This window comes from Leptodactylus fuscus, chromosome 1 (genome assembly GCF_031893055.1).
Source record: "Leptodactylus fuscus isolate aLepFus1 chromosome 1, aLepFus1.hap2, whole genome shotgun sequence".
Classification (NCBI taxonomy): domain Eukaryota; kingdom Metazoa; phylum Chordata; class Amphibia; order Anura; family Leptodactylidae; genus Leptodactylus; species Leptodactylus fuscus.
In genome coordinates, this window is record NC_134265.1 from 270,850,845 (window position 1) to 271,139,202 (window position 288,358).

General features: G+C 42.4%; 1 protein-coding gene and 1 non-coding gene across 2 annotated transcripts; both read left to right on the forward strand.

Moving 5' to 3' along the window:
* The first annotated feature begins 15,821 nt into the window (after nucleotides 1-15,821).
* LOC142218676 (UPF0462 protein C4orf33 homolog) lies at nucleotides 15,822-128,499 on the forward strand. Its single transcript, XM_075287551.1, has 7 exons — nucleotides 15,822-15,886; nucleotides 38,079-38,139; nucleotides 43,121-43,301; nucleotides 48,179-48,239; nucleotides 62,162-62,213; nucleotides 108,795-109,000; nucleotides 128,369-128,499. Exons 1-7 carry the CDS (start codon nucleotides 15,822-15,824, stop codon nucleotides 128,463-128,465), a joined length of 723 nt encoding a protein of 240 aa, XP_075143652.1. The 3' UTR covers nucleotides 128,466-128,499.
* Nucleotides 128,500-219,044: 90,545 nt separating this feature from the next.
* Nucleotides 219,045-219,126, forward strand: TRNAS-CGA (transfer RNA serine (anticodon CGA)). Its single transcript has one exon. It is a non-coding gene; the product is annotated as a tRNA-Ser (tRNA).
* Nucleotides 219,127-288,358: the final 69,232 nt, after the last annotated feature.

The window sequence follows — 288,358 nt, forward strand, 5'->3', positions numbered from 1 at the left end:
GACTGCATGACCGTGAAGGCATTTATAAGATAAATGATTTGAGTGTCCTATCCTGTTACAAATTGTAGCCATTTGCTTGTGTGAACATCAAGTGTCAGCCACTGTTGTCACTATTAACCCCTTCCTGCCAAAGCCATTTTTCCTTTTATTTTATTTTTCACAACCTTACCACAAAGTGTTGAGACAAATTATACTTTGTAATGGTATCATGTCATGTAATACTCCGTATGATCTATTCAGAAGCAAAAAAAAGAAATTCTGAATGGAGTGGAATTAGATTGGATTTGCACCATATTCTTATTGTGTTTCATTTTTACGGTATTTGTGGCTTTTTATATTTTCTGGATCGGTACATTCACAACAATAACAAGATTGATATCAGAAAAAGAGCACATGGTCCATCTAGTCTGCTCTTTTATTATTCCCATGTTGTTATCATTTTATCTTTCTCTTTATTCAATTTTTTGGGGAGGCGAAATGGCCTACTTTGTTTATGTTTGTTTTTGATTATTTTTATTTGGCATCTAATGAAAAATGGGTGATTAAAATTTTTTTAAATTTTTTTATTTGTTTTTCATTTGTTGTCTTTAGCCTTTCCTCCCTAGTGATCTTGAACTTGTGATCATTAGATTGCTTGTACCACAGACTGCTATTGGAACATCATTAAATAAGTTGAATGAGGCCTGCCAGTAAGGAGAGAGTTGGGGGAGTGAAGAGAAAATCAGGGGTCATAACAACCCTAAATTCCCATGATCAGAGAGGTCTGTGATGGCAGGCATTACCACCAGGACTCCACTGTGTAAAACATTGGAGACTCAGGCCTTGTTCATATCTGGTCAGTAATCTGTTCGGGGGAAACCGCAAGTGGTGTACAGTGAAAGCACACAGACCCCATAGACTATAATGGGGTCCGTGTACTTTCACTGCACACCGCTTGCCAATGCGTTCGGTAGTCCATTCGGGGGGTCCCTATGTGGACTCCCCCGAACAGATTACCAACACAGATGTAAATGGGGCCTCAGCCGTTATGGTTCCTGCTCTGCTTCTGAGCCTGCACAATATGCCGGCAGTGCTGATATCCACCATGCTATTATGTCGGATGATGGCAAGGGGTTAAAGCACACACAACTTTCCGAGACTCCTGTAAGCGATAATTGTCACTGGCATCCAATAGCTTATCATGACTCCCCAGTTATGCTGTGAGTTTTTTCTTTCCCTTGTCATGCCCTTGCAGATAAAACAAATGACCATCTATAGTAATTCAGTAGAGGATTGTATGTTCTCTTCACTGTGAATGGATTTCAGATTGAGTCCCACAGCATGACAGTCTGAACCAGTCATGCGTCTTGGTAATAGTTATGTGGGATGTTACTGAGAAGAGGGAAAAAATAAAGGAATGAAAACAAAACATGTTAACCCCTTTGTGACCAGCCCACTTAAAGAAATGGGCTGCAGAACTGATCCTTGTGCTTGCAGCCTGTTAATGTAGATGTTCTCATAAAGGTGCACATAGTAATCCTGTTATACCCTGCAACTAGTGTCCGAGGGAACATCGAGACAGGATTGGTGCTGTTACCCATAAAGTCATCCCCATGGTCATGACGTTCACTTAAAAGTTTGTTGCCATAAAAAAAAATTGTTGCTTGTAACAGTTTCTCTTCCCTATCAGGTAGTTCTCACAGAGAGAGAGAGAATCGCTGAGCCAACCAGCTGTAGTGTTACCGTCATAAAGACACAGAAGTATTAATAAAGCGATCAATAAACACTAAGTTACCTCCCCATAGGTTGTATAGTGTAAGCAGGTAGTCTTAATGGAGAATTGTTAAGGATGAATATAGTGCAGACCAGATAGCTATGACAGCTGCCCTGCCCAACACAGAGTGGAATCAGCCTGTCAGCAGCAATCCCTGGGGGCTACTGGGGCCCCTACAGCCTGTGCTGTATACTGTCAGGGTCTGTCGGCGTAGCAGCACCTGTTTCAGGGTGGGCCGGAGGCAGGATGGTCTGTGAGGTTTTTTTTTATCCTCTCCTCTATCTGGTTCGTGGTCATCATATTTTGGATGGAGACCATCAGCATGTGGCTGTTCCTTTGCCATCTATTCCATGTTTGATTTAGCTGCGGAATCACAAGCATTTTCCCTGCACAAAGGTCTTTTTTCTCCATTGCTTCCAGTTTGAAAACGGTGGACACCTGGCAAACCCCATTATACTCAATGGGCTACGCCATTGTCTGTGTGCAACCACTATTTTAGAGATCTGCCTCTTCATTGTTCTGGTCCCTCAATGGATCAGAAACAACAGAGAGCAAGTGCTAGTGTGAACCTAGAGAAACCTTACAGAAATAAAACCTTCCTTTATATTTCCCATTTCTTTCTAATCCATTTCTGACCTGTATAGGTGGAGGGCATGCCTTCTTTACAGTCAGCCTATGTTGAGCCACAAGTGTAAATTCCAAGCACCATTTATGCCAGCTTTCTGCCATACATGATAATAAATAGAGATGAGCGAACACTAAAATGTTCGAGGTTCGAAATTCGATTCGAACAGCCGCTCACTGTTCGAGTGTTCGAATGGGTTTCGAACCCCATTATAGTCTATGGGGAACATAAACTCGTTAAGGGGGAAACCCAAATTCGTGTCTGGAGGGTCACCAAGTCCACTATGACACCCCAGGAAATGATACCAACACCCTGGAATGACACTGGGACAGCAGGGGAAGCATGTCTGGGGGCATAAAAGTCACTTTATTTCATGGAAATCCCTGTCAGTTTGCGATTTTCGCAAGCTAACTTTTCCCCATAGAAATGCATTGGCCAGTGCTGATTGGCCAGAGTACGGAACTCGACCAATCAGCGCTGGCTCTGCTGGAGGAGGCGGAGTCTAAGATCGCTCCACACCAGTCTCCATTCAGGTCCGACCTTAGACTCCGCCTCCTCCGGCAGAGCCAGCGCTGATTGGCCGAAGGCTGGCCAATGCAGTCCTATGCGACTGCAGAGACTTAGCAGTGCTGAGTCAGTTTTGCTCAACTACACATCTGATGCACACTCGGCACTGCTACATCAGATGTAGCAATCTGATGTAGCAGAGCCGAGGGTGCACTAGAACCCCTGTGCAAACTCAGTTCACGCTAATAGAATGCATTGGCCAGCGCTGATTGGCCAATGCATTCTATTAGCCCGATGAAGTAGAGCTGAATTGTGTGTGTTAAGCACACACATTCAGCACTGCTTCATCACGCCAATACAATGCATTAGCCAGTGCTGATTGGCCAGAGTACGGAATTCGGCCAATCAGCGCTGGCTCTGCTGGAGGAGGCGGAGTCTAAGGTCGGACCTGAATGGAGACTGGTGTGGAGCGATCTTAGACTCCGCCTCCTCCAGCAGAGCCAGCGCTGATTGGCCGAATTCCGTACTCTGGCCAATCAGCGCTGGCCAATGCATTCTATTAGCCCGATGAAGTAGAGCTGAATGTGTGTGCTAAGCACACACATTCAGCACTGCTTCATCACGCCAATACAATGCATTAGCCAGTGCTGATTGGCCAGAGTACGGAATTCGGCCAATCAGCGCTGGCTCTGCTGGAGGAGGCGGAGTCTAAGGTCGGACCTGAATGGAGACTGGTGTGGAACGATCTTAGACTCCGCCTCCTCCAGCAGAGCCAGCGCTGATTGGCCGAATTCCGTACTCTGGCCAATCAGCGCTGGCCAATGCATTCTATTAGCCCGATGAAGTAGAGCTGAATGTGTGTGCTAAGCACACACATTCAGCACTGCTTCATCACGCCAATACAATGCATTAGCCAGTGCTGATTGGCCAGAGTACGGAATTCGGCCAATCAGCGCTGGCTCTGCTGGAGGAGGCGGAGTCTAAGGTCGGACCTGAATGGAGACTGGTGTGGAGCGATCTTAGACTCCATCTCCTCCAGCAGAGCCAGCGCTGATTGGCCGAATTCCGTACTCTGGCCAATCAGCGCTGGCCAATGCATTCTATTAGCCCAATGAAGTAGAGCTGAATGTGTGTGCTAAGCACACACATTCAGCACTGCTTCATCACGCCAATACAATGCATTAGCCAGTGCTGATTGGCCAGAGTACGGAATTCGGCCAATCAGCGCTGGCTCTGCTGGAGGAGGCGGAGTCTAAGGTCGGACCTGAATGGAGACTGGTGTGGAGCGATCTTAGACTCCGCCTCCTCCAGCAGAGCCAGCGCTGATTGGCCGAATTCCGTACTCTGGCCAATCAGCGCTGGCCAATGCATTCTATTAGCCCGATGAAGTAGAGCTGAATGTGTGTGCTAAGCACACACATTCAGCTCTACTTCATCGGGCTAATAGAATGCATTGGCCAATCAGCGCTGGCCAATGCATTCTATTAGCTTGATGAAGCAGAGTGTGCACAAGGGTTCAAGCGCACCCTCGGCTCTGATGTAGCAGAGCCGAGGGTGCACAAGGGTTCAAGTGCACCCTCGGCTCTCCTACATCAGAGCCGAGGGTGCGCTTGAACCCTTGTGCAGCCTCGGCTCTGCTACATCAGAGCCGAGGGTGCGCTTGAACCCTTGTGCACACTCTGCTTCATCAAGCTAATAGAATGCATTGGCCAGCACTGATTGGCCAGAGTACGGAATTCGGCCAATCAGCGCTGGCCAATGCATCCCTATGGGAAAAAGTTTATCTCACAAAAATCACAATTACACACCCGATAGAGCCCCAAAAAGTTATTTTTAATAACATTCCCCCCTAAATAAAGGTTATCCCTAGCTATCCCTGCCTGTACAGCTATCCCTGTCTCATAGTCACAAAGTTCACATTCTCATATGACCCGGATTTGAAATCCACTATTCGTCTAAAATGGAGGTCACCTGATTTCGGCAGCCAATGACTTTTTCCAATTTTTTTCAATGCCCCCAGTGTCGTAGTTCCTGTCCCACCTCCCCTGCGCTGTTATTGGTGCAAAAAAGGCGCCAGGGAAGGTGGGAGGGGAATCGAATTTTGGCGCACTTTACCACGCGGTGTTCGATTCGATTCGAACATGGCGAACACCCTGATATCCGATCGAACATGTGTTCGATAGAACACTGTTCGCTCATCTCTAATAATAAATATGAAGAAATTGGTGGCCCCAACCATATCATGCCCCTTGCTGCGCCTTCTTTCAGGGGCCATTCATATAGATGAATTTGCAGCAGATTTTGATGGCTTGAAGTGGCTATGGACTCTTAGGACAGGGATATAATAGTACTACTTTATAAGTCATTGGTGCATTCTCATTTGGGACCCGCCTAGGGAAGGGGGTAATTAGAATTTTTTTTTTATGTACTATTTTATTAGCAATGCTATATTCATTTGGCACACAGGTACATCAGGTGTCCGGAAGGTTTTAGACTGGGTCTCAGCTCTCTAGGATGTACTGTTCCTGAGATACAGTGTTCCCAAAAATTACCTGCATTAGCCAATAGAAGCCTGAAAGTCTTTCACTCATATTTCAACTGCCAGACATACATGTCACTTATCAGCCAATGGAAGCTCGCAGGCATTTAGTTTCTACATGCACACAGCTTTACTCCAGGTTTCCATAACAATTCAGCCAATTCAGCTATTTTTCTTCACTGCTGAAGGATAGCTTTAAAGGGACAGTGTGCTGTGGATGACACTGTTACAAAAAGTCACATACACACAGTTTTACTCCAGGTTTCCATAACAACTCAGTTATTTTCCTTCACTGCTGTAGGTCATCTTTAAAGGTGCAGGGTGCTGTGGATTACACTGTAACACAAGGTCTCATACACACAGCTTTACTCCAGGTTTCCATAATAACTGATTGCAGGTTTTTCCACTGATATCCAAAATGAGATACACATGATCATATCATGCCTATGGACCAATGTAAACTTGCAGGTTCTTCAGTCTTGACATACACACAGCTTTACACAAGGTTTTTCTCCATAGCAACAAAACTATTTATGACCTGGATTAGTCAATAGCATTTTTCAGGTCCTTAAATGTTCAGTTGTATGATGTGTATCAGCCAATATAAGTTCACATTTCATTTATCACATTTCCATAACAATACAGCCATAAATAGACTGTACCTATACTGGACTGTCATACTGAATGTCAGCATTCTTAGAAATTGAAACGTATTTAAACTACTCATGCCTCCAAAAAGAAAACTGCAGTTGGATGCAGACTCCTGCAGCAAAACCCATGGCTGCTGCTCGAGCTAATGAAAGCTCTCACCAGACCCAAGCCCATCTCCAATCTGATAGGGTGTGTCACAGACAACAACGAGCTGCAGAAACTCCCCAGCAGACCCAAGCCCGTCTCCAATCTGATAAGGTATGTCACAGACAACAGCGAGCTGCAGAAACTCCCCAGCAGACCCAAGCCCATCTCCAATTTGACAAGGCATGTTTTTTACAACACACAAACGACATACAAAATATACCATTGCAAAACTAGCCAATTCTTATAGGGCCACTACAAAAACAAAAAATGAAATATACCTGTGAGAAGATAATATATTACTATATTAGTAATATAATTTAAATTACAAACAGTATGTATATAGTTTTATATATAAACATGTCAAATGCAAAATAAACCGTGCAGTATCTACTGGGATGCAGCTACAGCAGTCACAGCTGACAGCTTTCCCATTCCTTGGTTGAACTTGATGGATATATGTCTTTCAACCGTAGTAACCATGCAAGAAGAGTCCTGTTCACTGTTTCCAAAGATTCCACGGCTGATTCAGCTACAGAACCTGCGGTGCTAGAGTACTGCCAATTAACCCTGGTGACTGCTGCCGATTAACCCATGACAGAAAGCAGAAGCTTTGAGTTACCCAGGGCTGGAACTTTTAAACGAATATAAGGCGGAACACTGCCTCAAAATTCTCTCCAAATTCCATTGGAATTTACATAAGGAATATTAAATCTGCTTCGTTGAGTTATTTGTATTCATGTGGGCTCAAGAGTTAAAATTAGTTGGTTACGCTACAGAAAGTTGCAGCCCTGGCCTAACAGACTTAGGCCATGGCCAAGGGTGGCACTGTTTCTGTAGGAAAAAAATTCTGATTATTTTATACTAATTTCATGTATCCCTTTCAATTGAAACAAATAACTACAGAAACATGTCAACATGTCCTTCATATTTGGCGTATATTCTATTCTTCTCACTGCATGAGATGTATGGAACTGTATGTGTTTTTATTTTCTTATTACTTACAAAATCACGCACTATGTAAAGATAGGTAGCCATGTTATACACTGCCTAGTGACAGGCAGCCATGTTATACACCGCCTAGTGATAGGTAGCCATGTTATACACTGCCTAGTGACAGGCAACCATGTTATACACCGCCTAGTGATAGGTAGCCATGTTATACAAGTAAATATCCACAGAGTATAGTAGTTGTAATATCTTTAATTATAAGTTCTAGTTTAATATCAACCCTGGTCAGCAGGCTTATGAAAGCGCCCTTTGTATTGACCTGGCATATCCTCTGTCATAACCCTGTTGCTAACTACATGTTGGCGTGCCCAGATGATGTTTGCTGGTCACAAAATCACTGCCATGTTTAGTCCTATTTGGTTTACTTATGAGAGCACGGCACAGGACCAATTTAAGAGCTATATCCTGTGCATAGACAAGGGACTATTAGTATATTGGCACAGGAATAGTACATGAACAGTATTGTAGACTTATAGCTATTACACAACAGCAGTGCCCCTGCTTTACAGTAGAAAACTCAACATCCCTTTATAGATCAATAATTAACATGTATCCTGCGCTATAGGCAGGCGAGGACTTGATAGATGGTGTGCACCGGGGCTCCCTAGTTGTTTGAATGATCAGAACTAGAAAGAAATCTGCTCAAAATTGTAATTACACGTATGAACAAATTTAATTGATGGCCGGTCAAAATCAATGAATAAGAATGTCTTTATGGCTTAATGTGTTTTTAACAGGCCTCTTAGTCTTCCCTGCCTAGCAATCTCTGCGGCATTTCTATCAATAGTTGTCAGAATCTTTTGCTTTTCCCCTCTAATGTACTTGTGCGTGTGTAAATATATAGATACAGTGTATATATATATATATATATATATATATATATATATATATATATATATATATTGTGAAAAGGTGAAAGGCAAAATGCTGGAATGACAGAATGGGTCATAGGCTCATTACTGGGCCATAAAAGGCTGCTGAGCCTGCACTTCAGGGCAGATCCTAGGAGTGAGGAGATGGCTGGGTCTGTACTGACACTAAGGCTCCGTTCCCACGGAGTAACACGCTGCTCATTTAGACACGTAAACACGTGTCAGAGCGTGGCGCTTCAAAACAGATCCCATTGACTTGAATGGGTGCCGGCTTGCGTGCACTACACATTGAAGTCAATGGGTTATAAAGCCTCCCATTGAAATCAATGTGTAGCGCGTGTAAGCCGGCACACATTGAAGTCAATGGGATCTGTTTTGAAGCGCCACGCTCTGACACGTGTTTACGTGTCTAAATGAGCAGTGTGTTACTCCATGGGAACAGGGTCTAAGAGCCTTGTGTATTAAGTTAGTAAGTCACACACACAGTTAGTATTTTCTGTTTAGTTAGCGCCCACACGAGCAGGATTTTGGTCTGACATTATTTTGCCTGAAGTTATGGCTGTATTTTATTTTGCTCATTTTTGTGCCTGACATAAAGCTTTATTTATTTTTCTGTTTTTCTTAAATATCCTGCTTTGCTGCAAAATTAGTGTCCCTGTCTCTGACTTGTTGGGTCCTCACCACTGCTTCTACCAAGCTACCTTCCTCACTATATATATATATATATATATAGAGAGAGAGAGAGAGAGAGAGAGAGAGAGAGAGAGAGAGAGAGAGAGAGAGAGTATATAGAGACAGAAAGAGAGAGGTTTTTTTTTTTTGTTTTTTTTTTAAATAAATCAGATTATCTTTTAACCTGTGTTCATAATGTATTGGCTTACTTTTACTAAAAGTGAGACAGTGTAAACTCTGACAGTCTGAAAATGTGTCAGATTTATCAAAGTGGCTGTTGCTGGATGATACATTTAGTGCATCTTTAGGATGTCTGTTTTAAGGTTAAACATCCTGGTGGACATATACATTAGCTTTTAGACTGCCGAAGTGGTAGATTTTGGACTGTCTGCTGTTGGTTGGTAGTACATAAACCTATATCAGTCTGTCCCATACAACCAACCATCAACTAAAGTTGATCAAAAGTTGAACAAAACCAAAATCTATTCTGTTGGATTTTTTATTTCGTGATGTGTTGTTTATGGGCTACACTGACAAACCTGTGACTTTTGCAATGAATGAATTTTGCATTGTAGTACTAACACATACCCACAAAGTTTCCATAATTTCCTCCTTTCAGCACTTCATTATCAATGATCGACTTTCATCTGTTAGGCTGAGTTCACACGGGGTATTTTGGTCAGGATTTTGAGGTGCTATCCGCCTCAAAATCCTGACCAAAAAGACGGCTCCTACTGAAATCAATGGGAGCCGGTCAGTTCTTTTTTCTGGGAGCCATTTGTTTCAGCCCCTGGAAAAAAAAACAGACATGCTCATTGTTCAGGCAGAGTCGCTTCGCAAATCCGCCTGAAGGCACTTTCTCCTTCCGACTAGGTCCATTCATTTGGGCCTAATCCGGAGTGGAGTACGCGACTGGATGCCGGTGCACTGCACCGGCATCCACTCGCAGCTACCCTTATTTTGGCCCAGAACCTGAGGCAGCCTCCGCCTCATGTTCTGGACCATAAAAATGTGTGTGAGCCCGGCCTTAAAGTGTCTGCAATAGTTGAACACTCTAGATTGTTCTAGGTAGTCGAACACTCTAGGAACGTTCTAGGTTGTTCATCTGTTGGGAACGTTTGACCTTTTGGCCACAATTCTACTCTAGAATTTCCCAGAAAGCCATGTCCCTTTTCGGTGAAGCCATACTCCCTTTTCAAGAAAGTTGGAAAAATTTGGTATGAAGCTATGATACAATGAAATTTTATTGCATTGTACTCCAAGACTGAATTTTAATCACAATACAGTATATGTCCCATTGAGTTTTGATATTGTTCTATTTATTTATGAATATTTTTTTTAGTTGATGGGCTCAAGACAATCTCAAGACAATGATGCATATTATAGTCTAATTTCTGTGTGTCTGTCTCCTGTGACCTTTGCCACTTGCTAGAATGAAAGCCTCTGCTTTTACAGGAGGCTCTACGATTCACAAATTCTCTGTCCACCACACCTAACTTCCACAATTAGTCCTCCAGAAATATCTGAAATTATCTCAGCAAGATCACGGTCTGAGTGGTTCAAAATTTATTCTGCAGCAGGACAAAACTATCTTCAATACAAAGAAGAACAAGGAGTCCTGAAGGTATGATATCGTCCCCCCACAGAACCCTTATCTCATCATTAAGTGTGTCTGGGATTTCATGAAGAGACAGAAGGATTTGAGCAAGTCTACATCTTCAGTAGATTTGTGGTAAGTTCTCCTCAAAAACTGTATGCAAGTGTACCTAGAAGAGTTAATACTGTTTTGGAGACAAAGGGTTTTCACACCAAATATTAATTTGATATAGATTTCTCTTTTATTCACTTATTTTTAATGTACAAAAATAAACTATTAACATCTGTTTTTGAAAGCATTCTTACTTTGCAGCATTTTTTCCACACCTGCCTAAAACTGTTGCACAGCTCTGTAGTTTCAGTGAATTTTTTATGCATTTGATCTCACTACCAGGTAACATAGCTAATTTTCATATTTTACCTTGAACCTAATGATCATTAACAATTTATCCGGTTTGTTTGTCCAGGTGGTGTACTTAAGTTTTTACTCAGGAAAATATAATTTGGTATTTTTATTGCTTACAAATTATTTCACTGACTTATACATGTACAATTTAATCAAGTAACTAAAAGAGTTACTAGTCTATAAACTGTCAAATAAACCCTTGCTGATATTTGCAGTGAAACAACATCTGCTATTGTAGCATATCAGAATGACATAACTTATTATACTGGGTTTATCACTTGCGAGTTCCACCCCGGTAGGGACCAATGACATTGTAAGCGTGAGCTAGCATCTGGGATGTTAAACAGGTTTTCCAGTTTTATCTTAATAATTTGGTAATTAATAATTATCCAACCAAATAATGATTAGTGTTTCAATGGCTCAATATTTTCATCGTTGTCAATGAATGGAAGCATTTTGGTCTAAGACTGAAGCCCCACGTTGCGGAAACACAGCTTTCTTTGTTGCAGATTTTGCTGTGATTTTTTAATTTTTTTTGAGCCAAACTCAAAAGTGGCTATAAATGGAATGGGGAATATATAGGAAGTTCTTATACTTGTACATTCTACTCAATCCACTCCTGGTTTTGGTTCAAAAAACTGCGGCAAAAGCTGTAACACAAAAAAGCTGCATATCTGCAATGTGAGACCTCTGTAAAGGGATTCTAGTGAATCCCATCCCCACATTAAAGAAAAATGCAGCGATTCCCAAAGCCATGGCGTTTATGGAAATCGCAGAATGTAAATTATACCTACGGTAACACCGGTGGTTTTCCTATAGGTATAATTGAAGCAGAAAGTCTGCAGAGGAAAAGCGGTGTGAAAACCGATGCCGTTCTGTCGCAGTTTTTCCCACAGTGCTTTTTTGTCGTGGCCCGCTATGTGTGTCATTAGCCTCAAAGAGGTTTTCAGGGCTTAAAATAATGTTTATCTATCCTAGAGGATAGGTCATCAAAAACAGATTAGGAGTCTGACATGCAGACAACGCTATTCTCTGCGCAGTGGCCAAACCGGGTTATAGCTGCTTAGCTCAAGGAAATGGGAGCTGATCTGCAATAACCTGGTCTGGCTGCTGCAAGAGAACAGAGCTGTCTGATTCCTGCTCCATTCTCTGTGCATGAGCAGTTGATAAATGGGGGTCCCGGTGTCGAGCCCCACCAATACGATATTGATGACCTACCCTTAAGATAGGTTACCTCTCTGTTTAGACTGGAAAATTTCTTTAAGGCCAGGACCCCACGAGTCGGAAACGCCGCGATTTGCCCGCAGTGGAAACACCGCAAGGAAAATCGCAGAGTTTTACAGTACTTGCAAAGTGGATGGGATTCATGGGAATCCCATGCCCTTTTTGTGGTAAAAACTGCAGCGCAGACATGCTGCGATTTCCAAAATTGGCACGGTTTTGGAAATCGCAGCATGTCAATTATATCTACAGAAACGCTAGCGGCTTTCCCATAGATATAATGATAACAGAAAGTCCACTGAGGAAAACTTTGTGAACTTTCTGTTCAAAGCGCTGCGGGAAGAACCGCGATGTATTCCCGCCGCGGCTGTTCCCGCAGCGCTTCAGCGCACCATTTCTGGCCCGTGGGGCCATAGCCTAAGGCTAAGTCACCAGATAGATGAAAAAAAAAATACTCCAGAAAAGACTGCCGAGGAAACGCATCACATTTTTTTCCACAGCATTTTTCATTGCAATCTCAGTTTTTTTCCTCTGAAGACTTTCTGCATCTATTATACGTATACAAAAAATGCCAGCATTTCCATAGGTATAATTGACGCTTTTATTTTAAAAAATTCTTGTATTTTTGAAAATCCAGCTTTTTTGCTGCAGATTTTTTCTACAATCTGTGGATGGAATTAGCCAGAATGCCATCCACTTTGCAGGTACTGTAAAATGCAGCGTTTTTGCAACGTGGGGCGTCCGCTTCAAGCCCTGACTCATTTTGTGCCGCTCTGGTTCAGCGATCAATAAATAGGTAATGCCATACAGGGGAGGATTGATTAGGGTTATAGCCTGTGGCCTGAGGCTGCAAGCAGTTCCAAAGGCAAGTAATTGTTCATTTTCCTCCATTGTAGCCCAACCTTACAATCTGTATCAGCATTGGGAATGACTTCAGCAGTCCCTCAGGACCTCAACATCATTCAGGAGACTTAAAGACCCAAAGAGGACGGGCACCCACACACTGCACACTGCGACAGAGCCCAGGTGGGTTGAGTAAGACTGTTATGTTTACTCAACTCCAGTGGGCCTCCACTTACTATACGCTGTGGTCTGAAGAGACCCTAGAGTGTAATAGTGGTTTATGGGTGGCACAACATTTTTGGAAAATTCATAATGAACTTGTCTCATTACAAATTGCTCATTCCTAGTATGTGCACTTTTTTAATCCCTATAGAGTATGTATGGGGCCCCACGCTTCTTAAACAGAGTGAAGCGACTGTGGCCGATGAAAGCCCATCAATATCTTAGCATCTTAGAATACCCCTTCAAGTATATTAACACAAATTAATAAAAGCCAGTTTTAACCAGTGTATGCTTTTGTTTGTGTGAACATAACTTACTATTTAATATACATTTCTTGTACAGTATATGTGTTACTTTAAATGTTATATTCCCTTTTAACCAGATACTTTGCAATATAACACACACTCTATTACCATTTTTGTACTGCCTTGGCAAGATGCATTCAAGAAAACTAGAAGAGAGACACAGCAACCGCTCCAAATACTGCATAGGTTTATGAGCTTTACAGATTGGAGTTCGACAAATGGACTGTAAAAGGCACTATAAATGCCAACTTGTTGTGTACTGACTTTTTATTGTTCATTTCAGGATGGAATAGGATATCCAGTTCACATTATTATATATTTTTGTCCTTGTGTGACATTGAACGTGTACTCTATGATATACATTTTGCTGTCACAATCTTTGACAATAAAATGTCATTGCCTGAGGTGCAAGGAGTTAAATTGATTTGTTCCCATGGTCACTGGTGTTAGGATTCAGATCAGGTGCACCACTGAACCTCACACCACTACAAGCCTGTGAACAGGAGATGTCACTATAAAAAAAGAATATCCTGATTTATTAGCATTAATAGTGAATGACCCTGTACAAAAATAATGGGGTGTCCTAATTTATAATGAATGAGGACAATAACAAATATATTCACCAACTGATCCTTATAGGATTTCTTCACACCATCATATGTCAGAAGAATATGTCCTGCAACTTAGATATTCTATGATTTTTTTAAGCCAAGTTGATAGGTCACAAACATATACAAGGAGTGCTATATATATATATATATATATATATATATATATATATATATATATATATATATATACTGTATATATATATATATGTATGTATATATATATATATATATATATATATAGCATTTCTTGTATATTTTCTTACATTTTTCTTACATTTCTTATATATATATATATATATATATATATATATATATATATATATATATATATTACTGTAGATTGTGAGTCCCATATAGGGTTCACAATCTACATTTTTCCCTATAATTTTTCTCTATCTCTGGAGTATGGAAGGAAATCAGCACTGATAGCTCTTCATGGGGGGCACAGAATGTGAAAGCCAATAGAGCACTGAATTCAGCGCACTGTCGGCTTTCTAGCGGTCTATAAAACCGCATGTGCCCCAGGAGGTAAAAGGTCCTCTTTAAAGTTGAGTACAACTTGCTTGTATGCAATAAGGTAGTCCTCTGTGTGAAATACCTTCCGACTTCACGCCCAATCCTGAAAGGTAACCTGTTAAATATCTTGTATTTGCCGGTGAGACTTGTGTCCACTGTTAAATATCCGTACCTGGCCTTGAAATTGTGGGATAGACTTGTGTCACGTGTTGTAGGCCTTATCCACGATAGGAAGAAGTCAGCTTGTTATAAATCAGTGTAGAGGTTTATTAATATCTTGAAGGAAAACACAGGAACAGGGAAAATGTCCAAATAACACAAATATCAGTCAATTGTCAATAGCTTACATCTTCAGAGAAGTTAAATCATCTGGATATCTTGTAGTTACAGCTTGGTTCATGCTTGTCATCTGGTTGGTGGACTTGGGCTGGTTACGACGTCCATGGATGTCCATCTGCCTGGACCACCCACCCTGGTGTTCCCAAAGACAGACCTCCTGGTCTTCCCCTGGTCTTCCCAAAGACAGACCCAGACATGTGTATTTCTTACTCATTTATATTCATGAGAGTGGGTGTTACCTTCCATCTTGTAGCTATGTAAGGAGATTTCTAAAATGGTCTACTCTAACCGCACCCATGTCCCCAGAATATAAGACTATGATGTCAGTAGAGTGTTAACCCCATGTCTGCTAGAGAATATTGTAAATATATAATATTTAACATAACCTCATTGGGGTAGTATAGATGTTGGATAATTGACAGATTATTCACGGATGGTTGTCATACTGGGGAGATGATGAATTTGCCGAATATACATGCTCCTTTAGTAACCTAGATATTTCATCTATTTTCTAGATTTCCCTTGAGATATCCGAAGACAACTGGAATGAAATAGAAAAGTCCATCAATTTAAGATAAAAAGGGGTTAGAACCATATTAAAAGAATACACTGTAACCTGCTCCACTTTCAAGCATTATAGAATGAGATTGAACAGTATCATACTAGTGACTGTTCTGGCATTCATAATGCTTAGCAGGTAGTTTTCACATGATACAAGATCACGTCCACTACCAAGGAGTTATATTTTCATGCTACATTTGCTAAGGGTCTGTTGCCAAAAGGCTTTACTATGTGAATCCTTATGATTGGCCTGGCCATTGCTAGAGCTATCAATTCTAAAAGTACTCAAGGGTATATGTGCCATTAATCATTTCTTTTGTTGGAAGGAGCTGAATATTTTAACAGTTACTTGGCTATAACAAAGCACATTCAGTATAAATATAGGAATCACATTTATTGAGCTTAAACTCCATCAGAAGATCTGAAAATGAAGGCTCTTCTGATTTTAAGCCTTATTATTGAGTGCTACACTAATCACCCATCATCTAACAGGTATGTCACTATTTAAGCTATATACAGTATTTAATTTTGCTTTATTCAGAGTATAATACCAGCTTGGTACACCTTAACAGGCTGCTAAAAAATAAAAGAAACAATATTCACTTCTGTTCCCTCTCAACACAAAGGAAATACCACTAATTTCCTGTATTTCAGGACTGACCAGGTATATTTATCACTGGTGGAGGTCTGACTTTTGGTACCCCAATAGAACCTTGAGAATAAATGGCACTGGTTTAACACTGGGTATGATCTATAAGTCATTGCTTGAGGAATACTATAGTGTCCTACAGGGTAAAGTCTCATTGTGCCTCTCAATATGCCTCCCTCTTGTCGATCTTTTCTTTTAAATATAAGACAAAGTTCTCTGAGATGTTGGCGGGGGTAATGGAAATGGAATAAGGTGTTAAAAACTGATATATACTGTCCACAGCAATGGCCCATATAAGCCACTCATGTCCTGTATGTCAGGAGGGATTGGAGTGTAAGCAACAGAGGACTTGAAAGGTGAGAATTGCTTATGTTATTTTTAATGGTTAACTGAGCCTGTTCTTTGAGAAAAGACAACCCCTCTAATTATATAGTAACAGAATGATTCCTAAGGCAGATGCCTTGAACCAGCTTCTTCTATATAACCAAATCTGTGCATCTATTTGTGGATATTTACAAAGCATGTCACATGCAACATTTTACTAATCTACACTATTGTCTCTGACCCCAAAATGTATGGCTCCTGAGGCTAGGTTCACATCTGCGCTGGGTTCTTTGACAGAGAGGCGGACTTCTAAAACAGCAGATTTGTTTCATAGGTACACTAGTGCATTCTGCTTGATTGAAGAATGCAAACTCTACATACATTCCCAACTAGGGTTCCATAGATCTGATCAGGGGGTCCACAGAATACACCAGTAGCAAGGCTTATCACTTTACAATAGCATACCTCCCAACTTTTGAAGAGCCGAAAGAGGGACAAAATGTGCGGCGCATAAATTTAGCCCCGCCCACTTTTGTGTTGACTCCGCCCACTCGTTAATTTTACATGTGCCCGCACACAGTATTATCCTCCTACAGTCACCTGTAAATTATATGTCCCCCCTCTAGCTCTCCCCCAGTTTCATATACACCCTTCATCTGCCCCCAGATTCATGTCCCCACATCTCTGCCCCCAGATTCATGTCCCCCCTCCATCTCTGCCCCCAGATTCATGTCCCTCCATCTCTGCCCCCAGATTCATGTCCTCTCCATCTCTGCCCCCAGATTCATGTCCCCACATCTCTGCCCCCAGATTCATGTCCCCACATCTCTGCCCCCAGTTTCATGTCCCCTCCATCTCTGCCCCCAGATTCATGTCCCCCCTCCATCTCTGCCCCCAGATTCATGTCCCCCCATCTCTGCCCCCAGATTCATGTCCCCCCTCCATCTCTGCCCCCAGATTCATGTCCCTCCATCTCTGCCCCCAGATTCATGTCCCCACATCTCTTCCCCCAGTGTCATGCCGTCCTCTCCATCTCTGCCCCCAGTGTCATGCCGTCCTCTCCATCTCTGCCCCCAGTGTCATGCCGTCCTCTCCATCTCTGCCCCCAGTGTCATGCCGTCCTCTCCATCTCTGCCCCCAGTGTCATGCCGTCCTCTCCTTCATCTGCCCCCAGTTTCACGTTCCACCTCCACATTACACTTACCTTCTCCTCTGCTCCCTCGCAGCTCTCTGCGCGCCTCTCTCGCTGACACATTGCGGCTGAAGCAAGGAGCTGACACAGGTCAGCTCCTCGCTTCGCCGCTGCGCGCCTCTCTCACTGACACATATGCGGCTGCTGGCTTGTAGACGCGATCATCACATCGCATCTACAAGCCAGTAGCCGGCGGCAGCGGCGAAGCGAGGAGCTGACACAGGTCAGCTTCTCGCTTCAGCCGCATATGTGTTCAACTCAGATCTGCGTCCTCTGGATACAGATCTGAGTTGAAATCGGGACATACCTCCCTCCAACCGGGACCGCGGGACATGTCACCCAAAATCGTGAATGTCCCGCGGAAATCGGGACGGTTGGGAGGTATGCAATAGGGGTTACAAATTCGGCCTACTCAGAGTTACTCTACAAAGCGGTCAATACAGTAAATCATGATACGATCCTGGGCAAGATTTGCTATATTCTCTAGGCACATGTATTTCATATTTTATTTTTTATTAGATAACGTTAGCTCTAATAAATTTTCTCATTCACCTTATTGCTTCCTGTCACTAAATGGCCAAAATTAAATTGATTCCGATATTATTATGGAGCAAGTCTACTTTGAACAAGTATAAGTTTCATTACATTTAGAAGTTCAGCCATTTTGTTGTGTTTGTACCAATTTTGAGTTATTTTCTACTTTTCTAACCATATCTGGATTTACCTTTAGCATTCTCTTAGGTGGCCCTGTTTTTCCATCAAACATGTAATCTTCCTGCATGGGTATATCCAAGGGTGACCAGGTTGATTACTTTGCAGGAAGAAGTGTCTGAAAGTCTGCAATTCATCTACTATTTCTTTAGATGGAGCTGCTGTAGGAAATATAGTTATCCTGCAATACAGCATTGTATTTTTCTTTAAGCTATGAAAATTATTTGTAATTCTGCAGATACATAGATATGGTGAGGAAGAAGAACAGAATATAGGATCCTATCTATTAGATAGATAGCAATTTTTTTTTTTTATCATTATGTACCTATACCTCTATATATAAAATTCTGCAAGGGTTACCTTAATTTTTGCCTTCTATATGAAAATGTATGGGAGTCATCTATTCAGTTGGATCATGTTATGTGATCACATGACCCATTATGCGGGGTCTTTGGCGTCGGTGGGGGGGCCTCATGTCAAAAATTTGCCATGGGGCCCCAGCATTCCTCGTTACGACACTGATGAGAATGGCAGCCATGTGGCCGTTCACAGGCATAGCTTATAGCACTTTTACTTCAAAATTATAATGGTTACAAGTCCAGTCAAAATGGAGGATCAGTTTCTTTAGTTACAAGGTCCCCTTCCATGGTGGGATACAGGATTGGCTATTTCTGTATATTGACCCCTGATACCAATTTAGTTATTCTGGGGTGCCCCAAGGCTAGTACCAAATACCTTCCTGAGAAGCCACTCTTGGTCTATGCAATTTTGATGAGTGCACCTTTGCCAGGGACAGCAGTCTTCACTGTGTAGCAGTGGAGGTCTTCTTCAGAGGAGGGCATTCTCTGCAGGCCTGTAGAGGCCTAGTCATGTGGGGCAACCGGTCTTTGAGCAGTCTGGAATTATGGCCACAATGGACAATCTGGCAAGAACTGCACCAACAACCACTCTCAACTCAACTCTCATTCCCTGACTAAGCAGAAGGTTATTTATCACTTCAGCTACAACTACCTTCTAGAAAGAGTGATGCCATTCCTGTATACAGTTGTTGGATTTATAGGGAAGCACCCCATAGCACCCCGTCTGAAAGGCAGAATGAAAAATAATGTAAAGTAGATTAAAAGGCCATAAAAATGTAAGAGGCATAAAACATAATTCACATTTAATTCATATACAACATATGTAACTATTAGAATATGTCCATTAGGTAGTGTTCCTGTGGGTTTTATATGGCTATTATAATGGGGGAACTAATATATATATATATATATATATATATATATATATATATATATATATATATAGTATATATATATATATACAGTCCTATGAAAAAGTTTGGGCACCCCTATTAATCTTAATCATTTTTTGTTCTAAATATTTTGGTGTTTGCAACAGCCATTTCAGTTTGATATATCTAATAACTGATGGACACAGTAATATTTCAGGATTGAAATGAGGTTTATTGTACTAACAGAAAATGTGCAATATGCATTAAACCAAAATTTGACCGGTGCAAAAGTATGGGCACCCTTATCATTTTATTGATTTGAATTCCCCTAACTACTTTTTACTGACTTACTGAAGCACAAAATTGGTTTTGTAACCTCAGTGAGCTTTGAACTTCATAGCCAGATGTATCCAATCATAAGAAAAGGTATTTAAGGTGGCCAATTGCAAGTTGATCTCCTATTTGAATCTCCTCTGAAGAGTGGCATCATGGGCTACTCAAAACAACTCTCAAATGATCTGAAAACAAAGATTGTTCAACATAGTTGTTCAGGGGAAGGATACAAAAAGTTGTCTCAGAGATTTAACCTGTCAGTTTCCACTGTGAGGAACATAGTAAGGAAATGGAAGACCACAGGGACAGTTCTTGTTAAGCCCAGAAGTGGCAGGCCAAGAAAAATATCAGAAAGGCAGAGAAGAAGAATGGTGAGAACAGTCAAGGACAATCCACAGACCACCTCCAAAGAGCTGCAGCATCATCTTGCTGCAGATGGTGTCACTGTGCATCGGTCAACTATACAGCGCACTTTGCACAAATAGAAGCTGTATGGGAGAGTGATGAGAAAGAAGCCGTTTCTGCACGTACGCCACAAATAGAGTTGCCTGAGGTATGAAAAAGCACATTTGGACAAGGCAGCTTCATTTTGGAAACAAAAATTGAGTTGTTTGGTTATAAAAAAAAGGCGTTATGCATGGCGTCCAAAAAGAAACAGCATTCCAAGAAAAACACATGCTACCCACTGTAAAATTTGGTGGAGGTTCCATCATGCTTTGGGGCTGTGTGGCCAATGCCGGCATCGGGAATCTTGTTAAAGTTGAGAGTCGCATGGATTCCACTCAGTATCAGCAGATTCTTGAGAATAATGTTCAAGAATCAGTGACGAAGTTGAAGTTACGCCGGGGATGGATATTTCAGCAAGACAATGATCCAAAACACCGCTCCAAATCCTCAGGCATTCATGCAGAGGAACAATTACAATGTTCTGGAATGGCCATCCCAGTCCCCAGACCTGAATATCATTGAACATCTGTGGGATGATTTGAAGCGGGCTGTCCATGCTCGGCGACCATCTAACTTAACTGAACTTGAATTGTTTGTCCAAAATACCTTTATCCAGGATCCAGGAACTGATTAAAAGCTACAGGAAGCGACTAGAGGCTGTTATCTTTGCAAAAGGAGGATCTACTAAATATTAATGTCACTTTTCTGTTGAGGTGCCCATACTTTTGCACCGGTCAAATTTTGGTTTAATGCATATTGCACATTTTCTGTTAGTACAATAAACCTCATTTCAATCCTGAAATATTACTGTGTCCATCAGTTATTAGATATATCAAACTGAAATGGCTGTTATAAACACCAAAATATTTAGAACTAAAAATGATTAAGATTAATAGGGGTGCCCAAACTTTTTCATAGGACTGTATATATATATATATATATATATATCTATCTATCTGGGCCGTTATAAGGAAGAAACTATTATATATAAGTGGAGCTCTATTAGAACTATTATAGATATAGGGAAACCATACTTTGTTTAAAACCATAGGGGACAGTGTTTGGGGTATCAGGCTTTCCCCAACTGTTGTCATAAAGCTTGAGTGGGGAACCCCAGTAAATAACTTCAGTTTCTTGTTGTAGACTAGTTAGTGTTCCGTTCCTAGTGGAATATTATTTAATTCCAGTAGTTTGTTCTAGTTTAATTTCTAGTTCCTTGTATTAATAAACCTTTTATCTTGTTTTGCTGCTATGTTCAGGACCGCTTAGGGCTAGTTCACACGGGCACAGAGGAGGCGGATTATGGCGCGGAATCCATGTCATACTCCGTCCCCTCACAATGGTGGTCTATGGAGACCGCTATTGAGCTGCCCTTTTTTCAGGCAGATTCCGCGGCTCTTTGAGCTGCAGCGTCCGCCTCCGGTGTTGACCCATTCATTTGAGCCTACTCCAGAGGGAGAAGCCGCGACTGTCAGAACCCGTAACAGTTGTGGCAGACGGATTTTGGCACGAGAGTGATGCGGCTCCCCGTATCACTCTCGGTGCTGAAATCCGTGCTTCTGCTCCCCGTGTAAACTAACCCTTAGATTGGTTGTCTTGTCTCCAGGTCCTAGTGATCTTCTCTTGTTTGTGTTAGGGTCCATGCATCAGACTAGGGTTTCCATTAAAGGGATTCTATCACTAGAATTCCCTTTTTAAACTAAATACACATAGGAATAGCCTTAAGAAAAGCTATTCTTCTCTTACCTTTATTATTCTGATCTGCGCTGCCATTCCTGAGAAATATCTTCTTTCTTATGTAAATGAGTTTTCTCGCAGCACTATGGACGTCCCTGTGCTGCTTGAAAACACTTCAGCGATAGCCTCTGTCTTCTTCTCCGCCTTTGCCTCTTCTCTCGTGCTCCTCTTCTCTTCATCCAACTGCGCATGTCCGGCGGCCATTTTCCTGTGGCCGAACAGGAGAGAATATATATTTGCTAATAGACATAATTGAATTTTAACTGACAGCTTCATTAAAAGTTATGTTTTAAGGGTTTATCTTTTTCTTTTGGGGGGTACCCTTTTTGTTTGTTCTAATAGACATAAAAATAAAATATAGATAATAGCTAACTAGCTCAAAGGAATGTAGATATAGTATACAGTATATATACACTATATATAGTACTATGAAAAAAAGATTTAGACAAGTGTGGGCAAATAGCTGGAAAGTAAGGCTTCCAGAAATATGTGTTAATAGAATATTTTTATCAATTAACAAAATTAAGTGAATGAACAAAAGAAAAGTCTAAATCAAATCAATATTTGGTGTGACTACCCTTTGGAGGAGGAGTTCTGCAAGTGATGTTATGGCTCCTGTCCCACAGAGCACTAATCTTAATATCATCTAGTCTTTTTAGGATTACTAAAATACAGACGTATTTGAGGCTACATCCACAGAAGGATCTTTGATTACTTCTCCCAATATGTTTGGAACAACCTATCTACTGAGTTCTTTCAAAAACTGTACAAGTGTACCTAGAAGAATTGATGCTCTTTTGAGGGCAAAGGGTGTTCACACCGATATATTGATTTTATTTAGATTTCTCTTTTGTTTATTTAAAGAGGACCTTTCACCACTTGGGGCACATGCAGTTTTATATACCGCTAGAAAGCAGACAGTGCGCTGAATTCAACGCACTATCAGCTTTCACGTTCACCAAGAGCTATTGGTGCCAGTACTGTGGCTCTTCACTGTCAGAAGGGCATTTCTGACAGTCAGTCAGGAACGCCCTTCCTCACAGCAGTGTGCAAGTGTGTATAGCGCTGTACTGTGACAGCAGTGAGGAATGCCTCCCTCCCCTCCTGATAGTACTCGTTCATAGATGAGTACCGGGGGAGCGTTCGTCAGCATCATCACTGGGTGGTAAGCAATGCCCCCTCTTGCAATACAGCGCCATAGATGCTGCTGTGAGGAAGGGTGTTCCTAACTGACTGTCAGGAACGCCCTTCTGATGGTGAAGAGCTACGGTACCGGCACCAATAGCTCTTCACCGGGGACATAGAACGGGAAACCTGATAGTGCACTGAATTCAGTGCACTGTCGACTTTCTAGCAGTATACAAAACCGCATGTGCCCCAACTGATGAAAGGACCTCTTTAATTCACTAAATGTTGTTAATTGACAAAAATTAACTATTTACAGTTCTATTTTGAAAGCATGATTGATAGGTAGATAGATAGATAGATAGATAGATAGATAGCTTCCCATCCTCTTTAACACAGCCTCCCCCCCCCCCCACAAAATTTGCTGCCATCTTCTGTTTTTCTGTTTTTTTTTGTAGATAGAATATAGGTAGTAGAGAGATAGTTCAATAAATAGAGGATTTATAGCTAGATGAATGGAATATAGGTAATAGAGAAGTAAGAAGAGGTGGCAGGAGGAAGATACTGTAAGTTTTAGACATGTTTATGTGAATCTAGCAGATGACCCCTTTACTTTATTCCCAAATAAGTAAAATAAAGCCTACTATTTTCTTCTTTGAGAATTCTTGAGATGTGAATATAAATGAGTTTACTTAGCATCTCCATAGGGTTTAAGGAGTTTAATCATTCACTTTACATGTTCTCCATTTTAAACAGGTCAAAACATCTGTCACGCATGAGGTGGAAGAAACCTTTCGAGCTAATAAATTTGTGTCAGGAATCTTAGTTAACACCACGATTCATACATTCTCAGTGCCGTACCTGCATAGGTAATGAGATCAATGCTAAATGCAACTAAGAGATTCAGGATGACAAATGGAAGTTATAAAAGGCACATTACTTAGAATGCTGAATGTTTAAGTATTAAATTCACACCTGCACATTGGGTCCTGTCACTTTTCTTCCACCATTTCCAAATGATCGGAATGGTAATAGTTTTAATGATCATCTAGTCTATTGCCACTATTATCAACCCGAATAATGAAGAAAATGAGTTTTTCTTCATTTGCCACCAACAGTCGGACATTGACTGCTTCAGTAAAAAAAGACACATTTTATTCGTTTTTTAAATTTATTTATTTACCCATAGTCGCTGTGCAGAGCAATAGAAATGAAATATTTTCAGCATATTAAATGCTTCTTCAGCCAGCCTGCATTTTTCCAGGACTGTTCTTTCTGAAATACCTAGATTAAATATTAACCAGCCGCCTAAATGCCTCCAAATTTATTGTAATAAAAAAAGACTACTCTGAAGGACCTTCTGTCACCTCGGCGCATCCTAAATCAAAAATATTTGACTGCAAATTGCTCCTGAACATCTTCTTAGCGCAGTATTAATCAGTCGCCATAAATTTCTTCATTATAATTGTCAAAAGAGCCACTAGCATCTTTAATCAGTTGCCAAGCAATTAGTCGGATTCAGTATCACTACCTGCATCTAATTGAATTTATTGTTATTTTGTCAAGATAAATAGCGTTTTGAAAGTCATCTAGTTTCGTCGCCTAATTCATCATTGTTATACCAAGGAATAGACTCAAGTATAAACAGATTAATTTTTGTAGGCAGTGAAAAATGGACGTGCCAAAAAAGTCTGTGGTACCAATAACATCTAAGTCCCTGTCAGCAGTCTCATGTAGTGCATGAAATGAGATCTGGATGTTAATATGTTGTTCTGCCATGTACAATTCAGTTGACCAGCCTTCTTAATGTTGTCACTTACATGCATTAAATAGTCCTTTTCTCCCATTTCATCTCGTGACAGAGAACTGTAATTACAAACTAGTTGGAGTGAATCTCGTTTGCTTAAAGAGTAGGAGGATGAGTTGTTTATGATGCAGATGTAAATCACTGCTTATTCATTTACCCTATTTATCATCCAGTATCACTTGACACTGCCAGGAGTCTCACTTTGATGGGTGAAATGGCACACCTCCTGGAGAGTGATGATTAGAAAGTTTAGGCTGTGACTTTCCTGTTAGCATCACCGATTTCTGCTTAGACGGGCGAGATACTATAAATATGTAATTTTGTTTCTTGAAGATTAAAACAAGAAAAGATGTTTAAGGAGATGGAAAAATAATCTTCCTTTAGAGGTGTAGTCAACAACAGAAATATCAATAAATGGTAAATTGTTGCAAGTCATAAACTGGCTTAAAGTTACTTAAAAACTATACTTAAAGTGTACTTCCAATTCTAAACAACTTTTATATAAATGAATAGTTCAGGCGAATATAAGACACTTTGTAATATACAGTATCTTATTAAAGAAATATGTTTCCTTCTCCTCTTTTCAGGCTGAGCTAATGTTTACATACAAGTCTATGGAGAGGGGAGGAGGAGGAGGCTCAATTAATTGCTTCTGCTACACTCTGCTACTCTGTGAGTGAAGCATAGCTCTTTTGACAATTCTATATTTTCCAAATACCACGGAATATACTGGGGATAGGTTTGCCAAAGCTTGACCCAGCTGCGCGCTCCCTCGGTGCAATCTGATGAGGTACACTAATTTTATTTTCCAAATAAGAAAGTACACTGTACAAAATCAGGCAATGAATCAATTACGCTAGGTTCACACCAGCATTCGCGTTTCCATCCTTTAGGTCCGCTTAAAAAGCTGTTATCCACAGAAACCTATGGACATCATAGATTATAATGGCGGAGAGAAAAGTCCAGCTTGTGGAATGGTGGACGAAGTCTTGTAATAAGACTCAAACGCTAGTATGAACCTAGCATAACTTGCCAACAGCTGCATTCCTCCTCCACCTCCCCTCTACAAATGAGATATAATTAGCTATTAGTTAGCAGTTGCCATTGCTTGAAAGAGGAAAGCGTCAATGCCCTCGTTGCACCAAATAGTTAACTTGCATATTGACACTGATTCACAAGGGGAAAACATCATTTGATCCAGGTGACCCTATCTATCTATCTATCTATCTATCTATCTATCTATCTATCATCTGTCTATCTATCTATCTATCTATCTATCTATCTATCATCTGTCTATCTATCTATCTCATATCTATCTATCTATCTATCTATCTATCTCATATCTATCTATCTATCTATCTCATATCTATCTATCTATCTCATATCTATCTATCTATCTCATATCTATCTATCTATCTATCTATCTCATATCTATCTATCTATCTCATATCTATCTATCTATCTATCTATCTATCTCATATCTATCTATCTATCTATCTATCTATCTATCTATCCATCCATCCATATCTATCTATCTATCTATCTATCTATCTATCTATCTATCTATCTCATATCTATCTATCATCTATCTATCTATCTATCTATCTATCTATCTATCTATCTCATATCTATCTATCTATCTATCTATCTATCTATCTCATATCTATCTATCTACAGTTAGGGCCAGAAATATTTGGACAGTGACACAAGTTTTGTTATTTTAGCTGTTTACTAAAACATGTTCAGAAATACAATTATATATATAATATGTGCTGAAAGTGCACACTCCCAGCTGCAATACGAGAGTTTCCACATCCAAATTGGAGAAAGGGTTTAGGAATCATAGCTCTGTAATGCATAGCCTCCTCTTTTTCAAGGGACCAAAAGTAATTGGACAATGGACTCTAAGGGCTGCAATTAACTCTGAAGGCGTCTCCCTCATAAACCTGTAATCAATGAAGTAGTTAAAAGGTCTGGGGTTGATTCCAGGTGTGTGGTTTTGCATTTGGAAGCTGTTGCTGTGACCAGACAACATGCGGTCAAAGGAACTCTCAATTGAGGTGAAGCAGAACATCCTGAGGCTGAAAAAAAAGCAAAAATCCATCAGAGAGATAGCAGACATGCTTGGAGTAGCAAAATCAACAGTCGGGTACATTCTAAGAAAAAAGGAATTGACTGGTGAGCTTGGGAACTCAAAAAGGCCTGGGCGTCCACGGATGACAACAGTGGTGGATGATCGCCGCATACTTTCTTTGGTCAAGAAGAACCCGTTCACAACATCAACTGAAGTCCAGAACACTCTCAGTGAAGTGGGTGTATCTGTCTCTAAGTCAACAGTAAAGAGAAGACTCCATGAAAGTAAATACAAAGGGTTCACATCTAGATGCAAACCATTCATCAATTCCAAAAATAGACAGGCCAGAGTTAAATTTGCTGAAAAACACCTCAAGAAGCCAGCTCAGTTCTGGAAAAGTATTCTATGGACAGATGAGACAAAGATCAACCTGTACCAGAATGATGGGAAGAAAAAAGTTTGGAGAAGAAAGGGAACGGCACATGATCCAAGGCACACCACATCCTCTGTAAAACATGGTGGAGGCAACGTGATGGCATGGGCATGCATGGCTTTCAATGGCACTGGGTCACTTGTGTTTATTGATGACATAACAGCAGACAAGAGTAGCCGGATGAATTCTGAAGTGTATCGGGATATACTTTCAGCTCAGATTCAGCCAAATGCTGCCAAGTTGATCGGACGGCGCTTCATAGTACAGATGGACAATGACCCCAAGCATACAGCCAAAGCTACCCAGGAGTTCATGAGTGCAAAAAAGTGGAACATTCTGCAATGGCCAAGTCAATCACCAGATCTTAACCCAATTGAGCATGCATTTCACTTGCTCAAATCCAGACTTAAGGCGGAAAGACCCACAAACAAGCAGGACCTGAAGGCTGCGGCTGTAAAGGCCTGGCAAAGCATTAAGAAGGAGGAAACCCAGCGTTTGGTGATGTCCATGGGTTCCAGACTTAAGGCAGTGATTGCCTCCAAAGGATTTGCAACAAAATATTGAAAAAAAAAATATTTTGTTTGGGTTATGTTTATTTGTCCAATTACTTTTGAGCTCCTAAAATGTGGAGTGTTTGTAAAGAAATGTGTACAATTCCTACATTTTCTATCAGATATTTTTGTTCAACCCTTCAAATTAAACGTTACAATCTGCACTTGAATTCTGTTGTAGAGGTTTCATTTCAAAACCAATGTGGTGGCATGCAGAGCCCAACTCGCGAAAATTGTGTCACTGTCCAAATATTTCTGGCTCTAACTCTATCTATCTATCTATCTATCTATCTATCTATCTATCTATCTATCTATCTATCTCTTTAAATTATAAAACATGAGTACACTACCTTCCTTTCACACCACATACTGGTTATATTTTCCCTCTGTGTATTCCTTTGAAAACTAAGCAAAAACTGACAATCATGTAAAAAGACTGATGAGAAATAAAGTCACCGTGACCCTATTAAATATAAAGGTAAAACGATGCAAGGGTTGAAGAACAAGCAATTAGACAGTGGAGTGAAATAGACTGCATTAACATTTGTGGCTTCTAATACAAAATATTCTTTCATAGGACGTGCAAGGATTATTGCTTTTCCATCTGAAAAATGAATTGATCACTCCTGTCTAGAATATACATGTTAATGATGCAAAAAGAAGAGCAATCGGACTGTAAGACGCATAGAAACAAGGCTGGAGGAGGGGGCAATAGTTCCTAGTCTATTCTACTTGAACCTTCACTATTCTGTCCTTACCCAGCTGTGACAGGACGGTAAAGGCTCAATGACGGCCCACAGTGAAGGTTGTAGTATATAAGGGATAGCATTATACCATCCAGTTTTACAGATGGATACAGATGGATATGTTTGCTTCAGCCTTCTCAACATATTGTCCAATACTTGTTGGTTAAACTAGATCTGCCAGATAACGTATAAAAGGTCTTTTTTTATTATCTTATAGCAAACTTGACAACTCTCCCGAAACGTCTGGTAGTTTCCTGATGAAAAAGGAGACCTCCTGGACTCTTGGAACAATTGGCAAATCTTCTTCTTCTTTATTACACAGCCTAGGAACCTACTAAGCTACTGTTAGGTTTAACACATGGAGAGTAAGAAGAAGGAATATTGGCTGAATCCTATGACATATCCTGATGATGTGTAATATACAAGTCTAAGCATTGTACGGGCTGTATGCACATGTTGTGTATAACAAGTACACAATATGGTTAACTTCAGTAAGAAGGAATATTTTCCTTTAATATTTCAAGATGACTAATTATTTATGTATCGCAGTCAGCCATCTTTCTCAGTGAGAAGTCCGAGTGGCGTGTCTACATCAGTATGCATATGCTTTACTGTGTTATCAGTACGTTCTAGCTCTGTGCATGTCTCCAACTCATATCTGTGCTACTTGGGATTCATGAACTTGCTATCACTCAGTTAAGAGAGGAATCGCAGCATTGTCCTGTACAAACTCTGCCTGAAGCGGAGATACAGCTAATTAATGTACTGTAGCTGCACAAACAGGATTGCGTGTTTATTTCCTGCTCACTCCTAGCATCTCAGATGAATCACTCCTTACATTTGTATACAAGGCCTTGGCAACGTCTGCTAATGGTTCTGTTATCTGGAACATCAACACGTCAGTCCTATCATCACCATTAACCACTTTCTATTTCTCCTACAGAGTTTCGTGCACCTTTCTGTTTTACGGTAACAGATGAAGTTTACCATAATTTAGATGATTATTTTGACAATGGATTTGGAGTGATTATGTAAAGGGAACCAGGGCAAATCTCATATATATATATATATATATATATATATATATATATATAAATTTTATTATTTTTTTTATTATAGGCTAGGGACAGCCGGATTACAGCTGTGATTACAGGCTGCTTGGTCCAACTTTCAACCATTGCATTGCATAGGTTGAAATCCTCATCTGAGCCAGCAGCAATATGTAACATGCTGCGGGTTCGAAACCTGAGATGTAAGATACTAGTGCTGTAGGTTTTTATCTGCATTGTGACATAAGACTAACCAAAAGTCCATCGATTATACTAGTACTATACATTATGGCATGTTAGCCATCAGCAAGTCTGCCCCAGGTAACCTGCTGCAAACTCTCCTAGTGAAGATAACCAACAATTAGTGGCTGTAATTTTGCCTGTCAAATATCCTCCAGAAAAGGAGGAGAATAACCCGTCACATGTGCTGTCTCTTAGTCCTGGAGAACTTCCTGGTCCCAGCATAGTCGGTGGGTGACAGAAGGACATTGTCTATGGCGAGCTACATGCTGGAGAACAACTCCATCCCATGTATGAGACCGTGACAGCACTGGGCAGTACAGTCAGTGACCAACTGCTTCACCCCAAGTGTGAGAAGGAACGCTATCAGAGGTCCGTCCTCCCAACTGCGATCAGGCGACATAATCTACATCAGGTTTAGCGGAGATCACTCCGCACAGAAAACTGACAGATCTTCAAGTTGTGATATCCCATTTACTACCTTATATATATATTTTTTTTTCTACAACTACTGTCTCTTCAATGCCTCTACCTTGGAGGTTTTGTACAGTATATTGTATTATCAATGCTGCTATATCACACTGAATTTCCCCATGGTGGGACTATTAACGGATTATTTTATCTTAGTTATGTCCATATGTCTCCTATTATAGTCTAAAATATACCTACATAGAGTGAAGGTGTATATACACACATCAACATGTCCTTTCTTGGTGCTAATTCTGAAAGATGTGAGGTGGTATCAGGGCCGGCTCCAGGTTTTTATAGGCCCTTGGGCGACAGAGCCTCAGTGGGCCCCCTTGTAAAGGAGGTGGGGGAGTCAAGACACTGTGCGTTGCAGATGAAGCGAGTGACGTCATGCAGGAGTGTGGCGTCACCACGCTCTGCGCGCCGCTGCAAATTTAGCTCCACCCACTTTTATGTTGATTTCAAACATTCTCATTCATTTATTATGTGCTCCCACACAGTATAATCCTCCTACAGTCACCCGTAAATTATATGCCCCCCCTCCATCTCTCCCCCAGTTTCATATACACCCTTCCTCTGCCCCCAGTTTCATGTCCCCCCCTCCATCTCTGTCCCCAGTTTCATCACGTTCTCCCCCTTCATCTGCCCACAGTTTCATGTCCCCCGTCTCTGCCCCAGTGTCATGCCGTTCCCCCCCTCCCCTTCATTTGCCCCTTCAGTTTCATTGGGCCCCCTCCATCTCTGTCCCCAGTTCCATGCCGTTCTCTCCCCACCCCCTCCATCTGCCCCAGTGTCATGCTGTTCTCCCCCCCTCCATCTGCCCCAGTGTCATGCTGTTCCCCCCTCCCCTTCATTTGCCCCCCAGTTTCTTTGGGCCCCCTGCATCTCTGACTCCAGTTTCATGCCGTTCTCTCCCCACCCCCTTCATCTTCTCCAGTGTCATGCCGTTCCCCCCCTCCCCTTCATTTGCCCCCCAGTTTCATGGGCCCCCTTCATTATGTTTCACCTTAATATGTAATACAAAACAAACACTTACACTCACCTTCTATCACTCACCTTCCCTCGTTCCCCCGACGCTCCTCTCTCTCTCCCTCCAATCACATACGCGATGCAGGAGCTGTGAGATCAGCTCCTGCTTAGCTCCGGACCGGCTTGCGTGTGTAGGCGTGATGACGTCATTGCGCCTACACACGCAAGCCGGGCCGGAGCTTTAAAGCAGGAGCTGATCTCACAGCTCCTGCATCACGTATGTATTTCAGCTCATCGGCGGACGGACGCCGATGAGCTGAAATTGTGACAGGCAAGTGCCGGGGGGCCCCCAGAGGCTCTGTGGGCCCCGGCACTTGCCCGACTATGCCGTGCGCTGACGCCGGCCCTGGGTGGTATGTACACACGCCTTAAACTTTTGGTTTATTGAATGGCAAGGGTTAAATCCCTCTCCTAACTGTGGAGCACAGCATATTGGTGCAAGATGGTCTATTGCATTGTTGTATTATGCATTATAAATTGCATTGAAACCTTTTCCGCCGTGTGACTTTACCGCGTGGCTAGCCACAACGGGATACCAATGCAGTGCAACAACATCCCGTCGCGGCATCTCGCTCCTGATTAGGCTGAATGAATGGGCCTAATCCGGAGTGACTCTCGAGCCGCAGACACCGTGGCTGACTCAGCTGCGGAAACTGTGGGACAATAGGGCATGTCACTTCTTTTTCCCGCTAACTGAAAAAAACTGCTAGCAGGAAAAAAAGCGAGTGACTCCCAATGAAATGAATGGGAGACATTTTTGCAGGCAGAGAGAGTGAAACATAGATGTAACAATGTGCTATGTCTAAGAAAACTAGCTGTGCTGACTAGGACAGGGTTTAGCTATATTTAGGAGCATTTATGTCATTTGGGTCCCTTTAGTCCTGATGCAGCTGTGAACCTAGCCATATTCTTTATTTTTGTATTTTCTTCCAATAAATCTATTCAGCTCCATCTGGTTGGTGTTTACTGCATCCATAACACACCTGCCATTGCTCAGTTAAGCTAAGGCTACACATAGGGAAATACAGCTACAAACATTGTGGGATAAACGCAGTGAAAACACCTTGCATTTTTTTTCCACAGAATTTTTCATTGAGTTTTTTGCTACATTTTTCTGTGTTTGCATTGTGTGAAAGAACTTGCTCGTATTATAAAACAGTGATTTTTTTGCTGCTTTTCTTCATCAAGAAGCTTTAGGCTGTATGCATGTGACCATGTGTATTGTGAATGAGATAGTCACGTTTTTCACGGCTAGCACACTAACCCATTCATCTCTATCGTCCCATACTCACGCCCATGTATTATCAATGGTGGCAGTGAACCTGAGCAAAACTCAGGACAGATCCTACACTTGGTTTGTGGTCCGAACTCACTAGAAGAGGTGAATGGGCCCACGGAGGCATTTCCCATGGACCAAGTGCATGTACATGGACATGTGCATGTAACCTCAGTGTAAGGGTAGGTTCACACAACTGAATTTCATCCATACATTTCAGTCCATGTGTATTTACCAGTCTGATCTTCATTCTGGGAGCAGGACTCCTAGCAGTATAGTTATCTATGATGCTATGAGCCATTGCCTCCCAGCAATATACTATCCCATACCAATTACAATATGAGACAGTATGTTGCTGGTAGGAAGAGACTCCTAGCATCATAGATAACTATACTGCTGGGAGACCTGCTGTGGCGATTGGTGAACACACAGACTGAATTTCACGAGTGAAACTTGGTAGCGTGAATCTAGCCTTACATTGATTCAACTTTAAACAACACACACTGAAAATTCTGAAAGTCAGCAGGTTCTTTGAAAGTTATGGCCAAAATCAGTGATATTTCTGAGGCAGATTTAGCTTTTTGTTCCTGAATTTACCATGATCATACCTATACTGTAGCTTCCTGCTTGTTTCTAGTTCTGGAAGACTGCACATTTCACACCAACTTAGCAAACCATGAACAAGCGTTCTGCCATAAATGCACTGAAAAATAAAACTTGTAGATGTAATGGCAATGGCATATTTATAATCTCAATGTACTACATTTGTACCTGTCAGTGTTGGAAAAAAAGGTATAAACATTAAGAGATTCACACTGTGTGGAGTAATTTTAGTTTTTTATTTTTCATACTAGTGACTTATCCATGGGATAGATCATTAATGTGTGATCTGTGGGGACACAAGGACTCTGCTCAGATCAGCTCTTTCGGCAGCAGTAGACAGGGAGTCCATGTTTGTTGTTCCCATTCAAGTAATATTAGCAGCACTGCAATTTTTTGGAACCACCACTATACTGTGGATGGGGCTTTAGCACCTATTACTTAAATAGGAGTAGTCCCCATCCAGTGCAGCAGTTTCTGGTGCCTGGATGATTTCAGAACAGCTGATCTGTGTGGGGTCTGGATGTCCTACTCCCACAAATCACATACTGATGACCTATAAAGTTGATAGGATATAAGTATGAGAGTAAAATTCTGTAGGCTAAGGCCCCACAAAGCATCCTGCAGCCAAAAAGCGCTGTAGGAAAAACTGCAGCAGCATTTCTGCTGCATGTATTTTACCACAAAGTGGGGATATGATTTGCCTTAAGCCCGAGGCTCCACGTTGCAGAAATGCAGCTTTTTAATGCAGATCTTGCTTTTTTTTTGAGCCAAAGCCAGGAGTCAATTCAACAGAAGGTAGAAGTATTCCTACTATACTCCCTATTACGTTTGAAGCCATTTCTGGCTTTGGCTTAAAAACACCCAGCAAAATTTGCAAATTGTGCCGAAGGGAGAAGTATAAGAGCTTCCTATATATTCTGTATTCCTTTTAAAGTCATTCTTATCTTTGGCACAAAAAAACATAACAAAATCTACAACAAAAAAAACGAGTTTCCACAATGTGGATAAGCCCCATGTTGCGAAAATGTAGCAACTTTCTGCTGTGGAAGCGCCACATCAAAAAAAAAAAAGAAAAAGTTTTACAGTTTCTTTAAAATGAATAGAATTCTGGCTAATTCCATCCACACATTGCAGCAAAACATCCACAGCGGGAAAGCTGCGTTTTCAAAAACTCATTTTTGAAAATTGCAGCATGTCAATTATACCTCTGGACATGAGGGCGTTTTCCGTACAGGTATAATAGACACTGCAGAGGAAAACTTTTTGAAAATGCAATGAAAAGTGCTGTGAAAAATACATTTCCACAGCATTTTTTACCACAGTGGTTTTTTTTGGGTTTTTTTGCTGCACTATGTTATGTGGAGAGTTATCCTAAGGCTTCGTTCTCATCTGCGTCAGTAATCGGTTCGGGGGAATCCATATGGCCCCCCTTCCCCAAACGGACTACCGAACACATTTGCTAGCGGTGTGCAGTGATAGCACACAGACCCCATAGACTATAATGGGGTCGGTGTGCTTGCCGCGAGATCTCCGCAGGAAATGTGCGGAGAGGAAAGTACTTCACAATCTAGTTTCCTGTCCGCATGACTTGTGTGGAGATCTCACGGCAAGCACACAGACTCCATTATAGTCTATAGGGACTGTGTGCTTTCACCGCACACCGCTTGCAAATGCATTCGGTAGTCTGTTTGGGGGTCCCCATGCGGACTCCCCGAGAGGATTACCAAATGCAGATGTGAAAAGGGTAACAGATTTTTCTGCTATCTTGCCATGTTGCAGAATATGGAGGCTGCTGGTAACAGAGTAATAGTCTCACGCAGTGGTGTAACTACCGTCATAGTAGTGGAGGCAGCTGCCACAGGGCCCGGGACATTAGAGGGCCCGGCGACAGCCACTATCGCTGCTATCATTATACTAGGGGGTCTTTTCTGACCCCCGAGTATAATGATTGGTGGACCGGGAGAGGTAAGAAACATAAAAAACATGTTACTTACCTCTCCACGATCCTGCCAGGCCTCCTTCCTGACGTCCTTTCTGACGTCACATGAACCCTGCATCCCGGGTCATGTGTCGTCTGACGTCATAGAAGAAGGACGGCAGTAGAGAAAACAGCGTAGGAGCCGGGGGACAGGTAAGATACAGTGGTTTTTTTATGTTTTTATTTCCCCAGGTCTCCAATTATTATACTCTGTGGTCTGAAAAGACCCCAGAGTATAATAATTGTTTATAGGTGTCCACAGTGTGTACTGTGTGCAGGGGCCACTATGGCGCATAATACTGTGTGCAGGGGCCACTATGGCGCATATTACTGTGTGCAGGGGCGACTATGGGGCATAATACTGTGTGCAGGGGCCACTATGGGGGATAATACTGTGTGCAGGGGCCACTATGGGGGATAATACTGTGTGCAGGGGCCACTATTGGGGATAATACTATGTGCAGGGGCCAGTATGGGGAATAATACTGTGTGCAGGGGCCACTATGGGGCATAATACTGTGTGCAGGGGCCACTATGGCAGATAATACTGTGTGCAGGGGCCACTATGGGGGATAATACTGTGTGCAGGGGCCACTATGGGGGATAATACTGTGTGCAGGGACCACTATGGGGCATAATACTGTGTGCAGGGGCCACTATAGCAGATAATACTGTGTGCAGAGGCCACTATGGGGCATAATACTGTGTGCAGGGGCCACTATTGGGGATAATACTATGTGCAGGGGCCAGTATGGGGAATAATACTGTGTGCAGGGGCCACTATGGGGTGCAATACTGTTTGCAGGGGCCACTATGGGGCATATTACTGTGTGCAGGGGCCACTATGGGGGATAATACTGTGTGCAGGGACCACTATGGGGCATAATACTGTGTGCAGGGGCCACTATGGCAGATAATACTGTGTACAGGGGCCACTATGGGGGGTAATACTGTGTGCAGGGGCCACTATGGGGGATAATACTGTGTGCAGGGACCACTATGGGGCATAATACTGTGTGCAGGGGCCACTATGGCAGATAATACTGTGTGCAGAGGCCACTATGGGGCATAATACTGTGTGCAGGGGCCACTATTGGGGATAATACTATGTGCAGGGGCCACTATGGGGTGCAATACTGTTTGCAGGGGCCACTATGGGGCATATTACTGTGTGAAGGGGCCACTATTGGGGATAATACTGTGTGGAGGGGCCAATATGGGGGATAATACTATGTGCAGGGGCCACTATGGGGCATAATAGAACGCGCAGGAATGCATAGGAGGGGGTCGGTCGAGGTCTTCGGCGTCGGTCGGGGGGGGGGGGGGGATGTCAAAAGCTCGCCACGGGGCCCCGCCATTCCTAGTTACGCCACTGGTCCCATGTATCACTTTTAGGGTATGCTCGTGTTAATAAATCTCCCTCTGTGAATTAAATATGGTGACTAACCAGATTGCAAGGACATTATAACATACTAAACTATAGGGCTTACGTTGAATTCATCTTCTCATACTTCAATGCCAGCTGCAAATAAATCACATATCTGGAGGCACCTGAATAAATGAAAAGGTCTTGCATGACAATCCTATTGGTAATATAATAGGCCATGAGAGCCATTGTACCGTGTCTGGCTTACGTGTACTATGAATCCCTGAACACCTTGGGTCTTATGAATGGCTCTCATCTCTGGAGAGACAACACCTGTTTGCATCATATTCACAGCTCCTCTGTTTCCTGCAGAGTCAAGTAATCCTTACTAGTGGGGTCTTCTAGATTTTATCATATAGTCGATTACGTAAATGTTCACCTTTTTCAGGTGAAACCAAACATATACTGTTCACATTAAGGTGCCTGTTAGTGCATTTACTTAAATCGACATGTTATAGAGGGTATTTTGTATGCAAAATACTGAGCTCTAGCCAATTATCCTGAGGTGTAATACCACTTTCTGTCACTAGATGGGGGAAGCAGCTCAGAAAAAGGATCTGATTCTTATTTGTGCTTTTTAAAAATTACTTCCTATAACAGCTGCATATTAATGCAATTTCTGAAGTAATACAGAAATCACTTGTATATGTCACAGAACTGTCAAGACAACCAGGCTATTGGCTTTTTTTCTTTTTTTTTTTTTTTTAATAAAGAAGCTTGGATATATATATTTTTAATCATCAGCCATTTTCGCACGATTGTACCAACTTGATACATTTCTGCAAAAAACAAACATGAACCGCTGACTGCCATCCTTGGGGTTCATTTTCACCGGCAACATTTTAATCTGCAGCAGTGAATAATTTACATTTAATATCCGACAAGCCAGATTTTACGATAGTTTATTAAACTTTCATGAAATGCATTTAGAGCTGAGCAATATCTCATTTAACATGCTGAGTAATTATGGCCCTTTAAGAGATCTTTTAGACGGATTTTACAATTCTAAGCCTCCCTAATCCACTCGCTGCAATAAAATCTGTGTAATGTGACAGCTCTAAGGAAACATCCATCTCTAACAAAGATATGAGGCTGAACCTAGAAGGCTTCTCTATAAGATTCTCGAGCATACCGTATCTGTATACAACATTCCACATCATCAGGTAGATATCTATGGTTGTGCTAGTAGACCAAATAGCAGATCGTTTCCTACTTACTATTATACTTACCTAGGTTTCTCTGTTTTCTATTGAAGGGGACATGTCCTCCAGACCGGTCTAGACAGTGAAAATGCAAAAGAGGATCAAGGAAAAAAGGTGAATGTTCTCTGATTTGTATTCACATCCGTCAAAGAGGATAATGGGGCAGATTAGTAGAAACCGGTGACTATTTACAGAAGGGGGATATGTTTTAAATTGCTATTCTGTACGCCAATCTTAATCAATGCCGCAACTGGCGTTAACTACACATGAATTATTAATTAATTATTAAGAGGTTCTGTCCGGTTTACACTTCAGATGGAATCCCGGGCACTAGAATTAATGTCTATATTAAGCTGGTTGCACATGACTGTGTGCTAACCTTCTGCTGTGAATGAACAGCATGGGCGGCGCATGGGGGATACGCGGATGTTACCTGTGTGCCACCTGTGTAGTCCCTTTCATTAAATGAATAGGAGCCACGGAAGCAGGGCCACAAAACCGTACAGGAATAAGACCTGTTCTATATTCTGTGGTCCAGACTGTCGGCCTGCACACGTCACTGTGTCAGTCACGGTCATGTGTGCAGACTCATAGAAATGAATGGGTCAGTGTGCTGGATAGCACACTGACCAAACATATGGTTGTTTGCAAGGTGGCTGGCATAGATTTCAGGTATAACTCACTCCAATATTCTGGTGTAAGTTTCAATAAATTCGTCAGGCCATCACATCTCCATCCTGGCCTGCTTAGTCTCCATCCTACTCCACCCACTTTCAAAAGTGGCGAGCCAGGCAGAAAATATCAAAACGACGCATTTCTGGCATAACAGGGGGCCATGCACCAAAGATGGCACACTATTTCCATTTATACCAGTTTTTCCCAGTGTCTATATCTTCTGCCTGTCACCTTTTTCTTCTTTTACGCTGCTAATCCTATATCAGCATAGGACTACGTATTTGGAACTGATATCAATAGAGTTGGAAAGTTTTACTGGATCTTGAGAGGCTTTTGACTTTTAGTACTATGCCACATAATATTACAATAGGTTAGGCACTGTTCACATCTGCATATTGTAGTCTAACTACAACAAAAATCACAACACTTTGCTGTTTCTGCCACCAAATGGACCACGTTGTCCACATGATTCTGATGAGGTAATCATTGTGCTGAACGGAAAAATAGTTATTGCTTGAAGCAGAGTTTTTCCCGTCAAATAATAACATCTCAGAAGGAGAATACAATGGAGCCTCAGATGCATATGTGAACATAGACTTGACAGCAGAAGACTGTTATTATGGAAGTGAGTTAGGGTGGATGGAGCTGTCAAAAACATCTCTGATGTCTCCCTTCAAGTCTATGATGTCTCTGATTCTTGCCAACAATGGACCTAATGTACAGTCTATTATACTAATAACACTTGCACAATGGACAATTGTACAACTTGCACAATGTAACTATTTTCAAGATCTCTGCTTGCTGTTAGCGTGTAAAACCATAATAGTCTAAATTCAGAAGTTACAAATCTATTCTGGCCAGTTTGTACTACAGTTTGATAAAATGCAATGCAAAAATATCCCATTCCTTTCTGGTTCCGGATTCCAGGTTGAAAGTTCTTACCAACACTGATACACTATCTCTAACTACAGCTGTATGCAAGAAGGGCTGTTGTAGTAATTATATTGTGATTTTCTGCTCATGTAGCCCCTTATTTCCGTGGCTTCAGACTTTCTGGAATTGTTCGCAAAGTACCCCAGACCTCCACAGATATGATTTTAGTAACAGTGTAAATAGTTAACAGGAAGGAGAGAAAATGGTCCCAACTACAGCTTCTCTTTGTGTGTCTTGGAAACTACAGGCTGTGAAAGGGGAGCAGGGCCAGAAGTGAGATGTCATCTGATGGAATCAGTAGGCTGTACAAAGCATTATGATGAGATATTTGACAAGCCAGAAAGGACATCTGGAATAATGCACACAGTGATGTCACAACAGTGCGATAACAGGCACAGTGACCTTACAGTATTATAGTAATATCACAGTACAGGAATACTGTAATTGTCACAGTGATGTCAGAGTACAGGAATGATTGTTATAGTGATGTCACAGTACATGATGCAGGGAGGAGGAATATAGGTCCTATCCACCCTGGGCTACCCTGCAAATCCCTTAAAAGATACCACCCACCAACCTGTCGACCCCTTACATAAAGACCAGGACACTTGCTGGATTTTAAACTGGCTGGTCCGGCCGATTTAGTTATATCACAACCAAGTAATAAACAGTTAACACAGTACCACACTAAAGGGGGGCAGTAACAATAAATACAGATCATTAAATACATAGCATCAATTAGATACTGTAAATAAACACCACCCACAAATATCTAACCTAATAAAGTGCAATAACTCCCTGAAAGGGCGAGAGGCTACCCTGACCATTACCCAGGCGCAAACCCCACCTTGGGTAACTGTGCAACCTCCAAGGCCTGGAGTCTGAACCCCCACAAGGGACCATGGCCCAGCCGGGGGACTTCCCCAGGCCCTAACACTCCACAACCAGATCATCATACCTGAGATGAGATCCTACAACACACAACATAGGCCTCTCACCCATAATCACCCCCGCAACCGTCCACCGATATTCCACCAACAAAAGGGGCGGGTGGGCAGGCGGGACGATGCTGCTACTGGCCAGACTGAGACTGTATTCACCCCACTACCTGCTGTAACCCCTCGGTCTCCACCCACAATTTTCCCGCTCAATAACAGCATTAACCCCTTCAGTCCCTGATCCTCCTCCCCTGTCATGTGGGCCTCATTCCTTTTAGTCTGAGGCCTGTTTTGGAATGATTGTTATAGTGAGGTCACAGTACAGGGAGGATTGTTATAGTGATGTCACAGTACAAACATTATTGTTATAGTGATGTCACAGTACAGGAATGATTGTTATAGTGATGTCACAGTACAAGAATATTATTACAGTGATGTCATAGTACAGGAATAATTTTTACAGTTATATACTTAATTGATTGGTAGCACTTGCTGTACCCCAAATAGGGTGTACATTTTGAAAGGGGCTGGCCAGACTCCCCAATAGTGTAGTATTCTAGAATACGAAGAATAGAACTACAGTGGCTTGCCCTTGCTTTATTCAGTACAAATATATGTTGTCAGCCCTTAAAATATGTGTTGCTATGTTTCATTACTTGCCTCATGCAGGGCATTTGACACAAAACATTGCACTACATTAGATTTTAAAGACTGACTACATGTATATTGAGCGCCAATATAACTCTGGATCCATGTATATATATTTGTACTGAATAATGTACAAACAAGCTCAAGCTACTGGAGTGCTCTCCCTCTTCTTCTAGAATATGTATCCTTATAGTGATGTCAGAGCACATGCATAATTCTTACAGGAATAATACCTACATTGAAGTCACAGTACAGGAATATTGAGTATTTCTTAAAGTGATGTCATAGTAGGCTGTATTCACATACTGGGTTCACATGGTGGAATTTTACACTGCCTCAAAATTAGTACCAAATTCCACCCTCAATCTGCTCTCCATTGTTTTCAAAAGGAAGGCAGAGATTGAAGCAAGATACTGAAAAAGTAAGAGTCCTGCTCAATCTTACTATAGATTCCGTGGCTTATTCAGCATGTGTGAACATACCCTTAGGCTAAGTTCACATATACACTGGACTCTTCGTCGTTCTGATTCATCAGGGGACCAGAACAACAGACTGTCTGCCCACCAGAACAGCAGTTACCCACGTGCATCGGCAGACCACATAGACTATAATAGGGTCTGCTAGGTGTCCATACAGATCTTTTCTCTCTGTTGACTTCTGGCAGTTTCTATGGCGGAGTCTCCAACAAAGGCTCTGGTGCAGAGATGAACTTAGCCTAACAGAGAATCCAAAGTACAGGAATAATTCTTACACTACAGGCATAAGTCATACAGAAATACTGTATATCACAGGAAGAATACACACAAAAAGGTCATGAAATACACTGTGATATCACATCATAAGAAACACATATATTGATGTCATATGCAGATATAATATACACAAAATGACAAATGAACAAGCAGTCATGTCACAACGAAGGAATAACACAAAAAGACATAAAAGTAAGAATGTCAATAGCAGGGGTAGCTATAATATTTTTCATACACACTTTCACAGTGAATTGTCATCAGTAACTAGTAGAAATGGCCCTCCTTAGTTGCAAGGTCTTAGGCCGGGTTCACACGGAGTTACGTGCCGCGAGATTTGGCACGTAGACGCCGCGTGACCCTTTGCGTGCCGTACACGCTCCCATTCATTTCAATGGGAGCGGGGAGCGTATGCGCCGCGCTAGTTTGCGGCCGTGCATTTATTCACGGCCGCAAACTAGCGCGGCGCATACGCTCCCCGCTCCCATTGAAATGAATGGGAGCGTGTACGGCACGCAAAGGGTCACGCGGCGTCTACGTGCCAAATCTCGCGGCACGTAACTCCGTGTGAACCCGGCCTTATAGTAGCTGCTAGCCCTGCAACCTGTTAGTTATGCCCATGATTACTACTACTGCCCCCAAGAATTGGTTGTATACTGTTATGTCTCAGTATACTTTACAGTGGCAAGTTTAACAGTATTCTTCCAATTAAATATTATCACTATTATAAAGTATCCAGTGGTTAGTGATAGCAACTTGAATCATTTATCAGCATTGTCCTAGGTACCTACCTATGGCTAGTAGTATGGCCTTATTTGCATTGTGTAGCCTTCATGTAGATCATTAAGGCATGGTAAACAGTTTAATAAAGAGAGCCTACAATAGGTAATAGGGGATATAGAAACATTTAGGATGCAGTAGTAGTACAATAGTGAGTCAAACAAAAAGGAATATTTAGTAAAGTTGAAGGAGAAGAAGACAGAAAATATACAATGACTATAAGTTATGACTTCTAACCGGCCTCAGGATATTTTCTTAAGATGTTATACAAAAAAATATTGATATTTTTTTTAATCTTGTACAATATGTGTAATAAGTTCTAAATAAATAGTTTCTAAAATCTATGAATTGAAATCAATGGTTTTCATGCAGTTTGTCTACAGAATAACTACAACATGGGATAGCAAACCAGTATTACATGAACCAGTGACAATCACTTTCAAGCCACATCAAGATGGGCTGCTCATGAAAGTTTATGCTCCGTTCTTCGATGACCCATCAGCGCCTCCTGGGAAACCTGGCGAACCTTTCAATGGTCTTTGGGATTATGAAGGTAAACATCTCCCTTTTTATTGTTTTACTAGTTCTAGTATTAGATCAGTTGTTCTTTGTGTTGCACACCTAATGAACTAACACTGGTGTGGTTGGGGGGGGGGGGGGGGGTTTATATTCTTTATTCACTTTATCTGTAATCATAAGGGACATGCATCAATATGGAGAGTAGGACCTCCCTTCTTCTTGCTAGCTGAGGTCCACTACAATAAGTGTCCTTACATACTATCTAGTAGTTATACATTAGCATCAAGTTCTCAGTCATTCCTAACATCAGTGACTGTATCAACATATACTGAACAATACAATATGAGAATATAACAACAACATGGCTGCAGCAATTAATCACTGTACCTGTAATCATAAGGGACATGCATCAATATGGAGAGTAGGACCTCCCTTCTTCTTGCTATCTGAGGTGCACTACACTAAGTGTCCCACCAGAAACACACCTCTGAGACACATGGTCCCACTCTAGTGTCAGGTTACAGGACCTGTAAACTGCTAGTCTGACACTAGGTAATATCCAAATTTTTGTGTGGTGCATCTTTCTGTATATATCTCACATTCTTCCCCACTAAATTAATGTCGTCCTCGACATTCCGCATTTCCACAATTATGTGGATTGTCTTAAGGTACTTTAGTAATTGAGAACAATCAATTGGTGGTGATATCTCCAATAGAGGTCAATGCCTCATTGTGACATATGTTCCTATAAAATGTCACAAGTGACTTCTAGGTCCGTTGCTAGCTAAGAGACCTAGAAGAGCCAATGTTAGCACTGGTTCTAAGTAGTATTGGACCACCACGCATAACAATGCTACTACAATATCTGAACCTCATTTTATGAGGTGGAGATTGGTCAGGTCTAATTTTTGCATTAAATACGACCATATGACCTTGTAACCTCACAGTTTCTATCGCTAAACAACTAGAAATATTGCCAAATAAACAAACTAATTGTAAACATAACAGTGCAATTGCTTTGAAGGTAAATAGTCTTTATATCCGCTCACAGTTCTCCGGAAAATATGCTGGTGGTAGGTACCATTCAGGTTGTTTCTCTTGGCCAATGGTTTTCACTACCTGTTTAGCATGAAAACTTCTTGGTACCCTATTTGGTTCTCCCATGGTATCATAAGTAAGTGTAACCGGCCTTCGCCTTTCTCTCGCAACAGAAGATCTTTTCAAAGTCTGTTGTTCTGAAATTTCTGTTTCTTCATCTGTTTCTGGGTCTGTTGATTCAGATTTCTCCATCCATACTTCTTCCTCTGGAGTTGTTGCAGATTCCTCTGATAACTTTTCTGACTCTGACAGTAGACCTTCAGGTGATGCCAAGATCTCTGATGAATTTTGTGGTTCAAATTCTGCTGCGTCAGGATTAAGTTTACTGCCTTGTGCTGTATAGTTATCTGTTATAGGTGAACTTAATGAACACATTTCATCTTCTTCATCAACACTATCAGTTTCATATCCTACATGCGATGTTGGTTTTGGTCGCTTTGCTTTGGAGGATCTCTCTTGGCCTAACAATTCAGCAGTCTGCTGTACATCTGGAAGATAGTCACAAGATAATAACAGATTACGGTGCAAAATCCTTGATCTGTTGCCACCTGACTCTGGTTTTACCTCATACACTGGACTGTTTTCGTGTTTTCTTCTCACGACAACATAAATCTTATCTTCCCAATAGGAGCGAAGTTTTCCTGGTCCTCCTTTCTCATGTAAGTTCTTCACTAGAACTCGACTTCCTGGAGTAAGTTCAGCACCATGACTTTTTTGATCATAGTATTCCTTGCTTTTACATGCTGACTTCTTTGCTGTTTCTGAAGCTATTTTATAAGCTTCTGCCATTCTCTTTTTCCAGACTGTAACATAATCTGCGTAAGTTTTGTATTTCTCTGATACTGGAGTGTCAAACATTATGTCAATTGGAAGTCTTGGTGAACGACCATACAATAGGTAGAAAGGTGAATACCCTGTTGCTTCACTTTTAGTACAATTGTAAGCATGGACAACTTTTGACAAAGAATTCTTCCAGTCTTGCTTTTCTTCCTCTGTAAGAGTTCTCAACATTGACAACAATGTACGATTAAAACGTTCAACCTGTCCATTACCCTCTGGGTGATATGGAGTTGTATGAGAATTCTGAATTCTGCAGTATTTCCCAAGTCTTGCAAATAACTGATTTTCAAATTCTCTTCCCAGATCATGGTGTAATTTTGTTGGAAAGCCAAACTTTAGAGCAAAATCATTAAATATCTTGTCTACTGCAGTCTTACCAGACTTGTTTGTGGTAGAATATGCCTGTGCAAACCTTGTAAAGTGATCCATTACAACAAGGATGTACTCATATCCTCCTTTGCATTTTTCCAGATGCAGAAAATCAATCGATACCATTTCAAAAGGATAGGTGGAGACAATGTTGTTCAATGGTGCTCTGGTTGGTTTATTGGGACGTTTGTCTTTTAGACACTTGCATTCTCTGGTGACATAATGCTCAATATCCTTCTGCATGTATGGCCAGAAAAAGCGTTCTCTAACAAGATTGACAGTTCTTTCTACTCCTAAGTGTCCCATTTGCTCATGGAGTTCTTTGAATACTGTCCTATGGTAGACTTTTGGCAGGACTAATTGTAAGTTATGGCTAGTCTTCCTATAAAGAATACCATCTGAATTGAGGTATAACTTAGACCATTCTCTGAATAAGGCAGTTACAGCTGGTGGTTCTGTTTGTCTCTCCTTCTTAGCCGGAAATCTGTTTTGATGTTTGTAGTGTAGCAGTCTCCCAATGATCTTGTCTTCTTCTTGTGCTTTTCTGATAGTTTCTTTTGGGAGCTGGTTAACGCTTGCTCTGAGGCTTTGTTCAGCTTCTCCAGCTGTACTTTCTACAGTTACAGGGCACCACCATGGCATATGTTCCTCCTCTTGTATCTGAACTGCTTGGACAGTGCTACCAATAGCTTCCATGCTGATTTCTTGGGAACATTCCTTCATATACTGGTCAGGATCTAGTGGCATTCTTGACAATCCCATCCTCGTCGCCATTTTTGTTGGACACCTAATGAACTAACACTGGTGTGGTTGGGGGGGGGGTTATATTCTTTATTCACTTTATCTGTAATCATAAGGGACATGCATCAATATGGAGAGTAGGACCTCCCTTCTTCTTGCTATCTGAGGTCCACTACAATAAGTGTCCTTACATACTATCTAGTAGTTATACATTAGCATCAAGTTCTCAGTCATTCCTAACATCAGTGACTGTATCAACATATACTGAACAATACAATATGAGAATATAACAACAACATGGCTGCAGCAATTAATCACTGTACCTGTAATCATAAGGGACATGCATCAATATGGAGAGTAGGACCTCCCTTCTTCTTGCTATCTGAGGTGCACTACAATAAGTGTCCCACCAGAAACACACCTCTGAGATACATGGTCCCACTCTAGTGTCAGATTACAGGACCTGTAAACTGCTAGTCTGACACTAGGTAATATCCAAATTTTTGTGTGGTGGATCTTTCTGTATATATCTCACATTTGCATTGTTATACATATACAGCCAATCAGCAGGTGCTATGTTACTGTCGGCAGGGGTGTAGGTATAGGGGGTGCAGAGATAGCAGTCACTACCAGGTCCTGGACCCTGAGGAGTCCCCAAAGGTTCCTTTGCCACATAAAATATACCCCTATTCTAAATAGTACAAGGTAAGCAGTGGCCTCAATGTATATTTTGCACTATATTGGCCTTGTAATAGCCTTTTCTAAGCCACAGTGAAGAGATATATCTACTACACTGCTCTTCACCTGCACTATGTACATACAGTATACTGCACTGGAATCTGCATGTACTGTCTTGCTCTTTATCTGTATTACATATACAATGCATGTAGTAATGTATCATACTGCATAATATATACTGTACTGTTGTCTACCTACATTTATCACACATACCGTATTGCTCTCAACTTGCACTCATGTCACGCACTGGAGGTGGACACCATGCTGTGGACAGGTGAGTATGTGTTTGTTTGTTTTTTTTACTTCTCACCTTTCCCGGGCTCCTGCAGAAATCTGTAATTCCTATACAACCCCTTTGAAGAACATTGCCTCAAAGAATTAGATACAGTATAACAGAAAGTGAATGAGGATAAAAGTATGGCATGAATCTCTGTAGAATAGCACACAGAAATAGATATTTTTGCAGACATTGAATACGTGTGCATGCTTACATAGGTTTTTACACTCCAATTATCATTCCTCTGTCAGATCATCATCTGTAGGTTTTTTATCTATTATCAACTTAGTAGATAATAATGTAGACAACTGGGAACTGAGAGTGTCTAATGCCTGGGTTACTTTGTATTATGTGTTATTAGATAATGTACCTGATTATGATCTTTTTCTAGTATTTCTGTTGAACCATACAGTGAACCCATTGGAGTTGTCTTGTGGTTGACCACACTTTTTAATCATGGCTAAGCATTACTGTGTCATCTTAAAAGCATCATTTATATTGGCTACATCTTGCTTTGGGACAGAGTTATTTTCCAGATATTATTGATGGATGCCAGGGGCAAAGACTGATGAGAAAGTCAATAACTCCAATGGCATAAGATGTCACCTTTACTGTCTGGATCATTGCTCGGTGGTGGAGCATAATATCCCTTTATCTTCATAAGGAAAATATCTAAAGAACAGCAGGCTGAGAATGTGTCAGTCCAAGAACTGTGGGCATCTCTGTGAGGCATTACTTCTTCTTCATGCTATGAAAACAAAGGATTTTTACAAAAATGGTTTCTTCCTATGTGTCACTTAAGCTCCATCAAACTAATAAATCTTCATTTTTCTTCCTTTTACTTGCAGTGGTTGAATCTTTTTTTCTAAACAGCAAGACCACTCAATATCTGGAAGTAGAGCTGTGCCCGTAAGTACATTTCTGCCTTTGTATAAAATCATTTTTAAGTGATGAAAACAATGACTTAAAGCCGACAGCACTGAACTGTGAATGCTATAGACATTTAGCAATGGAGCAGGTACAACATTGACTGTAAATGTACAGAGTTTCTATAAACTGTTAAGCTTTGACAGCCCTGACCCTTTGTCAATGTAAGTCAGAAAAAATGGCTCTATTTTACACTGTCAGTGAAACTCAGCCAAGAGGGAAGCATTTTGGATTAAGACATGTTTTAGTTGGCTGATGTACAAGCGAGCGTGAAGTCTTTAAATCTTGCTACCGAGAAAGACTCTGAATGACATATACACACTTCTTTATCCACACGCAGCAATGTCTTCAGCAGTCAACCGTTGTAAATGTTGATGTTTTAGGGAACAGGATAGAGAATATCAGTTAGACATTGTATCCTTGTTGTCCCCCCCTTTGTGGGTTCTCTGTTAGTCTAATCTATATAGTTGGCTACCATAGTTGATCGATTAACTCTCCTTTGTTGGGGGAGGGAGCTCAAGGCTCATGACCATTGTACACAAGTTCAGCATTGGTTCATCCTTCCTCATACAATGGCCACTGTTCGTGGCCATATCTCATGGCCTGCTCATAACTTTTAGTCAATATTGTTTTTAAGCTATTTTTGGTGGGGCAAAAAGGGACTTGGGCACCGGGTCTCTAAGCCAGACAATACATACAGTATCAAATCGGTATTAATATATAGTGTCCTAATAATTATATATAGAGCAGACCGATACATAAGGCCACAAAGCAACCAAGCAAATAGTGTTAAGAATTCTCAAGGTCTCAAGGGTAATTTTGAGGGGTTTTTTTTAGATTGTAATGCAACATGACTACAATGACTAGTGTGCAGAAACAAGCGTGGTAAAAACTTATGGCAATTTGTGACTCCACAGTTGTAAAGAAAACTACAACTTCCAACAGATTCTGAAGGACTGCAGTGGCCAAGGCATGCTGGGAGTTGTAATTCTCCAACAGATGGAAGGGAAAAGGAAAAATTTTAAAATTGATATACGTGCTTTATTTACAATACTTTTTTATGTGGAGGGAACTCACTATTTGAATGTCATCTCCATGAGCATAATCCTCCTGGTAGAACCCTCTGTGAACAAGGGCACTGGATGTGCTGCAGCAAGAAGCTGTTGCAGGAGGCTGAGGCCATGGTGACATTCCAGGCGTGGGGTTAATGGAGGAAGGGAATCAATACAGGAGTCACCTGAATAGTGCAGTGTTTAGAGGAAGGAGTGCCATGGTGTCGGTGCTCATGTGGAGGCTGCTAAATAAGACATAAGTGCATCTACTCACACATTAGTGCCCTACCGATCGCAGCTTCAGAACCACTGGTCTGGGGCTTTGAAGGGGTTCATGACGTATCTCTGGTGCGATAGAAGAGAATGGAGAACAAGCCATATAAGAACACTGGCACTTCACAGGGAGGATTCAGGAGAACTTTCTGTTGCTCATTCTCCTGATCACTGGATCTCCCAGCAGTCAGACCCCAGGGATTTGACAATTATTCCTGGATATAGGATAATAGTCTGTAGTGGCACAACCCTTTTAACATGAATATTTCTGGCAGTCTAACACAGTGAATGGATGAACATCAGAATCTCTGGTGGTTAATGGCAGAACAACTGGTGGCCATAAGAGGGTTTATATATATTACCGTTTGATCTAGAATAGTGCTAGAATAGTGAGGAGGTTAATTTAAGGATCCCTGGTAATTTAAGATGGTGACAGAGTTAATGTCAAAACCTCTAGTGGTTTAGAGAAGTATGGGGTTAATATTAGGGTAAGTGCACACAAGGATTTTTGATCGGGATTTTGAGGCCATATCCACCTCAATATCCTGACCAAAAAGACAGTTCCCATTGAGCCATTTTTTTCTGGCTCCTGGAAAAAGAAGCGAGATGCTCATTCTTCAGGTCATTTTGCCCCGCGATTCGGCCTGAAGACACTCCCTCCTCAGACTAATGAATGAATGGGCCTAGTCGGTAGGGAGTGTCTTCAGGCGGATGTCGTGAGGTGACTCCACTTGAAAGAATGAGCATCTGGCTTCTTTTTTTCCAGGAGCTTGAGCAAACAGCTCCCAGAAAAAAGAACTGACCAGCTCCCATTGAAATCAGTGGGAGCCGTCTTTTTGGTCAGGATTTCGAGGCGGATACAGCCTCAAAATCCTGACCAAAAAACCCCATGTGAACTTACCCTAAAGCTGGTTGTCTAGGCAGTAAATGGCTAAGGTAAGGATCCCTGGAAATCTAGGGCAGTGAAAGGGTTAATATAAGGATCCCTGGTGATCTAAGGCAGTTAAATGGCCTAGAGCAATGGAGAGCAGTGGGAGGGTTAATGCTGCATACCTGGAGTCCAGTGGTAAGGAGATGGACAAAGATGTTGTAAACCTATGGTAACTCAACTCTCCGTTCTTCAGCAATTACCTGCCCTTAAATGCCCTGCAATGAAATGCTCTGCTCAGTTATTGAGAGTCAGCATGTGGTAAGGGGAGCGTGTGGGCACACTGGACTAAGAGATCCAGTCACAACTATCTGTACAACTGGCTTTGTATTGTTCATCTCCTATAGCACTCTTTTTTTTACCGCTTAAGTGAACAAGTGGTATATGCCAATGTATGCCTTTACCATGGTATACGTCAGAGACTTCCTGATGAACACCTCAGAAGAAAGGCTTGAACAGTCTGCACAGATCTTTTCCTTCTTAGCAGAACATTTGCCTGTTTTGTTATTGCAAGCCATATTGAATACTAGAGTATATTACTGTGGCTATGATCTCCAAGGGTAATGTCATTTCCTCACGCTATAATTTCAATACTATGTTGGTAATTTTATACGTTTATACATTACCCACAAAACCTTTGTAAGCTTCTTTTCTTATTTTTGTTTGTTGCATCATTATTATGTATTATTATGTTCATTTCCTTTTATTGGGAGGCCTTGCTAGTAACAGAAGCCTATAGAGCAACGCTTTTTGTATACCTGGTCATGTCTTCTCCCTACTCCCTTATGTCTGATGCTACATCAGCCAGTCATGTTTATGAAGGAGGATTAAACGTAGAGAAAAATTCATGATTATATTCTTATGGAATACAGATGTGTCTACTCTAAGGCTCGGTTCACATCTGCGTTCGGGGATTCCGTTCCCATCTCCACATGAAAATGATATTTCAGGCGGAAACCACACAGACCCCATTATAGTCTATGGGGTCCATCGGTTTCTTAAGGTAACTGCTTTTTTATATGAATTAGGTTTTCATTCTAGGGGACGCCAAGCGGACTCCCCGAATGGAAATTTGTGCGCAGATATGAGCCGGGCATAACCTAAGTTCAAATTTGGCTTCAGATACAAGCAAATTGAATAGAATACCTCAACAAGCAAAACTCTTGACAGGCTGCAATTCATAATGTAACCCATGACTACACATATAAGATACAGCTTCATGAAAACCTGTTTGTTTGTCCAACATTGTGGGATATGATGAGCCAAAAGGAAAGGTAAGGGAGGACACATCTGTATTTCTCTTTACATATACAGTACATAAGCAACCATCATCATCTCTTCTATTAGCCAAATGGCAGACATTTGTCTGCTGTTTAGTCTATGAGAAGTGCAGATCTGTAGCTGCAGCATAGTACTGTCTTTACATAGGACTGCAATGCCACCAGCATTAATCTTTGTACTATATACTTTTTGCTATTGTCTTGATATAGAAAACACTTTATTTACTTTCCATATGTTTACATTGTAGGGGACTGAGTGTTAGTAATAAAATGACAGCTTCCCACACTGTGCTATGACCCCAGAGAACATTCTTGGTTTCTATGCGCTTTATTGTTAACACTCAGTCCATTCATATCAGTTTTCTAGTGCATGTGCAATGTGGGATACGTGGTATGAAAAGGTTGGCTTCTGTTCATTTATTTAGCAACAGCCTCTGGCAAATCTCCAGGCTAATATGCATAACAAAACCTAAAAGCATAAAAAGACATTTTAAGCCTCTGGAGACTTAGCTAAACATGTTTGGCAATCTGTCACTGGATGGTTATCACTTTTACCGACACCAAAACCGCATATTTACTTGTCTAAATAATGTCACGACCTAGCCACTTACAGTGTCGTCACATTTTCCAATATCAGGAATTGCCAATTTATTGTCATGTTCAGGATAAATGGCAATTTGGGCGAAAAGTGGTAAGATTCACACTATTATTGTATTTAATAATAACTGTAACCTGTTTTTTAATAACTAAGGAGGGTAAACCATGCACCCTTCCTGTCAAGACCAAGTCACATGAAAAACTGGATTGTTGGAAGTTACATACATGGCTGACAAAATGCCAAATTTCTGGGGCCACATGGTGGCTCAGTAGTTAGCACTGTTGCCTTGCAGCGCTGGAGTCCTGGGTTTGAATCCTGCCAAGAACAACATCTACAAGCAGTTTGTATGTTCTCCCCGTCTTTGTGTGGATTTCCTCCCATCCTCGAAAGACATACTGATAGGAATAAATGTACATTGTCAGCCACTATATGGGGCTCACAATCTGCATTTAAAAAAAAAAGAAAAAAAAAAAGCCAACTTTACTAGCCTTGTGGTCACTAGTCCTACAGAAAATATTAAGAAATAGGTGCAGCAGTCCTGTGTGCAACTTACAATGGATTGCTTCACCCGTATGTTTTACACAGGACTGCTGAAGTATGTAGAGGTATGTGCAGTAGGCCTCTGTAAAACATGGAGGGGTGAGTTCAGCAGCAGTAAATTGTAGAGGTACCTGTGAGTCTAAAATATGGAGCAGTGTAGCATAGCGAGCCCAACACTTTACTGAAAGGAGTAGCGCCACTTGCTGCACTATTTTGTATTGCATTTATGGCCTGCATCTGAAGCTTGTATATGGCTGCTTTTACAAGACATTATTTGGAGGCGATACTACTCAGTTTAGTTAGAATCCTGCAGAGTTTGCATTTTCACCATATGTAATAGCACAGAAGGCTGCACATATACCGAGTCATATGCATATTTTAACGCCTATGTAGGATGAATGCCACTATCTGTAAGCACATAGGTTAGGTGATTGAAATACTATGGTGTGAAAACTGCCTAAGGCTTTGGTCTCACAGGGTGATTTGTAAATTCATGGGAAAAATTTAGTTGAGAAAAGGCATTTTTTTTTGTAAAATTAAAGATGTATAAACAAAGATGGCAGCAACTGCTCACGACGACAGGTATTGAAGTCTTCTTTTGTTATTGGCGAAGATGCAGCTGTATTTAAGAATGTTTTACTTATAAAGAGCTCAATTTTTAACTGCATTTTTTACTTACATTTTCAAAGTTCAAAATTCTTTATGAAAACGCAGCCGGTGAGAGTACCCAGTGTAAACACAACCTTATGCTGAAAATGGTAATAATTTTTTTTTTTTTTGAGATATAGGGAATTTGGAGGCTAAGCCAAGACCCTGAATTTTTTGTCTTCAGTCATGAGAGAGAGAGGCAGAGGGATATGGAGAGGGAGAATCTGAATAAGTGCTATATGGGCTCTATCTTTGTTTCAGGACAAACAGGGCAACCCTCCTAATCTATACCCCACAGTAGAAACCAGTGGTGAACCTAGCCTCTCTGCTGCCTGAGATGGACGAACAAAAGACGCCCCCCCCCCCCCCAAGGGGTCTGAAAAGATCCCTGAGTATAATAATAGCAGTAGTGGGATCGCGGCCTGGGCCCGGGCCTGCTCACTGCTGCCCTCTGTGGCCTATAGTAGAAGGGGAAGCGGGGTGGCAGTGAGCAGGCCCGGGGAGGTAGACAAATAGGCCACTACCTGCTGGGGATACTCCAAAAGGTAGCGGCCTATTAGATAACAAAAAAAAAGGTATGTTACATACCAACCTCGCCGTTACTCCCGCTGCCGCCTCCTCTTCATCCGGCAAAAGATGTCTGCGTCTCAGCGCAGGAGGATCGATGACGCCACCTGCGCTGAGACGCACAGGTCTAAACCAGTGCAGGAGAAGGACGCTAGAGTTGTTTTCAGAGCGGTCCCTCTCTTGCGCTAGTTTAGGAAAAAAAAGGAACAAAAAAATAAATTGCCACGGCTGCCGCCCCCTCCGGAGTGCCGCCTGAGGCCGCCGCCTAAACTCGCCTCATTAGAGGTGCGGTGCTGGTAGGAACCTATAGAGACTTTATGAACTATGTGAACGAGTACTCATTTATTTTAATGAGCAGCAGTGTCAGATTTTATTGCCTAGCAGAAAAAGAAGCATTCTGCCTTGTCTTCAAGCGGATTCCATTAAGACAGTAATTCTTGTTATTTCGCCACCTTCTACATGTGTGTATGAGGAGTATCAGTATAATATTGCATATAATGAAATTTCTCATCATTTATGCCAGAAATATGGTGTAAATTACGCAGTACATTGTACATTTTCTCCAGACATACTGACCGGCACTGGGTTCGCCTCATACATGATGTGATTCATCATGTATGAAGTGCACGCCTCCACCAACTCAGGGGCTCATAAGACTAGCGTTAGTAAGGCCAGTCTTCATAAATCTGTGTTATTTTACATTGCCATAGATTTTATTAATGGATTATTAATGGATTTTGAGGTAGCTTTACAATATTATGTGACTCTTGTGGCTCTTAGTAATCTTACTGAGTTGACCAGTCCAACCATAAACTCTCAGAATGTTTATTCTTTGGCCGTTAGAAAGGCACATGATGTATATTGTAGTGCAGGTAAAGGTCTTATTGGTAGCTGTATATGTGAGTTATCCACTGTTTTCTAGTCTCCAGCTGTGTCATGTGATCAGAAATAAGACTCTGCAACTGTCAAAGCTTCTCATGTGTGGGCAAAAAGTCAGTTTATCCCTTCATTCCTATGAGAGCCTCAATGTGAGTCTCATAAGAAGGAATGGAGAATCAGACTTCCTGTCCGTCATACTGTGCCAGATGAAGAGTCTGACTGCTGGTCACATGACATATCCGTGGACAGAAAAAGTGGATAACTTACATATACAGTCTCTATTAGAAGATTACCTTCACTACAATATACATCATTATTATCATGAGAAAAAAAAATAATTTTTTTGGGAACCACCATCTGATTCTACACAGTCCAGTCACATTAATGTGACCACCTGTCAAAATCCAGAATAACCATCTTTCGCAGAGCGGACCGCTGCGAGAAGTGCAGGAAGAGAGGGGATGTTGTGATGATGTTCACTGGGATGTTGAGCCATGCCGACTCCAGTGCCGTGGCCAGCTGCGCTAGGTTACGTGGTTGAGCATCCATGGCGCGAACAACCTGATCGAGGTGGTCCCACAGATTCTCCATTAGGTTCAAGTCCGGGGAATTTGCTGGCCAAGGGAGTACGGTAAACTCATCCTGGTGCTCCTCAAACCACGCACGTACACTGCGCGCTTTATGGAACGTTGCATTGTCCTGCTGGTAGATGCCATCATCCTGAGGAAAAACATTTCGCATATAGGGGTGAACATGGTCTGCAAGGATAGATGTATACTTGTGTTGATCCATCGTGCCTTCCACAATGATGAGTGCACCCAGATGGCTGATGTCACGTGCCTTCTGTGATTGGTTATTTAACGTTGACGTCAAAAGTAGGCGGTGGTCACATTAATATGACTAGACTGTGTAGTTGTATAGTTGAAGTAGTTGGTAAAGTTGTAGTGATCAGAAACCTGTGCATGGCATCCTATTGCAGCACACACTGATATTAACATTTGAATATATGGAATATATAAGAGATGGAAAACTACAATAGTATGGGAAATGTAAAATTGTAACAAAATAAACATAACATAGCTTCTCACTGATTTTACTAAGGGATGGTGGTCACCAATAAACATGGAATAACTGTATTTCCAGTATAAAATGTGTCACACAAAATATATAATCTCTGCACAGGTAAACTAGACATAAACATCAATGTGGACAAAGTTACCTTCTAAGTATGTCTAACAGCACTAAAATGATATTGTAACAATTCATCAAGCCACTAAAGAGCAATGTCTGCAATGAATCTTAGTCAAGGATGAATTATTTATCTGGGATGTCTGTTTAATGGTCAGTTTACCTTGCAGAAAAGTCAACAGTGTCTTATAGTAATAAAGGGACAGTCTGCAAACTTATTACACTGCATTATACCTAGTGCAGGGCCTTAGTGGCGGTGATACTGGGATTCTCTCATTGGAGTTCTTTAATATGTGACACTGGGATTCTCTCCCTGGAATTCAATATGTGAGCCATGTGTCACCCATTTACACCCTGCACTGACTCTGGAACATTGTTCTTAATTCCTCCAATACACGAAGAGAGAAAATTAGCCACAATGATTGTTTAGCTATACTATACAGTATATGTCAGTCAATCACATTATGGGGTCTGTAAGACTGTAACTCTAGTAACTGAAGTACAGCTACAGTCCTTTTACTCTGGTAAATAGCAATGTACTAAGTTCATGGATTACATTGATGTTATCCTCTGACACATAACTCTGGGCTCTGTGCCATTTTTGTGCTGATAACTTATCTACAAGATAGGTCATCTGATATCCAGACCCCACACAATGATCACCAGCCAGCCTCCGGTACTAGACAATATATAGCAGGCAGAGCTGGGAGCAGAAGGTGCCATTTGTTGTATAATGGCAGCACTGGAGTACTGCAGCTCTGCTCCCATTCACCTGAATAGCAAAAGAGCAGTAGTACTCTGGAATGGCTGCTATACAGTGGATGGAGCCTTCTGCTTCTGACTTTGTCCACTGCATATAATCTGTTGCTGGAACTAGGTCAGTATGGCTGATCAATGCAGGATCTGGAAGTCAACCTCACTGATCTAATACTACTCACCTATCCTGTGGATAGTTCAGGATTATCAAAAACATCACACAGCCCATAAAACCCATTTAAAGGGTGACATTCACTTAAATGTTTTATAAATCAATAGTTCAAGTAAATATATATAAGAAACTTTGTAATATATCTGATCAGAGGAAAATTCTTCTATTTCCTGCTGTTGGCTCCTCTCCTGACTGCTAAACCTCTTAATTCACTGCCAGATCTATCTTCACTGAAGCTGACTTAGAGCTCACTCATAGAGCAGGCTACATGGAAGTTTATGGAGAAGGAAGGGAAAGGAGACCATGGAGAGAGAAACATGCACACATACCAGCTACCTTGTAGGTTTTAGCTGGATTGAGTAGTATAGCTGTGAATAAAGCTCTGGTGAGGTACAGATGTAGCAGAGTTAACCTGAGTTTCTGCAATTAGTGAAGTTGCTGTATTGTGATATCTCATAATAGAAAAGAACAAAAACCAATGAAAAAAATTATTTCAAAAAGTTTTTTCAATTACTTTTCATTGATGTTTGTTGTCTTTGGTCATGATCCCTCATGCAGCAGCAATTTAACCAATTACAGAAGTTTGGGCTAAGGACTGGTTCACATTTGCATTTGGTATTCTGTTCGGGGAGCGAACATGGGGAGTCTGCACGCAACATGCAGACAAAAGTACTTCATGAATTACTTTCATCCCCACATGACTTGTGCAGACACTGCACGGAAAACACATGGACCCCATTATAGTCTATGGGGTCTGTGTGCTTTCATTGCTCACCGCTCACCACTCACATTCGGTATTTCATTTGAGGGGTCTCATTCAGGGTCGGACTGGCCCATCGGGGGACCAGGGAATCCCCTGGTGGGCTCCGAGCCTTCACTATTAGTCCTCATTATGGGGGCCTCCACTGCCTTTCTTTAATACGCAGTGGAGGTTCGGTAAGGCCTCTACCCAGGACCGGTGTCAGCACCCAGCAAGTGCCAGGGCCCCAACCTCCTGAGGGGACCTACTGGGCTGCCGGGTGCTGACTGTGTGAGGTGCTGAGGGAAAGAGACTCCGTGCTGCAAGAGGAAGCTCTTGGGCTTAAGGACCTGTGATGACGTTATGTGTGGTCGGAGCTACACGGGATCGTACAGAACAGTCTGATGTTACATAGGAAGATGAATCTGCCAGCAGCAATGCATTGTGTTTTTTTTTCCCACAGGGCTTTTCACTATCTTCTTCCATTACACCTATAGGGAAACCACTGGTGTTTTCGTAGGTATAATTGATAAGCTGCAATTTCCAAAACCCCAATGATTTTAAAATTGCAGTATGTTCATTGCACATATTTTTCCACAATGTGTGGATGGGATTTGCTAGAATCCCATTCACTTTGCAGGAACTGTAAAATGTTGGCTTTTCCCATGGTGTTTTTGCCATGTGAGGCCCCATCCCCACTTTGTGGTAAAATAAGATACACGCTGTAATATCCAAAACAGTCTCAGTTTTAGACATTGCAGCATACGTATGGAAATTCTGGCAGTTTAGATATAATTGAAGCAGAAAGTACGCAGAGGAAAGCTCTGCAAACTTTCTGTGCCAAGGACTGAAGGAAAAAACGTGATGCGTCATGGTCGCGGTTTTCCCGCAGCGCTTTTTTGCTGCAGGATGCCATGTGGGGACTTAAGCTAAAGGAGTTTTCCAGCTCATTTATATTGATGATCTATCCTCAGAATAAATCATCAATAAGAGATAAATGACCCACTGATCAGTTGTATGAAGAGGCTATGGTGCCTGTTTATATCTTACGTTGTATGTTTATAGTGATCATGAGATGTAATTACAGTCTTGTCACATAGACGTGTATAGGACCAGGCCGCTATGATGTATGACACTATGTAAACAGAGAAGGGGTCACGGCGCTTACACAGGTACCACGGTTCACTCAAACAGCTGATTCTTCCCTCATTCTGACTCCAATTGAAAACAATTAGTGCAGGACGCTATGACTGCCACAGAGGTGTAAAAATTAAGAAAAAAAACAAACAAACAAACAAAAAAAACATACTCACCTGTTCTCAGCACCATGTTGTCCTCTGCCTCTGTCTCTTCAGTCTCATGGCAACACCTCATTTCTGGAAATACTGTACTCAATTCGTCTTTGCGGTCACATGATGTGCAGAACTCTCAGCAAGAAGGTGCCAGCATGAGACTGAATGGACACCGGCGGCGGAGAGCGGGGTGCCGAGGACAGGCGAGTACGCTTTTTTATTTTAAACCTCCGACCCGTCACCCGTCACATTTGCTCCAATTCCTGGACAACATCTTTAAAGGATTTATCCATGTTTCTAATATTTATGTGCCTGTCCTTAGGATAAGCCATCAATATTACATTTGCGGGAGTCTGACAGCCAGGACCTCTGCAGATGAGTTTTTTCATTACAGTGCGGCTACATGTAATGGCGACAATTCTAGGAGCCACGCTGCTCTCTTGCCATACAGGATGTAGCAGTGGGTTTAGGTAGTGCAGTGGGACATATCGTATGGCAGGTGAGCAGCATGGCTCCTGATATGTTATTAGCTTTAGCCGCCCTGTCTCGTTACAGCTCATCTACAGGGGTCCTGGCGTGGGCCCCTAAAAACAATTCCACTGGTGGGCCCTAGACACCCCAGTCCGACCCTGGTCCCATTGCAGACTCCCCGAACTAAATACCGAATGCAGATGTGAACAAGATCTTGCTCTGCTACATTTGTGTGTGTGTATATATATATACAGTCCTATGAAAAAGTTTGGGCACCCCTATTAATCTTAATCATTTTTAGTTCTAAATATTTTGGTGTTTGCAACAGCCATTTCAGTTTGATATATCTAATAACTGATGGACACAGTAATATTTCAGGATTGAAATGAGGTTTATTGTACTAACAGAAAATGCGCAATATGCATTAAACCAAAATTTGACCGGTGCAAAAATATGGGCACCTCAACAGAAAAGTGACATTAATATTTAGTACATCCTCCTTTTGCAAAGATAACAGCCTCTAGTCGCTTCCTGTAGCTTTTAATCAGTTCCTGGATCCTGGATGAAGGTATTTTGGACCATTTCTTTCTACAAAACAATTCAAGTTCAGTTAAGTTTGATGGTCGCCGAACATGGACAGCCCGCTCTCAAATGAACTGAAAACAAAGATTGTTCAACATAGTTGTTCAGGGGAAGGATACAAAAAGTTGTCTCAGAGATTTAACCTGTCAGTTTCCACTGTGAGGAACATAGTAAGGAAATGGAAGACCACAGGGACAGTTCTTGTTAAGCCCAGAAGTGGCAGGCCAAGAAAAATATCAGAAAGGCAGAGAAGAAGAATGGTGAGAACAGTCAAGGACAATCCACAGACCACCTCCAAAGAGCTGCAGCATCATCTTGCTGCAGATGGTGTCACTGGGCATCGGTAACAATACAGCGCACTTTGCACAAGGAGAAGCTGTATGGGAGAGTGATGAGAAAGAAGCCGTTTTTGCACGTACGCCACAAATAGAGTTGCCTGAGGTATGCAAAAGCACATTTGGAGAAGCCAACTTCATTTTGGAAACAAAGATTGAGTTGTTTGGTTATAAAAAAAGGCGTTATGCATGGCGTCCAAAAAGAAACAGCATTCCAAGAAAAACACTTGCTACCCACTGTAAAATTTGGTGGAGGTTCCATCATGCTTTGGGGCTGTGTGGCCAATGCCGGCACCGGGAATCTTGTTAAAGTTGAGGGTCGCATGGATTCCACTCAGTATCAGCAGATTCTTGAGAATAATGTTCAAGAATCAGTGACGAAGTTGAAGTTACGCCGGGGATGGATATTTCAGCAAGACAATGATCCAAAACACTGCTCCAAATCAACTCAAGCATTCATGCAGAGGAACAATTACAATGTTCTGGAATGGCCATCCCAGTCCCCAGACCTGAATATCATTGAACATCTGTGGGATGATTTGAAGCGGGCTGTCCATGCTCGGCGACCATCTAACTTAACTGAACTTGAATTGTTTGTCCAAAATACCTTTATCCAGGATCCAGGAACTGATTAAAAGCTACAGGAAGCGACTAGAGGCTGTTATCTTTGCAAAAGGAGGATCTACTAAATATTAATGTCACTTTTCTGTTGAGGTGCCCATACTTTTGCACCGGTCAAATTTTGGTTTAATGCATATTGCACATTTTCTGTTAGTACAATAAACCTCATTTCAATCCTGAAATATTACTGTGTCCATCAGTTATTAGATATATCAAACTGAAATGGCTGTTGCAAATACCAAAATATTTAGAACTAAAAATGATTAAGATTAATAGGGGTGCCCAAACTTTTTCATAGGACTGTATATATATATATATATATATATATATATATATATATATATATATATATATATATGTCACCCTGCTATCCATTCATTCCTAATTCCTCCGCGCCCCCCTATGTCGCTCTCTGTAAATTGTTGCTTGTCTTCACTGAAAATAATTTGAGCAGTGAATTAAGCAGTGTAGCAGGCAGGTGAGTAGCTGGGTAGGGGTGTTAGAAACACTTTCCTCTAAGATATATTGCAAAATTTTTACAAGGTCACCTAAACTATTAATGTACTAAAAAATGGAAATGACCAGTACTTTTTACATTGCTGGTGAGACCTTTTTTTTTCTATGTATGAGATTGACCATAGATTGGAAACCTGTATTGCCAAGGTAATGTCAAATACACTGTATCATCAATGATGGATGCTACTAGAATATCAATGGAATAGGACAATATGGACATCCAAAATGTGACGCAAATAAATGATTTCTATGATCTTCTATCTGAAATCTATGAATGGAACATGTTTTTCACTAATGGCTGCCACTTCCTGGGTACTCGCTGAATGACTTTAGGTTGGAGTGTTCTTTTGTAATTTTAAGATATGCATTAAAGGCAGTGGCATTCAAGTCAATTTCCATTCAATACAAAGAACATTTCAGGTTATTTTTAATCTTTTATTCACTGTTGCACTTTTATGTTTCTGTAGGCACGGGCAGCATCTGGTTCTACTACTCTCTGGAGTTGGAAATGCTTTTAAAGTGAGTACGATAATGCAGAACCATGCAACTATTTGCAATGATTACAGATGAAAAAAACATCTCAGAAGGAATCATGTTTAGTAAACAAAGGCGTGCATTGGCACTGACATTTCAACCTGGCATTATCACACTGTGAATGTCATAGGAGAGTCTGATTCATAATCGCTTATGAATTACCAGTTCCCTAAAACTGGAATCTGCCATCTCCGAATAAGAGTTGCTTAGAGGGAAGTAATTCAAAGGGACGTTGGCACCGTGCACTGCTCCTTCATGGGGTGAAACAATGATCAGCCACATTCACTTTTAACACCTCCTTGCCACTGGCAAAAAAACATGAGATGTATCCAGGTCACACATATTTATAACTAGAAAGCTCATATGCAATTCATAGAGCAGTCACTGTTAGGTATATGGGAGATGAGCTTTAAATATATTATTTCCCACTAATAGAAAGGGAAGATACACCTGATAAACTAGTTATATTATGTAGATAAGTCATTACCATAATGAACTTTTTTATGGGTGATATCTTACAAAATAGATAAAAAATAAAACATTTCTTATATATCTCTTATTGCAATTTTGTTTCTAAATTACTTATGCTATGTATAAATAATAAATAAATTATATACTGTATATATATATATATATATATATATATATACAGTATATAATTTATTTATTATTTATACATAGCATAAGTAATATATATATATATATATATATATATATATATATATATATATATATATACATAGATGTGTACAGTGCTGTGCAAACGTTGTAGATAGGTGGGGAAAAGGTAAAAATGCGATAAAAAAATGGAAGTGTCTATAATTTGTTTTTGTCAATTAACAAAATAAAAATGTCCAAAAAGGCAATGTGTTGCTAGAAAATGGCCTTTTTTTTTTTTTTTTTTTTTTTTTTTTCAACAAGTTGTATGTTAAACATCATTTCAAAGAATTTTTGGTGAAGTTTTTAAAATTTTTTCATGTTATTATGTATAATTAAAAAAAATCCTAAAGATCCTGCAGCTCTGATTTTGAGCACCAGGGAAAATAATATGCTGAAACTGTAAGGGAATTGCAATAGGAGCAATTCCCCAGTAGCTGCTTGTGAACCCTGGGGGAAGGGGCACAATAGACAGTGAGCCCTAAGCTAACTTCCCCCTACTGTCCCTACTTGCTTGCCGGTCCTATCCTAAGGAATAGGCGGCAACTGGTTGATGAGCCCTTCCTTTATAAGTGACAACACAGAATGAAGACAACAACAAAGGGAGGTCAGCTAGCCAAGGGTCCAGTAACAATCAAGCAACACAGTACAGAATCAAAATCCAAGAGAATGGTTAAAGGGTAAGTCAGAGGTCAGAGGTCAGTAATACAATAGCAGCAGACAGAGGAGCTTAGGAGGGAACAAGGTCTACGGACAGAATCTCAATAGTCAGCAACTCAGTGTGGGCTGATCTCCAGTATATAGGAAGCCCAAGACCCACCCTGGGCTTGATTCGAAAACAGTCTGTCAATCACACAGGCAAGGCTAGAATTAACCATATGATGAGCAGAGGGAAGCAAGGTGTAGGAGATGGGTGTGGTGGAAATTCAATTACAGAGCTAGAGCAGTGTTCACACAACGCAACGAAAAACACTAAGCAAAGAACCAAACTGGATACGCCTTCTGCACCGCAGTGTGCGAGCGGAGGGTGGCGTAGAGACCCGAACAGGCAGAGACATTACAGAAACTTCCTATTTTCTGTATATTTACTTTCAGCAACCCTCTTACCTGACCACGGCTATCCTGTATATGAAGATAAAACACAAAATACACCAGTCACAATAGAGGATTTTACAACTTATCCACTACACCCTCTCTGTACAATGCCTCTGCCCAGGTCACAGAGCATGAATAGAAAACTGCCCCGTTGTGTCTATGGACCATAGTCCATCTATAGAAAACAGGAAGTCACAGAATGCTTTTTGTTTAGTGGCAAAAGTAGGAATTGAAAGACTTTTAGGATTTTTTACATATAGATATTAATTTGGAAAAACAAACACAAACCACCAAAAATTCTTAAAAACAAGTGATTTAAAGTATGTAATTTCCTGGCTACACATTCCCATTAATGAATGAACAAAAGAGTAATCTAAATCACATCAGTATTTGGTGTGACCACCCATTGCCATATCGAAATAGCATCTATTCATCTAGGTACACTTGCATACAGTTTTTGAAGGCACTCGGCACAGAGGTTGTTGCAGACATCTTGCAGAGCTAACCACAGATCTTCTGTAGATGTAAACTTGTTCAGATCCTTCTGTCTCTTCATGTAATCCCATACAGACTGGTGATGTTGAGATTAGGGCTCTGGGGGGGCTATATCAACACTTCTTGTTTTGATGGTTAATGGTGGTGAAGCCTGAAAGAAAGATACATCTATCTATCTATCTATCTATCTATCTATCTATCTATCTATCTATCTATCTATCTATCTATCTATCTATCTATCTATCTATATGTTAAATATGTACATTAGTATGTGTATATAATGCAGGGATCGAACAGTGACAACCAATGGATATTTTTTTATAAATTCAAGTGAATGCTGTAAATTTAGGCAGGACATTCCATACTTCAGCTTTTGCTACTACATTTGCTATTTATAATCACAATTATTATAAATTATCTAAATTCAAGAAATCTTTCATGCGTGTGATATAAGTTCTAATAGTTATTTTCCTCCTATATTATAGCAGTCTTTTTCTGCTTGCATTGGATGTACTTTACACCATAGTCAATATTACACAGTTGCTATCCCTCTTGGACTTGAAAAATAGATAAGGATGTCTGAACAGTTAATGTATACAAATGGCTCACCGAGAGCCTTTTAAATGACTGCTAAGCCCAAAATTGCAGTTGTTTCAGATAAAAGAGCCAAAAGTTACACTCACAAATAGTTTCAGTATGTAGAAGATTCTGGAGCTCATCCAACCAAATCCAGCTTGATCAAACAGTCTTTTGATCACATAAAACAGGACTCATACTGTGCGATAGTTGGTCAGTTCTGTTGAAAGATATCAAACTGGGAGATCAGAATTGCAGGAACAATGCTGGGTAGACACTTGTTTTTACAGATCAGCACTGTCACAGCATTTAAAGGGGAATAAGACATGTTAGAAGATAAACTCAGTGGGCCTTAATGATCTAGGATCCACACCTGTTGCCAGAATACAAGGGCTCGGTGAGGCACCCATTCTCCTTGATGCTTGCCAGAGCCATCCATTACTTTTGACAAGATGTTGCATTGAAGATGGCATTGGTGGGACTCCATCGCCTATCGCGCTGTAGAGTGTGAGCGGGGAGGAACGCCCCCTCCCTCTGTTCACACAGCTCGTCCATAGAAGAGTATTAGCAGGAGAGGGAGGGGGCGTTCCTCCCCAGTCTTAGAGCACAGCGCGATAGGCGCTGCTGGGCAGAAGGGTGTCCCTGGCTAAGTGTCAGAAACGCCCTTCTGACTGTAAAACCCTACGGTACCGGGACCGATAGCGCTTTACACCGGGCACAGATCGGGAAAGCCGTATATAAAACTGCATGTGCCCGATCTGATGAAAGGTCCTCTTTAAAAGGGTCTTCCTGGATAAGTAGTTGATGAATTATCCTTAGTTGAATTATTCGGACCCCTGGCTGATCATCTGTTTGAAGAGACTGCAGTATTAAACAGCTTATTTGCAGGTAACTTGGGTGTCAGACCCCAATAGATCTACAATTGACAACCTAGTCTAAGCATATGTCATCAATTAACAGTCCTGGAAAACTCATTTTATGTTTATAAACATTGCAGACTCTGTCTGAGAATTTACGTGGTAAATAAGAAGTTATAGTATCAATGTTAACAGGGTTTTCCAATCTCAGTGTTTCAGCAGGCTGCCTGCAGTCTCTTCTTCTCATTTCCTGTATTTCTCCCCCCTCCTCTTGCTGAAAGGGCCTGAGAAGTAACACAGTACTTATACAGATCAGATAATATGCACATTCTTGTAGAGAACAAAACAATAGCAAAAATTTACAATGATATGCTAACCTTTTCTGACTTGTAGAAGGCATTAATTTTGATTCCTACGGTATGTCTTCTTACAGATTTCATATCAGACAATTCCCTATCTATAAACTGCTGTAATGCAGCAGACACCTTCCTCTGCAATGAAGACCAGGCAAGCTACCTTATCTAAGTCACCCCCTTGGCCTTGTCCCAGATGAATTAGAGGGACATAAGAGAAGATACCATAATTATTTCCTGTACAATATTTCTACATATCTGATTTGTGTTTGTTTATGGTCTACTATATATATGCTAACATACATGCAGACTTTTAAGATTTTAGAAAAAATACTGGTGAGAAGAGCATTTAGCAAAAAGTAGAGGCCAGAGGAGCCAAAATCCTGACCTACTGTAGATCTGCCACTTTCAGAGTAAGGATATCCTAACATTCGACTCATTTTAAAGGGAGAACCAGAGCTATAAAATTTTAGGAGTAATATGGAGATCTGAATACCGCATCTTATCCTGCTCGGTCAGTGAGCACAGAGAATCGATAGATAATGTATATGACTTACATTTCTGTGAGTTTTATCAATGTTTCTAAATAGATCTAAACATATGTGATTTACTTTGATTTTTTTTATATTAAAGCATGTTTTTATACAAGTACAAAATGGAATATCAGCGTCTCCACTCTCCAGAGAGTTTCTACTTTCAAAAGTATCTGGTTTTAAGGGTGTTTGATGAATCTTTCATTGAATAATATATTATTCAAGTCAGAAGTGTGAAAAATGTCTCGGCTACCATACAGTAGGTGTTATATTATTTGTCACCTTCGGCAGAGAAAGGGTTGCAATGATTTTAACCATTAGAGTCATAGAAATAATTGTCCTAGAGCCTCAGTTAAGGTCCAGTAAGTTGGACATCTATGACACTTCTTATGTAGAACAAAGAATTACATACCCATGCATTGGCCAAAATTGTGTATTCAGCAAGTAGGGGATAAAGAACAATGGGATATTGTAACCAGCACCCTGCATATCAACCCAGAACCTCAGATGGACAGGTTAAGGTCACCAAAATTGGTGCAACAAAATTGCCTTATCCTCCTTTGTCCATTAATCACAAGGCTTGCCTCCCATCTCATAGATTTCTGCAATGTCTCTGAGGTCAAGCAGTTGTAGTCATTATTCACACGTCCGCACCAGTGAACTATGCTTTTCACAGCATCCCAACACTTCTCATTTGCAGATAGTGTACTGTCCATGATTGATCTGCTTCTCCCATCTGTGAAAAGCAAACAGCACTTGGGACATCCCCAATGCTGCAAGAGAACTCTTTCCAGCGCTGCCTCCATCTTCGTCAGCAATGGCTTCTACATCTTCTGGCGCGTGGTGGGTCAAAATTCAACACTTGCGCAAGTCGGATCTGGCCGCGGGAAGAGCTGACTTCACATGCGGGCGGCCATTTTTTGTGGCCTCTTACACGAGCAGGCGCAGTACGCTCCTGTAGTTCTATGGAGTACAGAGCATACTGTGCCTGCTCGCGTAAGCAGCCACAAAAAAATGGCCGCCCACATGTGAAGTCAGCTCTGCCCGCGGCCCTCAGGCAGAGCTGACTTGCACATGCATTGAATTTTGACCCACCGTGTGCTGGAAGAAGAAGATGAAGAGGCCATGTATCACATCCGTGATACATTAGCATCACTGACTAAAAGAGGTCCGCATATGTGGAATAAGGCCTTGCAGTGGCAGTCTTTACTTGACATTAAGCTATTTGCTCTTTGCCTTGTAGAAATGGTCTATGGCACCTCAATAGAGGGTTTGCAACACCAAGCATTCTCTTAGAAGTCACCAGTATCCACATATTTATTACCCAATGTCTCCCATTTACTGGGCTCCAGTGGTTTATTGCCCCATTTTCTGGTGCTCAAACACCATGTGTTCAGTGTGTTTGCCTCAGACCTTGCTATCCATTTATCTGTGCACTCTTGTGTCACCATTATCTCCCCACCGGGATATGTATGTAGGTTGTAGAGCTATTTTCTACTCTCATACACATCACCTCCATGTTGGCCTTTTTTCATTACAATTAGCACCTTATATTGCTTTAATGCAGTGTTAGCCGCTATAACTGTTTCGCACATCAACCTAATATCTACTAATGCAGTTTTTTTTTAAATACGGTAAGTATAAGTGTTTTGTCAATGTGTAAATAGCTATCCCTAAGAAGCCCTCTTATTTCTTCATCTTCATACAGTGCTATAAGATGCTGCTTCTTTTCAAACATTTACAATTATGAATTCTGTTTTGTGATCGGTATACAGTATATATGAATACATCCGGGTTTATAGGATGCCTCCCTATTAGAGATGAGCGAGTACTCTTCGGATCAGCCGATCCAAACAGCACGCACGCATTGAAATGAATGGAAGCACCTGGTACTTCTGCTTTGACGCCGGCTGCTTAACCCCCCGCGTGCCGGCTACATCCATTCATTTCAATGTGTGCGTGCTGTTCGGATCAGCTGATCCGAACAGTACTCGCTCATCTCTACTCCCTATTCATCACAAGATCTCGTAAACAGTTTTTTTTTTTTTGCCAATGATAGCTCAGCTTTCATTTTACCGTAGCAGACCCCTCATATTATTCCTTGCCAGTTGAGTGGTACTTTTTGAGGAGGGCACTAGTGTAGGACTGCTTTGCTGGTCAATTTCCAGACCTTCCCAATTTATCAAACAGCAATACGCATGGTTTGGTGTGGAAGTGGCTTAACACAGGATCCATCATTGCAGACATACAGTAGGATGATTCTCTATTAGTGTGTGCTTCATTATACAATGTCTCCTTGGTCTCTCACACACAGTATGATGTTCCATTAGTGTCCTTAGTGCCCCCCCACAGTAAGCCCTTTTCGTGATCACACACAATGTCATACCCCCTTACTCTCCCCACTCGTTATGATGCCCAATTACAGCTTCCCCACAGTATTTTGTTCCCTTAGTGCCCAAACACCTTCTAATGCCCCCTTAGTGCCCCCACAGTTGTCTACATGTATTATAATCCCTTGTAGAACCACCTTTACAGTATGATACCACCTTAGTGCTTCACCATAAAACTTGATGCTTCCTTGATCTCTCACATGTAGTATGATGCCCCATTAGGCTTCCCACACAGTATGATGTCCCTTAGTCCCTCCCATACAGTACCATTCCACATAAAAATAAAATATATTACTCATGTATTCATTTCCATGATAAATGGAGCAGTTTACAGATACTGCTTAGTTTGTGCTTTTGGCTCAACGCATCATTCATTCCTGTAGCAAGCCACAGAATGACAGGGATAACATGGTAAGGACTCATATACACTTGAAATCAGGAAATGCTATTGCTAGGCACAACACCTGGAACACCATAAATGGATGAGACCAATGCTTTTCTTAAAGTGGGGATCCAGTTTAACATGCCACAGTTCTGTCAATTCAGGAGAACTGAACCAGCCAGATCCCACACCTGGATACTGCTGATGGTCAGCAACTGTTCACTTACTGTGTTGGGAATATGGCCTAGATTTACTGATAGTTATATAGTGCACACATAGTCTGAAAATGCACCAGGGTCATCACAGCGACTGATGCTGGATGATAAATCTGGTTTATCTTTACACTGTCTGGTCTACATTTATACCACCCTTTAGTTGGTTTACTTTCATCCAGAATTTTGGCACATTTTTTAATTCATTGTGGCACATTTTAGCCATGCCCACTTTTCCTAAGAATCCACACCCACTAGCATGTCAACAATATTTACCCTGAAATAGATGCGCCACATTACGTCAAATATGCACCATGTATACGCCAGGTCCTAGTTGTAACCACAATAGTAAATCTGGACCTATGTCTCATGGTCTCGTTGCCTTCCAGAAAGCCAAGCTGCCGGTCTGTATATACAGCCAGAAATGTTCTGCATAACACTGCTGGTTGTACTGACAGCTCAGAGGGGGCAGTACTAAGGAAAGAGGGTAAGGGATAGTTTTATCCATGTAAATGCCCCTGCTGGACAGATGAATTTTAGGTACATTTGTAAATGTATTGTCAGAAGAACCTGCTTTTCTTTATGTGGACATTTCCGAGCATCTGTGTAGTCAGATGTGAAGCTAGTGCTTTGTCCTGCTGACGGAACGTCTGGCTTTTCAATTTGGTAATGTTAAACAGCAGCAATTGATGCCTGCATAGCCAGAATAACATCACATTCAGCCGACACATAAGCACAGACAGAAGTGTTGTACAGAGTAAGCAGTCCATTAGGTGCACATATAATCTTATTCTTAGAAGAGTGTATATCAGGTCAACCAATAATAGTGCCTTGTGTGGGTTAAAAAAGGAACTTTTACCACTAACTCCTACTCTCAAATAATTGTCTCTATATAACTGGAAATGTTTTTCTAGCTGCGATTGTTCCTAAGCAATCTCTATTGTTAGGGTAAGTTCACAAGGGTTTTTTTGGTCAGGATTTTGAGGCCGTATCCGCGTCAAAATCCTGTCCAAAAAGACGGCTCCAATTGAAATCAATGGGAGCCAGTCAGTTCTTTTTTCCGGGAGCCTCTTCTTTCGGCCCCCGGAAAAAAGAAGCGACATGCTCATTCTTCAGGCCTATTCGCCTTGCAATTCGGCCTGAAGACACTCCCTCCTCCCAACTAGGCCCATGCATTGGGTCTAATCCGGAGCGGAGTGTGCGACTGGATGCCGATGCAGTGCACTGGCAGTCAGTCGCGGCTACCTGTTTTTTGGTCCGGACCAAAGAAACCCGTGTGAACTTACCCTTAGGTTGACAGACTTGGGCTGTTTGCTCCAGCATAGAACTGCTCACTTGACATTAGAGAGATGAATTAACATATTGGTGTGTAAATTAACAATGAAGAGGGTGATAGCTCCTCTTTGATAGGAGTGAAAACTTACCTTTGCAGCCACAAACGGATACAGCAATGTAGAGCTAGTCATCCTTTAAGCTAAAGCCTCATGTAGTGAGAAAAAGCGCAGTAGAAACATCACCATTTTTCCACAGCGCTTTTCACAGACTTTCTGCTTTAATTATACCTATAGGGAAACCGCCAGTGTGTTTGAAGGTATAATTGACATGCTGCAATTTCCAAAAACGCAATGGTTTTGGAAATCAAAGCATTTTTGCTGCAGATATTTTTCTGCACTGTGTGGATGGAATTCAATAGAATCCCATCCACTTTGCAGGTAGTGTAAAATGCCGCAGCCAAACCGCAACGTTTATGCCACGCGGGGCCCCAGCCTAGATAAATATATAAACCAACCTGCAAGATTTGCAATTTTAGACATGACAGACTCTCTATCATCCCTTAAATGGAATGGAAAATTACCTTTTTTCCATCAAGTTTTATGTTAAACATATTGGGGAGGTTTTTTTTTTGTTTTTTTTTTAAAAAGTTTCATGTTACTATCTATATTTTAAAAAATTCCTAAAAGTTCTGCAGTTCTGGTCCCAGTCACGAGGTTTTCGGCTGGAGATTTCTTTGGAGCAGTCACCTCACTTATCAGTACATTGATAATGATAGCTACCATATATATGTAGATAAAGCATGGATTCCACCATTCACAATAGAGGATTTCACAGACTAGCTGTGCAATGACAAAGGTCACAGACCATGACGAGACAACTTTCTCATGATGATCAATAGGGTCTGCAGACCATTGTGCCTATGGCTGATGGTCCATATATAATAGACAAGACGTCACAAACAATTTTAGGCCTAGTGGTTAGAGTAGGAATTGCAACCCCTCGGCAACCTTCCCTTTAAATCAGTAAAATATTTTGAGCCTTTGGACCTTTTTTTTTTTTTGTCATTGCCACATTCCAAGAGGTATAGCTTTTATTCTTTTATTTGCCTTAGCTTTAACTATCCAAAGGCCTGTTTTTTGTAGTTTTCAGTCACAAGTACTTTAAACCTGTTAATCAACTTCTATTCATTATTGGTGCAAGGACATAAGTATCTTTATTTTGTAGCTTGATGTGTGTAATATAACCATGCTTCATGGGAAAAAACAGTATTTTTATGTTGCTGCATTCCACATTTCCTTTTTACATTTCCACTGACATACCCGTATATACTTGAGTATAAGTCGACCTGAATATAAGCCGAGGCCCCTAATTTTACCACAAAAAACTGGAAAAACTTATTGACTCGAGTATAAGCCGAGGGGGGGGGGGGATGCAGGAGCTACTGGAAAATTTCAAAAATTAAAATAGTCAGAGTTTTTGGGTGCAGTAGTTGCTGGGTACTGGGGAAGGGGAGGGGGAGTTTTGGTTGTCTGTCTGCCCCTTCCCTGAGCTTGAGGACTGCTCCCCCCCCCCCCCACTTGGAATTCAGCCTGGCTGAATATAGGGTATCTGCAGTGCTCCTATTAACCCCTTTCCGACGGAAGAGGAGCACTGCAGATACCTTATATTCAGTAGACCGGGCACTTTCAGACACAGGGATACCTAACGTGTTTGTGTTTCACAGTAATTTTCTACTTTTGTGTCTATTCTAGGGAAAGGAGTGATTTAGAACTTTTAATTTGTTATTTTTTTTAAAGCTTCTTTTTTTATTTTCCACTATTTTATGGGACATTGATATTTTATGGTACATTGATATTGCTACTGGTCATAGACCTCCCCCCCTAAAAAATAAAAAAAATAAAAAATTTTTTTGCTGACTTGAGTATAAGCCGAGAGGGGCTTTTTCAGCACAAAAACTGTGCTGAAAAATTCGGCTTATACTCGAGTATATACAGTAGCTTTAGAGGGTTTCACTTTTGGTGAAAATATTGGTAATTCTCTGTGGGACAGATGCACTTAATAATTTTGTAGAAAATTTCAGCAAAACTGCCGTTGTTTTCTATTTTTAGCTAGTTGAGCTTGGCGTTATCCCTTGTCTCAGTAGTTACAGAGGGATGTCACTGTATGTTACAGCCAATGGTCATAAGTGCAGATACGGACTTAGATAACCTACAAAAAAATAAAACAGTAAAAGAAAAGTCTGTAGTTTGTTACTAATGTTGTTTTTACTTGGATATATTGGCTTTCTTCGTATGCATTGTACATATCATTGTACATATTATTGGTTGTCACTTTTAGATGTGACAGGTGTTTATTAGAGATGAGCGAACAGTGTTCTATCGAACTCATGTTCGATCGGATATTAGGCTGTTCGGCATGTTCGAATCGAATCGAACACCGCGTGGTAAAGTGCGCCATTACTCGATTCCCCTCCCACCTTCCCTGGCGCCTTTTTTGCTCCAATAACAGCGCAGGGTAGGTGGGACAGGAACTACGACACCGGTGACGTTGAAAAAAGTAGGCAAAACCCATTGGCTGCCGAAAACATGTGACCTCTAATTTAAAAGAACAGCGACGCCCAGCTTCGCGTCATTCTGAGCTTGCAATTCACCGAGGACGGAGGTTTCCGTCCAGTTAGCTAGGGCTTAGATTCTGGGTAGGCAGGGACAGGCTAGGATAGGAAGGAGAAGACAACCAACAGCTCTTATAAGAGCTAAATTCCAGGGAGAAGCTTGTCAGTGTAACGTGGCACTGACGGGCTCAATCGCCGCAACCCAGCTTTCCCAGGATCCTGAATGGAATACACTGTCAGTGTATTCCCGTATACCCGATATATACCCCGATACCCGTTCCAACGGTGTGCCCCCCCACCTTCACCCCAGAAATACCCTGCAAGTCCCCTAGCAATAGAATTGGGGCTATATACACCCACAATTTTTACTACTGGTATACAGTGCCATTGTCTGACTGGGAATTCAAAGAATATATTGGGAATACAAATACCCTCATTTCTTGCTACTGCCATATAGTGCCAGTGTCTGACTGGGAATTCAAAGAATATATTGGGGTTACGTGCACCCACAATTTTTACTACTGGTATACAGTGCCATTGTCTGACTGGGAATTCAAAGAATATATTGGGAATACAAATACCCTCATTTCTTGCTACTGCCATATAGTGCCAGTGTCTGACTGGGAATTCAAAGAATATATTGGGGTTACGTGCACCCACAAATTTTACTACTGGTATACAGTGCCATTGTCTGACTGGGAATTCAAAGAATATATTGGGGTTATAAATACCCTCATTTCTTGCTACTGCCATATAGTGCCAGTTTCTGACTGGTAATTCAAAGAATATATTGGGGTTACGTGCACCCACAATTTTTACTACTGGTATACAGTGCCATTGTCTGACTGGGAATTCAAAGAGTATATTGGGAATACAAATACCCTCATTTCTTGCTACTGCCATATAGTGCCAGTTTCTGACTGGGAATTCAAAGAATATATTGGGGTTACGTGCACCCACAATTTTTACTACTGGTATACAGTGCCATTGTCTGACTGGGAATTCAAAGAGTATATTGGGAATACAAATACCCTCATTTCTTGCTACTGCCATATAGTGCCAGTTTCTGACTGGTAATTCAAAGAATATATTGGGGTTACGTGCACCCACAATTTTTACTACTGGTATACAGTGCCATTGTCTGACTGGGAATTCAAAGAGTATATTGGGAATACAAATACCCTCATTTCTTGCTACTGCCATATAGTGCCAGTTTCTGACTGGGAATTCAAAGAATATATTGGGGTTACGTGCACCCACAATTTTTACTACTGGTATACAGTGCCATTGTCTGACTGGGAATTCAAAGAGTATATTGGGAATACAAATACCCTCATTTCTTGCTACTGCCATATAGTGCCAGTTTCTGACTGGGAATTCAAAGAATATATTGGGGTTACGTGCACCCACAATTTTTACTACTGGTATACAGTGCCATTGTCTGACTGGGAATTCAAAGAGTATATTGGGAATACAAATACCCTCATTTCTTGCTACTGCCATATAGTGCCAGTGTCTGACTGGGAATTCAAAGAATATATTGGGGTTACGTGCACCCACAATTTTTACTACTGGTATACAGTGCCATTGTCTGACTGGGAATTCAAAGAATATATTGGGGTTATAAATACCCTCATTTCTTGCTACTGCCATATAGTGCCAGTTTCTGACTGGTAATTCAAAGAATATATTGGGGTTACGTGCACCCACAATTTTTACTACTGGTATACAGTGCCATTGTCTGACTGGGAATTCAAAGAGTATATTGGGAATACAAATACCCTCATTTCTTGCTACTGCCATATAGTGCCAGTTTCTGACTGGGAATTCAAAGAATATATTGGGGTTACGTGCACCCACAATTTTTACTACTGGTATACAGTGCCATTGTCTGACTGGGAATTCAAAGAATATATTGGGAATACAAATACCCTCATTTCTTGCTACTGCCATATAGTGCCAGTGTCTGACTGGGAATTCAAAGAATATATTGGGGTTACGTGCACCCACAATTTTTACTACTGGTATACAGTGCCATTGTCTGACTGGGAATTCAAAGAATATATTGGGAATACAAATACCCTCATTTCTTGCTACTGCCATATAGTGCCAGTGTCTGACTGGGAATTCAAAGAATATATTGGGGTTACGTGCACCCACAAATTTTACTACTGGTATACAGTGCCATTGTCTGACTGGGAATTCAAAGAATATATTGGGGTTATAAATACCCTCATTTCTTGCTACTGCCATATAGTGCCAGTTTCTGACTGGTAATTCAAAGAATATATTGGGGTTACGTGCACCCACAATTTTTACTACTGGTATACAGTGCCATTGTCTGACTGGGAATTCAAAGAGTATATTGGGAATACAAATACCCTCATTTCTTGCTACTGCCATATAGTGCCAGTTTCTGACTGGGAATTCAAAGAATATATTGGGGTTACGTGCACCCACAATTTTTACTACTGGTATACAGTGCCATTGTCTGACTGGGAATTCAAAGAGTATATTGGGAATACAAATACCCTCATTTCTTGCTACTGCCATATAGTGCCAGTTTATGACTGGTAATTCAAAGAATATATTGGGGTTACGTGCACCCACAATTTTTACTACTGGTATACAGTGCCATTGTCTGACTGGGAATTCAAAGAGTATATTGGGAATACAAATACCCTCATTTCTTGCTACTGCCATATAGTGCCAGTTTCTGACTGGGAATTCAAAGAATATATTGGGGTTACGTGCACCCACAATTTTTACTACTGGTATACAGTGCCATTGTCTGACTGGGAATTCAAAGAGTATATTGGGAATACAAATACCCTCATTTCTTGCTACTGCCATATAGTGCCAGTTTCTGACTGGGAATTCAAAGAATATATTGGGGTTACGTGCACCCACAATTTTTACTACTGGTATACAGTGCCATTGTCTGACTGGGAATTCAAAGAGTATATTGGGAATACAAATACCCTCATTTCTTGCTACTGCCATATAGTGCCAGTGTCTGACTGGGAATTCAAAGAATATATTGGGGTTACGTGCACCCACAATTTTTACTACTGGTATACAGTGCCATTGTCTGACTGGGAATTCAAAGAATATATTGGGGTTATAAATACCCTCATTTCTTGCTACTGCCATATAGTGCCAGTTTCTGACTGGTAATTCAAAGAATATATTGGGGTTACGTGCACCCACAATTTTTACTACTGGTATACAGTGCCATTGTCTGACTGGGAATTCAAAGAGTATATTGGGAATATAAATACCCTCATTTCTTGCTACTGCCATATAGTGCCAGTTTCTGACTGGGAATTCAAAGAATATATTGGGGTTACGTGCACCCACAATTTTTACTACTGGTATACAGTGCCATTGTCTGACTGGGAATTCAAAGAGTATATTGGGAATACAAATACCCTCATTTCTTGCTACTGCCATATAGTGCCAGTTTCTGACTGGTAATTCAAAGAATATATTGGGGTTACGTGCACCCACAATTTTTACTACTGGTATACAGTGCCATTGTCTGACTGGGAATTCAAAGAGTATATTGGGAATACAAATACCCTCATTTCTTGCTACTGCCATATAGTGCCAGTTTCTGACTGGGAATTCAAAGAATATATTGGGGTTACATGCACCCACAATTTTTACTACTGGTATACAGTGCCATTGTCTGACTGGGAATTCAAAGAGTATATTGGGAATACAAATACCCTCATTTCTTGCTACTGCCATATAGTGCCAGTTTCTGACTGGGAATTCAAAGAATATATTGGGGTTACGTGCACCCACAATTTTTACTACTGGTATACAGTGCCATTGTCTGACTGGGAATTCAAAGAGTATATTGGGAATACAAATACCCTCATTTCTTGCTACTGCCATATAGTGCCAGTGTCTGACTGGGAATTCAAAGAATATATTGGGGTTACGTGCACCCACAATTTTTACTACTGGTATACAGTGCCATTGTCTGACTGGGAATTCAAAGAATATATTGGGGTTATAAATACCCTCATTTCTTGCTACTGCCATATAGTGCCAGTTTCTGACTGGTAATTCAAAGAATATATTGGGGTTACGTGCACCCACAATTTTTACTACTGGTATACAGTGCCATTGTCTGACTGGGAATTCAAAGAGTATATTGGGAATACAAATACCCTCATTTCTTGCTACTGCCATATAGTGCCAGTTTCTGACTGGGAATTCAAAGAATATATTGGGGTTACGTGCACCCACAATTTTTACTACTGGTATACAGTGCCATTGTCTGACTGGGAATTCAAAGAGTATATTGGGAATACAAATACCCTCATTTCTTGCTACTGCCATATAGTGCCAGTTTCTGACTGGTAATTCAAAGAATATATTGGGGTTACGTGCACCCACAATTTTTACTACTGGTATACAGTGCCATTGTCTGACTGGGAATTCAAAGAGTATATTGGGAATACAAATACCCTCATTTCTTGCTACTGCCATATAGTGCCAGTTTCTGACTGGGAATTCAAAGAATATATTGGGGTTACGTGCACCCACAATTTTTACTACTGGTATACAGTGCCATTGTCTGACTGGGAATTCAAAGAGTATATTGGGAATACAAATACCCTCATTTCTTGCTACTGCCATATAGTGCCAGTTTCTGACTGGGAATTCAAAGAATATATTGGGGTTACGTGCACCCACAATTTTTACTACTGGTATACAGTGCCATTGTCTGACTGGGAATTCAAAGAGTATATTGGGAATACAAATACCCTCATTTCTTGCTACTGCCATATAGTGCCAGTGTCTGACTGGGAATTCAAAGAATATATTGGGGTTACGTGCACCCACAATTTTTACTACTGGTATACAGTGCCATTATCTGACTGGGAATTCAAAGAGTATATTGGGAATACAAATACCCTCATTTCTTGCTACTGCCATATAGTGCCAGTGTCTGACTGGGAATTCAAAGAATATATTGGGGTTACGTGCACCCACAATTTTTACTACTGGTATACAGTGCCATTGTCTGACTGGGAATTCAAAGAATATATTGGGGTTATAAATACCCTCATTTCTTGCTACTGCCATATAGTGCCAGTTTCTGACTGGTAATTCAAAGAATATATTGGGGTTACGTGCACCCACAATTTTTACTACTGGTATACAGTGCCATTGTCTGACTGGGAATTCAAAGAGTATATTGGGAATACAAATACCCTCATTTCTTGCTACTGCCATATAGTGCCAGTTTCTGACTGGGAATTCAAAGAATATATTGGGGTTACGTGCACCCACAATTTTTACTACTGGTATACAGTGCCATTGTCTGACTGGGAATTCAAAGAGTATATTGGGAATACAAATACCCTCATTTCTTGCTACTGCCATATAGTGCCAGTGTCTGACTGGGAATTCAAAGAATATATTGGGGTTACGTGCACCCACAATTTTTACTACTGGTATACAGTGCCATTGTCTGACTGGGAATTCAAAGAGTATATTGGGAATACAAATACCCTCATTTCTTGCTACTGCCATATAGTGCCAGTGTCTGACTGGGAATTCAAAGAATATATTGGGGTTACGTGCACCCACAATTTTTACTACTGGTATACAGTGCCATTGTCTGACTGGGAATTCAAAGAATATATTGGGGTTATAAATACCCTCATTTCTTGCTACTGCCATATAGTGCCAGTTTCTGACTGGTAATTCAAAGAATATATTGGGGTTACGTGCACCCACAATTTTTACTACTGGTATACAGTGCCATTGTCTGACTGGGAATTCAAAGAGTATATTGGGAATACAAATACCCTCATTTCTTGCTACTGCCATATAGTGCCAGTTTCTGACTGGGAATTCAAAGAATATATTGGGGTTACGTGCACCCACAATTTTTACTACTGGTATACAGTGCCATTGTCTGACTGGGAATTCAAAGAGTATATTGGGAATACAAATACCCTCATTTCTTGCTACTGCCATATAGTGCCAGTGTCTGACTGGGAATTCAAAGAATATATTGGGGTTACGTGCACCCACAATTTTTACTACTGGTATACAGTGCCATTGTCTGACTGGGAATTCAAAGAGTATATTGGGAATACAAATACCCTCATTTCTTGCTACTGCCATATAGTGCCAGTGTCTGACTGGGAATTCAAAGAATATATTGGGGTTACGTGCACCCACAATTTTTACTACTGGTATACAGTGCCATTGTCTGACTGGGAATTCAAAGAATATATTGGGGTTATAAATACCCTCATTTCTTGCTACTGCCATATAGTGCCAGTTTCTGACTGGTAATTCAAAGAATATATTGGGGTTACGTGCACCCACAATTTTTACTACTGGTATACAGTGCCATTGTCTGACTGGGAATTCAAAGAGTATATTGGGAATACAAATACCCTCATTTCTTGCTACTGCCATATAGTGCCAGTTTCTGACTGGGAATTCAAAGAATATATTGGGATTACGTGCACCCACAATTTTTACTACTGGTATACAGTGCCATTGTCTGACTGGGAATTCAAAGAGTATATTGGGAATACAAATACCCTCATTTCTTGCTACTGCCATATAGTGCCAGTTTCTGACTGGGAATTCAAAGAATATATTGGGGTTACGTGCACCCACAATTTTTACTACTGGTATACAGTGCCATTGTCTGACTGGGAATTCAAAGAGTATATTGGGAATACAAATACCCTCATTTCTTGCTACTGCCATATAGTGCCAGTGTCTGACTGGGAATTCAAAGAATATATTGGGGTTACGTGCACCCACAATTTTTACTACTGGTATACAGTGCCATTGTCTGACTGGGAATTCAAAGAATATATTGGGGTTATAAATACCCTCATTTCTTGCTACTGCCATATAGTGCCAGTTTCTGACTGGTAATTCAAAGAATATATTGGGGTTACGTGCACCCACAATTTTTACTACTGGTATACAGTGCCATTGTCTGACTGGGAATTCAAAGAGTATATTGGGAATACAAATACCCTCATTTCTTGCTACTGCCATATAGTGCCAGTTTCTGACTGGGAATTCAAAGAATATATTGGGGTTACGTGCACCCACAATTTTTACTACTGGTATACAGTGCCATTGTCTGACTGGGAATTCAAAGAGTATATTGGGAATACAAATACCCTCATTTCTTGCTACTGCCATATAGTGCCAGTGTCTGACTGGGAATTCAAAGAATATATTGGGGTTACGTGCACCCACAATTTTTACTACTGTTATACAGTGCCATTGTCTGACTGGGAATTCAAAGAGTATATTGGGAATACAAATACCCTCATTTCTTGCTACTGCCATATAGTGCCAGTGTCTGACTGGGAATTCAAAGAATATATTGGGGTTACGTGCACCCACAATTTTTACTACTGGTATACAGTGCCATTGTCTGACTGGGAATTCAAAGAATATATTGGGGTTATAAATACCCTCATTTCTTGCTACTGCCATATAGTGCCAGTTTCTGACTGGTAATTCAAAGAATATATTGGGGTTACGTGCACCCACAATTTTTACTACTGGTATACAGTGCCATTGTCTGACTGGGAATTCAAAGAATATATTGGGGTTATAAATACCCTCATTTCTTGCTACTGCCATATAGTGCCAGTTTCTGACTGGTAATTCAAAGAATATATTGGGGTTACGTGCACCCACAATTTTTACTACTGGTATACAGTGCCATTGTCTGACTGGGAATTCAAAGAGTATATTGGGAATACAAATACCCTCATTTCTTGCTACTGCCATATAGTGCCAGTTTCTGACTGGGAATTCAAAGAATATATTGGGGTTACGTGCACCCACAATTTTTACTACTGGTATACAGTGCCATTGTCTGACTGGGAATTCAAAGAATATATTGGGGTTATAAATACCCTCATTTCTTGCTACTGCCATATAGTGCCAGTTTCTGACTGGGAATTCAAAGAATATATTGGGGTTACGTGCACCCACAATTTTTACTACTGGTATACAGTGCCAATTTCTAACTAGGAATTCAAAATGCGCAAGGCTCCCGGAAAGGGACGTGGACGAGGCCGTGGGCGAGGTCGGGGGAATGGTTCTGGGGAGCAAGGTAGCAGTGAAGCCACAGGGCGTCCCGTGCCTACTCCTGTGGGGCAGCAAGCATTGCGCCACTCCACAGTGCCAGGGTTGCTTGCCACATTAACTAAACTGCAGGGTACAAACCTTAGTAGGCCCGAGAACCAGGAACAGGTCTTGCAATGGCTGTCAGAGAACGCTTACAGCACATTGTCCAGCAGCCAGTCAGACTCTGCCTCCTCTCCTCCTATTACCCAACAGTCTTGTCTTCCTTCCTCCCAAAATTCTGAAGCTTTACAGAACAATAACCCAAACTGTCCCTGCTCCCCAGAGCTGTTCTCCGCTCCTTTCATTGTCCCTCAACCTGCCTCTCCACGTCACGATTCCACGAACCTAACAGAGGAGCATCTGTGTCCAGATGCTCAAACACTAGAGTCTCCTCCATCTCCGTTCGATTTGGTGGTGGATGACCAGCAACCCACCCTCATCGACGATGATGTGACGCAGTTGCCGTCAGGGCATCCAGTTGACCGGCGCATTGTGCGGGAGGAGGAGATGAGACAGGAGTTGGAAGAGGAAGTGGTGGATGATGAGGACACTGACCCGACCTGGACAGGGGGGATGTCAAGCGGGGAAAGTAGTGTGGATGTTGAGGCAGGTGCAGCACCAAAAAGGGTAGCTGGAGGCAGAGGCAGAGGTCAGCAGCTTAGGCGAAGCCAGGCCACACCCGGAATCTCCCAAGATGTTCCAGTTCGTACCCAGCCCCGAAAAACTCCCACCTCGAGGGCACGTTTCTCGAAGGTGTGGAGTTTTTTCAAGGAATGCGCCGAGGACAGATATAGTGTTGTCTGCACAATTTGCCTCTCGAAATTGATTAGGGGCTCTGAGAAGAGCAACCTGTCCACCACTTCAATGCGCCGTCATTTGGAATCCAAGCACTGGAATCAGTGGCAGGCAGCAACGGCAGGACAAAGGCCGCCTGCCGTTCACGCCACTGCCACTGCCTCTGCCACTGCCTCTGCCTCTGCCACTGCCACTGCTGACTGTGCTGGCGATGCACTCCAGAGGACGAGCCAGGACACCACTTCATCTGCCTCCGCCACTTTGTTGACTTCTACCTCATCCTCCCCTGGTCCTGTCTTATCTCCTTCTCCTGCACCATCAAAGGCACCATCAGGCGTTTCTTTACAACAACCCACCATCTCTCAGACATTGGAGCGGCGGCAGAAATACACTGCTAACCACCCACACGCGCAAGCCTTGAACGCCAACATCGCTAAACTGCTGGCCCAGGAGATGTTGGCGTTCCGGCTTGTTGAAACTCCCGCCTTCCTGGACCTGATGGCAACTGCGGCACCTCGCTATGCCGTCCCTAGCCGTCACTACTTCTCCCGGTGTGCCGTCCCCGCCTTGCACCAGCACGTGTCACTCAACATCAGGCGGGCCCTTAGTTCCGCGCTTTGCACAAAGGTCCACTTGACCACCGACGCGTGGACAAGTGCATGCGGACAGGGACGCTACATTTCACTGACGGCACACTGGGTGAATGTAGTTGAGGCTGGGACTGCTTCCCAAACTGGCCCGGTGTACCTCGTCTCCCCGCCTAACATTCCTGGCAGGGACACGAGAAGAACACCCCCCTCCTCCTCCTCCTCTACCGCCTCCTCCTCCGCCACCGCCTCCTCCTCCGCCACCGCCTCCTCCTCCGCTGTTAGATTGACCCCAGCTACGAGTTGGAAACGTTGCAGCACTGGCGTTGGTAGACGTCAGCAGGCTGTGCTGAAGCTGATCAGCTTGGGGGACAGACAGCACACTGCCTCCGAGGTGAGGGATGCCCTCCTCGATGAGACGGCAATATGGTTTGAGCCGCTGCACCTGGGCCCAGGCATGGTCGTTTGTGATAACGGCCGGAACCTGGTAGCAGCTCTGGAGCTTGCCGGACTCCAACATGTTCCATGCCTGGCCCACGTCTTCAACCTAGTGGTGCAACGTTTCCTAAAGAGCTACCCCAATGTTCCAGAGCTACTGGTGAAAGTGCGGCGCATGTGCGCCCACTTTCGCAAGTCGACAGTAGCCGCTGCTAGCTTAAAATCTCTCCAGCAATGCCTGCATGTGCCACAACACCGGCTTTTGTGCGACGTCCCCACACGCTGGAACTCAACGTTTCAGATGTTGAATAGAGTGGTTGAGCAGCAGAGACCTTTGATGGAATACCAGCTACAAAACCCTAGGGTGCCACAAAGTCAGCTGCCTCAGTTTCACATCCATGAGTGGCCATGGATGAGAGACCTTTGTGACATCCTACGGGTCTTTGAGGAGTCCACAAGGAGGGTGAGCTCTGAGGATGCGATGGTGAGCCTTACAATCCCGCTCTTGTGTGTTCTGAGAGAATCCCTGATTGACATCAGGGATAACTCAGATCACACAGAGGAGTTAGGGATAGCATCCGATCCGTCACAGCTGGAGAGTAGGTCCACACATCTGTCCGCTTCACTGCGTTTAATGGAGGAGGAGGAGGAGGAGGAAGAAGAGTTGTCCGATGATGTGATGGTGATACAGGAGGCTTCCGGGCAACTTCGAATCGTCCCATTGTTGCAGCGCGGATGGGTAGACATGGAGGATGAGGAGGAAATGGAGATTGAACTTTCCGGTGGGGCCAGAGGAGTCATGCCAACTAACACTGTGGCAGACATGGCTGAGTTCATGTTGGGGTGCTTTACAACCGACAAGCGTATTGTCAAAATCATGGAGGACAACCAGTACTGGATCTTTGCTATCCTTGACCCCCGGTATAAAAACAACATCTCGTCTTTTATTCCGGTAGAGGGGAGGGCCAATCGCATCAATGCTTGCCACAGGCAATTGGTGCAGAATATGATGGAGATGTTTCCAGCATGTGACGTTGGCGGCAGGGAGGGCAGTTCCTCCAGTAGGCAACCAAGTTCTCACCGGTCCACACAAACGAGGGGCACACTGTCTAAGGTCTGGGACACCTTGATGGCACCCCCTCGCCAAAGTGCCGCCACGGAGGGTCCTAGTGTCACCAGGCGTGAGAAGTATAGGCGCATGTTGCGGGAATACCTTTCCGACCACAGCCCTGTCCTCTCCGACCCCTCTGCGCCCTACACGTATTGGGTGTCGAAGTTGGACCTGTGGCTTGAACTTGCCCTATATGCCTTGGAGGTGCTGTCCTGTCCTGCCGCCAGCGTCCTATCTGAGAGGGTGTTCAGTGCAGCCGGTGGCATCATCACTGACAAGCGCACCCGTCTGTCAGCTGAGAGTGCCGACCGGCTCACTTTGATAAAAATGAACCACCACTGGATAGAGCCTTCATTTTTGTGCCCACCTGTGTAAAGCACCCCAACATGAAACTCCATGTCTGTACTCAACCTCTCCAATTCCTCCGCATCCTCATACTCATCCACCATAAGCGTTGCACAATTCTGCTAATACTAGGCTCCCTCCAACATGATTTCCCCCAACTCTGCTGGTTAGAGGCTCCCTCCACCCTGATTTCCACCAACTCTGCTGGTTAGAGGCTCCCTCCACCCTGCTTTCCCACAACTCTGCTGGTTAGAGGCTCCCTCCACCATGAATTTGCCCAAACTGGGCTGTTTAGAGGCTCCCTCCACCATGAATTGGTCCAAACTGGGTTTTTTAGAGGCTCCCTCCACCATGAATTGGTCCAAACTGGGCTGTTTAGAGGCTCCCTCCACCATGAATTTGCCCAAACTGGGCTGTTTAGCGGCTCCCTCCACCATTAATTGGTCCAAACTGGGCTGGTTAGAGGCTCCCTCCACCATGAATTTCCCAAAACTTGGCTGTTTAGAGGCTCCCTCCACCATGAATTGGTCCAAACTGGGCTGGTTAGAGGCTCCCTCCACCATGAATTTCCCAAAACTTGGCTGTTTAGAGGCTCCCTCCACCATTAATTGGTCCAAACTGGGCTGGTTAGAGGCTCCCTCCACCATGAATTGGTCCAAACTGGGCTGGTTAGAGGCTCCCTCCACCATTAATTGGTCCAAACTGGGCTGGTTAGAGGCTCCCTCCACCATGAATTTGCCCAAACTGGGCTGTTTAGAGGCTCCCTCCACCATGAATTTGCCCAAACTGGGCTGGTTAGAGGCTCCCTCCACCATGAATTGGTCCAAACTGGGGTTTTTAGAGGCTCCCTCCACCATGAATTGGTCCAAACTTGGCTGTTTAGAGGCTCCCTCCACCATTAATTGGTCCAAACTGGGCTGGTTAGAGGCTCCCTCCACCATGAATTGGTCCAAACTGGGTTTTTTAGAGGCTCCCTCCACCATGAATTTGCCCAAACTGGGCTGTTTAGAGGCTCCCTCCACCATGAATTGGTCCAAACTGGGCTGGTTAGAGGCTCCCTCCACCATGAATTTCCCAAAACTTGGCTGTTTAGAGGCTCCCTCCACCATTAATTGGTCCAAACTGGGCTGGTTAGAGGCTCCCTCCACCATTAATTGGTCCAAACTGGGCTGGTTAGAGGCTCCCTCCACCATTAATTGGTCCAAACTGGGCTGGTTAGAGGCTCCCTCCACCATGAATTTGCCCAAACTGGGCTGTTTAGAGGCTCCCTCCACCATGAATTTGCCCAAACTGGGCTGGTTAGAGGCTCCCTCCACCATGAATTGGTCCAAACTGGGGTTTTTAGAGGCTCCCTCCACCATGAATTGGTCCAAACTTGGCTGTTTAGAGGCTCCCTCCACCATTAATTGGTCCAAACTGGGCTGGTTAGAGGCTCCCTCCACCATGAATTGGTCCAAACTGGGTTTTTTAGAGGCTCCCTCCACCATGAATTTGCCCAAACTGGGCTGTTTAGAGGCTCCCTCCACCATGAATTGGTCCAAACTGGGCTGGTTAGAGGCTCCCTCCACCATGAATTTCCCAAAACTTGGCTGTTTAGAGGCTCCCTCCACCATTAATTGGTCCAAACTGGGCTGGTTAGAGGCTCCCTCCACCATGAATTGGTCCAAACTGGGTTTTTTAGAGGCTCCCTCCACCATGAATTTGCCCAAACTGGGCTGTTTAGAGGCTCCCTCCACCATGAATTGGTCCAAACTGGGCTGGTTAGAGGCTCCCTCCACCATGAATTTCCCAAAACTTGGCTGTTTAGAGGCTCCCTCCACCATTAATTGGTCCAAACTGGGCTGGTTAGAGGATCCCTCCACCATGAATTGGTCCAAACTGGGTTTTTTAGAGGCTCCCTCCACCATGAATTTGCCCAAACTGGGCTGTTTAGAGGCTCCCTCCACCATGAATTGGTCCAAACTGGGCTGGTTAGAGACTCCCTCCACCATGAATTTCCCAAAACTTGGCTGTTTAGAGGCTCCCTCCACCATTAATTGGTCCAAACTGGGCTGGTTAGAGGCTCCCTCCACCATGAATTGGTCCAAACTGGGCTGGTTAGAGGCTCCCTCCACCATTAATTGGTCCAAACTGGGCTGGTTAGAGGCTCCCTCCACCATGAATTTGCCCAAACTGGGCTGTTTAGAGGCTCCCTCCACCATGAATTTGCCCAAACTGGGCTGGTTAGAGGCTCCCTCCACCATGAATTGGTCCAAACTGGGGTTTTTAGAGGCTCCCTCCACCATGAATTGGTCCAAACTTGGCTGTTTAGAGGCTCCCTCCACCATTAATTGGTCCAAACTGGGCTGGTTAGAGGCTCCCTCCACCATGAATTGGTCCAAACTGGGTTTTTTAGAGGCTCCCTCCACCATGAATTTGCCCAAACTGGGCTGTTTAGAGGCTCCCTCCACCATGAATTGGTCCAAACTGGGCTGGTTAGAGGCTCCCTCCACCATGAATTTCCCAAAACTTGGCTGTTTAGAGGCTCCCTCCACCATTAATTGGTCCAAACTGGGCTGGTTAGAGGCTCCCTCCACCATTAATTGGTCCAAACTGGGCTGGTTAGAGGCTCCCTCCACCATTAATTGGTCCAAACTGGGCTGGTTAGAGGCTCCCTCCACCATGAATTTGCCCAAACTGGGCTGTTTAGAGGCTCCCTCCACCATGAATTTGCCCAAACTGGGCTGGTTAGAGGCTCCCTCCACCATGAATTGGTCCAAACTGGGGTTTTTAGAGGCTCCCTCCACCATGAATTGGTCCAAACTTGGCTGTTTAGAGGCTCCCTCCACCATTAATTGGTCCAAACTGGGCTGGTTAGAGGCTCCCCCCACCATGAATTGGTCCAAACTGGGTTTTTTAGAGGCTCCCTCCACCATGAATTTGCCCAAACTGGGCTGTTTAGAGGCTCCCTCCACCATGAATTGGTCCAAACTGGACTGGTTAGAGGCTCCCTCCACCATGAATTTCCCAAAACTTGGCTGGTTAGAGGCTCCCTCCACCATGAATTGGTCCAAACTGGGTTTTTTAGAGGCTCCCTCCACCATGAATTTGCCCAAACTGGGCTGTTTAGAGGCTCCCTCCACCATGAATTGGTCCAAACTGGGCTGGTTAGAGGCTCCCTCCACCATGAATTTCCCAAAACTTGGCTGTTTAGAGGCTCCCTCCACCATTAATTGGTCCAAACTGGGCTGGTTAGAGGCTCCCTCCACCATGAATTGGTCCAAACTGGGTTTTTTAGAGGCTCCCTCCACCATGAATTTGCCCAAACTGGGCTGTTTAGAGGCTCCCTCCACCATGGATTGGTCCAAACTGGGCTGGTTAGAGGCTCCCTCCACCATGAATTTCCCAAAACTTGGCTGTTTAGAGGCTCCCTCCACCATGAATTGGTCCAAACTGGGCTGGTTAGAGGCTCCCTCCACCATGAATTGGTCCAAACTGGGTTTTTTAGAGGCTCCCTCCACCATGAATTTGCCCAAACTGGGCTGTTTAGAGGCTCCCTCCACCATGAATTGGTCCAAACTGGGCTGGTTAGAGGCTCCCTCCACCATGAATTTCCCAAAACTTGGCTGTTTAGAGGCTCCCTCCACCATTAATTGGTCCAAACTGGGCTGGTTAGAGGCTCCCTCCACCATTAATTGGTCCAAACTGGGCTGGTTAGAGGCTCCCTCCACCATGAATTTCCCAAAACTTGGCTGTTTAGAGGCTCCCTCCACCATTAATTGGTCCAAACTGGGCTGGTTAGAGGCTCCCTCCACCATGAATTGGTCCAAACTGGGTTTTTTAGAGGCTCCCTCCACCATGAATTTGCCCAAACTGGGCTGTTTAGAGGCTCCCTCCACCATGAATTGGTCCAAACTGGGCTGGTTAGAGGCTCCCTCCACCATGAATTTCCCAAAACTTGGCTGTTTAGAGGCTCCCTCCACCATTAATTGGTCCAAACTGGGCTGGTTAGAGGCTCCCTCCACCATTAATTGGTCCAAACTGGGCTGGTTAGAGGCTCCCTCCACCATTAATTGGTCCAAACTGGGCTGGTTAGAGGCTCCCTCCACCATGAATTTGCCCAAACTGGGCTGGTTAGAGGCTCCCTCCACCATGAATTTGCCCAAACTGGGCTGGTTAGAGGCTCCCTCCACCATGAATTGGTCCAAACTGGGGTTTTTAGAGGCTCCCTCCACCATGAATTGGTCCAAACTTGGCTGTTTAGAGGCTCCCTCCACCATTAATTGGTCCAAACTGGGCTGGTTAGAGGCTCCCTCCACCATGAATTGGTCCAAACTGGGTTTTTTAGAGGCTCCCTCCACCATGAATTTGCCCAAACTGGGCTGTTTAGAGGCTCCCTCCACCATGAATTGGTCCAAACTGGGCTGGTTAGAGGCTCCCTCCACCATGAATTTCCCAAAACTTGGCTGTTTAGAGGCTCCCTCCACCATTAATTGGTCCAAACTGGGCTGGTTAGAGGCTCCCTCCACCATGAATTTGCCCAAACTGGCCTGTTTAGAGGCTCCCTCCACCATGAATTTGCCCAAACTGGGCTGGTTAGAGGCTCCCTCCACCATGAATTGGTCCAAACTGGGGTTTTTAGAGGCTCCCTCCACCATGAATTGGTCCAAACTTGGCTGTTTAGAGGCTCCCTCCACCATGAATTGGTCCAAACTGGGCTGGTTAGAGGCTCCCTCCACCATTAATTGGTCCAAACTGGGCTGGTTAGAGGCTCCCTCCACCATGAATTTGCCCAAACTGGCCTGTTTAGAGGCTCCCTCCACCATGAATTTGCCCAAACTGGGCTGGTTAGAGGCTCCCTCCACCATGAATTGGTCCAAACTGGGGTTTTTAGAGGCTCCCTCCACCATGAATTGGTCCAAACTTGGCTGTTTAGAGGCTCCCTCCACCATGAATTGGTCCAAACTGGGGTGGTTAGAGGCTCCCTCCACCATTAATTGGTCCAAACTGGGCTGGTTAGAGGCTCCCTCCACCATTAATTGGTCCAAACTGGGCTGGTTAGAGGCTCCCTCCACCATTAATTGGTCCAAACTGGGCTGGTTAGAGGCTCCCTCCACCATGAATTTGCCCAAACTGGGCTGGTTAGAGGCTCCCTCCACCATGAATTGGTCCAAACTGGGTTTTTTAGAGGCTCCCTCCACCATGAATTTGCCCAAACTGGGCTGGTTAGAGGCTCCCTCCACCATGAATTGGTCCAAACTGGGGTTTTTAGAGGCTCCCTCCACCATGAATTTGCCCAAACTGGGGTGTTTAGAGGCTCCCTCCACCATGAATTTGCCCAAACTCTGCTGGTTAGAGGCTCAATCCACCCTGATTTTCAAAACAAATGTTGGTGCCAACCTCAACTTACTACAAGGGCCAAATTCACTGCTGGTGACAAGCTCTCCTCACTGCAAGTGCCAAATACACATGTTTCAAGGTGTTTTCCTACTGTCAGAGAGGTGGTATTGAGTGTGTAAAGTGTGTAGTTGTTAGGCTGTGATGTTGGGGTAATAGAGGGTCTTTGGTGTGTTAGATGCCCCCAGACATGCTTCCCCTGCTGTCCCAGTGTCATTCCAGAGGTGTTGGCATCATTTCCTGGGGTGTCATAGTGGACTTGGTGACCCTCCAGACACGGATTTGGGTTTCCCCCTTAACGAGTATCTGTTCCCCATAGACTATAATGGGGTTCGAAACCCGTTCGAACACACGAACATTGAGCGGCTGTTCGAATCGAATTTCGAACCTCGAACATTTTAGTGTTCGCTCATCTCTAGTGTTTATCAGTTACTGTGAATCATATTCATAAATGTCATCTACAGAGGATATGTTCTGAATTGGTTTATGTTTTACTGGCAATTAGGTTGTATTGTGTTGCAATGCAGTCATTGTACACTATGGAATAGTAAATCTGTGAATCAGCCAAATCGGATTTACCATTATATGGCCTTTTTATGTTTTAATGGGAGCTCCTAAAGCAAATATCTAACCAGACAACCTTCTTTTCGGGTCTGAGTGTATATTCTGTATACTTGCAGACATGGTGAAGATATTCAGATATTTCTAAGGTCAGACATAAGAATGGGGAAGACAAGTGATCTAAGGGAGTTTGACTGAGCAGCGATTGATGGTGCCAGATGGAGTGGGTGAAGTATATCAGAGTTCAAAGAGAATAATATGCAACCAGTATGCATCAGTTCTGTGGGCGACAAGATCTTCTTTCGATAAAGATCAAAGAAGAATTTCAAGCTGGTTCAAGTTGACCAGAAGGCGACAGTGACTTGTGGCAGCAGTATACAGAGGAAATTATCTGAGCGCACAGTGGGTAGACTATAGCAGCTAAAAGCCCTACCAGTGTCTGTCCCTGTCACCTAAGGATAGACATCACTAAAACTGCATATAACAGTTGGATATTAGATAAACATATATATCCTTATGCAAATAAAATAATGGGAAACCTTAGATCCATCCATTCTTGCCATATCTTCTAAATACCACTTGTGGGCTGTGTATATTCTGCGGCCTCAATAACTAATATGGCTGACCATCCCTTTATAGCTATAGACTACCTATTTTCTAATACATACTTAGAAGAGCCTAGAATAAATTGTGAAAACTAACGGTACTAGATCTCTGTCCAGTAGAGCACATTTACAATTGTCAGGGTTTGAGGTTGCTAGGTGGGGTGGCATAGACACAAAAGTCCAGTTTCTTAAGTTCAAAACAAAGGTAGAGTTTATTTTCACTCAAAAAGGTAGTGCAGCAACAAAATGAAAGAATGCAAAAATAAATACCTGCCCGGCAAGGCTCTAACTAAACATAGAATAGGTTACCTAGAATAACAGAAATCCAAAAGCCAGTAGAATCATTCAGGACACAGCTCCAAAAATATGACCTCTCTGTTTGCTCTCCAGCCAAGCTCTGCCCACAGTCTGCTGCTAGAGCTGGCTTCTTAAGCCTCCTTGATGAGCAGACTCTCTGCAGCTGAGTAGCTGCCGGAACATCCTCAAAGTGTGTACTGGAGGGGGGGTGGAATGACAGGTCCCACTACCAACCTACCTGTCATTCCTAAAAATCCAGCCCAATACTGAGCATTTACCAAAATGCTCAGCAGACGAAAGTTGTCTGCTGAGAACAAATATTCCTTGTAGTAGTCTGGGTGAGATTTACACCCCCTCCATTACCTGACCAGCCATCGGCTTACACAATATACTGTCTTTTCAATGGGAAAATTACATAGAAAATAAGAGGATAGCAAACAGAACTGTAGCAACTAGTGTGATATAAGAAACACATGAAAATGGTCATACAGAAGATGCATTTGAGATGAGAGCAGAGCAGGGATTCCTAACATCATAGGTGACTGTAATATTGGAGTCCAGTTCCCTGCACAATGTGCACTTCAGGAAATATGGCCTATGTGAAGTCAGCCTTAGGGCGACATAACAATAATATTAACTTTATATGGTGCCAACATATTCTGCAGTATTTTATATATCAGAGGGTCCATGAATAGAAAATATGAGACATTAAAATGTGACAAAGACAGTAACATATCAAACAATAGGAGTGAGGACCTTGCTTGCAAGAGCTTACAATCTATGAGGAGATAGGGGGACACAAGAAGTAAGAGGGCTTGTTTGGTTATATAACTGAAGCTGTATGATCCCGTCACCAGCCAGCATGGAGTTCAGGGGGAATTCTAGATGAAGGGGTCAGGATTAGAGATGAGCGAACAGCGTTCGATCGAGTACATGTTTGATTGGATATCAGGCTGTTCGAGATGTTCGATTCGAGTCGAACACCAGGTGGCAAACACACTAAAAATTCATATCCCCTCCCACCTTCCCTGGCGCCTTTTTTGCACCAATACCTGTGTATGGGAGGTGGGACAGGAACTACAACAACGGAGGCATCGAAAAAATCGGAAAAAGTAATTGGCTGGCTAATTCAAGTGACCTCCAATTCATACGAATAGTGGATTTAATATCTGATTCATATGAGACTGTGAACTATGTGATTGTGAGACAGGGATAGATGTACAGGCAGGGTTAGCTAGGGATTACCTTTATTTAGGGGGGAATGTTACTCACCCAGCTCTTTGGGGCTCTATCTGGTCGGGATCCCTGTCAGCTTGCGATATGCGGGAGCTGACTTTTTCCCATAGGAATGCATTGACCAGCGTTGATTGGCCGAATGCCATACAGAGTACAGCATTCGGCCAGTCAACGCTGGTTCTGCCGGAGGCTCGTCTGTGAGGAGGCGGAATCTAAAATCGGACCAGAATGGAGACTGCTGTGGACCGATCTTAGACTCTGCCTCCTCCGGCAGAACCAGCGTTGATTGGCCGAATGCTGTACTCTATATGGCATTCGACCAATCAACGCTGGCCAATGCATTCCTATGCCGAGATGTAGCAGTGCTGGCCGTGCGCTCAGCACTGCTACACCGGAGATGCAGCAGAGCTGAGTGTGCGGCAGGGTTCAGCGCATCTGTGATGCAGCAGAGCTGAGTGTGCAGCAGGGTTCAGCGCATCTCTGATGCAGCAGAGCTGAGTGTGCAGCAGGGTACAGCGCACACTCAGCTCTGCTACATCTTTGATGCAGCAAAGCTGAGTGTGCAGCAGGGTTCACATCTCTGGTGTAGCAGTGCTCAGCTCGACTGCATCTCTGGTGTAGGCGAGCTGAGCGCATGGCCAGCACTGCTACATCCCGGCATAGGAATGCATTGACCAGCGTTTATTGGCCGAATGCCATACAGAGTACAGCATTCGGCCAGTCAACGCTGGTTCTGCTTGAGGAGCGAGAGTCTAAGATTGGTCCACAGCAGTCTCCTTTCTGGTCCGATTTTAGACTCTGCCTCCTCACAGATGAGCCTCCAGCAGAACCAGCGTTGATTGGCCGAATAATGTACTCTGTATGGCATTTGGCCAATCAACGTTGGTCAATGCATTCCTATGGGAAAAAGTCAGCTCCCACATATCGCAAGCTGACAGGGATCCCGACGTAATACAGTGACTTAGGCATGTTAGATGCCCCCAGACATGCTTAACCTGCTGTCCCAGTTGCATTCCAGGGTGTTGGCATCATTTCCTGAGGTGTCATAGTGGACTTGGTGACCCTCCTGAGTCGAATAGTGGTTTCCCCCTAAACGTGTATTTATTCCCCAAAGACTATAATGGGGTTCGATGTTCGATTGAACAGTCGAGTATTGAGTGGCTACTCGAATCGAACTTCGAACATTTCACTGTTCGCTCATCTCTAGTCAGGATCTGAGAAGTAGAGGAGGGAGGATAGACTAGGATAATAAATGATAGCGTATGTGCAGAGGTGTAGTACCATGTGATCAGGTCATGTAATAAGCCTGACTAAACAAATGTGATTTTAGGGCAGTTTTGAAGCTGCTGCAATTGGATATTGATCTGATTGTTCGGGGTAAAAGACAACTCTGTACGAATATAGTAGAAGTCATAGATAACTATAGTTATCTATTTATAACCACAACTATAAGAAGGGCCACACCCTATGTCTAGAAGGGAAGGGAAGAAGGTTTTTATACCAACATAAAAGAGTTTTGTTACTACTACAAATGTTGTGGATTAGATTCTACAGTTTCTTGTTTGCCTGCAATACAGTGTTTGGAATTGGGAAGAACCTTTCTTCCTTTTAAGATGAGGACATTTTTCTTCTGCCTTATTTGTTGTATTACTGTTCCTTCCTTTGAGTCAACACTGCAGAATAATAGATGAAACTAGATAGATTTATGTGTTTTTTTTCAACCTTACTATGTTACCTTTGGAATGTGGTAGAATGGAAAAATCACAGCATGAATGAGCAACCAACATATTTATGTTGACTGTTATTATTACTATTATGGTCAAAGTTAAGAATGTGAAGTTGTAAATACATACATTTGGTATGAAGCTTTAGATAGGTTGACATTGGGTGTCAATGGAAATCACAATGCTGTGCCATACAGTATCTACTGAGAAATAGATCCCAGTGACAACCACTAGATCCCACTGACATATAATGGGTTCATCTGCGTTCCATCACAGTTTCTATATTATGCGTTACAATAATAACACTGCAGCTTTTATTGCTGTAATCTGTGAATCATTTGCTGCCATAGCCTTGGAATGATGGAACCTCTAACATATTTATTAACGTGATATTTAAAGAGGACCTTTCATCAGATTGGGCACAGGCAGTTCCATATACTGCTGGAAAGCTGACAGTGTGCTGAATTCAGCGCACTATCGGCTTTCCCGATCTGTGCCCTGGGTAAAGCGCTATCGGTCCCAGTAACATAGCGCTTTACAGTCAGAAGGGCGTTCCTGACACTGTGTCAGGAACGTCCTTCTGCCCAGCAGCGCCTATCATGCTGCACAGCGTGAGCGGGGAGGAACGCCCCCTCCCTCTGCTCACAGTGCTCGTCCATAGATGAGTATTATCAAGAGGGGAGGGGGCGCTCCTCCCCGCTCACACTGTACAGCGCAATAGGCGCTGCTGGGCAGAAGGACGTTCCTGACAGAGTGTCAGGAACGCCCTTCTGACTGTAAAGTGGTACGTTACCGGGACAGATAGCGCTTTACCCAGGGCACAGATCGGGAAAGCCGACAGTGCACTGAATTCAGCGCACTGTCAGCTTTCCAGCAGTATATAGAACTGCCTGTGCCCAATCTGATGAAAGGTCCTCTTTAAGCGTATTGTTTTATTATTATTGTTCCTGCTGCAACGTATGGCAGGGGAACTGTCTATGTCTTAGATCTATTGCTAATCCCATAATTTATACTGTACATCTGGTTGTTTCATATGATTATGATCATATTATGAATTTCTCTTTTATTCTCTCTCAACCAAAAAAAAAAATCTTAAAACAAGAGACTACCCCTCCGAGCTGGCAGGTTTTTTGAATATGGACATCAAGATGTGAACAATTCCATGAACTTTTGAAATCCGTTTAATTTATGTTAATGGAAATCTCCAACTAATGTAGTAAATGCAGCCATTGTAAAGAATGAACAATCTTTCAGCATAAAAACGTAATAACAATCATTTGCAAATCATCTTATTCTCCAGTATAATTATTATTTTTTCAGAGACACTGCTTAATGTTTTTTCAGAGCCAATTAAACGTAGAAGAGCTATCTTTTCTGCCTTACAGCTAAAGGTAGCAGCCTGAAATAGATATTAAGACAATGTTATTGAGCTTTGGGGCTTGATACAGAATAAGAGAGATCTACAGTGGAGGATTGTCAGGGAAAAAAAACTAATGGGGAAGGTGATATCATTGATATGTTATGTAATTTCTCAAGGTCATCATTTTAATTGCATTGATAACATTACTCAGAGTAATTTTCATTATCACTTCCTGTCGTTTGCGTTCCGCTGGCAGTTGGCGTATTGCATATCAGCTCTTTATTCTCATTTTGTTTGCTGCCGAGGATAGTAAATTTCTCTGATCATTTATGCTGCCGCCTGAAACATATATCTTGTTAATAGTGGACCATTTGTTAGAATAACGCCACAAAGTCTTCAAATCCCTTGTAAATTGGTTTCACAGATTTTCTTCAATCAAATTAATCAACAAGCCACCTGAATAGCAAACCCAAGACGCGTCATATAGATTTTCTTCCGTAGAGCAAGGACCGGTTTTAAGCATCTGAACTCCCCACTTCTCCCCCCAGGCCACATCATGTTTTGAATAATGGAGTAATTTATTCTGCATAAGATATTATAGAATATGTAATGGAGCTTGTCTCAAACTAAAGTATTCCTTTAATATATGGCAATAATGTTTCCCGTTGCCCAGAAGAATATTAATACTTCATTTTTTGATTAGACGTAAGGGTTAGGGCAAATATCTGATCAATATGCATTGCAGATGCTGACAAACATCCAGAGCTGAGCATTAGGGTAGATGTGATTGTTTAGTGTTGGCAGTAAGATGAATTTAGCTCCTAGCATGCAGTCAAGCAATCAAAGACAGAAATTGGAATGGCATCTGTTTGCTTACGAAAAAAAAATGACGCTGGTTGAGAGTTTCTAAAATCACTTAAAATGTCACACTGGTTAACAAAAACTACTATTGGGTTTGACTGGTGTTAAAATATCTCTGGTAACTCTTTTATATCATAGCAGCGACTTTCCTTAGAACCCCGCAGCAGACTTGCTTCAGGAGCTATGCTTTCTGTAGTCCTCCACTTCTTACACTTTGGTTTTGATTCAGAGCGGAGGGATTGCTGCAGTTGAGTTAATGTTATTTTTCAGTAAACTAAAGATGAAATAACTTTCCAAAGAGAAACACTTTCTATCTTTTTTCAAGATCTGAAGTGAAAAATGTGGCAGGGTTGAATATCCTGTCCAAGCACTTCAAATGAAAGAAAAAGTGGAATAAAAACAGCCTTGGGGTATTTGCAGATGAAACTACGGAATTTATGGCCAAACTTAATTCCTTATCGCTCCTGTAATATTAAAATGCCTCTATGGACAGAATTAGGTTCTTTATAATGCATGGTGGACTCAGACCTGGAGCAGATGGCAGAGCTTCCTTCTTCACAAGGAATTTTTGCTTGAGTATCTTCAGATACCAGTGATAAGACACATCTACCGCTGTGTTAGAGATTTTATGTTTCTCAGTTTGATAGTGGGAAATATAATAAGTAATAACAGTTCTAGTATCTCAGATATTGTACAAGGCTTTATTGTGGCTCTATATAGTTTCCGAGTTGAATTGGAGCCACATAACATCATCAATAAAGGTCTATGAGCCTATAATCTACCTCCATATGTTTTTTCTCTTGGATGACAGAGCAAATATTTTTTGGTGTTCATCAAATGCCATATTACAGAGATTCTCTCTCCAGAAACATTTCTTCTATAGTAGGTACCCTACAGTTTCATCATACAAACTCTATGCACATGGCACTTTAACCCATAAAGTCACATAGTAATTAGGGTTGAGCCGATCTTGACTTTTCAGGATCGATTTTAAAATCCGATTTCTGATTATTTTTCATTCGAACCCGATCTCGATCCCAATTCCGATCCCAATGCAAGTCCATGGGATTTTTTTATTAATCGGAGATCGGATTTTAAAAGCAATCCTATTCACTATACAGCAGTGGTTCTCAACCTTTCTAATGCCGTGACCCCGCAATAATTTTGTTGGCTACTTCATAACTGTAAGGGCTAGTTCACACAAGGGGCGGTATAGCGGATTTAGGCACCGAGAGCGTCACTCTCTGGTCAAAACACTCTTGCTACGACTGTCGCGGCTTCCCCCCCAAAGTCGGCTCAAATGAATGGGCCGACCCTGGAGGTTGCTGCCGCCAGGTGGATGCCGTGGCTCACCGAGCCGCGGAATCCGCCTGAAGAAAGGGCGGCCCGCTTTCTTTTTCCGTGAGCGGCAAAAAACAAGCCTGGCGGTCTAAATAGACCGCCATTGTGAGGAGGCGGATTATGACGTGGATTTCGCCGCATAATCTGCCCCCTCTGTGTGAACGGGCCTTAATTTTGCTACAGTTATGATTCGGAATGTAAATACCTGATATGCATTATGTAATCAAACATCATTTCAACATAGTGATTAATCACAAAAGCTCTCTTCCACTAAATCTGCTGAACCCCCTATCATACTCACACACAGCCTGAACCCCACCATCATGCTCACACACAGCCTGAACCCCACTATCATGCTTACATACAGCCTAAACCCCCTTTCTCCCATCTTGCTGACACACAGCCTGCAGCCCACTATCATGCTCAAACACAGCCTGAACCCCACTATCATGCTCACATTCACAGCCTGAACCCCACTATCATGCTCATACACAGCCTGAACCCCACTATCATGCTCAAACACAGCTTGAACCCCACTATCATGCTCAAACACAGCCTGAACCCCACTATCATGCTCAAACACAGCCTGAACCCCACTATCATGCTCAAACACAGCCTGTACCCCACTATCATGCTCAAACACAGCCTGCACCCCACTATCATGCTCAAACACAGCCTGCACCCCACTATCATGCTCAAACACAGCCTGCACCCCACTATCATGCTCAAACACAGCCTGCACCCCACTATCATGCTCAAACACAGCCTGCACCCCACTATCATGCTCAAACACAGCCTGCACCCCACTATCATGCTCAAACACAGCCTGAACCCCACTATCATGCTCAAACACAGCCTGCACCCCACTATCATGCTCAAACACAGCCTGCACCCCACTATCATGCTCAAACACAGCCTGCACCCCACTATCATGCTCAAACACAGCCTGCACCCCACTATCATGCTCAAACACAGCCTGCACCCCACTATCATGCTCAAACACAGCCTGCACCCCACTATCATGCTCAAACACAGCCTGCACCCCACTATCATGTTAAAACACAGCCTGCACCCACTATCATGCTCAAACACATCCTGCACCCCACTATCATGCTCAAACACAGCCTGCACCCCACTATCATGCTCAAACACAGCCTGAACCCCACTATCATGCTCAAACACAGCCTGCACCCCACTATCATGCTCAAACACAGTCTGCACCCCACTATCATGCTCAAACACAGCCTGCACCCCACTATCATGCTCAAACACAGCCTGCACCCCACTATCATGCTCAAACACAGCCTGCACCCCACTATCATGCTCAAACACAGCCTGCACCCCACTATCATGCTCAAACACAGCCTGCACCCCACTATCATGCTCAAACACAGCCTGCACCCCACTATCATGCTCAATCACAGCCTGCACCCCACTATCATGCTCAATCACAGCCAGCTTACACTTGCAGTCTCTTCTCTCCAACTTACCTTCCAGTCTCCATTCACTGCAGCTTGCTCTTCCTGTGTAACTCGGCACTGTACTGAATAGCTCCGCCCACACCAGAGTACGATCACATGGTCATGACATCATCACAGGTCCTTTAGCCCACGAGGATCTACCCTGCTGCAGACAGTAGCGCGGCTTCTCAGCGCCTAAAGCCATCGGAAATATGTATTTTCCGATGGCTTTAGGCGACCCCTGTGTTTTGGTCGTTCGACCCCCGCCGGGGTCGCGACCCACAGGTTGAGAACCGCTGCTATACAGCATGGAATCTCACAATTGTTAGAATCCACGCTGTGTAGTGAATCACTAAAGTAGTCAGAGGCTACTTAGTCCCCCCTGGTGTCCACTTACCTGCAGAGATGGCAGGTCCGGTGCTCGGTGTGTTCTCCTTCTTCCTCTCGCTGCCACTCCACGCTGTTCTTCTCGGTTCGCTGCCCCCTCCCTGCCAGGTTAGGAGAGTGTGGGCGGGTTAGGAGAGTGTGGGCGGGTACTGGGAGGGGAGACGTCACGTCTCCCCGCCCCGTACCCGCCCACACTCTCCTAAGCCACAAGCCCCGCCTTCCTAGCTCTTTAAACACTAAGGAGGCAGGGCAGCGGGAAGACCAGCGTGGAGTGGCAGCAAAAGGCAGAAGGAGAACACACCGGGCACCGGATCAGCCATCTCTGGAGGTAAGTAGCTACTACAGATGTTTAGTTTAGTCTCCCATTAGAATGAATGGAGGCAGCCGGCATGCAGGGGGTTAAGGCTGTGTGTCGGCTGCTTCCATTCATTCCTATGGACCTGCAGCGGAGCCTTCACACTGAGTATACAGCGTATACTCAGTGTGAAGGCTAAGCAAAGCATTGTGGGAAAAGATCACCGATCTCGATCCCACCTAAAAAGATCATCAAAAGAACATGATTGCTCAACCCTAGTAATAATATATTCTTTGGCTTGTTAGAAAGCAAAACAAGTATGATATAGAATTTAACAGGGTTTGGGATTTTAGATGTATAGAAGGAAAGAGAGAAGAAATTTAAAATAGAGAGTATAAAAAGTATTCCAAAGAAAACTTGAGTTGTTCTTATGGTCTAGACATAGTAACATAACACAGAATTTGTAGAAAATTCGACATATAGAATTGGAAAAGAAGAAAGTAAATACTGACGGCGCTCTCTGGTCAGGGTAAAGTAAAGCACCTTACCCTGACCAGAGAGCACCGTCAGTATTTACTTTCTTCTTTTCCAATACCGGTTCCGGATCTCCATTGGTTAACTGGTGCAAGTAAGACGTGCTGCTCCCTCCGTTTGCTCATTCTGACAAGCCTTAAATGTGGTTGTGGATGTTTTTTCACAACCAGAGCAGGTGAGAGGCCATCTGGTCTAGCAAAAAAAAAAAAAATTCAGTAAATTCTGTATAGAATTGGAATTCTTGGAGAGGAGGCTGGCTTTTTATGAGATGGTGAAGGAAGGCTATAGCTTGGTAAAAAGAGTCTGGTAACTGTTATGTTTCCTTAGAACCGCAAAGCAAGCATGTTTCTGGAGTTATGCTTTTTTTTACTTTTTTGGTAGAGTTGGAAGGGACCTCAAGGGCCATCGGGTCCAACCCCCTGCGAGTGCAGGTCTTCCTAAATCATCCCAGCTATATGTTTATCCAGATTCCGCTTGAAGATTTCCATTGATGGAGCGCTCACCACCTCCCGTGGCAGCCTATTCCACTCTCTCACTACCCTCACTGTCAGAAAGTTTTTCCTAATGTCTAATCTGTATCTCTTTCCCTTTAGTTTCATCCCATTGCTTCTTGTACTTCCTTGTGCTAATGAGAATAGGGTAGATCCCTCTGCACTGTGACTACCTTTCAGATATTTGTAGACTGCTATTAAATCTCCCCTCAGCCTTCTCTTCTGCAAACTAAACAATCCCAGTTCTTTTAGCCGCTCCTCATAGGACATGGTTTGCAGACCTTCCACCATTTTGGTTGCTCTTCTCTGGACTTGCTCCAATATATCGATGTCTTTCTTGAATTGAGGCGCCCAGAACTGTACACAGTATTCCAGGTGTGGTCTGACCAGGGAAGAGTACAGCGGAATAATGACCTCTCTTGATCTAGATTCAATGCTTGTCTTAATACATCCCAGAATTTTATTAGCCTTTTTTGCAGCAGCACCGCACTGTTGGCTCATGTTGAATTTGTGATCTACTATTATGCCCAAGTCCTTTTCCCCTATGCTATCACTTAGTTCTATTCCTCCCATACTATATATGTTTTTTACATTTCTGTTACCCAGATGTAGAACTTTGCATTTGTCCCTGTTAAATACCATTTTGTTCGCCTCAGCCCATTGTTCCAGTGTGTCTAAGTCCTTTTGAATACACTCTCTCTCCTCTCTAGTGTTGGCTATTCCTCCCATCTTCATATCATCTGCAAATTTTATGAGTTCCCCAATAATTCCATCGTCCAGATCATTTATAAAGATATTAAAAAGTACTGGGCCCAGAACAGAGCCCTGCGGCACCCCGCTTTTGACTTTCTTCCAGTTCGATGTGTAGCCATTTAGTATTACTCGTTGTGCCCGATCATTAAGCCAGTTGCTTTAAACTGTCCTAGCGTTCTTTCAGATTGGTTTTGGTGTCTAATTTCTAACCTGTGGCCAAACAATAAGAATATAGTGTTCTAAAACAGTAGTAACATCAGTGTTGGAGAAAGAAGCCTTATATCGGACCTTAGGTCATAACATCATGGAAAATAAAGGCAATACAGCAAGGGCTTGTCCCATCTCAAGGATCCTGTCTATACCGGTACCTTATGTAAATAGAAGACTTTTCCTAAATATATTGCTTTAGAAATGCTGCTTTGTTTGCCTGCTATGTCAACTTATTCCTTCCATTGTTTACACACTATTGCTATAACTACGAACCTGTGAGATAGGACAAGTGAGGTCACTCACTGCTCTTTCTGGTAGGACAATCAGTTCCGCTAATTGCAGTTTGCTGATAAAACCCTGCTTGTTATCTCTCTGTGTAAACACACAGATAACACAGAGTCCATTCTCTGAAAACATGTACATATTATCTAATCTGTATAAGTATTATGTGTCCCATTCAACAAGACTTAGGAGAAGGGCAGGGGGGGAGGGGGAATACAGGAAGTGAGCAGACTGCTGAAACACTGAGATGGGAAAACCCCTTTAAATTGGGTCTGTTCTGGCCATTTAGCATAAAACCAAACAAGAAAGTTACGGTAACTTTACTATAGCTGTCTTGTATTCCGTATTGCAGAAATCTTTGACCCGTACATATAGGTCATAACGAGAATGAGGGAGAACGACTTTAACTATACATATATACAAAACTATCTTTGTATAAGCTTTAGGTGATCTGATAGGTATGCCCGCAAATCAAGAAAGTGGAAGTATATTGCAATACCTAGTCTAGAACTTCAAATGTCTGTATGGAAACATATATGGTGTCACATAACAGTATACATATCTAAAGGTCCACTAAACATTTACAGATAATAAGGGCCTCTTCTATTTTTTGTGGTTTTTGTTAAAAATATATGCATGAATTAGTCATTTTTGCCCTGAAAAGCTAAGGAAAATAGAAAATGAACTGGCGAGTATTCTCAGGTTTTCCTTTCACGCCAGCCTGTCTTCTTAACATCTATTTTTTATGTCAAAGATTTTATGCAGTGATGAGGTTTATATTGAAAGTGTGGTGACATATTGCAGCCATCACGGGAGTCTTCTTTGATATTAAAAAATGAATAAACTTTCATTTGAAGCTGTCTTCATCCTTCAATACATAAGGGCCACCAAACCTCAGGATTGATTGCAGTGTTAAAGGATTAGATCAGTGGAATTAGATTTCCCTATCAGAGGCATTGAATTCATCCCAAGTGTCTCATTGATATTATGGCTTCAGGAAGGGAAGCAGGCGCCCAGCTCTGAATGACTTCAAGCAATCAATGTCACTTTCCGTTATGTGACTTTTTGCAGGTGTGTTTTCTATTTTAACTCAGTCGGAAAAAAAGAGAAAAAAACAATGATAAAGCAATTAATGTTTTTATTATATATATGCCAGACAAGATCATTCTTTAGTTGTTTCGAAAGTGAAACTTGACGAAAATGTACTGAAAATTCTTCAATAGAATTCTAACTACATCTTGATGGAGAAATGGGAATAGATTGGGGTGGACAAAAGTAAGATGGTTCTGGCTGCAGCCCTGTTGCTTTCGAGGCCTTGCCCACCCTTCATGGGCCTTTAGTGGATCTCCATAAGCTTTCAATATCATAGATTTTTTGTGGAATTCGTATAGAACGCTTCCAACGTTTTCCATAACTCTACCCCTCCATTGACTGTAGAAAGTGGAAATCAATAAATAAGACTCCAATCTCCAAGGAGCGCAGATCTTAAGCATGGAAACAACATCTATCAGACATAGTCAGGAATACCCTTTGAAGTAACCATATAGTGAAAGGGTCCCTTTTTCTAAAAATTATGTGGACAAAAAGAGCTGTATAGTGCATGATAAACATGGTAATAGCAAAAAGTCAACATTGTAACTATAGTGTATCCCTTATTATGGCAATAGATATCGCCATAACTTTTGACTGCCACTACACGCATAGGACATAGGCAAAACGCCTCCATATATTGATGCCCAATATTACATGTAAAGAGTATCCCACACAATGCATCAGCCAGCAGAAGCTGATGCCTGTCCTCTTTACGGCACAATTTTGAGGAGAACCAGTCCTTTTTCATGATTTTAGGATACCAGAGTTCCATGCTCTGCTCTATTGTCACGATTCCTATACCTTACTCTCTATAGTATACATTATAATTGGAATGAAATGGTAATTTTAATTCCTCTGAATATGTAGGAAAGCTCTGAGCAGCTTTATTTCAGTATGGAATATTAACCTCTGCTATGATTCACAGCAGACGAAAAATAACCTGCCAATATCAACAAAGTCCTGCATGAATGCAAACCATTTTGGGAGCTATACGCCTCTGTTCTTATAGCTTAACAAAACCAGCTTCAGGGCTAGCAAAGTTTATTAATAAAATATGAGCTGGATTTAGGTGTAAAAAAAAAAGTTATATGGAAAATATTCCCATGTAGATAGCAGAATGTTATTAATAATAATATGTTCAGAACATAATGCAAGAAAAATGGAAGTGTCACAAAATGCGATCTGTTACTGTAGACATTTCAGACCAATACCTTGAATGAAGCAATGAAGAAGTCAAGCACTTCAATAGCAGGTGATACATTTTCCTGCTAATAGAATATATTTTAAATACAAGCTTTCAAGAGCAGAGCTTTTCCCTTAGTTTCTTAAAAATCCAATCACTTTTATAAGTTCTTATCATCTGGGGCCGAAATACATTATCATTTTTGTGTTCTTGAGCAGATTTCAACATTCCTTTGAGGATCTGACTACTGATATCATTTTAAAGTGATCTGCATTTTGAGAAATAATGTCCGACCATTGTATCTTTTATTATAAGCTTAGTCGTACGACTGTCATCAAATCCCGAAGAAGCACAGTCTGAAAGCCCAATTGAAATCTCTCGTTCTTAATGCAAAACTGGAGTTGTAGTCACTTTCTGACCTGTGCCGTATGTTCTATTGATGATTGGACTTTTCATAGGCCTAGACCTATTATAGTTATTTTATTTTCAGCTGCAATGATGCAAATTACCATCTCTGCCTGCAAAGTTTTCTCTAGAACTTTATGTACTTTCTGCAGATGACAGGTATGAAAAAAGATAAAATACAAAAGCAATTATCTTTTTGTCTTTGTCTCTTTGTAACAGTATGACCAGTCCATACTAGTCAGGAGTTCACTACAATAGTCATATCCCCACTAAAATACACGGTGCATAGTATGTGGAATCTAAGAACTAAGTAAATAAGACATTAAAAATGCAATTAATACTGTTTCGTAATATTACAATATTCTTCTTCATCCTCAGCTTTGTATGCCACACTGAGAATAAAGGCAACAGTATTATACAGCTGCCAGAACGTGAAACTGCTTCACCAGCTTAACCTCCCAGAGGCTGTGATCAATAGTGATCGCTGCATCTGCATGGTTAGGGCTAGTTCACACGGGGGGAAGTTGGCAGTGGATTTTGATGCGGAATCTGCCTCAAAATCCGCTGCCAAAAATGGATCCCATTGATTTCAATGGAAGCCGCTCGCTTCTTTTTTTCTGCTAGCTAGTAGCTAGCAAGGTACTGTAAAACATGGTACTCCAGCACAAACCTAGCCTGATGGGGGATACTCTTCTTTTGCGTGATTGAGAGCCTAAACTCAGGGAACACCAAATGTACTCACCCAAAAGTGGTGTGAATATAGCCTACAGCTGAGATATTACACTGTAAAGGGATAATGCTATGAAACATACTTATCCTCTATCCATAGGATACAGGTTAAATTGCTGATTGGTGGGGGTCTGACCACTGAGACCCCCATTGATCGTGAGAACAGGGGTGTATTAGCTGTGAATGCAGCAATGGGAAAACTCCCATTCACTTCAATGAGTGGACATTTTTGTGTCCACCAAGGAATTTGTCAGCTTTTTCCATGGCTGCAGGGATAATATACCCTTGTTCTCAGGATTGGTGTGTCTCTCAGCGAACAGATCCTATGGGTAGAGAATAAATAGCAATTTCATGGCATCACCCCTTTATTTGTTACTTGGTCGAATACCATTATATTTGGGACTGTGGTTTGCATCTTGATGCACCTGGCTACTGAGGACAATGTAGTGTCCTACCTATCTATCAGTATATCTAATATTTCACATCTGTCTATCTGTCTTTATGAATATTATCTTATTCCTTACATTTTAAATAGGGTTGAGCGTTGTGGGAAAAGCTAACAATGTTAGCTAGGTCTCATAGGAATGAATGGATGCAGCCGGCACACAGCCTAATGGGAGACTAGCTAACATCTCTAGTAGCAAACACTTACCTACACAGAAGTGCTGCCACTGGTCCGGTCCCCGCTGTTCTCGGTCCTCTTCTCACTTGGCTGCCCCCGCTTCCCAGGTTAGTGTTACAGACCTAGGAAGAAGGCGGGTCTTGTGGCTTAGGAGAGTGTGGGTGGGTGCTGGGAGGGGAGCACTCACATCTCCTGGCCCTGTACCCGGGAGATGTGAGACTTAAGAGAACATTAACAAGAGAAATGAATAAGTGACTTATCACTAGCTTAAAAAAAATAAAAAAAAATTATTATTATTATTATTATACTGAAATTCTACAGTTCTCACTCCTCTTCTCGCCTCGCTGCCCCCACCTCCCAGGTTAGTGTTACAGACCTAGGAAGAAGGCGGGTCTTGTGGCTTAGGAGAGTGTGGGTGGGTGCTGGGAGGGGAGCACTCACATCTCCTGGCCCTGTACCCGGGAGATGTGAGACTTAAGAGAACATTAACAAGAGAAATGAATAAGTGACTTATCACTAGCTTAAAAAAAATAAAAAAAAAATATTATTATTATTATTATACTGAAATTCTACAGTTCTCACTCCTCTTCTCGCCTCGCTGCCCCCACCTCCCAGGTTAGTGTTACAGACCTAGGAAGAAGGCGGGTCTTGTGGCTTAGGAGAGTGTGGGTGGGTGCTGGGAGGGGAGCACTCACACCTCCCGGCCCTGTACCCTGCTAGACTCTCCTAAGCCACAAACCCCGCCTTCTTCCTAGGTCTGTAACACTAACCTGGGAGGCAGGGACAGCGAGGTGAGAAGAGGACCGAGAACAGCGGGGACCAGACCAGCGGCAGAGTTTCTATGCAGGTAAGTGGACACCAGGGGGGACTAAGTAGCCATAGGATTTTTTTTTAATCACTACACAGCGTGGAGTTTAACAATTAAAGCGTTCAATTTTTAGACTCCATATTGTGTTGTGAATAGGATCGTTTTTAAAATCCGATCTTCGATTATTAAAAAAATCCCATTGTCTTGCATTTGGATCGGAATTGGGATCGGGTTCGAATGGAAAATGATCGGAAATTGGATTTAAAAAAGATCCTGAAATCTCAAGATCGGCTCAACCCTAATTTTAAAGCGTGAATTACTTAATTTTGAGTTTGTGTTTTTATAATGATCATTGCAAATGTCTGGCATTAAATAAGAAATGCAGTTGATAAAAGATGACAAGCCATTTTCCATTGCAATGCAGCCTATAATTGTGAGATAAATATACATTTTTAAAGAGATTTTTATTAAATTGTGTAACCAAACCTTGTGTAAAATGCCCTTGCACTCCACTTGTATTTCTTATGACCATTCCCAACAGAATAGCATCTGTTTATTAATTTAATACATTAGAAGCTGCAGCCAAACTTTTGTTACTTGCTTTGTGCTCGATCTATGGACGCCGCGGTGATTTATAACCACCATCAGGTAGACATTCTGTCCATTAATTCACTAATAAATGGGAAAGCTTACGTCTTTGTACTGTAGAGTCTGTCCTGTTTACATGTAGGTGGCATACCAGTGAAATTCCCAATTCATTACAAGGTAACATAATTCACATTAATTGTCTGCTATCTCATACATGCCTGCATATGTTTTCTGGCGTTTGCTGTTAACCTCTACATAGTTGCCAGCTATCTTGTATTTACAGCATTAATTTCTTTCTATTACCCATTAGAGAGACCCATTATGGAGACCCCCTATTTGTTAGGGCAGCTTTCTGAATAATTATAATTGGCATAATAAGTATGCATCATGGAATATCTTAACAACAAGTGACCTCTAGAATAAAGACACCAGTGCATATATACTACCATACGTATGAAAATGTGTTGGCGGAGTTATTGTAGTAATTGTTATATTGTGATATTTATTAGACAGAGCTACCATTGGAATTTACAGCGGATACTACATCAGAATGGGGCAAATGGCATGGCACTGCTCTAATCCCATGGTCCTATTTCCCTCCTGGTGTTAACATGATGAATTCCTATGCTATCCATGGCTCCGGGATTGGCAGAGTTTATGAGTCCTTATATCCAATTCCTCCACAGGAAATAGCAGAAGGACAAGGCCCCAATTTGTAAGTGTGATTATGTTTATATATCTCTTTTATCACTTCAAAGTGGACTGTAATATGAGGTTTTAGCATGTGAATTTAGCATTGATCTGCTTTGAATACCATGTAAGGTTTAGTTTGTATGCATAGAAACCACTATGCCACTTTCACACTGTCAGTATTTGGTCAATATATTGTATTAGTATATTAGTTACAAATTTTCCCATTATAGCTTCTAGCTATTTTGGTTTTACTTCTGGTTTCGGCTTAGACCTGGTTCACATCTGAAGTTGGTATTCCTTTCAGGGAGTCCGCTTGGGGAACACCCGAATGGAAACCTATACACATAGAAAAGGGGCTACCTGGGAAATCACTGCGGACCCCAGAGACTACAATGAGGTCCGTGTGGTTTCCACTAGGTTCCCGCATGTGTCTCAAGCAGCACTTTTCTCTCTGGATGTTTCCTGTGGAAAATGAACAGAAATCACACAGACCCGATTATAGTCTATGGGGTCCGCGTCAGGTAACCGCTTTTCTATGCGTATAGGTTTCCATTTGGGGAGTCCCCAAGCGGATGCTTCAAATGGAATACCTAACACACATGTGAATCGGCTCTTAGAAATAGTGATACAAAACAGTGTATAAATACTTACCACATGTAGAAAGACTTATACACTCCTTATGAATACTGTTACTTAATTTCAGTTCAACTTGTCTACATATAGTGAAATGTCTTGAGATGAACACCCAAATCAGCAGTTAAAGACGTCTTCTAGTGGTGTGCTCCTCTCTACAGAAATTGCTAATATACAGTAAACAGGTACTGCCCTATATTATAACTGTAGACGCAGATTTTCTGGACCCTTTAGCTTCACCCAATAGGCAGGACACACCTCACTTCTTATACAGCTGTATGAGTCTTTAACTTGAATCTGACATATTTCTGCAGCATATGACACAACAAAACTCAAAACTGAAAGCATCAATTTAAAGTGTGCTGCAACTGTTTATTTATCATTCTGTGTTAAGTTAAAGTTTGCTGCATCTCTAAGAAGTTGCATTTTAGAGAGGTCTTACCAGAAGATCCAAACTGAATGGATGGCTAAGCCATCCATTGACTATCAGAGGTCATTAATTGGGCTTTGCTTAACGTGTTATGTTTTTATGGTACAACCCCCCTCCCCATTCACACCACAAGGATTTTCTGGCCAGAACAGTATGCCAGGCGCTGGACTCCTAGCAGAAACTTATCTATGCTGTTTGGAGTCCCTGCCTCCCAGCACCATACTTTCCTGTACTATAATTGGTATGGGACAGTATGTCACTGGATGGCAGGGACTGGTAAATCCAGCCAAAGCATGGACCACATATAATGACTGAAATTCGGTTGTGTGAATAGGAGGGGTAAGAGTCTCACAGGAGATCATAAAGCCATCTCATATGAGTACTCTGTACATGATAAAGGTTGTGGCATTGCAAAATTTGTGTAGCCCGATACTAGCACAAAAGTGTCGATTCTGATATTGCATTAGTTTTATCATTGGGCAGGATTCTGGTATTGACATTTTACATTTTAGGTATTCATAAACTAGCCAGTTGCTAATGCCAACCTTCCTCATAATGGAGCTGTATATCAACTTCCCCTTATGATGAATATTTGCATGCAGACATTACTGTAAACATACACATCCACATTACATACAGGAAATGTATCAAAAATAGGTGTTGGCTATTACAATTTTTTTCATCTTTAAGGGCCACATTGAAGGGAGATATAATAACTATTGCATCGAGAAAGACATTACTGAAAATGTGTTGAGTTCATGTAGATTTCCATTAGATATTTTTACACTTTATTCATGTAAAATCAAGAAAAATAAGCATTCTATCCAGTGTATTATTTAAAAACTTACACCTTTTATATACAATTATTATGCCAAAGGCAGGTATGGGCTTGTTCGTTCTTTTCAAAGAAATGTTCCTAGTGTGACATGTGTATTGAACTATACAATTAATGTAATAAATTTATGCACATTGGTAAAAACCTCCACATGGATTTATTGTATAAAATGATACACATATAAAAAGATGGTTTTGTGATATTAAAATAAGTGCCTGAAAAAATACATTATATAGGCTTATAGCAAACAGTTCAATGGGATCAGCCTTAGGTCCATCTTTGGAACAAAAATGTATTTGACAATAATAGGTAATGCACCCAGAACTATTGCAACAAAATAAATTAGTAAAGGGCACTAAAATTTAACTTTTAATAGTATTGATTAAAAGCTGACTGATCACTGATCAAAATGGTGAAAAAATATATAATGGGTTATTAGGAATTGCGTGTCTAAGTGATAAACTGTAACAGTTCGCTGGGATGATGATTCGCTGGCCACAATCACGCACACTTCCAAAACTAACACATACGGTCACTATAACACCATACAGATAGATATCACACCCGGCCGGGACACTCACAACACATAGAGCGTACTTGCTAAATTCAGTGTTAACCCATGAGATGGGTAACACTGTGCAGGCCATAATATAGGTGCAGCAGCCTCTGATGAACCACTAACCCACCGGAAGAAACGCGTCAGTCGGCTTATAGTGGCCATATGTCTTAGTTTTAGAAGTGTGTGTGATTGTGGCCAGCGAATCATCATCCTGGCGAACTGTTTCAGTGCTGGGTCTGTTATTTGAGGGCTCAGTATAGGTTTATGCTGGGTCAACGGTGTTAGACTCAGATGAAGAGGGCTATCCCAAATTTCTTGGCTTTATTAGGCAACCATAGCCATTAGAATTGTTATAGGGGGCCACTCGGATCTACACCCAGACACACGCTAATTGTTACAGTTTATCACTTAGACACGCAATTCCTAATAGCCCATTATATATTTCTTCACCATTTTAATCAATGGTCAGTCAGCCTTTAGGTCCATCTTTGTAGCACAACAAAGACTAGACATTTAGTTTGTTCTCTAACTATATATTCTTGCTCTTATCCTATTTATTTCTCTACGTCCTTCATTTTCCTACTTCATTGTCTCTTTTTCACTTTTTGTTCCCACTCTGTCCCCATATTCCCTTCTCCTTTATCTTTAACGTCACATTTTCAAGTTTTCCCCCTGATTTGTCTCCTTTGTTCCTATTTTCTCCAAGCTTTTACTTTTTGGCCTTTTCTTCCTCACTTTGCTCCCACCCTGCCCTTGCTTATCTTCTTTTCCTCAAATCCAATTGTCTTCTTTTTGGCCTCCTCCTTTTGCCACTTTTCCATGTTTTCCTGGACTCTCTCTTCCTTTTCAGACTGTTTCCTTTTCGACTTATTTCTCTTCTTTGTTTTTATCTATAAGACACCTACTCTTTGTCTTTGCTTCTCCTGTTTGTTTTCTCCTTCTCCTACACCTCTTTATATACAATGGCAAGAAAAATAAACTGAACATAATAAAGCACTAAATATTGAGTTGAATAATACATATGAAGGTAGAAGTGCTTGCTTTGTGCATTCAAGGCCACATAAGGCTATGTAAACCTGCCTTCCAGGCGACTTCTGTGCAAACACAGATGTAGAACCAACAGAACAGTAGATTTGTGAGGGAAGAGACATTGAATACTAGAGCCTATTTTGATCATCCAAAGTAGATTTTAAATCAAGAAATACATCTTGGGAACAAGTGCTTAAAGCAGAAAAAACATAACAATAGTAACAAACGGTAGAGCCAGAATAGTTGTAGAAGGCAGCGTAAATACACAGGGGCAGATTTATTCATTATTATTATTATTATTATTATTATTATTAGAGATGAGCGAGTAGTACTCGATCGAGTAGGTATTCGATCGAATACTACGGTATTCGAAATACTCGTACTCGATTGAGTACCACTCGCTATTCGAATGGAAAAGTTCGATGCAGAACCAGCATTGATTGGCCAAATGCTATACAGTCGGCCAATCAACGCTGGTTCTTCTCCTACCTTTAGAAGTCTTCTCCGTGCAGCTTCCCCGCGGCGTCTTCCGGCTCTGAATGCCCACTTGTAGTGCGGACACGTGCAGTCGGCTCTGCCCAGGCCTGATGCCTGGAAGAGTGAATTCAGAGCCGGAAGACGCCGCGGGGACGCTGCGCGGAGAAGACTTCTCGGAGGATCCAGCCCGACCCTCACTCGTGGACTTGGTAAGTGTAATTTGATCGAACGTTGCCTACCCCTGAAGCGAGCATTCCCCCCCCCCCGTAGACTTTAACCTTTTCGCTACCAAGGGTCTCTGGAAATTTTGCACCTCCAGTAGCCAGAGCAATTTTCACAGTTTTGAGATGGACAATCAAACCTAAATTGCAACATTAAAAAAGCATCCAACCCCCCCATACCTATATATTTTCTTAAAGTAGACACCTGCAGCATTGTTAGAATGCCACGTGGTACTGTATACGAACAGGCACCTTCATGCAATTTTGATTTAAAGTGAATGTTTTATGAAAAAAATGCAAATAAATGTATATTAGTTGTTAAAAGCGGAAACCAAACAAAAAAAATTAAATGCACCAAACCTCCTAAAAATAAGAGTTCAACATGTGCAGAGTTCATACATATCACTATGGCCTGAACCCGCATGCACGTGTCTTCAGAAAAATCGCTAGAACTGGAAGGAACAAAATTCTTCTTTGAAGCTGGAAATGTTAAAAAATTATAATCCTATAAAATGGAGGGATTACACACCATGAAAAGTAAGTGAACCCCTAAACCCTATATATTTTTTGAAAGTAGACAACCTGAAGATTACAAATGTCTTAATGGGTCATCGATAGCCACATCCACCTTCATGCAACTTTGCGACCAACACAAATAATTTTTTGAAAAAATACGCTAAAACACATATTTGCACCTAAAACTCATGTTCAATCTCACATTCATATACAAAATACTTTTAAAATAATAGCTTATGGTGTATACAATGTGTAAATATACTATATGTACTGCAAACATCAACTACAACAAGAGCTCGGACTCCCAAAAACACGAATACAGAAGACAAGCAGGATTTTGCTGTTGTTCACTAATATGTTAAAAAGCTATGCTGCACCTACCAAACTGTGACTGTGATACCAAAATCTAACTTTTTTCAGAGTACACAGCATACCGTATATAAAAACACAATTTAATAGTTTATATATACAAGCACCTTCATTCAACTTTGCCGCAAACAGAGATTGCTAGTAGAGATGAGCGAACACTAAAATGTTCGAGGTTCGAAATTCGATTCGAACAGCCGCTCAATGTTCGTGTGTTCGAACGGGTTTCGAACCCCATTATAGTCTATGGGGAACAGATACTCGTTAAGGGGGAAACCCAAATCCGTGTCTGCAGGGTCACCAAGTCCACTATGACACCCCAGGAAATGATGCCAACACCTCTGGAATGACACTGGGACAGCAGGGGAAGCATGTCTGGGGGCATCTAACACACCAAAGACCCTCTATTACCCCAACATCACAGCCTAACAACTACACACTTTACACACTCAATACCACCTCTCTGACAGTAGGAAAACACCTTGAAACATGTGTATTTGGCACTTGCAGTGAGGAGAGCTTGTCACCAGCAGTGAATTTGGCCCTTGTAGTAAGTTGAGGTCGGCACCAACATTTGTTTTGAAAATCAGGGTGGATTGAGCCTCTAACCAGCAGAGTTTGGGCAAATTCATGGTGGAGGGAGCCTCTAAAAACCCCAGTTTGGACCAATTCATGGTGGAGGGAGCCTCTAAAAACCCCAGTTTGGACCAATTCATGGTGGAGGGAGCCTCTAAAAACCCCAGTTTGGACCAATTCATGATGGAGGGAGCCTCTAAACAGCCCAGTTTGGGCAAATTCATGGTGGAGGGAGCCTCTAAAAACCCCCAGTTTGGACCAATTCATGGTGGAGGGAGCCTCTAAAAACCCCAGTTTGGACCAATTCATGGTGGAGGGAGCCTCTAAACAGCACAGTTTGGGCAAATTCATGGTGGAGGGAGCCTCTAAACAGCCCAGTTTGGGCAAATTCATGGTGGAGGGAGCCTCTAAAAACCCCAGTTTGGACCAATTCATGGTGGAGGGAGCCTCTAAAAACCCCAGTTTGGACCAATTCATGGTGGAGGAAGCCTCTAAAAACCCCAGTTTGGACCAATTCATGGTGGAGGGAGCCTCTAAAAACCCCAGTTTGGACCAATTCATGGTGGAGGGAGCCTCTAAACAGCCCAGTTTGGGCAAATTCATGGTGGAGGGAGCCTCTAAACAGCCCAGTTTGGGCAAATTCATGGTGGAGGGAGCCTCTAAAAACCCCAGTTTGGACCAATTCATGGTGGAGGGAGCCTCTAAAAACCCCAGTTTGGACCAATTCATGGTGGAGGGAGCCTCTAAAAACCCCATTTTGGACCAATTCATGGTGGAGGGAGCCTCTAAAAACCCCAGTTTGGACCAATTCATGGTGGAGGGAGCCTCTAAAAACCCCAGTTTGGACCAATTCATGGTGGAGGGAGCCTCTAAACAGCTCAGTTTGGGCAAATTCATGGTGGAGGGAGCCTCTAAACAGCCCAGTTTGGGCAAATTCATGGTGGAGGGAGCCTCTAAAAACCCCAGTTTGGACCAATTCATGGTGGAGGGAGCCTCTAAAAACCCCAGTTTGGACCAATTCATGGTGGAGGGAGCCTCTAAACAGCCCAGTTTGGACCAATTCATGGTGGAAGGAGCCTCTAACCAGCAGAGTTGGTGGAAATCAGGGTGGAGGGAGCCTCTAACCAGCCCAGTTTGGACCAATTCATGGTGGAGGGAGCCTCTAAAAACCCCAGTTTGGACCAATTCATGGTGGAGGGAGCCTCTAAAAACCCCAGTTTGGACCAATTCATGGTGGAGGGAGCCTCTAAAAACCCCAGTTTGGACCAATTCATGATGGAGGGAGCCTCTAAACAGCCCAGTTTGGGCAAATTCATGGTGGAGGGAGCCTCTAAAAACCCCCAGTTTGGACCAATTCATGGTGGAGGGAGCCTCTAAAAACCCCAGTTTGGACCAATTCATGGTGGAGGGAGCCTCTAAACAGCCCAGTTTGGGCAAATTCATGGTGGAGGGAGCCTCTAAACAGCCCAGTTTGGGCAAATTCATGGTGGAGGGAGCCTCTAAAAACCCCAGTTTGGAACAATTCATGGTGGAGGGAGCCTCTAAAAACCCCAGTTTGGACCAATTCATGGTGGAGGGAGCCTCTAAAAACCCCAGTTTGGACCAATTCATGGTGGAGGGAGCCTATAAACAGCCCAGTTTGGACCAATTCATGGTGGAGGGAGCCTCTAAAAACCCCAGTTTGGACCAATTCATGGTGGAGGGAGCCTCTAAACAGCCCAGTTTGGACCAATTCATGGTGGAGGGAGCCTCTAAAAACCCCAGTTTGGACCAATTCATGGTGGAGGGAGCCTCTAAAAACCGCAGTTTGGACCAATTCATGGTGGAGGGAGCCTCTAAAAACCCCAGTTTGGACCAATTCATGGTGGAGGGAGCCTATAAACAGCCCAGTTTGGACCAATTCATGGTGGAGGGAGCCTCTAAAAACCCCAGTTTGGACCAATTCATGGTGGAGGGAGCCTCTAACCAGCAGAGTTGGTGGAAATCAGGGTGGAGGGAGCCTCTAACCAGCAGAGTTGTGGGAAAGCAGGGTGGAGGGAGCCTCTAACCAGCAGAGTTGGTGGAAATCAGGGTGGAGGGAACCTCTAACCAGCAGAGTTGTGGGAAAGCAGGGTGGAGGGAGCCTCTAACCAGCAGAGTTGTGGGAAAGCAGGGTGGAGGGAGCCTCTAACCAGCAGAGTTGTGGGAAAGCAGGGTGGAGGGAGCCTCTAACCAGCAGAGTTGGTGGAAATCAGGGTGGAGGGAGCCTCTAACCAGCAGAGTTGGGGGAAATCAGGGTGGAGGGAGCCTAGTATTAGCAGAATTGTGCAACGCTTATGGTGGATGAGTATGAGGATGCGGAGGAATTGGAGAGGTTGAGTACAGACATGGAGTTTCATGTTGGGGTGCTTTACACAGGTGGGCACAAAAATGAAGGCTCTATCCAGTGGTGGTTCATTTTTATCAAAGTGAGCCGGTCGGCACTCTCAGCTGACAGACGGGTGCGCTTGTCAGTGATGATGCCACCGGCTGCACTGAACACCCTCTCAGATAGGACGCTGGCGGCAGGACAGGACAGCACCTCCAAGGCATATAGGGCAAGTTCAAGCCACAGGTCCAACTTCGACACCCAATACGTGTAGGGCGCAGAGGGGTCGGAGAGGACAGGGCTGTGGTCAGAAAGGTATTCCCGCAACATGCGCCTATACTTCTCACGCCTGGTGACACTAGGACCCTCCGTGGCGGCACTTTGGCGAGGGGGTGCCATCAAGGTGTCCCAGACCTTAGACAGTGTGCCCCTCGTTTGTGTGGACCGGTGAGAACTTGGTTGCCTACTGGAGGAACTGCCCTCCCTGCCGCCAACGTCACATGCTGGAAACATCTCCATCATATTCTGCACCAATTGCCTGTGGCAAGCATTGATGCGATTGGCCCTCCCCTCTACCGGAATAAAAGACGAGATGTTGTTTTTATACCGGGGGTCAAGGATAGCAAAGATCCAGTACTGGTTGTCCTCCATGATTTTGACAATACGCTTGTCGGTTGTAAAGCACCCCAACATGAACTCAGCCATGTCTGCCACAGTGTTAGTTGGCATGACTCCTCTGGCCCCACCGGAAAGTTCAATCTCCATTTCCTTCTCATCCTCCATGTCTACCCATCCGCGCTGCAACAATGGGACGATTCGAAGTTGCCCGGAAGCCTCCTGTATCACCATCACATCATCGGACAACTCTTCTTCCTCCTCCTCCATTAAACGCAGTGAAGCGGACAGATGTGTGGACCTACTCTCCAGCTGTGACGGATCGGATGCTATCCCTAACTCCTCTGTGTGATCTGAGTTATCCCTGATGTCAATCAGGGATTCTCTCAGAACACACAAGAGCGGGATTGTAAGGCTCACCATCGCATCCTCAGAGCTCACCCTCCTTGTGGACTCCTCAAAGACCCGTAGGATGTCACAAAGGTCTCTCATCCATGGCCACTCATGGATGTGAAACTGAGGCAGCTGACTTTGTGGCACCCTAGGGTTTTGTAGCTGGTATTCCATCAAAGGTCTCTGCTGCTCAACCACTCTATTCAACATCTGAAACGTTGAGTTCCAGCGTGTGGGGACGTCGCACAAAAGCCGGTGTTGTGGCACATGCAGGCGTTGCTGGAGAGATTTTAAGCTAGCAGCGGCTACTGTCGACTTGCGAAAGTGGGCGCACATGCGCCGCACTTTCACCAGTAGCTCTGGAACATTGGGGTAGCTCTTTAGGAAACGTTGCACCACTAGGTTGAAGACGTGGGCCAGGCATGGAACATGTTGGAGTCCGGCAAGCTCCAGAGCTGCTACCAGGTTCCGGCCGTTATCACAAACGACCATGCCTGGGCCCAGGTGCAGCGGCTCAAACCATATTGCCGTCTCATCGAGGAGGGCATCCCTCACCTCGGAGGCAGTGTGCTGTCTGTCCCCCAAGCTGATCAGCTTCAGCACAGCCTGCTGACGTCTACCAACGCCAGTGCTGCAACGTTTCCAACTCGTAGCTGGGGTCAATCTAACAGCGGAGGAGGAGGCGGTGGCGGAGGAGGAGGCGGTGGCGGAGGAGGAGGCGGTAGAGGAGGAGGAGGAGGGGGGTGTTCTTCTCGTGTCCCTGCCAGGAATGTTAGGCGGGGAGACGAGGTACACCGGGCCAGTTTGGGAAGCAGTCCCAGCCTCAACTACATTCACCCAGTGTGCCGTCAGTGAAATGTAGCGTCCCTGTCCGCATGCACTTGTCCACGCGTCGGTGGTCAAGTGGACCTTTGTGCAAAGCGCGGAACTAAGGGCCCGCCTGATGTTGAGTGACACGTGCTGGTGCAAGGCGGGGACGGCACACCGGGAGAAGTAGTGACGGCTAGGGACGGCATAGCGAGGTGCCGCAGTTGCCATCAGGTCCAGGAAGGCGGGAGTTTCAACAAGCCGGAACGCCAACATCTCCTGGGCCAGCAGTTTAGCGATGTTGGCGTTCAAGGCTTGCGCGTGTGGGTGGTTAGCAGTGTATTTCTGCCGCCGCTCCAATGTCTGAGAGATGGTGGGTTGTTGTAAAGAAGCGCCTGATGGTGCCTTTGATGGTGCAGGAGAAGGAGATAAGACAGGAACAGGGGAGGATGAGGGAGAAGTCAACAAAGTGGCGGAGGAAGATGAAGTGGTGTCCTGGCTCGTCCTCTGGAGTGCATCGCCAGTACAGTCAGCAGTGGCAGTGGCAGAGGCAGAGGCAGAGGCAGTGGCAGTGGCGTGAACGGCAGGCGGCCTTTGTCCTGCCGTTGCTGCCTGCCACTGATTCCAGTGCTTGGATTCCAAATGACGGTGCATTGAAGTGGTGGACAGGTTGCTCTTCTCAGAGCCCCTAATCAATTTCGAGAGGCAAATTGTGCAGACAACACTATATCTGTCCTCGGCGCATTCCTTGAAAAAACTCCACACCTTCGAGAAACGTGCCCTCGAGGTGGGAGTTTTTCGGGGCTGGGTACGAACTGGAACATCTTGGGAGATTCCGGGTGTGGCCTGGCTTCGCCTAAGCTGCTGACCTCTGCCTCTGCCTCTAGCTACCCTTTTTGGTGCTGCACCTGCCTCAACATCCACACTACTTTCCCCGCTTGACATCCCCCCTGTCCAGGTCGGGTCAGTGTCCTCATCATCCACCACTTCCTCTTCCAACTCCTGTCTCATCTCCTCCTCCCGCACAATGCGCCGGTCAACTGGATGCCCTGACGGCAACTGCGTCACATCATCGTCGATGAGGGTGGGTTGCTGGTCATCCACCACCAAATCGAACGGAGATGGAGGAGACTCTAGTGTTTGAGCATCTGGACACAGATGCTCCTCTGTTAGGTTCGTGGAATCGTGACGTGGAGAGGCAGGTTGAGGGACAATGAAAGGAGCGGAGAACAGCTCTGGGGAGCAGGGACAGTTTGGGTTATTGTTCTGTAAAGCTTCGGAATTTTGGGAGGAAGGAAGACAAGACTGTTGGGTAATAGGAGGAGAGGAGGCAGAGTCTGACTGGCTGCTGGACAATGTGCTGTAAGCGTTCTCTGACAGCCATTGCAAGACCTGTTCCTGGTTCTCGGGCCTACTAAGGTTTGTACCCTGCAGTTTAGTTAATGTGGCAAGCAACCCTGGCACTGTGGAGTGGCGCAATGCTTGCTGCCCCACAGGAGTAGGCACGGGACGCCCTGTGGCTTCACTGCTACCTTGCTCCCCAGAACCATTCCCCCGACCTCGCCCACGGCCTCGTCCACGTCCCTTTCCGGGAGCCTTGTGCATTTTGAATTCCTAGTTAGAAATTGGCACTGTATACCAGTAGTAAAAATTGTGGGTGCACGTAACCCCAATATATTCTTTGAATTCCCAGTCAGACACTGGCACTATATGGCAGTAGCAAGAAATGAGGGTATTTGTATTCCCAATATATTCTTTGAATTCCCAGTCAGACAATGGCACTGTATACCAGTAGTAAAAATTGTGGGTGCACGTAACCCCAATATATTCTTTGAATTACCAGTCAGAAACTGGCACTATATGGCAGTAGCAAGAAATGAGGGTATTTGTATTCCCAATATATTCTTTGAATTCCCAGTCAGACAATGGCACTGTATACCAGTAGTAAAAATTGTGGGTGCACGTAACCCCAATATATTCTTTGAATTCCCAGTCAGACACTGGCACTATATGGCAGTAGCAAGAAATGAGGGTATTTGTATTCCCAATATATTCTTTGAATTCCCAGTCAGACAATGGCACTGTATACCAGTAGTAAAAATTGTGGGTGCACGTAACCACAATATATTCTTTGAATTACCAGTCAGAAACTGGCACTATATGGCAGTAGCAAGAAATGAGGGTATTTGTATTCCCAATATATTCTTTGAATTCCCAGTCAGACAATGGCACTGTATACCAGTAGTAAAAATTGTGGGTGCACGTAACCACAATATATTCTTTGAATTACCAGTCAGAAACTGGCACTATATGGCAGTAGCAAGAAATGAGGGTATTTGTATTCCCAATATATTCTTTGAATTCCCAGTCAGACAATGGCACTGTATACCAGTAGTAAAAATTGTGGGTACACGTAATCCCAATATATTCTTTGAATTCCCAGTCAGACACTGGCACTATATGGCAGTAGCAAGAAATGAGGGTATTTGTATTCCCAATATATTCTTTGAATTCACAGTCAGACAATGGCACTGTATACCAGTAGTAAAAATTGTGGGTGCACGTAACCCCAATATATTCTTTGAATTACCAGTCAGAAACTGGCACTATATGGCAGTAGCAAGAAATGAGGGTATTTATAACCCCAATATATTCTTTGAATTCCCAGTCAGACAATGGCACTGTATACCAGTAGTAAAAATTGTGGGTGCACGTAACCCCAATATATTCTTTGAATTACCAGTCAGAAACTGGCACTATATGGCAGTAGCAAGAAATGAGGGTATTTGTATTCCCAATATATTCTTTGAATTCCCAGTCAGACAATGGCACTGTATACCAGTAGTAAAAATTGTGGGTGCACGTAACCCCAATATATTCTTTGAATTACCAGTCAGAAACTGGCACTATATGGCAGTAGCAAGAAATGAGGGTATTTGTATTCCCAATATATTCTTTGAATTCCCAGTCAGACAATGGCACTGTATACCAGTAGTAAAAATTGTGGGTGCACGTAACCACAATATATTCTTTGAATTACCAGTCAGAAACTGGCACTATATGGCAGTAGCAAGAAATGAGGGTATTTATAACCCCAATATATTCTTTGAATTCCCAGTCAGACAATGGCACTGTATACCAGTAGTAAAAATTGTGGGTGCACGTAACCCCAATATATTCTTTGAATTCCCAGTCAGACACTGGCACTATATGGCAGTAGCAAGAAATGAGGGTATTTGTATTCCCAATATATTCTTTGAATTCCCAGTCAGACAATGGCACTGTATACCAGTAGTAAAAATTGTGGGTGCACGTAACCACAATATATTCTTTGAATTACCAGTCAGAAACTGGCACTATATGGCAGTAGCAAGAAATGAGGGTATTTGTATTCCCAATATATTCTTTGAATTCCCAGTCAGACAATGGCACTGTATACCAGTAGTAAAAATTGTGGGTGCACGTAACCACAATATATTCTTTGAATTACCAGTCAGAAACTGGCACTATATGGCAGTAGCAAGAAATGAGGGTATTTGTATTCCCAATATATTCTTTGAATTCCCAGTCAGACAATGGCACTGTATACCAGTAGTAAAAATTGTGGGTGCACGTAACCACAATATATTCTTTGAATTACCAGTCAGAAACTGGCACTATATGGCAGTAGCAAGAAATGAGGGTATTTGTATTCCCAATATATTCTTTGAATTCCCAGTCAGACAATGGCACTGTATACCAGTAGTAAAAATTGTGGGTGCACGTAATCCCAATATATTCTTTGAATTCCCAGTCAGACACTGGCACTATATGGCAGTAGCAAGAAATGAGGGTATTTGTATTCCCAATATATTCTTTGAATTACCAGTCAGAAACTGGCACTATATGGCAGTAGCAAGAAATGAGGGTATTTGTATTCCCAATATATTCTTTGAATTCCCAGTCAGACAATGGCACTGTATACCAGTAGTAAAAATTGTGGGTGCACGTAACCACAATATATTCTTTGAATTACCAGTCAGAAACTGGCACTATATGGCAGTAGCAAGAAATGAGGGTATTTATAACCCCAATATATTCTTTGAATTCCCAGTCAGACAATGGCACTGTATACCAGTAGTAAAAATTGTGGGTGCACGTAACCCCAATATATTCTTTGAATTCCCAGTCAGACACTGGCACTATATGGCAGTAGCAAGAAATGAGGGTATTTGTATTCCCAATATATTCTTTGAATTCCCAGTCAGACAATGGCACTGTATACCAGTAGTAAAAATTGTGGGTGCACGTAACCACAATATATTCTTTGAATTACCAGTCAGAAACTGGCACTATATGGCAGTAGCAAGAAATGAGGGTATTTGTATTCCCAATATATTCTTTGAATTCCCAGTCAGACAATGGCACTGTATACCAGTAGTAAAAATTGTGGGTGCACGTAACCACAATATATTCTTTGAATTACCAGTCAGAAACTGGCACTATATGGCAGTAGCAAGAAATGAGGGTATTTGTATTCCCAATATATTCTTTGAATTCCCAGTCAGATAATGGCACTGTATACCAGTAGTAAAAATTGTGGGTGCACGTAACCACAATATATTCTTTGAATTACCAGTCAGAAACTGGCACTATATGGCAGTAGCAAGAAATGAGGGTATTTGTATTCCCAATATATTCTTTGAATTCCCAGTCAGACAATGGCACTGTATACCAGTAGTAAAAATTGTGGGTGCACGTAATCCCAATATATTCTTTGAATTCCCAGTCAGACACTGGCACTATATGGCAGTAGCAAGAAATGAGGGTATTTGTATTCCCAATATATTCTTTGAATTCCCAGTCAGACAATGGCACTGTATACCAGTAGTAAAAATTGTGGGTGCACGTAACCCCAATATATTCTTTGAATTACCAGTCAGAAACTGGCACTATATGGCAGTAGCAAGAAATGAGGGTATTTATAACCCCAATATATTCTTTGAATTCCCAGTCAGACAATGGCACTGTATACCAGTAGTAAAAATTGTGGGTGCACGTAACCCCAATATATTCTTTGAATTACCAGTCAGAAACTGGCACTATATGGCAGTAGCAAGAAATGAGGGTATTTGTATTCCCAATATATTCTTTGAATTCCCAGTCAGACAATGGCACTGTATACCAGTAGTAAAAATTGTGGGTGCACGTAACCCCAATATATTCTTTGAATTACCAGTCAGAAACTGGCACTATATGGCAGTAGCAAGAAATGAGGGTATTTGTATTCCCAATATATTCTTTGAATTCCCAGTCAGACAATGGCACTGTATACCAGTAGTAAAAATTGTGGGTGCACGTAACCACAATATATTCTTTGAATTACCAGTCAGAAACTGGCACTATATGGCAGTAGCAAGAAATGAGGGTATTTATAACCCCAATATATTCTTTGAATTCCCAGTCAGACAATGGCACTGTATACCAGTAGTAAAAATTGTGGGTGCACGTAACCACAATATATTCTTTGAATTCCCAGTCAGACACTGGCACTATATGGCAGTAGCAAGAAATGAGGGTATTTGTATTCCCAATATATTCTTTGAATTCCCAGTCAGACAATGGCACTGTATACCAGTAGTAAAAATTGTGGGTGCACGTAACCACAATATATTCTTTGAATTACCAGTCAGAAACTGGCACTATATGGCAGTAGCAAGAAATGAGGGTATTTGTATTCCCAATATATTCTTTGAATTCCCAGTCAGACAATGGCACTGTATACCAGTAGTAAAAATTGTGGGTGCACGTAACCACAATATATTCTTTGAATTACCAGTCAGAAACTGGCACTATATGGCAGTAGCAAGAAATGAGGGTATTTGTATTCCCAATATATTCTTTGAATTCCCAGTCAGACAATGGCACTGTATACCAGTAGTAAAAATTGTGGGTGCACGTAACCCCAATATATTCTTTGAATTACCAGTCAGAAACTGGCACTATATGGCAGTAGCAAGAAATGAGGGTATTTGTATTCCCAATATATTCTTTGAATTCCCAGTCAGACAATGGCACTGTATACCAGTAGTAAAAATTGTGGGTGCACGTAACCCCAATATATTCTTTGAATTCCCAGTCAGACACTGGCACTATATGGCAGTAGCAAGAAATGAGGGTATTTGTATTCCCAATATATTCTTTGAATTCCCAGTCAGACAATGGCACTGTGTACCAGTAGTAAAAATTGTGGGTGCACGTAACCCCAATATATTCTTTGAATTACCAGTCAGAAACTGGCACTATATGGCAGTAGCAAGGAATGAGGGTATTTGTATTCCCAATATATTCTTTGAATTCCCAGTCAGACAATGGCACTGTATACCAGTAGTAAAAATTGTGGGTGCACGTAACCACAATATATTCTTTGAATTACCAGTCAGAAACTGGCACTATATGGCAGTAGCAAGAAATGAGGGTATTTGTATTCCCAATATATTCTTTGAATTCCCAGTCAGACAATGGCACTGTATACCAGTAGTAAAAATTGTGGGTGCACGTAACCCCAATATATTCTTTGAATTCCCAGTCAGACACTGGCACTATATGGCAGTAGCAAGAAATGAGGGTATTTGTATTCCCAATATATTCTTTGAATTCCCAGTCAGACAATGGCACTGTATACCAGTAGTAAAAATTGTGGGTGCACGTAACCCCAATATATTCTTTGAATTACCAGTCAGAAACTGGCACTATATGGCAGTAGCAAGAAATGAGGGTATTTATAACCCCAATATATTCTTTGAATTCCCAGTCAGACAATGGCACTGTATACCAGTAGTAAAAATTGTGGGTGCACGTAACCCCAATATATTCTTTGAATTACCAGTCAGAAACTGGCACTATATGGCAGTAGCAAGAAATGAGGGTATTTGTATTCCCAATATATTCTTTGAATTCCCAGTCAGACAATGGCACTGTATACCAGTAGTAAAAATTGTGGGTGCACGTAACCCCAATATATTCTTTGAATTACCAGTCAGAAACTGGCACTATATGGCAGTAGCAAGAAATGAGGGTATTTATAACCCCAATATATTCTTTGAATTCCCAGTCAGACAATGGCACTGTATACCAGTAGTAAAAATTGTGGGTGTATATAGCCCCAATTCTATTGCTAGGGGACTTGCAGGGTATTTCTGGGGTGAAGGTGGGGGGGCACACCGTTGGAACGGGTATCGGGGTATATATCGGGTATACGGGAATACACTGACAGTGTATTCCATTCAGGATCCTGGGAAAGCTGGGTTGCGGCGATTGAGCCCGTCAGTGCCACGTTACACTGACAAGCTTCTCCCTGGAATTTAGCTCTTATAAGAGCTGTTGGTTGTCTTCTCCTTCCTATCCTAGCCTGTCCCTGCCTACCCAGAATCTAAGCCCTAGCTAGCTGGACGGAAACCTCCGTCCTCGGTGAATTGCAAGCTCAGAATGACGCGAACCTGGGCGGCGCTGTTCTTTTAAATTAGAGGTCACATGTTTTTGGCAGCCAATGGGTTTTGCCTACTTTTCTCAACGTCACCGGTGTCGTAGTTCCTGTCCCACCTACCCTGCGCTGTTATTGGAGCAAAAAAGGCGCCAGGGAAGGTGGGAGGGGAATCGAGTAATGGCGCACTTTACCACGCGGTGTTCGATTCGATTCGAACATGCCGAACAGCCTAATATCCGATCGAACATGAGTTCGATAGAACACTGTTCGCTCATCTCTAATTTTGATGCTTTCAATTGTATTTTAAAGAGGAGAATCTCATCTTTAAAATGATATCAAGAACTCGATGATTGGATGTATAGTTTTGGAGAAATTCACTGTTGAAACGCTGTCGGGAATTGAGATCTGCAGTTGGATCTCAATGCCAAATAGTGTTTTCAACAGTGAATTGCTCCAAGACTGTACATCCAATCATCGAGTTCTTGATAACTTTTTAAAGATGAGAGTCTCTTCTTTAAAATGCATTTTAAAGCATCAAGATATGTTGATGCAGTCCAGGGATATCGGCATTAGTAGGGAGGACATACTAAGTACGTCCTCCGCTACTGAAGTGCCACCTTGGGAGCACGTACAGTGTACGTGCCTGGCAGCGAAAGGGTTAATGGGGTTCGATATTCAATTCTAGTAGTCGAATATTGAGGGGCTACTGGAAACGAATATCGAATCTCGAACATTTTACTGTTCGCTCATCTCTAATTATTATTATTATTATTATTTATATAGTGCCAACATATTCCACAGCACTTTACCTATTAGAGGGCATATGAACAGATAATATGAGACATTACAATGTGACAAAGAAATTAACATAGAAAACAATAGGAGTGAGGGCCTTGCTAGAATCTATAAATTGTAAGATTTATTAATGAAAAAAAAAAAAAACTAGCGTACATGCTTTACAATACATTTATTAATTGTTGTAGACACTTGTTTCACCTCATACAACAAAAGGTGGGAGACTTAGCAGAAAGGAGTGGGGCTTATGCAATGTGTCAAAACAAATTGTACAACAAAAAAATGAACTAAGCCAACATCTACTATAGAATGTATCCAAATGATCTAACAATCAAATTAACAATTTACTAATTATATCCCTACTTAAAAGATGTGCAATTTTCAAGATGTCATTATTGGTCATGTGACCACACCCCTTATGGTCTGTGAAGCTCAGTATTATAGGTTCAGTTCCCCTTTCCCAAAGAGCACTTCACAGAAAAAAAAAAAATGGAATGTTACACCACACATAACATCTCATTCCCTGATTTGCCCTAGACATAATCCTCCACTCTTTGTTCTCCGTTCCAAAGGACCTCCTCAAAACTGAACATCATATCAGTAGTGTAATTCTTAGAGCTGAAATTCCACACTACCCATGTGTTGATCAATTCAAGGGTGATTCTTTGGACTGATCACAGAAGGAGATGTCATGTGGGCTGTGATATTCTGTTTCCTCTGTGAAGTGCTCCCTGGTAAAGATATATTAAGCTGCAATTCCTAACATTACGAAGAAGTGATGAATTTATTGGCAATTCTCACACAATGCGTTTCATTGCCAATAAAACCGTCACTTCTTCATTACATTTGTGGAAGCACAATTCTTTTTCTCCCTACCTCCTAAGCAAAAGTTCGGAATTGGTCCCTGTTTCCTATCCATTTACACCCTTGGGTGTTAGGAATCTGCTGCACTCCACTCAGAGAGGAACCCTCTGGTCAATCGGTTCCAACATGGTTAAAGGTGTTTTGGTAGGTCCACGACTCTACCAGGTGAGGACCTCTGATCTTCTACATTTACCTTTGTCAATATCAATTGAATTACGCTATGAGGAGCTTTCTCTTTCTTTTTTGTAACATCACAGACTGGAGAAGACATGGTCATGTGACCGATAACAGCATCTTAGAAACAGTATATTTTTTACTCAGGACAAATTTTCCAAGTTGCAGTGCTTAGGCTTTACATTGACTGCTACATAATTTTTATAAACCTAGCAACCCCTTTAATAATGTGTATTATGTGTTAATATACATATATTTATACAGATGTTTATGTGTTTTCATTTGTAGTCATCGCCTGGAATATTTTAAAGAATTTAGTCTGAAATGGATTATGGGAGAAGAATGGCAACAGCCTGATTCTAACTTCTGGGAATCTGCTGCATGATAGTTTCCAGTATTATCTTTCCAAAACCAAATGAGCACAGTGTTATAAAAACTTTCTCTTTTAGTGTTCAATATTAGAAACCCTTAACTAAAGACAGCACCATAATGACTGATAAAGGGAATCCTGCCTTACGTGAATAAAGCTTAAAACATAAAATATATTAAATCGTTAAAACACGGGAAAAATGAAAAGTTCTGCATCTCCTTATTATTTTCAGTTTGTTGCACTGAATGAGAACACTGCAAACCAAAATTATTTGTAAATTTGCCATAATGTGCCCAATAAAAAGCTACAATTGTTACATGTTGTATATTTTATTTGTCTTAGACACATTTAGTGTCTTGCTAGGCAGTTTTTTAATGTTTGTTAAAATATCGGGGTTTGGCTGTACTGTGGCACATTAATAACTATGGTGCATTTTACAATTCAATGCTGATTTCAAGTGTAGATGTGACCTCTTGGCAGGACATGACCAGTTTTTTGTGTCATAATATAATCAGCCTCTCAAAACAACAATGTTTCAGAATAATACATCATGTATTGATATCTTATAATGTCCAATAGTTGTGTTCTCCATTGTAGCCTTTCAGGGTTTCAATAGAATGTCCCAATATTATGTTAAATCGGTGTCATGAAAAATATGGCGCTCCACAACAATAAGGGCTGTATACCAGTAGTGCTGGGCACTTCTACTTTAACACATTGGTGGTCCCAGTGCAAAGGTTTTACAAGTGGGCCCCCCATAATATCACATGCTGTTATACCCATCTGAAACCTGCCAAAAACTGGGATTTTATATGGTAACATTCAATGGGTGAAAATGTGTTGAGAGTGATGGAACTTTTTGCCTGGCAGAAATATTTTATACGTTCATCTCTAGAAATAGTAATTTCTATTATTTTATTGTGTAACAGATATTGCTAGAGAGGCGGTCATCATATTTTACTCTATAAAGATCAGGTATGGACAGGAGAGGGTCAGGGTCAAATGGAAACTTTATTGACAACTAGACTATATTAATTAGATAAGATAATCCTTTAATAGTCCCACAGTGGGGAAATTTCAGCATGTTACAGCAGCATAGTAATACAGATACAGGATAATACACAGTAATATACTGTATTACAGACGTAGGCACACACATGCTGAGAAGAGAAGATATACTAGGAGTCCATAGCAGCTAAGGAACGGAAGAGAAAGAAGGAAGACTTCATAGTCATAATCATTAGTTCTCTGTGCGGAGTGATCTTCGCTTGGTCTGATGTAGATTATACAGCCTGGTCGCAGTTGGAAGGAAGGACCTGCGATAGCGCTCCTTCTCACATTTTCTCATTAGAAAATCTCCCAACATGCTTGCCCTTACTGAAACTTGGATCCAGCAGTCAGATACAGCCTCCTCTGCTGCTCTGTCTCATGGTGCCCTACAATTCTCACATGCTTCTAGGGCAGACAACAGGCAGGGTGGGGGAGAAGACTTACTTCTCTTGCCACAGTGCATTTTTCAGGTCATTCAACCAGTACCCTCACTTATATTCCCCTCACTTGAAGTCCATGCTATCACACTTTTCTGCCCACTCTCCTTACGTGTAGTTATGATCTACCGTACACCTGGCTTACCCTACTAATTTCCGGATCACTTCGTTTATGACTTCCCTTTTTTTATCCACTGAAATTCCAACCCTCATTCTGGCTGACTTTAAAGAGGACCTTTCATGTCCTCAGGCACATGTGATTTTATATACTGCTAGAAAGCCGACACGCCCATTATGTGCCCCAGGGCAACAGATATCGGTGCAGTTTCTGATATCTCTTCACTGTTAAAAGGGTGTTCCCGACAGTCTAGCTGGGCTGTGAGGAATGCCCCTCCTGACAGTACTGTTCATAGCCCTGTACTGTCTGAGAGGGCATTCCTTACCACCCAGGCATGACACTGAGGTGTGAGGAATTCCTCCCAGTACTAGTCTATGGATGAGTACTGTCAGTGGATGGGGGGAAGGGGCATTCCTCACAGCTTAGCGTCATGCCTAGGTGGTAAGGAATGCTCCCTCAGACAGTACAGAACTAATCAGTATTGGTTAGGGCTATAGATTCATATTAAAGGTGAAAATCTTTTCTTTAAAATTATACGAAGATCATCATGTTAGTCCTTAAAGATTTGGAGCAATTTACTGTTAAATGTTGTTAGGAATTGAGATCTGCATTGGGATCTCAATCCTAAACATTGTTTTCATCAGGAAATTGCTTTGGATCTGTAAGGGCTATCATGATGATCTTGATATAATTTTAAAGAAGAGCTTCTCATCTTTAATATTAATCCATAGCCCTAAACAATACTGAGAAATTCTCAGCAGTAGCAAGAATGTATTACGTACATCCTCTGCAACTAAGGTGCCACCCAGGAAAGGGTTAAAGTCCCCCTGAAGTGTCCCCACAGTTTAATGTCCCTCTCATACCACACAAAACTAATAATTAAAAAAACATTGATATTCACCTCTCCTTTATTTCTTGCTATCTGTCTCTGGAGTCTTCGGGGAGCTGCAGGCACGATATAAGTTATATCATGTACAGTACTACTGTCATGTATAAGTGATGTCATGTACAATACTACTGTATATTTCTATAGGTTTACAGCCTGTAAATAAAATTGTTTTGATTCACAAACATCAATGGGAATGGGAAATCGTAGTACTCTAAACATGTAAACTGTTCTGTATACTTTATTTTTTTTACAGTGGGAAACTATGACATATTCCACTGCATGCCTATACAGTAAGATACTTCACAGCATGTATTTATGGTATTTTTTGGGAGATCTTCCTAATGTATACTTTGGACAAAGGTTCAAATTGAGTTATGAACAAAACCTTACTAAGATCTGAAAATGGTGAGGAATTGACACACAGAGGGGAAAATTTATTAAAGGGGTTGTCCCATCAAAAGGATCCTATCTATACTGCTAGTTTATGTGGATTTAAGACTTTTCCTTAATGCATTGCATTATCAAAACTGTTTTGTTTGGCTGCTATCTTAATTTATTCACTTCATTGTTTACACTACGTTTCGATGGCCCTTGGGATTATCTGCTCATTTGTCTAGTGATGTAGCTGCCTGCTCTCAGGGGGGGGGGGAAGAGGGGCTGGGAGCTGCTCTGAGCTGTTTGAGAAGCTCCGCTACTTAAATGACACAGATAGGGGAGGGTGGGATTTCTGAGCTCTTATCAGTCAGTTTAATTGAATTTGGCTGATAAGGGCTGAGATAGGGAGTCCTTTACCTCTGTATGTAATGCAAATGGACTCAAATCCAGCTCTGCTACATCAGCTTCACACTGTGGTAATTCATTTACAGCCAATCCCGTGCAAGTGAAACCCTGCCCACCTATGAGCCGAGAGAAGCAGGAAGTGAAGAGAACACAACAGCCTGCAGGTTGGTGAACAAGCGTCATGGGAATACCCCTTTAATCCTAGTGTTTTCTATACCAGTCTTGATCTCCACAGCTTATGTCTTTTAATACAGTGCTTGCAGCTCCTCCAGATTGACCATGGGCTTCTTGGCCACTTCTCTGACCAATGCTCTCCTTGCTCAATTTAGGTGGACAACCATATCTTGATAGGTTTGCAGTTGTAGAATACTTTTTTCCATTTTTGGATAATGTATTGAACAGTACTCCTTGGGATATGTTTTTATAACGTAACCCTGCTTTAGACTTCTCCTCAACTTCATCTCTAACCTGTGTGGTGAGTTCCTTGGTCTTCATGATGAGGTTTGTTCACTAGTGTTATTTAACACACCAATGAGGCCTTCACAGAACAAGTGTATTTAAACTGAGACTAAATTACACAGCTGGACTCTATTAACTAATTAAGTGATTTTTTAAGATAATTGATTGCACTGGATTTTGTTTAGGGGGGTTATTTTAGAGGGGGATGAATACTTTTGCATATCACACTTTCAGATTATTTGATTAAAATTTTGAAAACAATGTATCATTTTCGTTTCACTTCACAATCATCTCCTACTTTGTGTTGGTCTATCACTTAAAATCTCAACAAAATACATTTAAGTTTGTGGTTGTAAGGTGACCAAATGTGAAGAAGAAAAAAAAAACAGGGGGTATGAATACTTTTGCAAGGCATCTCTTGCCTTTGGAAAAGTACAATCTGAAGGCATAGATTCAAACTATAATTCACATCAGTTTCTATACACCACCTCTCTGCCAAGCCCTGCCTCGACAGACCACTTTTTGGACATTTGGCGAGTATTTGCAATTGCACCAAAAGTCCCACATTTTCAAGTAAAATCATCTGTGCACCAAAATCATAAACTGACAAATTGTATAATAAATTCTTCCATAGTATGTTAAAACTTTTCATGCGTACAGTGATTAACCTTTATGTACATCTGGTAAAGAAATTTAAGAAATTTAGTAATAATTATGTTTAATTAGAAAATCCTTTCTTTCATCTCAGGTTACTAATGCAGTATATTGCACAACACATATTGTACCATTCATTTTACATGTAGATATAATGATCTTTGTCTTTCTACAATATCTCTAGGTATTTGAATCATCATAAGAAAATAGAAATCTTTTCAGACCCTTTTAGATCAGAATAATCACAAATTGTTTAACATTTTGTACATTTTCACTTTGTAAACTAGATTTCCCATTTCATATGCCTTTACTTGAATGAAATTGTTTTATATATTTGTTTTCTGCTGGGACTATCGGTATCTGTCCACAGTCTATGAAATAAACAGCAATGACCCAAGCCTTGACTTTCTCCCTGATCGTGTTACATACTGTAAGTCATCTTTTTAGAAACTTTACAATTTTTCCAAGCTATTACTGCTATTCAATGGAACACAAATAAAATAAACTGCATTATTAGAGTGTTTGTCCTTAGGATATGTCATCAAAATCCGACTGGGCGATCCTCATCTATCTACTGATGTCCGTACAGTGTATGGAAATGGAAGCAAGCAGCTCTGTGCACTGTGTAGAAGCCATGATCAGCTCCCATTCAAGTGCATTTCAGTTGAGCTGCAATATCATGCAATGCAACTCCATACACTGTGCTGCAAACCACTGGGGTCATCAATATCTCATGTTGGATGGTCGCTTAAAGGGTTTTAAGCACTTTTTATGCCGTTTCTATCAAAGAGGCATAATTCAACCGGAATGGAGTATGGTTTGTTAGAAAGGGACATGGATAAAAGAGTTATTCCTATTTCATGAACCCTACGTAACAGTGCCTTATATTAATTATTAACAGTAAATGCCTTCATTTATGTATTCTTTACTCTATATTCCCTAGATTTATATTCTTCCAGTTCTTTACTGTATTTGCTTCCGGTTACCCCTGGATACAGCCAGCTCTATAGGTTATGATCTGGTTAAAGTGTGACTTTGGAGAGCATGCACAGTGGATCCCAGCCTGGTCACTTTTCACCTGCTCAATAGATATGACTAGGACAGCACCCGGGCATGCTAGCAGTAGCCAGTGAGATGTGCTGTACACTGACTGCAGTATGTCTGATCAATGTGCTGAGTTCTGAGGACTGTGGATCACTCCACATAAATAGTAATGTATGTATTATAAATCACTACATCAAGATAAAAAAAAAACTTTGCAAGGTCTATCCACCCCCTAATTCTCCCTTCATAGCATAGAGAGTAACGGGAATCCATCAGTCGGCTCTGAGCAGTAATTCCTAATTCTCCCTATCACACTACATGGCTATACTCCCCTTGGGAACAGGATTGAATGGAGCGTTAGGGGGAGTTCACACGGAGGAAAGTGGAGCGCAATCTGGCACGTATACACATGCCGGCAGATGATGCACTCAAAATGCTCCCATTCACTTCAATGGGAGTTAGGAGCGTATACGCCGCGTTATTTTGTGGCCGTGATTTTGCATCTGCAAAATCACGGCCGCAAAATGACGCAGCGTATGAGCTCCTAACTCCCATTGAAATAAATGGGAGCATTTTGAGCGCGTCATCTGCCAGCACGTGTATACATGCCAGATTGCACTCCACGTTCCTCCGAGTGAACTTACCCTTACAAGTCAGAGATGGCAGACAGGATAGTACCCTGTTACCCTCTGTAAACTAGGGAGGAGAATACACTTGGCAAAACAATTTTATTTTTATAAGGAGATAAATTGTAATAAGTAAAATACTATACAATACCTTGATATGAGAAAGACCCTCACCCTACTGCAATGGTTGGGAACTGGTCCAGGGAGAGACAGAAATATCGATTTGGATGCAGACATGAAGAGGATACAGGGACAGATGGAACAGAAATAATCAGAACTGATAAATTCAGGAATCATGCGGAAATTGTGTAAAACCCCAGAAATGGGGTTCTGCAATGTGTTTTCCTACCACCCATGTTATCTAGTGCCTTCATACATTTGTGTCTATTGAATTAATAACAACATTGACTCATTTATTCTACAGGACCACTTCATTTTACCTTTGTCAAATAATGGGGTATCTTTTATCCCCCTAATAAACTAGTAGACGCACATTACTATTAAAATACCAGTAAGCAAATGGACTGTAAGAAATGATCAGCGCCATATTCACCTTGTGCATTGATGAAATTCAGAAATATATAAGGTTTTGCTTTGGCGTCCAGTTCTAGTCACAGACAGCAGTGAGTAAGCTACAGAATGCTGCAAGTGTTTCCCTTTTTTCAGAAACAGCAGGACATACAAGTGGAAATAAAGAGCACTTCATTTCTCCCTCATTTCACTCCCAGCGTAATCCGCTTGATGCTTCCCACACATATATAAAACAAACACAGGCACAATGCGGGATGTAATCAGTAAAATAAGTTCTTATATCCTTATGAGTAAGGCAGTTATTTTCTCCACATTTCAAGGGAATGTCATTCAACTGTTTACTGCTTTCTCAGCCTGAACTTAAAAGTTCTCTAAGAAGCTGATAATATGCAGCTGCTATATAAAGTCATCCATTCTGCACATAAAAGGCAGACCATGGGCATTCTTACTTTTGTAATCCACATTCTTAACCTCATGATCTACTAAATGTTGATGTAGCTTTCATAGACTTGAAGATTTCTCAGTGTATATATTTTTTTACATCTTGAGTTGTATTGAAACTGTGCAATATTTCAAGGGCTTTGCCTCAGTTGGTCTTTCATTGACCTAAAGTATGCAAGCTTTAAAGGGATATTCACATCTAGGACATTAACATGGCATATCGGACCTGTATCTCTCCCATGAACAGGGCCCCTGTTTTTGACTAATAGAGAATGAACAATAGTCCCAATTTCAGTCCTGAGAGGTTGAAGACTGGTGAAAACCGCATCCATACAGCCATTGTAATTCATGACTTGTGCTATTTGTGAGCATAGAAATGTGCTGTGGAAAGGTCAATGCATGAAGCAACTAGTAAGTGGAGCGCAGAGTGAGTATTTTCTGCACCTAAGTTATATGCTGAGCTATACCCATATTGCATGAGGTAAGTATGGCCTGAGGCTGCTACTGTATTGCCACCTGACTAACCTGCTGTGAGAGAGAAAGAGATATACTGTTCCAAACTGCTACTGCACAAATGCTCAGATGGGTTAGCACTGTAACCACTAACCCTGTTGCCTCATGTGAGATCTGTTTAATCAGAAAATTGGCGTACTAGGCGTGATCAATCTGTCCCATTTATTTATTCTAGAAACCAGTGTGAATAATGACATAGAGATAATCTTATATGAATACTCACAGAAGAAAAATTATTATGAAAAATATGTTCATAATAAAACCTTATATAAATAATCTGCCATTTTCTATTGCATAATAATGCATAATACATTTTCAATACATTTCCTGTAACTAGAAGATTCTAGCTAAAGTCTTTTAGGGTAGACAGAAGGTTGTTTCTTTCTTTTTTCTTTTTTTTTTTTTTTTTTTTACATTATCTACACCACTATGGACATAAAGAACACAATGTAAAACATTTTAACACAGATAAAAGGCTTCTTCTATATTCTAGCTATTACACATTAGATATCGGACGTCAAGTACATTGTGTATGTATGAATAGGTGCATAAAAACACACTATAGTGAGACATACATTTATGCATGGATAAGTTATATGCTTTAGTTATTTCTAATTTATTATTTAGTTCTTTAATATACATAACCTGAGATATACTGTATATTTATGTCAAATAACGGCCTTACTTCTTCAAAGATAGCAATTAGTCTGGTCAGTGCAAGAAATCTATTCTGTACTCAGAAATCAACCTAATTCTCTCTTTCCTGGTGAACCATTGAAGACTTTTTGTCTAAAATGCAAATTTTAAGTTTTGGGTTTTTTTTAAATAAAGAGTAATTAGCACGGAACTGATCAATAAAATCCTGAAATTCCATGTGTAAATTGTAATTTACTCAGGAAATGATTTATGTTATGTAAGTTTATGTATATCAGTGGTCCTTACTATATTTCATCAATATCTGCTTGGCGGGGGTCCGATACCCGACAACCCCTTCTATAACTTGTTTGGAGGCTGCAACAAGTAGTACAAAATGGGTCTGCTTTGTATTGCAGCTCAGTCACATTCAAATGCAAAGAGGTCATGTGACTCAAAACGTTGGATCATAAGTAGGAAGCTTCAAGAAGCTAACAGCAAGGGTTCTGGCTATCGGACTAAGGTCATCAATGTTATTGTCCTTGGAAAATCCCTTTAAGAACAAGATCATATTCCTATTCATTGATGGGGCACCAGGGTTATCTTCATATCTTTTCATACACAATTCACAGGTAGACTGTGAGGGAGCCTTCATACGATGTAACGCTGCGCTCATTCTGATCGTAAGAACATGTTCAGAATGAGCGCGTAAAAAGCAGCTCCCATTGACTTGAACGGGAGCCGGCATACGTGCGCTCCCCATTGAAATCAATGGGAGGCTTCTTACCCAATGCTTTCAATGTGATACGTGCGTTATACATTGAAAGCATAGGGAAAAGAGCCTCCCATTGATTTCAATGGGGAGCGCACGAATGCCAGCTCCCATTCAAGTGAATGGGAGCTGCTTTTTACGCGCTCATTCTGAACGTGTTTTTACGATCAGAATGAGCACAGCATTACATCGTGTCAAGGCTCCCTGATACTGTAAAATTCCAAGTGAAAATACCTATGACCTACTCTATAAACTACGAAATTCCTCCAAAAATAGCGTATAGCATTTTTTTAAAGGTAATATTATAGCATCTATATTTTGTTTACATTGTTTCACAAACTTATTATGTTTACCTTAAGCTGCCTCATTGCACCTCAAGACGTACCCTCACTTTACAGTTTCTATATTCTCTGTTTGGGTTCTGTATTTTTATATTATAAAATTTCCTATATGTTCAAGATTGGTAGAGTGTTAGTGCAAACAAAATTCACATTTTAAGATTGACCTGTTTAAGGGTAGCAGTTGATAGAACGTCTTGAGTCTATGTGTTGCAGTTTCAACTTGCCTTCCCCCAGTCTGTGGAGGCAATAGGAGGTGACAAAAGAACAAGTACACGCAAAACAAGACTTCACAAATGGATATTGGTCACAATGAAGAAACAATATTAGGAAATATTATTTCACTAAAAATAGGTGAGGCTTGGAACAAACTTCTAGCAGATGTAGTTGGGAAATCTACAGTAAGTAAATACAGAGTCGAACAGGCCCACCAGGGTACTAATGAATCCACCAATGGGCCCCGTGCCTTGAGGGGGCCCTGCTGGACTCCCATTGTTTTTTTAATAGGCAGTGAAGGCGCAGTAATGGACCCTATTTGATTACCTAGAAACAATTCCACTTGGGCCCTGGACATCTCAGTCCAACACTGAGTAAATATATACATGCCTCAGATACACATATCTATCTTGAGATAAAATGGTAATAGTATAAAAGCAGAATAGATACCCATGTGGTATTTTTCTAGCATCAATCTTTTATATTTCTACGTTTGTGAAGAAGATAACTCTTTTATCCTCTTGTTGCCAGTTTAGGGTCATAGAGAGATTATAAAAATATTTTAAATGAATTAAACCCCCCAAAGGACTGGTTCAAGGTGGTTACCTGGGGAGTAGTAAAGCTTACCAGGAACAAGGATTCCAGCCTCCTTCTCCTGCCCTCTGTCAAACTAATGATCATGGCTCCAGGGAACCAAGCTGTACGTTAGTAATAAAGCGCAACCAGTCCAGGGAATGTACTGGTAAGCTTTATTATTCCTGGATAACCGCATTAACTTCTAAAGAAATCATACAATTAACGGTATGTGAATAATCTCAAGCAGATGATGCAGGGCATGTCGTCACTGGAGTATCTACTGTATACATTCATGTGCATTGGTAACTGTTTCATCAGCACAGTGTGGACCATAGGAGAGAAAGGGAGGGTTAGATGCTGTCAACTTTGAGATGAATGGATCTCTTTTATCCTCATTCAATTTCAAAATATACATTTCCAGTTCACTGCATGCATATCTTAGAGGTGAGGGATGTAAATGCCATGGATTCTTGTTTGAATTAAGTTTTCCATATATAATCTAATATGCATTGGGTGAAAGGACAATGAAAACTCCGGCAGGGAATTGAACTGTCTTAAAAAAATATGATTCAAAACACATGTTGCCTCGGGCACAATGTTATGCTATTATCTCTTATACTGCACTGCAGATTATGTGATATCATTGGGGAGCAGAAATGCTTCTTTTCTAAACGATTCCAATGTTTCCTGGGCATTTTATTCTGTACTTGTGCTATAGATAGTGTAATTGTTAAGAAAAATAGCATTTCCTATTCTACTATTCAAGAGTCATTTCAATTTATGTTTGTGAGCTACAATTAGACTTTATCTCTTACACGGAAAGTAAGATTTAGCAACGCATGCCCATATCAACATTATCGCCATGTCCTGCTCATCTTGGTCTTTATAGCTTTGTAACTAGTCCTATATTGTCTTCTGAGGGTTCATAGGACAAGGCAGTGACTTTCATAGTCTACTACTGTGACATACATCGCCCCGACCTTTAATTATTCATTATCTGTAATGTTTATGGCTAGTCATCCATTCTAGATGGCTTGATGCTTGCGGCCTTCTATCTTTCCATTTTAATATGTGTGTGATATATGTGTGTTATATAGTGACAAATAGGTGGGTTATTTTGGGATCTGTCTATAGACCCCTAGTTATAAAATTCAACAACAAAACAATAACCCCCCCTCCCCCACCCGCAGAGGTTTCCGTCATACCGCACAATTCAGATTGATGGGAAGACACATTTCACACTTCTTATATAAATATCATGTTGTGCAGTGGGTTGATGTACTCTACTTTTTGCCTTGATGTCTAGTTCATACATACTTGTGAAAAGTCTGACAGTTTAATCTCAGGGGGAGATGTAGACAGGAAAATAAAAGGCGCAGACAAGATGCAGAAGTGAAGAGATAACTGGAAGTTGAAACATACTGAGCTTTCCAATATGTTGTGGTTCATGTGGGAGCTGAAGTCTTTGACATATCACTTTATAGATTTATTTCAAATAGAATTCTAATTTTCTTCAATTGTAATCTGATGTACAATTCTCTCAATGATGAGAATATAACATGTATACTGTATTTAAAAGAACAAAATACATAAAGTGTATGATAATCTTCTCTTTCAGACAATGAACTGAACCACTAGCATTATTTGTAATACTGTTCTGCACTGTCTGCTATACAGTTAAAGGGGTTATCCAGCTTTGGAATAGTGGTTAGTAGAGATGAGTGACTAGTATTCGATCGAGTAGGTATTCGATCGAATACTACGGTATTCGAAATATTCGTATTCAATCGAATACTACTAGCTATTCGATTGGAAAAATTCGATGCAGAACCAGCGTTGATTGGCCGAATGCTATACAGAAGTCTTCTCCGCACAGCATCCCCACGGCGTCTTCCGGCTCTAAATTCACTCTGCCAGGCATTGGGCCTGGGCAGAGCTGACTGCGCATGCCGGTGCTACAAGAAAATGGCTGCTTTGACTGTAAGCGGCCATTTTCTTGTAGTGCGGACATGCGCAGTCGGCTCTGCCCAGGCCGGTGCCTGGCAGAGTGAATTCAGAGCCGGAAGACGCCGCGGGGACGCTGCATGGAGAAGACTTCTAGGAGGATCCAGCCCGACCCTCACTCGTGGACTTGGTAAGTATAATTTAATCGAATGTTGCCTACCCCTGAAACAAGCATTTTTCCCCCATAGAGTATAATAGGATTCGATATTCGATACGAGTAGTTGAATATTGCGGGGCTACTCGAAACGAATATCGAACATTTTACTGTTTGCTCATCTCTAGTGGTTAGGCCTTTAGTATAAGATCTGATAGCCAGGAACCCCACAGATCAGCTCTGTTCTGGGACAGCATGCCTCCTGGTAAAGTTACTGGAAGCCACACTGCTCACTTGCCTTATGATGTGTAACCGTAAGTTTAGGTACTGCAGCAATATCCTATAGACTTCAATGAGAGCTGTACTAAGTACCATAGAGAATTAATAGGGCAACTCATGCATGACTTTTGCTCTATTCAAATCAGGGACATGAGTCCTCTGTTCCTGTGATCGTGGGGCCCCAGTTACCACTTATTACCTGTAGCTAACAGCAACACAATTATACATAGAGATTAAAATAAAAAAAATTGATTAACTGTCACTTGAGAAGGGATTTTATCAAGTGAAAATTGCATAGGTTTCTGTACACGCTGTTAACTAAAGGGATTCTGGATTCATTTAGCAGCTATCCTTGTTCCTTCAACGATGAGAAACACTGTCAGGGAATCTTAATTACACTTTAAGTGGGATGCAAATGAGTTGTGACACTACATCATTTCACATGAAAGGTTCATTACTTACATTACCTCTCACAATGATGTTTCCAGCATACTAGTTATAGGATGTGGACAGATTTAACCCCTTCTCTGATTGTTACCCTGACACTAGCATGAAGGCTGAACTCATTGATCATGTGCAGTCTGGTTTTTTGTACCCTATGATATTAAAGTGAACCCATCGTTCTGATTTTATATTTTCTACGACAATGGAAAGTGATAATATAAATGAAAGTATTCTAATTGCATCTCTGTCTGACTCATGCAGCAACCTTTACCACTGCTAGTTTATATGAATGAGGGGGATGAGCTTAACACGTATTGTTAAACTAAGTTTATTAAGTTCTTGAGGTCTGAATATGCCAAACATTTCTTGTTTTAGAAATGAAATTATCATCATTATATCACCAGTCATTGATGTCACATACTCTAGACCATCCACAAATAATACAGTCAATAGGGTAGATATATCAAGCCCCTATGCCAATTGTACGGTGGAAAAACTTTTCTGCCTGTGCCATTTTCTGAAAAGGTGTGTGGCAAGGGTGTGCTAGTAGAAGGCCATCAGTCCCACCATTTACACCAGTTTTCTGGCATAAATAATTCCTGAAATCTAAAGCAGTTACAAGCTGTAGCAGTTTTCAATGTAAGCGCTTGGTCCATTAGAGGATGGCCCTGATTTTTGTTGAGACCTGCATCAAATGAAATCAATTCAACACAATATTACAACATGCTCAGAAAAGCTTTGAAAAACAGCAACTTTCCCCACCCTAAGTGGTGGCTACACATAGCCAAAAACATATTATTAGCACATTGGTTATGCTGCTTTAAAACGCTTGCGTTTATGTTTCAAGACACTAAAATGACCCACATGATCACTGAGGCCCAATCACAGGCCTCAATGCTCCCTAACGTCATTCAGGAGGCTGAATGAGGATGGGGACCTGTACTGAAGAACAGTAGAGATGAGTAACACTGTTTGCCATATTTGCTCAACTTCTCTGGGCCTCCATTAATTATACTACGGTGTCTAAAGAGACTCCAAAGTGCACATGTGGACAAAATTGTTGGCACCCCTCATTTAATGCAAGAAAAACCACAATGGTCACAGAAATAACTTAAATCTGACAAAAGTAATAGTAGTAAAGCTACATGTTGACAAGCCACAAAGCTTCTGGGAGAATGTCCTATAGACAAATGAGAACAAAATCAAACTTTTTGGCAAGGCACATCAGCTCTATGTTCACAGTTGGAAAATGAAGCATTTCTTGAAAAGAACACTGTCCCTACTGTAAAACATGGAGGAGGCTCTGTTATATTCTGGGTCTGATTTGCTACATCTGGCACCGGGTGTCTTGAATCTGTGCAGGGTACAATGAAATCTCAAGACTATCAAGGGATTCTAGAGAGAAATGTGCTGCCCAGTGTCAGAAAGCTTGGTTTCAGTCATGGGTCATGGGTCTTGCAACAGGATAATGACACGACACAAAACACACAGCTAAAAACACCCCAAAATAGCTGAGAGGAAAACATTGGACTATTCTGAAGTGGCCTTCTATGAGCCCTGACCTAAATCCTATTGAGCATCTTTGGAAGGAGCTGAATCATGCCGTCTGGAAAAGACACCCTTCAAATCTGAGACAACTGGAGCAGTTTACTCATGAGGACCGGGCCAAAATACCTGTTGAGAGGTGCAGAAGTCTCATTGACAGGTACAGGAATCGTCTGATTACAGTGATTGTCTCAAAAGGTTGTGCAACAAAATATTAAATCAGGGGCACCATCATTTCTGTCCAGGCTTATTTCATGAATTTTATTTTATTTATTTTTTTAATTCTGTTGAAGCATGGTTGAAAAGCAATGTCTGATTTTAATTTATTCATTTTCATAGAATTTTTATTTATTATTACTTTTGTCAGATTCCAGTTATTTTTGTGACCATTGTGAGTTTTTCTTTCATTAAGCGAGGGGTACCAATAGCATATCTGGATTGCACATGTTCATTTTGAACAAATGGGTGAACCTTGCAAATATTCAAGACGAATCTCGTGAGGTTCACTTAGCAAGTACTGACCTCTTGTAGACTCCCGTGCCCCACTAAAATAGTCAACTGTATCGGCAAATGCTGATACAGTTAGTTACAAGGTTGGATTATAATGGGAGCAAATGGACAATTACTTACTAATACTTACTAATACTTAATTACTAGGCCTCGGGCCCTAGCCAAAAACCCATTTCACCCTTATTATGATCTGCCCTTGTTAACATAGACCCTCCAGAATTTTCCGTGCACTGAATTTATCTATTGTCTGACTTTCACCATTCAGGGGTTATATGTGCACTCCAATTCTATTAGAATTTTTTTTGTCCTATCTCCAAAATGACGCTACAGATATAAAACTGAGGAATTAAAAATTCCCCCTTTCTCGTAGATATTGCATATGATTATCCTTCATAGCCATTCCATATTGACTATTCCAGTAATAAGCAATCTCTTAATGATGTAGAGATGATGCAAAAGGCAACAGTTCCCGGATTGTACTAGTTGAACAATAACACATTTATGTAGTTCCACTTGCATTAAACTTATTAAAGTGAGTTTATAATTTATAAAAAGCCTGAAATACTTTCTAAGTACATTGCTAAGGGAAGGGTCAGAGAAACAGTAGTGTTTATACAGAAGTAAAAACGTTCAAAGAACAAGTTGTTGTTTAAAAATTGTCTCTTGGTTAACTTTAAAGCCCTGATATCTTCAGCAGATAATAAAAGGCATATTGTGTACTGTACAGTGTAAAAATAGTACTATGCGGTGTCTACTAGAAGGATGTGGAAACTCCTGTACACGTGATGGACAGTCTTCCCTACAGTATAAATAAAGATTAGAGATGAGCGAACAGTGTTCTATCGAACTCATGTTCGATCGGATATTAGGCTGTTCGGCATGTTCGAATCGAATCGAACACCGCGTGGTAAAGTGCGCCATTACTCGATTCCCCTCCCACCTTCCCTGGCGCCTTTTTTGCTCCAATAACAGCGCAGGGTAGGTGGGACAGGAACTACGACACCGGTGACGTTGAAAAAAGTAGGCAAAACCCATTGGCTGCCAAAAACATGTGACCTCTAATTTAAAAGAAGAGCGACGCCCGGCTTCGCGTCATTCTGAGCTTGCAATTCACCGAGGACGGAGGTTTCCGTCCAGTTAGCTAGGGGTTAGATTCTGGGTAGGCAGGGACAGGCTAGGATAGGAAGGAGAAGACAACCACAACAGCTCTTGTAAGAGCTAAATTCCAGGGAGAAGCTTGTCAGTGTAACGTGGCACTGACGGGCTCAATCACCGCAACCCAGCTTTCCCAGGATCCTGAATGGAATACACTGTCAGTGTATTCCCGTATACCCGATATATACCCCCGATACCCGTTCCAACGGTGTGCCCCCCCACCTTCACCCCAGAAATACCCTGCAAGTCCCCTAGCAATAGAATTGGGGCTATATACACCCACTATTTTTGCTACTGCCATATAGTGCCATTGTCTCACTGGGAATTCAAAGAATATATTGGGCTTACATATAACTTCAATTCCAGGGAGAAGCTTGTCAGTGTAACGTGGCACTGACGGGCTCAATCGCCGCAACCCAGCTTTCCCAGGATCCTGAATGGAACACACTGACAGTGTATTCCCGTATACCCCATATATACACCCCAAATCCCCGTTCCAACGGTGTGCCCCCCCACCTTCACCTCAGAAATACCCTGCGTCCCATAGCAATAGAATTGGGGCTATATACACCCACTATTTTTGCTACTGGTATACAGTGCCATTGTCTGACTGGGAATTCAAAGAATATATTGGGGTTATGTGCACCCACAATTTTTACTACTGGTATACAGTGCCATTGTCTCACTGGGAATTCAAAGAATATATGGGGGTTACGTGCACCCACAATTTTTGCTACTGCTATACAGTGCCATTGTCTCACTGGGAATTCAAAGAATATATTGGGGTTACAAATACCCTCATTTCTTGCTACTGCCATATAGTGCCAGTTTCTGACTGGTAATTCAAAGAATATATTGGGGTTACGTGCACCCACAATTTTTGCTACTGGTATATAGTGCCATTGTCTGACTGGGAATTCAAAGAATATATTGGGGTTACAAATACCCTCATTTCTTGCTACTGCCATATAGTGCCAGTTTCTGACTGGTAATTCAAAGAATATATTGGGGTTACGTGCACCCACAATTTTTGCTACTGGTATATAGTGCCATTGTCTGACTGGTAATTCAAAGAATATATTGGGGTTATAAATACCCTCATTTCTTGCTACTGGTATATAGTGCCATTGTCTGACTGGGAATTCAAAGAATATATTGGGGTTACAAATACCCTCATTTCTTGCTACTGCCATATAGTGCCAGTTTCTGACTGGTAATTCAAAGAATATATTGGGGTTACGTGCACCCACAATTTTTGCTACTGCTATACAGTGCCATTGTCTCACTGGGAATTCAAAGAATATATGGGGGTTACGTGCACCCACAATTTTTGCTACTGCTATACAGTGCCATTGTCTCACTGGGAATTCAAAGAATATATGGGGGTTACGTGCACCCACAATTTTTGCTACTGCTATACAGTGCCATTGTCTCACTGGGAATTCAAAGAATATATTGGGGTTACAAATACCCTCATTTCTTGCTACTGCCATATAGTGCCAGTTTCTGACTGGTAATTCAAAGAATATATTGGGGTTACGTGCACCCACAATTTTTGCTACTGGTATATAGTGCCATTGTCTGACTGGGAATTCAAAGAAAATATTGGGGTTACAAATACCCTCATTTCTTGCTACTGGTATATAGTGCCATTGTCTGACTGGGAATTCAAAGAATATATTGGGGTTACAAATACCCTCATTTCTTGCTACTGCCATATAGTGCCAGTTTCTGACTGGTAATTCAAAGAATATATTGGGGTTATAAATACCCTCATTTCTTGCTACTGGTATATAGTGCCATTGTCTGACTGGGAATTCAAAGAATATATTGGGGTTATAAATACCCTCATTTCTTGCTACTGGTATATAGTGCCATTGTCTGACTGGGAATTCAAAGAATATATTGGGGTTAAAAATACCCTCATTTCTTGCTACTGCCATATAGTGCCAGTTTCTGACTGGTAATTCAAAGAATATATTGGGGTTACGTGCACCCACAATTTTTGCTACTGGTATATAGTGCCATTGTCTGACTGGGAATTCAAAGAATATATTGGGGTTACAAATACCCTCATTTCTTGCTACTGGTATATAGTGCCATTGTCTGACTGGGAATTCAAAGAATATATTGGGGTTACAAATACCCTCATTTCTTGCTACTGCCATATAGTGCCAGTTTCTGACTGGTAATTCAAAGAATATATTGGGGTTATAAATACCCTCATTTCTTGCTACTGGTATATAGTGCCATTGTCTGCCTGGGAATTCAAAGAATATATTAGGGTTATAAATACCCTCATTTCTTGCTACTGGTATATAGTGCCATTGTCTGACTGGGAATTCAAAGAATATATTGGGGTTACAAATACCCTCATTTCTTGCTACTGCCATATAGTGCCAGTTTCTGACTGGTAATTCAAAGAATATATTGGGGTTACAAATACCCTCATTTCTTGCTACTGCCATATAGTGCCAGTTTCTGACTGGTAATTCAAAGAATATATTGGGGTTACGTGCACCCACAATTTTTACTACTGGTATACAGTGCCATTGTCTGACTGGGAATTCAAAGAATATATTGGGAATACAAATACCCTCATTTCTTGCTACTGCCATATAGTGCCAGTGTCTGACTGGTAATTCAAAGAATATATTGGGGTTACGTGCACCCACAATTTTTGCTACTGGTATATAGTGCCATTTTCTGACTGGGAATTCAAAGAATATATTGGGGTTACAAATACCCTCATTTCTTGCTACTGCCATATAGTGCCAGTTTCTGACTGGTAATTCAAAGAATATATTAGGGTTATAAATACCCTCATTTCTTGCTACTGGTATATAGTGCCATTGTCTGACTGGGAATTCAAAGAATATATTGGGGTTATAAATACCCTCATTTCTTGCTACTGGTATATAGTGCCATTGTCTGACTGGGAATTCAAAGAATATATTGGGGTTACAAATACCCTCATTTCTTGCTACTGCCATATAGTGCCAGTTTCTGACTGGTAATTCAAAGAATATATTGGGGTTACGTGCACCCACAATTTTTGCTACTGGTATATAGTGCCATTGTCTGACTGGGAATTCAAAGAATATATTGGGGTTATAAATACCCTCATTTCTTGCTACTGGTATATAGTGCCATTGTCTGACTGGGAATTCAAAGAATATATTGGGGTTACAAATACCCTCATTTCTTGCTACTGCCATATAGTGCCAGTTTCTGACTGGTAATTCAAAGAATATATTGGGGTTACGTGCACCCACAATTTTTGCTACTGGTATATAGTGCCATTGTCTGACTGGGAATTCAAAGAATATATTGGGGTTACAAATACCCTCATTTCTTGCTACTGCCATATAGTGCCAGTTTCTGACTGGTAATTCAAAGAATATATTAGGGTTATAAATACCCTCATTTCTTGCTACTGGTATATAGTGCCATTGTCTGACTGGGAATTCAAAGAATATATTGGGGTTATAAATACCCTCATTTCTTGCTACTGGTATATAGTGCCATTGTCTGACTGGGAATTCAAAGAATATATTGGGGTTACAAATACCCTCATTTCTTGCTACTGCCATATAGTGCCAGTTTCTGACTGGTAATTCAAAGAATATATTGGGGTTACGTGCACCCACAATTTTTGCTACTGGTATATAGTGCCATTGTCTGACTGGGAATTCAAAGAATATATTGGGGTTATAAATACCCTCATTTCTTGCTACTGGTATATAGTGCCATTGTCTGACTGGGAATTCAAAGAATATATTGGGGTTACAAATACCCTCATTTCTTGCTACTGCCATATAGTGCCAGTTTCTGACTGGTAATTCAAAGAATATATTGGGGTTACGTGCACCCACAATTTTTGCTACTGGTATATAGTGCCATTGTCTGACTGGGAATTCAAAGAATATATTGGGGTTACAAATACCCTCATTTCTTGCTACTGCCATATAGTGCCAGTTTCTGACTGGTAATTCAAAGAATATATTGGGGTTACGTGCACCCACAATTTTTGCTACTGGTATATAGTGCCAATTTCTAACTGGGAATTCAAAATGCGCAAGGCTCCCGGAAAGGGAAGTGGACGAGGCCGTGGGCGAGGTCGGGGGAATGGTTCTGGGGAGCAAGGTAGCAGTGAAGCCACAGGGCGTCCCTTGCCTACTCCTGTGGGGCAGCAAGCATTGCGCCACTCCACAGTGCCAGGGTTGCTTGCCACATTAACTAAACTGCAGGGTACAAACCTTAGTAGGCCCGAGAACCAGGAACAGGTCTTGCAATGGCTGTCAGAGAATGCTTACAGCACATTGTCCAGCAGCCAGTCAGACTCTGCCTCCTCTCCTCCTATTACCCAACAGTCTTGTCCTCCTTCCTCCCAAAATTCCCAAGCTTCACAGAACAATAACCCCAACTGTCCCTGCTCCCCAGAGCTGTTCTCCGCTCCTTTCATTGTCCCTCAACCTGCCTCTCCACGTCACGATTCCACGAACCTAACAGAGGAGCATCTGTGTCCAGATGCTCAAACACTAGAGTCTCCTCCATCTCCGTTCGATTTGGTGGTGGATGACCAGCAACCCACCCTCATCGACGATGATGTGACGCAGTTGCCGTCAGGGCATCCAGTTGACCGGCGCATTGTGCGGGGGGAGGAGATGAGACAGGAGTTGGAAGAGGAAGTGGTGGATGATGAGGACACTGACCCGACCTGGACAGGGGGGATGTCAAGCGGGGAAAGTAGTGTGGATGTTGAGGCAGGTGCAGCACCAAAAAGGGTAGCTAGAGGCAGAGGCAGAGGTCAGCAGCTTAGGCGAAGCCAGGCCACACCCGGAATCTCCCAAGATGTTCCAGTTCGTACCCAGCCCCGAAAAACTCCCACCTCGAGGGCACGTTTCTCGAAGGTGTGGAGTTTTTTCAAGGAATGCGCCGAGGACAGATATAGTGTTGTCTGCACAATTTGCCTCTCGAAATTGATTAGGGGCTCTGAGAAGAGCAACCTGTCCACCACTTCAATGCGCCGTCATTTGGAATCCAAGCACTGGAATCAGTGGCAGGCAGCAACGGCAGGACAAAGGCTGCCTGCCGTTCACGCCACTGCCACTGCCTCTGCCACTGCCTCTGCCACTGCCTCTGCCTCTGCCACTGCCACTGCTGACTGTGCTGGCGATGCACTCCAGAGGACGAGCCAGGACACCACTTCATCTGCCTCCGCCACTTCGTTGACTTCTCCCTCATCCTCCCCTGTTCCTGTCTTATCTCCTTCTCCTGCACCATCAAAGGCACCATCAGGCGCTTCTTTACAACAACCCACCATCTCTCAGACATTGGAGCGGTGGCAGAAATACACTGCTAACCACCCACACGCGCAAGCCTTGAACGCCAACATCGCTAAACTGCTGGCCCAGGAGATGTTGGCGTTCCGGCTTGTTGAAACTCCCGCCTTCCTGGACCTGATGGCAACTGCGGCACCTCGCTATGCCGTCCCTAGCCGTCACTACTTCTCCCGGTGTGCCGTCCCCGCCTTGCACCAGCACGTGTCACTCAACATCAGGCGGGCCCTTAGTTCCGCGCTTTGCACAAAGGTCCACTTGACCACCGACACGTGGACAAGTGCATGCGGACAGGGACGCTACATTTCACTGACGGCACACTGGGTGAATGTAGTTGAGGCTGGGACTGCTTCCCAAACTGGCCCGGTGTACCTCGTCTCCCCGCCTAACATTCCTGGCAGGGACACGAGAAGAACACCCCCCTCCTCCTCCTCCTCTACCGCCTCCTCCTCCGCCACCGCCTCCTCCTCCGCCACCGCCTCCTCCTCCGCTGTTAGATTGACCCCAGCTACGAGTTGGAAACGTTGCAGCACTGGCGTTGGTAGACGTCAGCAGGCTGTGCTGAAGCTGATCAGCTTGGGGGACAGACAGCACACTGCCTCCGAGGTGAGGGATGCCCTCCTCGATGAGACGGCAATATGGTTTGAGCCGCTGCACCTGGGCCCAGGCATGGTCGTTTGTGATAACGGCCGGAACCTGGTAGCAGCTCTGGAGCTTGCCGGACTCCAACATGTTCCATGCCTGGCCCACGTCTTCAACCTAGTGGTGCAACGTTTCCTAAAGAGCTACCCCAATGTTCCAGAGCTACTGGTGAAAGTGCGGCGCATGTGCGCCCACTTTCGCAAGTCGACAGTAGCCGCTGCTAGCTTAAAATCTCTCCAGCAACGCCTGCATGTGCCACAACACCGGCTTTTGTGCGACGTCCCCACACGCTGGAACTCAACGTTTCAGATGTTGAATAGAGTCGTTGAGCAGCAGAGACCTTTGATGGAATACCAGCTACAAAACCCTAGGGTGCCACAAAGTCAGCTGCCTCAGTTTCACATCCATGAGTGGCCATGGATGAGAGACCTTTGTGACATCCTACGGGTCTTTGAGGAGTCCACAAGGAGGGTGAGCTCTGAGGATGCGATGGTGAGCCTTACAATCCCGCTCTTGTGTGTTCTGAGAGAATCCCTGATTGACATCAGGGATAACTCAGATCACACAGAGGAGTTAGGGATAGCATCCGATCCGTCACAGCTGGAGAGTAGGTCCACACATCTGTCCTCTTCACTGCGTTTAATGGAGGAGGAGGAAGAAGAGTTGTCCGATGATGTGATGGTGATACAGGAGGCTTCCGGGCAACTTCGAATTGTCCCATTGTTGCAGCGCGGATGGGTAGACATGGAGGATGAGGAGGAAATGGAGATTGAACTTTCCGGTGGGGCCAGAGGAGTCATGCCAACTAACACTGTGGCAGACATGGCTGAGTTCATGTTGGGGTGCTTTACAACCGACAAGCGTATTGTCAAAATCATGGAGGACAACCAGTACTGGATCTTTGCTATCCTTGACCCCGGTATAAAAACAACATCTCGTCTTTTATTCCGGTAGAGGGGAGGGCCAATCGCATCAATGCTTGCCACAGGCAATTGGTGCAGAATATGATGGAGATGTTTCCAGCATATGACGTTGGCGGCAGGGAGGGCAGTTCCTCCAGTAGGCAACCAAGTTCTCACCGGTCCACACAAACGAGGGGCACACTGTCTAAGGTCTGGGACACCTTGATGGCACCCCCTCGCCAAAGTGCCGCCACGGAGGGTCCTAGTGTCACCAGGCGTGAGAAGTATAGGCGCATGTTGCGGGAATACCTTTCCGACCACAGCCCTGTCCTCTCCGACCCCTCTGCGCCCTACACGTATTGGGTGTCGAAGTTGGACCTGTGGCTTGAACTTGCCCTATATGCCTTGGAGGTGCTGTCCTGTCCTGCCGCCAGCGTCCTATCTGAGAGGGTGTTCAGTGCAGCCGGTGGCATCATCACTGACAAGCGCACCCGTCTGTCAGCTGAGAGTGCCGACCGGCTCACTTTGATAAAAATGAACCACCACTGGATAGAGCCTTCATTTTTGTGCCCACCTGTGTAAAGCACCCCAACATGAAACTCCATGTCTGTACTCAACCTCTCCAATTCCTCCGCATCCTCATACTCATCCACCATAAGCGTTGCACAATTCTGCTAATACTAGGCTCCCTCCACCCTGATTTCCCCCAACTCTGCTGGTTAGAGGCTCCCTCCACCCTGATTTCCACCAACTCTGCTGGTTAGAGCCTCCCTCCACCCTGCTTTCCCACAACTCTGCTGGTTAGAGGCTCCCTCCACCCTGCTTTCCCACAACTCTGCTGGTTAGAGGCTCCCTCCACCCTGCTTTCCCACAACTCTGCTGGTTAGAGGCTCCCTCCACCCTGATTTCCACCAACTCTGCTGGTTAGAGGCTCCCTCCACCATGAATTGGTCCAAACTGGGCTGTTTAGAGGCTCCCTCCACCATGAATTGGTCCAAACTGGGGTTTGTAGAGGCTCCCTCCACCATGAATTGGTCCAAACTGGGGTTTTTAGAGGCTCCCTCCACCATGAATTGGTCCAAACTGGGGGTTTTTAGAGGCTCCCTACACCATGAATTGGTCCAAACTGGGGGTTTTTAGAGGCTCCCTACACCATGAATTGGTCCAAACTGGGCTGTTTATAGGCTCCCTCCACCATGAATTTGCCCAAACTGGGCTGTTTAGAGGCTCCCTCCACCATGAATTGGTCCAAACTGGGGTTTTTAGAGGCTCCCTCCACCATGAATTGGTCCAAACTGGGCTGTTTAGAGGCTCCCTCCACCATGAATTGGTCCAAACTGGGGTTTTTAGAGGCTCCCTCCACTATGAATTGGTCCAAACTGGGGTTTTTAGAGGCTCCCTCCACCATGAATTTGCCCAAACTGGGCTGTTTAGAGGCTCCCTCCACCATGAATTTGCCCAAACTGAGCTGTTTAGAGGCTCCCTCCACCATGAATTGGTCCAAACTGTGGTTTTTAGAGGCTCCCTCCACCATGAATTGGTCCAAACTGGGGTTTTTAGAGGCTCCCTCCACCATGAATTGGTCCAAACTGGGCTGGTTAGAGGCTCCCTCCACCATGAATTTGCCCAAACTGGGCTGTTTAGAGGCTCCCTCCACCATGAATTTGCCCAAACTGGGGTTTTTAGAGGCTCCCTCCACCATGAATTGGTCCAAACTGGGCTGTTTAGAGGCTCCCTCCACCATGAATTGGTCCAAACTGGGGTTTTTAGAGGCTCCCTCCACCATGAATTGGTCCAAACTGGGGTTTTTAGAGGCTCCCTCCACCATGAATTGGTCCAAACTGGGGTTTTTAGAGGCTCCCTCCACCATGAATTTGCCCAAACTGGGCTGTTTAGAGGCTCCCTCCACCATGAATTGGTCCAAACTGGGGTTTTTTGAGGCTCCCTCCACCATGAATTTGCCCAAACTGGGCTGTTTAGAGGCTCCCTCCACCATGAATTTGCCCAAACTGGGCTGTTTAGAGGCTCCCTTCACCATGAATTGGTCCAAACTGGGGTTTTTAGAGGCTCCCTCCACCATGAATTGGTCCAAACTGGGGGGTCTTAGAGGCTCCCTCCACCATGAATTTGCCCAAACTGGGCTGTTTAGAGGCTCCCTCCATCATGAATTGGTCCAAACTGGGGTTTTTAGAGGCTCCCTCCACCATGAATTGGTCCAAACTGGGGGTTTTTAGAGGCTCCCTCCACCATGAATTTGCCCAAACTGGGCTGTTTAGAGGCTCCCTCCACCATGAATTGGTCCAAACTGGGGTTTTTAGAGGCTCCCTCCACCATGAATTGGTCCAAACTAGGCTGTTTAGAGGCTCCCTCCACCATGAATTGGTCCAAACTGGGGTTTTTAGAGGCTCCCTCCACCATGAATTGGTCCAAACTGGGGGTTTTTAGAGGCTCCCTCCACCATGAATTTGCCCAAACTGGGCTGTTTAGAGGCTCCCTCCACCATGAATTGGTCCAAACTGGGGTTTTTAGAGGCTCCCTCCACCATGAATTTGCCCAAACTGAGCTGTTTAGAGGCTCCCTCCACCATGAATTGGTCCAAACTGGGGTTTTTAGAGGCTCCCTCCACCATGAATTGGTCCAAACTGGGGTTTTTAGAGGCTCCCTCCACCATGAATTGGTCCAAACTGGGCTGGTTAGAGGCTCCCTCCACCATGAATTTGCCCAAACTGGGCTGTTTAGAGGCTCCCTCCACCATGAATTTGCCCAAACTGGGGTTTTTAGAGGCTCCCTCCACCATGAATTGGTCCAAACTGGGCTGTTTAGAGGCTCCCTCCACCATGAATTGGTCCAAACTGGGGTTTTTAGAGGCTCCCTCCACCATGAATTGGTCCAAACTGGGGTTTTTAGAGGCTCCCTCCACCATGAATTGGTCCAAACTGGGGTTTTTTGAGGCTCCCTCCACCATGAATTTGCCCAAACTGGGCTGTTTAGAGTCTCCCTCCACCATGAATTTGCCCAAACTGGGCTGTTTAGAGGCTCCCTTCACCATGAATTGGTCCAAACTGGGGTTTTTAGAGGCTCCCTCCACCATGAATTGGTCCAAACTGGGGGGTTTTAGAGGCTCCCTCCACCATGAATTTGCCCAAACTGGGCTGTTTAGAGGCTCCCTCCATCATGAATTGGTCCAAACTGGGGTTTTTAGAGGCTCCCTCCACCATGAATTGGTCCAAACTGGGGTTTTTAGAGGCTCCCTCCACCATGAATTTGCCCAAACTCTGCTGGTTAGAGGCTCAATCCACCCTGATTTTCAAAACAAATGTTGGTGCCAACCTCAACTTACTACAAGGGCCAAATTCACTGCTGGTGACAAGCTCTCCTCACTGCAAGTGCCAAATACACATGTTTCAAGGTGTTTTCCTACTGTCAGAGAGGTGGTATTGAGTGTGTAAAGTGTGTAGTTGTTAGGCTGTGATGTTGGGGTAATAGAGGGTCTTTGGTGTGTTAGATGCCCCCAGACATGCTTCCCCTGCTGTCCCAGTGTCATTCCAGAGGTGTTGGCATCATTTCCTGGGGTGTCATAGTGGACTTGGTGACCCTCCAGACACGGATTTGGGTTTCCCCCTTAACGAGTATCTGTTCCCCATAGACTATAATGGGGTTCGAAACCCGTTCGAACACACGAACATTGAGCGGCTGTTCGAATCGAATTTCGAACCTCGAACATTTTAGTGTTCGCTCATCTCTAATAAAGATGTGTCCTTCCTTATTGTTCCTCTTCCTGTTCAGATCTGTTTGCCATGAGATGGCCAGTTTATTTCATCATCTCATAATTAGGTTTGAGCGATCGTGTTCGGAAAAGATCGGATTCCGATCGTCAATCGAGAAAATTTCACGATCGCGATTGGAATTCTGAACACGATTTTTTTAGGTGGGATCGAGATCGGTACTATTTCCCACAATGCTTTTCTTAGCCTTCACACTGAGTATACGCACCGCTCATTCTGAGTGTTCCATAGGAATGAATGGAAGCAGCTGGCACACAGCCTTAACGCCCTGCGCGCCGATTGCCTCCATTCATTCTAATTGGAGACTAAACTAACATCTCTAGTAGCTACTTACCTGCAGAGATGGCTGGTCCGGTGCCCGGTGTTCTTCTTCGCCTCGCAGCCACTCCACGCTGCTCTTTTCACTTCGCTGCCTCCCAGGTTAGTGTTTAAAGAGCTAGGAAGGCGGGGCTTGTGGCTTAGGAGAGTGTGGGTGGGTACAGGGCGAGGAGACGTGACGTCTCCCCTCCCAGTACCCGCCCACACTCTCCTAACCTGGGAGGCAGGGGGCAGCGAGGTGAGAAGAGCAGCGTGGAGCGGCAGCGAGGCGAAGAAGAAGGAGAACACTGGGTATCGGAGCAGCCATCTATGCAGGTAAGTGGACACCAGGGGGGACTAAGTAGCCAGAGGATTGAAAAAAAAATCCTCTGGCTACTTAGTGATTCACTACACAGCGTGGCTTCTAACAATCAAAGCATTCAATTGTTAGATTCCATGCTGTATAGTGAATAGGATTGCTTTTAAAATCCGATCTCCGATTAATAAAAAAATCCCATTGACTTGCACTTGGATTGGAATTGGGATCGAGATCGGGTTCGAATGAAAAATGATCGGAAATCGGATTTTAAAATCGTTCCTGAAAAGTCAAGATCGGCTCAACCCTACTCATAATACTGCCACAAGATGTCTATCCTATATGTGCACCTGAAATGAAGACTCGAGTGTCTAGCTGCCATACATGTTTCTACACTTTCAATGTGAGGCAGATATTGAAGCAAGTAATCAAAAAATATGTCCATTCATGTAGACCTAACCGGCGGCAGAAAACTGCTGTGTAATCCCAAAGTAACTTTTTGGTTTTCTGCCACTGGAGCTGGAAGGGTGTAAAAGGAGAAGGGTTTGAGGTTGATATCTACCTCAAATCTGTTTCCTTTTCAGCTGTGTGAATGGCCCCTAAGGCAATCTCAGTATCAATCCCTCCAATTTAGGCTTCATTGACTTATCTCTCCTGTATCCATTTTCCAAGTGTTCGATAACAGAGCTATGCCATTCTTTTGTTTTTTTTCTCCTTGAAATTTATGAATAAGTGGTTGAAGTATGTCTAAATTTAATCTAATCCTTTCCAGTGCTTATAATATCATACTATGCCCTATAGAACAGGCGGACACTTAGTAACACCCAGTTGTAAAAAATGCAGCAAAAAGATATCCTAATCTTCATATAACTACACACATCTGACAACCACCCCTGGAGAGCTCAGAATCTACATTAGTTTAACCAACTATTGCGGCATTCACACTTGCGCCTTGACCTGTCCACTGTGATTCCGCCTAAATCCTTGGAAAAACTGCATAGGGACAGCTTGCCCGTGATCAGTTTAAAACCCATTCATTTCAATGGGTTTTTAAAGCAAACCACCGGTGTCCATATGCAATCTGTCTGCCATTAAACTATTTTTTGCACGGACACAAAGCTGTGCATGTGCAACTTTGTGTTCATGCAAAAAAAAAAAAAAAAATACTTTCACGATGGAGAGGCTGCATACGGACACTGGTGGTTTGCTTTAAAAACTCATTGAAATGAATAGGTTTTTAAACTGACCGCTGGCAAGCTGTTCCTATGTAGTTTAGGTGGAATCAAGATTTAGGTGGAATCATGGGGGACAGGTCAAGGCGCAAGTGTGAACGACGCGTTACTCAAATTCCTTAGGTCATATACAGACTGGCTTAAAGCAATTTATATGGTCTATAATATGCCTGCAAATAGTGCCCTGGCCTCGCATCTAATGCTTAAAGAATATAGGCACCACCGTTTTAGGAAACTATTATCTGTCTGAAAATATAATCTTGATTTCCACTAATATAGAAACAATAAAGCGCAACAGTCAAACATATGATGCCAATAGACTAATATGTTCTGTCTGCCAAAGATAGTCTGTACATCCTTTTTATCTATGAAAATCAATATGTCCAGGAATGCAATTGAAGATGCATCAATATCCAGGCTTTTGTCCTATTGTCTTCCCTTGATATTATAATACAGAGACAGATCAGAGCAAGCTGTGTATTGAATCCTGGAAGGGAACATCTCTGAATTAGCAGCTTCATGTGACAGTTGCTGGGTCCAGATATATCTGAGAGATGTCACCTGGATAAAAAGCTTTCTCCGAATGGCAGTGATGTATCGCATCCTCTTTAGGATGGGCAAAGTGCAAGCTATCAGTTCTGGGGAATACAATACGACATAAGGAGTTAAGTTTGTACTAAAAACCTGAGTAATTCATATTAGACATTTTCCATCTTCTTGGATAAATTTGCAAACTGCAATTTATGCGCTAAACATTTCTACAGCCGCCATATAATTTTTCTTGAAAAATGTTTACCCACCGTGCTTACTGTAGGTTGGAAAAAGCCTTTATATTTCAGAGGAAATAATGGTTTAAAACAGTTTGCTGGAAAAGGCACTATCCCAATAAATCATCTGTCACTATAGATAATAGAATACTAGATCATCCTCTATCAGCTTGAATAAAGGTTAAACACTATACCTTACTCACACACTGTGCCATCTCTCCAGCATATTCAGCACTTGCTTTAGCCTCTCTTTGTCTCGTACTTAATAAAACACCTTTTCAACTTTTAGAACTTTGTTATAATTTCTCAAAACTCCTGAAATTCTTAGGGTGATAAAAAAACAAGCTGTTTAGAATAGGTGATCTTCTTATCAAGATGTTTTTTGCCTTCAATTACTGCTGAGCATTCCATATAAAGCTACGTGTTTGCAGACAGTAGGGGGCACTTATTGCACTATTGCTTTGTCTCTAGTCTTTGCAAGTGTCCAAGTATAGCTGCATAATTGTTGTATTTCTCATAGTATTGCGTTTCTGATATTGAAACAAATTATAATGTGAAGTTAAAGGACCCCGAGTTAACACATAAAGCATATAGTTGGATCATATAGCTGCATAATTGTTGTATTTCTCATATTATTGCGTTTTGGATATTGAAATGAATTATGATGTGAAGTTAAAGGACCCCGAGTTAACACATAAAGCATATAGCTGAATCATATAGTTGCATAATGATTGTATTTCTCATATTATTGCGATTCTGATATTGAAACATATTATAATGTCAAGTTAAAGGGACGTGAGTTAACACATAAAGCATTTTTTCAAATAAAAACAGCATACATTTGATGGATATGGTTCCATAACTACAATATGCTTGGGATACTACCCTTAAATGAATGTATCTCATTTAAAGACATTTTGGCCCACATTTATCAATGTATTTGTACCCTGCAGGTTGCTCTTACTGTAAAGAATCCCTGTCCTTGCCCATCCTTATGCTGGTGAAATGTTCTTTCCCCTTAGGTGTAGAGGATACCCCTTGTCACTGTTACTGGCTCAGGAGTAAAAAGAACATTAGAAAGGTCTTTACCTTTCCATTTATGTATTTGTACTTTGTTATTAGATCTCATAGCCATCTTTTTTCAAAATTGAATAACCCCAAGTTTGTTAATCTCTCATTGTATTCCATTCTAACCATTATTTTGGTCTATATCGTCTCTACTGCCTCTAGGTCTATATCCTTCTTGTACACTGGGGAACATAAGTGTGCACAATACTCTATGACTCCACCCAAGCTTCCCCCAACATGGGGCTTCAACTTATATATTAGATATAGGGGTCTGATTCAGTGGCGTAACTACTGCCGTAGCAGCACAGGCAGCTGCCACAGGGCCTAGGACATTAGGGGCCCCGTGACAGCCGCTACCGCTGCTATCATTATACTCGGGGGTCTTTTCGGACCCCCGAGTATAATGATTGGCGGCCCGGGAGAGGTAAGAAACATAAAAAATACTGTTACTTACCTCTCCACGATTGGGGCAGGCTTCGGCCTAGTCGTCTGACGTCTCATGACCCCGGCCTGCGTCCTGGGTCATGTGACATATGACGACATTGAAGATGGACTACAGCGGAGGCCGACAGTGTAGGAGTCGGGAGATAGGTGAGCAACAGAGGTTTTTTTCATGTTTTTCTCCCCCTGGGTCTTCGATTATTATACTCTGGGGTCTGAAAAGTAATTGTTTATGGGTGTCCACAGTGGGACATAATACTGTGTGCAGGGGCCACTATGGGGTACAATACTGTGTGCAGGGGCCACTATGGGGGATAATACTGTGTGGAGGCGCCACTATGGGAGATAATACTGTGTGCAGGGGCCACTATGGGGGATAATACTGTGTGCAGGGGCCACTATGGGGCATAACAGAGCATGCAGGAATGCGTAGGAGGGGGTCGGTCGAGGTCTTTGGTGTCGGTTGGGGGGGGGGGCATGTCAAACGTTCGCCACGGGGCCCCGCCATTCCTAGTTACGCCACTGGTCTATCACTGTATTTAATTTATACAAAACTCAGGACTGCGCATGTCCATCGGCCATTTTCCCGTGACCTCTTACGTGAGCACCTGCTTGGCCCCACATAGTATCATATGCTCCACAGTGGCTCCCACATAGTATGATATGTTCCACAACGGCCACCAAACAGTATCATATGCTCCACAGTGACCCCCATACAGTATCATATGCTCTATAGTGGCCCACACACAGTAACATGGGTACTGATGCTGGCCCTTGGCTGGTCGTTCCTACAGGGAAGGCAGGGAAGGTTTAGCTGTGTACAATGAGCTCCACTTTTGGCCCCGTGGACACATGACCACCAGGGACCTGGAACTGCATGAGCTGCTGGGTCCTAGAGGACACAGATTAGCTTTTCAGTAAGAGATAGGCACCAGTTACAGAAGAAATCAGCAACAAGAAAAAAAAGGGTAAAATGCCCCAAAGATCTATTATGAAAAACAAAACCATAAAGTGAAAAAAAAATAACACAGCTACCATGCGCACATCTCAGGTTCTAGCCCTGACACCAGCGATACAATAATTGTCACCTACACAAAAATAATAAATAAATAAATAAATAAATAAATATTAGTAGTACCTTGTGCTATTAAAAAAAAAAAAAAGTAAAAAACAGACCCATCTCCCCTTCTTTTTTGTTTACATTTCTTGGATAATAAAATGTGAGAAAAAAATATTAAATTGCATAAAAATAACACACTGTTTCTCACTGAAGACAAAAAATAAAAATTGAATAACCTTAAGGAGAGACATGTTATAGCCCTCAAAACTGCATGTATGTAAAAACCTGAAAATATGTCCAGTCCTGAACCATGGAGACTGGTACACTCCTGAAATAAATAATGGAGAACATACAAAATGTCATTTGCCATTGCATTTCCTGCAAATGCAGAAGAGTAGTTGATAGATATCTTGGGATTATTTTTATTTTCCCTGGTGATGAGCATCTCTGTCTCATTCTCTGCTTTATAATTCTTTAAGCATCATCATTGTCTTCTAGTTTTAATAGCTTAAATACTTTATTTTTTACCATCTATTAAGTACAATATTTTTTTCTTATTTTTAATAATGCATTCATTCCTATACAGTATACATCTTTATTCCTCTTATGGTGCTCTTCAAAATGCCCCATTTAGCCTATGTACTATTATTTTTGAGGATATTTTCCCCAGATTACGGCCCTAAGGACATCCCTTAACTTCTGAAAATTAGCCTTCCTGAAGTTTAGTGTTTTTGTATCTCCTCTACTAAGATGTCATTTAACAGTTTATTGGAGGATACTTGAAAGTGTATTATGTTGTGGTTATTTTTATCCATGTGACCCCCAATCTCCACTTAATCTACTTCTTACACTATTGGATCTATTGCCTAAAATTAGGTATATAAGTGCTTCCCCTCATGTTGTGTCCTACACTAGTTGGAAAAGGTAATTGTAATTATTGCTAAAAACTTGCTACCCTTGTTGGACCTGCAGGTTTCTTATTATCAAATTTAATTTTGGGCAGTTGAAGTCCTCCAAAATAATCACCCTATTTACTCCATTAGGAATGGTGGCACTTTCTCAATTATATTTGGAGACTTATAATTAAAAGGGATATCGAGGATAAGAAGTTCATTGACACTGACGATCTATATACAATATACACAGTAGGTCATTAGTATTAGACCAATGAGAGTCCGACACTCGGACCACTGTACTGATCAGCTGATGCTGCCATCGGAAGCAGAATATAAGGTATACATTTGGAAGCAGCCCTGTTACTTTTCTAGTGAATGAGAGTAGGGCTGCCATTCTAAGTGCTACCAAGGTATTCACTTGAATAGGGGTAGGAACAATTTAAAGCTTATATAAGGCTTCTGGGGGGCGGCAGCAGTTGATCAGTCATCAGTATCAATTATCTTTAGATCTTAGATAACACCTTTCACTCCTATCTTTTCTTATTTATATGATCTTATTTAAATAGACTGTATCCCTGTATATTAACCCTTTCCTGTCAGAGGCATTTTTTAATTTACATTTTTGACTCCCCGCCTTCCAAACCTCATAACTTTTTTTATTTTATCATTTACAGAGTCATATGAGGGCATAATGTTTGCAGAACAAATTGTTCTTCATAATGGTACCATGGATTTTTCTGTTCAATATCCTAGGAAGCTGAAAAAAAAGTCAGAATGGTGTGGAACTGGCTAAAATGACGTCACATGTTTTCTATGTATCGGTACGATTCTGGGGATACCAAATTTACATAGCTTTAATTACACTTCCTCACTGGTCCTTTGAGGTCCTTTATTTAAGATTTATTTCCAAGCCTGTAAAATAATTTGTGAGGACCATACACCCACCTATAACTTTGTTATTGTGCCAGTGGATGTCTTCACCAGTCCATCCCAGTAATCTGTCAGTCCAACCTCTGAACCAGAGCTCCCAAGGACAAGACACTGGGGCAGAGTTACTAAAACTACAGCCCATAGTAGTCTTAATCCACCCCTGTACTGATATCCTCCTCACTACTTACCAAGCACAGCACCATACATTTGCATATTGGCTGGGTTTAGTATTACATTTTAGTCCGTTCACTTGAATGGCCACGTGAATCAGACCATGTGATCAATGAAAGTGACATCACATGGCCTGTAAATAGGAAGCGTTGTTCAGGGAGCACAGTAGTCTCTTGAAAGAGCTGATCCATGGAGATCTGCAGTGGTGAACCTAGCCTCTCTGCTGCCTGAGGCGCATGATCAAAAGATGCCCCCCCACACTAAATACAGGGGGGGGGGGTGTCATCTTTTGATCATCCACCTCGGGCAGCAGAGAGGGAGGGGTGCCAGTGGTATGCAGTGCCAGAGAATACAGTGCAGTAATATTTTGTTACTTATAGGAGACGTCTTCCAACATTTCCTGTGTCTTCCCTTTGGACAGCCATGACCACTTTTTCCAGCTGTGACCTGAATCTGTAAGGGCTAGTTCACACGGAGCCAAAGGGGTGGATTTTGACAGCGGAATCCATGTCATAATCCGCCCCTTTACAATGGTGGTCTATGGAGACCACTAGCGTTCTTTTTTCCGCTATTGGCAACTGCCCTTTCTTTAGGCGGACATTCATTTGAGCCAACTCTGGGGTGGAGGAAGCCGCGAGACCATGACATTGTGGCAGGCGGGTTTTGACCATATTTTGACTTGGCTCCCCGAGTCAAAATATGGTCAAAATCCGCCCCCCCGCCCCCCGTGTGAACGAGCCCTAAAGTTTGCAACTCAGACAACTTTCACTCCACCTCACTTCTTCACGCACCCGACTATATATATATATATATATATATATATATATATATATATATTGAGAGAGTGAAGGGTGTAGTCTGGGAAGACAAGTATATTCCAGCCAGGCACCTAAAGGTTGTGTTGTAAGGATTCACACCAGGGAGGTCAGCTGACTAATCAGGCCTAATAACAGTCTGAGTGTGAAGACTAGCAGTGTGGCACCACACTGACAGAGCTGACCTGGCCAGACCGGACCTCCAAAGCAGGTACTGTGCCAACTATTGTTGTTGCCAAGGTGGGAGACTGGTAGCCAGTCTCCTGTATAGTCAGGGAAAAGTTTCCTTACGTTTAAGTTAATTTCTCAGCCAAGACGGGTTTTGTTTCGTTTATCCTGTGGCTTTGCAAAAGCAGTGTATGCGTTACATGTGAATAAAGCCTGTTTCCTGCACTGCTACAAGCATCTACCTGAGCGATTCCCCACTATTATATAATGTCCCACAGGGGTCCCTGCAACCTCTATTTTGTATTATGCCCCACAGTTGCCCACCCAACTATTATACCCCAACTCTATTATGCCCTATAGTGGCCCACCCATGAACTATTATTATACTCTGGGGTTTTTACAGACCCTGGAGTATAATAATCAGAGACCCAGGGGAGGTGAGGGAACATAATTAACACTGTTACTCACCTCTCTGGGATCCGATGTTACTCCTAGCAGGCTTTGAGCTTGTATGTTAATGTCCAAGACCACGTGACGTGGTCCAGGCGAGGTGAGTAACAGTGTTTATTATGTTCTCTCACCTTCCCTGGGGCACCGATTATTATACTCGGGGGTCTGAAAAGAACCCCAAGTATAATAATAGCGGCAGTGGGTTCGTGGCTTGGGCACGGGCCGGTTCATCTCATCCTATAGCAGAAGGGGAAGCGGGGGGCGACCATGAGCAGGCCCGGGGAGGTAGGTAAATAGGCTGCTACCTGCTGGGGATACTCCAGCAGGTGGCGGCCTATTAAACAAAAATAAAAAAAAGTATTTACTCACCATACCTGCGATCCCTTGCCACTGCTGCTGCTGCCGCCTTTCTCTTCACCCGGCAATAACACGATTACGTCTCAGCGCAGGAGGCGTGATGACGCCTCCTATGCTGAGACGCAGTGGTCTAAACCAGCTGCTTGGTATGCTTTCTAAAGCGGTCCTGTTCTGGCCTAGTTTAGAAAAAAAAGTAAAAAAAATAAAAATAAAATGGCGAAATTGCCGCGACTGCTGCCCCCTCCGAAAGTGCCGCCTAAGGTGGCCGCCTCAACTAGCCTCATTAAAGGTGTGGCCCTGGGGATCCTGGGTGTAAAAACTCCATAGATTTCAGTAGACCTATGCTAAAGCTAGGTCACAACAAACCAGTTACAGTTACTGCAGCGTGGATGGAATTCTGGATGACATGCTGTGATTTCAAAAACCATTAAAGGAGCTCTATCAGCAAAATTATGCTAATAGAGCCGCACATATGCGTGAATAGCCTTTAAAAAGGCTATTCAGGCACCGTAAATGTTATATTGAACCCCGGTCCCGTTTTTAAATAAAAGCATAAAAACATATATGCAAATTTTACCGAACATGCACCGGGGGCGGTGATGCACGATGCCGCATCATCTTCTGGCACGCTTGCGTCTTCTGTCTTCTTGGAGTGACGCCCTCTGGTCCCATCTCTTCTGCCAGCTTCCTATTGGTCTTCTTCTGGCTTGAGGTCTTCAAATCATGCGCCTGCGTAGTAGCGCTTCCCTCCGGAGCGCTACTGCGCAGGCTCACTCGCCATTTTACCCCGGATTTTGCCTCCTTCTGCTGGAGCTCCCTGATAGCAGCTTTTCTTAATTGAGTTAGTGGTGACTGTACCGCTGGGTACCTCCTTGGTCTCTTGACCGAGATTTAAATTTTATATGCTGTGAAGCTGAGTTGGACGTAGGTAAGTGTTATTTCTATTATGTTGTTGCGGTTGTTGTTATTTTACTGTTTTCTCACATCTTCCCTCCCCCTTCCTTCCCTTCCCTCCATTTCTTTTTGCCCAGCTCCCAGATCCAGTTGAAGCGACCTTGAGTGTCGACAGAAGGAGTCGTACTTACTCATGTGGTGTGCAGTTGTTCTTATGCTTCAACTGTACACTGGTATTGTATTTCTGTTTAATATGTATGATGTCACTCCTTCCATGCTATATTTATGGTCTGTTACAGGAGCGTGTTATTATTTTCCCTGCATTCTTTTTCCTTTCCTGTATTTGGAATTTTTTTCTCTAAACTAAATTCACTTGAATGGGTTTGCAAAGTGACTTCCCGTTTGCATTTTCAGCCATTTTCAGTGTCTAGTCATAACCAGTGGTGTTGTCCCCATTGCAACTTTGACCAGGACCCCATACCTCATCCCTACAACATAGTCTTGATAACAGTAGTCAGTTGACTTGAAAGGGATACCACTACAGTGCCCACAACTGTTGCTATTAAGAATATGGTGGTTGAACAACATCTAAGCAATACTGGGAGTTGCATGCTCTCAAAAACAGCTGATCAGTCAGACCCCAGCCAATCTAAAATTGATGGTCTAACTTAATGATCAGATTTTAAAAGGTGGATAACCCCATTAAAGAGGTATTCCAGTTCATTTATAATGATGACCTATCCTCAGGATAGATCATTATAAGAGATTAGAGGGGGTCCAACACCCAGGAACTCTGTTGATCAGCAGTTTGAAGGGATTGAAGTTCTTGTGTGAGTGCTGTGGCACCTTCATTATTTACATTGTACTGCATTTGCTTTATAGCGACCATGCAAGAGAATTACAGTCTATAATAATTTCACAACTGCACAACTGCGATCGTTGTGCCACCTGGTTATAACCACAGTTGTAAGTCTGGGCTAGTGTGTGAATTCACCCGAAATATATATATATATATATATATATATATATATATATATATATATATATAATTATTAGAGTAATTTATCTTTGATGTCACTTATTAATGCATCACAGCAGGTACTCACAACGGTTCATGGAATGGGCACAATGAATGGGAGCGATAGAAACAGCTGAGCGATTGCATTTTTCCTGCTGTCTGACTGATAAGAGGAATTTGGAGATCATCGTTCTGGGTAACAATGGACATGGCTGAGCCTGGATGCCCACCTAAGTGTTTCAGGGGCCGTAAAAGTAAGTAAGGGGTTGTCATGGGATCACCTCTTCCAGAACATTAAAATCTGTGCATTAACTCAGTAATGACCCACATATACTGTATAATGAGCAAGTACTCCATTTCTCTGCTTCTTCTAAGAGGTCAATTGTTTACTTGGAGTTCGTCTACAGAAACATACGGTACAAGAATATATGGGTAATTTACATAATGAAAAGGGAAACAGGGCAGGCAGGTGAATCTGTCTCCTTAGCAAATGTAATAAAGCAAAAAGAATATTATTGCAGATCCTGTATTGGGAATAGAACATTGTCCATTTCCCCTGATTATATACTGCAAGCACCGCTCTCACTGACACTTTAGATATATTAAATTATGCTAATTGTAAAATGGCCTTTCGCTTACAGTGGATCTTAAAATGGCTGTCACAGAAGTTAATTCCGAGGCTCGGGCTTATCGCTCCTGTCAAGGCTTTTAAACAAAATATACCGTTCATCTAGTAAACAGATGGACAGAGATGACTTAGAATGAGCAGAGCTCGTACATTAACATAATTCTTGCAGCATTTTGTTTTCAAAGGACACGGCAGAGGTCACTATGTGTCTGATGCGGCAGCCAGTATGGGAGAAAAAAATCTGCGGCTTCAAAATGGAAACCTGTTTACTACTTGTGCAATCGTCTGAAAATCCCGATATCAGATGTATGTAAATTGGCTGCACAATGTGTTATCGTATTGATCGCTTCCCATGAATAAACACAAGCTGCACACGTTATATAAAGCTGTACATTCCCCACCTTATATATTCTCTCTCTACGGTGAAATCTTCACATAACCTTTTTGGAGAACAGAAAACAGGAACAGATGAAGCTTTATCCCTTTTTTTTTTTTTGTAAATAAACTTCAGTATGTCAGTTCTCGGATTGAGCTATGTAAAGTGTGTTCAGACAGTGCCTGACGGCTGTAAAAACAACACGTTTTAGAAATAGGAGATAAAGCGGTCTATCCAGGAGAACTGCAAAAAAGGTCTGTTTTTTGTAATCTGTGCCATCTGCTTCCCAAACTTTCTTGGGACTAATTGTAACCCTGGCATGCCCCGCATGCTGACCTTGCACAGTCTATTCATGTTATGAACCAGAGCCAGAAAAGGATTTTGTTTTATTTCCCAGCCTTGCTGTACTCTGGAAGGACATTGCCGTCTCCTTATAAACAAAACAGAACAGGTGCATCTTGGCTTTTTTTATCTTCCAATATGTTAATCCCTTGTGGTTCATAATAATATAAAGGTTTCATTTCTGTTAAGCAGAAGAAACCAGAATAAAAGCCTGCAGGCGTACTGTTGTATTGCTGCAGTTAAAGTTTAGCTGTGTCTTTTCTTCTTTTAGGAAAAGTGATTTTCAAAGTCGATACTTATCCTAGTACAAGGTTTTTCAAGTGTGAAAGGCTACGGCAGAAAACTAGAAATGACCTGGAATTTTTCCTAAATTTGCAGCAATGGGGCCCTGAGGTCAAATCAGACTTCAGTAACATCTCTCATGGACATTGCATGTTTAACTCATATTGCATGGGCGTACTTTGATATTTCAGCTTCATCTCACGCATTACTAGGCTTATTATAAAATTGTTCATTAATAGTGTATATGTTTATGTGTATTCCTCAGACAGGAAGATGTGATTGTGACACTCTGTGTACAATGTTGCACAATATGTAATGAAGAAAGTAACAAGACACATATATGAGCAGGCAAAACAATAAATTAAAGTACCGAGTAACCCTCAGCTGTCTCTTCCTAGGTAAGGGGAAGTTATTGGCAGCCTGGTGTTTGGTATTCCTGGAGGCACAACAGTAGCAGAAATGTCCGACACCCCCTTGGGAGAGAAACGACCAGAGAGACTTGACCAATGGATGGACACTGCGCTACTCCTGATGTGTTAAAACGACATGCACTTTATTAGGAAATTCTTTACACACGACGCATTTAAAACAGCGTTTCGGGGATCACTCCTTTTTCAAGTGTATAAACAGATACACACACGTATCAGTGCTTGTCCATAGAATAGACTAGATCTGTAGATAAATTCTGGGATAAAGTCCACAAACTGTTCTGCTCTAGCCCTGGTGTTTAGTCCAATTAAAGACCCAGCTCATGTTGCTTTTGTGGGAGGCACAAAATAAAGGGGGAGTCCAACCCCCAGCTGCTGTTGTATGCCAGGCTGATCTATACGGTGAGGGAGCCTGGAAATCGTGGCATGTCCACGCCACAGTTTTTACCACAAAGTGCGCATGGGATTCGCAAGAATCCCATCCACTTTGCAGTTACTGTAAAATGCTATGATTATTCCCATTGCGTTTGCGCCGAGGGCAAATCGCGACATTTCCGGCCCACTGGGCTCCGGCCTCAAGCTGCTTTCCCCATTGTTGTCAGCCCAGCTCAACAGCCAGATAGTCGAATTACTAGGAATTCCCTGACTTATGTCTATGGTATTTTCAGGGAGTGATCAGGTAAGATTAGCAGCCTCAGAAAAGACAAATGTTGTACTTGTTTGAGGTCAGATTTGTTTGATATCTTACATATTTACCAGGCTCATATGTATTAAAGGGGCTCTATCATTGGGAAAAGTAATTTTTAACTAATCACACCTTTGCATAGGCTTTAGAAAGGCTATTTCACACCTACCTGTAGTATGTAGATTGCATCAGTGGTTTTTGAATAAGTCCGTTTTTATTCATATGCTAATGAGCCTCCAGCCAGCACAGGAAGTTCCCAACAGCACTCGCCTCTGCTATTATCTCCTATGTGTGTGTGCAAACAGGAAGCTGTCATCAGCAGCAGCAGCAACAGCCTGTGCTGTATACACCCATAGAAAACAATAGCAAAGAGGGTGCACGATGGTGCACCGAGTCTAATTAGCATATGAATAAAAACAGACTTATTCAAAAACCACTGAGGCAATCTACATACTAAAGGTAGATGTGGAATAGGCTTTCTAAAGACGATGCAAGGATGTAATTAGTTAAAAATGACTTCTTCCAATGATGGAGCCCCTTTGAGCTCAAAGTATGGCTGTACCACCTATAGTCTTGAGAGTTGCAACTGTTCATGGATTTCAGATTACTTTGTTTCACACTGATGGTATTACATTTGTATGTAAGAAATGTTCATAAATGCATGAAGTGTCTGCTGTACTGTGTTTGAAATATGCTATTGTATATATTGGGGAAAAGCTCTAATGTGATGTGAACAGGCACCAAGTGTTGCTTTTTTAGCCACTCCTGTCATTGTCTTACTTGTAGGCTCTACCACCTTCTCCCTCTTTCTACATCCGAATCTTCTCGCATCAGTATAGACTACAGGATGCAAATAATGGAGGTTAAACAAAAACACATAGAACCTCAGAATAATATGATATGGACAAAGTGAGACAAGCACCCAACAACACAGGTATCCCTCTTAATGGTGTTTTTTTTCTTCACATTTTACTTTTGTGTATGAGGAGCCTTCTTCTGTCCTACATAACTGATGGCAGGAAATGAGGGTTAAACTCATTCAGTTCTCAATGTCTTACTGCTACATGAACTAATCCCATCCACACATTGCAGAAAAAAAATTCACAGTGTCAAAACTGTGTTTTCAAAAACACCTGTATTTTTGAAAATCACAGCATGTCTATTATACTTGCGGCAACACTGATGTTTTCCGTATAGGTATAATATGGCAAGAAAATTGCAGAAAAAAACGAAATGCTTCAGAAAAAAACAGCATTTTTTTTTTTTTTTGCTGCATTTCACTAATTGGGGCCTTAGCCTTACATTGAAAGCTGTTGGAAACCTGCAGTGATTCTGGCAAGTGTGCTGGAGCAATCCCTTCCCCAATCATGCACATGTACGGTAGGGGAAAAGGGAAACAGCCCACTATTTCAAAGATTAGCACAGAAAGATATATGCAAAGTAAAGACAAAAATGCTACGTCCATATATATATATATATATATATATATATATATATATATATATATATATATATATGATATCCCACACTTTGAATAGATTGCATGGATTAAACTCCACGGCCAGGAGCAATTCGATCAAGGGTTAAAAGGTACTTCTTCCAAGGAAAACCTGCAATCTCAAATGGCATAAAAATCGACTTTGCTTTATTCTTCATAGATTTTTTTTTTTAAAAAGCATGTACAAAAATTTTTTTTTTCAAAAAATACATAACATATATAGCAATATTTGATTCACATGGATGTGGAGAAACGCCAGGGCTGACGTTTCTCCACATCCATGTGAGTCAAATATTGCTATATATGTTATGTATTTTTTGAAAAAAAATGTTTTTGTACATTATTATTATTATTATTATTATTATTATTATTATTATTTTAATCTATGATGAATAAAGCAAAGTCGATTTTTATGCCATTTGAGATTGCTGGTTTTCCTTGGAAGAAATTCCTTTTAACCCTTCTCCAATCATGTGTGGTTTCAGTTGTAGTTGCAGTCAGGCAAACACTGCTGAATTGACCTGATGGATGTTCTCAGTGTGTGGCCCCAACCAAAATTTACCGGACCTTTTGGTATTGCTAGAAGACTCAGAATCATGATCATGGCTCTTCAATACCCCAAAGTGGCACCTGGGCCCGGAAGCAGGAAATATAACCCTGTCCCAAGCTAATGTCATTTATAGTCCATATGAACAGGCTACTAATAAGTATTTGGACGCCCATGCAAATGAAGATATCTGCAGTCATGATGTACGTCACGCCTTCCGCTGTTACATAGGAATCAGCATTGGCATTAGTGTATTGGCTTTAGTCGCATGCAAGATGCCACGAAGTGAAGAGTTCTCCGATTTCGAGAAAGGGGTAATTGTGGGGTACCACAGGAATGGACAATCCTTAATGGACATAGCAAGTTAACTGAATTACCCAAAACAGTGGCCTATGTGATTACGAAGTGGAAGGTGAACGGTGATTGTCAGAATGTGCCCCGAGTTGGCAGACCCCGAAACTGGGATATAGAGACCGACAAGTGCTGGCCAGAGAAATGCGGAAAACCCGTACCCAACAATGGCTCACATACAACAGGACTTTCAAAAGGTATCCAGGAGTATTGTGTTGCTCAATACCATCTGTAAGAAATCATCTGCTGGGGTCTACCAACTATTGAATATGAATAAATGTTGTTTTTCTATTCTATTACAAGTGTCCAAATACTTATTGGTAGATAGTGTATGTAGGTTGTAGATTTCTTTCTTTATCCCTACAAAACACTGATATATGGAATCTAATTCATTCTAGAGCAGATTATTGCTTAGTGCATAGGTTTAACAAGCACTAATACAATACTAATAAAAAGAGCCGAAAAGTATGTTCAAGCTTTCATGCTATTTGGCACACATCAGAAGAAAAGCTTTGCACTTCTGTAACCTTTAGACTTTGTGTAGTGTTTAAGAAAAAATAACATTGTAAAAGATTTTTATAGTACATTGTGTAATTTGATAAGTGCCCTTACCTTTTAACTCTCCGAGAGATTTTTAGGAGACATAAGCAGTTGAGAACATCTGAAGGTGAAAAAGATAAAAAATGGAGCTGCTAATAAGGCTTTTAATTCTGTCAGTACGGCAGAAAGTTAGCACAATACAAGTAAACAAGACTACGAGACGTACACTATGTAATTAAGTTGTTCTTTGTACAGACAAATATAATACAAAAGGTGTAAATTGCTAGATCAGAGAAAAAAGGTGCAATGCTTGGCAAATTCCTGAAAGCAGAAAGAAGCACACATGCTATGATTATTATTATTATTGTTATTATTATTATCACTATCATTATTTATGCATGCCTTGAGCTCTTTCATGGGCTTTCACTTCCTTTAAACTGTATAATTCTGGAAATTGCCTTGTTTTCTTGCCTAATTATAGAGCGACATATACATTTCATACACATAATAGGATTACAAACAGCCCAGGTGCATCAAGTGCAACGGAATACCCAAGAGCAAGCAAATCTATTATGTAATGTCAATGTCATACAGATATAGCAAATTTCAACTTGACACTATAACGTAACACAGCATGGTATATTATCACACAGAAAGACCATTGAAAGTTTATTGAGATTTTTATTTAACACATCAAGTGCCAAGTTCACAAAATATCTTACCTATCTATTTATACTCACCTAACCTTTTATCTGCATTCTTGTTCTACTGTATTGCTGCTGTTTTTTTTTTTATCATATCTACATCCCTTGTGCAATTCCACCTTTACATGGTTTAATCTATCTGCATTTTGTTACTTATTCCAACCAGTCCTACCATACCTTGATCATGTAGTAAATTATCCTCTCTTATTGTATCCTATACTATCTTCTCATCATAGACTAAGATACCAGGATATGCCATCATTGTTCGATCAGTTGAGGTTCAACTATTGTGATCCCTGCCATTCACTAGAAGTAATTGGGAGGTGGGCTAGGCAAGTTCTGTCTACTGTTGGCTCTGTTCTTCCTTTTCTGGGAACCTATCATATCATATACTTACTCTACCATTTCCTAGTCTATTACTGTATATGTTATACTGCCTTCCTCTATTAACTTAATTAGAACCAGTCCTATCTTCTAATACTATCATATCTTTCTATCCTACATGTTTTTCTCTTTGTTATTCCAATCATATTTTCATCTCTTAACCTAACATACAGCAGCCAATGCTCGTATCCTACACAATCCTATCTGACTATAATGCTATATCCCATAGTACCCTATCCGAAACTATCCTCCTCTCAGATCTTATTATAATTAATCCTATCATTTGATTATATCACATCCTTCTATCTATTATATCACAACAAATGCTATCCTGTAATAGACTCCTCTCATAATGTATTTTTGCCAATTTCATCTTGTTTTATCTTCTGATTCTAATATAATTTCCAGTGATTTATTGTACATTCCTATCCCATTCTCTTGTCCTGCTCCTATACTTTCCTAGAGGATGTTTCCTATTGAGTTTTGCCTTCTATTCTACTCTTTCCTATTTCTCTGATTTTCTTTATTATCCAATCTTATGCTGTTAAATCCTTTGCTATCACCACATCTAATTTCAACCTGCATGTATTCTACCCTAATAGTGTTGGACTGGGATGTGTAGGATCCACCAGTAAAATTTATTCTGGGTTCCCACTGTATATCTATAAGTAAATATGACCTGACCAAAATTTACAAACCCTGAACCTGAACATTTTCCCTACTCTTAATCATAAAGGCAGCTCTATTTGTATATGGCTATGTGTTCACTGTAGTACACTGAAGAATATTGAAATATAGTGTCCAAAAGAATGCTGCAGGGGGGGGGGATTGGTTAACTCTCATCCAATAGATGTGGTCACCAAGATGGCATTTAAGTCATATTTTATAATGGATGCATTCATAGGTAGAAACCATAGCGTAGCCAAAAACATTGCTGACATGGAGATTTCATACTAATGTTTGCAAGGCTATGGAGGTGAACAATGGTTTTAACATGTGCCCATTAACCTACTGTTATCTTGTGGATATAACCATCAAATCCACCAAATTTTGCTCTGATTTAGTATTGATGTTACGTAGTACTGTCCAATATTAGATAATGCAAAGCCCAAAGGAGTGTGTGAGATTTTTAAGGGTAATTCTCACTCTTTTGCCCATCCAAATAAAGGAAGACATCTGAACATTTTGTCAACAATTAGTTAATTATTTGTGGTGGAAGTAGTACAGGGATTGTTCAGAATTGAAAGAGTATTTTATGTCATATTATCATCTTGTGCGTATTCATTCTACCATCTCATATTTGCTTAGTGTGTCGATATCTTTTTGTATATGAGTTATGACGGGTTTCCATTTTGAATCAGTTAATTTGCAGAAGGGTATGTAAGATGAATTCCTAGATAAGGAATGGAGTCTTCCTGCAACTAGTATGGGAAGTTTTAGTTTATATTGTTTTTCAAATCTTCGGATATATCCGTACCTAGCATAAGAGATTTGTTTTTATTAACTTTGTAGTAGGAAATAGAGCTAAATATGTTCAGAACGTCTTGTATTCCTGTTAAGGAGGCCATGGGGTCTTGGACTGTGATGATAATATCATCCGCGAAGAGATGGATATTATATATAGCATTATTGATTTATTCCCTAAATATGTGGATTTGATCTGATGAGTTAATCCAGTGGTTCCAGGACAAGTGTGAAGATAAGAGGAGAGAGAGGTCATCCCTAGAGAGTTCCTTTGGTTATTTTAAAAGGCTTAGATACTAATCTGTTTGTTAAAATTTTAGCTGAAGCGTTAGAGTATAAATCTTTATTTGCTTGTAGTATTGGACCTGAGAATCTGAATTTTTCTAGTACTCAGTACCTATTGTATCAGTTTCAAAGCTGTGATAAAAGCACATCAGCTGCAGCTTGTGGCCTCACCCTGTAAGTGGCCTGTGAGAATTACCTGTCTCTCATTTGGGTTTTCGGAAATCTCAACATGTCATTTATACCTACAGAAACGCTGGCATTTTCTGTATGGGTATAATTGAGGCAGAAAGTCCACAGAAAAAAACAAACTTTGTGGACTCTCTGTGAAAGCGTTGTGGTCCTTCCCACGGCACTTTTTTGATGTGGCTCAGTACATGGGGCTTTAGACAAAGGATGGTGTCGATAGAGCGGGTGGACAGGGTTTGGCAGCTGTACACAGTGAAGGACTTCCAGAAGGAACAGAACCTGCCATTTTGTTATATGGACTGCCTATCCATATGTACTGTTTTAAGTGTACAGTGTACCTCTAGACACTCAATCCTGGCTCACTGGAACATGTGGGATTTGCCGATTCCTGATGGGCAATCCAAGCCTGCTAGGCAATATTTAGATCCTATGCAGCCCTATACCATTATAGTATGCAGTGAATTCTCTACAGAAGACCACTTATTTGAGAATACCCCCCCCTTAAAGACTGATTTTTTTCACTGACATTTTTCCTTTTATACTTTATTGACGCTGCTTCTCTACAAGCAAACCTCTTCATTATCCAGCCAAAGACCAGTTTTTGAACAAATTTTTCAGTGGGAACTCCTTTGACAAGACCACATAGTGGATGTATACACTGTGAGGACAATGTGGACACAGTTCTGTGCTGTGACTAGACTGCAAGCGAGAGACTTACAAGGGGCATCAGGGAGAAAAGTCACCAGCGTCACACTGGAGCAGAGCGGCCATGTTATTGTTAATGTTATCTGCCACTGAGGGGCCGAGCATACATGCCAACAGTCCCAGTTTTACCAGGATAATCTCAGGAACTTTATGTATACTGAAAAGGTACCACTAAAATGGGCATTCTTGGGTTTTCCCAGTTGGAGTTTGAATTTCAGATTTAGGCTTATGAAATGCCAGCTAGTACTGCCATAGTGAGTAGTGAAGAGGCAAAATGGAAAAGGGAGTCATGTGGGGTGTAGGAATGAGAGGAAAACCATGCTAGCAATCAAAGATGGGAAGGGTAGCCACGCTGGGGTTCATGAGGCATATCATGCTGAGGACCAAAATTAAAAGGGATACTTTCCCTTGGCTCTTTTTAAGCTGCATTTACCATGCTTTTTCTTTACCTTTCCAATGTAATCCTCCTATTCCATCCAGCATTTCATAGTGTAGAACATAAATGGCTTACACTAGACAGTATTAAACTTCACTAGATTTTCTGAAATGTCTAAAAGTATGCTAGCTTTAGACACGGTATTAGAAACACTAGGTTAACTTTACACTGCTTATTTTAAGACATTTTTGGTGTTCAGTTTTACATATTAAGATCCACCACCTTTAACCACTTCCGAACTGCCCATAGACTATATACGTCCGGGAAGTGGTTGCCTTGTTCTGACAGGACATGCTGGTACGTCCTGTAAGAACACAGCTATTGCATGAGATCGTACAATTGCTGAAGCTGGGAGCCGGCTGTAACTTTAGCCAGAGCTCCCAGAGAGAAGACAGGGAAGGTTTATTCCTGTCCCTGTCTTCTCGATCGCTGTGTATGCAGCGCTCAATGAGCACTGTATGCACAGCTATGGGCACCGCCATGATGCGGCCGCCCTCTGATCCGGCGGTCACGTGATCCGCCGGGATCAGTGTCTTGCAAGAGCTGCTGGGTCCTACAGGACCCAGATCAGCTCTGTATACTGTGTATACAATGTGCAGGAGGCTGTATTGCTCCTACAACTGAGGCTAAATGCATCAGCCTCAGTTGCAGGGGAAATCAGCCTCCCTAACAAAGAAAAAAGTGATCAGATGTCCCCAAAGGTCTCTTATGACCTTATGGGGACACCATCTGAAAAAAAAAAAAATATATATATATAAAAAAAATTAATAAAAAAGTTTTAAAAAAGTTTAAATAAAATAATTAAAAAATAAGTAAAATAATAATTAAAATAATGCCGTTATTAAAGGTTATAGCCCCACCTCCGATGACATCATATAAAATAAAAATTACTGTAATGGAGAGGAAAAACTATTTTATAAAGTTTTTCAGTGGCACTGTGTGTTATTAAATAAAAAAAAAAAAAAGAAAACCAGACACAATTTTTCTCCTATTTTTTTTTATATTTTTCCGGATATAAAAAAATTAAAACATATTCGAAAATAAAAACAACATAAAAATAAAGCCCTATGTGTCCCTGAAAAAAAGACGCAGAAATCAGTTGAATGAGACTGGTCCTGGACCACAAATTGGCCCAGTACTGCCATTGGGTGACATGTAGAAACTGAGATGTTCGTCATATGTGCCAATTTTTTGGAAGAAATTTTGCAATAATTCTGGTGAATTTTATTAGTTTATTTGCTCCACAATGTCCAAAGTTAAAAACTATTAAATAAGATTGTTGACAACTATCAAGGGTGATGCACCATATTTATCAAAGCCTGGGACAATAAGATTACTAGGACGTACATGGATGTGTCTTGTTAACACAGCTGGGGAAACATATTTGGATTTAATTTAGTAAAAAATACAATACTTATAAATCAGATCAGGGCAGCTAGGAAGATCATTGTTGGTGTTTTGTTGATGTATATAACAAGATATTTCAAGTGATTTTGGAGATATTCTAAGTAATTAGAGTAAATAGTATATTGTAGACATTGCTCAAGGATAATGGTATCCTGTAAATGGGCTCTGAGGCTGAATGGATCATTGGCATGTGGGTGACATTCATATGTTAATTATCCATAGGTAAATTCATATGGAAATCAGGCTGTTTAGATGTTCATGTGTCATTGTGCATCATGTTTTCATGTGATAAAGATCCAAGCTGTCTTGTTTATCCACATTATCCATAATTAGAATAAAAATAAAGCTAGTGCAAAGGTAGGTCAGCAGCAGCAGCCTGCTTGTTTATGGTTTCCAGGCATCAACAGATTCTATGGGAAGTATACGAATAAACCAAAACAGCAAAAAATTAGAATTTTTTTTAAAAAAATAAAGTTAATATATTACACGAATGCTAGATTTTACCCCTGCAAGGTGGAGGCATACATAAATGTAAATGTTTTTTAGGTTCAAAATTCTCAGTTGAGTAATTTTTCAATATATCTCAGTGAGAACGTTCACCAACCAACTTCTGCTTAGATATGTAATTAAATGGGTTATCTTAAAGGCTGATTGTATAAAAAATATATGTAACTAACATTTCCAGCATCGGTAGCTCAGGCACTGTTGTATTCATTTTGGCAGTGATGACATCCCATTTGTGACCTGTACACAACAGTAATATCCCATTTTTGTACAGGTCACCGCTGAATTCAGTGATTGTGATCATCACCACTTCTGTTCTGGGAATGGGAATGGTTATTCTTTTTTTAATATTTGGACAATCTGTCTCTTTCCAGAGAACTAATTTGCATACCGACAAAAAACAGATTTTTCACCGAAAAAGTTTAAATGATATAATCTCTTTAAAAGTGCGGAGACAAAAGTCCTGCATCATCATGTTTCCTTCCAAATATTCTGCCCTTCAGGTGGAAACCAGGCCAAAACCGGGTGGACCCCATTATAGTCTATGGGGTCTGCGGGTTTCTGAAGGTAATCACTTTTTTAAGCAGATTAGGTTTCCATTTGGGGTGGTTCCCAAGTGAACCACCCTGAACAAAAACCCAAACACAGGTGGGTGCCACACGGTGGCTCAGTGGTTAGCCTTGCAGCACTGGAGTCCTCGGTTCGAATCTTGTCAAGGGCAAAAAAAAAACATCTGCAAGGAGTTTGTATGTTCTCCCTGTGTTTGCGTGGATTTCCATCCCATGCTCCAAAGACATACTGATAGGGAAAAATGTACATTGTGAGCCCTAGGTGGGACTCACAATCTACATAAAAAAACAAACCCAAACACAGGTGTAAACCTAGTGTAAGAGATACTTTCTACATATTAGTTTATGAAAAGGGGAGGGGGATATAAAAGGCACAGCAGTTACACTCTGCTATTCTTTGCTCTTTTAACATTGCTATGTTGTAGATAGAAGACTATTATTGCACAGAATGAGGCAATAAATCATTCACCTAGTCAGTTGGTGAATCCTACTATACCTCTCCCTTCTCAATGTGGGACAGGCCTAAGAGTATGTTCACACAGCGGAATTTGTATTCTGCATGTGAACACTTCTGCGCGGCTAGCTGCAATGGGATGCCGCTGCAGTGCCCCAGCATCCAGTTGCAGCATTCCACTCTGGATTAGGCTCAAAGAATGAGCCTAATTGGGAGGGAGCCTCGTGCTGCGGACGCTGCAGCTAAGTCAGCCGCGGAATCCATGGTAAGATAGGGTATGTTCACACGGAGTGAGTTTTTTGGACGAGATTTTGACATGGAGTCCACCTCAAAATCTGGCTCTAAAAATTACTACCATTGATTTCAATGGGAGCCGCTCGCTTCTTTTTTCCACTAGCTTGTAGCGGAAAAGAGAAGTGAGCTGTCCTATCTTGCCGTAATTTCTGTGGCTGACTCAGCCGTGGCATTCGTGGCGCGAGGCTACCTCCCGATTAGGCAAACTCCGCCGTGTGAACCATAGGGTATGTTGCTTCTCTAGCGGAAAAAAAGAAGCGAGTGGCTCCCATTTAAGTCAATGGGAGCCGTATTTGGAGCTGGATTTTGAGAGGTGGATTCCGTGTCAAAATCCACTCCAAAAAACTCTGTCTGAACATACCCTTAAAAGTGGAGAAGGAAACAGATCTTAATAAAATAAATTACAAAGTTTCTTTCATTCACGTACCATTCATTTATGAAAAGTTTTTAAAACTGGAGGTATACTTTAAATGTATTACAGGGTTATTGAGAATTAGGAAACAGTGCCAATCATTAAAAAATTGCTGTTAGAAATTAATCAAAGAAAAACTTTGGACCTATTTAGACTGAAAAAAATAAAAATAAAAGTCTATTCAAGGTCAGCCATTGGCTTTAAATTTGGTATCAGAGATGTGATAAAAGTAATTAACCTCATTAGTTCCTCATTATTGATATTAAGTATTATTCATTGCCATCTATAAAATGAAAAGTTCTTCTCACTTCCTGCTCTTGTTTTCTGATTGTCCTTTATAAAACAATGATTTTTGTCACTGGTTTACTTTATGGCTTTATTGTGTGTCTGGATTGTGAATGTTATGAGCTGAAATAATCAAGTCCAAATTAATGATCCATGAGAGGTAAGCGGCTCTGCGAGCGGGCTACTAATTATACAAGAGCTCTGACCCAGACTTCCGTCTATCATGGAATGCAGACTCATAAGAGAGTTCACATAATTAGGCAAATAACAAAAAATGGAAATTAAAAGCTTGGGAAATATAACAAGGGATGTGACTGTTCTAATAGTGGGCGATTTATAGAAAAATGTATACAGGAAATCCTGGAACATTAATGTCGAAAGAGATGAAACACGACTTTACGCAGGACATAAAGTGTTACTAATAAGAAGCACATTCTATTGTTCTGAATTACAAGCTTGGGCATTTATTATAAGACATCTTTTTATAGCAAAACAGCTATTTACTGTACACTTCTGTAGTCTGTAAGGCCATCTGCATAAGTGCACAGGTTACAGAAAGCTCCAGCCGTATCTTATCAGATCCAAACTGATGGCACAATGGCTTTTCAGTATTCTCAGGGGTGGGGGCACTGGGGTGGGCACCTGTGTCTGCCTGTGTTCTCTTGTATAATATCTATCTATCTATCTATCTATCTATCTATCTTTCTGAATTCTATGTATCTATCTGGTATAGGCAGTAACTATTGCTTATACACTTTGAGAAATTTGCACTCTCTTTTGAGCTTGGAGGATTTTGCTGCTTATCTTTTCTTGCTTCTATCTATCTATCTAAAAAATAAAAGTGGATTTTTATTCTATTAGTATCTGTCTGTCTATCTATCTATCTATCTATCTATCTATCTATCTATCTATCTATCTATATCATCTATCTATCTATCTATCTATCTATCTATCTATCTATCTATCTTCTATCTATCTATCTATCTATCTATCTATCTATCTATCTCCTATCTATCTATCTATCTATCTATCTATCTATCTATCTATTTCTCTGTCTATTGTATTGCATCAGTAGTGCCTTATTATTAATACGTTTCGTGTTCTAATTCCTTATTCTTGTATCTGATAATGGTTGATCCAATAGTTTTATTATTGTGCATTTTCTGTTAGCATATTAGATAGATCAATCCATCATACTACACCTACAATTTTGCAATGAATAAATGAAGTACTGTAGCTTAAGAATAAAATGCTGGTACATTCTGAAAGCCCTTTCCTTAATGGCTTCTGTCTGTAGCAGCGTAAGCACCAGACTGGAGAGAGCCATGACAGAATACAAACTAGCAACTTGCCAAAGCAAGCTGATGCCAGGAAGCTTTCTGCGTAGGATAGAAGAAAGACCCAGAAAGCTTAGCTGAACAGGGCCCTTTGTAAGCCTTGTGAGAGAAGAGCAGAGTGCTCGCCTCCAATATAAATGATGTGAGCTGGGAAGGATAAAGACTACATCCTTTAAATATCCTTTTAGAGGTATATGAGATGTGTATTCGCCTGTCACTCATTGTATCAATTCCTTTTTTTCTCACTTAAAAATAAAACAGAAAATGATGTTATTATCAGCAGCGCCTTAGATTCAATGCAGTATACTGTTCACACAGAATAAGCATTCCCGAAACAAAGCTGCAATGGTTTATTCATGAATAATATGATGCAAAATGTATATCAGTAGCTTTTCTTTTTTTTTTCACAAAAATAACCTATACTTTCTAGACCCAAAGTAAAGTATAAGTCAATTTTACCATAAGAATCTAGTAGTTTATCCAATACATGTAAGAAATCCCATACATGACACTGTGACATACCATATAATGCATTAAGTATGGCAGGTTGACATGCTTTGACAGCATTAGTTTGGAGAGCTATAAAGGGGCCTTATAGAATGGCATCTTATTAGCTATGAAAGACTCAGAGCCCCTTTGGAACAGAGCTCAGTCTTGAATACTGACAGCTGACTTTGACACTGTTTTACTAGAAAAGATTTTCTGTTAAGGAGATGACTTTATGCTAGATATCAATAGCTCAAAAACATTGTAGAAATTTGTAGAAAATATCTATAATGTAGGTCATGGAGCACTAGTAATGTTTGTCATGCAGACGTTCCTGACCATAAAGATTTATATTGTTGACCTGTTGTACTAATATTACTTAAAGAGGTTGTCCCATAACAAGGATTCTATCTAAACTGCTTGTTAATGTGGATTTAAGACTTTTCCTAAATACACTGCTTCAGCAAAACTGCTTTGTTTGTCCACTATTTTAATTTATTCACTTCATTGTTGACACTGCTTTTCTATGGCCCTTAGGATTATCTGCACAAATGTCAAGTGATGTATCTGCTTGCTCTCAGGGGGGAGGAGGGAGGGACTAAGTGCACGGGAGAGAGCCTGTGTCTGTGTCCTGTGACCTAGCTTCCTGCTCTCAGATAAAGGAGGGGGGAAATGAGTGCTGATTTCTTATATAAGACAGTCTAAATCCTAGAGGGGTAAAGGACCTGGTCCCTCTGCTCACTAGGATTTAGCTTTCTTATATAGAGCAGGCTAAAAGCTAGTGGGCAGAAGGACCTGGTCCCTTAGCCCACTAGGATTTAGCCGACTCTATATAGAACAAGCTAAAGCCAAGTGTTATAGGACCTTTGATGGCACCACAGGCCCTTCAGCCATCACATAGGATCACACTACATGGTGGGTGGAGCTACATGCTAATTTGGGGGCGGAGCTAAACTGTAGGTAGTCGGACAGTATGGCTTTGCATATGAAAACCCGCCCACCAATCGACGTCGAAAACCAGGAAGAAAGAAGTCTTTGCAGCAGAGAAGACTGGTGAGACAAGGGACATGGGAATACCCCTTTAAAGAGGACCGTTCATGTACTTCAGCATTACTATATAATGCTAGAAAGGTGACAGGCTGCCAAATTTAGTGCCCTGTCAGCTCTGCCAATATGTGGCAGGTACTGGAGATATCTGTGCTGTGCGTTTCGGCACAGATATCCTTCCACTGTCAGAAGGGCGGGCCTTACTAGTTAGCGTCATCGCTGGGTTGTTAGGAAGGCCACATGACAGTACTCTTCCATAGTCTTGTACTGTCAGGGGAAAGATGGGTGAGTTCTTTACAGCCAATTGAAACAATTAAAATAAAACCAATGTCTTTGTTAACTATGAGGAATTGGTGAGCAGTTGGTGCAGTCCAGGTAAGCAATCAATGTAATAACACCAGCAACCTTTATAAGGGAGTTCTACCATGTCCCCTGAGAATATTCAACTGCTACCACTGCATTACAGAACTCAATACAGGGATAAAAAACATACCCTTGTTACGAATTTCACTTATGTAGATTTTGGGAAAAACACAAAGTCTTATGAAGTCTCCTGAAGCAGTTGGTGCACTTAACACAGTGGAAAGAGTTGAATAAGCCCAGTAGAGATAGATGGTAAACTCCCTTCGATGCACTGTGGCAGTCTGTGTAATGATGATTTAGTGTTATAGACTTGCTAGGTGAGTGTCAAGGACACTGGTGAATTCAAGGGGAAGGTCAGCACACAGTGGAGTCATGGCTCCTTTTACTCCAGTTTCTGCTGTCATTAAGACCACTTTACTTACTTGGCATGTATTTACCTCACCAACATATTGGATGGAATATATAAACTTTCCTTTCTGTTGTCAAAATGTAAATTTTCTCTCAGGTCATAGTAAGGCAAACGTGCAACTTTTTGAGTTTTTTTGTGTGCAGCTCTTGCCACTTTTCATAAAAATGGGCATAAGTAGGGTGGGCAGGGCCAGGGACCCGGCCTCCATGGCTAACAAAATTATTATAATTTATCCTGCAAAACTGGGACAAATTATGTCTAAAATCTATTCAAGTTCCTATCTGGCATAACTTCTAAGAGTAAAGTTTCGGATGCACAGAGCTGGCTGTGCTGCATCACCTCAATTAAGAGGTATGCTTAAAGGAATTGTCCCATCTAGACATTTCTGACTATATCAACAGTTCTAAATGATATGCCGTTTGATGTGTGGGATAAATAATTTTGTATTTTATTAATTCAAAGTGGGTAATTTAAAGGGGTTTTCCCATCTCACTGTTTCAGCATGCCTGCTGTCTCTTCTTCTCACTTCCTGTACTTCATCCCCCTCCCTTGCTAAATTGACACTATGAAGTATCACAATACTTATTCAGATCAGATAATATGCACATGCTTGTAAAGAAGAACTCAGTGTTATCTGTAAGTTTACATAGAGAGATAACAGACTGGGCTTTATCAGCAAATTGCAATTAGCTGAACTGATTGTCCTGCCTGGCAGAGCAGTAAGTGACATCACTTGTCCTTTCTCACAGGTTCGTGGTTATGGCAACACTGTGTAAACAATGGGATGAATAAGTTCACATAGAAGGCAAACAAAGCAGCATTTCTAAAAGCATTATATTTAGGAAAAGTCTTCAATATACATAAGTTACCAGTATAGATAGGATCCTTGAGATGGGACAACTCCTTTAAACTTTTGTTTATGATCTTTTTTAAAATGATCAAAGAACATTTTCTTAACTTTATTTTACTTGTTGTTTTTCAATCCCCCTAGGGGAGTTGTATACACAGTTGTTTGTGCAGTATTACAGTGTATTGTCCATACAATGGCAGTGTATTTTCCATGCCGATCAGATGACAGTAAAAAGCCATGTTGTGAAAACGCTTGTTTTACAGTACTTGAAAAGTGGATGGGATTCTGGCTAATCACATCCACGTATTGCAGAAAATAATCTGAAGTGGAATTGCTGCGACTTCAAAATTGCTAGTGTTTTCAGAAATCACAGCATATTAATTACACCTAGGAAATGCTGTCATTTTACGTATAGATATAATAGAAGCAGAAAGTCAGAAGAGGTAAACTCTGTGGACTTTCTGTGAAAAACACTCGAAAAAAAAAAAAAACGGTTTGCTACGTGGGGCCTTAACTTTAGGGTTGTTTCCATGAGAACTGCTCAGATGCCCTGGCCATATTGACTGTGGCATTTGAGGAGTCCGATTGAAGGTACTACAAGGAAACATCAACAAATCTGAGTGACAGGAAGGAGTTAGGGCTAGTTCACACGTGAGTATAAGGGGAGGTTTTTGACAGCGGATTTCGCGTCCAAAACCTCCCCTTATAATGGTGGTCTATGGAGACCGCCGGGCTTCTGTTCTCCGCTAGCGGCGGGCTGCTGCTAGCGGAGAAAAGAAAGGACATGTCCTTTCTTCAGGCGGAAGCCGCGCAGGCTCAGCCGTGCGGCTTCCGCCCCCGGCAGCTCCCTCCTATGTCGGCTCATTCATTTGAGCCGACAGCAGAGGGTTAAGCCGCGACAGCGATGGTCGCGGCGGGCGGGCAGTTCACGTGTGAACTAGCCCTTAAAGTTCACCTTCACTTGAAAGATGTTAGCTGACTAAGTGTCTGCTGTAGCCAGTATCAGCTGTGTGTGGAGATGACTTAGCTACTAAGCCCATTCTGTACAACAGACATTATGGTGCAGCTGTATGTTAAATGTTACACAGGGGGATAACTCTTTATTTTTATATTTTTTTTGCTGGTCCTAGTGCTAGACTAAGGGAATAAGTCACTGTATATGCTAACTTTTGATCTAATTGTAGCAATAAGAACTTCCCTACTACAAACAAAAACAATTTATAAACAATCCATCTTTATTGCATCTTGGTATAAGACATATTAGGTGTTTGCAACACTGAGGCACCTGACTTCCCAATTACATCATGGAAGACAGATTTGCATATTCTTCCCATGGTCCCTTGCAAAGTGGAGTGCTAAAGGCTTAATAAGTCTCCACACAATTATACTAAAACCAAGATGGTGGTCTCTCCCCAAGGAGTGACGATATCCCCCTAACCATTTAACTCTTATTAATTTCTGTGCCTCAAAAATAAGATCAACCCCTGAAAATAGGACCCTGTCTTATTTTCGGAGAAACACAGGTAGTACACAATACAGTATTGCAGATTAAATGTAAAAGTTAGTTTTGACTACTTTTTATGCATGAATTATAAAAAAAGCCTTGTCTCTATTAAAATGTAGACATACACAAAAAACAAATTGTAATAGCTCTACAACGACAAACTAGTCAAGGTTGGTCCAGTTATTTAACCGGCATTTTTATGATTTATTTCCATTAAAATTTCCATTTCTCTGTGTACATCATCATTTATATTTACTGTAGCTTGTGCAGTAAAAACATACAGTGCATTATAAAAATAAGGTAATTATACTAAAACCGAGATGGAGAGAGTGCTGAGTTAATGTATGAGTTGCTCAAGGTCTATTATATACTTCACTATATTAGGGATCTAGTTGCATTGGGAATAAACATATCATATACTGTATTTCATGGTCATCATTCATATAAGCTTGCATAAAGCAGATTATATATATATATATATATATATTTATTTATATATATTTATTTATATACACAGATGAACATGTTAAGCATCTTATAGCGTCTCTATAGATTCATCTCTTAACATTACTTGTACAATGTCTAAAGGCTTTTCCCACAAGAGAAAGGACGCATGTGTCCATTGCACTCCAGTCACCCCGATGGGACTGCCAGACAAAGCAGTAACAATGGCAAAGTGGAGCACAACGTCCAAGAAAATACACATTTCTGACCCCTGTTCCTGAGATCCTTGGATTTCTTAGTGGTTAGATTTAAGTTTCTATAGTGGAGCGTATCTTGTTTGTGTACCAGAGACTTATATATCTATTATATATCATTTAAAGAGACACATTTGTTTCCTTTACTATCGTATTGCTGAATTGCGTGAGAATAAAACCCTGGTTAACTGCAATAAGTAAAAATGTGTTTTTTATGGGGCGTTGAAAGGGTTTTTAACCCGTTCCCGACGATGGCATATTTTGATTTTCGTTTTTCGTTTTTGACTCCCCTCCTTCCAAACCCCATAACTTTTTGATTTTTCCGCTCTCAGAGCCATATCAGTTCTTAATCTTTGTGAGACAAATTGTTCTTCATGATGCTACTATTAATTGTTCTTTACAATGTACTGGAAAGCTGGAAAAAATTCAGAATGGGGTGGATTTGAAGAAAAAATGCACTTTCTTATGGGCTTCGGGTTTATGGCGTTCACTGTGCAGCCAAACTGACATGTCATCTGTAGTCTATGTTTTCGTACTCCAGGGATACCAAATTTATATTGTTTTATTTACATTTTAACCCCTTAACAAAAATCGAAAACGGTTGTTAAATCTTTTTCTAAAAAATCGCCATATTCTGACACCCGTAACTTTTTTATACATCCATGTACTGCATGCATAGGGCTTCTTTTTTTGTGGGGTCAGGTATACTTTTCAGTTATGCCATTTTGGGGAATTGCTTTTGCTTCGATCCCTTTTTATTCAAATGTTTATCAGAGGTAAAACAGTGAAAAAAACGTCATTTTTGCACTTTTGACTTTTTCCCCCCGATACGGCGTTTACCGTACAGGAAAAATATTTTTATAGATTTGTAGAGCAGACGATTTAAATTTTTAATATTTTAATTTTTTCCCCCCTTTTTTAAAAAACTTTTTTTTTTGCATTTGTTAGACCCCCTAGGGGTCTTGAACCCCAAGGGTCTCATCACTAATGCAATGCATTACAGTGCTAATGCATTGCAATACATTGCAAAATATCGGTGCTTCTATTGCAGGCTACCTAGCATAGCCTGCAATAGAAGAAATAGAATGACAGGCCGAGGAGCATTCACAAGTCTTTCGGCTGTCATAGCAATGCGACACTGGCCCCGGTGCTTACGGTCACAGGGAAAATGGCGCCTCGGTCAGCATTCACCGAGGTGCCGGAGGGGTTAATGCCCCTGATAGGTGCAGGCACTGACTGGGGGCATTAGCGCTGGGTGTCTACTGTATAAAACAGGTGGCCGCCATAGTTAAACACCCAGCATCTTCTGTACTAGTACGGCGGATGTCATGAAGGGGTTAAAGCAAACTGCCGATGTCCGTATGCAGCCCTTCCGTGGGGAAACGATTTTTTTTGCACAGACACAAAGGCCTGCATGTCCAACCTTGTGTCCGCACCATCCAGTTTCTCTGATGATTAGAACGGAGACTCAGACAGACATGGGCGCAAGTGTAAACGCCCCCTTAGTCTGCACTAAAAAGAACAACATCACGGTTGTTCCTTGGGCCACGACTACAAGCACACCCACACCACAAGTCTGTTATCAACAGGCTACTCTGTAGATCTCAGGGCAGCCACTCTCTCTCTGTTTGCTGGTCTTTCTTATCTCTGGAATGGCAGACACTATACACTGACTCACTAATGGCTCCCAAACTGTATGAGCCTCTTCACAAGCTCACCAGCATTTCTTTTGTGACACAGTCTCATGACACTGTGCTCAGTATTTCGGTATTTTACTTGCTGCATTCACCATGCAGGCCACTGTACACTCGTGGTGGCTGTACTCAGACCCGCTCAGCTGATGCCTTGTGAGGAGGCTTCTCTGGCACCTCATAAATACTTGCTGCACAAACACTGTTCTAAAAACACTTAACAGTTCTCCTGGCCACTCCTCATTGGCATGTGCCTGCCACAAATCCTTCTATAGTGCTAGTAGGGTCCAGTTGTAAAACGCTTGTTGACCACTAACACTCAGGAAACTTTATAAGGCTGGGGTCCCACGTTGTGAATATACAGTGTTTTGGCCACGATGGAAACTTCGCAGTAACAAATGCTATAAAAAACACAAATTTAATACGATATTGCAAAATGCTAGCAAAATCATGTTTTTGGGGGAGTAGCAGATTTGGACTGATACATGGAGGTCTCAGCTAACAAATTCATAGGATTTGTTGCTAAAGTCCTGGTACTAGATACCTTCGGAGGCCTTGTGGAATCCATTCCTCAATAGGTCAGAGTTGTCTTTTTTAGCATACAAAGAGGACTTACAGTACACAGTATTTGGTAGCTGAATTTACTGTTATGACTGACCAGTATTGTGTATATTTATACTGTTAAGTAAAAGGTATATATAGTATAGTAGTTACAATAGTTACACAAACAGCTCAGCAAATACAGTGATTATTTGTGTAATGCAAGCTCTTATCACTGTTTAATATAAACCTATCACACAGGATAGGGTATAAGCATCTCATTGCTCGGGTCTGACTGCTGTGATGCCCAGTGGTCATGAGAACATGGTGGAACTGTGTATCAAGGAAAACACTTTTCAGAAAACTTCAGAAGATGTGTCAGAGAGACACATCATAAGGCATCACTAAAGATCTCAGTGCATATCACCCATACATTAAGAAATTCAGTATATTACGTCTCTACCTTGGAGTGATTGTTAACAGCCACAAGTTTTGCAGATAAAACTGAGGTAATGCTGACAAAATCATGCAACCCAATAACATTCTAATGAAAATGGCACCTACAACATGTGGGTGGGATATCGACTGCATGTGGATAGACTGTATCCTTGGCCTACAACATGTAGATGTGATATCAATGGCATGTGGCTGCCATAAAGTGTAACTTCGACCTACAACATGTGGGTGGGATATTGACTGCATGTGGCTGCCATAAAGGGTATCCTCGGCCTACAACATGTGGGTGGGATATTGTCTGCATGTGGCAGCCATAAAGGGTATCCTTGGCCTATAACATTCAGGTGGGATATTGACTGCATGTGGCTTCCATAAAGTGTATCTTTGGCTTACAACATGTGGGTGAGATATTGTCTGCATATGTCTGCCATAAAGTATATCCTTGGCCTACAACATCCAGGTGGGATATTGACTGCATGTTGCTACTATAAAGCGTATCATGGCCTACAACATGTGGGTGGGATATTGACTGCATGCGGCTGCCATAAAGTTAATCCTTGGCCTACAACATGTAGGTGGAATATCAACTGCATATGGCTGCCATAAAGAAAGGCCGGACCCGGGGCGAAGTATAGGGGGAGGCCAACATGACAGGGCAGAGGGGTCAGCGTAAGGTGGTCGTCAGGTAAGGGAGGGGGAGCCACTGGCCAGCGGCGGGAGTCGCTAGGGGGAGGTGATAAAGCCCCCTGCGGCTTCCGCCGGTGGTCAGTCGCATAGCGGAGGAGCAGAGGTGAGGGACCCGTCTTACCTCCTGAATGGCCGACTTGGATTCCCTCCTCACGCAGCTTCGTGCTGCCGCCCGGGATGCCGACCCTCTGTGGCTGCAGGCGCAGCTGCAGGGGATCGTGCCTGTGATCTCCAGCGCTGGGGCAGCAGGCACCTCCGTACAGGGTGAAGATCCGGCTGCCTCCTCTCCTCCTGCTTCTACTCCGGTGGGCGGAGCCTCGTCCCGGCGGCAGCGTCGGACGCGGCCGCCCGAACGTTTGAGCCCGGAGACGCCAGCGCCCAGGTCCCGACGTCGGCTCCAGAGCCCATCCAGGGGCCCTCCAGGCCGGCGGGCGCGCCCTTCTGCTGGGGGCAGCAGCACCCGGCCTGGGAGGCATCCACTTGAGCGGTCGGGACCAGCGGAGGAAAGGGGGCGGAGCCTGCGGTCTGAGCAGTCCCTCCCCTTCCCCTCCTTGACTCCGCCCCTTTCGGCTTCCCTGGTGACGGTGGCCCCGCCTGGCGATGTTCCAGTCGGGGGGGCCTCCCTGTCTTCAAGTGACCTGTGGCATCCGGATACGGCGGCGCACCACGGTGTGGGCGTGGCTTTAACTTCTGCTGTGCCTGTGGACGGGCGGGCTCTCCATGGTGGACGTCCTGCTGGGCGTTCCTCTTCTTCGGTGACTCCTCATCTGGATTGTCCCTCCTGTGCGGGCTGCGGTGGCAGGGCAGCGCCTCCGGTGGATGGTCGTGGTGCTGCAGCGGACGACGTCGTGCCTCCTTCGCAACGGGTGGATTCCGGATCGGCGGCTGGCGGGACCACAGCTCCTGAGCAGCCTGGTGAGTGTTTGTCCATGTCTTGTTCTGTCCCGGCGATTTTTAGGTCTCAGGGGTGTGGGGAGGGGCGTGACAGGCCGACGGGGGGGGATGGCGTGGTGGCGTCGGGTTCGGATGATGGGTTGCGTATGGAGTTACGGGAGTTGTTGGGTGGTTTGCGGGAAGTGTTGTCTCGGTCAGGCGGGCGTGAGGGGGCCAGTGGGTCCCCAGTGTCGGCCTGGGTGGGGGGCTCCCCGCCCCCTCCTGCCTTTATGCTGCCCTCCGATGGCGTGGTTCGTAGGGGTTCGGGGGTGGCGGTGTCTGTCCAGACGGAAGGGGAGGGGGATGGTATTCGTTTAGACGATCGGGCCCGGGGGGAGGTGTACCTTTGCTATGAGGGCGCTTTGGGGGCTCATTTGAAAAAGGAGGTTAAGGAAATAATATGGCGTGATGAATACGTCGAGATTTTTTCCTTGCTTCCGTTGGCAAAGTTTAATTTGGATAAGGGGAAGCGGGATGAGTTTAAAAAGGAGGAGGAGGAGAAGCGGCGTTGGCGCTTAATTCCGCAGATCTTCACTAATTGGTTGCAAGCCTTCGCTATTTTGGCTAGCGTGGTGGGGGGAGAAGGCTCCGGCCTCTTCTGTTATCAGGATGCTATTGGGGAGGCGTATCGGGTTTATGGGAGTCATACATGGCTGCGATATGACGAACAGTTCCGTCAGAGGAAAGCTGTTCGCCCTTCTATCCGGTGGGACCAGAAGGACATCGGGCTGTGGCTTAGAGTCATGGCTCCGGCGCGGTTAGGCCAGTCCTTTCAAGGGGGGGCCGGATCTTCCGGCCAAGCTAGTCAGGGTGCCACGGGACAGAGTGCGGGGGGTAAAGCGGGACAATGTTGGCAATTTAACGAGGGCCACTGTAAGTTTGGCGCGTCCTGCAAATTCAAGCACGCCTGCTCGGTGTGCGGTGGAACCTCACACGGAGCCTCCCGTTGTTTTAAAAAGGGGAAGGGTAAGCAGTCCGGTGGGGGTTCTGGCCATGGGGCAGACTCCGGTGAAGCTGGTAGAGATGGAGCCCTTTCTAAGTCGGTATCCTAACCGCCTTGGGGCTCAATTGTTGAGAGAGGGTTTTAGTCAAGGTTTCCGGATACCGTCCTCGGCTCGAGGGGCTTCGTTGTCCAAGCGGAATTTGGCTTCTGCTTACCAGAACCCGAAGGTTGTACGGGAAAAGCTGGACAAGGAGGTGTCTCTCGGGCGGATGGCGGGTCCTTTCCAGTCCCCTCCATTGGTTGATTTGATTGTTTCCCCATTGGGGGTTGTTCCCAAAAAGGAACCTAACAAGTTTAGGATGATACATCATTTATCGCACCCCAAAGGGGGGTCGGTAAATGATGGGATCGCGCCCGAATTGAGTTCTGTTGTTTATACCTCCTTCGACGCAGCAGTGCAGTGGGTCCAACGGTATGGTCGTGGAGCGTTAATGGCCAAGACGGATATCGAGGCGGCTTTTCGTCTCCTCCCAGTGCATCCTGAGAGCCTTCGGCTTTTGGGGTGTTTTTGGGAGGGGTCGTATTTTGTTGATCGGTGCCTCCCTATGGGGTGCTCGATCTCATGTGCCTATTTTGAGGCTTTTAGCTCATTCTTGGAGTGGGTGGTGCGGGACCTGGCGGGTGTCGGGTCCGTCATTCACTACTTGGATGACTTCTTGTGCCTCGGCCCTGCTGCCTCGTCTGTCTGCTTGGCTTTGCTCCGGACTTTTGAGTGGGTGGCGGCGCGGTTTGGGGTCCCTTTGGCGCCGGAAAAAACTGAGGGTCCAACCACGTGTTTGAGTTTCCTGGGGATCACGATTGATTCCGAGCGCATGGAATGCCGCCTGCCGGAGGACAAGCTTTTGGCCCTTCGGCGGGAGGTGGATCGTGCTGCTGGTTTGCGGAAGATTACTCTGCGGGATTTGCAATCCCTCTTGGGTAAGCTCAATTTTGCGTGTCGGATAATGCCCATGGGGCGGGTTTTCTGCCGGCGGTTGGCAGGGGCTACGTCTGGGGTGTCGTCCCCTCGGCATTTTTTGCGGTTGACGAGGGATCACAGGGATGATCTTGAGGTGTGGGCCAGATTTTTACGTGATTACAACGGCCGCTCCTTAGTTATGTCACCTGTGGCTGATGTTTTTGATTGGGACCTGTACACTGATGCTTCGGGGGCGGTTGGTTTTGGGGCTTACTGTCAGGGCCAATGGTGTGCGGATCGGTGGCCGGTGGAGTGGGTTGAGGCTGGTCTGGTGCGCAATCTGTGTTTGCTGGAACTGTTCCCCATCGTGGTGGCGTTGGATATTTGGGGGGACCGTTTCAGCAACAAGAAGGTGCGTTTCCATTGCGACAACCAGTCCGTGGTTTGTGCGATTAATGCTTTGACGGCCTCCTCCCCTCCAGTGGTTCGCTTGCTGCGGCAATTGGTCCTTCGTTGTTTGTCCTTGAATGCATGGGTGGTGGCTGTTCATGTCCCTGGTGTTTCTAATGTCATTGCCGATTCTCTCTCTCGGTTTCAGTGGGAGCGGTTTCGGCAAGTGGCGCCCGAGGCGGACGACAGGGGTTTGCCGTGTCCGGATCACCTGTGGAGCGTGGTCTTGCCGCTGCGGGTGAGCTGATTCGGTCTTCTTTGGCGGTTGGTACCAGGGCTGCGTATGAGTCTGCATGGCGGGAGTTTGAATTGGTTTTACATGAGTTGGGGGGGGGGGGAGTCTGTTGACCTGAGACGTTCTGCGGTGTTAGTGATGGTGGGTCGTGGGGCTTTAGAGGGTTGGTCGGTGTCTAGGGTTAATCGGATGGTGGCGAGGTTGGCTTTTGGTTTCCGTTTTAGGGGTTGGGTTGATGTGACGAAGGATTTCCTGGTGGGTCAGGTGTTGAGGGGTTTTCGGAGGGGGAGGTCCCGTCCGGACGGGAGGCGTCCGGTTTCTTTTCAGCTGCTAGAGCGTTTGGGTGTGATATTGGCGTCTGTGTGTTCTTCTCCGGGGGAGGTCTTACTGTTTCGTTTAGCCTTTTCCTGGGCCTTTTTCGGGGCTCTCAGGGTGGGGGAACTGGTGTCGCCGTCGAAATCGAGGGGCGGTGGGGTATTGTTTCAGGATGTCGTGGGGGGTGAGCTGGAAGTGGAGTTTTTGGTTCGTCGCTCTAAGACGGATCAGTTTGGTAGGGGGCGGAGGGTTCATCTTTTTCGGGTTGCAGGGTCGGAGATGTGCCCGGTTCGTTGTTTCAGGGAGTTCTTGGGGTGCCGCGGTGTGGTTGGTGGCCCCCTTTTGTGTCATGGGGACGGGACTTATTTGTCCCGTTTCCAGTTCACATGGGTTTTTCGTCGGTGTCTGGAGTTGTTGGGTTTGGACCCCTTGAGTTACGCTCCGCATTCGTTCCGTATCGGTGCGGCTACGGAAGCGGTGGTGTCCGGTTTGGGTACGGATGTGGTGCGCCGGATTGGTCGGTGGGCGTCGGGTCGTTTCCTTTCGTATGTTCGTCCTCATTTGTTGTAGGGTTTTCGAAGGGGGTGGCGGCAGGTTGGGGCGGCTTGGTGGCCGGTTGATGGTGCTGGGGTTTGTTTTGGGGACGGGGGCGGGGTTCGATGACTTTGTTTGATTGTTTTTGTTCTTCTCCTAGGTCGTCCCCCGCATTTGGTTTGGATTATGGGGCATTCGTATGTCCACTGGGGGGCGGAGCGTGCCTCTGTCAGGCCTCACGGACATCAGCTTGGGCTCCCCAGGTCGGTGGCTGTGGTGCGTTGGTTGGGGTTTCGGGGTATGTTGTGGGGTCGTTTATTGCGGGAGTTTAATAAATTTTCGAGGCTTGACCGGCACCCTGATGTGTTAGTTTTGCATTTGGGTGGTAATGATCTCGGTTCTCGCCCTTCTAGGGAGCTGGTCCGGGACATTAAGCATGATTTGATGCGTCTATGGTTGCAATGTCCGGGGTTGGTAGTGGTGTGGTCGGACATTGTCCCTCGCCACACTTGGAGGGGTGCTCGGTCGGTCCCTAAGATTAATCGGGCTAGGTCGAAGGCTAATCGTTCGGTTGGGGCATTTGTGATTAAGCACGGGGGGGTTGTGGTGCGGCATCGGGAGTTGGAAGATCTGCAGGGTGGGTTTTGGCTAGCTGATGGGGTGCACCTGAACGCTGTGGGCATTGATTTGTGGTCCTTGGGCATTCAGGGGTGTGTGGAACGTGCATTGTCTTTGGTGGGGGGGTCTCAGCCTTGAGGGGGTCAAGGGCTGCGCCCGGTGGCGGGGTGGGAGGTCCTTGGAGTTGCAAAAAACCTTGGGGGTGGGGAAATACACATGGGGTGTATTTCTCCCCAATTATGTAATTACTACATATGAGTGGTCTGGCTGCCTCTGGACTCCTGCTGGGTGGCGTCCCGGGGAGTGATTTGCGCTTGGTACTGCCATCAGTTTATGGTGCCCCCGTGCCTGTGGTTGCGGCTGGGGGTAACTTGTTTATGATGGTCAGTCTGGCGGTCAGATCTTTAGCTCCAAGGGCTTTCCTCCCTCTTTGTTACTTGCACTATTATTTATATTTTAGTTAGATAAGAGAAGTGGGGTATGGGTAGTTAGTTACTCAGAAAGGATGTTTCAATAAAGAAATGTTGAAATTTGATGTTTGTATTTTATGTAATAAAACGGCTGCTGTGGCCAATTTATCCAACCTCTCTTGTTTGTTTTTTATTTAGGTAAGAAGCAGGGGGAAGGTGGGGGTGAGAGGGATGGGGTTGGGGTTGCAGCAGTGGTAAGTATGAAGATCAGGAAGGACAGCGGACATCCTCAGTGCCATTGTCAAGTGTATCCTCGGCCTACAACTTGTGGGTGGGATATTGTCTACATATGGCTGCCATAAAGTGTATCCTCGGCCTACAACTTGTGGGTGGGATATTGTCTACATATGGCTGCCATAAAATATATCTTCGGCCTACAACATTCAGGTGGGATATTGACTGCATGTTGCTATTATAAAGCATATCATTGGCCTACAACATGTGGGTGGGATATTGACTGCATGTGGCTGCCATAAAGTTAATCCTTGGCCTACAACATGTAGGTGGAATATCAACTGCATATGGCTGCCATAAAGTGTATCCTCGGCCTACAACTTGTGGGTGGGATATTGTCTACATATGGCTGCCATAAAGTGTATCTTCGGCCTACAACATGTGGGTGAGATATTGACTGCATATGGCTGCCATAAAGTATATCTTCGGCCTACAACATTCAGGTGGGATATTGACTGCATGTTGCTATTATAAAGCATATCATTGGCCTACAACATGTGGGTGGGATATTGACTGCATGTGGCTGCCATAAAGTTAATCCTTGGCCTACAACATGTAGGTGGAATATCAACTGCATATGGCTGCCATAAAGTGTATCCTCGGCCAACGACATGGGGTGGGATATTGATTGCATGTGGCTAACATAAAGCGTATCATCGGCCTACAACATGCGGGTGGGATATTGACTGCATGTTTCTGCCATAGAGTGTATCCTCAGCCTACAAGATGCTTTAGTTTTTTACAAGATCCCATGTTGATGATTCTGCTTTTAAGTCTTTACAGCCAAGGCCAGTTAGTGCGGCAAATGCACATGGCTGAAGATGCGCTCCTTTGGATATCTAAAGGCTGCGAGATTCAGTAGGTTAAAGTGAAGTAAGATTGAGTTATACCACTGTCTTACCTGCAGAATCACACTGTTGGGTCATTTACTTTACATATCTGTAGATGTGCTTTTGTTGTACTTGAGAAAACCATGCAGGAAACACTACACACAGTTTACCACGAAATTATGTATTTTCTGTCAGTAAGTAATTACATATGTTTAAGGGTTTCAACTGTACTTGCCATGTGGCTGATACTACATTACAGAGATTCTAAATTTATATAGTTTTTTACAATTTAACTCCAAAACTTAAAAAACAAAAGCACTCAAAATATCATCCTGGATGGCATCCCTGACCTCGGAGGCAGTGTGCTGTCTGTCCCCCAAGCTGATGAGCTTTAGCACGGCCTGCTGACATCTCCCCACGCCAGTGGTACAGCGTTTCCAGCTCGTATTTGGGGTTTAGGTTGCAGCGCCAGAGTAGGATTTCAGAGAAACCCTGCCATGAATTTTGGGCTGGGAGAGGAGATAGGCCACCCCAGTTTGCACCCCGGGCCCAGACTCCACTACATTCACCCGGCCTGTGATTAAAGATAAGCAGCATCCCTTAGAAAGTAGGCGCTTATCGATGCGTCAGTGGTCAAGTGGACCTTGCAGCAAAGCGCGGAACTCTGGGCCCGACTGATGTTATGGGACACGTGCAGGTGCAAGGTGGGGACAGCACACCAAGAGAAGTAGTAATGGCTAGGACCAGCATAGGGTGGTGCCTCAGCTGTTATCTGGTGATGGAAGGCCTGGGTATCCAGAAGCATAAACACTAACATCTCCTGGGCAAGCAGTTTTTAGATGAGGCCGTTAAAGGCTTGGGCATGTGGGTGGCTTGTGCTGTACTTCTGCCTGCTATGAAACGCCTGGGAGATGGGGAGTGGCTCGGAAGAGGCGCATGATGGTGCATGGCAAAAAAGGCGGATGAGGGTGAACTCCCCACTGTATCAGACAGAGGTGTAGGTGTCCAGGCTGGTGTAAACAGTGGAAGAGGCAGTGTCGACAACGCCGGGTGACGATTGTCCTGCGTTTGATCTGTCCCACTGAGCCCAGGGCTTGCCTTCCAAATGACAGTGCATGCAAAAGGTGGTAAGGTTGCTCTTTTCAGAGCCTCTATTCAGTTTAGACTTACAAAGTGTGCAAACCGAACTAAATTTGTCATGCAACTGCTGACACTAGACAACTCAGTGGCGGTAGTTTAGCTAGGGGGTGCTGCTAGCCTCCTTTGTGACAATGAAATCATCTGCCACTTCGTCATCTTCCTCTTCCTCCATCAATATACGCTGTGAAGCGGACAGGAGTGTGCACTGACTTTTCTGCTGGAATGGTTCTGCTCCTATGCCCGACTACTCAGCGTACAATGCGTTATCCCTGATGGTGATGAGGGATTCTTGCATCACACACAGGAACGGGATTGTTAAAATCAGTAATGCGTCATCAAAGCAGACCCTCTTGGTGGACTCCTCAAGGACACTGAGAGATCTCGCATAAGTGTGGCAACATTGGCGAGTTTTGCATGAGTGGCTAGTACATGGAAAATCTTTGGCCTTGCCAAAGTGGGAGCACAAGCGCCGCACTTTAACCAGTAGCTTGTTTAAATTGGGGTAAGTTGTTAGAAACACCAATGCACCAATAATTTGAAAATGGAGGCCATGTGTGGACCGTGTTTGAGTCTGGCAAGCTCCAGATCTGCTACCAGGTTCGGCCATTATCACATACGTCAACCTGCACCTGCGCCCAGGGGCAGCGGGGCAAAAAACATTGCCATCTCATCCAGGATGGCATCCCTGACCTCGGAGGCACTGTGTTGTCTGTCCCCCAGGCTGATGAGCTTCAGCACGGCCTGCTGACGTCTCCCCACGCCAGTGTTGCAGCGTTTCCAGCTTGTAGCTGGGGTCGATTTAATGGCGGAGGAGGAGGGTGGTGTTTCAGCACTCCTGCCAGGAATATTGGGCGGGGAGACAAGGCAGGCCGCCATAGTTTACGATCCGGTCGCAGCCTCAACTACATTCAGCCAGTGTGCCGCGATTGAGATGCAGCGTCCGTGGCTGCATGTACTTGTCCACGCGTCGGTGGTCAAGTGGAACTTTGTGCAACTTAACGCAGAACTTAGGGCCCGCCTGATGTCACGGGACATGTGCTGGTGCAAGGCTCAACTCACCCTAAGGGCCATAAACACTGCTGGTGAATTTTGTTCAGTTCCAAAGGACTCTGTGTTTAGATTTGGCTCAGTCGCAGCTCCAGAACATGCCTTTGAAGGCAAGGTTTCCTTTAGTGGCTCCATCTCAGCAGGATGATGATGGTGAAGCTTGGTTAAATCTGGTGTCGGAAGGGAAAGTGGTTTCTGATCTACATCTAAAGTACTGGAGCATGTTGTTTGGACTATTAACACCTGATCAGAACCCTGTAGAGGTAATGTAGAGTCCGATATTAGAGGACCATTACCGGTAGTAGTGGTTGCAGCCAATTATCCACCTTTGCGGTCCTCTAAATAAAAGTTACCCCCAGGACTTGATGCCAAAATGTTATCAATTTCCCAATCAAAATCAAGGTCAATGCCTGGGTCCTCAGTCCAATCCACTGCATCAATCCAACACAATGAGAGTGATGGTTCTGGAACTACCGTTTTAGGGGCTAAGAATTTTAAAGGGGCTAACACTCTGCTGTGCAAGGCTCAACTCACCCAAAGGGCAAAAAACTCTGCTGATGAAAGGCTGAACTAAGTTAAAGGGCGTAAAACTCTGCAGGTAGAAGGCTGAAGTCACCTAAAGGGCCTCAATCTCTGCTGGTAGCTCAGCTTAAGGGCCTCTAACTTAATTTGGAAGGGCTCATGTTAAGGGCCAGTAAAGTTAATTTTGGAAGGTCTTACCACATCACACATCACACACACACACACAGACACACACCCACAATGACAGTTAATGGTGGGGGCTTTTGGATTTCCCATTGCCTGTGGTTTCCATCTGTGGTTGTCTTGGGCAAGGTGATTTAAAGTGGTGCTTGTTAATGTTTCTTTAGCTTAAATTTGGGTTTCTGTCCATCCATTTAGGGAAGAAAGACGGTTTCCAGGTATTTTCCCACTTTGATAGAGGTTTTTTTGAGTGTGAAAAGAGTGTAGTTGATAGGCTGTGATGGTGGGGTAAAACTGTGACTTGAGCTTGTTAGATGCTCTCAGGCATGCTTCCCCTGCTGTCCCAGTGTCATTCCAGAGGTGTTGTCATCATTTCCTGAGGTGTCATAGTGGACTTGGTGACTCTCCTGAGTTGAATGGTGGGTTCCCCTGAAACAAAGTATTTTTCCCCATAGACTATAATGGGGTTCGATATTCGATCGAATAGTCGAATATTGAGCGGCTATTCGAAACGAGTAACGAATATCAAATATTTTACTGTTCGCTCATCTCTAATAGTTACCTCAGCACCTTGCTGTGTGTTAGACATGTGTGTGTTAGACTTCATTGAACAGGGTGTTGACAGCTAGTCCCAAAGTGCCAGACAGTGTAGTGGCATGTCAGGCACAACATTAGTGTGGTGTTGACTACATTACGTACTATATTGCCACCATCCCTCTGGTGTTGCCTTTATATTAGCATAGCTTCTGATATTTTATTGGGACTTCACTACCAAAATCATGAGGATGTCTGGGCCTTGCCACATAATGTAAATAAAATAAAATAAACATGTTAGGTTTCTCCAGGTGTATAAGTCCATGCTATCCAAAAATAGCATTATTTATTCTGTACGGTGAATGCCGTACAAAACATGCACAAATTAGTGTATTTTGGTCATCTTGCTTCTCCCAAAAATAGCAGAAAGTGATCAAAAAGTTATACATGGAAGCTTCAACTTGCCCCGCAAATAAAGATTCCATACATATCTTCATCAACTAAACAGTAAAAAAGTTATAGGTGTCAGAATACGGCGACCCGAGGAAAATAGTTCATTTTCCAAAGATTATGTTTTACTAGTAAATACAGTAAAACATAATAAAACAAAGAGAAACAAAGTATCACCATAATCGTAATGACCCCCAGACAAAGTTGCTATGTACTAATCAAAAAATAAAAAAACAATAAAAGATAATCATAACATGATATGTACCCCAAATGCATAACTAGCAAAGTCTGGGCCCCATAGAAAACTCTTGACTTGGGTCCCTTCATGGTATAGCTTCCCATTTCCTGGCTCCCATACAGTATAACACCCCATTTAAACATACTATATTGTCCGAAAGTGGCCTCCAGACAGTATAATGTCCCATAGCAGGCCATACCATCCTGTATAATATCACATAGCAGCTCCTCCACACAGTATAATGTCTCATGGTGGAACCTGCACACAGTATAATGTCACATAGTGGCCCCTCCACACAATATAATGTCATATAGCAGCACCTGCACACAGTATTATGTCCTATAGTGGCCCATATGGTGTACGGAGCAAATGTTTGTTCGTTGCAGAACCTGAAATTTTTGGTTACACCACCCACAAACTATTATACTCTGGGGTCTTTTCAGACCAGGGGTCCCCTGCATCCCATATGAAGTTGCAATGCATGGAACGCCCTGGAAGGCAGAAGGGGAAGTATGGGTGGCAGGAGCGGGGAATAGTACATAAATACTCTGGTCTATTAAAAAATAAAAAGCAGCAGGGGCCCACTGGGCCTCCTAAGGTTGTGGGTCCCATATTAGCTGCTAAGGCTGCTACAGCGGTACTTACACCACTGATAGACTATTGCCTAGCTCTTTGGATTGTCTCCCAATACCTGTAGTTTTACTCCTGCAATTTGGCTTCTTCGTACTTCTGGCTGCTCTCCAGCCTTCCTTTTGGATACATCACTTGGGACTTGGGACCACACTCCAGTCCTATCTTCATACATGTGTCCTGTTCCTGCTGCTTACTCCTGCTACCTACTAGCATAAGCAGTAAAACGAGCCTGGCAAGGATCAATTGAGGTTCAACCTCTAAAAAGAGCTTAAGAGCACATGAATAAGATAAAACATGAGATGTACATGAGGTCAAAATGGAATCAAATTGACTTCCAGCAAAAACAAGTCAGCCACCTATGTTAAGGTACAAGTTTCAGGGCAAAACACTAGCCATAAAAAGTCAGGATAACAGCATAATAACATCCTGATAAAGTGTTTATGCATACATCCTAACCGTTCCAGGCTCAGCGGGACAGTCCCAAATTCAAGATGCTGTCCAGCTGTCCCAGTCAGCAGGGGGAATGTCCTAACTCCACCTTATCTATGTTCAGAAGAACAGGACATTAAACTGTGGGGGCAACTGGAGAGGTGCATGAAAATGGTTGGGGCACCTGGAGAGGTCATTATATTGTGGGAGAAGCTGGAGGGGGAGATTATAATATGGGACATACCATGTAAGAGTGACTGTAGGGGCATCATATTGTGTTGATGTACAAAGAGAAAGTGATGGGATTGGGCAGAGTCAAATCATAAGAGGTGGGGGCTAAATTTACAGCAGCTTGGGAAGCACACCGCTCATTCTGTTCCTCTTTCAGTCCTATGAAAGTCCTGTCAGATATTATATGTAAAGAACAAGTTAAACATGCTCTGTCTGCAATCCAGTGGGTATGCCATGTTTTTGTGTTGGATTCATACAGAATCAGACAAAAAAATTCCCCACTATGTCTCGATATAAAAATGGCGGCTTTAAAATATACAGGATAGGTCCATAGACTTCTATGTATACTGTATTATGACTCTTTGACAGCTAAGGGGATATTGTCACTCCTTGGGGAGAGACCACCATATAGGTGTGTGGAGACTTATTAAGCCTTTAGCTCTCCACTTTGCAAAGGACCATGGGAATAATATGCAAATCTGTCTTCCATGATGTAATTAGGAAGTCAGCTGCTGCCTCAGTGTTGCAAACCAATAGAGGGCGCTCACTGGAATGTGCAAGCCTGTCTTCCCTGATGTAATTAGGAAGACAGGATTTCAGTGAAATAACCCAATGAAGGTTTGCTCCCTTTAGCATCATGCTCGACCTTCCAAGAGGCCTTTGTTTTGCAATGATGCTGGGATTATTACCAGGTACAGTCTCTCAACCGAGGACGGCCGTTTCGATGTACTTGTATCTTGTCAGCCCGATGTAGAGAGGACTATAACCTGGTAGAGGTGAGAGGCTTAGACAGGGTTAAGGGGATATTGTCACTCCCTGGGTAGAGACCACCATATAGGTGTGTGGAGACTTATTAAGCCTTTAGCACTCCACTTCGCAAAGGACCATGGGAAGAATATGCAAATCTGTCTTCCATGATGTAATTAGGAAGTCAGCTGCTGCCTCAGTGTTGCAAACCAGTGTTACAAAACCTTAATATGGACGTTTGCAAGGTTAAACTTTTCAACTTTATCCAAACTTCAAAGAAAACGATGAGCTGTTCTCCTGCTGTCCTGAAGGTGGCAGCAGAGTATCACATACCTAGCAAAATGAACACACCCAATGCGAGGACCCAAACAAGAGGAAAGATTAATGGTGCTGTACACTGTTGATTATGACTCTCTAACTAAATGCACCTACCATGTCTATTTTCAATTGACTGTGCAGGTAAGAAGAGGGATGCTTTATTTTTCTGTTGCATTTATAATGAAATTAGAAAACTGCATGAATAAAAAACGCTATCTTTTTTCATTGTGTGCCTTTCTTGGTGTATAATGTCCTCTTAGTTATATCAGTGACAGTATTTTTAAAAAGATAGATGAAATCCAATCGCTGTGACGACTCTCATGAGGGAGAGAGAAAAGATACACTCTGTATTTGCGTGCTGGTTTAACTTGATTCATTTCGGGTTCTTTCTGTATGCTTGCAATAAACCGCATTTCATTCCCGAGTTGTCATGTGTTCGGAATCAGTAATGACATGATTACCAGACAAGCTTCAGAATAACAAATGGCGAAAGGCTGTGTAACAATCTCCGTTCTAGGGACACACTTTATCCTGAGAGCCCATTCCATGGTGATGATGTTGCAGCAGAAGCACACATGCATTATCCTCTAAATAACATCTAGCATGTTCCCAACATGAATGTGTCCCCATGGCATTATCATAATAAAAAGACAAAATGTCCCAGTATCAAATTATTTTTAGTTGTTGTTTTCAGCAAGTAAAATGCTGTTCGGAAAATCTAAGACCTGCAAGCGTTACCAATTCTGATAATAGCCGGGCCTGCAGCTGGAAGGAATTCTGGAACTCGTGGCCTATTTGTGACTCACAATAAACTAGGACATTCCACCAAAATAGCATTTAGGGTCAGTAATGGCAAATTTGTACAGGGAATTTGACGATTAAGGGAATAAATTCTCACTAACGAAGTGCAATAACTGCTGTTTGCATAAATAGCATCTTTTTCTGCTAAACATAATTTTGTTATTATTCGGCTTTGGGGTATTTATGATTATTGCCATTTACTAAAGTCATAAAAATGTAATTCATTTTATAGCGGATTCTGTTAGTACATAAAATAGCTATCTATATTAATACTGTATGTTAACCCGTGATGAGATACTAATCTAAAGGACAACACAAGGCATTTCATAGTATCATTCACATTAACAGCTGGAATTGTATATTAGCAAATAAAAACAGCTGAAAACCTATATCCATGGGGCTGCCAGACCCGTGTTCAGTGTACTGTGTTTATGGCCAAATGAATTGAGCAGGTTAAACTTTTCTGTTGTTTCCAGGGGTGACTGGCAGATGCACAACTTCCTAACCTCAATGGTATTGATCATGGTTGAATATCTGGGTCATGAGAAGACTGGCTTTTTAAGACAATGTTATTTCGCAACATTGTATTTCATAAATTGACATTCTATTTATGTCTATGTGTAACCACTCAACGGCTGTGTGAGTTACAGCCTTGTAAGGGTTTTGCTACCAAGTTGTAATATTCTACTGAATTGGTTTAAGGAGAAAAGGGGTCAAATTTAAATGAAAGGGGTGATCTCCAAAAAGCAAGAATGAGAGGACTATTCTCCTGCTGCACATTCAGCCTAACCACAACCAAAGTGGGCATGCCTGGTGGTGGCCAGCGCTCCCATGCATTTCAATAAGTGCATCAGTGATAGCTGAAATTTGGATATCTCTGGTGCTGTCATTGCCATCCCCATCAGTCATGCTCACACTTAGCTTGGCTGTGGTCAGGCTGAATGTGCAGCAAGAGAATGGTTCTCCCCATTCTAGCTTTGTGGGATTACCTCTTTAACTCCCTTTTTAACAAAAGCAAAGAAGGGATCCCAATGGTATGTTTGCATGTAGTGGTGATATTGTGGTCTGTGCCATGATTCAAAGATTGCAGCAGAAAACAATCATGCAACACTTCTTTATTGAATGATTCAATAAAGAAGTATTGCTGTCAACTCCGGGTGAGTGCTGTTCCTTGGCCGATTCCTTGAAGATGCTGGTCCATTTGTTTTAACTTCCTTGACGTCCGTGTGGCGGATGGGCAGCAGCTACCTTGGATCATTTAACATCAGCTTTATACATGCTTTAAGGGCCTGTTCACACAGAGTTAACGGGCTCGCATTCTGGCACGTATACACGTGTCAGAATGTGAGCGCTCAAAACAGATCCCATTCATTTCAATGGGTCGTTACGCGTATAACGAGCGCAATTTTGCGTGCGTAATTTTGTGGCCGCAAAATTAAGCACACAAAATTATGCGCGTTATATTTGTCCACCACTGCCGTGTTGTGTCGGTTAATGCACGAGGATCTGCTCGGTGTTGTTTCTTTTTTTGTGTTCTCAGCTTGACAGGGCTTGTCATATGTGTTCATATTGAAATCTATGCCGACTCGTAGCTGGTGTAGATTTCAGTCATCATTTCTGAAAAGTGGTGAGAGTGCGGTAAATGTACCATTTGTGTAATATTCTTATGTATGAGAGTAGGGCCATAATAAATCTGCTCCAATGTATGAATGTCCCTAAAGGAAGATATAGTAGAAGTCAAGTCTCTATACTATTTTTTTTTAGCATCCATTCATTGTTACAGTTAAAATGAGGCATCACAAATAATATTAAAAAGTTCTGCACCTACTGCAGCAATATGGCATTAGATTTAAAGGTTATGGACAATTGGGTCTACTTTTTTTTTATTTTTTCCCTTTACATATATTCTTTAACAAATGTTTTGCTTTAAACATTTCTTGCAGCTTGTATGTGTTGCTATATAGACGGCAAGTTGCTATGTCCTCTTATCAGCATAATGTGTCTGACTTGTAGGCCCGGTTTACATCTGCGTTTGGCAAATCCATTCAAAATTAGTATTTGAAATCTTCAAAAACTGATTTGGAACTGTCTGGATTAAAACCCATTGATTTCAATTGGTTTTAAAAGTAATCTGCATGTATCAGTTTGTGCCATTTCCGTTTGGTTTCAGTTTTTATGTGTGGAGAGAAAAGTAGATCTTGCAGGACTTTGTCTTCGTACTAAAAATAAGGCCCTGTTCACATCTATGCATGGGTTTCTGTTCATGGTGTTCGCTTGGGGACCCCCCAAACGGAAACCTAATCTGCATAAAAAAAGTTACTTAAGGAAATCTGTGGACCCCATAGACTATAAGGCTGCATTCACACTGAGTAACGCTGGCATTTTTTGTGCTTATTTTTGCACATACCGCCGCGTTAACGCCGCGTTAACGCCACGTATACGCCGCGTTTGCGCCGTTAAACGCCACCGCAAAATAGCGCGGCGCAAACGTGGCGCAAACGTGGCGTCTACGCGGCGCTTTGTGCAAAAATAAGCACAAAAAACGCCAGCGTTACTCAGTGTGAATGCAGCCTAATGGGATCCATGTGGTTTCCGTTCGGTTTCCGCATGAAAAATGCGGAGAGAAAAGTGCTGCTTGCAGGACTTTTCTCTCCACATTTTTCATGCAAAGAGGGGAACGGAATGGCCCGAACGCAAATGTGAACCTAGCCTAAGGATTCCAGACAGGGGGCATTCACACTAGTGCCGCTGTCCGCCCTTTGTGAGTCAGGCAAAACTGCCCAGGGACAGCTTACCAGCGGTCAGTTTAAAAGCCTATTCATTTCAATGGGTTTTTAATGCAAATTGCCAGTGTCTGTATGCAGCCTCTCCACCATTAAGCCGTTCTTTTTGCATGGACACAAAGTCGGACATGCAGGACTTTGTGTCCGTCCCAAAAAAATGGTTTCCCTGTGGAGAGGCTACCTACGGACACCAGTGGTTTCAAATGAAATGGGTTTTAATCCATTCCCTTAAGCCATTCCCTGGGAAGCCATCCCCTTTGCAGTTTCCCTGAGGAATAGGACGGAGATCCGGCAGGCGGACATGGGCACAAGTGTGAACACCCCCTCACTGGAAGGCCTCTAATAGTGAGAGTGAATGTTTCCGATTTGGCTTTCATTAATAAAAGCAGATTTGTGGGCTTATAAGATGAATTGAAGGTCTATAAGGTTAATTGAAGGTCTGCAGGTGTCCAACACCCAGGACCCCTGCCATCAGCAGTATGTAGAAACCATAGTGCTCAGATGATCGCTGTCGCCCCTTCACTGAAAACCAAACACAGCACCATTCAATGCACAACTCTGCTTGGTATTGCAGTTCATTCACATTGAATGCTACTGAGCTGCAAACAAGTCATGTGACTGTTGAAGTCACTAGAAATGAGAAAACTGGTTACGCTAAGTTCACACCTGCTTTCTGGTCTCCATTCTGTGCTTTCCGTCTTCTGCATGCCAGAAGACGGAAAGCACAGACCGGGTCCGGCCGTGAGCGGCGGTGAGCGTTTTATGTTCTCCGCCGCGAAACCGGATTTTTTAATCCGGACACAGAGTACTGCATGTCCGACTCTGTGTCCGGATTAAAAAACCCGGTTTCACGGCGGAGAGCGTAAAACGCTCACCGGCGCTTACGGCCGGACAGCTTTCTCACCCATTCAAATGAATGGGTGAGAAAGACTCCTGCAGGTTTCTGTCTCCTGCTCTGTTTTATGCAGGAAACGGAAACCTGCAGAACGGACACCTGGGCGCAGATATGAACGAGCCCTTAGTATGGAGTCAAGTTCATTATGAGCTTTTAAGAAAAAAAAAAAAAAAAAAATCAAATTTGGCCAGGCCTGAAAATTCTAGGTGATTGTCACGCATACATTGTTATTAGGGTTGAGCTGATCTTGACTTTTTAGGATCGATTTTGAAATCCAATTTCCGATCATTTTTCATTCAAACCCGATCTCGATCCCAATGCAAGTCAATGGGATTTTTTTTATTAATCAGAGATCGGATTTTAAAAACAATCCTATTCACTACACAGCATGGAATCTAACAATTAAATGCTGTAATTGTTAGAATTCACGGTGTGTAGTGATTTTTTTAATCACTAAGTAGCCAGAGGATTTTTTTTTTAATCCTCTAGCTACTTAGTCCCCCTGGTGTCCACTTACCTGCAGAGATGGCTGGTCCGGTGCCCGGTGTTCTCGTTCTTCTTGCCTCGCTGCCCCCGCCTCCCAGGTTAGGAGAGTGTGGGTGGGTTAGGAAAGTGTGGGCGGGTACTGGGAGGGGAGACGTCACGTCTCCCCGCCCTGTACCCACCCACACTCTCCTAAGCCACAAGCCCCACCTTCTTCCTAGCGCTTTAACACTAACCTGGGAGGCGGGGGCAGCGAGGCAAAGAAGAACGAGAACACCGGGCACCGGACCAGCCTTCTCTGCAAGTAAGTAGCTAATAGAGATGTTAGCTAGTCTTCCATTAGAATTAATGGATGCAGCCGGCGCGAAGGGGGGGTTAAGGCTGTGTGCCAGCGCTTCCATTCAATCCTATGGAACTGCAGCGGAGCCTTTACACTGAATATACACTCCGCTCAGAATGAGCGGAGCATATACTCAGTGTGAAGGCTAACGTTGTTAGCTTTTCCCACAATGCTTGGCCAGTAGCCATGCATTGTGGGAAATAATCACCAATCTTGATCCCACCTAAAAAGATCGTGTTCGGAATTCCAATCACGATCGTGAAATTTTCTCGAGTGCTGATCGGAATCTGATCTTTTCCGAACAACCCTCGCTCAACCCTATTTGTTATTCTTATTGTACTTTGGAGTCTTTTCTGATCTCACTGTATAATAAGCATAGGCACAGGGGAGGTGTGTACAGAATACAAAACACTGATACTCACCTTTCTCACCTCTCCTGGATGTCCGATTTTCTTTCCTGGCATGTGGTCTTCACTTGTAGGCTCTTGCAGCAGTCTTCTTTGATGTCTTGATGCTTGCTGTCGGTTTGGCCCAAAATGAATCCGGCATGCAAACCTTGTGAGTATTAACTAAATGAAACTTGCTAGGTTCACCCATCTCTAGACATCACATGGCCTATGAAATAGGAGAGGCACTGACAGAGCACTGTCGATGCTTCAAACTGCTGATTTGTGGGAGCAAAGACTGTTGAGCTTCCCCCGATCTTTGATTTATAACCTAGCCAATGGATCATAAGGCCAAAATTACATATGTCAAATTCCTAATACCAAAGAGGTAAACAACTCAGATGCATGTAAATATTCAGTTATGTTAAATAGGTTCTTTTTATTTATATATATATATATATATATATATATATATATATATATATATATATATATATATATTTATGCTTACTTGTATAGTGCCATCATATTCCACAGCACTTTACAGACATTGACAGTCATTGTTCCATATAGGGCTCACAATCTACATTCCCTATCAGTATGTCTTTGGAGTTTGGGAGGAAATCAGAGTACCTGAGGAAACCCACGCAATTACGGGGAGAACATACAAACTCATTGCAGATGATGTCCTTTGCAGGATTCGAATCCAGGACTCCTGGGGATAGGAACAAAATAAATACATAAATAACGTCATTATAAAAAAGAGGCTTGTTTCTTTAGGGGATTATTATTGGACTAAGTTAAAATGGATGCTCTCATGTGTATACTATAGAAACCCATTCTACAATGTTGTGACATAAGAGGACAGACTGGTTGAGTTAACAGGAGGAGTGACATAACAGCTAGTTTCTATCCAGGAAAAGTATACCATGAATGATGAGTCTGTATACATCCAAAGAAGACTATGAAAAGGAAAGGAGGAATGCACTGCTGAAGGGAGATAGAGCAGTGATTCTTAACCTTGTTTCAGGTACCGAACCCACCAGTTTCATATGCACATTCACCGAACCCTTCTTTAGTGATAAATATGATTTTTTTTTCCAAATTCAAGACATAGGTATTAGAGATGAGCGAACACTAAAATGTTCGGGGTTCGAAATCCGATTCGAACAGCCACACACTGTTCAACTGTTCGAACGGGCTTCGAACCCCATTATAGTCTATTGGGAGAAATGCTCGTTTCAGGGGTAGGCAACATTCAATCAAATTCTACTTACCAAATCCATGAGTGAGGGTCGGGCTGGATTCTTCTCCCTGCGCAGCTTCCCCGCGTCCTCTTCCGGCCTTGAATTCACTCTTCTAAGCATCGGGCCTGGACAGAGCCGACTGCGCATGCCCGCACTACAAGCGGACATGCGCAGTCGGCTCTGCCCAGGCCCGATGCCTGGCAGAGTGAATTCAGAGCCGGAAGAGGACGCGGGGTCGCTGCACGGAGAAGACTTCTAAAGGTAAGAGAAGAACCAGCGTTGATTGGCAATGTATAGCATTCTGCCAATCAACGCTGGTTCTGCACCGAATCTTAACTTCGAACAGCTAGTAGTACTCAATCGAGTATTTTGAATACCGTAGTATTCGATCAAATACCTACTCGATTGAGTACTACTAGCTCATCTCTAATAGGTATATGTTTTTTTTACTGGTACACAAAATGAACCGTGCATATGGCCTAGGGTTCGATCGAACCACTGCGATAGATGAACAGATACACATAAATTTGGCTTCAGTTATTAGTAAGAGTACCTCATCCCATTTTTGGATTCACACCTACATTCTGTACTGCTGTATAATGTCCTCCATGCTGCTGCTTCTTTGGAGGTGTACCAAGAAAGCCAGGGGATCTGGATCTCTTCTTCTCTGTGTGTTGTGTATGGGAGACATGATAGCAGCTAGTCTACACCCACTGTTCAAGGAAAATTGCCAAGTAGAGGCAGAACATACAGAGAGGGAAAACTGGTGACTAATGCAGAATGAAAGTCATCTAATGATCGGAAATAGTGCTACTTTACATGCACGACCAGTTATTCTACAAGTCTCGACAGGTACCCTGTATCCTTAATAAATCCCATTCAGACATGATATATAAGTGTACTGCTCTGTATTACTTCATCTACTACAAACAGAAGTCAGTCTAACAGATTTCTTTTTTACTGATATCTCCAGAAGGATTTCTGCTGATAAAAGGTACAAACGGCGTAACCATTAACAGGAACAATATTCTTCTCTTGCAGCTGAGGTGCATGTACTCTATGAAATGAATATCAGCATGAAATGTAACTGCATCTCTTCTACCAGATTACTATTCTGTAATGTATGAGGAACATCTCACGTCCATTTCCTGTGGTTTCAAAGTGATCCTCAATATCTACAAAGCAGACAACTGACAACCTGTGCAGTCATTTGTCAAAGCAATCTGTGAGTCTGAAGAGAGGCGGCCATTACTCTCTACTATCCATTAGAACCTATTATGTCCAATTCAATATAACAGATAATTAGTTTCAAGATCTTCTCATCTTAAATATCAGCCGTAGCTCCATTGTAAGAGCATATTTAAGAAATAGTGAACTGAAATGGACCATGTGATAAGCAAGGCTGTTTGAATAATAGCCACATCCATTATTATGGTGCTGACAATGCAAAGCATACATATAAGCTGCTATGTCCAGCGCTTGCCGTTATATACTACATCAATTCTGCATATATCTACATACTGTATGGAGCAAAGTTGAACTCACACTTTCTCTTTTGTATAGTACAGTAACTGATTTGGAAAGCGGGTTTATTAAAGGGGATGGACAACATGGCTGCCTTCTGTCAGACACCGTGCCACTGTTGTCTATAGCCTATGTCTAGAATTGCAGTTCAGCTCCATTTATTTAAATGAATGGGTTGTATTACAGACAGTACAAGTGCCTTTCTAGAAGAAATCAGTGTGTGTTTCATGGCTCAGACAATCTTTTTATGATATTGCAGACTTAAAAATTCACATAAAAATTTCTAGAAACTGCAGGTGTCTGAAAACCATGGCACAACCAGCATGTTTTAGGGCTCTCCTATGTGAGACACAAAATATAATCAGATATCTGCTCATTACTTATAGTTTGCTATATCAGAGAACAAGTCTGTTTTCATGATAAGCCTTTCAGGACCTGGATGATTTATGCTCTGACCAATTAGGCCTTATTCACACAGTGCAGATCTGATGCTGTAAATGTCATTTTAATGTAAGACCAGTATTGGATTCAGGAGAGAGGAGTCATAGGTGTTTTCCTCTATGCCTTTCTTATGTGCAACATGTGCTTTTACATGAAGGACTAGTAGGAAAGCCACTATCACCTTCCTACTGTGTATTAGATGTATGTAGAAAAATGTTGAATTTCATAGTATACAACTGCGACCACCCCGGGAGAACCGTGCAGGAGGCTGGACTGTCACGGTGACCTTATAGGCATCAGAACTCCCAGGAGAGGTGCACAGGGTAATAGGCAGAGTCAGTTAGATGTGACGCCAGTTGGAGTATTGAGACACCCGCTGGTCCCTGGGCTGGAGATGTGGGTGCCAGTGCTCCCTCCAACAAAGAGCATTTGCCCAGGACTTAGCTGCAAGGAAGGCAATGTCCAGGCCAGGATCTGTAGAAGTGCTCACTGCTTTATTGTAACAGGCATCTGCTGGTCACTTGTCCTGTAGCAGTGAGCTGTGGCACAGTGGCTTGTAGCTGGCTGACACCTTCCCATGTATTAGCAGAGAGTCTAAGATGTCTGCAGGTCCAGCGTCTGGTCTACTGCAGGGGCTCATTTACCTTGTAGAGGTAGGTGCAGGCTGCCAGGGTTATAGCTCTGCTTAGCCTGATATAATCCTGTCCTCTTACTGATAGTGATGCAGGGTGCTGTCACACAGCTTCTCTACCCTGCTGCTGCTGTGGCACTACCTCACAGCACACAGTGTCTGACACACAAAATGGCTACTGCCACACTTCTCCTTCCTTCTCCTTCCCTGGCTGCTTACAGAATACTACTTCCTCTCTCTGCTATGACTATTTCCGGTTCCAGCTACAGATCCACCCACTATAGTGTGTGGTGCCATGAAGACCACAACTCACCAGGAGAAGTGAAACCAGAGAGCAATAGCTTAACAAACATTACACAAATGAATACAGAATGAACATGGCAACATATACTATTATTATTATTATTTATTTATATAGCACCATTAATTCCATGGTGCTTTACATTTGGGGGTTACATACAATACACAGAATATACAGGTAGATATAATGCTAACAATGACCGACTGGCACAGTGGGGTAGAGGGCCCTGCCCACGAGGGCTTACAATCTATGAGGGAAGGGGGTAGAGACAGAAGGAGAGGGGGAGACTGTACAGATGGTGGTGCGGTGATAGTGTTATTGGAGGTTGTAGGCCTTCCTGAATAGATGAGTCTTCAGGGCCTTCTTGAAGCCTGTGATTGTGGGGGTCAGTCTTATGTGTCTTGGTAAGGAGTTCCAGAGTATGGGGGATGCACGAGAGAAATCTTGGAGACGGTTGTGTGAGGAGCGGATAAGAGCAGAGCGGAGTAGGAGGTCATTGGAGGATCTGAGGTTACGTGTGGGCAGGTAGCGGGAGATTAGTTCAGAGATGTATGGAGGGGCTAGGTTGTGGATGGCTTTGTATGTTAGTGTTAGTAGCTTGAACTCAATTCGCTGGGAAATAGGTAGCCAGTGGAGGGACTGGCAGAGGGGAGCAGCTGATGAAGATCGGGGCGTGAGGTGGATTAAGCGAGCAGTGCAGTTTAAGGTGGACTGGAGGGGGCGAGGGTGTTAGCTGGGAGTCCATGGAGAAGGGTGTTGCAGTAGTCTAGGCGGGAGATTATGAGGGCCTGGACAAGCATCTTGGTAGTTTCCTGGGTGAGGAAGGGGCGAATTCGGTGGATGTTCTTGAGCTGGAGGCGGCAGGAGGTGTTGAGGGCTTGAATATGTGGCTTGAAGGATAGGTCAGAGTCCAGGGTTACCCCAAGGCAAACTATCATAACATGTAAGGCACTTATATGGCCAAATAACCATTAGTAACTCCTGTGAGGGGGTTACACAACTATTAGAGGAATGCTATACACAGTGGCGTAACTAGAGGCTTAAGGGCCCTGGTGCAAAGTCCAACTTGGGCTCCCCTCCACAGCAATTTTCATCCTTATTGTGCTAACACCTCCCCCAGATTCCGTCCTTGACTATACTCTGTCCATTTGCTCCATTTGGAATGAAAAGGTTAATTTTCTCTTCATTGACAATGGAAGGTTCGTAAATCATCTCACTCCAGTTCATCAGAGGACAGGGGTAATAAATTTCCAATGCACAAACTACCAGTGATCCAAGGGATTCAGAAGGTGATCAAAGAAGTTTAATCAGCCTTCGTGTGGCGAGAGTGACACCGCTGTGAACCATCTACATTATGCCAGTGCTTATGGGTCCCCTAAGGCTTCTGGGCCCGGATGCAATAGCACCCTCTGCACCCCCTCAAGTTATGCCCTTGGCTATACAATGTTAAGAAGTGGTGCTTTAACATAAGCTATTGAAGAGCAAGTTAGCCATATAATATATTCTTTTAAGGAAGGGGGACAGGTAACTCTGCTATCAGTGTCCATAACTGAGCTCTGACCCTGCTTCGAAAAATGTTTTGAAAAATGCTTAAAAAATTTGCATAGATTCTTTACTGTGTGAATAAGGTATTAACATATATAACTGTAGTCCAATTGATTTATCGACTGTTTCTTTTCAGCTCATGTTAGATAACTCAGCGAATTCATGTACTGCATGAAACAACAGCTTTGGCATAGGGTAATATCATTACAGTTATACGGCAAACACATCTCTGCTACATATACAGACCGAGCTCAGATACATTTGAATTCTGAATGCATAGTTAGGTTAAACAGCCATGAAAATACGCTGTGTCTGTAACAATCCATTATGTTGCTATATTAAAAAAAAAGCTGTTGCAAATTCGAGGAAAACATCAACATTAGACTGACTTGCCTAGCAACCAAGAAACAAATTCAAAAATGGCAATGTGAATTGCTTATCATTAAGGAACATTATAAAGAGCATACATAATACATGTAGCCAATAAAGGTTAATAGAAACCTGTCTGCTTCTTGATAAAAACTGTGATTCATAGTGGCATCCTAAGAATGTTCCTATCTCTTCTAAATATATGAAAACCATAAATGCTCTTGTATTTTTCTCAGAATCAAAGTGTATTAAGTGATTATTCTTCTGCAGCAAGTTTATGTGTAGTGCATTCCATAGAGGTAAAAAAACCTATTCATTTCTTTAATACTATGTATGTATGCAAAGCATATGCTTTTAATAGGGTAAACCATTAAAAATATAGTGCTTTACATGTACAGAAAATGTAAAATATAGACACACATATGGATCTATGATCTGTACAATCAACATTGCAATAAAATACCTAACCTTGGTATATGGACCTTGGTTACCAAATTGATCAAATGGTAAAATGTAGCGTACTGTGACAGACTTCTCAGTATCCTTTTGCCACCTGGATACAGTCAACAATCCACTGTCTGAAATGACCTAAAAATTGTTCTGCTCTTATGACCACAAATAATAGTTACATGTATAAAATATAGTGTACTGTTTTAGCTACAAGCAGTACTGAAAAATGTGCAATCTACAAGTCTGGTTTATTCTTGCAGTCAGGGGCGTAACAAGAAAAGACTGGGCCCCATAGAAAACTTTTGACTTGTGGCCCCCCTCTTGGCACAGTGCCCCCTTTCCAGGCTCCAAACAGTATTATGCTCCATTTACACACACTATAATGTCCCAAAGTGGTCTCCAGACAGTATAATATCCCATAATGGCCCGTGATCACAGTATAATGTCCCATAGTGGCCCTATCACACAGTAGAATGTCACATAGTGGCCCCTCCACACAGTATAATGTCATATAGCGGACCCTGCACATAGTATAATGTTCCATAGTGGCCCCATCACACAGTATTATGTCCCATCGTGGCCCCTGTGGTGTTCCTTGCAAATTTTTGGAGTACACCATCCACAAATTATTATTATACTCTGGGGTCTTTTCAGATCCCAGAGTATAATGATCAGAGGACCAGGAGAGGTATACCTACTCACCTCTCCTGTGTTACAACGCGACTCCATGCTGTTTTTGGCCCTTTTCAATTACATCACCTGGGTTATAAAGGTGTAATTATGTGTCGTGATGCCAGTCTGTGACATCACTACAGAGGCCGAAGACAGCATGGAGTTGCGGCAGAGAGGTGAGTAACAGTGGTTCTTGTGTTCACTTATCTCTCCTGGGCCTCCGGTCATTATAGTCTGTGATCTGAAGGTACCCAAGAGTATATTAGTAGCAGTATTTGTAGGGGTTCGTCCAACAAATAATCTTGCCATGGGCCTGTGGCCATACTTACTGATCCCCGCTCCTACTCACAGCTGCCTCCAATTCCCCTTCTTCCTTCTGGGGGGCCCGGCGACATGATTTGGGACACACAGGATTCCCTGGTGGGCAAAAAGGGAAGTGGAGACAGCCATCAGCAAAAGCAGGGATCAATAAGTAAACAGGGCCTGTTACGCTAAGTTCACACCTGCGTTCAGCCTTCCGTTCTGTGCTTTCCGTCTTCTGCATGCCAGAAGACACAAAGCACAAACCGGGTCCGGCCGTGAGCGGTGGTGAGCGTTTTATGCTCTCCGCTGCGAAACCGGATTTTTTAATCCGGACACAGAGTACTGCATGTCCGACTCTGTGTCTGGATTAAAAAAACCCGGTTTTGCGGCGGAGAGCGCAAAACGCTCACTGCCGCTCAAGGCCGGACAGCTTTCTCACCCATTCAAATGAATAGGTGAGAAAGACTCCTGCAGGTTTCCGTCTCCTGCTCTGTTTTATGCAGGAAACGGAAACCTGCACAACAGAGAGGACAATGCAGATGTGAACGAGCCCTTACCTAGTGGGATTACTTCAACAGGTAACAGTCTATTAAAAAAAAAAAAGCAGCATTGGCTCACCACTAGGGCTGCTACAGTGGTACTTATGCCACTTCTTGTAGTACTTCAAGTACAGTACAGCATTTGTTTTGTGCTGCTTAGGCTACTAGTATCTGTAAAACATTGCCTTTATATAGGGCAGCATAATTGACTGATTTGCTCTAAATAAACACCATCATTTCAATAAACTTTGCATAAATAAATAGTATAGAAGATGCTTCTCTCTTTCTCTGCAAATCTTCCCTCTGTTAAACTGACTTTCACTCTGAACATCTTTGCTATGTCTGTCTCGAGAAGGATTGTAAATCACATGACTCAGTTTACACATGTCAATAAAAGTCGATGTGGAATGGAGGAATGAGCGCAAGCAGAGAGAAAGAGAAGCGAAAACATAGGCTCAGTCTGATGCAGGAGCTAAATAGGAGGTTTCTATCACAGTTAAAGTACTTAATTCACAGCAGTAAAAGTCACTACTTTTCCATTTACAGAAGTACTATATACTAAAAGAGTTTGTCCATGATAAGAAAAACATGGCTCCTTTCTTCTCGTACAAAGTTATATATATATATATATATATATATATATATATATATATATATATATATATATATATTATAACTATATATAGAAATATATAGAAACACAGAGGGGAAGCTACTGGTATGGCCATTTTTAGCAGGCCAACAAGAAAAAGAAAGAAGTACAGATAGATGATAGAATATAGATATAATAGATTTAGAACATATATATATATATATATATATATATATATATATATATATATATATATATATATAGTTGACTACTTCTATAGTCTATATCATATATATATATATATATATATATATATATATATATATATATATTATAGATACATATTATATATACATATTATATATACATATTATAGAATATATTATAGAATATAGAAATAGTCAAATTACTTTAAAAAAAAAAAAAAAGTGCCGTAGCCAATCATTATACAATAGCCTTAGGTACTTATTTTTTAAGGTACTTTGACTGAAATCCTCAGAATCAATGAGTTGACTAGTGTACATTGATTCCTAAACTGGGCTGAGTGAAGCCTGCCACTTTTATTTGGAGATAGCTTTTAATATTCATATAAAGTGATCATTGTCTTTTTTTCATGGATTTATTTTCACTGTACTGGAAAGAAACTGAGGCATTATAAAGTCTTTGACCAAAGTGTATATCATGTGGATAGCCACAACCAACACCATGACTGTCATGTAATGAAATAAGAAAAAAGACTAACAGAGAATATCAATGAAACATATTAAGTAACATCAATTAAGTATATGTATGCCTGTGAAACCATGTACATGTGTAAGATGTTACCTCCTCTCTATGGTAGAGCAGAGAGCTACTATGTAAGATCAGCACTCATGAAGATACACCGGTGCTTCCTTTCCACAATGTGGGGCCTCAGCCTAAAAGGGTTTTCAGAGCTAAAAATATAGATGAAGTATCCTAAGAATACAAGTTCCCTGTCGTCCTCAACAGCGGCACAATGTGGGGTATTTCTGCCCCTGTGTGCTGGTAGGACAGGCGGATATTTAATTAGCCAATCAAATGCGTGGCAGGCCCTATAAGAGGGCACAAGAACCTCCCCTCTGCGTGTTTTTTTCTGTCCTGTGTGGACAGAGGACAGGTGGGAGGACTTGTGTCCTCTTTGAGAAGCTCAGCAGGATCACTCACCTCCTGAGCGGTTGTTTTCTTCTTGTCACCTTCTGTGCCCTGCGGGGAGAAGGTGCTTGTTAGCCATGTGTGGCTACCCCCCTCTATCCCCCCTGCCCCCCCTCTCCTCCGCTTCCCCTGCTCCTTGTGACTTACCTGACATTTTGGTGAGAGTCCGGGGACTCCGCATGCCGCCTCTGGTGGCCGCGCGGACTGCCGACGGGTGGAACCACACTGTTGTGTATCCTGTTCCCCGCCGGCCGCTGTAAGCGCGCACTTCCGGTTTCGCCGGAAGTATCATAGCGCCATGGCAACGGCCTGGCGCTGGCGGCCGCTCACTCAGGGAAGATTCAGGCCTTATTAAAGGCCGGAAAAGACGGGGAGATGTGGGGGTAAGTGCCCGTGTTAAGGGCCTCTTGGTGGGGGGGAATGTATATCTTTGCAGACCCCTGATTACAGGGTTAGTTGTCTGGGCAGGTTGCCTCACCTGCTTTGATTGTGGCTCCGCCCACTTCCAGCCGGCCAGAATTAAGAGGCTGGCTGGCCTGGTGTCAGAGACCTTCCTGCAGTATCTGCTGAAGGCGTGCGATTGTGGTGTTCATTGATCTTGAACTCTTTTCCAGTTTGCAAACTTTATTGGGAACCGGCTGTGATGGCCGAGTGGTTAAGGTTTTGGACTCGAAATCCAATGGGGTCTCCCCGCACAGGTTCAGATCCTGTTCACAGCGCCAGCCCGGCTAGCTCAGTCGGTAGAGCATGAGACTCTTAATCTCAAGGTCGTGGGTTCGGGTCGCACGTTGGGCGCCAAGTCACCTCTCTGTCCGGTCTACAGGACCTGGTAAGATTTACCCTTTTTTTAAAAGCTGGTATGATGTCATGGTGACAGTGTTGCATGGTCTATTATCTCTCTCTGTAGGATATGTCATCCTCTACTACCCCTCCTGGGGATGGTAGGAGGAAAACCTCTTCCAAGAGGAAACATCTTTCCTGCTTCGATTGCGACACACCGCTCCCTGATGGTAGGTAGCGGCTTGAAAGGTTGTGCCCTGCGGGGTACTACTGGTCCTATAACTTGCCTATTTTCAGGCTATGAGTGGGCCCGTTGTCGCGGGTGCAGAGGTCCTCCACCTGTGGAGCCCTCTCCCAGAGATATGATGGCATGGGTCAAGGAGATGGTGAGGTTGGGCATCGCTTGGGTAAATAGTTTTTCCCTTGCTTGTACTCTCCTTTTTGTTTTGCAGGATGATTCCCTCAAAGGGATCCATTGCACCTTGTCTCAGCTCACCAGGAGACCATGCTCTGAGCTCCGTTCCTCGTCTCTCCCCCCCCCCCCCCCTTGTAACACCTGCGGGTGGCAGAGGATGATTCCTCCGAGGACGACTCAGTTATTCCAGCAGAACTGCGTTCCATTATGTACAAACGGGCAGGCTGCTGAAGTCCATCCGGTCTACAGTGGGCCGAGATGTTGACGGGGAAGCCTCCACGTCTGCCTCTGGGGGACATATTGCCTTCCATGCGGACGCCACGCTGACCGACCTTATGGCGCAGCAGTGGAAACAGCCAGAAAGGACATTTGCTTTCCAGGATCTTCAAGAGTTTGTTTCCTATTAACACTACCCAGTGGGATTCCTGGGGGCCTCCCCCGAAGGTGGATTTGGCCGTAGCAAAGCTGTCCCGCAGAACCCTGGTGCCCTTGGAAGATGGTTCAAATCTTCAGGACCCTCTGGATCGTAGGGCGGACTCCGTTCTGAAGAAGGTCTACTCAGCTTCCTCCGCGCAAGCCTCTGTGGCCATAGCCTCCTCTATGGTTGGTGACTTTTTGCGCAACCGCTTAGCCGCCTTGGAGCGGGATATAGACTTGGGCGTAGACAGAGATGAGATTCTGGCCTCTATGAAAAGAGTTCATAGGGCTGCAGATTATTTGGCGGAATCCTCCTGCCATCAATTAAAAATCTCCGCCAAATCTATGGCGTTGTCTACTGCGGCCCGTAGACCCCTTTGGCTAAAGCCTTGGCGGGCAGATTTTGCGTCTAAAGCAGCACTCTGTGCTCTCCCCTTTGAGCCGGGAAGGGTGTCTGGCCAAAGCTTAGACGCCATTATGGAGGGATTAGCTGAAGGTAGGGGAAGGTCCCTACCTCAAGCATCCAGGGGCAGACGTGCTCCCTCTAGAGGCAGAGGTTCTTCCTCTAATTATAGACGCCCTTCCCAACAACGGCGTTTTAGATATCGCCCTAGGGGAGCTGGTCGTGGCGCTTCCAAGGAGGACACCAAGAGGAAGCCTGAGTTTTGACGTGGGGCAGCTCCCTGTGGCCCCCCTTCCTGGGAGGACGTCTTTCCTCCTTTTCCAGAGCATGGTTCACCCATATCCAAGACCCATGGGTGTTGAAGATCATACAACACGGGTATCACATCGACTTTCATCTTCCACCTCCAGATCGGTTCGTTTCCACCCAAACTCTTCCACCTTCTCAGCAGGCCAGTCTAGAAGCCTTGGTTGCCGAATATGTTACCAAGGGCGCCCTGGAGAAGGTACCAGCCTCAGACCTCGGTCTGGGAGTCTACTCCCCCGTCTTTCTGGTCCCCAAGTTCACCGGGGGCTGGAGGATGATAATAGATCTGAGGTACCTCAATCGGTTTATCAGGAAGAGGTCATTTCGAATGGAAACCGTGGATTCCGTGGCTGTGTTTCTTCAGCCAGGAGAGGTGATGGTTACCCTCGATTTGAAGGACGCCTATCTACATGTCCCCATTGCTCATTTCCACAGGAAGTTCCTCAGGATTGCCGTCGCTATGGCCGGCCACAGGGAGCACTATCAATTCACAGCTCTGCCATTCGGCACATCCGCCGCACTGGTATTCACCAAGGTGATTTCTCCGGTCGCCGCGGCCCTCAGACTTCAGGGTCTTTTCATCGTCCCTTATCTAGACGACTGGCTACTGAAAGCTCAGTCTCCTGCTGCCCTCCTCCAGCAGCTCAACCTTGCCATCAACTTCCTACAGGAGTTAGGATTATCAATTGGGAGAAGTCCGAAATCGTTCCATCCACCTGAAGAAAATTCCTCGGATTTATAGTGGATTCAGAAGCGATGCAAATCTTCCTCTCCAGTCCAAGGAAGGAAAGAATCCAAGCCAGTGCACGATTCCTATTGCGCACTCGGCAGGTAACCATCCGGACCGCCATGAGAGTCCTGGGCCTGATGTCATCCTCGGCCAGGGCGGTGCCTTGGACTTTATGGCATTTGCATCCCCTGCAGATGGAAGTGTTGAGAACCTGGAACAGGTCTCCACGGGGATTGCACAAGAAGATCTGCCTTTCTCCCGCTACCCGTCTTTCCCTCAGATGGTGGATACACCTGAAAGACGGAAGGTCCACGGTCCCGACAGTGTGGACCCTGTTGACAACAGATGCATCCCAGTGGGGATGGGGAGCCCATTGTCAAGACAAAACTGTACAAGGATGATGGAGATGTCCGGAGCTGGGGTCATCCAATCTCAAGGAACTCAGAGCAGTGTACCTGGCCCTAGTACACTTTGCCCCAGAATTGAAAGGCAAGTCTGTCAAAAACCGGTCAGACAATATGACGGTGGTAGTCTATATAAACAAACAAGGGGGCACCAGGTCACCAACCTTGCTGAGAGAGACGAATCTCATATTTGCCTAGGCGGAGAAGAATCTGGTCCAGTTATCCGCTGTTCACATAAAGGGCTCCCTGAACATAGTAGCGGATCAGCTGAGTCAGGGTATTACCGTATCAGGAGAATGGTCTCTCAATCCAGACGTATTTCAACAGATCGTCCAGAGATGGGGTCTCCCGGAGGTCGATCTTATGGCTACCCAACTCAACGCCAAGGTGGGGACCTTCTGCTCTCTGTACCAGGAGGACAATCCCTTGGCGGTGGATGCCCTGTCCATCCCATGGAGGTTCAGGCTGTTTTACATATTCCCTCCAATTCCAATCATACCGAAGGTATTGATAAAAATAAGACAGGACCAAGCCTCGGGAATAGCCATAATCCCGTTCTGGCCAAAAAAGGCTTGGTTTGCTCAGCTCATACAAATGAGTCAGGGCATATATTGGAGGCTTCCCCCACTCCCAGACCTGGTAACCCAAGGAGAGCTGAGATGCCAGGATCTGAGGAGACTCAACCTGACAGCCTGGAGGTTGACCAGTCCCTATTGAGAAATAGAGGACTGTCACAAGCCGTCTTGAAGACCCTATCCAGCGCCAGAGCAGATTCGACTAACAGGAACTACCGTCGAATAGGTAACATCTTTAATGCCTGGTGTCTGCAGCATCAAGTGGACTCCACCGATCCCCCTACGGAGGCGATCCTGGACTTCCTTCAAGACGGACTAGACAGAGGTCTTGCTGCGGCCACACTCAAGGTACACGTAGCGGCCCTGTCCGCCTATCTGGGGAGGCGTTTGTCTCAGGATCCTTTAGTGAGCACCTTTATTAAAGGGGCAACTAGGCTGAGACCGGTGGTAAACACCCCTGTCCACCAATGGGACCTTATTCCGGTCCTGAACGCCCTATGTGGCCAGCCATTTGAACCTCTGGAAGAGGTCTCCCTCAAGTCGCTAACCGGCAAAATGGCGCTGCTATTGGCAGTCACACCTGCCAAACGCGTTAGTGAACTACAAGCTTTGTCCGCTGAGGAGCCATATACCACCTTTTTCTCTGACCATGTACAGCTTAGGTTCCTCCCTGGGTTTCGTCCCAAGGTGCCATCTGCTGTAAACAGGAACCAACTGATTTCCCTTCCAGTATTTTTTCCGTTCCCTTCTTCTGCTGAAGAAGAAAGATGGCACAAGCTGGATGTGGTTAGATGCCTGCAGATCTACTTGCAGCGCACTCGCCCCTTTAGGTGGACTGAAAACCTGTTGGTCAGCTACACGGGGAAAAACAAGGGCGCCAAAGCCGCCAAAGCTACAATATCCCAGCCCAAGGGCTGTCGGCTCCATCTTTCCTTCATGCCCATTCAACCAGGGCAGTGTCCACTTCTCGGGGAAAGAAGTGCTTTGTCTGTGGACCAAATATATGCAGCTGCCTCTTGGGCATCTGAATCCACCTTCATTCGGCATTACCGCCTGAAGGACCAAGTGGCAGATTCCACTGCCTTTGCCCAGACCAGTTTAAGATCGGTCATGGGTTTGTCCCACCCATCTTGGGGACCTGCTTGCTATATCCCCACATTGTGCCGCTGTTGAGGACGACAGGGAACGAGTGATTATGAAGATAATCTTGTTTCCCTTAGTCCTAACAGCGGCACAAGATTTCCCACCCTGGGAATCATATCTTATGTATAAAACTGTATATAAATGTAATGGAGGTACTTTTGTATTTACACGCAGAGGGGAGGTTCTTGTGCCCTCTTATAGGGCCTGCCACGCATTTGATTGGCTAATTAAATATCCGCCTGTCCTACCAGCACACAGGGGCAGAAATACCCCACATTGTGCCGCTGTTAGGACTAAGGGAAACAAGATTATCTTCATAATCACTCGTTAACCTGGACTTTCTACAGCATATGTTGACAACAAAGTTATTGAAAAGTCATTGACACTCCCAGCATGACACTCTGTCCCACAGTGTTGTTAATGTGTGAAATTGCACTCTGCTACACTGTAAGTCATCAATAACAGATCGGTGTGAGTCCTACTCCTGGCACCCCAAAGATCAGCTGTTCTCAACAGTTAACACAGAGAATGGAGCTGGAGGAAGGTGGTAATACAGTATTCACTGTGAAGTGGCCACACATTCACTTGAATGAGAGCTAAACTATAGTAATACAGCACATTCCATACACAGAGAATAGTTCGGTCTGCTTCGTGCACAAATAAAACATTCCAAAAGATGTATATTAAATGTCTCTTAACTTTATTTTTTTTTATTAAATACAGCTTTTGCTTCGTGTTGTCAATATAACACTTTCCATTTCTGTAGTCTGGTACATCAGAGTTATCATGGAAACACCATGCTCTCTATTAATCACATTGCCAAATTGATTACTGTATTTTTTTATACTTGGGCTAGAAAAACATAAACTACATTGTGATTTTAATAGTGCCTATGGGTTATATGACAACAAAGTGTAGGATCGTGATGTGTTTTCATTTGGGTGCCCACATAGGCAGTCTTTAATCTGAACTCTAATTCGATAAATTACTATTAGTTTTATCCTACAGTATTGAATACACTAAATATTGTAAGAGGTTATCTCACGAATAGTGGTCATGTGGATGTCATAAAGGGGGCCTTCTGTTTGGAAATTCCTACTACTAGCTAGATAAAAGGATCACAAAACCGGATCTTATACTAGTAACTTTGTTAGTATACATTACATTTAATGGAATGGGAATAGTTGCATCAAACTGTTCATTTATTCATACCTTTCCAAGAGGAAAACCAGAGGAATGGTACAATGCAATGGTTTTAAAGAGGATCTTTCATGTCCTCAGGCACCTGCGGTTTTATATATGAATTATATATGAATACAGTGCACCATCGGTTTTCCCGTTCTGTGCCCCCGCTGAAGAGCTATTGGTGCCGTTACTGTAGCTCTTTAGTACCAGAAGGGCGTTTCTGACAGTCTGTGAGGAACGCTCATACTGACAGTGGAATCCATAGCACTGTACTGTCAGCGGGGGTGTTCCTTACTGCCCAGCGATCAACCTGAGTGGTGAGGAACACCCCCCGCAGTACTAGTCTATGGTTGAGTACTGTCAGGAGGCAGGGGGGGGGGTTCCTCACCACTCAGTGTCATCGCTATAAAACCGCATGTGCCCGAGGATATGAAAGGATATGAAAGTTCTTCTTTAAGAAAAGTGTTTACAAAAACAGGGATATCAGGCATGATAACAGACCCTCTATAAAGTTGGACCACTAAAAAAGTGACTTGGCTTCTGTGTCTTATCTGTCCACTACATCCGCAAATAGCATACTCCAGTAATTTTCTAACCGTGGTGTAATAGTATAACACAAATCGTGAGGTTTGTTGTGTTCTCATTCATGAAATAATAAAAACTAAGGAAAAGGCAATGCTACAATGGTGCTGTGTATGAAACGAGAAAACAAATTACTGTTAAAGTAGATGAATAAAAGACAAGTTGCTGTCTGTGTTAACATGCCTGACAAAGAGAGAATATACTTGATTACCGCTCATCAAGCACAGAAAATGATTTGAAATATTTCATGCAAGGTGCCAGCCTTCTGTATGCGATAATGACTTCTAAAAAACAGCGAAGAATGTTTGCAGTCTTCAACTTTGTCTACAGTTACATGCAGATTTTTTTTAATGAAAATCTGATATGCGGAGGCTTGATTCCTCCTTGCCTCTGCCTTGTGTCTGAAGTAATTGCATTCTGATCCGTTGCCCGCACAGTTAGAAACCATTCTAGCCCATTCTTTTTACTGGCTCGCTGATAAGAACGGGATTGGATGAGTTTAAATAAAACACTTGATTGGCAAACACTTCACTATTTAGAGTTTTCTAAGAAATGAAACCTGAAATCAATTGCCAAGTTAGCGAAAGCAGCCAAGCTTCTCAGGTTAGCACTTTTAGATCTTAATAAGGCAGACAGATTTACTGTTACATTTATTCCAAAGCTATGTTTTCTGGTACTGCGCAAAAGAATACTTTTTACTGATTCAACATATAGTTTGGATCTTTATTTGCTCATGCATAGCTTTTACGGATTTTACCAGTACCATTTATTCATTTAGATTTTGTTTAAGAACATAGTTCAAAAGTTGGCTATAGACATAAGACTATCAAGCCAAACCTGTTATCCTACCACCTTGATCCACAGGAAAGCAAATATACCCACATGAGGGTGGTGCCATTTGATTCACATTAGGCAAAATAATTCTGAATAAATACCTACATCAACATCCCATGCCAAAATACGGGTTCCTGTAACTAGTTATATTTTTACTTTCAATAAGGTATCAAGTTATCAACCATCATGACATCCAATAGAAGTGAGTTCCATAGTTTCACCACTCTTACAGTAAAGAAACCGGTATGGTGAAACCTTCTTCCTCTACAATGAGGGGATGCCTTCTTGGTCCTCGGAGTAAAAATATCATTACAAAGATCTCTGTACTGTCCATTCATTCTGCGCTTTGGTATATTGTTAATAGTTTCCTCCTAAATCACAAGCTTGATAACCAACCTGTACTTTAATCTTCCTATTTCGTTGACTACCTTTTTCATCTTCCTCTACACCCATAGAGTATGTAGTGTATGTACAGCATACCATGGTTCATTTTACATAACCATCGTATATAGAGATGAGCGAGTAGGTGTTCGATCGAATACTATGGTATTCGAAATACTTGTACTCAATTGAACACTACTAGCTGTTCGAAGTTTAATGTTCGATGCAGAACCAGAGTTGATTGGCAGAATGGTATACATTCTGCCAATCAACACTGGTTCATCTCTTACCTTTCCGAAATCTTCTCCGCGCTGCGTCCCCGCGTCTTCTTCCGGGTGGAATTCACTCTGCCTAGGCATCCGGCCTAGGCAGAGCCGACTGCGCATGCGCGGGCATGCACGCGCATACACGCGCATGCGCAGTCGGCTCTGCTCAGGCGTCGGGCCTGGGCAGAGCCGCACACGCATGCGCAGTCGGCTCTGCCTAGGCCGGATGCCTAGGCAGAGTAAATTCCACCCGGAAGAGGACGCGGGGACCCTGCGCCGGGAAAAGACTTCAAGCAGAATCCAGCCCGACCGTCACTTGTGGACTTGGTAAGTATGATTTTATCGAATATTGCCTACCCCTGAAACGAGCATTTCCCCCCATAAACTATAATGGGGTTCGAAATCAGTGTGTGGCTGTTCGAATCGGATTTCGAACCTCGGACACTTTAGTGTTCGCTCATCTCTAATCGTATATTGTCAGCATAAAATAAAACTATTGGAATGGGATAATTTCTTCTGCCAAAAGTCACTATTATACTTATTTTGTATAATTTTAAGCTGCTTATGAAGATCACATCCCTTTTTCTAACACAACCTCACTTCATTGAACTAGTGTCAGAGCTTCTAGTTCTTAGAATCCTCATACTATATGCACCCGAATTGTCATGCATACATTTCATGATCATTGTGTGACATGTAATGTAGATAAATGGAGATGTGCTTTAAAAGTGAACAATCTTGCAATATTCTTGTTGAATGTAGTCTGGTCTATGTTCATTGAAAATAGGAATAATACACTGATTACTATAGGTGTGTTAGTAATGATATGTGTTGTGCCGTGTTGTACCTTTCCATCAGTAACGTAATTAAAGTCTTGTGGGCCCCAATGCAAACTTTTGCCCAAGGCCCCCGTACCCCTTTCTACAGTGTATTCTTGATAGTGACAGTTACAGGTGCTGCAGCGGTTTCTCAAATACGTGAAAGAATTACAACCCTATAGTACCCACAATTGCAGTTATCAAGAATACAGTGAGTGAGCAACGCAGCACCTGACACGTAAAAAATACTGGGAGCTGCATGCAATGGGAAACAGCTGATCTGTAGGGTCCTAACAGTCTAAGCAATATAACAGATCAGTGGGGGTCACTGCTGATCAACTGTTTGAAGGTATTTTGGCACTTTTGTGACCACTGTGACTCCTTCACTAGTTCCTTCACATTGCAAAGTATCTATTTATACTCACCATGCAGTGCTATTACAGCCTTTAACAATAGTGAATGGCTGCTATAAAACAGATGTGTGTGATGTGAATAGTGTAGGGGCCCCACACAGTATAATATGCTCCACAGTGGCCCCCCATACAGTATAATATTATCCATAGTGGCCCCCACATAATATAAAATGCTCCCAAGAGCCCCCTAGAGCCACTTCAAATGAACCCCACAAAATTCGACAAATATTCTTGAGGTTCGGCCCTCTAATTTGGAGCTCATACCCCAGAATATAATGAGTTGAGGCCCAAGGAAAGTGTTTCAAAATAACAAACATTTATATTCACCTTGACTCACCTCTCCAGGACATCCTTGCTTTGTCTGGCTCTCTTTAGCATTTTTTTGGTCCTCTTCTGCCTGTGACAGAGGTGACGCCCCAGATGTCATTACATTGGCGTGCTCCATATCAACGCTGGCACTGGCTGGAACCTTGGTCACCCCGGAAAGGATGCTGAGGACTGTGAGAAGCCCAGGAGAGGTAACCATGAGTACTTCTTATTTTTAGTCACCTCCTGTGGTCAAACATATATTGGAATTGAAAATATATATAGTGATTGTTATCCCCCTACTTTCCATATTATTTCGTTTGGTGTTCATTAAAGTGAACCTGTCACTAGGAAGAGCTGAGCACAGTGAAATAGTTTAGTGAGAAAATTGTTAGTAGAACTTGACATTTATGCATTGAAATTTCTGTTTTCTCTTTGCTATAAAGTCAAGGAGGCGGTCCCAACAGTGAGTGACATCTAGCTTTGTATATACAGTGACTGAAGGAGGCTGTCCGTCACTGATAGGACTGCCTCCATTACTTTATACCAAAGAACAAGCAGAGATTTTAGGAAATGTAATATAAGTTACACTGAATCTTTCTCTGCTATATCCTGTATATTAATCTTCTCAGCTCCTCCTGTTCTATAAAGCTGCTTGCTGGTTTGCTGCATTTTCCTTGTGACAGATTCCTTTTCAATTCCGGTCAAATAAATTATATGACATTAGAAAAACAAGGCCACATTTTCCAGACATAGCACTACTCTTATCCCAGGTTCTGCTTGGTATTACAGCTTAACCTTACTTGAATGAGGCTAAGGCCTTGTTCACATCTGCATTCGGTATTCCATTCGTGGAGTCCCCCAGAATGGAATACCGAATGCATTGACAAGTGGTGAGCTTATGAAAGCGCACGGACCCTATAAACTATAATGGGGTCCGTGTGTTTATCGCACGAGTCATGTGGAAAGAAAAGTACTAAATGAACTACTTTCCACTCCGCATGACACTGTGTGGAAAACACACGGACCCCATTATAGTCTCTAGGGGCCGTGTGCTTTCATAAGCTCAACGCTAGTCAATGCGTTCGGTGTTCCTTTTGCAGGGTCCCAATGCGGACTCCCCGAACGGAATACCAAACGCAGATGTGAACTAGGTCTACGCTGCAATACTAGCCAAAATCCACGGATAATGGTGGAACTGCTTTTTCAAGAAAAGAGCTTTTTTTTTTTTTTTTCATCTCATACAACCCCTTTTATTTTTACAGCTTTGGTCAGTAAAATATTGTTGCATGCATAAGACAGGCGTATATTTTGGAAGAGTTTCTGTTACTAATAGAAATCTTTCATGCAGCGGCTTTGTGACACTTTGTTGAACCTCAATGTATATTTGGACTGTGCGGTTTTATTCTTGTTTTCATTATTTTGTAGTCTTGTCTGATTGGGCAAAATTATCATCCTTGTGCACCTGTTTTATTGTTTCTGTGTGTAAATGACTTGGCTATATTTTCAGAGTAAAACCAGCAAGGAGGCTATGGGACTCTCCACTGAAGCTTTACAATTGTGCTGTTTCTCTGTAAACAGCGGAAATAAAACCTTCATGTTACAAGCTATTGTTCCATTTCTATGTGTTATGCCTCCTTGTATATTTTGAGTACATTTAATATAGTTTGATAACATTCTGTCTGTGTACTGTATGTCTTTTGTGGATAAAAACAATTTTGGGAATGATAGATGCAGATACCCTGCTTTGCATATAAGCATTTGGACGGTAGGCAAGTTAAATACCGACATTTGGACAATTGCCCGGAGTGCTAAGTAAGTTTTGGAAAATAGCTTTTATTCAGCATTCAGCTGAAACAATTCATGTGGAACTAACAGACATTTCTGTATAGTTACATAGTGCATTTGCTAAAATGTGACTTGTAATTGCTCATTTTCACATCACTCCTCAATTAAACATCAATAAAGCATGATCGCATATGGCACTCTGTGATGTCATCACATCGTAGCCGCTTCCAAGGATATCTGGGTCAATAAAATAATAAAGAGCCATAAAACGGATGACTAACTGATAGTTTAAAATTGTCATCTTCTAGAAATTGTCACCTGTCAAAATGTTTCTCAGCTGCAGAACTGCTTTGCTGACAGCTCTATGAGATAGGAAGGACTCTGTCTAAAATAAGGCGAAATCTGAATTTCCTGTCTAGGACTATGGCCTGAACATGAAACACGTTAATGCATAAACCTGAACAATTATCTTTCATAACCTTATTAATTGCATTTTGGACTGTTTTTCATTTTGGAGTAGTCTTACAACATGTGTTTCCAGTATGATAAACCTCATGGCTTTCTTCTTCCTTGCAGCAATATATTTCTCATGTTGTATAATCATTTTACTTTTTCTTTACTTATTGTGCCCAAACTATGTGTATTCTTGATGCTGGATGGCCATTGTTAACAGTGTACTTTTTATGTGGGAAGTTGATATTTGGCTCCTTACTGAGCAGGGACTTGTATGCATGGGTATTAACTGTGTTTTTAATTGTTTTTATTGTTTCCATTATTTCATAGCTTCTTGCTTGTTGAGCCACTTGATGGTTTACATTATATGGTATCCTTTTCTTTTGGAGGTGTGCCAAATGCAGCAGTAGCCGGAAAGAATTGGAACATAATGAATAGGTGGAAGAATATTGAATTTTTGGCAAAAGAATCATTTGTACTGAAACAATTTTTTAAATGCTATATAGGCAGATTGTTTCTTGAGAACTGGAAAAAGTCCCAAAAGTCTAAATAATGTAAAAATAATAATAATACTCCAGATATAACTAATTGCAAGTCCTATGTATTCTGTGCAATGATCAGTGACATTACTTCTATCTTAGTATTTCATATTCAATAGCTCTTTAGGCACCACGAAGCTGCCATTATTAATGTCCTATGCTGTCATCCGTCGGAGGGTGTAAGCAATGGACATTAACGGTAGCAGAGTAATGGACACAGATGGAGCCTCCTCTGCCTGTGTCCATCACCATTGACTCTAATATAAACAACATGACTGCTGCCACCTTCCGTAATGTTCACTTTTGGAAGTCCTGCTTGTTGGATCTTTACAGTTATTAATGATCTATCTTTAGGATAGGTCTTCAATAATTGTAGCCCAGAAAACCCCTTAAAGGGGTTGTCCAATCTCAAGGATCCTATCTAGCTCCCTGTTCTTAGGAGGGGAGGGGGAGCTGAGTACTTGGTGCTTGTATTTCTGAGCTCTTTATCTCTCTGCCCAGGACAAGTGACGTAGCTCCCTGCTCTCAGGGAGGGGAGGGGGATCTCAGTGCTCGGAGCAGCTTGTATTTATGAGCTGTTTATCTCCTGCTCTTCCAGTTATCAGTTGGCTTGAATTTTGCTGATATGGGCTGAGACAGGGAGTCCATTAAATACAGACCTAAAAGTGATTATATTGCAAGCTGACTCGTGGTCCTGTAGCAAGTAAATTTGGGATTCTCATCACCTAACAAATCCAGCTTGGCTACATCAGCTTCATATTGTGCATCTTCCAGTGATACTGTGCTAATTTATTTACAACCATCCCTCATTACTGGATGCAAACATACTGCTATGAAGAGAGAAAGCAGAGCTGGCTTTGTCTGTGAGACAGCAAGTGAAACTCCGCCCACCAATTCACCGAGAAAACCAGGAAGTGAACAGAGCATACATCCTGCATGGTGGTGAACAAGCGAGTTGGGAATACCCCTTCAAGCAAATTAAAGTTAGTATTGCATACATGGCTTTATCTTCCATCAAAAAAAGTAAAAAACATGAAGGAAGAAAGCTTCTGTCATGTTTTTCACAATGAGGTGAATGTAGGTAAAGACCAGACAGAGAGGGCTCATCTGCATCTGTCATTTAATGTTCGTTGCTCTGATCCTATGACGCATGAGAGCAATTTATATTACAGTAATGTGTGTGAACCCAGCTTTACACAATTGACATCAATGTCAACATCATTATAGCCATCTTTCAAATGTTTGTATCTGCTAAAGAAGGATGAAGACAATAATTAAGAAGCATAACCTATTTTTAGAATATGATGTTTTCATTATTTACACATGTTACATAGTAAAGTGTCTTTAGTGTCAGTGACAAAGGGCAAGCGGAGCCACGGCTCGTCCGGCGTAGCGACGCATGACGAGGGGCGGGCAGTAGGGGAGCCAATAGCCGCCTTCGGCGGGAGCCGTTGGGTGGGCGGGGCTTAGCGGAGCTGGTTTCAATTAGGCCGCGCAGCCAAGTAAACGGCACTCGTGGGCTGCGCGGCAAGTGTGAAGTTTGTCCCTCCCTCCCATATCTGGTTGTTTTGTCTTTGTATGTTTTTCTTTTGTTTCTGTTTTCATTTTCAGATTGTCACGGTGGCCTTGGCGGGTGGAGTCCTTGGGAGTTTGGGGGTAAATGAAGCAAAAGGGGTGGAGTCAGTAATAGGCTCCACCTCAAACAGCCGGTGTTGTGTTTACTTGGCCTGGCGCTCGGTGAATGGTTACAGGGTTTTAGCCCTGGGAACTGGCAGGTGAAGCAAGGGGTCATCGTTACTTGGTGCCGCCGAGCCGGTGGTCGCGGCTGGCGGTAAGTATATATAGATAATATATCTTATATATACATACATAATTGATGTGCTCATCGTAGCGCCAGGCCCATTCATGTTGTTGTAGTCGTCTTAACTCCTAGGACTTGAACCCTTTTGTGCTATTTATTATGATAAATATTTGGAAGTTATTTATCCGTTTTTGGAGTTTGTTAATAAATACGGCTGCTGTGGCCGATTAAAATCCATCCCCGTTTCATGGTGTTCTTTCAGGGGTGGGATGGGTGGTCGCCACGTTAGGCCGTTACTTATTGTTAGTTTGGGGTTGGTTAGGAGGGTAAAGGGTACGATGCTCCTTAGGGTTTTGTTTGGGGCAGGTTGGTTGGGAGCAACATTATCAATGTTGGCGGTCCAGGGGTCCCCAAAATCTGCCATGCCTTGTCAAGGAGATTACCTTAAAACCTTCTAAGATCTTTATTGTATTCCTCTTAATCTGTTTTTAGTCATACAGGTGTTTTTCCCCCCATTAATAACCAGCGTGTTAAAGTCCACAATGATCAGATATTTTGCTTATGAAGTAGGAGATATTCATAGTTCATATTTTTATTGTCATATGTTTTAAGCAATTTTTCTTTACTACAGGTAAGTACCAGTGATTGTGGTTGACAGGGACAGTATGGACAGTTTACTGCAACGTGGCATGTTGCTATCCCCCTGACATCCCGCACCCAGGGCACGTACCCAACTTTCCCACAGATATGCCATTGCAGAAGTCGTAATATATTACCTTTTCTGATAGCAGGGCAAGTGCCATGCTTCTGCTTGAGATAAACCTATGTTATACATGCTATTTTCATTATGAGAATCATACTCTTCATCGGACTAACATATTATGGCACATGATTTGTTTTTTTTAACAATCCTACATTTTACATTGATTGAGGCTCAAATAGTAATACAGCTTTCTCTCCAAAAATACATAGCTAAAACATGTCTTTATCAGATCATTAACACAGCTAATACATAGCACACAAGCAGGGCTGCTTTAACCATAGGTGCAATGGCACAGCCGCACTGGGCCCTATGGTTGTGCGGTCCCCTTTAGCTGCTCTGGTTCGAGCGGGACAGTCCCACATTTTGGGTGATGTCCTGCTCTTCCAGGTGGCAGGTAGTGATTTCACCTCTATCTGTATCCTTAGGACTATAGTGGAGCATGGAGCTATCATCCTTCGGCTAATAATGTTTGCGGCAGGGAAGTGCAATGAGCGCCGAGCCGCGGACATTACAGTCAGAGCTTACAGGTCCACAGGAATGTGGTTCAGTAGGAATATTTTTTTTTTTAAACTGTAACATTGGTGCTAGGCGAGCAGGAGAAATTAAGTCATGGGGTGGTATTTGGGGACACACTTTCAAATGGCCCTATACACAAGACGCTTATAGCATACATCTTTACAGACAGGAAATAAATATGTAGGGGCGCTCCTTCAATCTGGTACATAAGAAAAGTCATATAATGACATATAATACCAGAAACTAGAAAAAATACATATATAATCTCAATTGTAGCCATTCAGAACATTGTAACAGGTTATTACAACTAGAGATGAGCGAACAGTGTTCTATCGAACACATGTTCGATCGGATATCAGGGTGTTCGCCATGTTCGAATCGAATCGAACACCACGTGGTAAAGTGCGCCAAAATTCGATTCCCCTCCCACCTTCCCTGGCGCCTTTTTTGCACCAATAACAGCGCAGGGGAGGTGGGACAGGAACTACGACACTGGGGGCATTGAAAAAAATTGGAAAAAGTCATTGGCTGCCGAAATCAGGTGACCTCCATTTTAGACGAATAGTGGATTTCAAATCCGGGTCATATGAGAATGTGAACTTTGTGACTATGAGACAGGGATAGCTGTACAGGCAGGGATAGCTAGGGATAACCTTTATTTAGGGGGGAATGTTATTAAAAATAACTTTTTGGGGCTCTATCGGGTGTGTAATTGTGATTTTTGTGAGATAAACTTTTTCCCATAGGGATGCATTGGCCAGCGCTGATTGGCCGAATTCCGTACTCTGGCCAATCAGCGCTGGCCAATGCATTCTATTAGCTTGATGAAGCAGAGTGTGCACAAGGGTTCAAGCGCACCCTCGGCTCTGATGTAGCAGAGCCGAGGCTGCACAAGGGTTCAAGCGCACCCTCGGCTCTGATGTAGGAGAGCCGAGGGTGCACTTGAACCCTTGTGCACCCTCAGCTCTGCTACATCAGAGCCGAGGGTGCGCTTGAACCCTTGTGCACACTCTGCTTCATCAAGCTAATAGAATGCATTGGCCAGCGCTGATTGGCCAATGTATTCTATTAGCCTGATGAAGTAGAGCTGAATGTGTGTGCTAAGCACACACATTCAGCTCTACTTCATCGGGCTAATAGAATGCATTGGCCAGCGCTGATTGGCCAGAGTACGGAACTCGACCAATCAGCGCTGGCTCTGCTGGAGGAGGCGGAGTCTAAGATCGCTCCACACCAGTCTCCATTCAGGTCCGACCTTAGACTCCGCCTCCTCCGGCAGAGCCAGCGCTGATTGGCCGAAGGCTGGCCAATGCATTCCTATGCGAATGCAGAGACTTAGCAGTGCTGAGTCAGTTTTGCTCAACTACACATCTGATGCACACTCGGCACTGCTACATCAGATGTAGCAATCTGATGTAGCAGAGCCGAGGGTGCACTAGAACCCCTGTGCAAACTCAGTTCACACTAATAGAATGCATTGGCCAGCGCTGATTGGCCAATGCATTCTATTAGCCCGATGAAGTAGAGCTGAATGTGTGTGCTAAGCACACACATTCAGCACTGCTTCATCAAGCCAATACAATGCATTAGCCAGTGCTGATTGGCCAGAGTACGGAATTCGGCCAATCAGCGCTGGCTCTGCTGGAGGAGGCGGAGTCTAAGGTCGGACCTGAATGGAGACTGGTGTGGAGCGATCTTAGACTCCGCCTCCTCCAGCAGAGCCAGCGCTGATTGGTCGAGTTCCGTACTCTGGCCAATCAGCGCTGGCCAATGCATTCTATTAGCCCGATGAAGTAGAGCTGAATGTGTGTGCTTAGCACACACATTCAGCTCTACTTCATCAGGCTAATAGAATACATTGGCCAATCAGCGCTGGCCAATGCATTCTATTAGCTTGATGAAGCAGAGTGTGCACAAGGGTTCAAGCGCACCCTCGGCTCTGATGTAGCAGAGCCGAGGCTGCACAAGGGTTCAAGTGCACCCTCGGCTCTCCTACATCAGAGCCGAGGGTGCGCTTGAACCCTTGTGCAGCCTCGGCTCTGCTACATCAGAGCCGAGGGTGCGCTTGAACCCTTGTGCACACTCTGCTTCATCAAGCTAATAGAATGCATTGGCCAGCACTGATTGGCCAGAGTACGGAATTCGGCCAATCAGCGCTGGCCAATGCATTCTATTAGCCCGATGAAGTAGAGCTGAATGTGTGTGCTAAGCACACACATTCAGCACTGCTTCATCACGCCAATACAATGCATTAGCCAGTGCTGATTGGCCAGAGTACGGAATTCGGCCAATCAGCGCTGGCTCTGCTGGAGGAGGCGGAGTCTAAGATCGCTCCACACCAGTCTCCATTCAGGTCCGACCTTAGACTCCGCCTCCTCCAGCAGAGCCAGCGCTGATTGGCCGAATTCCGTACTCTGGCCAATCAGCACTGGCTAATGCATTGTATTGGCTTGATGAAGCAGTGCTGAATGTGTGTGCTTAGCACACACATTCAGCTCTACTTCATCGGGCTAATAGAATGCATTGGCCAATCAGCGCTGGCCAATGCATTCTATTAGCGTGAACTGAGTTTGCACAGGGGTTCTAGTGCACCCTCGGCTCTGCTACATCAGATTGCTACATCTGATGTAGCAGTGCCGAGTGTGCATCAGATGTGTAGTTGAGCAAAACTGACTCAGCACTGCTAAGTCTGCATTCGCATAGGAATGCATTGGCCAGCCTTCGGCCAATCAGCGCTGGCTCTGCCGGAGGAGGCGGAGTCTAAGGTCGGACCTGAATGGAGACTGGTGTGGAGCTATCTTAGACTCCGCCTCCTCCAGCAGAGCCAGCGCTGATTGGCCGAATTCCGTACTCTGGCCAATCAGCACTGGCTAATGCATTGTATTGGCTTGATGAAGCAGTGCTGAATGTGTGTGCTTAGCACACACATTCAGCTCTACTTCATCGGGCTAATAGAATGCATTGGCCAGCGCTGATTGGCCGAATTCCGTACTCTGGCCAATCAGCACTGGCTAATGCATTGTATTGGCTTGATGAAGCAGTGCTGAATGTGTGTGCTTAGCACACACATTCAGCTCTACTTCATCGGGCTAATAGAATGCATTGGCCAATCAGCGCTGGCCAATGCATTCTATTAGCGTGAACTGAGTTTGCACAGGGGTTCTAGTGCACCCTCGGCTCTGCTACATCAGATTGCTACATCTGATGTAGCAGTGCCGAGTGTGCATCAGATGTGTAGTTGAGCAAAACTGACTCAGCACTGCTAAGTCTGCATTCGCATAGGAATGCATTGGCCAGCCTTCGGCCAATCAGCGCTGGCTCTGCCGGAGGAGGCGGAGTCTAAGGTCGGACCTGAATGGAGACTGGTGTGGAGCTATCTTAGACTCCGCCTCCTCCAGCAGAGCCAGCGCTGATTGGTCGAGTTCCGTACTCTGGCCAATCAGCACTGGCCAATGCATTTCTATGGGGAAAAGTTAGCTTGCGAAAATCGCAAACTGACAGGGATTTCCATGAAATAAAGTGACTTTTATGCCCCCAGACATGCTTCCCCTGCTGTCCCAGTGTCATTCCAGGGTGTTGGTATCATTTCCTGGGGTGTCATAGTGGACTTGGTGACCCTCCAGACACGAATTTGGGTTTCCCCCTTAACGAGTTTATGTTCCCCATAGACTATAATGGGGTTCGAAACCCATTCGAACACTCGAACAGTGAGCGGCTGTTCGAATCGAATTTCGAACCTCGAACATTTTAGTGTTCGCTCATCTCTAATTACAACATATTAGGTACATTAAATACATGAAATGGGAATGAATAAACATACACAAATAAGTACTGCAGGATTAAATCATGTTTTCAATTTCACTCTTAGGCCACAAAATCACGGCTGCAAAATAACGCGGCGTTTACGATCCAAAGGACGCAGATCTGAGTTGAACACATATGCGGCTGAAGCAAGGAGCTGACACAGGTCAGCTCCTCGCTTCACCACTGCGCGCCTCTCTCGCTGACACATATGCGGCTGAAGCGAGGAGCTGACCTCTGTCAGCTCCTCGCTTCGCCGCTGCCGCCGCCTACTGGCTTGTAGATGCATATGTGTCAGCGAGAGAGGCGCACAGCGGCGAAGCGAGGAGCTGACCTGTGTCAGCTCCTTGCTTCAGCCGCATATGTGTCAGCAAGAGAGGCGCGCAGAGAGCTGCGAGGGAGCGGAGGAGAAGGTAAGTGTAATGTGGAGGTGGAACGTGAAACTGGGGGCAGATGAAGGAGAGGACGGCATGACACTGGGGGCAGAGATGGAGAGGACGGCATGACACTGGGGGCAGAGATGGAGAGGACGGCATGACACTGGGGGCAGAGATGTGGGGACATGAATCTGGGGACAGAGATGGAGAGGACATGAATCTGGGGGCAGAGATGTGGAGACATGAATCTGGGGGCAGAGATGGGGGGACATGAATCTGAGGGCAGAGATGGGGGAACATTAATCTGAAGCCCCCTATCACAGTAATGTGGCTTTTTTTGTTGTAGATTTTGCTACAATCTTTTGAGCCAAAGCCAAGAGTGTTTATGGAAGGAATGGGAAATATATAGGAAGATCTCATAGTTCTGCTTTCTGCTCAATCCACTCCTGACTTTGGCTCAAAAAATGCAGCAAAATATGCAACAAAAAAGCTGCGTTCCCGCAACATGAGGCCTCAGCTTTAAGATACACAGGTTCTAAGTACCAGCATCTATTCTCAAGTTACTCATTTGCAGACATATTTGTGACATACATAATACCTATAATAAAGATATAACTTTTACAGATACACAAATGTGATATTTCCTTTGTGATAGTTTAAGGGATTGAGAGGAGGAGTGGAGGAGATCGCCTGTGTAAGCTTCTGACTAGAGAAGCCTTAGGCCGGGTTCACACAATGTATTTTGGCACGTAATGTGGCATGTAGACGCTGCGGGAGGTTTTGCGGGTCGTATACGCTCCCATTGTTTTCAATGGGAGCCGGTACCGTATACGCGGCGCTATTTTGCGGGCGTGATTTTGCGGCGGCCGCAAAATAGTGCCTCGTATACGGTACCGGCTCCCATTGAAAACAATGGGATCGTATACGGCCCACAAAACCTCCCACGGCGTCTACGTGCCACATTATGTGCCAAAATACATCTTGTGAACCCGGCCTTATAGTGGCTGGTACTGAGAACCTATGTACTTTATGGGTTATAGATTATATATGTAACTTTTCTAGTATTTTTAAACACCTGGGAATTTATGTCACATGACTTTTCTTATGCACCTGAATGGGGGAGGGGGTGCCCCTATAGATATATTTCTTATATGTAAGGATGTATACTATGACCAAAACTTAAAAGTCGACCAGTAGATTGAATTTTGTCAGCACCTTACTGTATGTCCTGTGTATTTGTTTAAGGATCCAAGGAATAAAGACCTGTTTGATCCATCTATTTATTGGACTGTTTGCTGGATTACCTCCTGTCTACCATGTACTAACTGCCTGGCAGTTCTTTATATCTATTCACCACTATGAGCTAGAATGTGATACACACTATTCTGTATGTATGATTGTGAGATATACTTAACACTTACATGATGGTGTGTGCGGTGTGTTCTTGACACACTTGATAAAGAGACCCATGAAAATCAGCATGTGAGGCGCAATGGCCTGGGGCAATTCACTTACACCCCAAGTTCTACAGCCAAGTGAGCTTCTTTGACATTTGCTTTAGATCAACTTACCCAAAGACAGGGCAGATGGGTCACCATCATTTTGTACTTGTGAAGACATGGCGAAAGAAACCATGCTCACGTCCACAGTATTGTTGTCACCAGAGGTTGCGCAGCCAAAAAGTTACTCAGTTGCAGGACAAACAACAGTTAGATACTCCAAATGTTCAGCAAATTCTTAGTGTAAGAGCTGTAGTCCTGAAGCAAAACACAGCACTCAGTATGACTAAGAGCCATCAGGTTGCAGCATGCATAGGCGGTACTGCAAAATGCGCCTACACCGTAACCAGTAGGCACCTATTTTACCTATTTGGTTAGAGTCATCATACCACCATCCCTCCAGAAAGTAGACTGACATGTGTGATGACTCAGCAACAAACACCATTGAGGTGGCAATGTTAAATCATACGGTGCAATACATCACCAGAATATACGCTGTAACAGAAGCATGTTACATGCCATACAGTGCATAATAAGACATACACAGCACAATCAAACATATAATAGCAATACAGACCAATTCTAGTTAAGAAACTTAACTAAGTCGCCTGCCTAAAGCCATCTTGGGGATGTGATGGCTTCCATTACCTTACAAACATGTCAAGATTCCAACAACTCTACAGGAAAGCCTTATGAATGGCCAGGCAGTTTCTAGTGAAAATACTACAAGATTTTATTTAGCGCTAGACTTTTAGTTACTGCCATGTAGGAGTGTCAGAACACGTCATATGGATGTTGGAGAACTTACTGTACTGTCACAGAACTACCTAGTACTGCATAGTATTCAATATGTCACCTGCCACCTGTGACTATTTATGTTACAGGTGGCAGGTTTTGCGGTTTTGGAAATCGCAGCATGTCAATTATATCTACGGAGATGCCGGTGGCTTTCCCGTAGATATAATTGTAACAGAAAGTCCGCGGATGAAAACTCCGCAAACTTTTCTGTTCAAAGCATTGGGAGAAGAACTACGATTGTTTCGTGGGGCCTTAGCCTAAAACTTCTCACCCTCAGAAGGTAGTCAGGGTACAAGAAGTGAGGTATTGTTCTGTGTGGAGATCTAGGCTGTTTTGTTATTTTTGTTCCTGTTATAAGCTGAATAAAGCCATTTCTTTTCAGGTGCCATTATCTGCTCTGCCGTTTATTTTGCACCCAGCGCCACTAACACCTCTGTTAAGTCCAGGAAACCACTACCTTTGATGCTAAACTACCCCCAATTGTCACATATGGTGCTTCGGATGCGGGCGTAAAGAGATCCATGCAAGTTCTGGAAGACACGTGTTTGGTAAACTGCAGTATTGCTAAATGTATATTGTGGCCTACAGCTAAAAATAAAAATAAGTATCTGGAGTTGGGTGTGGTCAAGGTCCTTTTCAACCCTGTTTCTGGGTCGCTCTCCAGCGGCCCTCTAGGTTCACACCCTTACACCAGATATAGTGGTGCTCAGCTGAAAAACACAGTCCAAACAAATTGCCATATAAAAAACAAAAGTCGTCACTAACCATCCATTAAAAGGCTCATTTATTCCCCCAAAATCTACTAAGTGACCATGCTGGAGATATTTTGCTTAAAAAATGATCCTTTTAATGGATGGCGAGTGACGACTTTTGTTTTTTATATGGCAATTTGGGAAAAATACTATAAATTACAGAAATAGAACTGTTATGGTTATTTTTGTCAAGTAACAAAATGAAATGAAGGAACATAAGAGAAATCTAAATCTTATCACTATCTGGAGTGACCATTCTTTGGAGGAAGATACCGGGGAGGGATGATATGATAGATATGATAGAGCGCTAATCTCCACATCATCCAGTCTGGGATTACATGAAGAGACAGAAAGATTTGAGAAAGTCTATATCTACAAAAGATATGTGGTTTGATGCCTCTAAAACTATGTGCAAATACACCTAGAAGAATAAATGCTTTTCAGAAGACATAGGGTGGTCACACTAAGTATTGGTTTGATCTAGATTTTTTTTTGTTCATTCACTTACATTTTTGAAACATTTTTTCCTTATTTTGCAGCAATTTTTATACTTTTGCGCAGTAATGTATATGCTGTCTTCTTCTCCTTAGCTGTCTTATGTGTCTAGCAAACAGATTCTCCAACTGACAGCATCTCATTTGTTGGCAGATATAACTGTAGATATGGCTATCTCCAGAGCTCCCATAGAAATTAATGGATTGGTACACGTGCTACCTATCCAACACTCCATTCAGAATGGAGAACAAGAGTTCCTGTTCTCCTTACCAGTAGTGGTCTTGCAAAGGTCATGGTACCCTTTGTTGACCAACTGACCAAATCCCTTGGGTAACTGTCATTGTCCTAATTGATATGTGCTAAGTGCTAGTGACGAGGCATAAACACCAGACACAGAATGTTGGTATTAACTCCTCTCTTAGCAGAGCAGCAAGTGCCCTGACGCACTTTATTGAAACAACATGGTGTTGATATAGCAGCCAGCACAGGGAAAGGAAACATAGCAATATTAGTCCTCATGTTCAATCCTGATTGGTGTAGTATATCTTAATTATGTAGAAGAGAAGCATAAGCAGTTCCATATATAGTCAACTATGCCCAGTCTTGCGAAATGTTTCTAGGGAGCTTCTTCTGATAGCAAACTGAGCATGTGTCTTCTTGCACCCAATAGAATCCCATCCTGGATACAGACGTCATCTTATCGTATAGCCTCACAGCATGTTTCTTAAGCAGGATATATACATCTTATCAAAGATTATAATATTTTTGTAATATGACAGCAAACAAAAGGAATACGTGTATTTTCTAACCTTGTTAGTCTTAGTGGTCTGCAAGTTAATCCCTATTCCATGGACAGGGAATAACTTGTTTTAGTGTGTGAAATAAGTTACGATGGTACAGTGGCTGTCTTTTTTTATAGGACCTAGTAGTTGACTTTAGGAAAACACTATTATGGGATATTGAGGTTGCCATTATAGGATCACTGGCCAGGAATTATAGTGGTATATTCACAGAATTTAATAGCAAGGTTTACATATGAATGATATTTTTTTTTTATAAATCAGGGATATTTGAGAACCATTCACTTGTATGTTAAGGCTAGTTTGTCTTACATACGGTCAATGTTTTGCAGTTAGATATACCTTATAATATATGAATCAAATATTTTGCTAGAATTGCAAGCCAGTTAATATCATGTGACATATTGTCTAAAGTTATAGGCATGCAATTTACTCAATAAATATGTTTATGCTTCAGTACAGCTCGGCTAATCTGCACAATCCATATGTTAATCTACATATTCTCTAATCCATTTCTGAATTATCGCACTAAGCAAATCACACCCTATAGTCATTGCATTTATAATGTGCTCTTCATTCTGCCTTCTTTGTATCTGGACCTGCCATGTACAATGGGAATACTACCACAACGTGCCTAAGTGGTATGAAGACGTTCAATGTCTGTTTGGTCCTTTAAATCTCTCCATATAAACACAAGGTCATTTCTGCGCGAGAAAAATGGCACTTACAGTGGATATGTTTATGCTCATGCTTGAGAATGAATGTTTAAATATGCCTGTCGTGTCTGCATGTTGTAAAAATACAAACCATCATTTTTCTTCTTTATGAATCTATTTTATTCCGTTGCATGGAAAAAAAATGAGAAAACAATATAACCAGATGGATAATGGATTTATTCATGAGAGCTGCTTTCATAGATGCTTGTGCAATCACACTATGATGTTAAACAAAAGCATAGGATCAAGGCGAGTGTTTCTTCTCTTTTATTTTACTAGCAGCTTCACTATATTTATGAATGATTTTCTTCTTAAGTATATTCATTGCCAATTCACTCTGAGTAGGACCTTGGCAATTATTTTGCAGAAAGTGGTAAATAATCATTAGTAAATTGACAGCACAAGGTTGATGATAATCGCCTCATTTCTTTGTTTTTGTATCACACACAAGATGGAATTTATGACTTTATTATCTTTTCTACAGTGTTGTTTTTATCTAATGATCTGACCAGAATCTGTAGAATTTTCTTGTTTTTTTGAATACGGTAGTGCACTTCAGGCTAAAGACTGTGATATGTTATCTTATGACCAAACTAGTCATTTGTAGGGTTGCATTTAATACATTTATGTTGCTGTATCTATATGAAGTATTCAGTAACTGAATGGCATTCCATTTCGCAAAATTGCTCTTACATATACAGGAGGAGATGATATTTTCTCTAGCCTGAAACATTTATCAACACAAATAAAGTTAAGAATAGCCTACACATGCCTGTGACTAGACTTGACATACAATGTGTAGAGTCAATCTACAGTTTGGTACAAAAATATGAAAATTCTGAATAACATTGTCAGGAAGATTGGTAACTGCAGGTTAAAGACGAGTATAGAGAACTGTCATTGGTCTGTGGAAGAAAACAGCATTAGGGAAGTATTGAAGACTCATATTTTACCATGTAAAATTGATATATGTATTATTTCTCCTTTTAACACATAACTGACAGTTATGCACCTCTGTGTAATAGATCTGTAACATGTAGACACAAAGCAGTACCCTAAATTTCTATGGTCTGAATTGTAATTCTCTTATACAGTACAGTATGGTGGATTTTTCGAATCACCATATAATGACAGCATTCCATCCCATAGGGCCTTGGCCTAAGGCTATGGCCCCGCGTTATGGAAATGCAACTTTTTATGTTGCAGATTTTGTTAAATTTTTTTTGGACCAAAGCCAACAGAGGATACAAAAGGAATCTGAACTATATAGGAAGTACTTATGCCTCTACCTTCTGTCTCATCCACTCCTGGCTTTGGCTCAAAAAAACACAATAAGGGTTCATTCACATGGAGTAACGTGCCGCGTGACCTGGCACGTATACGCTGTGTGAGATTTTGAGCGCTGTATACGCTCCCATTGATTTCAATGGGAGTTAGTCTCGTATACACCACTTTATTTTGCGGCCGTGATTTCGCAAAATCACGGCCGCAAAATAAAGTGGCGTATACGATCCAGGCTCCCATTGAAATCAGCGCGGTTTTGGAAATCGCAGCATGTCAATTATATCTGCGGAAATGCTGTCAGCTTTCCCGTAGATATAATTGTAACAGAAAGTCCACGGAGGAAAACTCTGCAAACTTTCTGTTTAAAGTGCTGTGCGAAGAACCGAGATGCGTTCCTGTCGTGGATCGTCCCGTGGGGCCTTAGCCTTAAGTCATTTTCTGGCCCCAACTGGCCATAAGTATGTGATCCTTTGTCCGACACCCATACCAGCTATGTGAAACCTGTGCAGGCTGTTCCTATTCTAGTAAAAGAATCTTTGCTGCAGCCCTGTCCATTTTATAGTGATGGTTCAAGGGAACTGCAAAGAAGCTCCTATTACTATGATCAGACTATGCACACTTTCCATCCACTGTAGCATCTTCAGGTGCCTGAAGGCTGCTGAAACAGCTGATAAGATGGGACCTATAGAGTTAGTGGAGCTTTGCAGATTTATATATCCCTGCATGGGTAAAGATTCAGTATACACTTGAACGTCAGTAATTTAATCTCTGTTCTTTCTATGGCTGAAGGAAACACTATTCAGAACAGCCATTCCGAATAGCACGCTCCCATAGAAATGAATGTACGTAGCCGGCACACGGGTTGTTAAGCGACCGGCCGCCGGCAAAGTCTTCGTGCCGGCCGCTTCCATTCATTTCTATGGGAGCGTGCTATTCAGAACGGCTGTTCCGAATAGTGTTCGCTCATAGTTATTTATTAGTATAGAGGATTTTTTTTAGATTACTTCTAGCTGCCTAAAATATATTTGGAACACTTTACATATTTACGATGTCAACAAATATTTGTTTCTAGAGCAGAACATAGTAGGAGCTCACTGATATAAAAGATTGTTCCCAGGCAACAACAGTCAGTCTAGTACTGAGTGGAGGAAAAAAAACTTTGCAAAGGACTAAGGTTAAAATCATAGTGTTTTACCAGTGACTCTCCTGCTGCAGTGCATAATCTACCAGGGAAAATAAAGCTTATTATAAATCGCCAGAAAACACAAGCCTGTCTGTATAAACTGACAATAAGCCGAGTGGTATACAGTCGATGAGAGAACTATACAGAGGACTAAGGTTAAAATCACACAGTGTTTTACTGCTGACTCTCCCTCTGCAGTGCATAATCTGCCAGAGAAAATAAACCTTATTATGATTCCAAAAAAAATTCTCACAAGCCTATCTCTATACACTGCAGAGGCTTTTAAACATTTCCTCGGGCTCTACTAGCAGCTCATGTTTTAACAATGCTCATACTGAAGCACAGGTGGAGGCGTTCGCTGTCTCTCTCCTTTTCATTCTCTCTCAAGGTGCTCAGTCAGCAAATGAAGCCTGTTAGTGGGTCCTCAGGATAGGTTTTAGCACCACAACTATACATTGTTAAAACAAATCACAATGGTACATTAGGTCCATGGGTAGAGGGAAGAAGGAGTCACACAGAGTTCATAAAATTATATAATGGGGATAACTGTGCAGCAGTCAGATCTACAGACACCGAGAGGTAAACCAGGCTGCATTCTCCTCTACAAATAATTTATGAGCGCTTATTATAAAGGTATAGCTCTACTTAAAGCCAGGACACTGAGTCTGTGCTTAGGGGATGTCGATGTTAAAATAGAAAATATTAAATGGTAAGTATAAATACAATACAATAAAAATCAAATAAAAATCTTGAATTTTGTATTGGAATTAGCTTTATATTATTCATATTAAATTCTTTAAAAGAATGCTTCCATCTTCAGGATCATATTCACACTTGCAGCTTAAGCTAATTGTAGTGTTTTACCCAAAATATTGCTTCATCTATCTTTCTCTGTTTGCCAGCTATTGCTCGCTGTGCCTCCTTGGTGTTTTCAGTATGTTGCCTAGGTTAAAGACTACCTCTATGGTCGGCACTAAGGACTCAATCCCTGCTCCCAGCCATCTATATTCTCTTATCTCTCTCTCTCTCTACATGTTGCTTTTAGTTGCTGAGCCCTAATATATATATATATATATATATATATATATATATATATATATATATACTGTGTATATATATATATATATATATATATATATATATATATATTTTATGGAGCTATAAAAGTTTCTTGAACAATGACTCTGTTAATTCTGAAAATCCAGATATAGATTTGCAGTTTTCAATGAGTAGGAGCAGAAGTGGTAGAGAGTGGAGACCAGAGGACAGCTGAAATCCTGAGATGGGAAAGCTCCTTTTATACATGTTACAAAATATTGACTGTAAAAACTAACTCTGAAAGAGGTTGGCCCAAAATCACAAATTGTTACCTATCCACAAAATGGGCAATAATTGGACAAAGGCGGAGAATCACACTTACATACTGCCACTCTATTTTGTCTCTAGGGAACTGATGGAGACAACCAAATACTGTGCTTGGTCAACTTAAAGAGGACCTTTCACCACTTTTGGGCACATGCAGTGTTATATACTGCCAGAAAGCTGACAGTGCGCTGAATTCAGCGCACTGTCGGCTTTCCCGAACTGTGCCCGGTGTGAAGAGCTTACGGCCCGGTACCGTAGCTCTTCTATGGTCAGAAGGGCGTTTCTGACCATTAGCCAGGAACGTCCTTCTGCCTCGTGGCGCCTATCGCGCTGTGCTGTGGAGCCGGGAGGAACGCCCCCTCCCTCTGCTCACAGCGCTCGTCCATAGACGAGTATTATCAGGAGAGGGAGGGGGCGTTCCTCCCGGCTCCACAGCACAGCGCGATTGGCGCCGCGAGGCAGAAGGACGTTCCTGGCTAATGGTCAGAAACGCCCTTCTGACTGTAAAGCGCTATGGTACCGGGACCGATAGCGCTTTACACTGGGCACGGATCAGGAAAGCCGACAGTGCGCTGAATTCAGCGCACTGTCAGCTTTCTGGCAGTATATAAAACTGCCTGTGCCCAGATATGGTGAAAGGTCCTCTTTAATTAAATCCAAGACTTTCAATGGAGTAGCAGTACATGCAGTGTATGCACAACTACTCCATTAAATTGGAAGAAGGCTGAAACGCCAAAACGTACGTTGGGTGGGCTACACCTGCATGGTGGGATCCTGTGTTTTCACTTAGAATCACCAATATCATGGGTAAGAAATGCTTTTTGTTAAACCTAGAGACATAGTGTGGACAGACTTGAAGTGATGAATGTTCCTTGTATTTAACACTTGAATGACTGTGCAGCATTTTTCCTTTACCTGATTTCTGACATGTTCTTGTGTGTATGAGTTTTACTCTTTCCTTGTTACAATAGAGACACTGTTTTTTCTCTACCTATTTTTTCCTTTACCCTGCTACATAGGGACTTGGAAATGTACACACATATGTGATTAAGATACCTTTAGGGCGTTGATGCTGCTTTTCTCTTTGTCTGATCCATTTGTATGGTGACTTGTGACACAGGTCTCTGCCCTGTGGGTGGCCTTGTTTCTACAGTATTGTTAGTCTTAGTGTGTTATACTTATATATGATGTGCATTGTTTTACATGTTTTTGTATCAATAAAACTATATTTTTAGAAATATAACGGTGAATGTCTTAATTACTTGGACTTTCCAGTCTTCTCTGTTTGTATTGTGTGCTATTCGATTACGACATATCCTTGATTGGGCTGATTTTTTGAGGTCATTTATGTATATTGGATGTTTTTTTTACCTTTATGTGCTATGATTTTGTTACAAAATATTAATGCAAGGGGGCTGAATAATTTTGCACACCCAACTTTTCAGTTTTTTATTTGTTAAAAAAGTTTAGAATATCCAAAAAATTTAGTTCCAGTTCACAATTGTGCTCCACTTGTTGTTGATTCTTCCCCCAAAATTTAAATTTTAGACCTTCATGTTTGAAGCCTGAAATGTGTCAAAAGGTTGAAAAGTTGAAAGGGGCTGAATACTTTCGCAAGGCACTGTACCTATACTAGCCTGCTGTGGGTGTAGCTTTACGTCTGCCTGTGTTAATTTAACCTATAAACTTGACTAACATTTGTAGGCTTGTTCATCTCATTTTCCCTCCATATCTCAGATTGACCCTGGTCAGCATGCAACTACTTATTTGCTTGCCTTCACCTGCCCTTAAGAAGATACAGGGTCTTTATGTATTCATAAACCTAAGAAATCCACACATGGATTACCTATTACATAAGGGACATTCGGAGGTCTTCACTACTTCACTACTACAATCTTACGTCTCATTATACAAAAAAGCCTTTAAACTCCTTCAGGGTAAATGAGGGCAGACAAGGGCAAATGTTCTTCTTTATATTCTCTTTCTATTGCTGTGTGTCATTTTCCCTGGTTGTATCAGCTTTGACCTCGAGCTTTCCTATACTAGTTCTGTAGGTTTCTTTACTCCTGGCTTTTCACTCTTTCCAGCATTCACAGTTTTGCCTGTATGACCTTTTGCTTCATGTAAACCGAGTATGAACTTCATTGCTGTTGTTTTTATCCTTATGTTGTAAATTCCCAACATGCTTTCCAAATTACCAGTAATAACATTTCACTCAAAGATCTTCTTATTTCTATTTTTGTGTACAATGCTGTTTAGATTCTTGCAGGAACAGGTTCATTTTAGAACATATTAGATTTTGTTTAATAAGATCTGGTTAAGACTCTTGAAGACAAAACCCTAAAAATGGGTTTGTTATCAAAAGATAAGGGATAATATTAAAGGGGTAGTCTAGCATTTTTTTTTAATCTGTAGCCTATCCTTAGGATAGGCCATAAACATCTGACCACGTTATAGTATAGCTAAGTGAAGTACCGCTGAACAGCTGATCCGATCAGATATTTATGGCCTCCCATCAGCAGCATAGCTAGCGCGGGGGGCAGAAAGGGCAGCTGCCCCGAGTCCACTGACTCTGTGGGGGTCCAGCCGGGGGCCGCCATTAATACAGACACCGATCTAGTTAAAACCCATCCTGCAACTAACTGACTTCAGTCCTGCAGTTTACAAGACACCGAGACTAGACAGAAAATGTCTGCTCTCGGCACAGGTGGGCATGATGGCGATTAGACGCAGTCACTCTATGCATGGAAGTATGAACTATGATACAGGGTGATTCCCAGGATAAGCACCAGTTGTCTGCTTGACACAGAAGGGATGACAAGGCTGGAATCAAGGTTTAGACTTGTTTTCACTAGCCTGTTTTATCAGTGGAATCATTATCAGTATTTTGTCCCTCATATCATTACAACTTATAACAAAACTGATGCAAAAATGCATCACTTGTTATCAGACTTTTTCACAAACTTTTTACTCTAAAAGCATCAGTTGCCATTAGTTCTCATGAGTACAGATGTGTGAACCTTCCAAGATTCATTTTATTTCTGGTGTCTCAGGTCCCTGATTTGTTTTTTTGTTGATCAAATTCGGTATGAACTGGATGTAAATTTTTTATACTCTGGGGAATTCTCTTACCGAAGAGTATAAGAGGTGAGAGAGGTGTAAAGAAATAAAAAATGGTCTCTATGTCAGCCTTTCCCTTTCCACTCTGATAATACTAGATTGTGGCTGCATATTGTAATATCAGCCTGAGACCACCCCAGTGCCATCACATCAAATGGTAGAGTACTGACCAATACCTAGTATTCCCATCACCCCTGGTGGTGATAAGTGGGGGTAACTGGCTAACACTAAGCCCCACCTTAGTAATGAATGTTGTCAATCAGACTTCTGTCTGATTATTAAATAAAATAATAAAAATCACAGATAAGAATTTTTTTTTTTAACTGAAATAAAAACTCCCCCAGACATTCCTCTTAGACCATTTTATTAATAAAATAAGTGTTATCGGCCACAATAGCTGTGTGCCAAAGGTGCATATCTCTGGCACACAACTAGTGCAATGACTCTTTTAGCAACCAAGAGTTGTTGCGCACCTGTAGTTTTATTAGTATCCTTTTGGGATACAGTAATTGCAACTTTTTCACCACTTTATATTCAACACATACATTTTGAACTTTATTTTTATAGCTTTTAATGTGTGTGCTAAATAACAAAGTAAAGTAAAAAGGGGTTTTCACTATATTTTTTATATTTTCAAAATGTTTTATGAAACATTTTTAATTAGTCCCACTAGAAGATTTGAACATGCGATTGCTTGTATAATACACTGAAATACACTTGTATAATACACTGCAATACTTTAGTGTTTTAGGTAAAATACTTACATCCAGTCTATTAGGGATCTGTTAGGCTCTGTACATGGCCGAGCCTCTGTCCACTTTGAGACCTGTGACTGTCATGCCACCCTTAGCACCTGCAATCATATTGTGGGAACTGAGGGACTTCAGAGGAAACCCTGTCCCTTTTATAACTGCTTAGATGCTTCCTTGACAGTTGCGGCACAGAAACTTTGGCACTATGTATGTCAGATGGGCTTTTGCCCCTGTTAGCACTAGTACAGTGGCAGTGACAACATGGTTCCCTGTGATGGATGTATCCCTGGAGCATTAACCAATCCTGCAGAGCAACAGGTGTCTCTTTAGAAAGTATGTTAACCCCTGTGTCTCCCTATAAATTGTATTAAAGCCTGTATTCCCCTATACATTGTAGTAACCCTTGTGTCTTGCTATATATTGTATTGACCCCTGTGTCTCCCTATACATTGCATTAACCTGTGTCTCACTATTCATTGCATTAACTCCTGTGCCTACCTATAATTTGTATTAACCTTTGTGTTTCTTTATACACCGGCCATGGCTTTACTAATAACACTGCATTCTTTCTATGGTTGTACTATCTTCATTGTATTCTTCCTATACCTTGTATAAAACGCTTGTACAGCAGGAAAAGATTCACTAACTTCTACATAAGCTCCCTTTTAACTCTTACAGTCTATGCTAGTCTTTGCTCCACCTATGGCTGCAGTCTCTTAGTTGAATAAAATCACACACAGCTGATCCTTGGTATCTACAGGGCTTTTTTCCTGCAAGATACGCACTTGAGAAAGGGCGTCCAGCCCCAAACGCTGTGATTGTTTGCGTTGTGCAATTCTTCTTATTAATAAAATCTATTGGACCTGTGAGCGCCGTCCTGCCCTTTTCCTCTAATGTACTGCCTAAGGGATTGTCTTCAAGAGCCTGCAGCACTGAAGGAAAAGGATTGCTGTGTAAGCACGTGCCACTGCTGTTTATATAGACAGGTGTATTTTAGTGATGAATCGCAATGACAACAGGTGAAAAGGACAATTGACAGGGTTCCTCTACTCCCGACCGCCACCAACGGTACCCGCCCGGGGCCACGCAATTAAGGACACCTAATCCGCAGATCCATAGGAGGCCGCAGCTGCTGTCCATTCCACTATCCCTACTTGTATTTGAATTTCCTGCCACAGTCTACAGGCCAGAGCAGGACAACCACAGTGCAATTGAGCGTAGCAACTCTTTATTATACACCTGTCCTAAGGAATCCATTTAAGCGGACAAGGTCGAGTGGCACACCACAACGGGGGAATACCTCACACGCTAACACGGACATTACCCACATTTGCCTGATAGGACACTGGCAGGAGGGGACACACACCCTACTTCTCTGGAACCTAATCTGTGCTCCGACCCATACGACGAGCTTGAGGAAGGCAGATTTTGCCGAAACGTTCTCGTATATACTCTGTATAGCCACGTGTGGCACAGTGCAATTTGTACTACAATTGAAATAAATATATCTTTGATATTGCAATTTACCATAGCAGGATCTTTTTATTTTCATATACATTCTGGGTCGGGACCCTATCCTGTAGGTTTACCAGGGTGCCAGTCACACCCTTATTTTGACAACAGGTGAAAAGGACAATTGACAGGGTTATCAAGTGAGGAGGCTTAAAAACTGGGAAACAGTTTTCGGGAATTTTTGAATCCCGCACGCCAGTTTTCTGAGGTAGAGTGATGATATTGTGGTGCATATTTGGTGGTCACATTGTGTGAATATTAGTGGAACGGGACTAGTACCTGAAGGGCCAGGGTGGAGACACCTTGTCTTGATGTAGGTATTATAACTCATGTCAGTTCCTAACTGGAGTAGATCTCCATTTTGGCTCATGGGAGTGCGCCCGGAGGCTGGAGCCTTTTGATAAATAATGCGTACCTTGCGCCTGTCAGGGCTTGTATTAAAAAAGCCGTACAAAATGCCAGTCTTAATGAATCTTCTTCAGTGAGTTAATTTCTGTATTTTTCATAGATGACTAGTCTATATATTTTTGCAGTATGTCAGGAAACCAAAGTGTCTAGAGAAAAAATCACACAAGTAAAGCATATAAACCCTGTGTATGAAAGACAAGACACTAGTGCTAGTGACAACAATGCTAATACCGAGCTCCTGTTCTGAATAAGTCTCATCCTGCTGGATAGTTCATACATTTTTGCAATAAAACGTAAAAAAAACTGAATAGATATTATGAATAAATCATGGATATCATGTTAACACTGTTATACTTGTAGCTGCCACCTAGGTCAGCCTTTCTAGAGTACATAACTATATTAAATATATCAACTTCTCTGCTCGTACAAAATTTGGCTCTTTAGTAGAGATGAGCGAGTAGTATTCGATCGAGTAGGCATTCGATCGAATACTACGGTATTCGAAATACTCGTATTCGATCGAGTACCACTCGCTATTCGAATGGAAAAATTAGATGCAGAACCAGCGTTGATTGGTCGAATGTTATACAGTCGGCCAATCAAGGCTGGTTCTTGTCCTACCTTTAGAAGTTTTCTCCGCGTAGCGTCTCCACGGCGTCTTCTGGCTCTGAATTCACTCTGCCAGGCATCGGGTCTGGGCAGAGCCGACTGCGCATGCCCACGCTACAAGAAAATTGCCGCTTTGACTGTAAGCAGCCATTTTCTTGTAGTGCGGGCATGCGCAGTCGGCTCTACCCAGGCCTGATGCCTGGCAGAGTGAATTCAGAGTGAAGACGCCACGGGGACGCTGCACGGAGAAGACTTCTCGGAGAATCCAGCCCAACCCTCACCCATGGATTTGGTAAATTCAATTTGATCGAATGTTGTCTATCCATGAAACGAGCATTTTTCCCCCATAGAGTATAATAGGGTTCGATATTCGATTCGAGTAGTGGAATATTGAGGGGCTACTCGAAACGAATATCGAGTATTTAACTACTCGTTCATCTTTACTCTTTAGATAAGAACTTTGATTTAGGCAACTTTTTTATGTTAGTTAGATCTGCTATATATTTAAATTCTGGAAAATAAAATTGCAATGGGAGAAAGCCCCTGTAAAACGTAAGTCCTATTGTACGATTACAGGTACATAGTGATATAGTCTGTAGGAAAATTATAAATAGGAATGACTGCCTTAGATAATACCTATCACATACAGTACAGCAAAGATGCAAGATAGCAGAAATCGAGTAGGTGAAAGGTTATAATTGCCCTGTTTTTCTACAACAATAATAACACACTTTCCATGCAGCTTTCTGAACCCATTATCCTCTAAACTCATGAGTCTACATTACCAGAAGAGTGTGTTCACAGCTTTACAAGAAGTGTCCTAGACATTGCTCACAGTCATTGTGCATAAATTCTAAATGCAGCCAGGACTGCCACATATTTTCATTTCAGTGACAATTTAAAGTGCTTTCATTTATTTCCTAGCAGTTAGAGTACAGCGTTTAAAGGATTTTATGTGTTCTTGAAATTAACCCATTGTCTTCACCTAAGACCTCATTAAAATATTTACAGTAAAATATCAACCAATATAAAAATTAGATGGCATTCTGCTTTGGAGGATTCATTGAACAATTTCAAAGAGGGCCAGGATGCTTTTCTCGAAGAGAACAATAGTACGGGTTATGAATTCTAGATTTTAAAGACACATCGATACAGGATTTTATACTTAATATCAGATAGGGTTTTTTTTCCCCCTGAAATGGGGCAATGTGCATAAGCCTCATGGGTTTTATTTGCCTTCCTCTGGATCTACACTGCAGGGGACTGTAGGGTTATAGGTTGGACTTGATGGACTGATGTCTTAATCCAACTTCATCTACTATGTAACTGTAATGTAGAGAAGCGAATAAGGCAAACTTTTCTGATTTGTCATTATAAATACAGTATAAATCTACACGCACATGACTGTGTGCATGTGCTGGTTGAGCAGCATGAATGGCACATGGATGATCAATTGACAAGTATTGGACCTTTCCTGAGTATTACACCAGGGCTCATGTCCCCATACACAGGATAATATATGGGCGTGTGTATGAGGTCATAACAATATCATGGGTTAGTGTGCTAGTTGTGAAAAACATGGCTAGTGCCATGACAATGCACATGGTTGTGTTGATGGAACCTAAGACCGATTTAGCAAAGGCAACCTTCAATAAGCATATAACAGTGCTTTTATCAGTGTTCACAAAGGAATCATTAACAGCTGACATGTTGTGCAAAGTGTTTTTGTGCTTTCGTTCAGGCACCTCATATGGGGGTGGTGTGAAGAATATTGCCTGTCAAGCCGCTTGACACACCTGCGATCACCCTTCTTAGCCTTCCACTCACACCTCGTGAGTGAACTGAGTTCATAGGATAATATGAAATAAGCTTGATAAATTTTATATATTTATTAACGCGAGTAGGTCGGTACTAGTCACTAACATATACTCAAATACACATCAATAGATGGGCAAGAAAATACAGTGAAAAGCACAATATAGTACAGAAAATAAAACTGGAATAAAAAAGAAAAAAGAATACCAGGACGAATCTGTAATCCAGTTCACTTAGGCTTGACTCTAAGGCCCCAGGACACTTGCAAAAGTCATCAGCACACCGTGTCGCACATATCTCCCTGGATCAGAACAAGTGTAGAGGGTCTTCTTGTGCAGAAGGGACACTCCAGCTAACCCTTAGCTGCCTCCTTGCTGACTGGGGAAAGATGTGTGTTTGGGGTTCAACTGAGGGTCTCTCATCGTCACAGATGGAGTGTTCATTGCGCCTATGAGTTACACTATGGGAATATTTTTTGTGGGTGTCCTTTTTTGGTGGTATGAACTGCATTTACTGCGGCATGACACTTCGGTTGTAAAGATTTGCTTGATAAAGAATGGCCTTTGTGACTTTCTGAGAGTTCGTTCATATGTTGGTTCTACATTGTCCTGGGAAGAAACCACTGTAAAATTGTAGTTGAAGGTCTATTCGGGGATTTGGGAACACTTAAAATGTAACTTTTATTAATTATTATCACTAAAAGTCAAAATTTTTGTAACAACGTATATAAAAGTATATAAGTATAGATAAGTATAAGTATAGATAGGACTGAAAAAGAAAGTGGGACCTATTTGATACTTTGTCCCTAAATTAGCACACAAAGACTAGTCCCTGCATTTCAATAGTGCTAGCAAGTCACAGGTAGATTGAACAGTGACCTTTTGTAGAGGGATAGTTGTATAGTGGCTTGCTAGCACTATTGAAATGCAGGGACTAGTCATTGTGTGCTAATTTAGGGACAAAGTATCAAATAGGTCCCACTTTCTTTTTTAGTCCTATCTATATACCCAGTTCAACAGGTTCAAACATACACACACCAATGTTTTCATGAACTTTTATATACGTTGTTACAACAATTTTGACTTTTAGTGATAATAATTAATAAAAGTTACATTTTAAGTGTACCCAAATCCCCGAATTTTTCTATTCTTTGATGACTAACTTTAGTACACATAACTACTTATACAAATAAAAATATTTTGTTTAGTTGAAGGTCTAGTCTAATGATTGCTGTGCTATATTTAGCATGTTTCTACATCTGTTTGTCGACTGCAATGATGTCAACTAAACTGATATGGAATTGCTACTTGGGAACTTCCCAAGAGGGAATGGAATTGCTATTTACCCAGAAGGTAACTGACAGGATCGGAAGACAGCAAATAAAAAGCTAGTGTATTATTAGTTTAAACTTAAACTAATTTGAGTCTAAGACCACCTCAAGGTATTCACCAGACCCCACCACAAGGCAGAATGGACTCGGCTGTTTAGAACACAGGTTGCAACCTTAGAGCAAGGTGACAGAAAACTAGTGCACTTGAAAACTAAGGACCAGACCAGAAACCCTATTGTAAGCAAATAGTAATACACAAGCAAGGGTTAAAACCTAGGAGAGTACAGGAATAGACAAAATGAAACCACAGGGATATCAGAAGTCCAGGCCACAGTTGAGTCCAGAGGGTCACATATGAAGCCAAATCAGCAACCAGGAGAGAAGGCCAGACAGACCAGAACAACAGACACCCGGGCACAGATGTGACCATACTGTAAATATCCAGCATGGATTTTTTGTGTCAGGGAGCGTGTCGTCACTGATACAAAAACACTGTAAAATGTCAGCTTTTAAAGTCACCATAGTTTCTTTTATACTTGTAAGCAGTAGAAAGTTGCAAAACTAGTCCTGGTCCCAATGCATTGCTGTGTGCTGAGAGATTCATAATGCTTTAAATTACACAGCGTGAAAACTGGCTGGTAGTACAAGAAAATCAGTGGTCCTTGTTATCTGTGCAGATGGCAGCACATGGTTTCATTTGGTCCGTTTCCCTGCCAGAGGAATCTTTGTTAGAAATGTAACAAAAAGGACGGACAAAGTTAAGGGGTCGCAAAGAATGGTGATGTATGGCAAGCAGATGAGGTGTATCATTAAAACTGCCAGATAAGCCTGGTCAGAGTTTGCCAAGCTTTTCTTGGCATCAGTAGAAATGCAAATCGACTGCATCTCTCCATATCTGTAAGATTACCGCTGCTGTCTTCTCAGTATTTCATTCCAAACAAGGTTTTCAAAATATGTTTTTCTTTTAATCTTGTAACATATTTGTGTTCATAAAATTAAGCCCAAAACATCCCATACATCAATTCTGACATCTAAAGAATGTAAGAGCATAAAAATACCATATCGACATATGGCACAACGCAATAATTAGGTGAGTGTAATCGCTTTCTGAAGCATTGAACAATACTTGTATTTCCAAGATGGAAGCATTCTTCTGTCTAGGCTCAACATCTGCAAAGTGTCTTGTTTGTTAATCCTGTCAGAGTAAAACATTTACGGTACAAAATTTCATGTGGATTGCAATTTTTATATCTAGAATAATGTGTTTAGCAGAACTCTTTTTCTTCAGCTTAGACACCAGTGATATAGAATAGAATTCGGTGTTCAGGTTATTGCACAGAAAAAATGTACACTGCAATGAAAGCAATCTCAAGCAAAGGAATAAGTTTAGGACAAAGAAGGAAATGTGTAATACAAATCAATGTCATAGAAAAGATTACAATCTGATTTTTAATGTTCTGACTTCTGTGCGCTTGGCATTAACAAAAAAATGGTTGCAGGTAATTTTCAATGTGTTGTTTCTGCCAAGTTATTGCATTTTGTGTCTTCTGTCTGCAGAATCTACGTTCATCTCTTTCAAAGTGACTGCAAGTAAGCAGAAGTTCTGGCTCATTGCTGAGCAAAGATCTCAGCATTTCTGAAAAACTGACAGATTATTCGCAATCAAATAATTTATCAAATGATTGGAATATATATATCCTTAGTCCTGGTGGTTACTGAAAAAAAGGTCTTAACTAGATTTATAAGAAGCTTATCATGTTGAAACTATAGTCTAATCTGCAGCAACCATGTAATAGGGAAGGAGGAGTTGAGCAGATTGATACACCTTTTTGTGGGAAAATATGTTTATTTTATTATTTATGTTTATTTTCTTATTTATTATATGTATGCTAAATCTCTGCTAGTTCTGGCTTTAGGAGTCCAGGGGGCGGTCATCCTCAATATTTGACTGCCTTTTTAATTTAATACCCCTTTGAGATGACCTCTCTAGGCTCGGCATGTTCTAGTTCTCACCTCGCTATGGCACTTGAATCTTGCTTGTAGCTTTGTAGGAATGCAGAAGGGTCTCCCTCTTCTTCTATAGGTTGACATGGAAAACCCCCCACCTAAGCTCAATCCCCACACTCAAGCAGTATAAGGATAAAACCATAAGTAGAATGAAGCTGGTTCTCCCTAGTTTTGCTGATATGGCTGTTAAAATACAGTACAAATGGATTGCAGAACCAGGGAGAAGTGGTTCTGGTACTGTCAGAGCAGACTTGTAGAATGCAGGAAACATTAGACCTGTGTTCTACAAGCTGCACATCATAAAAGATGAGTGTCTGTTCTTAGCAGCCCCGTGGTAGAGGGATGCAAAGTTGGAGATGATGAACAGGTGTGAGCGTAGGGTCCCAACCCAAGTATACAGCAAAAATGGAACGTCACACTTCTTATGTGCAGCAAAGGTGTCAATTTTATTGCATAGAGTACGCAATAAAATTGACACCTTTGCTGCACATAAGAAGTGTGACGTTCCATTTTTGCTGTTCTTAGCAGCCCATTCCTCTAGCCACTCCCACTCCTACCGTCTGTGGGCACACATGATCTCACAACAGTGTGCCTGGAGTGGATTCGGGGAGCAGGAAGGTAAGTAATGAGCTAATACTGCTGTTTGACCAATACAGTGGCCAATTGGTCCCCTCACACAGTGCCTGATCACAGATCCACCACATGGTGGCTCCTTTATGGGAAGGGGGGGACAAGTGATGGGGACACTGTATTGGGGGACCAGTGATAGGGCAATTATATTATATGGGGGCTGTGATGCTGGCATTAAAATGTGTGGGACATTTGGGGTAAATATTAAGGGTGTCCAGGAATTGAAGTAACTTGTGTTGTGTCTGGAAGGAGGTGTAAAAAATATAAATAAATCATACTAACCTGTAACCTGGTGCTCCATTGTCCACTTCCACCAAGGTCACTTTAACCATAGGGCTAATGGTGCACTTGAACTGGGCCCTATGGTAGTGGGGGCCCATTGAGACAGCTTGCATATGCTGTCCTTCCAGGCTGCCCCAGTTGCATAGAATAATGAAGCAGGGAGCCTGTGGATTAACCCCTGGATTCTGTGATCAATAGCTCCCCTCTTATCCCTCGCAACCTACAGCTTCCTGACTGCCTATGCATAATTAGGAACTAATGTTCAATGTTCTGCAATAATATCTATTGCAGTACATTGAACTGGGGATCTGGCATATGTAAAAAGAAAAAAACAAAAACTTACTTTCTACTTTAAAAACATACTTTTCAATACACACTAACGACTGAACAAACAAGAAAAAGTAAAAAACAAAACATTTATATTTTAAAAATATATAATAATAATAAAATTAAATAAACATGTTAGGTATTTTTATGTACGTATAAGTCCCCACTATTCAAAAAGAGCGTTATTTATTCCGTAAGGTGAACGCCATAATGAAAAATATACTGCAATGCGCAATTTAACATATTTTGGTCACTTTGCTTTCCCAAAAAATTAACAATAAAAAGTGATGAAAAAATCATGCAAACCAAATATTGGTACCGATAACAAGTACAACTTGTCCGGCAAATAAAGAGATCTCCATCTACAGTACAGTAAAAAAGTTATGAGCGTCAGAATATGGTGACCCCAGGAAAATCATTCATTTTCAAAAAGTGACACTAGATTTGTAAAACGTAATAAAAACCAATACAAATATGGCATCGCTGTAATCGTAAAGACCTGCCAGACAAACCTGCAATATAATTTTTAATGCACAGTGAAAGCCATAAAAAAGTGTGATAGAATTGTGTGTTATTTCACACAGACCCTCAAAAATGTAGATAAAAGCTAATGAAAACATGTGTACCCCAAAATGGTGGCAAACCAACGTACAACTCATCAAGCAAATAATAAGCCCTCATATAGCTACGTCGACCGTAATATAAAAAAAGTTATGAATTTTAGGAGACAGGAAGGAAAAATATGATTAAGTCGCCGAGCATTAATGTTCAAACTAACCTGCGTCCTTAAGGGGTTAAGTACTGGTTAGAATTGAAAATCACTTCATAATATGGAACCATATGAAGCACCACACTGCCGCACACAAAGTGCACTTATTTAGGTTAAGGCCCCATGTTGCAGAAAAGCTGCTTTTCTGTTGCACATTTTGCTGTCAATGCCAGAAGTGGATTGGGCAGAAGGGAAAAGTATAATAAATACTTCCTATATATTTCACATTTCTTTTGTAGCCACTGCTAGCCATGGCTCAAAAACCCACAGTAAAATCTGCAACAAAAAAACAGCTTTTCCACAGTGTGGGGCTTCAGCCTTACAATCTTCTTCTGCTTCATGTGTAACGCCTGGTTCATATCTGCATTCGGTATTCCATTCGGGTAGTCCATTTGGGGACTCCCCCGAATGGAATACTGAACGCATTGACAAGGGATCGGTGTGTTTTCCGCACGATGTCCCCACGAGTCATGCAGAGAGGAAAGTAGTTCATGAAGCACTTTTCTCTCTGCATGTTTCGTGCGGATACCGCAAGGAAAACACACGGACCCCATTATAGTCTAGGGGGTTTGCGTGCTTTCACAAATTCACTGCTTGTCAATGCATTCGGTATTCCGTTTGGGGGTCCCCAAGCAGACTCCCCGAACGGAATACCGAACGCAGATGTGAACCAGGCCTAAGGTGTAACTCAGTACTTGCAGGGCTATGGAAAATGGCTGATGATGCTTTGTAAAGACACCAAATGATACCAAATTTAGCTCTGCTACATCCATTAATTGTCCATTTATTACTTATCTGTTAACAAAATATTATTGAAAATATTTTTCAAATGTCAATAAGTTCATTAAAAGAATTTCTTATTTCATATTTTAATTAAAATTTCTGTCGGAAAAGCGCATAACTTGAAATCCATCCAAGATACTTTGTATTTTTTCTTTCTTTACACAGAAGATAAACGGAGATCTACTTTTATTACCTTGCTCTCAGGAAATCTACAAGAGATATACATACCATATTAATTCAGCCCCGGTCTTATTCCCTTTACCCTAAAGAAGCATTGATCAAAAACTCTGATGCTTGTCACAGAATAGGATTCTTTGAATAACTTAGACATTTTTACCGCACCAGTAGAGCGTCCTGGTAAGCGTACTTTCCATTCAATGCCCTTAAGCCATTTATTTAATTGACCATATACCCATTGCATTTTCCATTCAATAACAATATCGTATGTGAGATTCTTGAGTTAATTGAGGAGAATTCTAAGAAATACCCAGTCTGATCCAAGTAATGGAATGAAGAGGATATTAACCACGAATATAGGAGAGCTATTGTTCATTTTCAGTAGAGTTCTCCAGGCTGCGTTCTGTGCTGCTGATCTATCGACCATATTATATATACTTTCATAGTACATGTCTATGTGAGATCCATGCAGTGAACCATGTAAATGGAACAGCACTATAAATAGGTAAAAAGTGTTGTGAATTATTATGGTATTACAGAAAATGCACATACAAACCCACAATAACTATAAATCTATAATTTTTTGCTGCATCTGACTTGATAAAAGCTACCTGCCTACGACAGAATACAATCTGAGGTATAGAGAATAAATAAATTAGTCACATTCTAATTTATGTCATTGTAGACCAAGCTCTATAGAGACCAATCTCCCTGTAAATACCGTAGATAATTAATGTAACATTATTTGCTTTTATTATTCATTTGTTACTAAATGGAAACATTTATTTTTAACCAGAAAAAAAATGTATATTGGTAATAACAACAATTCTATACATAATTGAATTTGTCTAAATTGTCTGTGAATACTATAAAGATGTTCAGACATGTTTAGCGAATTTGGAACAGTATGTTATTGATGTGTTTTTAATACTTACCGCTGGCTAGTATTAAAGGGGCATAATGTGTCATAAGTTTGTCTGTGCACCTCTATAAAAACAATAAAACTACTCAAATATAAAATATATTGAATTTTGGACACATGATACAGACACGCTACTGAGACATTAGAAACATGATGTGCACACATAATACACATCCTACATACAGACTATTCACATGTTTAATACACAATGCAAAAACTCACTGCACTATGTGGAGTTAATTTACTATACAATATATAAGACAGAAAACTGTCACAGAAATGGTATGTCTTTGGTGCATGAGGCCTGACTTATATCAAAGAGGCAATGCTTTCTACAGTTTTTGCCTTGCGTGCCACAGTTGACGGAGCAGGATGGGGATTAAGTCGGGACGGGACGTGAATGTCTCAGGCCATTAGATTTCCTGTTACTGACATAAAATTGGCATGACTTGAGGCTGACATCTATGCTAGCCCCTGGCTGATTTCAATACTAATACATGGGACCTCCCAAGTTGCACCAGAATTATTAAGAGACCTCTTAATATATCACATTACACATATCCCTCAAGTCACTCACATATTAGACACATACACCATCTGTCATTTGCATACCGCCCAACCATACCGATTTCCGTGGGATACTCACGCTTTCCTGCCCCTGTCCTGCTGTTCCATGCAGCTCCCTACATGTCCCGCTATGTCCCTTTAAAGGGATTCTACCATTAAAAATCTTTTTTCTGTGGCTAACATGTCGGAATAGCCTTTAGAAAGGCTATTCGTCTCTTACCTTTAGGGCCCCTTCACATGGCTGATACGCTGGCTGCTTTAGAACGTGTAAACATTCCGTAGCAGCGGCGTCTAAAGCAGTTCCCATTGTTTTCTATGGGAGCCGGCATACGTGCGCTCCCCATAGAAATGAATGGAAAAAGCAGCCCATTCATTTCTATGGCGAGCGCGCGTCTGCCGGCTCCCATAGAAAACAATGGGAACTGCTTTTAGACGCCGCTGCTACGGAACGTTTACACGTTCTAAAGCAGCCAACGTATCAGCCGTGTGAAGGGGCCCTAAGATGGGATCTCCGCCGAGCCGTTCCTTAGTAATGCCGGTTTTTACCGGTATGTAAATTAGTTCTCTGGCAGCGATGGGGGCAGTCCCCAGCACTGAAAATGTGATGAGGGCGTCCCCACCGCTGCCCGAGAACAGGATCCTGCGCCGTCTCCATCTTCTGCTGGATCCTCCCCTTCTTTCTTCATCACGCACATCACTCACTATCGCACATACATCACACAAACACCTCACATGCATCCCTTTCTCACACTGTAATACACTCATGCTCTCCATCTTGGCAGAAAAGGTCTATAGAACCCCGGACTCTTGTTGTTAATATCTTGCACAAAATATGTCCTCATTGTCACAGAAAGAGTAAATTTAAAACATAACTTTTAATTTTTAAGATAAAAAACAAAAAAAACCCCCAAAAAACAAAAAGCCCCAATGTGCGCTAAAAATTGAGAAATGATACACACTATACGGAATGATGGTGTCCGTGTGCGTTAATAAATTCCTCAACACATAACTGTAGTCACTGTATAGTAGGATAGTGACCCAATTAGGAGAATGTAGATAGGAGAGCCATGAGCAACTGCCCCTCAGTCATCCATATATATATATAGCACCCTAACCTGTACTGGTTATAACAGTCACTCTAAACCCCTGTGATTAATTAAACACCTGGGGAAGGAAAGGGTATATGGATTTGGCATAAAATAGATATTACTGCTCTCCTATTCTGACCTAATGTGGGCTATATACTCCTCATAGCTCCTCTACGCGTTTCGCCAATGTATATTGCATGGCTCCTCAGGAGGACGATATTAAATATATACAGACGCTATTGTTTGCAGTTAAAACTGCAGTTCCTGCATCCTTGATGGTAGGAAGCAGTAATGTGCTATGCCGGCGTGTGCGCCCAACTGCCGGCTAGTTAAAGGCACAAGCCACACCTCCAGGCACTACCCTCCGTGACATGGCGTGTGCTGATTGGGCACACCCACGTAGTTGTCACGTGATGTCCGTGGGCGTGGCTATGATCAGTAAAGTAACCACCCATCTAGCCTGGCTGGAGAACCTCAAGTCCCAGCCAGGCTATAAACGACTAGATGTTTGTCTGTGTGATTAACCATTCCTTTTGTAAGGCCTACATCTTGCATAAATATGGAAGTCTATTCATTCCCAAAGGTTTAATTCTAATAGAACTATTGCTGATATGTCACAGTCAATGCCTTGAAACACAAATAGATACATTTGTAGATCCACACGGATTAACCTAAGGTCCATCAGATTTTTATTACCATGTCTAAGGAGATATTATACGAACCACACACTTGCACCACTAGGACTTAATGAAAAATGTGGGGTCTTAGATGCATCAAATACTACAGTGGAGCACAAAATATGTTCTTAGAATCACAAAATATCAAAGTACAGCACAAAATACCTCCCCAGGTGCATGAAATATCACAGAGCAGTACAAAATACCTCCCCATAGGAATAATTTACCATAGTGCATTGCATACTAGCCTCAATACTTCGGGATGTAGTCCTTTTGTTTTTTCATTGTTAAGCCATACTTTTTCATTTTAACGTTGCCATATGACTTGTACTTTTTTATTGCACCATTGTGGGAAACATTTAACTCATTGATCAAATATTATTAACTCTTTTTTTAGTGGCATGGCAAAAAAAAAAATTCTGCAGCGGTAGCGGCTTCCACCAGGCCCCTGAGTGTCCCGGGCCCTGTGGCAGCTGGTACCGCTGCTGCCGTGGTAGTTACGCCCCTCTATGTAAACCCTTTTCATATGTACAAAGCCATGGACTTATTGGCACTGTATAATAGCAACATGTTATCTTCATTATCTCCCTCATGCTAGTCTCAGAAGCCTAAGAGAGAGATACATTGCTTATAAACACAAGGTGTTGTATCTTTAGGCACACAGATTGGTGTCTTGTTGGTTTTATTGCATTCACTAGCTTAAATGAACTTCATTTTAATAGTTAAATCCTGCTGAGAGATTTCTTGTAAAATATAGTTTTTCTATCTCCCTAGTTGTCTTCTCTGAACAGTTACCCCTGCCTGTAGACATCACAAGCAGGAAGACGACATTTTGAATTTGCTTGATGATTTTAAGATTTTCCACTCATTTCTTTTTATGATTAATTCTGTCTGCTTTTATCTCTGCCTTCATTTTTTTTAACGTACACATGACTGCCTCCGTTTTTCATTAAATCTAATTAGAAAGACAGGACTAACATGCTTCAGAGTATATGGGATCCTTGTGCCAGAGCCTGACTGTGTGAGTCACCGGTTGCTTCTTTCAGTAATTCTTCCTGTATGATAAAGCACAGGTGCTCTGCTTGTCATCAGCACAAGTGATTTATTAGCTCTGGTGGCACTACAGACCTCATCTACAAAACACTACATCAAAAGGATGTATACTGAAATAATATGTTTTTTGCTGATGACCTCCAGAGACTCTTTAGCTGTTCTTGCCCTTTTAATGCCGCTGTTGGTTTAGCCATTCCTTCTCATTATTTCAAAGCCCACAGGATTCACTTCCTGTCTTAATCTCTCAGCAACCAAGGCTACCATTGAGTTCGTTTTATTACTATGAATTTCTATTTGATCTGTCACACACTGCAAAAGACTTCTAACTATATAAAAGATGCTGGATGACCATGGGGAAATATGATCACACAAGAATCCCTACTTCGGCAGTAAATCTTTCTCTTTCTTTTTGTACTCCATAAATAAGAAACATTCCTTTAAATAAAATTGATATGTTGTAAATTATGCTTTGTACAGCGCTGAAACTCTTTATCTCTAGGATTTCTTTTTCCTAGGAAAATGTGTTGCGACATTTTGTCTTCCAGTTTACTTGACAGTGACTATCAATCACAGTGACTGTCTTTTGATTATCTGAGTAGCCTTTGAAAAGATTAGAGAAATCTTTAATTACTATTAAATGCCTGCCAAGCATGGACATAGTTGAGAAAATCAGTCAGTCAATCAAAGTTCAGGCCTGTGGGAGCGGAATCATAATGAGCCCGATGATTAGAAAAGTAACTAGAAGAAAGGAATCAGGCTGGCTCGCTAAAATTAGTTAAAACACAAGACATTCCAGTGAATCGGGAGAGCGGATAAAAGTATACAGTAATTAAGGTGAAATAGGCGGTATGAGACATCTTGGAAATTCAGTGCAAAAAATGATCATACAAGCCGCAAAAACCACAAAAGTCCAAGGATCACTGCTGCTTGCGCGGAACTTATAGGGGTAAGAAAGACCATTACTTGCTTAGCTCAATATTAGTAATAATATTAAAAAGCACATTGTATGGCTAAATGTATGTGGACATCGCAACTATTGGAACTTGTGTATGTGATAATGGGTGTCTATTGTAAGGGAACTGCAATAGGAGCAATTCCCCAGTAGCTTCTGGTTGCTGGTGAACCTGGGGGGAGGGCACAATAGACAGTGAGCCCTAAGCTGCAACCCCCCCTACTGTTTCTTCCTGCTTGCCGGTCCTATCCTAAGCAATAGGAGGCAACTGGATGATGGGCCCTTCCTATATAAGTGACAATACATAACGAAGACAAGACAACAACAACAAAGGAAGGTCAGATAGCCAAGGGTCCAGTAACAGTCGAGCAATGCAGTACAGAATCAAAATTCAAGAGAGTAGTCAAGGGTAAGTCAGAGGTTAGCAATACAATAGTAGCAGAAGAGAAGCTTAGCAGGGACAAAGTCACAATAGTCAGCAAGTCTATGAGGGCTGATCTCCAGTGTAAAGGAAGCCCAAGACCCGCCCTAGCCTTGATTGGAAGACAGTCTGTCAATCACACAGGGAAGGCTAGAATTAACTATTTGATGGACATAGGGAACAAGGCGCAGGAGATGGGTGTGATGAAAATTCAATTACAGAGATACATAGAGCAGTAACAAAATGCAAAAGAGATAGGCAGAATGGCACTGCTGGATCTGTAAGCATGATTGCTGGTAGGCTGGAGATAAATTAGAGGAATTCAACCTTGTATATCAAGAGCCATGGGGGTGCTCAACAACCAGAAAAAAGCACTATAGCAATTACGAAAAAAAGAAAATTGGAAGGGCACTCACCCATATGGAGGCTCGTCTTCATAAAAAAGCTTCCTTTGTTAGGGTATCACATCTTAAAAACAATTCTTATAGGGAGGGAAGAACAGCATCAAATGGCAAGACAGGCAACAGCCGTTTCGCGCTACTACATGCGCTTTTTCAAGCCTCAAAATGCATTTTGAGGCTTGAAAAAGTAGCGCGAAACGGCTGTTGCCTTTCTTGCCATTTGATGCTGTTCTTCCCTCCCTATAAGAATTGTTTTTAAGATGTGATATCCTAACAAAGGAAGCTTTTTTATGAAGACGAGCCTCCATATGGGTGAGTGCCCTTCCAATTTTCTTTTTTTCGTAAATACATAGAGCAGTGTTCACACAGTGCAATGAAAAACACTAAGCAAGGAGTCAAACTGAATGCGCCTCCTGCGCCTCAGTGTGCAAGTGGAGGGTGGCGCAGACACGAACAGACAGAGACATTACACATATTCATACAAAATGAATTTATCCAATCATGTACTGCTTGTGACTAGTTTGCAATTGATGCTCCATTTCATGTTGAGTTGTAGATCTCCCGCTTTGTTCTAAGCTATATCATTAAACCATCTATTTTAGGATCTTTGCTTGTGCACAGTCACGCTAGAACAGGGAAGAACCATCCACCATGTTTTACACTGGCACTATATAGGTAGCATTCACTGGACATTTACAAATAACAGATTCGTCCATCAAACAGACAGATGATGAAATGTGATTAACTGCTCTAATGATAGCATTTTGGAGAATGTTACTCTTTTTGATCACTTTTATTATATTATCATTATATTTTTGGGAAGGTAAAAGCATTAAAATGGGTGATTTAGACATTTCGGTGAATTAGGCATTTCAATATTTCAATATATGTTAGAGTGTTCAAGCAAGGTGATTCAAATTTTTATTTCCTTAGTTTTTTTTTTTTTTTTTTTTAATAAACTTTAAGGCTTTTAAAAAACTTTTTGGAAACTTTAAAGTCCCCCTAGCTATTTAAACATGGACTCTTTATATCGCTTATACTGTAAGATGCAATACTATACTATTGCAGTTTGTGGTGACATCTCTATATTCCTATTGAGCCTTGCCTGAGCCCCGCTTGGTTCATGCCATGGCTGCATCTTAAAGGAGTTGTCCCCTTATCTGAAAGAGTCGTCTATCAGAAAGCAGGGGCTTCTACATTAAGAAAGATTATTCACAAGTGGATAACATTCAAGACAACTGACCAGCTTCTTAGGAGTGAACATCCCGACAAAGAGACCTCAAAGTCAGACTGTGAAATACTCAGAAAAATTTCTAAAAACCCTAGAGCCACAGATAAGATTCTCATCTGCAGGTCTCAGTTAGCATGTTAAAAGATTAAGTTCATGAGAATACCATTAAAGAAAGACTCAAAGTATGGCTTATTTAGAAGGGATGCCAGAAGAAAGAACTTGGCAGTAAAGCCTAAGTTTTCACAGTTGCATCTGAGCAAACCACAAGACTTTGGAACAATATCCTTTGGATAGATGATAACAAAGTAGAGATGTTTGACCATAATATACAGCGCCATATGCAACAAAAAACAAACACAGTATATCAGCACAAACACCTCACACCAATAGTCAAGGGTAGCAGCAGAGGGGTGATGATCTATGCTTTGTAGTCAAAGCCTGAGCCTCTTGCAGTCATTGAGTTGACAATGCAATGAACTTTGTGTATAAAAGTAGTGAGCCTAATGTGAACCTAAAGCTAAAGCTTGGCAAAAACTATAATAGGGGGTAGGCAAACTGGGCAATTGCCAAGGGCCCCTGTCACAGAGAGAGTCCCCTGTGGATTTTGGACTTCTTCCCTGGATGCGTAAGTAGTGCCAGTTTCAATTGTATCTGCATTTGCAGAAGCCATATACAGTTTCAACCTATTTTGGAGCAGGGAGCCATAGACACAGGACATCATCTCTCTGGCACAAGTGGTGTGATGACATCACAGCAATGCGCTTCCTAGACTGGGTCATCAATTTCCAAGATTACAATAGGCCACAGCTACTCCACTTGTTGTGGGGTTAGGGGTGGGTAGAACTTTAATTGTTTGCTTAAAGGGGTTGTCCCATCACAAGGATCCTATCTATACTGCTTGTTAATGTGGATTTAAGACTTTTCCTAAATACACTGCTTCAGCAAAACTGCTTTGTTTGTCCACTATCTTACTTTATTCAATTCATTGTTGACACAGCCCTTGACTTATCTTCTCAAAGTGATTTATCTGCCTGCTCTCAGGGGGAGGGAGGAGGGGCTAAGTGCACGAGAGCGAGCCTGTGTATCTAGCTATTCCTGTGTCTACACCACATGACCTAGTTCCCTGCACTCAGATAGGGGAGAGGAGCTGCTTTCATTTCTTCTGTTCTCCCAGTTATCAGGCTAGCTAATTCAATTGTGTTCATTATGGCAGAGACAGGCAGTCTCTGTATGTAACACAGAAAGGAGTTGCTCCTGCCTGTACTTCATAGTCCAATATTGTGCATATAGTGTTTAAGGGCCTTTGATGACATCACAGGCCCTTCAGCCGCCCCATAGGATCACGCTATGCGGTGGGCGAAGCTACATGCTAATTGGGGAGGAGCTAAACGGCAGGTTGCATGTGAAACCCTGTCCACCAAATGATGCAAGAAACCAGGAAGAAAGAGGATTTTACAGCAGTGAAGACTGCTGAGTATGCGACGTGGAAATACCCCTTTAAGGGGCACTCTTAGCACTAAGGAAACATCATTTGAATCTAATGGACCACTATTTGCTTCTTCGGAGGCACTGTTTTCTTCCAAGGAGGAACTATCTACATCTAAGGGGCACTATTTACCTCTAAGAGGCACCCTAAAGGGGCATGATCTACATCTGGTGGCACTATTTGTCTATAAGGGCTGTATTATTTGGCTATCAGGAGGCAATGTTTGGCTATAGGTGCGCTATTTGGCTATAAGGGAGCAGTCTTTAGCTATAAAGAACACTCTTGGGTTATTGGGAAGCTCAATTTTCTTATTAAGGGGACATTATTTTTCTACTTGGGAATGCAAAGGTGAGCATTTTTTTATCGTGTGGGGGCATAACATTTATTTAAGTTATTAATGTTTTGGCACAGTGATCAGCTCTTAAGTACTGTTGCAAAGGTGCTACTATACAGTGTACAGAGACGGAAAGAGGTGGCTCCAAAACATTGTATATTATCTGCTTCTGACTCTGTACACTGCATAGTGCAAGGCCTGAAAGCCTTGAAATTGAACTCCCTTTTTGACAATCCCCTTCTAGAAGCTAACATAAAAAAATGCCCTTCTTATTTATTTTTCTAGGGGCACTAAGGTGAGTATTTTCATAATGTATTGTGCTTGAAAGGGGTCATTTTTATTGTGCTGGGGTCACTATAGTGGGCATTTTTACTGCGTAATGTGCTATAAGTGACTCAGTGCAAGTAATGTTTGGGGCACTATATTTGGCACTATTTTGGGGACATTATTAAGCTGGCACTGTTCTTCTAGTTATAATACCATTATTATTGAAACACAATATTTTGGGACATTCTGTAAGTCAGCAGGTGCAGACATAGGTGCAGGTGGGGCAGCAAAAGGCACAGATTTAGGAGTAGCAGCTTAAAGGGGCAGTTTGCAGGTCTGTACAACTAGTATCTACTACAACATGGTTACTGTAGGTTAGTAACCTAGGGTGAGCCCTTTAATTCCACTTTCCCTGGAAAGCTTAGCTAGTGCTTGGCAGAGGGGAGGATTGTCAGCACAGGGAACATGTGCTATCCTTAAAGGGGCTCTATCATTGGGAAAAGTCATTTTTAACTAATCACATCCTTGCATAGCCTTTAGAAAGGCTATTCCACACATACCTTTAGTATGTAGATTGCCTCAGCAGTTTTTGAATACGTCAGTTTTTATTCATATGCTAATTAGACTTGGTGCACCATCGTGCACCCTCTTTGCTATTGTTTCCTATGGGTGTATACAGCACAGGCTGCTGCTACTGATGGCTCAGCTTCCTGTTTGCACACACATAGGAGATAATAGCAGAGAGTAGTGCTGCTGGGAACTTCCTGTGCTGGCTGGAAGTTCATTAGCATATGAATAAAGACTGACTTATTCAAAAACCACTGAGGCAATTTACATACTAAAGGTAAGTGTGGAATAGCCTTTCTAAAGGTTACGCAAGGATGTGATTAGTTAAAAATGACTTTTCCCAATGATAGAGCCCCCTTAATACTGAGATCTGGCATGCACCTCCACATCACTCGGTTCAGCAATTCACAGGGGGTGACATAGATGTGACAGCCCTAGCCAGGTACCACTAGATTGCAGTAGTCTTAAACTTCTAGATCATAAATTACAATTACAAATTGCCCTTTGAGGGCAACTATAATGCAGATGTGGCCCTCAGTGAAAATGATTTGGATATCCCTGATCTAAACAGGGTAATTCTATTAAAGCGTAAGTATACTTTTTATTATTTCAAGTGAAGGGAACAAGCACTGCAATGTACTTTGCTAAATAAAGTATATGTGTCTTTGTGTATGTGTAAGGGTATGTGTATGTGTCTTTATTTACTTCTGTCTTTACTTCTCCTCTGACAGGTTCCGTCCTGTAATCCCTACATAATCAGTGCAGCTTTCAATGCAATCTATGTAGAATAAGGAGGAAGAAGGTGTATGAGGGAAACAGAGATATGAGGCCATCTACAGCAATAAATGAGTAATTTCTCTCAGGAGACAGCTGGATAGTAATTCCTGACAACTCAAGAGTGTTGTGAAAGAAAAGTGTTTCCCTATAGAGCAGATGTCTCTTTGCTTTGACGAGTTCTCCCGCACCCTTTTTGTAGACTTCTATTGTGCAGATTTGGCAGAAAGAGGCAAATAAGTGGAGAAACAGGTAATTTTCTATACTAAAGTATATTACAAAGTTCTTTTTTTTTTTTATCTTAACCTGCACTATTGATTTAGTTCTGCTTTAAAAATTATTTTGGTATAAATTTAAAGCTAAATCAATTAAGATGTCATTACAAAAAACTCAAGCTTTATAAGCACTGTAACCAGTATATTTCTATTTAAAAGACCACTACTGTACATTTAGAAGATTCTCCCCCCCCCCCAGAAAAAAACCCATTACTTCTGTATTACCTACCTTACTAACTTTCTTCTTTCCTTTAAATATAATGTATCTGTTACTGCTGTTAAAACAAAAAAATATTTTAAAAATTGTTGCTATGTGTCCATCTAATCAGCCATGTTCCCCCATCCGTGAGGATGACAATTGACTGTCTGAATGTGAGACAATTGGTGTAGTAGGAGCCTTCCCTTCTGTCCTCTTTACAGTAGGACACAATGATCTTTAGGCCCTGTCTCTTTTATTTAAACTGATTGTTCAGGGATCCTTTTTAACTTGCTTGCTCAAGAAGTTTTTGGATGCTAGACCTAGAGGTCCTGAGATGGTTCCAACACTGTGTCATTTGATTGGAACCGGCCTCAAGACCCCAGGTTGCGCACCCCCTTTTGTTTACCTGTATGTAGGGGGTTGCTTTACTATTGCCAGCCAGCCCCCATAATATTGGTGACTGCCTCTGAACAAAGAAGAGTAGGAAGAAGTAGAAAGACCCGGCGCATGTGCTGATTCTGATTGTCTAACCCGGGGTGGGAAAAAGCATGGAACCCCTAGTCCCAGCATCTACAAAACCTTGGAGCACATAAGTTAAAAAAGACTACTTTGACAACCCCTTTAAGCTCTACCACCTTCAGGTATTTACTACTCAACATTAGAACTATTTACTATGCAGTGGCTTAATTAAAGTCTTGTGGGCCCTGGTTCAATCTTTTGTCCAGGGTTTCCCTACCTGATCTATACAGTGAATTCTTTATAGTGATGGTTATAAAGAGTTTAATCAACCTTAGTGTGGTTAGGGTAATCTGTAGGTCTCCTTGGCTTATGGGCCAGATGGAAGCTGCAATCTCAATACTGATGTCATTACTTATGGGCCCCCTAAGGTTCCTGGGCCCTGTTGCGACTGCGTCCTTTGCACACCCTCAAGTTACGCTCCTATTTCTATGATGAGAGAAACCCTGCAGACTAACACAGGGGCTAAGCTTATCTTCTATTTAGTTTTGTCATTTATTTGTAGGTTTACATTTCCTTTATCAAAAATATAATTTTGTTTTTGTAAATACCTATTATCCTGCCCCACCACCACACAGAAAACCCAAGCTTTTCTAAGTTCCTACTTCTGAGTTCTCTGACCTGCCAAACACTACAGTAGGATATTACATGATAAGTCTTAAGTGTGCTACATAAATTGGTCTATCGTTTTATGGAGTATAATAGTGCTGCTATTATTAAGTGAGAGAAAAGGGCACTTTAAGCAAAAGGCACATAATTAGTTTAAAACTTTCCTTCCATTTGTCATGTGCAATTTGCTAATAGTATCACTGTCATTTTTCAAGCGACATACTCTTTTGTAGCTATGTGCTAGAACCTGATTTAATCTGTTCATTTGTAGACATTACTTGTAGTTTATGCAAATTTGAAATTCTTCCATCCATGCAAGTAATTGGATGAAGTGGTATGAAGCTCATCTTGGCCTAATTTTGTGGATAAAAATTGTACAGGTTTTTTAGTCTTAGAGCAGAACAGACTGAAATATACTAAGAAACATGCATCAAAATTAAACATTTACTTATACTACACAGGGCAAACATTGCTATTTCAGGCAGCAAAAGCGCAAGCTGTATAAAATGAACTCCTCTCATCTGACACTAATATCCTGAATAAAAAAGCCTAATTTAATCATTCGCTTTCAAAAATTAGAACAGGTTTAGCACAAATTACCATATATACAGTATATATTTGCATAGCCATACATACATACTTATACTTTATATCTCAGTGTTGAACTGATCTGTGAAAATTTTCTAAGCTATTGTTTCTCCGATGGTCATAGGCTACACAAAGACTGTTTCACTCTCCCTTGATCTATTTAGAGGAATAATTTCAGAAAGGGAAATTCAAAGTCAAGTTAAACTTTATATCTGTATATAAACTGTATTTATATCTATGCCAAGAAAACAAGCCACCAAAGACTATTATGCCACATCCATCGGCCTGAACTGTTGACACCTAACAGGAAAGGTCCATCGATTCATGCTGCTATGAGATGGTGAGACGGTCACATTTGCCTTTAACCAAGGAGATAAAACTATTAGAGATGAGCGAGTAGTATTCGATCGAGTAGGTATTCGAACTAAGACTACGGTATTCGAAATACTCGTACTCGTTCGAATACTATTGCTATTCGCAGTAAAGATTCGATTCAGAACCAGCGTTGATTTGCCAAATGCTATACACTGTATAGCATTCGGCAAATCAACGCTGGTTCTGCAACAGGCTTGTCCTTGCTAGTCGGGAGAGCTGTCAGCTTGCGTTTATGTGGGAGCTGATTTTTTCTCATAGGAATGCATTAACCAGCGTTGATTGCCAGTGTACAGCATTCTGCCAATCAACGCTGGTTCTGCCGGAGGCTTGTCTATGAGGAGGCGGAGTCTAAGATCGGATCACAATGGAGACTGCTGTGGTCTGATCTTAGACTCCGCCTCCTCACAGACGAGCCTCCAGCAGAACCAGAGTTGATTGGCCGAATGCTGTACACTGGCCAATCAACGCTGATCAATGCAGTGTATAGCATTCAGCCAATCACTGCTGATTCTACAGGACAAGTAAGGGCCGGTTCACATTAGCGCTTGCCTCTCATCCAGAAGAAGTCCACAGGAGGACCCCCCTGAACGGAATATCAGCACAACTGCAAGCGCTGTGCAGTTAAAGCGCACAGAGATTTGCTGAGATAGCTTAGGAGCCGCGTTGAATCCAGTTGTAAAGAGAAGTGACTACCATCTTAGGTACAGAACTTTTGACAACAGTTACCTTGTATATCTATAACACATATTTCTAGGTGACATGCTGTAGCCCAGGGGCCTTGGCTCATATCTGTGTGTATGTAATTTTGAGTTATCTGAGGTGTTAGCACATTAGATATACCTTTGGTTTCAGTAAAGTTCAGTTTTGGTTAAACTGGTGTTGGAGTTGCTTTCCTCGTTTGTGACTTTGCTGTATACTGGAGTGCCCACCTTGGTACACGGCTTACACTGCTTGCACCAAATTCTGCAGCCTAGATCTGGACTTAACTGACCAAGTTCCTCCACGGCTCATGTCAATTTTTTGCTCTATTTTGCCTCCTGGAGCTTTGCCTTTCTTCCTCAGATAGTAGTAGTGCTTAAACTGGTCATCTGCTGTTACAGGTCATCTGTGCTGGAAAACAATGAGTAGCGTATTTGCGCCTGCTGGTTGGAGCACCAGAGCTAAATTTAGGTGTACGTTGCCCAATTGTGCACTGACTATTTTTCCTTGATCACAACATTCTTGGTATACTTTCAATACTGTTGGATAAGAAAACTCCACAGTTTTTGAAATTCTGACCTCACCCAGTCTAGCACCAATGTTTTTGCCTCTTTAGATGTCATTTAGATTGCTTGATTTTCTCATTCTCATGTGGAATCACCAAGGGCAGCATGGAGGCTAAATGGCTTGCATTTGCCTTGCATCACAGGAGTCCTGTTTTTGAACTCAGACAAGGACAACATATGCGTGAAGCTTGTGTGTTATGTTTGTCTCCAAACAGAATAGTAACAAGCGAATGTGTGAAATAAACTGGTTTATTTAGAAATACAAAATAAACATAAGCAGACAAAGTAAGAGAAAAAATCAAAGCAAAATAGGCTCGTGAACAATAGCAGGGGAATTATTATTATTATTATTATTATTTATTTATTTATTTATTTATATAGCACCATTAATTCCATGGTGCTTTACATTTGGGGGTTACATACAATACACAGAATGTACAGGTAGATATAATACTAACAATGACCGACTGGCACAGTGGGGTAGAGGGCCCTGCCCGCGAGGGCTTACAGTCTATGAGGGAAGAGGATAGAGACAGAAGGAGAGGGGGAGACAGTATAGATGGTGGTGTGGTGATTGTGTTATTGGAGGTTGTAGGCCTTCCTGAATAGGTGAGTCTTCAGGGCCTTCTTGAAGCCTGTGATTGTGGGGGTCAGTCTTATGTGTCTTGGTAAGGAGTTCCAGAGTATGGGGGATGCACGAGAGAAATCTTGGAGACGGTTGTGTGAGGAGCGGATGAGAGCAGAGCGGAGTAGGAGGTCATTGGAGGATCTGAGGTTACGTGTGGGCAGGTAGCGGGAATTATCCCTAACATTCACCCTGACTAAACCTGCCTAGCACCAACGTTTTCCTCTGATAAGAGGACGCCTCACATAATACCTAAACAGAGACCTCTGGAGTTCACCCTAACAAAAACTCAGGAGGACCCACACACTGACAAAGGCTACAATATATAGGCTAAGGCCCCACGGGCCGGAAACGCAGTGCTAAAGCGCTGAGGGAACAACCGCGGCGAGGACGCATCGCGTTTCTTCCTGCAGTGCTTTGAACAGAAAGTTCACGGAGTTCTCCTCTGCGGACTTTCTGTTACCGTTATATATATGGGGAATTTATTTTATTTGGCATTAATGCTTTTTGGTTTTTTTGGTAGTTGCTTAAAGAGGACCTTTCATGGTCTGGGGCACAGGCAGTTCTATATACTGCTGGAAAGCTGACAGTGCACTGATTTCAGCGCACTGTCGGCTTTCTCGATCTGTGCCCTGGGTGAAGAGCTATCAGTCCCGATACCGTAGCTTTTTACAGATAGAAGGGCGTTCCTGACAGTCAGTCAGGAATGTCCTTCTTCAAAGCAGCACCTATCGCACTGTACTGTATGAGCGGGGAGGAATGCCCCCTCCCTCTGCTCACAGTGCTTATCCATAGATGAGTATTATCAGGAGGGGAGGGAGACAAAAGGAAAGGTCCTCTTTAAACAGGAACTATATAAAAAGGTTTGCCCTTAGCATTTATATGACTTTTTTATTAATATTCCCCCAAAATATACATGAGTTTAAGCAGAACACAATTTGCACAGATTCACTGTGGTTCCATTAGAGTATATACAGATATACAGTGTTGGCCAAAAGTATTGGCACCCCTGCAATTCTGTCAGATAATACTCATTTTCTTCCAGAAAATGATTGCAATCACAAATTCTTTGGTATTATTATCTTCATTTAATTTGTCTTCAATGGAAAACCACAAAAAGAATTGTCAAAAAGCCAAATTGGATATAATTCCACACCAAACATAAAAAAGGGGGTGCACAAAAGTATTGGCACTGTTTGAAAAATCATGTGATGCTTCTCTAATTTGTGTAATTAACAGCACCTGTTACTTACCTGAGGCACCTAACAGGTGGTGGAAATAACTAAATTACACTTGCAGCCAGTTGAACTGGATTAAAGTTGACTCATCCTCTGTCCTGTGTCCTTGTGTGTACCACATTGAGCATGGAGAAAAGAAAGAAGACCAAAGAACTGTCTGAGGACTTGAGAAGCAAAATTGTGAGGAAGCATGAGCAATCTCAAGGCTACAAGTCCATCTCCAAAGACCTGAATGTTCCTGTGTCTACCGTTCGCAGTGTCATCAAGAAGTTTAAAGCCCATGGCACTGTGGCTAACCTCCCTAGATGTGGACGGAAAAGAAAAATTGACGAGAGATTTCAACGTAAGATTGTGCGGATGGTGGATAAAGAACCTCGACTAACATCCAAACAAGTTCAAGCTGCCCTGCAGTCCGAGGGTACAAAAGTGTCACCCCGTACTATCCGTCAGCGTCTGAATGAAAAGGGACTGTATGGTAGGATAGCCAGGAAGACCCCACTTCTTACCCAGAGACATAAAAAAGCCAGGCTGGAGTTTGCCAAAACTTACCTGAGAAGGCCAACAACGTTTTAGAAGAATGTTCTCTGGTCAGAAGAGACAAAAGTAGAGCTTTTTGGAAAAAGTCATCAACATAGAGTTTACAGGAAAAAAAGAGGCCTTCAAAGAAAAGATCACAGTCCCTACAGTCAAACATGGCGGAGGTTCCCTGATGTTTTGAGGTTGCTTTTCTGCCTCTGGCACTGGACTGCTTGACCATGTGCATGGCATTATGAAGTTTGAAGACTACCAACACATATTGCAGCATAATGTAGGGCCCAGTGTGAGAAAGCTGGGTCTCCCTCAGAGGTCATAGGTCTTCCAGCAGGACAATGACCCAAAACACACTTCAAAAAGCACTAGAAAATGGTTTGAGAGAAAGCACTGGAGACTTCTAAAGTGGCCAGCAATGAGTCCAGACCTGAATCCCATAGAACACCTGTGTAAGGGAATTGTTAAGACAGCAATTCCCAGAACTGTTAAACCCTGGGAGGGGCACAAGAGACAGTGAGCCCTAAGCTGAAGCCCCCCGCTTTCCCTTCCTATTGCCAGGCCCTATCCTAGGTAATAGGCGACAACCACGAGGACAATCCCTCCCTGAATATGTGAAACACAAAATGCAGACAAGACGAACAACAACAAAGGGAGGTCAGCTAGCCAGGGTTCGGTAACAGGAGAGCGATGCAGTGCCAAATCGGAGTCAAGAGAATAGTCAATGAGAAAAGCCAAAGGTCAGGTATAATAGTATAAGCAAACAGGGACAGTAAGAGCAGGTATGCGCACGGCAATGACAAGCACTGGTGTGAATGGGAACCAAGGCTAAATAGTGAGGAAGAACCCGCCCATGGAGTTCACAGAAAGGCAGCTGTCAATAACAGGGCAAGGCCAGATTAACCACTTAATGGACAGAGGCAACCTTGGCAGAAGACGGGTGTGGTGCAAATCCAATTAAGGACTAGAGCCGTGTTCACACAGTGCAACTAAAAACTTTAAGCAGATTCTCAAACTGCACACGCCTCCTGCGCCGCAGCATGCGAGCAGAGGGTGGCGCAGTGACCCGAACAGGCAGAGATGTTACAACCTGTGGAGAGATCTCTTGATGGCAGTTTGGAGAAGGCCCCTTCAAATCTCAGGGACCTAGAGCAGTTTGCCAAAGAAGAATCGTCTAAAATTCCAGCAGAGCATTGTAAGAAACTCATTGATGGTTACCGGAAGCGGTTGTTCGCAGTTATTTTGTCTAAAGGTTGTGCTACCAAGTATTAGGCTGAGGGTGCCAATACTTTTGTCCGGCCCATTTTTGGAGTTTTGTGTAAAATGATCAATGATTTGACTTTTTTTTCATTCTCTTTTGTGTTTTTTCATTGCAAGCAAAATAAATGAAGATATTAATACCAAAGAGTTTGTGCTTGCAATCATTTTCTGGAAGAAACTGAGTATTATCTGACAGAATTGCAGGGGTGCCAATACTTTTGGCCAACACTGTATCCTTCCATTTTGTTAAGAACTCTAGTTTCTCACAATAACAATTCAATCCATTATTATGACATTCAATGAAGTCTTCCACATCTGAACCACTGGGTGGCTACATATAGAAAACATATAGCACACACATCTTCCAACAGAGTATTTTTAAAGTATTTCTATATTCTAATTATTTCTATATTTTAATCTCAGGCCATATATCTCAGGATATGTTAAAGAGGATAAATATAAATTGCTATACTAATATAAACACCCTCCACCCACCTACATTCTAAATTACAGAATTCAGCAAAAACATATAGTTACCCATATAATTTTCATTTCCTGATTATAAGTGATGATCCGTTTCTCTGTTTTAATGTTTCCAGAAACCGAACGTCAACAATACTCCCCCACCTCCCCTCCATTATAATTGTGTCTTCCTTTCAGACTTCTTTTTGAGGGACGCCTCCTCCTCCTTCTGTAACGTCTGCCTGCGCGTGTGCAAAAGAGCCGTAGTCTCGGTTTTGCTCTGTACCCGATGTTCCATCCCTATTGCGCAACTGTGAGAGCCTGAAGGAGAGACCCACACCTGTGCAGGTTCTTGCAGAGTCAAAGAAGAGGAGGAGCTATTCCCCGCAGAAGGAAGTCAGGATAAGAAATAGACAGGTAAGTATAATGGAGTGTGTGTGTGGGATGGCTGAGCTGGCTGGGAAGGGCTAGTAGGGGGCAGGTGCTATACAGGGAAGGGGGGGGGGGGGAGTGGGAAGGAGATAGTGTAAAAGTCTACAACTACCATAATGCATTGCATTAGCTAAGACAGCAGGAAGCTACACCTAATAAACAAATGGTCTGTATTTTACTATATCCTGAGTATCCCCCTACAATACCAGTAGTTATTAAGAATATAATTTTATCTGTTATACAGTAGATTTTATTCCATACATCAGTTTTTTAATTTTATAATACAATGGCCTTATTTATTTGGTCCTTTTTTGTACAGATGCATTGTATGACTCACAATTGTTTTTATTTTTGTTCTCTTTTTATTATGTTTAATGCAGCTTATTACACTTGATAAAGGGCTGTGCTAAGCCTGAAACGCGTAGTGTTGTTTTGCTAAATAAAGCCGATTTGATTCTCACTGTGGTGGAAGCACAATTCCTGAGACTTGGATCTCCTAAGTGGGTCCATTTCTGGTCCTCATCCATACTGCTAGTCTACACCTCGGGATGTTTTGGAATTCTTTGCAGCTGTAACCCTCCCTACACAGAGAGGAACCCTCTGGTGATTGGTTCCAATACTTTCTATGGGTTTGGTGAACACAACCTTATCAGGTGAGAACCTGTCTTTTGCAATCTTAGCCACTGGAATTCAGAAATACTACACTATAGGCTGCTCTGTGTTTTCTCTTGTTTTTATTTTGAGACATTTCTATCTGTGGCATCCGTTAGCAATAACAATTGATTCCATGAGACAGAACTAAGGCTAGGATGACTACGGTATGTTAAAAATGTATGTTTTTCGTTTTGGGACAGCCCCTTTATATATTGGTTTCAAATATCCCTATGGATTAAGTTGCAATGGAATGTAAGGGGATTCTCTGTTTTTATCCAAATAGCACAGCATGCTACCTGCTCTCATTTTTTAATGGATTATGCTTACCAGTAGAGTCTCTCGGGGTACATCTTGGGGGCAGGGCTGCAGACTATTTCATGATGAATACACTTCACTAAACAAACATTGAATTGCTTATAAAACCTGTGTTTGTGCTGTTTCTGAGAAACACTTTTATGTGAAATAGGCTTATGAAATGATGAAGATACAGTATATAAAGTGCCACTTAGAAACAAGGCTTTACTCTTTATAGAGTGGGGTCAGTGAGATTTCATGGACAGCAGAGAGAACCATTATGTGTTATTATAAAGTTTTGCTTGAGTTATGTCCTGGCAGAAGAACTTGTTGTGTGCACTTCATATTTTTCCTTTAGCATATACTGTTCTTTGCAATGAACCCTTTGATAGACCATAGACAATAGTCAATCCTTGTTCTCGTAATGACATTGAGAAAAAGTGTTGATAAAAATACTTAGTGCACCATTCGTGTTACCCCTGTGTTTGAGAATAGAGGCATTGTGGCAATGAGACTTAAGAGAAGAATGACCCTGTGTACTGAACAAGTGTTTCAGATGTTAGGATGATAGATAATATTGTGTAGGCTATGTGCACATTGATTATTTGTCCTCTAACCAACATTTCACTACATATTACAATACAGTGTATGTAACCCATTCTGTAGCAGATATGCATTAGAGAGGATTTAAACCTTGTGATAGCCAAGAACATAAAGGCTTTTCTTCATATTACAATATTCACTAGCTCTCATTTGATTGTAAATACTTTTACAGTGTACAATACATGGTGGTGGATACTGGTGGAGAGTTATCTAAAAAATGGCATTTCAGAAATACACCTAACTTGTTAAGAACATCACAGAAGGTATACAACCGTTCCCACTGAATTTTGGCATCCCACGTATTACAGCAAAGTGTGAACGGTTATGGAGCAACCACAGTCCCCCATGCCTTACTCCATATACTAAGGGATGCACCAACACCCAGAAAGGAGAAAAGAAAATGGTGGCCACTAGAGATATTAATACTTGACTAAAAACTCTGAACTAATTCAGATTGAACTCAATGATCCTCCCTTAGCTGTCCTCATGGGTCAACATGTGCAGCCATACTCAGTGTTATGCCCAGTGGCGTAACTAGGAATGGCGGGGCCCCGTGGCGAACTTTTGACATGGCCCAACGCCGAAATTCTCGACCAACTGACCATTAACCCCCCCCCCCCGCATTTCTGCACACACTATAATGCCCCATAGTGACCCTTGCACAAAGTATTATTCCCCATAGTGGCCCCTGCACACTGTATTATTCCCCATAGTGGCCCCTGCACACTGTATTATTCCCCATAGTGGCCCCTGCACACACTATTATCCCCCATAGTGTCCCCCGCACACTGTATTATTCCCCTTAGTGGCCCCTGCACACTGTATTATTCCCCTTAGTGGCCCCTGCACACAGTATTATTCCCCATAGTGGCCCCTGCACACAGTATTATTCCCCATAGTGGCCCCTGCACACAGTATTATTCCCCATAGTGGCCCCTGCACACAGTATTATTCCCAATAGTGGCCCCTGCACACTGTATTATTCCCCATAGTGGCCCCTACACACTGTATTATTCCCCATAGTGGCCCCTGCACACAGTATTATTCTCAATAGTGGCCCCTGCACACAGTATTATTCCCCATAGTGGTCCCTGCACACTGTATTATTCCCCATAGTGACCCCTGCACACTGTATTATTCCCCATAGTAACCCCTTCACACAGTATTATTCCCCATAGTGGCCCCTGCACACAGTATTATTCCCTATAGTGGCCTCTGCACACAGTATTATTGCCAACAGTGGCCCCTGCACACAGTATTATTCCCCATAGTGGGCCCTGCACACTGTATTATTCCCCATAGTGGCCCCTGCACACTGTATTATTCCCCATAGTGGCCCCGGCACACAGTATTATTCCCCATAGTGGCCCCTGCACACAGTATTATTCCCCATAGTGGCCTCTGCACACAGTATTATTGCCAACAGTGGCCCCTGCACACAGTATTATTCCCCATAGTGGGCCCTGCACACTGTATTATTCCCCATAGTGACCCCTGCACACTGTATTATTCCCCATAGTGGCCCCGGCACACAGTATTATTCCCCATAGTGGCCCCTGCACACAGTATTATTCCCCATAGTGGCCCCTGCACACGGTATTATTCCCAATAGTGGCCCCTGCACACAGTATTATGCCCCGTTGTGGACACCCATAAACAATTATTATACTCTGGGGTCTTTTCAGACCCCAGAGTATAATAATTGAAGATCCAGGAGGGATAAAAAATTAAAAACACTGTTACTTACCTATCTCCCAGCTCCGCTGATTCTCCGGCACTATCAGCCATCTTCAATGAGGGCCGGGACATCATGTGACCAGGGGGCCTGTGTCGCGACACATAAGGACGCAGGCCCGGTCATGTGACGTCACACAAGTAGGCCCCAAGCATGCGCGGAGAGGTAAGTAACACTGTTTTTTATGTTCCGTTACCTCTCCTCAGTGGTGAACCTAGCCCCTCTGCTGCCTGAAGCGGACGATCAAAAGACGCCGAATTAGGTTTTTCATTTGATCGTACGCATCAGGTAGCGCATCAGGTGCTCAAACAACACTGGGACGGCCCCAATGCTGCCAGAGAACTCTCCAGTGCCGCCTCCATCTTCTTCGGGAATGTCCTCTTCACGTGTCTTCCTCCAGTGTGGGCTTCAAACTTCTTACAGTATTGTAAGCGGCCATTTTCTTGTGGCCAGCGGGCATGCGCAGTCAACTTTGCTCTAGGCCTGAGGCCTATAAGTTTGAAGCCAGCGGTGCCAGAGGAAGACGCGTGAAGAGGATGTTCCTGAAGAAGATGGAGGCGGCGCTGAAGACTTCTCTCGCAGCATTGGGGACGCCTCAGTACTGTTTGAGCGCTGGGGCCGTCCCCAGTGCTGCGAGAGAACTAATTTGCATACCGATGAAAACCGGGATTTATACCGAACGGTGGAGTGGAGAAGAAATCTAAAGGTAGGAGGCGAATAGCCTTTCTTAAGGCTATTCCTACGTGTTAGTGAGAAAAAAATTGAGTTTTAATGATAGGATCCCTTTAAAGCATACCTTCAATTATAAAACAACTGTTCATAAATGAGCATTACATGTGAATATAAGAAACTTTATAATATATCTTATTAAGGAAATTTGTTTCCTTCTCCACTTGTTTCGCTGATCTCCTCCTTATCTTCACTCAGACAAAGTGTTTACATACATGTGTTTTAGAGATGAGCAAGTACTATTCGAAACTCCCATTTCGAATAGCACGCACCCATAGAAATGTATCGACGCAGCCAGCACGCATTCATTCCTATGGGTGCATACTATTCATTAGTACTCGCTCATCTCTAATGTGTTTACATTTGTCTTTATATTCACCTTATGCACAGAACTCTATGGAGAGGGGTCTGATAATGTATTTATTGCGCCTGAGCAGTGACAGACTCTTATGTTGAAGCATAGCAGTGTATGGCACAGAATAGCAGAGTATAGCATCTAGTTATTTGTGTGTCCTACAGCAATCTCTTCCAACACCTTCACTCTCCATAGGCTAATGTGTAAAAAGTAACTCAGCTTGATCAATGGAGAAGGAAACACGTTCTTAACTAATATACAGATTTTCTTATTTTCTTCTGTACTACTCTTTAATGAAAAGTTTTATGATGGGAGGTTAAAGGGGTTGTCCCATCACAAGGATCCTATCTATACTGCTGGTTAATGTGAATGTAAGACTTTTCCTAAATATACTGCTTCAGCAAAACTGCTTTGTTTGTCCACTATCTCACTTTATTCAATTCATTGTTGACACAGCCCTGACTTAGCTGCTCATGAGTCAAGTGATGTATCTGCCTGCTCTCAGGGGGGAGAGAGGAGGGGCTAAGTGCAGGGAGCGAGCCTGTGTATCTAGCTATTCCTGTGTCTACACCATGTGACCTAGCTTCCTGTTAGCAGATAGGGGAGAGGAGCTGCTTTCATTTCTTCTGTTCTCCCAGTTATCAGGCTAGCTAATTCAATTGTGTTCATTATGGCAGAGTCAGGCAGTCTCTGTATGTAACACAGAATGGAGTTGCTGCTGCCTGTACTTCATAGTCCAATATGGGTGGGCGGAGCTACACACGAATTTGGGGATGGAGCTAAATGGCAGGTTGCATATGAAACCCCGCCCACCAAATGATGCAAGAAACCAGGAAGAAAGAAGATATTACAGCAGTAAAGACTGGTGAGTATGTAAGGTGGGAATACCCGTTTAAGCTTTAAAAAGATTTCTGTCACATCAGTAGCTATTTTTTCCATTTCTCAGTGAAAAGTAAGGTATGCTTCAAGATGTTCTCTACCAGCAAATAACTAGTGCAAGATATGTATATATACATATATATAATGTATTCTGTTTGTGAAAAATAATTCAGTCCTTTCTGAATCTAAGAATCCAGAGTCCATCACCTTCACAGAATACAAGGAATCATCCACTGTTTTTCTCTTTCATTCTATCCATGTATTTTTATGGTAAATGAAAAAAAAAAGCAAACATGACTTTTCTCTTGTATTCACAAGAAGAATTATTGAAATAAGAAGCCCTACTGTGTATTTTCCAAGCCAAGATTCTATCTTCATATCTCTGACTAATTCCTCAGAGAATGTAAAGTGTTAAATACATCTTAGTGTATATTATCCAGGCTGAAAAAGCTAAATTTGACTGAAAACATGTAAAATGAATGTTGACAATAGAAGAATAGCATGTGTTTCAAGCACAAACATTTCCAAATGTTCCTGTTGTACATACTTCATATCTGCTCAATAATGACACATCTATGGCATTTACTGTAATTATTATTTACTGAAATCCTGATATCTGCTCAAGGAATGCAAACAGAAGAGAAAGCCAAAAGTTTCAATGTAAATGATGTAAGATATTTAGCTGTATCTTATCTTGGCAAAGTCACATGGTAGAGCCATTCGCATGCAGCCTGAATTGTGGCATAGTCTTAGTATGCTATTCCATGTCACATTTCTTTGTGATGGTGCATAACGTTCAGCACAGACACGTTATTAGTGCTTTTAGACGAGAATACCTCTTTACAGTGAAGTAAATACAGGGGTAGCAGCCATAGCAGCTGCCACAGGGCCCAGGAGCTTAGGGGGCCCTGCGGGTCTCTGATGTTTTTTTTTTTTAAAATAGTCTATTACCTTCTGGAGTAACCCTAGCAGGTAGCAGGCCCTATTTACTTACTGATCCCCGCTCCTGCTAACGGCTGCCTCTGCTTCCCCTTCTGCATCCCATATCGTGTTACTGGGTCCCCTGAAGGGCAAACGGGAAAGTGGAGGTGGCCGTGAGCAGGAACGGGGGATTGGTAAGTAAGGCAATACTGTGGCAAGAGTATTTGTTGAACAAACCCCCAACAAATACTGCTATTATTACACTCTGGGGTCTTTTCAGAGTATAACGATCGGAGCCCGGCATTACTCACCTCTACTGGTCTCCGGTGTGACTCCCTGCAATCTTTGGGCCTCTTTAGTGACGTCCCAGATGTCACGTGGCCCAAGCCGGCATCATTATGAATCGTGACACCAGCCTGGCCCACGTTAAGTCTATACTGACATTGAAGAGGACTGAAAGCAGCAGGGAGTACACTGGAGCTCAGGAGACATAACCACTAACGGTTTTTATGTTTGTTACCTCTACCTGGGCCTCATCATTATACTCTGAAAAGTGTGTGCACATACATGTTCTGTGTCTTGTATATGTGTGTGTATGTGTGTTTTCACATGTTCTGTTTAGTGTCTGTGTGTGTACATGTTCTGTCTTGTATCTGTGAGTATGTATTCAAATGTTCTGTCTAGTGTATGTGTGTACCCATGTGGTGTGTGTAAACATATTCTGTCTTGTGTTTGAGTGTGTACAGTATGTATTATAATACAAAACTTGAACCAGAATTTCATATATATTTGCTTTGCTATGCTGTCAGTATTTACTGCAGTTTTGCATTACATTTGTCAGGATGATCAACATTATATTTTGTAAGATTCTTGCTATATATGTAAATGATGAAGACCAGCTAAAAACTATAATTTTAAAATGAACTGAAAACTCTTAAGTTAGGTTCACATCTTCTCTGGCCTTTCTGTTGTTCAGGATCGTTGGGGGACCACGTTTTTAGAGGTTATGCACAGACACCAGTGGACACCAATGTCTAAAATGACGTCCGCAGTTTCAAAACTGAAAAAGGAGCTTTCGTGTCCTCTAGTACTGGCGGTATTATTTATAGCTAGAAAGTTTTGGCAGATATCTCTCCAGCATCATTGCTGGGTGGTAAGGAACGCTCCTCCCCCCCCCCCCCAACAGTACTCTTCCATAGCATTGTGCTGTCAGAGGGGCCAATCCTTACAGTGCAGTGATGATGCTAATGATGAGAAGTA

Coding starts and splice junctions, on each gene's coding strand:
- LOC142218676 (XM_075287551.1), top strand. CDS start 15,822: ATGAAGGCTCTTCTGATTTTAAGCCTTATTATTGAGTGCTACACTAAT. Junction 62,214..108,794: donor GAGTTGGAAATGCTTTTAAA/GTGAGTACGATA, acceptor GATATTTATTAG/ACAGAGCTACCATTGGAATT. Junction 109,001..128,368: donor GAAGGACAAGGCCCCAATTT/GTAAGTGTGATT, acceptor TTTCATTTGTAG/TCATCGCCTGGAATATTTTA.